The following is a 270,395-nucleotide window of genomic DNA, read 5'->3' on the forward strand; positions in this document are numbered from 1 at the left end:
TTCACCTGCTAATTATAAAGTTATCTCTTTGATATTAATATGGTTAATTCTGTGTTTAAATTAAAGTTTGTTTTCATTATGCCATCTGTAATTATCATAAAAGATACTTATTGCCCAAAGTCATCACTCCTGGAGTGAAATATCCTCTTCTCAGTTTTACAAATTGAAAAATCATTTGGGGTTATTGTCTGGTGTTTTGATGAAAGTTGGGGCCTGGCCCGGTATCCTAACAAATGGAACCCTATGAAACTCTACAGGTGATGCACATCATTACCTTTGCCTCAAGGGACAAATAAGGAAGAAAAAAGGCATTTTTATTGAATGCTTCCTGAAAATCAAAATATACTACATCACTATTTCCCCTTTCTCTATCCTCAACAACCTCTCAACAGATTTGTCAAACATAACCAGGACAGATTTATGAATGGGATACTATGTTCCAAATACAATTATATTGGTGTGGTCAGAGGAGAGACAAAACAAACCATGTCTAGTCTTGTAATTCCAGAGGGCTCAGTCCAATGTTTCTTGTCATCTCTGATGGAGAATGAGTGCATCCACAATAAGCAGACAAACATAGTTTTTGCTACTAGCTGCTGGAAGATGAACTGCATTCCCTTATTGTCATGGAATATAGCATTTCCCACAACAAACAATTTGCCAAAGCATCAGTAGATTATGCACCAAATAGAATTAACGTTTGGCCTCCACTAGGAGCGAGAGAAATACCAAATAATCGCTCTTTGAGACTCGTACTTAAACCTTCATTCTCCCATCCCATTCAGGTACAAAGTCCCAACCATGGATAGGCAATGACTTAAACCACTGTGAATGCATTACTGCAGGCTGGACCTATACATCCTGTTTCCTTACCTAATTAGCAGGGACCAGGCACAATTAAACCTCCTGAACCTGCAATCCGCAATGTTCCACGGGGGCAGGGCACAAGCTAAATGCATGCATGTGATCTCGCTCCATAAACACATGGTTTCAAAATGGCTTCAGAAATCATGAAACAATTTTGAACTATAAGCAGAATGCCCATACAGTAGGGAGACTACATGCAATTGTATTAACTACTCATCAGCAAATGTGTGGACGACTGCATGCCAAAGAAAGCAATATGTACGTTCCCAACCGCTCAATCGCCTTCAACACCATATTCCCAGCCAATCTCATATCAAAGCTCCAAAACCTAGGACTTGGCTCCTCACTCTGCAACTGGATCTTTGACTTTCTCACCCACAGGCGACAATCAGTAAGAATAAACAACAACACCTCCCCACAATAGTCCTCAATACTGGGGCCCCGCAAGGCTGCATACTTAGCCCCCTACTATATTCCCTGTACACACACAACTGCGTGGCAAAATTTGGTTCCAATAGCCTGAGAACAAAGACACAAAGTGATTACGTTTAGAGACTGTTACAGGAATCTTAGCATTTTGCTCTTGTTTGTGAATAATGTCAGAGGAGCCAAACTAGTTTAAATTAAATATAAAAACAGAAAATACTGGAATACAGTCAGTAAATGTATCAGTCTATAATTTTTTTAAAAGTCAATAATTTGACAGAACCCAAACTTCAGATGCAGACCCTTCGTCATAATCCAGAGTTTATGCCCAGATTTGTCAATCTTTACAAATGCTGACCGATAACCACTGTCTGGATGAGACTTTAAATCAACTGCCTTGGTGAATAGAAAAGATCCGATGGTACAGGGGAGTTATTCCTGGTGTCTTTGCTAATATTTATTCCTCAACATAACAAAAGAAGTTTATCCGGTTGTTATCATATTGCTGTTTATGGGAGTTTGTTGTGTTGTGCAACTTGTCTGTCGCGTTTCCTACACGACAGCTTCAAAAAGTACCTTAAAGGCTGTAATTTCTGTTGGTTGTGAAGTCTTTCCTTCAGTTGTTTGGGCCCCATGTTCTGGAATTCCATCCCTACACCTCTCTGCCTGAATTTCCCTTTCAGACAACCTATATCTTTTTTTAAAAAAAGTTAAATTAAGGGGCAATTTAGCGTGGCCAATCTACCCACCCTGGACATTTTTGGATTATGGGGGTGGGACCCACTCAGACACAGGGAGAATGTGCAAACTCCACATGGACAAGGATTGAACCCGGGTCCTCTGCACCTTGAGGCAGCAGTGCTAACCACTACATGCTGCCCAGACAATCTACATCTTCGACCAAGGTTTGGGTAATCTGATCTAAAATCAAATTTGTGGCTGGGTGACAGTCTGTTTTTTATGGGCGAGGCGTTTTCAGAACCCCAAAATGTATCATGGAGTTCAACCAACCTCTCCCTTTAATGTATTTGTTGCTTTTCCTAGCACACGGCTTGTTCCCTAGGTGTGGGATTACAATTATGGACACGTGGGTTTTTAAACACAAAACAATGTCTATTCCATGAACTCAACTTAACATCTTAAATAATCATTGGATCTCTGAACACCCCTTACTTCAAAGATAACTCAGAAAATATTGCAACAGTAAATAATTCCTCAAAATGTTCCTTCAAACTTCCAAGAGACTTACCATCTTTAAACAGAATCACATCAGGTTAAAGGCTTTACTATTATGAGTTTAAATCACCCAAATGATCCAGAGATAGTCTTTCATGTCAGAGACCCAGCTCACTGCAAACACAGACACTCCCAAGCTCGTTTCAAACTGCAAAACTAAACTGCAAAATGGCTGACCTAACCTCAGCTCCACCCACTCTCTGACATCACTATTTTCTTAAAGGTACATTGCTTAAACATCCATGTCTTAAAGGTACTCTCACATGCCACCTCCCCCCAAGAAACCCCCCCCCATCAACTTGAAGATGGTTTCATTTTTCACTTTTGCACCATCCACTAAAAAATGTACTCAGTAAATATACCTTTTCGTTTTTAAAAAAAAACAACACGTGCAAACAGGTATAATAATATAGTCCATTTTTCTTTGTTCTTCTTCCTCCAACTGAAATCCTTCTCGATTGACAGTCTCTTTGAACAAAGTCTCTGCACAATCCATCCATTCCTCCACTCCTTGGCATTTCTCTTTAGAATCAGATACTTTAGTTCAATCTGACCACAGAGTCCCTGGCAATTCTCCAATACAGGAACATTGATTACCACAGCTTTCAGGCAGTAAAATGCCTGTTGAAAGTCCGCTGTCCATTGAAATTTTTTACGTTTCTTCAGCAATTCCATCAGTGGAGTAATCATGCCACAAAACTTTTGCACAACTGTTCGATCAAATCCACTCAGGCTAAGAAATCGCATTATTTCCCTTCGTCTTGAGGGTATCGGAAACTCCGCAAGGAAAGTGATTTGGGCTTCTCCAAATTCACTTTCGGCTGGGTTCATCACCAAACCCGCCTCCTGAAGTCGATCGAAGAACTGCATGCGATGTTTTAAATGCTCTTTCCATGTCTGGAAGTTGGAGATAAAAGCAGATTGTCCCATTTTCTCAATGCATTCCTTCAAACGTGGGATAGGATAAGTGTCCGTTCTTGCAACTGCATTCTCCTTTCTGTAGTCCACACACAACCGTTAGGTACCATCACTATGGGTGAGCTCCATTGGCTGCAGCTTCAATTATGCCATTCTTCAGCATACTCTCACTCTCTCTGTTCACCTGTGCCAATTTTAAAGGGTTAAGTCTATATGGATGTTGTTTCATAGGTTAAGCATTTCCCACATCTACATCATGTGTAGCCATTTTAGTACTTCCCAATTTATCTCTACACACTTGCCCATGTGATATCAATAACTCTTTCAGGTCAGATTGTTTTTCCTCTGGAAGGTAACTTAACAATTCATCCCAATTTTTCAGAACATCCTCATTTTCCAATTTAATTTGAGGTATGTCAAATTCACAGTCATCTGGATTTGGTTCGTCACTTTGAGTTAGAATCATTAAAACCTCCTTTTTCTCTCCTTCCCTTTCAAAGTACCTTTCAAGCATATTCACATGACACACTCGGCGAGTCTTCCTTCTGTCTGGTGTTTTTACCACATAATTCACCTCACTTAATTTCCTTTCAATCTGATACGGTCCACAAAACCTAGCTTTTAAAGACTCGCCTACTACTGGTAACAACACTAAAACTTTATCCCCACTGGCAAAACTACGAACTTTGGATTTCTTGTCCGCCATCCGTTTCATCACATTTTGTGCAACTTTCAAATGTTGTCTAGCCAATTCACCTGCTCTATTTAATCGTTCCCTAAAATTTGACACTTAATCCAATAGTGTAATTTCCGATTTCTCACCCACCAATTTTTCCTTAATCAATTTAAGTGGTCCTCTTACCTCATGACCAAAAATTAGTTCAAAAGGCCGAAATTTGGTAGACTCATTCGGTGCATCCCTAATTGCAAACAATACAAATGAGATTCCTTTATCCCAATCCTCTGGATAATCTTGACAAAACGCCCTCAACATTGTCTTTAATGTCTGATGCCACCTTTCTAACGCTCCCTGCGATTCTGGATGGTTCGCAGTTGATTTAAATTGTTTTATTCCTAAGCCAGCCATAACTTATTTGAATAACTTTGAAGTAAAATTTGTTCCTTGATCCGATTGAATTTCTGTGGGTAGTCCATATCTAGTAAAGAATTTAAGTAACTCCTCCATAATCCTTTTAGCTGTAATATTATGTACTGAAATGGCCTCTAGGAACCTAGTAAACACATCCATTATAGTCAAAAGATATTGATTCCCACTTTTTGTTTTAGGAAGCGGTCCTAGACCATTGATTAGGACCCTTGTAAAAGGTTCCTCAAATGCTGGAATGGGTATTAAGGGCGCTGGTTTTATCACTGCTTGAGGTTTCCCTATCACTTGACATGTGTGACATGATTGCAAAAATGTAACTACATCTTTATGTAGTCCAGGCCAATAAAAATGTTTCTGGATTTTAGCTTGAATTTTCCTTATTCCCAAATGACCTCCCACTGGTACCTCATGTGCAACTCGCAACACCTGCTTTCTATACCCTACCGGCAATACTACTTGATGAACTTCTGCCCACTTCTCATCCGCCTGCATATGTACAGGTCTCCATTTTCTCAAGACATTATTTTTACGGTAATAACACTCTGGTATACTCTCAGATTCCTCTTCCGTCTATGCTTTCTGATATATCCGTTTTATTTCTACATCTTTCTGTTGTAACTCTGCCAATTTTCCTGAACTAAAACTATCCGCCTCATCCTCCACCTGTTCTTGTTCTTTTTCACCCATCTGATCAAAAATTGTTTCTGATAATTGCACTTCAACATCATCTTCACTCTTTGATTTCTCCTCTTGTCTTAACCTGTGACTTTGCGACCTTGTTACTACACAATCTGGAAAAATCCCAGGATATTCATCCTTCAACAGTTCAGTTGACTGATTTTCCACTGGCTTATCAACCACAGTAGGCATCACTCCCACATGCGATCCAGCTATATCATTACCCAAGATAAACTGTATTCCTGGACAAGATAGCTCATCTATTACTCCTACTACCACTTCACAACTCTTCACTGGACTTTCCAACTTTACCTTATATAATGGAACGCTACTCCTCTCACCCTGAATTCCACATATCACCACCTTTTCTGGCAACATTCTTCCCAAACTACATAATTCCTCATCTCTTACCATTAAAGATTGACTAGCCCCTGTATCTCTTAAAATTGTGACTTCTTTACCTGCTCCTCCTGATACACATGAGTAAACTTTACCCACACAAGTAAATTCTTTAAAGACATCTGGCACCTTCTTAACAATTACTTCTTGTACAATCATTTGCACCTCCTTCGCTTCCCTTGGGCTTTCCTTTACCACTCTAACAAACCCCACTGTCTTATCCTGTTTTACCACATCAGCCTTCCCAGTGCTTTTCTTCAACCACCAACATTTTGACTTTACATGGCCTAGTTTATTACAGTGAAAACTTCTGAAACTTTTCATTTCTTTTCCACCCTCCTGGATTTCTTTTTTAATCTGAGGTACACTCTCTTTATTGTCTCCCATCAGATCACCTTTACCTTTACCACTTGAGTATTTCTCATGTCCCCAGTTTCTATCCCTCACCGGCTGAAACAGATGTCGGAAACCAATCTTTAATTTATGAACTAATTCATAATCATCTGCCATTTCCGCTGCTAATCTTGCAGTTGTAACCCTCTGCTCTTCCACATGAGTTCTCACTACATCAGGAATTGAATTTTTAAACTCCTCCAAAAGTATAATTTCTCTGAGAGCTTCATACTTTTGGTCTATTTTCAAAGCCCTTATCCACCTATCAAAATTACTCTGTTTGAGCCTTTCAAACTCCATGTATGTTTGACCAAATTCTTTCCTTAAATTTCTAAACCTTTGTCTGTAAGCTTCAGGCACTAGCTCATATGCACTTAAGATGGATTTCTTCACCTCCTCATATGTTCCAGATACCTCCTCCGGTAGTGATGCAAACACTTCACTAGCTCTACCTACCAGCTTTGTTTGAATCAGTAATGCCCACATGTCCTGTGGCCATTTCATTTGTTTAGCTACCTTTTCAAATGAAATGAAAAAAGCTTCCACTTCCTTCTCGTCAAACTTTGGCAATGCTTGGACATATTTAAATAGATTCCCACCAAGCCTTCGACTATGACGTTCTTTCTCACTATCCTCATCATTATCATCCAACTGTACGTTTCCCTTTATGTCTGCCAATTTTAACTGATTGTCATGTTTCATGGCCATTTTCTGAAGTTCAAACTCCCTCTCTTTATCTTTTTCCCTGATCTGTATCTCCCTTTCTTTTTCTTTTTGTTCTGCTAGGGCTATTCTTTCTTTTCTCCTTTCTTCGCTCTCCTTTTATTTTTCCTCTCTCTCTCTTTCTCTTTCTTTTTCCTCTCTCTCACTCTCGTATTCAAGCCACTTTAATTCTTTCTCATGTTCCATTTGTTTAATTTGCAACTGAATTTTTGCCATTTCCAATGAGTCAAACTCTATCTCAGGCAACTTTAAATGCTTAACCACTACCATAATTACCTCATCTTTTCGCATTTTGTCAGGTAATGTTAACTGCAATGTTCTTGCCAAATCTAACAGTCTGCTTTTCGTTTCTGTCCATAAAGTACTATGTGTGACATTCTCCACTCCCAAAAACTTCTGAGCCTCTGAAAGAGCCATTGTTCACAACACTCTCCCCACTTAAACTAAAATAGCAAACCAGAAAAGCAACAATCCTTCACTGCCTTTAAGTTCACAAAAGCCAATCCAATAGATAGACTTTTATCCCCCTCAAGCCCCCAACTGTTATGGGCGAGGTGTTTTCAGAACCCTAAAATGTATCATGGAGTTCAACCAACTTCTCCCTTTAATGTATTTGTTGCTTTTCCTCGCACACGGCTTGTTCCCTAGGTGTGGGATTACAATTATGGACACGTGGGTTTTTAAACACAAAACAATGTCTATTCCATGAACTCAACTTAACATCTTAAATAAACATTGGATCTCTTAACACCCCTTACTTCAAAGGTAACTCAGAAATTATTGCAACCATAAATAATTCCTCAAAATGTTCCTTCAAACTTCCAAGAGACTTAACACCTTTAAACAGAATCACATCAGGTTAAAGGCTTTACTATTATGGGTTTTAATCACCCAAATGATCCAGAGATAGTCTTTCATGTCAGAGATCCAGCTCACTGCAAACACAGACACTCCCAAGCTCTTTTCAAACTGCAAAACTAAACTGCAAAATGGCTGACCTGACCTCGGCTCCACCCACTCTCTGACATCACTGTTTTCTTAAAGGTACATTGCTTAAACATCCATGTATTAAAGGTACTCTCACATGACAGTTTCATGACAACCATGTGCGGCGTTTCATCAATTATCATAGAATTTACAGTGCCAAAGGAGGCCATTCGGCCCATCGAGTCTGCACCGGCCCTTGGGAAGAGAACCCTACTCAAGCCCACGCCTCCACCCTATTCCCGTAACTCAGTAACCCACTTAATTTTTTTGGACAGCAGGGAATTTAGCATGGCCAATCCACCTAAGCCACACAACTTTGGAGTGCAGGAGGAAACCGGAGCACCCAGAGCAAACCCACGCAGACACGGGGAGAACCTGCAGACAGTGGCCCAAGCTTGGAATCGAACCTGGGACCCTGGAGTTTTCTCAATGAGTTAAAATTGAATGGCTCAATGGTGGTATTGAATAGACATAAGTTCCTCCCCCCCCCAACCACAAAAAAAAAAAATCTCTGAAAGAAACATTACGAAAACACTTCAAATTGTTGCTGCAGAGATGGTGTAGGAGGGAGGGTTTCAGTTACGTGGATAATTGGAGCACATTCTGGGGAAGGTGGGACCGGTACAGACAGGACGGTTTGCACCTGAACCAGAGGGGCACCAATATCCTGGGAGGGAAATTTGCTACGGCTCTTCAGGGGGGTTTAAACTAATTTGTCAGGGGGATCGGAAAATGAGCTGCAGTCCAGAAGCCAGGGTTGAGAGTAGTGAGGTACTGAGAAGGGTATCAAAGTCACAGGCATGTACCGGTAGACAGGAAGGTGGGTTGAAGTGTGTCTACTTCAATGCAAGGAGAATCCGGAATAAGGTAGATGAACGTGGAGCGTGGATTGGTACCTGGGACTATGATGTTGTGGGCATTATGGAGACATGTTTAGAACAGGGATAGGAATGGTTGTTGGAAGTTCCGGGGTATAGATGTTTCAGTAAGAGCAGGGAAGGTGGTAAAAGAGGTGGAGGAGTAGCATTGTTAATCAAGGATATTTTAACGGCTGCAGAAAGGCAGTTTGAGGGGGATCTACCTAATGAGGTAATATGGACTGAAGTTAGAAATAGGACAGGAGCGGTCACGTTGTTAGGAGTTTTCTATAGGCCCCCAAATAGTAATAGAGATGTAGAGGAAAAAAATTGCAAAACTGATTATGGATAGGTGTGGAGGTCACAGGGTAGTTGTCATGGGTTACATAAACTTTCCAAATATTGATTGGAACCTCTCTATAGGTCGAACAGTTTGGATGGGGCAGTTTTTGTACAGTGTGTGCAGGAGAGCTTCCTGACACAATATGTGGATAGGCCGACAAGAGGTGGGGCCATATTTGATTTGGTACTGGGTAATGAACTGGGCCAAGTGTCAGATTTGTTTGTGGGAGAGCACTTTGGAGATAGTGACCACAATTTGGTGTCTTTCACTATTGCAATGGAGAGGGATAGGGCCATACGGCAGGGCAAGGTTTATAATTGGAGGAGGGGTAATTATGATGCGATTAGGCAAGAATTAGGGAGCTTAAGATGGGAACAGAAACTGTCAGGGAAAGCCACAAATGAAAAGTGGAGCTTGTTTAAGGAACAAATACTGCGTGTCCTTGATAGGTATGTCCCTGCCAGGCAGGGAGGAAATGGCCTTGTGAGGGAACCATGGTTCACAAAAGAGGTTGAATGTCTTGTCAAGAGGAAAAAGGAAGCGTATGGTAAGGATGAGAAAACAAGGTTCAGTTGGGTCGCCTCAGGGTTACAAGGTAGCAAGGAATGAGCTAAATAAAAGGGCTTAGGAGAGCTAGGAGAAGTCCTTGGCGGGTAGGATCAAGGAAAACCCCAAGGCTTTTTACTCTTATGTGAGAAATAAAAGAATGACCAAGGTGAGGTTAGGGCCGGTCAAGGACAGTAGTGGAAACTTGTGCGTGGAGTCAGAAGAGATAGGAGAGGCGTTGAATGAATACTTTTCTTCAGTGTTCACCAAGGAGAGGGGCCATGTTTTTGAGGATAAGAGTGAGATACAGGTGGGTAGGCTGGAGGAGGTAGATGTTCTGAGGAAGGATGTATTAGCAATTTTGAAAAACCTTAGGTTCGACAAGTCCCCTGAGCCAGATGGGATATATCCTAGGATTCTTTGGGAGGCAAGGGATGAGATTGCAGAGCCTTTGGCTTTGATCTTTGGGTCCTCATTGTCCACGGGGATAGTGCCAGAGGACTGGAGAGTGGCGAATGTTGTTCCTCTGTTCAAGAAAGGGAATAGGAATTAATTATAGGCCAGTTAGTCTTACTTCGGTGGTCGGTAAGTTAATGAAAAAGGTCCTGAAGGATAGGATTTATGACCATTTGGAAAGATGCAGCTTAATCCGGGATAGTCAACACGGATTTGTGAAGGGTAAGTCTTGCCTCACAAATTTGATTGAATTCTTTGAGGAGGTTACTAGGTGTGTAGATGAAGGTAGAGCAGTTGATGCCGTATACATGGATTTTAGTAAGGCGTTTGATAAGGTTCCCCATGGTTGGCTCATGAAGAAAGTAAGGAGGTGTGGGATAGAGGGAAATTTGGCCAATTGGATAAGTAACTGGCTATCACATAGAAGACAGAGAGTGGTGGTGGATGGAACATTTTCAGGCTGGAGACCAGTTACCAGCGGTGTACCACAGGGATCAGTGCTGGGTCCCCTGCTATTTGTGATTTTTATCAATGACTTGGAGGAGGGGGCGGAAGGGTGGGTAAGTAAATTTGCTGATGACGCCAAGATTGGTGAACTAGTGGATGAGGTGGAGGGCTGTTGTAGGCTGCAAAGAGACATTGATAGGATGCAGAGCTGGGCCGAAAAATGGCAGATGGAGTTTAACCCTGATAAGTGTGAGGTGATTCATTTTGGTAGGAAAAATTTGAATGCAATTACAGGGTCAACGGCAGGGTTCTGAGGAATGTGGATGAACACAGAGATCTTGGGGTTCATGTCCATAGATCTCTGAAGGTTGCCACTCAAGTAGACAGAGCCGTGAAGAAGGCCTATTGTGTGTTAGCGTTTATTAACAGGTGGCTTGAGTTTAAGAGTCGTGGGATTATGCTGCAACTGTACATGACCCTGGTGAGACCACATTTGGAGTATTGTGTACAGTTCTGGTCACCTCACTATCGGAAGGATGTGGAAGCATTGGAAAGGGTGCAAAGGAGATTTACCAGGATGCTGCCTGGTTTGGAGGATAGGTCTTATGAGGAAAGGTTGAGGGAGCTACGGCTTTTCTCTTTGGAGCGGAGGAGGATTAGAGGCAACTTAATAGAGGTTTATAAGATGATGAGGGGGGGGTAGAGTGGACGTTTAGAGACTATTTCCTCGAGTGGATGTAGCTGTTACAAGGGGGCATAACTATAAGGTTCAGGGAGAGAGATATAGGAGGGATGTCCGAGGTAGGTCCTTTACTCAGAGAGTGGTTAGGGTGTGGAATGGACTGCCTGCTGTGATAGTGGAGTCGGACACTTTGGGAACTTTCAAGCGGTTATTGGATAGGCACATGGAGCACACCAGAATGACAGGGAGTGGGATAGCTTGATCTTGGTTTTGAACAAGGCTCGGCACAACATCGAGGGCCGAAGGGCCCGTTCTGTGCTGTACTGTTCCATGTTACAATAGCGGGTCACATTTTCTCCAGAGGTAAAGATGGGCAGTGAGGGGCTTCAATTCAGTATTACATACATTTCAATAGAGGGAGTACAATTATTTTCAAACTATGGACACCGATCATGTTGCAACTGTGCGGTGGGCGAAAGTTACAATGTGTCCAGGCGGAGCACAGAGGCAACTTAGCCGTGGCTACTTTGTTACTTTAAATGTTGCTGCTACTGAAGCTTCAGTAACAGAGTGCGCGCGCCACGTGACGGCCAGGAGGTAGTTGAGTGGCTGCTTGGGACACTGATGTAACCGTGTTCCCTCTCAGTGGCTGGGGCTTCACTCAGGAAGTTTCCTCAGAGCGGAACTGGGGGCGGGGGATGTGCAAGTGAAACCCCAGATTTCCCTTCTTGAGTGGCGGGGGCTGCAGATATAAAAGAGAGAGTCGATATTTATTTCGGAGGAACAGGAGCCTTTCCAGCAGCGGAGTTAACGTTTACCCAAATCCATCGAGCGTCCATTCCCCAGCCGATTTTTTAAACCCCCCCCATTCTTGTTTGTTTTCTCATCGGCGGAGATGGCATCATTCCCTGAAGTGCGCGGGCTGCCCACCGAAGAGGTAAATTCTCCTATATTGTTTTTTATTTTATTTAAAAAAACTCAAAATGTGGAGAATCGGTTGCAACTTTTGTCAGGTTAAGCTTGGCCATGTCCAGGAAAATCACCCCCCCCCCCCCCCCCCCACACACAGCCTCACCGCCCAAATGCCCGGGTTGGCAGTGAGCGTACAGCTGCCCGCTGCAGGCGAGCTGCCCGCGGCGAAGGGAAAGTCTCCTCAGACCGGAATTTGGGCCGAAAACAAGGGCACTCGCTTCCCAAATTCCCCGTAGCATGGGGCTGGTTGCTTCAGGATTCGAGGCGGCCGAGGCCGCCCTCTCTTTAAATAGAGAGAAAAAAATATATATATATACACCTTGCCAATTCGGATCTCGTCAGGAGCCTTTGTGTTCACCGACTGTGTTTTGTGTCTTGCAGGAAGGATGTCGAATTCTGCGAGTGAAAATTTTCGCTGGAATCGGCCTTGCGAAGAAGGATATTTTGGGAGCTAGGTAGGTCTGGGTGTTGGTACGGGACAGGGGGCTATCCTCGCGCTGGACACATTTGACTGGGCCAAAGAGCTGGAAACTCCTGTGTCCCTGGTTGGGTGGGGGGTGGGGGACAACAGCGACTGCTGATGAGTGGACAGACAAAATGTCAAAATTAACGAGCACAGTAAGTAAACACATGCATATTTATTTTTTCGTGGTTTGAAAAGGTTGGGAGTTGGTACCCCCCCCCCCCCATCCCTACTGATTATTGGACAGTTCTGAATGTTCTAATATTTTAGTATTGTGGTTGCATAATGATTAACTGAATTGATTTATTTCACAATTGTGTAATATTAACGTCACAGCATTGATACTGAATGACTAATTACTCAATGTCATGTGAGTATGAGGTATAACCAAATGAATGATGTGGGATGGTGGGTGAATTGTGGGTGAAAGGTATGCTCTGTTCTCCATTCTCTCAGCCACCAACCATTTAACAATAATATGGAGCCAGACGGACCGGAGGGGGGGAATCAAATACTTTTAAGACCTGCTTACTGCCCATCCTATAGGAAGTCAACAATCTTGACTGTTCCTTTGTATTTCTTCTGTGAGGGCTTTGTTCAGGTCGCCTCCCTCCCCTCCAACCCAGGCATTTCTGAACTGCCTGTCAGAAGATGATTCACTGTCATTGACTCCTTGAACTTTGACATCTTGGATGCCAAATTTATAGGTGGTGCCGGATTTCAGATTTCATGACCAGTTTGTGAGTTCAGTTTTGTTACTGATCTTTGAGACATGGTCTACAGTTGTCTGACACTTGATGATGGTTTATTAGGATGTTCAGTCAGTCTCCAGGTGTGGTACCTTTTTAATATAAGAAGCAAATCCCAATTAAATTTGCCGCCTAGTTATGAGCCTGCCGTCATTGCCATTGGTTCTGAATATCCAACTGTGCCCCTCTCTTGGAAAACAAAGACCATCTAATTTGCCTTCTCCCATTGTGGTGGTGTAAAAGTACAATGATAATGGAGTTGTATGGCAATCATTCTCTATCCGTTAGCCCTGATATCAATTGAGGAAAACCCCTAGTAGTGGAAAACTTTGTAAGGCATTGGAACAGAGCCACCAGATGTCATGACTGAAGTTGCTCATTGTATCCTCCCAATATTATTTTCTGAAAAAATCTTATCTAATTTGCCTTTCATTGCATCAGCACTCTACTTACACCAACTCCCTAAGGGAGTCTGTTGCATAGATTTACCACTTGTTCACTGAAGTAACACTTCTGTAGATGAGGTTTACTCTTATCTTTTAAGTGCTGACCACATCCTCACCACACCTCTTAATTCCTCAGCGCTCACCATACTGTCACACGGTGTGTCTGATGTCAAGTTACAAGTGAAGGTTGAATAGCCACTAATATAATTATTGCCATCCCTCCCTGTGTCTGTGTGGGTTTCGCCCCCACAACCCAAAGATGTGCAGGGTAGGTGGATTGGCCACGCTTAATTTACCCTGAATTGGAAAAATGAATTGGGTACTCTAAATTTATAAAAAAGAAAATAATAATAATTATTGCCATCCTTCCCGGATGTGGCACAAAGTCTTGGTGTCCCCGCTCAACCCTTAGCTGAGCTTTAAACCGAATATTTCATCACTGAGACAGCTTATTTTTACCTTTTTTATTCCCTCAATATATTCATCACAGCAAAGGATTTGTTGTTTTTATATTCAGCCACACCAATTGTATTTTTCTTCTGTTTTTCTAGTCTCCATAGTCTGAAATTATCATGTTCTCTCTCATCCATCGGTTCCCAGCCTCTCTGGCCAACATTGGATTCTTGTACTCCATTGCGTTACGTTTAAATTTGTATCCTGACAGGTGCTTTAACACACTCCTCCCATTCTACTTTAGCATCTGCTCTCTCGCTCTCGTTCTAATTCCTCTTTGATGTTGCATTCCCCTCTGTGCTCATTTCCATCTGGTGGGTGAGCCTTCAGTTTCTTTGACATTTCAGGATCTCTGTCCAACATCTCAATCGTTTTAACAATAACTCAAATCACCTTGAGGAAGCTTTTGGTCACCACTTCCAATTTTTTTTCCTTTCCCCATGCTTTACCATGCAGTGTACAACAAAAATGTGGTTTCTTTTGAATGTTGTCTGGCCAATCACTCTTCTGTCTTTTGTGTGCTGCTGGATGTCTTGTGCAGTTTACTATTGATAGCCATGACCCTGCCAACACATCCAGGAGTTTTTAGCATCATTGACCCTTGTGCGGAGTATATTGCGTCTATGTCAAATGACGTCATTAGCATATCCATTGTTCTGGCTAGTACCACTGGTCTGAATGAATATATAAAAATAGCAGACAGGTAATCTAACCCATCCCATATCTTTGTAGCGCCTGTACATATTGCTGCAGGAATTGGCGAGCAATTGATAGCCATTATAATCTCCTGGGTGAGGTGGCAAACCAAACAGAAAACATAGGATCATGGAAAACCAGTCCAATGAAGCAGAAAAAAAATGCTTCATGACTTCTTGGGTAATGGAATCACATCCAGGGGACCTGAATGATCCTGTTTTTTTTTTTTTTAAAACACATTTTATTAAGATATTTGTAATTTTATAATAATATTAACAACAGAAAAGAAAGCAAATCCAAATATTAATGTAGTACATACGTCATTTCCATCCCTAACAAGTCCCTCCTACCCTTAACAGAAAATAGCCTAAATCACCCCCCCCACCTTCTTTAGATCTTTTTCCTCTGCTGACAGTTTATTTTCCCCGAAGAAGCTGTCAAACGGCTGCCACTTCCGGACGAATGCTAGCGTTGACCCTCTTGGGTGAACTTGATTTTCTCAAGACTGAGAAACCCAGCCATGTTGCTAACCCATATCTCTGATTTTGGGGGCTTCGAGTCCCTCCACACTAGCATTATCCGTCTCCGGGCTACCAGGGAGGCAAAGGCCAAGATGTAACCCTCTCTCACCCCCTGGACTCCCGGATCTTCTGATACTCTGGACTCGGCGCCATGATCCTTATTTATAATGAAATGAAAGTCTCCAGAGGACCATAGGCAAGTTTGAGAAGGCGGGGCCTTCATAAATAACCTCAGCCGGCACGAGAATTGAACCCGTGCTATTGACATTGCTCCGCATCACAAACCTGTGTTACAGGATGCCTTGTGTATGAGGAGATCCTCGCTCCAGACAGAAACATGTCCAACTCTCTCTCATATATTTCTCTTTCCCTCTCTCTTTCACTCTCCCTCCCTTTAGCTCAAGTATTATCTCCTTTAAAGGTGATAAATTTTGATTTATATCATGACCTGAATGTAATAAAACATCTTTCCAAGGGTTGGTGCAGACTCAGTGGGCCTCCTTCTGCACTGTAGGGATTCTACGATCTTGAGGCGCTTCCAATGAGCGTTCTCAAACAAATTTGCCACCACATAAGGAGATATTCGGGACAACCACGAAAAATCCCTGGACAATGAAATAAGCTTTAAGGTGCATCCCAATGGAGAAGGAAGGTGTAGAAATTGAGAGGTTGAATGAGGGAATCCCAGATATCGGGGCCCGGTCAATGGCTGGCATGGCCTTCAGAATGCTGAAAATTGAGGATGTACAAGAGGCCAGAATTGCAGGACTTCAGAGATCGCAGAGGGTTGTAGGGTGAGAACAGACTGCAAAGGTGGGGATCATATCAAGTGCTTTAAAAGTAAAAAATGCCAATGAAAGTAGGAAAGATTTGTTAGTGGCTGCAGGGGCAGGACATTATGGCTCCAAAGATCTTTCAGCTTTGTCAGTGTTCCTGCTGGTGTATAGATTTATTTAGGGTTTTGTTAGTTTACTGGTGCCTGAAATTATACATTATATAAACATTACCATGGTAGCAATTGCTACATTTTATTTCCTGGTGTGTTCTGTTGTACGGGTAAAGTGGCGGCTGGTGCTTTGCATTCCTGGTGTTTGGTTAATTGTGCTATAGTGTGCCTCGGTAGTCTTGTGTTGCTGATGGTGAGGAGTGAGTGACGATTCATTTGGGTTTTCTAGAGGTTGCGCTTCCATGTTGTAATTGTGTAGTGTCTGAGCAATTGATGAGTTTTGTTCAAAATTAATGTTGCATAGATTAAAAATGAACTTCTGTTTTGGGGCATATTGTCATCATGGTCTTTGCTAAAATCAAGACAAAAGCTTTCAATGCCATGCAGATCCTACCTCCCCAAATATAAAGCCACAAGGGGGTAAACAAGTAGTTTAGTGAATGTAACCATACCACAATGGAGTGGCATTTGAATTGCTTGCAGATTATCACTAGTTGAGACAGAGGAAAATGGGTGGTTAAAGCAGCACTTAGCAGTGAAGCATTAATGTCATATTCATATGTAGAATCTTGCTGCTTTCCAGATCCTAATGTAGCGACAATCCCCATCACACATATTGCGGTCTCATTCCTTGAGCTGATGCACGCGTAAAATATGATGGGAAGCTCCTAGTTGCACTTCATAAAACTGACATCAAAATTATTATGGGATTATGGGAAGAAAAAGTGAATATGCTGAATGGTTTATCGTCTTGTGTGTTAAAGGTTCTGTTCCCAGAAATTGCATCTGATGACTTTACACCCATGTACATAAATACAAAATTGTAATTGAGATTTGATCATTGTGCACTCATAAACATCAGGATGTTGGCAGCTATATGGGAGACACACCCTCCCATATCAGGGGGCTGTGATGATTCATCCAAATGTTCAATTGGCCACAGTATCAGGATGTGCACAATTCAATGGGTCACAAAAGAGGGGTATTTTCTTTTCATCACAATGAGAAAAATGCAAGGCAAGTCATTCACTCTGGGAAACTTGACTGTTGCCACAAGGTTGAACGATCTGTGAACGCTTCACAAGTCTAATCCAGAATAAACAGAAATTTTCCTTACTGACCAATGCGATTATGGTGTGTTAGACCTCTACTCTTGTGGAAGGACCGGTACATTCCAGAAATCTTAATCTCTTGTAGGTTTTGGAAAATCTCAAATGTCCTGTATTTTCACATCTGACCATGTCCCACGATATGGCCTAAATTCACTTTTTGCCAAATGCAGGACTAGATGAGCTTCTTTTGAGCATTCGTTTTTTTTAAGGCACTACAGATGTTCTTCTCAACTTCGGTTGTACACCGCACACTGACGCGGTCCCTGAATAACTTTGTTTATTAGTCTCTGAAATGTTGCAGATGCGTTCTTCATTCCAAATGGCGTAACTTTAAATGGATAAAGTCCATTTGAAGTCACAAATGCTGAAATTTCCTTTGCCCTCTTGGACAAAGGTACTCGCCAGTATCCCTTTTAGCAAGTATATCTTTGTAATGAATTTAGACTGTCCAAACGTGGGTAGCACAAGTGGCTAGTGCTGTGGCTTCACAGCGCCAGGGTCCCAGGTTCAATTCCCTGCGGGGTCACTGTCTGTGCGTTCTCCCCGTATCTGCGTGGGTTTCCTCCAGGTGCTCCGGTTGGGCAGCGCGGTAGCATAGTGGTTAGCACAGTTGCTTCACAGCTTCAGGGTCCCAGGTTCGATTCCCGGCTTGGGTCACTGTCTGTGCGGAGTCTGCACGTTCTCCCCATGTGTGCGTGGGTTTTCTCCGGGTGCTCTGGTTTCCTACCACAGTCCAAAGATGTGCAGGTTAGGTGGATTGGACTTGCTAAATTACCCTCAGTGTCCAAAAAGGTTGGGTGTGGTCATTAGGTTATGGGGATAGGGTGGATCCCGTACTATACTCCCCGAATAGGCGAGTAGGGGCGTTTCACAGTAACTTCACTGAAACCTACTTGTGACAATAAGTTTTTTTTATTTTTATTATTATTATTATGTGTGGGCTTGGGTAGGGTGCCCTTTCCAAGGGCCGGTGCAGACTCGATGGGCCGAATAACCTCCTTCTGCACTGTAAATTCTATGAACTATTCCAGTGCAATCCTCCGATCATGAAGATACCTCTTGTACCCAACTGCTTGCGTTTCCTGAACTCTGAGAAACGCCTCTTTTCCCAAATAACATCCAATATCATATAACTAAATCCAGCAGATAGTTACCACCCACTGGTTGTTTGCCCACATTTGGGAAAGCAGTCTTCAGTTTCAGAAAAAGAATAGCCTTTTCTGTTTGAGTCTTGGATTTTAAACAGCAGACTTTTAGCAATAACTTGTTTTCGGGAGAGCCTGCTTTGTAATGCTGAACACCGACATGACAGAGTCGGAGAGTTTTTTATGCCTGTAAACTTTGTTTCCTGAGAGGATTTGTCTACCAATAAACAGTTACGATTCAAGAGAACCATCTCTTGATGATTGACATTAAAATACTCGCCCTAGCCTTTAAATTCCACTGTTGTTTGAATTCTTCCCTATTTCCACAATCTCCACCAGCTGTATTTCGCTGCATGAAGCTTCTATTCTTGCAACACATTCTGACAAGGCCTTCTGTGCTCCAAATATTGACAGCCGTTCCCTCTGCTCGTGAAACTTGTTCAACAGGTCTGCCGCATCACGTGATCTCAAAAGATATTCTCCCAGATCTTTCACCTCTGCTGCAGAGCAAGACCAGCTTCTCTAACACCTTTTTCTTTGAGATCTTAAATAAATAAAGTAGGTTTCTGTAATTGCTCAACAGGTAAAATAGTATGAGATTGAGCCAGGAAGGTCTGTGCCTAGCTCAAAAGATCAAATGCTGTCTTAGTTATGTAGCCCTGAGGTTTTACATTGGTTTTAGTATCCTAAACACCTTACTCCCTGAGTTGCTGGATATAGAATGGAGATGCCAAGGAAGGCATGGCTCAAGGTTGCAATTGAGTTCTATTCAATCATGCTTGGAGAACCTTTGCTCAGGAGGTCAAAGCGTTGTGCAGAATCTGTAATTGAACAGATTTAGATGTGGTCTGTGCAAGGAAATAACTCCATAGTCTTAATTTAAAATAAAATAAAAACTGCTTGAATATTGCGGAAAAGAGAGAAACATTGACGAACCTAAGAATGGATTGCAATGCCTCGGCCAATCGGAATCAACTTGTCACTGTCACAAAGCACACTAATGTTATCTATGAGGGTATCCAAACTTGGAACACCGATTCGTGGGGGTGTACAGTTTTGCTTTGCTTTGGTGTGCGATGACCAGTGAAACCCCAGTGAGAATAAATAGCTGAGTCATCGTGTAATAAGTATTCAAGACTATTTATTAAAGTAAAGACACACACATGAACAGGACTACTCTACACTAATGCAGTTAAGATGTATGAATTACTAAACACACAGTTTATATAGGACCTTTGGTCCAAAATATATCTATGATACGTAAGCTCTATAAGACTTCCCCGTTTCCCTAAACGATATCCAATTCAAATAACCAGCTTATAGTTAGTTATCACATGATACAGAGATGAAACTAAGTTTGGGAAATGTATTTTCTTAGTCCAGTGACGATATTTAAACAGCCGTAATGAAGGTTTTCTGAACTGCCTTGGCTAGTGCAATCTACCGGCCGTGTTCTGCCCAAAGGGAGTTCTCTCAAGCTGTCGTAATGTGAATCCTGCCCATTGTGGGTGGATCACTTTTTAGCAATTCTGCATACTAGAGTGAGACATCTAGGGCGTCATTCTCCGACCCCCCGCCGGGTCGGAGAATGGCCGTTGGCCGCCGTGAATCCCGCCCCCGTCCCGCCGAAGTCTCTGCTCCCGGAGATTGGGCAGGGGCGGGAATCCGGCCGCGCCGGTTGGCGGGACCCCCCGCTGGATTCTCCGGCCCGGATGGGCCGAAGTCCCGCCCAGAAATTGCCTGTCCCGCTGGCGTAAATCAAACCTGGTATTTACCGGCGGGACCAGGCGGCGTGGGCGGGCTCCGGGGTCCTGGGGGGGGGGGGGGGGCGCGGGGCGATCTGACCCCGGGGGGTGCCCCCACGGTGGCCTGGCCCGCGATCGGGGCCCACCGATCCGCGGGCGGGCCTGTGCCGTGGGGGCACTCTTTCCCTTCCGCCTCCGCCACGGCCTCCACCATGGCGGAGGCGGAAGAGACTCTCCCCACTGCGCATGTGCGGGAAACTGACAGCGGCCGCTGACGCTCCCGCGAATGCGCCGGGAAACTGACAGCGGCCGCTGACGCTCCCGCGCATGCGCCGCATTTCCGCGCCAGCTGGCGGGGAAACAAACGCCATTTCCGCCAGCTGGCGGGGCGGAAATCCCTCCGGTGTCGGCTTAGCCCCTCAATGTTGGGGCTAGGCCGCCAAAGATGTGGAGCATTCTGCACCTTTGGGCCGGCGCGATGCCCGTCTGATTGGCGCCGGCTTTGGCGCCAGTCGGCGGACATCCCGCCGTTGGGGGAGAATTTCGCCCCTAGTCTTTGAGATCTCAGGCGATGCCCTTCAGTGCTGGTCTCCACAAACAGGGAGCAGGATGGAAGGGCACTCGTGGAGGTCTCCCAAGGGATTGGAGGCTGCCAGGTGCTTGCCCTCTGGGCAGGCTGACACCTTGGCACTCCCACCAGGGTGCCAGCCTGGCATTGCAAAGGTGCCCAGGTGGCACTAGCAAGGACACTGCCAGACTGCCAGTGTCAAGCTGACACTTTCCCGCGATGGGGATCGGGCTCGGGGATGCCTGCGCAGGTGCAGGGTGGTGCCCGAGGACCCCCTTATAGGTGAGTTGGACTTTGGGTGGTGCAAGAGGAGGGGTTGGGCGGGGGGGGGGGGGGGTAGGGGAGGGAAGGAGGAGAGTTTGTGGGTCAGATCATGGTGTTGAGAAATGCACAGTCTTCCGGTGAGCCGAGTGCCGGGAAATGACCGGCTAAATGCACTGGGTCTCTGTTCCCATTCAAATGGTTCATGCCCAGAAGCTTGTTTGCTGTAAACTGGCTTCTAGGCTGCTAGCTGGAAAACTAGCTTTGGTGGCTGGAAACTGGACTGTCTGCTTTCTGAGACTGCTAGATGTTAACTGCCTCCCTGGCTTCTGATTGTTCAGCCCAATTATACTTTTTTTTTTCTTTGATTATGCCTTCTGTGTATTTGGCTGTCTGCCCCTATTAACTTCTTTGACTACACATTTGCATGTGGAGATCTCAGTGATCTTCTCAAACGTCTATAACATGTTCACACCTGGTTATCATCCAAACAGCCTTCTAATCTCGTTATTGGGAGAGATGCACAACAGTTGGACCTTTTTTAATACTGTCTACTGCTGTTTCTGGGCAGATTTCTACCCATTGCTTGACATCTTGCATTCTATTATGTTTTGTTAAATTGTTTTACTGCTGTTGCTAGGCAGATTCATGACGCAACCAATTAGCACAGTGCCCTTTTCTCCTGTAGTGTAAATTGTTGTGATCATTTGCAATTTGGTATTCTTGCGTTTGTTCTGATGAGTGCAACATGAAAATCTTCAGCAAGAAATGTCTTTTTTTCCCCAACAATTTTCAGGTCTGGGCTCCCAAATTTAGGCTGGGCTCTATCATTGCAGTTCTCTTCAGATTGATGTCAGATTAAAAATTCCAACAGAGTAGGGCATTGATGAGAACAGAAACTGAAAGACATTATCCTCAACCCGCATGTCATCTCCAGCTGAAACAAATTGAGGATCGGTGTTTTTCTGGTCCAGATACTTATTGCATTTAGGATGATATAAAATGATGGATTTCATGTTGCCTGGTCAGCTGTCAAATATAGTTGTACTTTGTTGCTTCAAATTCTGCTGCAGGTCTTGAGAGAGAGATTGTGACTGGGTGAAGATACTCGTTTCTGCATAATAGAATTATCCCTTTCTGTACTGAGATTCTGCAGTTGTTAGTGTGAAACCAAGTTTTATAAATTTGCTGTCTGAAATCAGTTGAATGGAAGCATAGTGGTGAGTGTGTATTCACACAAATAATCCACTCTTTCTGATTGGAAACAATTTATTGATGTTGATTTTTGAAGAAAGCTATTTATTTAATTGCCTTTTTGGTAAATGTATGTTCCACTATCCATCCTTATCATTTCCTGTATAAACCAAAATATCTGATTAAAAGCAATTATATGCAGACACTACTTTACTTGCTCAAAGGGCTCAAATACCTATTAATTCTTGGTCTGTTTATTTATCTTTGATTCATCGATTGTTGCAGTTCACATCAGGCAAAACTCATGTACTTCCTCAATTCACCTGAACAGGATGAAAATTGAATATTAATTCATTGTAAAGCATAATAACATTGGAATACAGTTCTTTTTGACCAATCCATCTACAAGACAAGTGTAGAGGGCCCTCAATGCATACCTCTCCCACAGTTCAGCATTATGACAATTACGTAGCTCTTTCTTGAGGCTGTCCCCTTTTTATGCACTAACTATAAAGCTGGAAAAAAATATATTTTTATTAAGAGTTTCCATCTCACTGAGGGCCAATCCACATCCAACAACCTGTTCTGAAAACTCTGCTCACATTTTGACAGCTGTCACAAATTCCATCACAGCAGTTGAGACACTCTACAGCAAAATGAACATAATTCCAAATAAAACTGTCCACAACACTTTAAAAAAACAATCAATTGCCCTAGCTTCTAATGTTAGTGGATCCTTTATAAAAAATTTTTAAAAATTCCAAATTTTTGCTAAACACAACAGTTCTTCTTTGGGCAATGTGTGTACCGGATTAATTAAAATCCATCTATTCATTTTTTTGACAGTGTTAGCAGACAAACATGCTAATAAACATGGCCAAAATCAATAGCTCCATTCACCTTCGGTACCACATAGTGAGAACAATAATCACTAGAAAAGAAATTTGCTTTTGGAGGAATATTTGTAGTTTTCTCATCATTCCTAAACGTGCTCTGCTTAAAACACCAATAAATATGTAAAGATTTATCATGATGGAATTGAGAATGTTGATACATTTTAGTGAAGACAGTACAAATCATTATCTCTAATTAGTCTTTAATGCTATAAAGCTGCCTAAAGTGATTGAATGTTCATTGCGTTTCTTGCGTTTGTATGAAGAAGCATTAATTCTACCAGAAACAGTTTTAAAGATTTAATTTCTATAATATGAGTTTAAGTGTATTTTTAAAAAACAGTCCTGGGGCAGCACTGCTGACTCACTGCGCCGAGAGCCTGGGTTCGATCCCGGCGTGGGTCCCCTCCCTACAACCCAAAAAGATGTGCGGGCTAGGTGAATTGGTCATGCTCAAATTGCCCCTGAATTGGGGGATTTAAATTTTTTTTTTTTTTAAAACCCTCTTGATTCCAAGGTGTCCCAGTGTAGGGGGTAGCTGCAGCCTTGCTTATCCTGAGGAGGACGGAGGAAAGTATGTTTGCAATCTCTCTGCAAAGACCAAATAAATTCACTATTTGGTGAAGTGCTGGCTTAATTTAGTGGCAATTATTTTGGTTTGTGACACCAAGGGGAAGTGGGGACCATTTTGCCTGTTGGTCTCCACCGCTGAGAAGCGTTGGCAGTTGTGGAGGACCGACTGGGCAGTTTGGTTCCTGAGCAGAAACTGAAGGAGCAAAGCAATGGTTTGTGGTGGAGTGACATGAAGGTAAAATGGCAAGAAGTTTGGGTCAATTGTTACGAACTTCATTAATATTTCCAAAATGCCTATTCTTCTGATTATAGAGAGCGCACCATGCTGCCCCAAGACTGCTTAAACTCGTATATTAAATTCATTTTTTCCAATTAAGGGGCAATTTAGTGTGGCCAATCCACCTACCCTGCACATCTGTGGTTGTGGGGGCGAAACCCATGCTATGCAGGGAGATAATGTGCAAACTCCACATGGATAGTGACCCAGAGCTGGGACCGACCCTGGGACCTTGGCGCTGTGAGGCAGCAGTGCTAACCACTGCACTACTGTGCTGCCCTGTTTCTGGTAGAATGAATGTTTTTTAATTTAAACACAAGAAATGCAATGAGCATTCAGTCACTTTGAGCAGCTTTATAGCATTAAAGACTAATTGGAGATAATTTGTACTTCTCTAAAATGTATGATCATTCTCAATTTCATCATGATAAATCTTTACATATTTTTTCTTTTTGCACCTACCTTTATTTTAGTAAGAAGTCTTACAACGCCAGGTTAAGGTCCATCAGGTTTGTTTTGAATCACTAGTTTTCAGAGCACTGCTCCTTCCTCATTCACCTGAGGAAGGAGCAGTGCTCCGAAAGCTAGTGATTCGAAACAAACCTGTTGGACTTTAACTTGGTGTTGTAAGACTTCTTACTGTGCTCACCCCAGTCCAACGCCGGCATCTCCACATCATCACCTTTTATTTTAGTCAGCCCTTTGATAATCCAATATATACATCATGTTTCCATGGCTTAACCAGCCAATTTGCCAATCAGCCAATTTGCCTCCACACCCACTAAATCAGACTGCTTTGTGCTGACAATTTTTGTTCACATTTTTGGCATTTTGTTTTTTCAACTTTAAATCTCAATCAAAATCTGTGTTTCGAAAACTAAGCAGCAGGAAGTCAAACCTTTTTTTATCTTGGGGGAGTTCAGATTTAACATTCCCACAAGGCGTTTAACTGGAAATTCTTTGACCTAGAATGTTGATGTGCTGAAGTTTAGGAATGTTTCCTGTCCCCAGTGTGAAATTGTATTAAATATCAGCCTTTAGACAGTGGTATTGACTTGTATTTTGGGCCTTAAAATATCATGAGCTCTTTTTTTTTTAAAGAGAAAGGCAGTAACTTCCTTTTTGATTTTGAGAATTCACAAAGGCAGGAGATGGAAATTTACAAGTGGTTGCCAATTTAGAAATAATGTTTCCTGGGCAAACATCAGTTAAACTTTTAATTTATCTCCTGCGAGATCCATTCAGTCCACTTGCTTACAGGCAGAAGCTGAGCTATTACCTTTAATGGAGCAGACAACATTACACAGCATTGCTTGACATAACCAACATAAATTACATATCTTGGTCTACCCAAGAGGTTTGGAGAAAAAGCTGGCAAGCTGAGAACAGTAGAGATGAGCAGAAATCATAGTAGTTATTTTGCGGGAAGGGTTCCTGGGATGCTATTAACTCCACTATATTTCTGTTTGTTCTGGCTTTGGAATAGTCATGAATACAACAGAAAAAAGTTAGTCAATACAATGCTGTGCTGTTCCGAAGTTTAAGGAATGGCACACCCCACATTCATGTTCTTTATCACCTTCCCACCCAGTGCGCAAACGTTTATATAATCAGTTACTGTACTCTTCCTGCCCTTGGCCCTTGTTTAGAGTTCAGCCTTTTCAAAGAATCATAGGAATTATAAGAATCTTTCCCTTCAAAATCTTTTAGACAGAATGGCATGTGGGGATTTTCTTTACCAGCTCAAGGTTCTCTTCCCCTTTTTTGGCATCTGTACCCTTTTAGCCTCCGGCCCAAGTTGTTGTGCAATTTTGACCCTCTCCCTCCCACAGGAAGATGATGAAACCGCAATTGCCTGGAGCTTGGTTAGCACTGCTCATCTGAATGGAAAATTACTGCCAAAATGCTACAAAATGAAATTGTTTCCTTTTTGTAATTTTCGCAAAATAAACGTTCCCGGAACCCAAATGAAATGATAAAGTGATCTAACTAATTTAGCAAGGTTAGATTTGCATTGATCTCATGGGTGTGTATCATCCATGTATGTCCTGGAATATTATACTTTTTCTTAAAAGTGATTCCATCTGGCTACTTTACAGTGTGTCATTTTTAAAAATCTGTGCTTGTGCTAGGAGTTATTCAGTTTGTGATTAGTACAGGAACTTTGGTGTGATATAAACTAGCTGATTAAATTGTGTGGCTATCCAGTGAGCCAGTGATAATTTGCATTCCATCAGTTTAACTGGAGAGCTTCCTGGTTCACAGCATCTTGCTGCATTTCATTAACTTATTTTGATAGGACTGCATTCTGTGCTCTCAGCTGGAAGCTACAATGTGCGCATACTGTAGATATTGGCATCCTTACACATTTTGTGTCTGCATCAATGGTCTTTGCGAGTGTGCTTGAAGCAAAGGCACAAAGATGCCAATTCTCCCTTCCCTAGATACCAACCTGCCAAGCAGTTGTTTCCTTAAAGCTGTAGCATCTATGACCTTGCTTATCAGTCGGAGAGTGGGCAACTGTAAATGCTACTCCCCATCCCCATCAATGTTGACCTACGTTGGCTCCCGTTCCAGCCGCACTTTGATCTTTATAATTCTCATCATTCTTTTCAAATCACTCCATGGCATTGTTGCTCGTCCTCTTAAAAAGACCTATAATCGTGTCTCATCCCCACCTCAAACACTAATGGAATCTCACTGAAGAGAGTGAGATGTTGTTGAAGTTATTTGTGTTGCACCTGTCAAGACAAATGCAAAACGGCAAATTTCAAACCATCACAATTTGTATAACAGGAGAAAAGGATACAGACTGGTTGGCTGAGATGTTGCCATGGAGAAAGCAACGGGGAACTATAGGCTCACCGAGCTTCTGGGTAATTTGAAAAAGATACAAAGCTTGGACATATTCCTTTTGTTTGCTGAGAATCAGTCCCTGTGCACGAAATAACGTATGTCGCTGCTAGCACGTGTAAATGAATCACATTACTAAGGGAATTGAAAGATAGAGCGAGAAAGCAGAGTTCAAGTAGAAGGTCAGCTGCAATCATATTACATTTGGGGCAAGTCTAGGGCCAGTATCACCTGCTCTTCCCATTTATAGGATCATTAGAATGTTTACAAAACATCGGGAGGCCATTTTAACCAGTTGTGTCCATGCTGGCTCTCTGCCAGAACAATGAACTTTTCTGGCGCCCTGCCTTTTTTTCCCCCCCTGTAGCCTAACAAATCCGCTCTCATTGAATCAGCCGCGACTGCACTCGGGTAGTACACCAAGAGATGTTTTTTCTCATGTCACCTTTTTGGTTCTCTCACCTTAACTGTGTCCTTGATTTCAATGGGAACAGTTTCTCCCAATCTCCTCTGTTTGGACTGTTCATTATTTTGAACAGCCCTAACAAATCTCCTTTTGCCTAAGATGAACAGCCTAGCTTCTCCAATTCTTAAGTGGTTCTTCGCAATCATCATTTCATCGATGGCTGTGTCTTTGGTTGCCTGGAATAACATTTTATTTCCAGATTTATTTATTTAATTGGATTTAAATTACAAAGGTGGGATTTGAACTAGTGCCTTGGAGCTTCAGCTCTGGCCCCAAGATTATGAACATACAAACATTCAAATTAGGAGCAGAAGTCGGCCACTTGGACCCTCACCACTGCTCTGCCATTCAAGAAGATCGTTGCTGATGTGTTTGTAACCTCAACTCCACACTCACACCTTTAGGCCAGATGATCTTTCACCCTTGCTTGTCAAGAATCTATCAAACTGACTTCCGGTGGCGTGGGCGAGCAGGGCGGCCGCAATAACAAGAGCTCCCGCCGGAGGCCACGATTCACGGCGATTTCGGGGAAATCCCCGAGTCCTCACGCACTCCCTGACTATCGTCGGCCTTTGGGGCCGCCACGAGCAGCCAGCGGGGCCGGTTTAAAAACCGGCGAAGAACCCCGCGCAGGTGTCGGGCGGCGGGGGGCTGAGGTGCCGGGCCCGGCAGGTCAGAGTAGCGGGGGCGGAGCTACAAGGAGGCCGAGGCTGCAGGCCCGAGGCCAGGGCGTCATGTAGGGAGGGTGCTCCACGTCGGATGGCTCCCACCTAGGAAGAAGAAAGAAGGTTGAAGCCTGGTCCCAGGTGAATGCAGAGGAGAAAGAAAGAAGATTTAAGGAAGTTTGGTGAAAGTTTTTCTTCTTCTCCCCCCCCCCCCCCCACCCTTTTTGATTTTCAAAAAAGAAGAATGTCAGATTGATGAAGGGCAGGAGGGTGAAGGAGAGAGGAGAAAGGAAAGAAGATAAAAAACAATAAGCCACTACAGGATGCGAAAAGCAGCATCGAAGAAAGGAGGAAACGCGGGTTCGCCGCCGAAGGAGAAGACGAGCAAAAGTGTTGACAGGATGGCGGAAGCCGAACTGCAAGGCGGGACCGCACTACTTACGGTGGAGAAGATGACCGAGGTGATGGCGGTGGAGCTGGAAAAACGTTTGGTGAGGCACATGGAGATCCTGAGGAAAGAGACGGCGGTCGTGTTGAGGTCATTGTTGGAGGAGGCAATCGGCCCGATCAGGGTGGAGGTGGCAAAGGCATCGGCCGAGGTGAGAGAGCAGGACGAGAAGGCGAAGGAGGTGGAGGAGGCCGTGACACGCCACAGCGACCAGGTCACCTCGATGGGGGACGAGCTGCGGAGGGTGGTGGAGGTTAACAGAGGACTCCGAGCAAAGCTGGAAGTCTTGGAAAACCGCTCAAGGCGGCACAACTTGAGAATTGTGGGCTTGCCCGAAGGGACAGAGGGCCCAAGGCCAACGCAATACTTCGCTAAGAAGTAGGTGGAGCTGATGGGGGAGGGTGAAAGCCCCACCCTGTATGAGCTAGACCGAGCTCATCGGTCATTAAGGCTGAAGCCCAAAGTGAATGAGCCGCCAAGGGCAGTAATTATCTGCTTCCATAAGTTTTGCATGAAGGAGAAAGTATTAAGTTGGGCGAAGCAGGAGCGTGAGGTGCTGTGGGATGGTACTGCGGTTCGGATCTGCCACGACTGGACGGTGGAGTTGGCAAAAAGACGAGCGGCGTTTGGGCGAGTGAAGGCGGCTTTGTACAAGGGTTTGGTGTGGTGTACCCGGCGAAGTTGAGAGTAACATATAATGCCAAAGACTTTTATTTTGAGACAGCGTAGGCGGCTGAGGCGTTCGTGAGGGCAGAAGGCTTGGGACAGATGTGAAGAGCGGAACTGGAAGAGAGACTGTGGACTGTGTTTGAGCGGCTGGAAAATGTACAAATGTTACGACTTTCTTTTTAGCGATTTGTATTGAAATTTACTTCTCTTTGCATTGTTACAGAGTTCAAGTTAATGGCGTTCTGTGTTGCGACGGTTAAATGTTACGTTAGTGAATTGTAGGGGTTGGATTGTTGGGTTTGTTTTGGTGTTTCTTTCTCTGGGACTGGGCGGAAGGGGGCGAGAGGTCTTGGCAGGGGGAGCCACCCACCTAACTAAAGTCAGTTAGTGAACGGGGGTGAGGTGAGAGGAGGACTGCGGACGTGGAGCCTGGATAGCAGGCTTCAATGGGCCTACGAGGCGAGCAAAAGGGGATGGAGGGATAGATGTTGGGGGTTGTTTTGTAGGGGGTGTTCTTAGGAGGGGGGGGAAGGGGTTCGATGTTAACAATGGACAGGGGCGGGTCAGGCTTATGGGGCAGGGCCCGGTGGTATGGTGATGGTGGATAAGAAAGTTGGGGGGGGTGAGAGACCCCCAGTAAGGATAATCATGTGGAACGTGAGAGGGCTAGGAGGTCCGGTCAAGGGTGCTTGCACATCTTAAAAGTTTGAAAGCCGATGTAGCAGTGCTGCAGGAGACTCACTTGAGGGTGAAGGACCAGGTGAGACTTAAAAAGGGCTGGGTTAGCCAAGTGTTTCACTCCGGATTTGATGGAAGGGCTTGAGGGGTAGCGGTGCTGGTCAGCAAAAGGGTACGCTTCCAGATGGAGAAGGTGGTGGCAGATCAGGGGGGTAGATATGTGATTGTGACAGGGGCACTGGAGGGGTGATTAGTGGCGCTGTTAAGTGTATACGGTCCCAATTGGGACGATGTGGGATTTGCGAGGAAGATGTTTGGGGCTATTCCCGACTTGGACACGCATGAGCTGATTGTGCCTGGAACTTGGTGCAGGAGCCAAGGTTGGACAGATCACGGCCACGCTCGCTAGTCCCATCAGGGGGGGTGAAGGCGCTGGCTGGGCTAATGGTGGAAATGGGAGGGGTGGACCCTTGGAGGTTCCTGCACCCAAGGGAACGGGACTATTCGTTTTTCTCAGCGGGCCATAAGATATACTCGCGGATCAACTTTTTTGTGGTGGGGAAGGCTTTGCTGGCTGGAGTCAAGGGGTCGGAATACTCTGCAATTGCAGTGTCAGATCACGCTCCACATTGGGTGGATATGGTGCTAGAGAAGGGGGCAGCGCAGAGACCGGGGTGGAAGCTGGATGTGGGGCTTTTGGGGAACCAAGTGTTCTGTGAGAAAATTGAAAAGGTCATATAAGGAATATGTAGGTTTCAATTGTATGGGTGTGGTGTCGAAGGCAGTCGTCTGGGAGGCTCTAAAGGCGGTGGTGAGAGGTGAGGTAATTTAATTTAAGGCCAGGGTGGATAAAGAGGAGAGGTTGGAGCGGCAGAGGGTAATAGATGAGATGTTGGAGGTAGATAGGAGGTATGCAGAGGATGGGGACCCGGCGAAGCTGGAAAAGAGGCAGGAACTACAGGTGAGCTTCGACCGACTGTCCACCAGGAAGGTGGTGCACCAACTGAGACGAGCAAGAGGTGCAGTTTATGACCATGGAGATAAGGCGGGGCATATGTTAGCAGGTCAGCTCCGGAGGGAGGCAGCGGCAAGGGAAATTCTTCAGGTGAAGGATAGGGCAGGGAAGTTGGTGGTGGCCCCAGTGCTGATTAACAAGGTTTTTGAGGAGATTTATGAGAGGTTGTACAGGTCAGAGCCACTCGGGGGAGACCGTGAGATGCAGGAATTTCTAGATGGGTTGGAGTACCCGAGGCTAGGGGAGGGGGACAGGGCTACATTAGAAGGAGCAATAGTGGAGCAGGAGATAAAGGATGCGATTGGGAGGATGCAGTCGGGGAAGGTGGCAGGGCCGGATGGGTTTCCGGTGGAATATTATAAAAAATTTAAGGATAGGTTGGCACCCCTGATGGTGGGGATGTTTGAGGAGGCGATAGGGACGGGGGTGTTGCCGCAAACCTTGGGACAGGCATCGATTTCCCTGTTACTAAAAAAAGAGAAGGATCCGACGGAGTGTGGGTCGTATCGGCCCATATCACTTCTGAATGTGGACGTAAAAGTGTTGGCGAAGGTACTGGCGGGTAGGCTGGAGGAGTGCCTTCCGAAGGTGATAGGGGAGGATCAGACAGGGTTCGTGAAAGGGAGGCAGCTGTTTTTGAACATTAGGAGGGTTTTGAACGTTGTTATGGCACCGGCGGAAAGAAAGGAAACGGAGGTAGTTGTAGTTGTGGCATTGGACACCGAGAAGGCATTTGATCGGGTAGAATGGGGATACCTGATGGCAGTGCTGGAGCGGTTTGGGATTTGACCAAGGTTTGTGAACTGGGTAAAGCTATTATATAAGGAACCGAAGGCGAGTGTCCGCACAAATAATATCAGTTCGAGATCCTTTTCTCTCCACCGTAGGACGAGACAGGGATGTCCTATGTCCCCCCTGCTGTTTGCACTTGCGATTGAGCCGTTGGCCATCGCATTGTGAAGTTCGGGAGCATGGAAAGGAATAGTGTGGGGGGGGGGGGGGGGGGGGGGATAGAGCATAGGGTGTCCTTATATGCCGACGACTTGCTGCTGTATGTGTCAGAGCCGAGTGCGTCAATAGGAGGAATGTTGGAGCTACTGCGGGTATTTGGGTCTTTCTCGGGGTACAAGTTGAACCTGGATAAGAGTGAGTACTTTGTGGCGTCTCGGCCGGGGGTGGGGGCAGGGGTGGGGGTGGGGGCTGCCATTCTGTAGAGCAGGGACTCATTTTAGGTATCTGGGGGTGCAGGTTGCCCGGGAGTGGGGGAGGCTTCGCAGGTACAACATCACTAGCTTGGTGGGGAGAGTGAAAGCCGATCTGGCAAGGTGGAATGGCCTTCCTCTGTCACTGGCGGGTCGGGTACAGGCGGTTAAAATGAATGTGTTGCCGCGATTCCTGTTTATTTTTCAATGCCTACCGATTTTCCTGCCAAAGTATTTTTTCAGGGAGATTTTAGGTAAGGATTACATCATTCATATGGGATGGGAAGGTGGCCAGAGTGAGAAAGGTGCTGCTACAGAGGGGAAGGCAGGCAGGGGGTTTGGGTCTCCCAAACCTGTTGTACTACTACTGGGCGGCGAACGTGGAGAAAGTGCGGAGCTGGGTCAGAGGGGTTGATTCTCAGTGGGTCAGAATGGAGGAGAGTTTGTGCAGGGGGTCGGGGCTGAAGGCACTTGCAACAGCGCCGCTCCCGATAGCTCCGGGGAAATATTCAGGGAGTCCGGTAATAATAGCTTCATTGAAAATCTGGAGGCAGTTTCGCCAACACGTCGGGTTGGGGGCAGGGTCAAGGGAAATGCCAATTCGGGGGAACCACAGATTTGAGCCAGGGAGGTGGGATGGAAGTTTTCGGAAATGGGAAGAGAAGGGGATTAAGACGCTAAAAGATTTGTTTCTTCGGGGTCGGTTTGCAGGATTGAGGGAGCTGGAAGCGAAGTATGGGCTAGAGCAGGGAGAAGTGTTTAGGTGCATGCCGGTTTGGGATTTTGCCAGGAAGGAGATACAGAGCTTCCCAGAGGAACCGGCCTCCACGTTGCTGGAGGAGGTGTTGACGACAAGGGGACTGGATAAGGGGGCAGTGTCAGCGGTGTACGGAGCTATTCTGGAAGAGGAAAAGGCACCACTGGAAGGGGTCAAAGCAAAGAGGGAGGACGAGCTGGGAGAGGTTATCGAGGAGGGGGTCTGGTGTGAGGTGCTCCGGAGAGTGAATGCCTCCACCTCATGTGCGAGGTTGGGGCTGATAAAGCTGAAGGTGGTATACAGAGCGCACTTCACAAGGGCGAGGACGAGCTGATTTTTTGAAGGAGTAGAGGATGTGTGTGAGCGTTGCGGGGGGGGGCCGCGAATCATGTTCATATGTTTTGGTCCTGTCCAAAGCTAGGGGAGTACTGGAAGGAGGTGTTTAGGGTAATTTCCAAGGTGGTGCGTGTGAAACTGGACCCGGGTCCCCAGGAGGCCATATTCGGGGTGTCGGACCAGCCAGGGTTGGAAACGGGAGCGGAGGCAGATATCATAGCCTTCGCCTCGTTGATCGCCCGAAGGCGGATCCTGCTGGGATGGAGAGCAGCCTCTCCACCCAGTGCCCTGGCGTGGCGGGGGGACCTGTTGGAATACTTGACCCTTGAGAAGGTTAAGTTCGAACTGAGGGGAAGCTCGGAGGGGTTCTACAAGTCATGGGCACTATTTATTATGCACTTTCAAGAACTGGATAACATTGAACATTAGTTGGGGGTGGTGGGGGGGGGGGGCGAAGGGGGGCTGTGTAGATTAAGGGTGACTACGGGTAATCCCTGATTCCTTTTTGTCATTTGTTTATGTAAACATGCGGGCTGATGTTTGGGGGTTGGTGGGCGGATGGGATCGTTGTTATTATGGGGATTGACATATCTTGCTGATTACTGTTTATTGTTGATGGGTGTAAATGTGGGAGAAAATGTGAAAAAGGAGGAGAATAAAAATATTTTTTTTCAAAAAAGAATCTATCTAACTCTGCCTTCAAAAATATTCAGACTCTGTTCACACTGCTTTTAGCGGAAGAGTGTCCCAAAGACTCGTGACTTTCTTGAGGGAAAAAAAAAATCTGATCTCTGTCTTACACGAGTGTCCCCTTATTTTTAAAGGGCCCCCTAGTTCGAGATTCTCCCAGAAGAAACACCCTGTCCACATCCAGCCTGTCAAGACCCTTCAGGATCTTATGTTTTGATCAAGTTGCCTCTTACTTTTTTAAACTCTTGTGAATTCAGGCCTAGTTTGTCCAGCTTTTCCTCCTAAGACAACCCTCCCATTCCTGCTGTGAGTCTACAAAACCTTCTCTGAACAACTCCTAATGCAGTTACATCCTTCCTTTAAATAGGGAGACCAATACCGTGCACAATACTTCAGATGTGGTCTCATCAGTGCCTTGTACAGCTGTTCCTCCTTTTGTATTAAATTCCAGTTGCAATAAATAACATTCTATTTGTTTTCCTAATTACTTGCTGTACTTGTATACTGAGCTTTTGCAATCCATGCTCTCTGGTGCCCGGATTCCCCTGTATCTCAGAGCTCTACAATCTCTCACCATTTAGATAATATGCCTTTTCATTTTTCCTGCCAATATAGACAGTTTCCCACGTTCTACTCAATTTGACAGATCTTTTGTCCACTCGCCTAATCTATCTATATCTCTTTGCAGCCTCGCAGCTTACTGTCTACTTTGTTTTGTGTTAACATCAAATTTAGTAATCACACCTTTGGTCCCTTCATCCAATTAAATTGTAAAAGGTTGAGGCCCCAGCACTGACCCCTGTGGCACACCACTCATTACATCTTGCCAACCAGGAAATTACCCATTTATGCCCACTCTCTATTTCCTGTTAGTTAGCCAATCTTCTATTCATGCCAAAATGTTCCCTCCGACACTGAGCTTTTATTACACCGTAACCTTTTGAACCGGTACCTTATCAAATGCCCTCTGGAAATCTGAGTAAAGTGCATCCACCTGTTCCCCTTTATGTTACTACTTCAAAGGACTGCTATAAAATAATTAAGCATGATTTCCCTTTCACAGAACCATGTTGACTCTGCCTGATTACCTTGAATAAGTGTCTTGCTGTAACTTGCTGACGAATGTTAAACTAACTAACCTGTAGTTTCCTGCTTTCTCTCTCCTGCCCTTTTTTGAATAAAGGAACCTTCCCTGAATCTAGTAAATTTTGAAAAATTAAAACCAACGCACCAACTATCTGAATAGCCACTTCTTTTAAGACCCCAGGATGAAGTACATAAGGACTCCGAGACTAGTCAGCACACCGCTCCAAAAATTTGCTTTGTGTCGCTTCTCCATGTGATTGTAATCTTCCTGAGTTCCTCCCTCCCTCCCTCATCCTGATTTACAGCTATTTCTGGGATGTTACTTGTTTCTTCTATAATTAATGAAGACCCCTGATGCAAAATACCAATTCATCTACCATCTCCTTATTTTCCATTATTAATTCCCAGACTTGCTTTCAGTTCTCTTTTTTTTTTAACCTCTTAAAATATTATATTGAGACATCCACAATTCCAACAACTTCCAACATCAAATGTAAACAAAATCAGAACAATATAACCAACAAACCCCATGTGCACAAACCCCAGCCAATACGGCCCACACAAGCAGTGCCAACCCCCCCACCAACAGCCCAACCCCCCCCCCCCTCCTCAGCTGCCACCTCCGAGCAAACCCCCGCAACGAACCATTCGAGGCGAATCCAACCTTCTAAAGTCCGAGAAACCCCGACATGTCGCAAACCCATACCCCCCACTTTGGGGGTTCTGAGTCCCTCCATCCTAGTACGATCCGTCTCTGGACCACCAGGCAGGCAAAGGCCAGGACACCAGCCTCTCTCGCCCCCTGGGCTCCTGGGTCTTCTGACACACCAAAGATCGACACCTCTGGACTCAGCACCGCCCTCACTTGTAAGACCTCTGACATGACGTCAGCAGACCCCTGCCAGAAACCCCTCCGCCTCTGACTTGCCCAAAACACATGGACATGGTTCGCAGGACCCCCCTGCACAGCGCCCACACCTATCCTCCACCTCTCCAAAACCCAGGCTTGCTTTCTATCAGACCAATGCTCACTTGTTAACTCTTATTTAAATATATAAAACACTTACTATCTATTTTTAAAAATGTCTTGCTAGCTTTCTCTCGTATTCTATTTGTTATTATCTTAGTCTTATCTTTACTGTTCTTTATATTCTGTCCCGCCTTCTGACCTCCTTATCCATATGCTTTTTCTTTTAAGTTTGATATTAAGCCTTTATTTTTGTCCATTTTTAAATTTTGTCCTTTCATTATCTAATCTTACCTGCTAATGTACTCTTGACTTTGTATTCTCTATCCCTTCCTGTCATGCCTTGTTTATTATTTCCCATATTACCTTTCTCTCTGTCTTTCCTACTCTTTGATTTACCACATGTGCCCAAATCTGGGGTGGGTTTAGCACAGTGGGCTAGATAGCTGGCTTGCAATGCAGAACAATGCCAGCAGCGCGGGTTCAATTCCCGTACCGGCCTCCCTGAACAGGCGTCGGAATGTGGCGACTAGGGGCTTTTCACAGTAACTTCATTGAAGCCTACATGTGACAATAAGCTGCTATTATTATTATTATTATTTAAAAAAATATATATTTTATTCAAGTTTTTTGGCCAAACATAACAATACGTAGTGTTTCTTTTACACAACAATAAAGCAATATAAATAACCGTGGTCAGTTTTAAACAAATAAATAGGTAATATATAAACAAAAACAAAACTAAATGGCAACTGCCTTGTCCAAAATAAATACTCTCCAAAAATACAATCCAACAATCCAATATACAATTACATATACCAAATACATATACAATAACATCCCTGAGAGTCCGTCCGATTTCTCCCCCCCCCCCCCCCCCACCCTGGGTTGCTGCTGTTATCTACTTCTTTTCCATTCCCTCTATCTTTCTGTGAGGTAGTCGATGAATGGTTGCCACCGCCTGGTGAGCCCCTGAGCCGAACCCCTTAACACGAACTTAATCCGTTCTAACTTTATGAACCTTGCCATATCGTTTATCCAGGTCTCCAGCCCCGGGGGTTTGGCTTCCTTCCACATTAACAATATCCTGCGCCGGGCTACTAGGGACGCAAAGGCCAAAACATCAGCCTCTCTCGCCTCCTGCACTCCCGGCTCTTCTGCAACCCCAAATATAGCCAACCCCCAGCTTGGTTCGACCCGGGCCCCCACCACCTTCGAAAGCACCTTTGCCACCCCCACCCAGAACCCCTGTAGTGCCGGGCATGACCAGAACATGTGGGTGTGATTCGCTGGGCCTCTCGAGCATCTCGCACACCTATCCTCTACCCCCAAAAATTTACTAAGCCGTGCTCCAGTCATATGCGCCCTGTGTAGCACCTTAAATTGTATCAGGCTTAGCCTGGCACACAAGGACGATGAGTTTACCCTACGAAGGGCATCAGCCCACAGCCCCTCCTCAATCTCCTCCCCCAGTTCTTCTTCCCATTTCCCTTTCAGCTCATCTACCATGATCTCCCCCTCGTCCCTCATCTCCCTGTATATGTCCGCCACCTTACCGTCCCCCACCCATGTCTCTGAGATCACTCTATCCTGCACTTCCTGCGTCGGGAGCTGCGGGAATTCCCTCCCCTGTTGCCTCGCAAAAGCCCTCAGTTGCATATACCGAAATGCATTCCCTTGGGGCAACCCATATTTCTCCGTCAGCGCTCCCAGACTCGCAAACGTCCCATCTACAAATAGATCTCTTAATTGTACTACCCCAGCTCTTTGCCATGCTCCAAATCCCCCATCCATTCTCCCCGGAACGAACCTATGATTGTTTCTTAACGGGGACCGCACCGAAGCTCCCCCCCCCCCCCCCCCCTATGCCATCTCCACTGCCCCCAAATTTTCAATGTAGCCACCACCACCGGGCTTGTGGTGTATTTCTTTGGTGAGAACGGCAACGGCGCCGTCACCATTGCTTGCAGACTAGTCCCCCTGCAGGACGCCCTCTCCAAACTCTTCCACGCCGCTCCCTCCCCTTCTCCCATCCACTTACACACCATTGAAACATTGGCGGCCCAGTAGTACTCACTTAGGCTCGGTAGTGCCAGCCCCCCCCTGTCCCTACTACGCTGCAAGAATCCCCGCCTCACTCTCGGGGTCTTCCCAGCCCACACAAAACTCATAATGCTCTTCTCAATTCTTTTGAAAAAAGCCTTCGTGATCACCACTGGGAGGCACTGGAACACAAAAAGGAATCTCGGGAAGACCACCATTTTAACCGCCTGCACCCTACCTGCCAATGACGGGGACACCATGTCCCATCTCTTGAAATCCTCCTCCATCTGTTCCACCAACCGTGTTAAATTAAGCCTATGTAATGTACTCCAATTCTTGGCTATCTGGATCCCCAGGTACCGGAAGTCCCTTGTTACCTTCCTCAACGGTAAATCCTCTATCTCTCTGCTCTGCTCCCCCGGATGCACCACAAATAGCTCACTTTTCCCCATGTTCAGTTTATACCCTGAAAAATCCCCAAACTCCCCAAGTATCCGCATTATCTCTGGCATTCCCTCCGCCGGGTCCGCCACATATAGCAACAAATCATCCGCATACAGAGATACCCGCTGCTCTTGAGGATCCACCGCAATCCGGCTACTTTCCTCTCTCTTTTTTTTCCATCCGTGTCCAGGGGGGATTCCCTTCTGGATTACCGCACAGTGTTATTTGCCGTTAAAATTGCCGATGGGGCTCCTATCAAGAGCCCAAAAGTCCGTTCCACCGGGAGCTGCCGAAACGTGCGACTTAGCTGGTCATCGCCGCACCCGGAAGCCTTATTATTATTATTATTATTATTATTATTATTATTTAATGTCTTTCGTCCACTAATTAGTTTAAAACCCTCTCTATTTCCCTAATTATGCTGGTCGTTCAGTGACTTTATGTATTTACTATGTCGTATACACCTTGTGTTCAGAATTTGAGAAATCATGGGCGAAATTCTCTGGTATCGGCACGATGTCCTCCGACCGGCGCCAAAAACGGCGCAAATCAGTCGGGCATCGCGCCGCCCCAAAGGTGCGGAATCCTCCGCATCTTGGGGGGCCGAGCCCTAACGTTGAGGGGCTAGGCCCGCGCCGGACTGATTTCCGCCCCGCCAGCTGGCGTGGAAATGACATTGCCGGGCCGCGCTAGCGGCCGCTCACAGCACCCCGCGCATGCGCAGTGGAGGGAGTCTCTTCCGCCTCCGCCATGGTGGAGACCGTGGCGAAGGCGGAAGGAAAAGAGTGCCCCCACGGCACAGGCCCGCCCGCGGATCGGTAGGCCCCGATCGCGGGCCAGGCCACCGTGGGGGCACCCCCCGGGGCCAGATCGCCCCGCGCCCCCCCCAGGACCCCAGAGCCCGCCTTGTCCCGCCAGTAAGAGAGGTGGTTTAATCCACGCCGGCGGGACAGGCATCCTAGCAGCGGGACTTCGGCCCATCCGGGCCGGAGAATCACGGGGGGGGGGGGGGGGGGACCCGCCAACCGGCGCGGCGCGATTCCTGCCCCCCGCCGAATATACGGTGCCGGAGAATTCGGCAACCGGCGGGGGCGGGATTCACGCCAGCCCCCGGCGATTCTCCGACCCGGTGGGGGGGGTCGGAGAATCGCGCCCCAAGACTTTTGAAGATTGTAGTAACTAAAGGCAATTAAAATAAGCAAGGATCAGGCTTAAAGTGCTGTTCAATGATGTCTGAATCGTAACTCTGGAAAATGCAAATTTACTTTCACCAGGAAAATCTGTTCACCAGTACAACTATAATCAAGTTAGATCTTCAGCCAGATGAATCATTCAGCGTCCGGGGATGTTAAGTGGAGTTTGCTTAAAGCTAGTTTATCTGTGTCCTGCAGATGGCACTGTATGTTTTCTTTCGGCACTATGTTTTCTTTCTCAATTCACCCCCAGATTACTAATTCAATGTGTTTCAATGCTACAATAATGCTCACAATCAAGGCAGCATTTGGCATCAAGGAGCCCTAGCTAAACTGGAGTCAATGGGAATCGGGGGGAAAACTCTCCGCTGGTTGGGGGTCATACCTGGTTCAAAGGAAGATGCTTGTGGTTGTTGGAGGTGAATCATCTCAGCTCCAGGACAACACTGCAGGAGTTCCTTAGGGTCGTGTCCGAGGCTCACCATCTCCAGCTGCTTCATCAATGACCTCCCTTCCACCATAAGGTTTGCGGATGATGTTCAGCACCATTTGCGACTCCTCAGATAATGAAGCAGCAACACCTAGACAATATCCAGTCTTGGGCTGACTAGTGGCAAGTTATATTCACGCCATACAAGTGCCAGGCAATGACCATCGCTAAATTCCCCATAATTAATATCCTGGGGTTACCATTGATCAGAAATAAAGAATTGGGTACTCTAAATTTAAAAAAAAAAAAAAAATTCAGACCCAAGTTTTGGATTTTACATACTAAATCAGTTTTGTTCTCTACACAACCTACTCATTTATTTTAAAAAAGAACTTTGTAACAAATATAGAAGAGGTAAACTCAGCCGCGAACTTGTCTCAAAGTTTGTTGTGCCTCTCCTCTGCAAACTGCACAACAATGTTCTCCACTTGCCAGGATGAGTGCAGCTCCAACAACACTCAGGACAAAGCAGCTCGCTTGATTGTTCCACTTCCACAAACATTCAAACCCTCCACCACCGGCAAACAATGGCAGCCCTATGTACCATCTGCAAGATGCACTGCAGTAACTCACCAAGGTTCCTTACACAGCACCTTTGTGTCTCGCCTCTTCCACTTGATAGCAGTATTACTCTACTCGAGTATTAATCTGACTGCAAATTGTTTGCTGTTCAATGAAAAGCAAGAAATCATTAGTCATTTAAGAACAGACTTTTTAAAGAGATTTACTTTTGTAAAGCAAAAAAAAAAAGGAGTTCTGCCATTTACAGTAAATTTCCCATTTGTATTAGACCTTCCAAAATGCATTACCTCCCATTTGTCCGGATTAAATTCCACCTGCCATCTCTCCAACCCCTCTGCACTGTTCTTGTTTCATACTGCGTGTGTGGCTTGCGTGTGTGTGGGGCTTGCGTGTGTGTGTGGGGCTTGCGTGTGTGTGTGGGGCTTGCGTGTGTGTGTGGGGCTTGCGTGTGTGTGTGGGGCTTGCGTGTGTGTGTGGGGCTTGCGTGTGTGTGTGGGGCTTGCGTGTGTGTGTGGGGCTTGCGTGTGTGTGTGGGGCTTGCGTGTGTGTGTGGGGCTTGCGTGTGTGTGTGGGGCTTGCGTGTGTGTGTGGGGCTTGCGTGTGTGTGTGGGGCTTGCGTGTGTGTGTGGGGCTTGCGTGTGTGTGTGGGGCTTGCGTGTGTGTGTGGGGCTTGCGTGTGTGTGTGGGGCTTGCGTGTGTGTGTGGGGCTTGCGTGTGTGTGTGGGGCTTGCGTGTGTGTGTGGGGCTTGCGTGTGTGTGTGGGGCTTGCGTGTGTGTGTGGGGCTTGCGTGTGTGTGTGGGGCTTGCGTGTGTGTGTGGGGCTTGCGTGTGTGTGTGGGGCTTGCGTGTGTGTGTGGGGCTTGCGTGTGTGTGTGGGGCTTGCGTGTGTGTGTGGGGCTTGCGTGTGTGTGTGGGGCTTGCGTGTGTGTGTGGGGCTTGCGTGTGTGTGTGTGGCTTGCGTGTGTGTGTGTGGCTTGCGTGTGTGTGTGGCTTGCGTGTGTGTGTGGCTTGCGTGTGTGTGCGTGTGGATTACTTGGCATTGTGAAGGACCAGCAATTTGTTAATCAGCGTCCATTACATTGTGCACATGATTTGTGCACATTGTAATGGAGAACAATGCAAGTGAGTTTATTATCTGCGTTTGTCCCAGCATATGCTGTGCTCTGGGGGCAGGTAGAATCCTTTATTGATCTGGGAAAGCATGCGTTTTGCATGATTGGGAAAAGAATATCCTTATCTGTACCAAACGCCCAACTGGATTTGTTCCAAAAACTTACAGCGATGACATTTTATTATCTGCCGGAAGCTTGTGTAACTGTTCATATCTAAAGTGTCAACGTTTGTGTGATCTGCTGCCAGTGTAACAGAGGAGATTTTCACTTTTTTTCCCCTCTTTTTTTTTACACAGTGACCCATACGCTAAAGTGACTTTGTATGATCAGTTAAATGGAGAACTCACCAGTGTTCAAACCAAAACGATCAAGAAGGTTGGTAAGATGTTATCCAGGCTGTTTCTGAATATTTTCATTTCAGGATTTCCATAAGTACAAAAAATAAATGATTGTTAATTATTGAACAAATAGCCATCAAACTGCCATTGTAATATCATGTGGTTTTTAAAGTTTTAAAAGGCACATCTCCAGGGTCACGGGTTCAATTCCCGACTTGAATCACTGTCTGTGTGGAGTCTGCACATTCTCCCCGTGTGCGCGTGGGTTTCCCCCGGGTGCTCCGGTTTCCTCCCACAGTCCAAAGATGTGCGGCTTAAGTGGACTGCCTATGCTAAATTGCCCTTCGCGTCCAAAAAGGTTAATTGTGGTTACTGGGTTAAGGGGGATGGGATGGAGAAGGTGTGTGCTTTGAGTGGGGTGCTCTTTCCAAGGGCCGGTGCAGACTCGATGGGCCGAATGGCCTTCTGCACTGTAAATTCTGTGATCTATATTGTAGCCAATAGCATTGCACTACTCAGCAGCAGAAAAGAATGTTAGTAATTCTCAACACCAGAGGGCTGTAGGTACTCTGTTTAATGTGGGTGTTCGGCACTCCGAGAGGTCGTTAGGCACTTTGTATTTATATATTGACTTTCCGAACCACAGGGCATTCTGATGTGCTTTATAACTGGTAAGATACTTTGTAGTCATTAACTTATTGTAGGAAATGTAGCAACCAATTTGTGCACAGCAAACTCTCTCAAATAGCAACATGATGAGGACCAGATAATCTACATTGTTGATTGAGGGGTGATAAATTGCCAGGAAACTACTCTTCAAAATGGTGTCATGTCATCTTCTACGGGTACCCGAGAGGGTAGACTTAGTTTAACATCTCCTACGAAAGAAAGTTGACACCTCTGACGGTGCAGCACTCCGTCAGTATTGCAGTGTCAGCCTAGATGTTTTTTACACCAGCCTTGGAGAGAGGGAGTTGAGGGATATGTGGATAAGGAGGGAAGGGTTGGACTGGCTCTGCCATGCTTCCACTGGAGTTTAGAAGAGCGAGGAGTGGACTTGGTTGAAGTATATAAGATCCTGAATGGTCTTGACAAAGTGGACGTGGAAAGGATGTTTCCTCTTGTGGGTGAGTCCAGAACAAGGGGGCACTGTATAATAGAGGACAGAAATTGGGAGCATTTTGAGTGTTCAGTGTCTTTGGAACACTGCCTCAGAAGGTGGAGATGGAGACATTTAATATTTTTAAGGCAGAGGGAAATAGATTCTTGTTAGGCAAGGGTGTGATAAGGAGGTAGATGGGAATGTGGAACGCCATATAAACAGATTAGCAATGATCTTATTGAATGGAGAAACAGGTTGAGGGGCCGAAGAATCATTGAATTATAGAATTTACAGTGCAGAAGGAGGGCATTTGCCCCATCGAGTCTGCATCAGCCCCTGGTAAGAGCACCCCACTTAAGTCCACACTCCATTCTAGCCCAGTAACCCCACCGAACCTTTATGGACCCCCCCCCCCCACCTGAGAGTGTAACTCCTATTAGGAACTTGGGGAAGAGGGATGTTAGCCAGCATCCCGGCCACTGATCGCATCCGTTGATTTTGCTTGGAACTCTGCTTGTGTGTATATTAGGTGAGGGCAGGATTTCCTGAGGTTTAATAGATCACTGACATTCAAATGTAGACTCAAAATATAAAGCATCTTGGAAAGGTCACTTGGAAAAGAGATTTGAGGTAACTTGCACCTATGAAATCTAATTGAGTTTAAAATCTTCGAAAAGAGGAAGAATGGTAGTACAGGTATACTACTACTGAGTCACTGTCATAGTATACTTTCAGTATTTGGCTTGTCTATGTTTCACAGCTATGATACAAATCATATATAATTGTATTTTCTCTCTGGCACACATCCTAAGTGTGTTGATGCAGCTAAATTGTGCAGTGTCTAAGCGAGTAAAATATCTGGCCCACTTAAATCGCCCCTCTCAAAAGAGACGGTGGAGGCCATGAGCTGAGTGGTCGCATGAAAGGTGGCTCTCTCCTGGCTACATCTGGTTGGGTGTTTTTAACCCGTCCAAGGGGCACCAAAAATACAGAAAAGTGAACCCCCATCTATAATTGAGATGCTGGCGAGCTAGCAGCCAGACCAGGCTGCAAGGCCAGTAAAAGCAAAGTCATTCTCTCAAATCCAGTCCTATTTAAGGGACAGGCGGAAATGCTGGAAGTTAAAATGAAAGTAAAAGTCTTTGGGAGCTGGAGTAGACCATTTCGCCCTTTGAACCTGTTCTGTTATTTAGCAGGGTCGGATCCACCTCGACGTGTCACAGTGGTTAGCACTGCCTGACAGCGCCAGGAACCTGGGTTTGTTTGCGGCGTTGGGTGACCGTCTGTGCGGAGTTTGTGCGTTCTTCCCGTGCCTGCAGGGTTTCCTCCCGACGCTCGGTTCCCTCCCAAAGTCCAAAGATGTGCGGGTTAGGTGGGCTAACAGGGATAGGGCGGGTGAGTGAGCCTAGGTAGGATGCTCTTTTGGAGGGTCAGTGCAGACCCGATAGATCGGATTTCCTCCTCCTGCACTGTAGGGAGGGATGTAGGAAGGGATTCTATGGATACACCACCTTCCCCAGCTATCGCCGGAATCCTTGTCGCCGTAATCCTTAGTAGCCAAAATTCTGTTGGAAGGTTTTTCTTGAATCTATTTAACAACTGCGTATCCGTGGCTCTCTGGGCTAGAGAATTTCAAAGATTCACAACCCTCTGGATGAAGAAATTGCTCCTCATCTCGTTCCTAAATGGCTGACACCCTATTCTGAGACTGTGACCCCAGTTCTAGATTACCCAGCCAGGGGGATCTTTTTTTCTCCGCATCTATACCCTGTCCAACCCTTTAAGGATTTTTATATGTTTCAATTGGATAACTCGCCATTCTTCTAAATCACAGGGATCCTAGTCTACTCCATCTTTCCTTGTAGGACAATCCTTTCATCCTGGGAACCACTCTAGTAAACCTTTATTGTATTTTTCCCTAGGGCAAGTATGTCCCTTTTCAGGTAAGGAGACCAAAACTGCATACATTGCTCTGGTGTGGCCTCGTTACTGCACTGTATCATTGCAGTAAAACTTCTTTACTCTTTTATACTCCATATTCTTTGTAACAACAGCTAACATGCCATTTTCCTCCCTAATTTCTTGCTATGTCTGCATGTTAACTTTGTGAATCATGTAGAATAACACTCCGATCCCCTTGAATGCAAACATTTCCCAGTCTCTCTCCTTCAAAAATTTTTTTTTTTTACATTTTTTCCCCAGCAAAGTGGATAACTTAACACTTTGTCACATTCTATTCCATTTTCCATGTTCTTGTCTCCTCATCCAACCTGTCTATATCCCTCTGCAACTTCATTGCATCCTCTTCGCTGCTGACTGCTTGGTAATATCGTGCCCTCCAAGTGTTAGGCTATGACAATCTCCAATAAGAGAAAGTCTAACTCTCTCCCCATGACATTCAATAGCATTACCACCACTGAATCTCCCACTATCAACATTTTGGTGGTTACCATTGACCAGAGGCTGAGCTGGACAAGCCATATAAATACTATGGCTACAAAACCAGGTCAGAGGCTGGGCATTCTGCAGTGAGTAACTTGGCTGGTGACTCCCAAAGCCTGTCCACCATCTACAAGGCACAAGTCAGGAGTGTGATTGGCAGGGGAGCCTGGCAGGGAAGACAGTGGAACAGCAATGGCCAAGGTTTTTTGGGGCTATTCAGGAGGCACAACAGAAATTCATGCCAAGGAGGAGGAAACATTCTATGAGGGAAGTCAAGGACGGCATACAAGCAAAGGAAAAAGCATACAATGTGGCGAGGATTAGTGGGAAGCCAGAGGATTGGGAAGCCTTTAAAAGCAAGAAGATGGCTAAAAAGCAAGAAGGGGGAAGAAGATGAAAGCGTGTAAGCTAACTAGTAGTGTAAAAGAAGATTGCAAGAGTTTTTTTTTTGATATATAAAACTTAATTGAGGCTGTAGAAGTAGTACTAGGAAACAAATGGCAGAAGAAACGAATAAGTACTTCTTCACAGTAAAAGACACCAGTGGCATACCAGAACTGAGTCAGAAGGCAGAGGTGAGCGTAGTGCTCATCACTTAAGGTGAAGGTGCTGGGGAAACAGAAAGGCCTAAAGGTAGATAAATCACCCGGACCGGATGGTCTTCATCCCAGGGTTCTGAAGGAGATAGCTGAGGAGATTGTGGAGGCATTGGTGGTGATCTTTCTGGAATCACTGAAGACTGGGAGGGTCCCAGAGGATTGCAAAATATTTAATGTAACACCCCTGTTTATGAAGGAAGGGAAGCAGAAGACAGGAAATTATAGGCTGCTTAGTCTGATTTTGGTTGTTGGTAAGATTTTAGAGTCCATTATTAAGAATGAATTTTCAGAGTACTTAGAAGTGCATGGTAAAATAGGACTAAGTCAGCACAGATTTGTCACTGGGAGATCATGCCTGACATCCTGTTAAAATTATTTTAAGGAGGTAATGAGGAAGTTAGGCAAAGGAGAACCAGTGGACGTGATCTATTTGGATTTCTAGAAGGTCTTTGACAAGGGCCCATGGTGTTCAGGGTAAGGTTGGTTACGGAATGGTTAAGGATTGGCAAAATAGCAGGAGATAGAGTGGGGATAAAGGGTTATTCTCAGGATGGCAACCGGTGACTAATGATGTTCCGCAGGGGCCAGTGTTGGGACCACAGCTATTCACTGTGCATTAATGATCTGGAAGAAGGAACTGAGGGCATTGTTGCTAAGTTTGCAGATGATACAAAGGTATTTAGAGGGGCAGGTAGTTGAGGAAGCAGGAGGCTGCAGAAGGACCTGGACAGGCTAGGAGAGTGGGCAAAGAAATGGCAGATGGAATACAATGTAGAAAAGTGTGAGGTAATGCACTTTAGTGGGAAGAATAGAGGCATAGACTATTTTCAAAATGAGAAAAGGCTTCAGAAATCTGAAGCACAAAAGGGACTTGGGAGTCGGGGTTCAAGATTCTCTTAAGGTTACCGTGCAGGTTCAGTCGGCAGTTAGGAAGGCAAATGCAGTGTTTTCATTCATGTTGAGAGGGCTAGAATACAAGAGCAGGAATGTACTGTTGAGGCTGTATAAGGCTCTGGTCAGACTCCATTTGGTGTATTGTGAGCAGTTTTGGGTCCTGTATCTAAGGAAGGATGTGCTGGCCTTGGAGAGAGTCCAGAGGAGGTTCACAAGAATGATCCCTGGAATGAAGAGCTTGTCGTACGAGGAGCGGTTGAGGACTCTGGGTCTGTACTCAATGGAGTTTAGAAGGATGAGGAGGGATCTCATTGAAACTTACAGGATACTGCAAGGTCTGGATAGAGTGCATGTGGAGAGGATATTTCCACTAGAAGAAGAAACTAGGGCACAGCCTCAAACTGAAGGGGCCATCCTTTAAAACAGAGACGAGGAGGAATTTCTTCAGCCAGAGGATGGTGAATATGTGGAACTCATTGCCGCAGAATGTCAAAGTCACTGAGTGTCTTTAAGACGGAGATAGATAGGTTCTTGATAATTAGGAGATCAATGGCTATGGGGAGAAGGCAGGAGGATGGGGTGAGAAACAGAGCGACCATGATTGAATGGTGGAGCAGACTAAATGGACCGAATAGCCTAATTCTGCTCCTATGTCTTATGATGGAACACTCTCCACTTGTCTGGTTGAGTGAAGCTTTGGCAATATTCAAAAAGTACAACACCATCAAGGACAAAGCAGCCCACTTGATTGGCACCCAATCCAACACCGTAAACATTCACCCCCTCCACCATCGGCGTACAGTGGCAGTGATGTGTACCATCCAGAAGATGCGTGCAGCAACTTGCCAAAGTTCCTTTGAACACACCTTCCAAACCCATGATCTCTACCACCTGGAAGGGCAAGGGCAGCCAACACATGGGAACTCCCATCACCTGCAAGTTCCTCTCCAGTCACACACCATCCTGACTTGGAAATATATCGCCGTTCCTTCACTGTCGCTGGCTGAAAATCCTGGAACTCTATACCGACACCTCGAGCTGCAGTGGTTCAGGAAAGAAACTCAACACCAACTTATCAAGGGCATTGAGGGGTGGGCAATAAATGCTGGCCTAGCTAGTGATGCCCACATCATTAATAAAACAAACGTTCCCATCTATCATATTAGCAAGTGCATTCAATCGATCATAAGTTATTATAATTGTAAATTGCTAAGGCCCAAGTATGATCTGTGTAGTACTCCGCTGGTTACAGCCTGCCAACCTGAAAATGTCCCATTTATTTCTACTCTTGGTTTTCTATCCATTCACTAATTCTTGATCCAGGCTAATAAATTATCTTTTAGTCCTAATTTTGTGTGGTACCTTTTTCAAATGCTTTTTTGAAAACTCAACTGCCCTTTCTGCTGGATTCCCCTTACCATCCTCTGTCTTAAATCCTCAAAAAAGAAAAAGAAATTGTCAAATGTAATTCTCTTTCATAAATCTGTGTCGACTCTGCTTGATCATATGATTTTCTAATGGATTCTAGCATCTTGCTTACTGTTGATGTTGGGCTAACTGTTCCATAGATACCCATTTTCTTCCTTCTTCCTTTCTTAGATAATGGGATTACTTGTACTCCCTTCCCAGGCTTGAGGGCTGTTCTTCAGAATTCCTTAGATTCCAGATCAAAGCCAATGCATGCACGACCTCTGCCGCTAAATCTTTTAAAACTCTAGGATGCAGGTTGTCAAGACTGGGGATTTGACACTAGTTGGCCCCAGTAATTTCCCCAGCACTGTTTTCTTGACTTGGAATGCTTGCTGGATGTTTCCCATTCGTGCTGGACCCCTAGTTTCCCCATTAATTCAGGTTGTTTTTTTAGTGTCTTCTGCAGTGAAAGCAGATTAATGCAATTACCATTTCCTTTTTCCCCACTGTAATCTTCAAATGTCTCTGCCTTTTAATGAGCCCATGTTTACCTTAATTGGTCTCTTCCTATTTACAAATCTTTAGGAATGTTTACAATCTGTTTTATGTCTCTTGCTAGTCTCCTGTCATTTTCTTCTCTACTTCTTTCGAATGTCTTGGTCCACCTTTTGTTGAATTCTAAAATCCTCCCAATCCTTGGGCTCACTGCTCTTTTTTGGCAACATAATAAGCCTCTTCCTTTGATCTAATACCTTCTTTAATTCCTCTTGTTTGTCACAATTGGACTGCTTCCAGGGAGTTTTGTATCTTTTGAAAGGACTGTATAATTTTGTTTTATACATTTATTAGAGTACCCAATAATTTTTTCCAATTAAGGGGCAATTTTAACGTGGCCAATCCACCTATCCTGCACATCTTTTTGGGTTGTAGGGGTGAGACCCACGCAGACACAGAGAGAATGAAAAAAGGACTATAATTTAATGCAAGTTACGTGATAAATCTTTAAATGCTAGGCGTTGCTTGTCAATGCTAACTTTTAATGTAGTTTCCCAATCTACCGTAACAAACTTGCCCTCTCACACTTGGGATGCGCTTCTCCCTAAAAATTTCTAAGTTCATTTGTGGCTGGTTTTTCAGGGAGCTTCCCGCTGGCTCTGCCGGCGAGTTCCCCACCGCTATTCAATGGTACTTAGTCACTTTCGTGGGCCCTGGGGAGTTTCTCACCGGTTTAGCCCACACTTGGAATTTTTTTTTAGCACTGGGGAGCTGAACCCCTGAGATTGGGCCGCCATTTTGAAAGGGTGCCCCAATCTCTAAATGAGTTTGTGGGCCCCCCCACCCACCCACCCATGGGCAATGTCACCCCTCACACACACGGACACTACCCCACACGCCCAAGTGAGGGCACCCCGCTATGGGGTTCTTGGGGGTCCCCCCCCCTCCAGGCCCCCAAGTCTCCTTGCATCACCCCACCCCAAAATTCTGGAGGCCACTACTTCCCTGCCCTGCACTTCCCCACCCTTCAACCTCCATCTCCACCCTCATTTCATGAGCATGGCTTTCCTCACCCCCTGACCTAGGCAGTGCCACCTTGGCACTTGGGCACCCTTGCATTGGCACCCTGGCAGTGCTCCTGCTTGCTTGGCAATGCCATCTTGGCTGTGCCAGGCTGGCAGTGACGGGGTGCCCATGTTCCAGGGGCAGGACCAGGGAGCCACCCTGCACTTACCCTGAGCACCCAGGGGTCTCTGATGGTCTGGGAGACCCCCGCGTGCCATTCTGCTTAGTCCACGTTTGTGTGGACCAGCACTGATTGGCGTCCAGCTGCAGCGTCCCTGGGGAGGCCGGAGGATCCCGGACAGGTAGGTCGTAAGTAAGTTTATGACCTACTTCCGCGTGCATCATCTGATCCTGCCCATGTAGGGTAGAGTTCCAATTCCATCTCGCGAGGCGCGGAGCCTGTTGGGAGGCTCATTGCAGGCTTCTCCAAGTATTCTTCTGCTGCGTTGCGCTCTCGCTTGAGCGCATTGCGGCCAGAGAAGTTTAGAGTTTGCTTTGTTTAGATTTTAGAACAGAGGGCGGCACGGTGGTGCTGTGGTTAGCACACGCCGCCGAGGACCTGGGTTTGATCCTGACCCTGGGTCACTGCCTGTGTGCCGTTTACACATTATCCCCATGTTTGCGTGGGTCCCACCCCCACGACCCAAAGATGTGCAGGGTAGGTGGATTGGCCACGGTAAATTGCCCCTTAATTGGAAAAGATAAAGAATTGAGTACTCTAAATTTTAAAAAAATATTTCAGACCCAGGTTTTGGACTTTACATACTAAATCAGTTTTGTTCTCTACACAACCTACTCATTTATTTAAAAAGAAAATAATTTTATAACCAATATAGAAAGAGTAAACTCGGTCACCTGCTTGTCTCAAAGTTTGTTATGCCTCTCATCCGCAACTGCACAACAACAGAGGGCCTATGAAGAATCCTAGGTTCGGTACAGCTTCACTCTGCATATTGGGAAAGCTGGGTATAGAGGGTTATGGGCCAAATGTGGGTAATTGTGACTAGCTTAGTGGTTCAAAACTGGGCCGCATGGACAAGTTGGGCCGAAGCGCCTGTTTTCATGCTGTAAATCTCGATGATTCTTGTACACCATCTTGCTCCCATTGTTTGAAACTTGATATAACGGTCTCAATATAAATGAACAGAATGCCCACGTGCAAAAGTCTTATCTTCCATGTAAGAAACTACAATTCCCAGGAGTTGCCACACGACTGCCCAAAGGAATATGCAGCTTAATTGCTTGCTGAAAAGTTAAGGATGTGCCTTGGATTTGTTGAGGCCAGCCGACAGCCTGTTATTTCCTTAAAAAAAAAGTCATGTCATCTTTAATTGGCAGAAGTTTCCAAGAATGGCTTTACCTTCAGTTTGTGAGCAAAACCAAAGACCTTTTCACAAAACTGATTTGTTCTTTGATAACTAGTACATCTTTGTGCTGTTTCATGTTCTTTGACACATTAACGATCGTGTCCTAGGGCAGCACGGTGGCACAGTGGCCAGCGCTGCTGTCTCACGGTGCCGAGGATCCAGGTTTGATCCAGGCCCCGGGTCATTGTCCGTGTGGAGTTTGCATATACTCCCATGTCTGCGTGGGTCCCACCCCTACAACCCAAAAAGATGTGCAGGGTAGGTGAATTGGCCACGCTAAATTTCCCCTTAATTGGGGAAAAAAAGAATTGGGTAATCTTGTGTCCATGCTTGCTTTGTCAATCTTTCCCCATTTGGCGTTCCTGCGTCCACATTTGCAATGATAACTGTCTCTGTAAGCTTGCCATGGCATATGTTCACCCTTTCACATGTGGTAACATTGCCGCACCTCATGTTCGAGTTTCCCAGAATGGCAGAGAAACTCCTCTGCTTCAACTAACCTTAGTTGTCTGCTTTCTGAAAGACTGTGCTTTTGCTATTTAATATAAGATTAATAGAAGTATTATATAAAAGTGAAGACTGAACTGGATAAGACTTGAAAATAGATGCCATGATTTTGTATATCCTTTCTCCAGAATGGACATTGATAATGTTGCATAAAATGTTCACTAGAAACAAATGGGAATGGTGTCATTTTGTTTTAATGTACAACTCAAATTTACTCAGTAATTTACAGCGCTGTTTTCTTCTTTCAGACTTTAGATCCGAAGTGGAATGAAGAGTTTTTCTTCAGAGTGAGTACACATCATTTGCTTTTTTTTTTTGCAGTTTATAAAAAATATTTAACGAAAAGCATCAAAATGGCATGTTCTACCTGTTGTACATTGAGCCGCTGGAAGATTATTGTACGTGAGACATCCTTTACCCTTCAGCCAGTCCAGCTTTTCTCGTCAACCTGGTGAAGAGTTACAATCCCAATTGGTTACTTGCTCACTGGTCGTTCTTGCAGACTCACGGGTCGTTCTTGCAGATTTATTATGAAGTAGCTTGTACATATTTTTGCAATACCATATGTGTCATGTGCTTAAAGAATGATGACCAAAATTAAGTTCAGATCACCTAACGCCTAGCTTCTGAACCAGATTGTTTACTTTGATTTCAATGGGCGAATTGACTAAAGTTTGGTTACACTTTTCGGGTACTGCGAATCCTATCAGTCTCACAGTGAGGACAGATACCTGCTTCTGTCGAGCTGTACCTTTACTATGGGGGCTGTCGGGAGCCAAGCAGTCCATTGGTTATTGGTAATTGGTTAGGTTGGATTTATCCTGTTTCCTGTATACAGAACATACCTGGGCAAGTTTCCACATTGTCGGGTAGATGCCAGAGTTGTAGTTGTACTGGAACAGCTTGACGAGGGGCACGGCAAGTTCTTGAGCACAAGTCTTCAATACAATTGCCACGAACAGGCGATGTGGCGACTAGGGGCTTTTCACAGTAACTTCATTTGAAGTCTACTTGTGACAATAAGCGATTTTCATTTCATATTGTCAGGGCCTATGCCTTTGCAGTAGTCAGCTTCTTGAGCTAACGTGGAGTGAATAGAATTGGCTAAAGACTGACTTCCATGATGCTGGGGACCTCGGGGAGAGGCTGAGCTGGATCATCTATGTGGCACTTCCGGCTGAAGATTGTTGTCAATGATTCAACCTTGTCTTTTGCACAGCTGTCTGGGCTCCTCCAACATTGAGGATGGGGAAATTTGTGGAGTTTTTAAGTTGTCCACCACAATTCATGGCTGAATGTGGCAAGATGGCAAAGCTTGGATATGATCCGTTGGTTGTGGGATCGCTTAGCTCTGTCTATCATTTGCTACTAATGCTGTTTGGCATGCAAGTAGTCCTGTGTTGTAACTTCATCAGGTTGACACCTCCATTTTTCGGTATGCCTGGTGTTGCACCTGGCATCCTCTCCTGCACTCTTCATTAAACCAGGGTTGGTCCCCTGGCTTGTTAGTAATGGTAGAGAGATTACAGATTATGGTTATGGTAGAGAGATTACAGATTATGGTTGAGTACAATTCTGCCACTGCTGATGGCCCATAGTGCCTCATGGATGCCCAGTCTTGAGTTGTTATGTCTGTTCGAAATTTATCCTATTTAACACGGTGGTAGTGCCACACAACATATCCTCAATGTGTAGAATGGACTTTGTCTCCACACGGACTATGTGGTGTTCACTCATCTTGATACTGTCATAGACCAATACATCTGTGGCAGGCAGGTTGGTGAGGATGAGGTCAAGTATGTTTTTCCCTCTTGTTGGTTCCTTCACCACCTGCCGCAGTCCCATCCTAGCAGTTATGTCCTTTAGGATCCGACCAGCTTGGCCTGTGCTACCGAGCCACTTTTTTCGTGATGGGCATTGAAGTCCCCCATCCAGAGTACATTCTGCGTCCTTTACATCCTGGATGCTTCCCCCAAGTGGTGTTCTACGCGGAGGTGTACCGATTCATCAGCTGATGGTAAGCAGTACATGGTAATCAGCAGGAGGTTTCCTTGCCCATGTTTGACCTAATGCCATGATACTTCAGGGGGTGCAGAGTTAATGTACAGAACTCCCAAGGAAATTCCCTCCTGACTGTATAGCACTGTGCCACCGCCTCTGCTGGTATGTCCTGTCTCAGCGGCTGGTGAGACAGGATCTCCCAGGAATAGTGGTGGTGGGATCCGGGACATTATCTATAAAAGTATGATTCCGGGTGTATAACTATGTCAGGCTGTTGCTTAACTAGTCTGTGAGACAGCTCTCCCAATTTTAGTACAAGCCCCCAGATGTTAGTAAGGAGGGCATTGCAGGGTCGATGGGGCTGGCAAGGTTAATGCCAGGTGGTCTGTCTGGTTTCATTCCTTTGTATTTTCTTCTTAGTGGTTGAGTACACCTGAGTGGCTTGCTATGCCATTTCAAAGGGCATTTAAGAGTCAACCACAATAATAATAATCTTTTATTGTCACAAGTATGAAGTCACTGTGAAAAGCTTCTAGTCACCGCATTCCGGCGCCTGTTCGGTTAAGCCGGTACGGGAATTGAACCTGCGCTGCTGGCCTTGTTCTGCATTACAAACCAGGTGTCTAAACCGGCAAAAACTAAAAGGAAAAAAAAAACCACGCAAACACTGAGAATATGCAAACTCCACATGGACAATGACCCAGGGCCGGGATCAAACCTGGGATCTTGGTGCCGTGAGGCAGCAGTGCTAACTACTGCACCACCGTGCTGCCCCCATACTGTAGGTCTGGAGTTGCATGTAGGCCAGACCAGGTAAAGATGGCTGGTTTACTTCCTAGAGGACCATAGTGAACCAAGCAAGTTTTTTTTTTTTTTTTTTTTTTTTTTTTTTTTTAACAACAATCGACAATGGTTTTGTGGTCATCATTAGACTCCAGATGTTCAATTGAGTTTGAATTCCACCATCTGCCGAGGTGGGATTCCAACCCGAGTTCCGAGAGGATTATTCTGGATTACTAGTCCAGCGACAATATCAATCCGCCACCACCTACCCCTCCAATAGCCTTGAATACTTCCTGATTGGGATCGAAGAGGAAATAGAACCTTGTAGAATGGAAACCTGTGGCACTAGTCGCTCGTGTTCTGTTTCAGAAAGGTGGTTGGTGAAGGGTAATGGAGTCGGTCTTTGCACACTTTTTTTATAGTACAAAGTTACACATTCGAAGCATCCACCACACCTCCTGACCAGCAACCAGAGTTTTAGTCGGTGTCTGTTTATAGGAACTCAACCTCCTGAAAGTCACTATTAACCAGAAGCTGAAGTAGACTAGCCACATAAATACTATAGCTCCAAGAGCACATCAGGGGCTGAGTAACTAATGTCCTAACTTCCCAAAGTCTGTCCACCATCTGCAGGCCACGAGTCACTTGCCTGGATGAGGACCGCTCAAAGAAGCTCCACACTATCCAGGGCAAAGCATCCTGCTTGTTTGGAATTGCACCCACCACTTTAAATATTCATTCCTTTCACCACCAGTGTCTGCAGTGAGTCCCATTCTCAAGGTGCACTGTAGCAACTCACCAAGGCTTCTTCAGTAGCACATTCTAAACCTACAACCCCTAGCAGAAGCTTAGGAGCACCTCCACCTCAATGTTCCCCTCCAAATCTCACTCCCATCCTGACTTCGAACTGTATCGCAGTTCCATCACTTTCACTGCTTTGCTAAACCTGGAGCTTCCTCCCAAACAGCATTGTTGCAAATGTGCCGCATGGGCGTAGCTCATGAACACATTCTTGAGGGCAATTGGGGATGGGCAGTAAATGCTGGTTTTGCCAGCAATGCCCACAACCTATGAATACGAATATTTTGTAATCCTAGTTATCTTGATTTGAGTGCACAGATCTGAAATAGCTTCTGAAAGTTCTGTTCTCTCTTCCAACTCCTCTCGATGAATATCTTTTGGCTATCTCGTTTGTTGCTAACTTTTGGTTGGCTCTTAAATGTGGCTTGTTGTGTCTTTACTTAATTTGCTCTGTTTCTATAACCTTTGCTCTAGAGTTGCCAGGTATCTTTATGATGCTGTCACGAGGTTAGAGTTCAAGTGCTGATCAATAACTCAATACACCAGTTAGTAAGATTGAAATCAAAACACATTTATTATACACAGTCAATCGCTACTCATGTATAAAACTCTACTTACTAGACTATCTCTAACACTATAGGCCTATGCTTAGCTTTGGAACTGGCCCACCAGGTCAGGGGAACAAATGGCCTTTTGTTCGATTCTGAGTCTGCAGGATTCAAAGCTGGTATGGACTGGTAGCTAGGAGCACCTATCTCGTAGCGTGCGTTGACTGGAGACTTACTTGGTTGATGCAGCGACTAGGCAGGTCACTGTCAAGGGTTGTTTCGAGCTGCTGAGAGACCCTGCCAAGAAAGACAAATTGAACTTGGGGACTCTATTTTATTGTCCCCAGGGGCTTCGCGCAACTTGGGGCGGACCCCGTATCTGGTTCCAAGTGATTGGACTATGTTCTGATCACTTGGATCGATTTCTCCAATACTGGAGCTGTTCCCTGATCGCTGGGCGGTTCCTAAGTGTCCGTTGGCCTTCCTTTGTCTTGGCTCCTGCTGGCGCCGAGGAGTCTGGCTTGGCCTTGTTTACCTTAATGTTTCCAATTGGTCCCAGGGATCGCTCATTAATATGTAGATGGTTGTTCGTTTCAGTGCTGTCTGGGTTCCTGCAAGTTCTAATACGCAGGAAACTTTGCACCTGCTGTTTTTCCTGCGTTTGACTGAATTTCCCTGCATTCTTAGCGGGTCTCCATTTTAAGTCGGGAAGTGGCCAACCCAGGTGGCTACACTTTCTCACGTTGATTTTTGTTCAAAAGCGAGTGCTAGACATCTGAAACAAACCAAAGATGCTGGAATGCTCGGGTCAAGCAGCAGCTGTGGAGAGAAAGTATTTCCGGTCAACAACCCCTCATAGAAGCATTATTGGTTCACCCTTGCCCATGATTGAACATTTTGACAATCCATCTTCCTGCTAGAGTTTTTCTCATTTCCACCTCCAAAGTGATCTTGCAAATAGGAAGTGAAGGTTGCTTAACTAAACTGGAATTATTGTAGATCATTTGTTGTATTCGGGCGAAACACTTTTTTTATATTGATGATTGTAGATTTATCAGCTGAAGTCACCGATCTACATTAGATTCTGGATGCTTATTGGAGGTTTTGGCTATTTTTCCAAGGAAAGGATATGGATATGATTTTGTGTTGATATTTTACAGGGAGTTCAAGGTTAAAAGTCTTCCAACAACAATATATGTATTCATGTTGACAGTTAATGTGCAGTGATTAAAATCAGATACGTGCAGACAGAGGTCCGAGATGTGGAACGACTTTCCGAGATGTGGAACGACTTAAAGTTATATGGTGTTGCTCACCAGGAACCCATGTAGGTCAGCAAACACAGGTGATGGGTGAAGGAGTCAGCTAGGATATGGATAGTGGAACTTTCAGAGTTTATGGAGGCCAGATACAAATTTTCTGTTCCTTGCATTGCAGCGAGCAATGCAGACAGCAGATCTAACCATCTTTCTGACTTCAATTACATCATTATATAAATATTTTATTTACCCTGCCTCATAACTATTAAAGGAAGAGCTCTGCTTGGCTTTAAGTACTTGAGGAATCAATCCAGGAGTTCAGTAGCACCAGCTTACAAGTTGTCCCGCTGCCTCATTTGCATGCCTCCCTGGAGTATATCCCCAGAGCTGAAATTCAGAGTCAGACCTTCATGGGATCACATTAACATTGCAGGCCGCTGACTGGCTCGATCTTATCCTTCTTCAGACACTTGGGGGAAAAGAAGGGATTGATATGGTGAACATTGGGGCATTGAAGATGATTGGGGACAGTTGCTCAGTTCTGAGCTCGTTGAAAATAATCTATGCAAACCTTTGCATTTCCAGGGATCTAAATGTCTCTTTCCTGTTGAGCTTTGTGTAAAGTTACTATTGAAAGAATGGGGTGAGGGGTGGGAGATGCAGCAGTAGGTTTAATTGGAAACTAGTCTGCTTAATCCTCTGGCAAGATTTGGGTGCACAAATCTATCAACCAGCTTCCTAATGAATAAGAAACGAGAGATTGCGATCTGTATGATTGAGGTCCCTGAGAGAAAGGCAAGACCCTTCACACAAGTTGGCTTCAGAGAAAAATTTAAGTAGGAGTGATTTTATTAGTCCTCTTGCTCTGTATTTTCACTTGTTTGCTGTTTAAAATTAAAAAAGGGTATGCAACGTGTGTCTGGCTTCATCTCACTGAAGTATTGATCAATCTGCTTATTGAAGTGCTTGTGCCAGGGACATATCTAGTTCATGTCACAAGGGGCTCCTACCGTTACACCTCTGGATTACACTATTGTATAATTAGATATTGGCTAGTCGGGGTGAATCCCTGAATGTAAGATGTGGGTTCCACTTACAACAGGAGTGATCAAGGTTACTGAAGCAAGAGAAACCACCACAACGGACCCAGGATTTGTCACGGCACACTTCACCATTATACTGGGGCTTATACTGCCCCACCACGCAAGAAGTTCAATGGTCGGTTTAGAAAAGGTGGTGGAGGGGGGCAAGCTGGCAATTTCCCACTGCCAATCACTGTGCCACTTTGGCAGCATGGTCTCTCCTCGGGGCCATTTTTGAAGAGGCTGGTTGGGGTAATGTCATCTTTCCCGCAAGAAGAGGGTAGCCAATTATGCCCCTTGATGGGCCTATTAAACCTCTATTTTCCAGTCGATGTGCGGTATTGAAGAAAAAATAGAATATGTGATGAGCTTGCAAATGCTATATCTCTTTGTTTAAACCTTTTTCGGAGGGGCTGAAGTTGTGACTATACCTCAAATGTAGTTGATTGGCTGTAAGGCACTTTGGATGTCCTAAAGTTGTGAAAGCGTTACTTAAATAAAAGTTTTTCTTTTCTCTGTTTGTTGCAAATCATGTTTTTGTATCCCTGATTAACATCGTTGACACTTGTTATGGGAAAGGGCAACAATGGGCCTGAGATCACTGGGGAAAGGCCGATTTTAATAAGATCAGAGGGGACTGGGAGCAGACACTTTTAGGCAAATCTGTGACAGAACAGTGGGATGCATTCAAGAAGGAAATGGGGAGAGTGTAAGGCCAACATGTTCCAGTCACGAACAAGGGTGGGACCAACAAACTCGGTGAACCCTCAATATTGATGGATATACAGCATTGGATCAGGAGAAAAAGGGAGGCTTACAGCAGATAACAAGGGCTCAAAGCAGCAGAAGCCCTAGAGGTGAATAGAATATGCAAGAGGGAACTTAAAAAGGAAATTAGGAGAGCAAAAAGGGGACATGAAAGGATACTGGCAGGTAAAATAAAGAAAAATCCCAAGTTGTTTTGCAAGTACATTAAGGGTAAAAGGATAGCTAGGGAAAGAGTAAGGCCCATTAAGGACTGGAGTGGTCATTTGTGTGTGGAGGCAGAGGATGTAGGTAGGGTTCTAAATGAATGCTTTCTGTCATTGTTCACTCGTGTGAGGGACAGTGTGGGTCTAGAAATCAGAGAAGGACTGTAATAAAGTTAAAGAGATTAATATAGACAGAGAGGAGGTTCCGAGTGGTCTGGCAGGCTTAAAAGCAGACAAATATTCCAGGGCCAGATGAAATGTATCCCAGGCTGTTGAGTGATGGAAGGGAGGAAATGGCAGGGGGCAGGCAAACATTTTATTTTTTTAATGTTTTCCAATTAAGGGGAGATTTAGTGTGGCCAATCCACCTACCCTGCACATCTTTGGTTTGTGGGGGTGAGACCCACGCAGACATGGGGAGAATGTGCAAATTCCGCACGGACGATGACCCGGGGCCAGGATTGAACCTGGGTACTGGAGGCCGGGATCAAACCTGGGTGCTTGACGCTGTGAGGCAGCAGTGCTAACCACTGTACTGCACAGACAATCATTTTCAATTCCTCTCTGACCACAGGAGAGGTACTGGAGGATAGCTATATGTGGAACTATTATTCAAGAAGGGAGGTAGGAATAGACCAGGAAACTACAGGCCAGTCAGTCTAACCTCTATTAGAAGCAATTCTAAGCAACAAAATTAATCTGCATTTGGAGAGGCAGATAGTAATCCAGAACAGTCACCATGGTTTTGTTAAGGGGAGGTCAGGGGCAGCACGGTGGCGTAGTGAGTAGCACTGATGCCTCATGGCGCCGAGGTCCCAGGTTCGATCCCAGCTCTGGATCACTGTCCTTGTGGAGTTTGCACATTCTCTCCATGTCTGCGTGGGTTTCGCCCCCACAACCCAAAGATGAGCAGGCTAGGTGAATTGGCCATGCTAAATTGCCCCTTAATTGGGAAAAAAAAATGAATTGGGTACTCTAAATTTATATTTTTTTAAATGTTAAGGGGAGGTCCTGTCTGACCAAACATTTTTTGAAAAAATGTTTTTTATTGATGGCATTTTAAAATATATTCATAATCACAAAAAATACAAAAGCTAACTGTGGCAACAGGTAACAAAATAAAATCCCTACCTTCCTGCATGCATTCCCCCCCCCCCCCCTCCCTGCCCGAACGGCAAACTTAACTTATTGCAAACACACAACTTCTGCCAAATCACTCACCAATACCCCGCTTTTGGCGGCTCCGAATCCTCCCAACCTAACAAAATCCGTGTCCGGACTACCAGGGATGCAAAGGCCAAGACATGGGCTCTATCATCTGAATTCCCAATCTTCTGACACTCCAAATATCACCACATCCGGACTCGGAGCTGCCTCTACCACCAGAATCTTTGACATTCTGTCTAAAAGTCCCTTCCAAAACTCCCTCAAACTCAGACACACCCAAAACATGTGCACCACACCACCCACACCTGTCCTCCACCCTCAGAAGGAACCGACTCATCCTGGGCACTATTATGTGGGCTCTATGCACCACCTGAAAGTGGGTGAGTCGTAAGAGCAGCATGGTGGCGCAGTGATTAGCACTGCTGCCTCACAGTGCCGCGGACCCAGGTTCGATCCCGGCCTCTGGTCACTGTCTGTGTGGAGTTTGCACATTCTCCTTGTCTGCGTGGGTCTCACCCCGACAACGCAAAAGATGTGCAGCGTAGGTGAATTGGCCATGCTAAATTGCCCTTTAATTGGGGGAAAAAAATAATTGGACACTTAAAATTTTTTTTAAAAGAGAGACTTAACCTAGCACATGACGAGGACACATTCACCCTCCGCAAGGCTTCCCTCCACACTCAGGCCCCCCAACGCCCCACCGCCAGCTCTCTCTACTTAACCTCCTCCACAGGAGCATTCTCTCTTTGTCAGTTCCCCACACATGGCCGCAACCCTACCCACCTCAATATGTCTGACCACCTTAAAGAGGTGACCAGGTGCATAGATGAGGGAAATGCATTTGATGTAGTCTATTTGGACTTAAGCAAGGCTTTGATAAGGCCCCACGTGGGAGACAGAGGGAATCTGGCAAATTGGATCGAAAATTGGCTTTCGTGGCAGGAAAGAGAGGGTGATGGTTGAGGGGTATTTTTCTGACTGGAAGCCTGTGTCCAGTTGGGTCCGGCAGGGATCGGTGTCGGGGTCCTTACTGTTTGTAGGTTTATATAAATGATTCAGATGTGAATCTAGGCAGGTTGGTTGATCAGTAAATTTGCGCATGATACGAAAATTAATGGGGTGGTAAATAGTGAGGAGGATAGCCTTTGATTGCAGGAGGGTATAGACAGGCTGGTCAGAAGGGCTGATCAAATGGAATTCAATTCGGATAAGTGTGAGGTGATGCACTTGGGCAGGACAAACAAGGCAAGGATAAATAGCCAGACCCTGGGAAGCACCGAGGATCAGAGAGACCTTGGTGTGCATGTACACCGGGCTGTTAAGATAGCCGATCAGGTCCATACAGTGATTAAGAAGAGATATGGTATATTAGCTGAGGCATTGTGTTTTAAGAGCAGGGAGGTTAAGCTGGAACTGTATTGAACGTTGGTTAGGCCACAGTTAGAGTCTTGCGTGCTGTTCTGGAATTCACATTATAGGAGGGATGTGATAGCACTGGAAAGGGTGCAGAGGCGATTTACCAGGATGTAGCCTGGGCTGGAGAGTTTTAGTTAGGAAGAGAGATTGGATAAATTTGGATTATTTTCCTTGGAGCAGAGGAGACTGAGACATGATTGAGATGTATAAAAGTGAGGGGCATAGATAGAATAGCCAGGAAGAAACTTTTCCCTTGGTGGAGGGATCAGTGAGCAGGGGGCATAGATTTAAGGTAAGGGGCAGGAGGTTTAGAAGGGTTGTGAGGAAAATATTTTTACCCAGAGGGTGGGGGGACTTTGGAAATCACTGCCTGAAAGGGTGGTGGTGGCAGAGACCCTCCTAACATTTGAGAAGTATTTAGATGTGCACTTGTGATCCCAAGGCATACAAGGCTATGGGCCAAGTACTGGAAAATGGGATTAGAATGGTTTGGTTGTTTGGTTTTGACCGGTGCAGAACGATGGGCCGAAGGGCCTTTCTCCATGCTGTATGATTCTCTGACTTGGTTCCTGCAAGTTTCTGGCCAGAAACAGTGATTGGCCTCTGCATTAATATTGTAACTTGATAAATGGCATGGAGGGAAAAATAGGCTGTGAACAATTAATTAGTTGAATATGAGTCTACTTTTTTAAAGGAGGAGCAGCTGGTTTACTGGAAAGGACATTTTATTGGGTAAGATGCATGTTTGAACTAATTAGAAACACATCCGATACAAAAAGAAAATGTAAAGTGGACTAAGAGTTGAAGGCTATTAATTCAATAAAGGGATCCAACTATTTTGGTTCAAATCAAATAATCCAAGAAAACTAAATCGAACAAACTGAGGGACAAATTAAAGCGGTAGCCCCTTCAAGGGATCCTGCCTTGACGGGCGGCACAGTGGGTAGCACTGTTGCTTCACAGCGCCAGGGTCCCAGGTTCGATTCTCGGCTTGGGTCACTGTCTGTGCGGAATCTGCAGGTTCTCCCTGTGTCTGCGTGGGTTTCCTCTCGCATGTCCTGAAAGACATGCTGTTAGGTAATTTGGACATTATGAATTCTCCCTCCGTGTACCCGAACAGGCGCTGGAATGTGGCGACTAGGGGCTTTTCACAGTAAGTTTATTGCAGTGTTAATGTAAGCCTACTTGTGACAGTAAAGATTATTATTGTAAACAAAACCAAATGAAACTTAGGACATCAAACCAAAAGGGGTCCGATAATGCACCCCAGACCGAAAGGCCTCTCCAGTGACACCCTGCTACAACCGTGGTAGAGGGGCAGGCAGTTGCGATAAGGTTATAGTGCTGATTAATGTCAGCCTTTGACCATTCGGGCTGTGACTGCATCATTTTACTGTGAACAGACAAGCCACTAATGATGATGTGTATAATCTGAAGTTGTGACTTTGTTTTTTAATGGAATAAAATAAAATAAATTGTAAAAAAAGGAAAAATGCATGCTGAGAAAAGCACAATGTTTTATTCTGAAGGGCAGTGACTTGTTGCAGTGTTTTGCGCCTTGAGATGTGTTGATGTCTGAGGAGTGGATAATGTGTTAATCCTCTACAGATTTTCTGTTGAATGGCAAATGGGTACAAATCAGACTTGGTTTAAATTAAATACTTATTAATTTGTGTCCTGATTTATTATTAATCATTTTTGAATGATCCACCTCCCCATTTACCCTCCTTTTTTATATTTGAAAATTTAAGCCTGTTTTTGTCAATTTGGTATCTGTTTAAAATAATGATTTGATTTATTGTCACATAGATTACATAGATTACATAGAACATACAGTGCAGAAGGAGGCCATTCGGCCCATCGAGTCTGCACCGACCCACATTAATCCCTCACTTCCACCTTATCCCCGCAACCCAATAACCCCTCCCAACCCTTATGGACACGACGGGTAATTTAGCATGGCCAATCCACCTAACCTGCACGTCTTTGGAAATCACTGCCTGAAAGGGTGGTGGTGGCAGAGACCCTCCTAACATTTGAGAAGTATTTAGATGTGCACTTGTGATCCCAAGGCATACAAGGCTATGGGCCAAGTACTGGAAAATGGGATTAGAATGGTTTGGTGGTTGGTTTTGACCGGTGCAGAACGATGGGCCGAAGGGCCTTTCTGGACCGAGGTACAGTGATGGCGTTGGTGGGAATGAATTATTTCCAGTGGTTATTTCCAGTGGACCAGAGCAAGGGAACATAAATGAGTATAGAAAACTTCAGGACAAAGTATACATATATAATGTACATATATACACGAAAACACACAGCTGAAATGGGAGGAGTCCCATCGATTTTCTTCATGGGCATAACATTTGGAAATGAGTAAAATGCTTTGCAAATTCTTAAAACCTGTTCTTTTCTCAGCTTTTATTTATCAGCACGCTTTTTATCTCTGGATACCTGGGCTTTTAACTCTGGTTAGTGAGGTTAAAGTCTTCCCTATGTGGATCCCTGCCTGTCTGTTTTTCTTATGTATGCAAGCAAACTTTCCATGGTATGAATATGAATTTGAACCAGTGGAAACTGTGGACTAGAAAAATTCCTCTAGACGGGAATGATACGGGTTGGCACGATGTATAATAGCAACTTGCATAGCAGGTCAAAGCAGATGGATATTGAATTTAATATGGTGCATGTTTTCAGCTTAGCGACCTGGTTAGGCCACTTTGTATTTCATTCAGAGAAGGTGAAAATTGAAATGAGACAAATTACTTGTAAGGATATTCGTAAATGTTTACTAGTGAGATTTGTGAGAAGTAAGTAATGTGAGCTACATTGTCACAATCGTTTTCAGTAATAGCGCAGAAGTCCTGACAGCACTGAAATATAATCCAAATAAAGAATGAATCAGTACGTAGTAAGATTGAATTTGTTGCCACAAGTATAGGTTTATTGTGTACTTCATATATTATTAAATGTTCTGCTTCACAATTTAAAATTCATCCCTCAGCCAAGATAGTCCCAAAGTCTCAAGTGCTGAGAGGAAGGAATTCTCTGACCTAGCATGTTCCAAAAAAGCCCTATGGTATGTTCGTTTATAAAGGGCTGCAGTTAGTTCAGAAACTCTTGTATTCTTAACTCTGGTTGAAGGAGCTGTGTGAGAGATATTCAAAATAAAGTGCCCGCAAGAAATCAAAACTAACAAAGTAGGTCACGGCTGTAGAATGGGGGATAAATTAAACTGGCTTGTGGAAAACCATAACAAGAAAATATAATGCCCTGAAATAATGAAGCCACTTTATTTTGCAAATGAGAAGTTTTATATCATGCCATGAAGAACTTGGTTTGTTTTCATTAAGTTGAAGTTTTTTTTTCCAGAATAGTAGCATGCCCTTTATTTTTTATTACATTTTGAACGCTAGAGCTTTGATAATTACCAATGTGAGAGTTTTGCTTTTGCTGTTGAGATGCTATAAGTTTGCCTGTTGCAAATTCCACCTTCTATACACAAGCAGCTTTTATTCTGTTTTTACCAAAACATTTTGTCTTGTGAATGAATTATGTTGTAAATCCTTCCTAATCCATTTTGATTATTTTTCTACACTGTTTTGGTTTGTGCATTCAGTTTAGTAATGACTGAGTAGTACAGGCTACACAACACCAGCAGAAATTTAAATCTTATCTAGCCTGGCAATGTTGCTAAATGCTTGGTTCCACAACTACCCAGGTGCACTGCCCTTTGGTAAAACTGAGCTCTTTCTGTGTGGCTGGGTATAGGTTTTTTTGGGGGGGGGGGGGGGGGGGGGGTCACGTAATGTCTTGCACACAATTGGAAGGGAAATCATCTTACCACTGTGGCCCCACCCCAAACAGTGATGTCCTCGTTGTGATCAGTGATAGAGAGAATATTTCAAAAGAATTTCTCAAGACTAGGGCTCTAATGAGCAAAGTTTCATCATTTTTAGAGTCCTCCCACAGGATTCAGGAGAGTCTGCTCTCTGGGCTACCTCCGTACCCATTCCAAGAAAGTGTTCAACTTCATTGATTTAAGAAGGTCCTGCTTTGTCAGGCACCAGGAAAGTTGTTGGTTTTCAGGTCAGTTGTGAGATAACTATGCAAGATGGTTAGTTCACTGCGGAAAATTTGAGTAGTATGCCAGAGGGACGCACCCCATAGGAGTTTGAGTGAACACAAAAGTGCTTGAAACTGAGAGATTCCTTTACCAGGAGCCCCATGTGTCAATAGCTGAAGGCGCTTAATCCAATGTGAAAGGCACTTAATTCATCTAATGACCCTCCAATGGCTGGAAATGCACCAAAATATGGAATGAGAAAACAGATATTTTAAAGCAGTTCGGCCAAATTTCACAAAATAAACAACATAGTACAGTTTGCTTTTGAAGGATATAAAAATGTAAAATCTTTTATTTTGCCATTTGAATATTTTGGAATACAGAGGAGGAACTTCAAAAGCCTATTATTCAGAGACCAGTTTGTGCGACTACACGTGTTAAATAGCATAGGTAACCATGAGAAAACAGAATGACACGTTGGGACCAGTTTCAAGTGGTAAAAAATCGTGACAAGTGATCGGAAGAACAGATAAATTTACTGTAAACCTGTATAAAGTCGGGCAAGCGTGAAAAGAACAACGAGCTGCATAATTACGTAATAAATGTTGAAGTAACTGGAGGTGAAGTTGAAAAATGCAGAGTACCAATTAAATAGCAATCTACAAATCAAATAGGGCACTAAAGTATTTTGACAGGACAATAGACTGAGGGAAGTTCAGGATGCATTTTGGAGCAATCCAAACCCAAGAGTATAGTTCAATTCCAGGTAATAAAATTGAAAGGAAAGGGCATATTGAAGTGGTGTAAATAAGAGCTTTCAGAGAGCTTCGTTATGAGAGATAGCTGGAGAAACATGAGCTTTTTCTGCTGTTACAGGATTAAATTTTATAGATCATAAGATCACCAGAAATAGGGGCAGGCAATTTGGCCTGTCGAGCTCACTCTGCTATTCAATACAATCATGGCTGACCTAATTATGGCCTTAACCGCACTTTCCTGCCTTGCCCCATAACCTTTAGCTCCCTTATTGTTCAGAAATCCGCCCAACTCGGTGTTTAATATATGGCCATGGATGGAATCTGTGTTTTCGTGCTGCCCATTATTCATGTTTTATATGAGAGATCTGTGGGGGGGGGGGGGGGGGTTTAACCCTAGGAGTGATTGTCCCAAATTAACATTGCCCCAAATTAACTAAGTTTAGCAGCAGGTGTGAGTTTTAAAATAAAGGAAGACATTTATTATTCTACATTTTCCACAGCAGTTTAAAACATATATACTTTTTTTTATCCATTCCTTTATCAGAGTTACAAAGCCAGAGCTCAAGAGTGTGGACAGGGGTGAACCCCTAATCCAGCTCTTTGCCTGCTTCAAAAAGCAATTAAATTGAATCCAATTCATGGTCTCCACAAGAGAGACATACCAGATCCAGGTATTACACCTGATTCCACGCTCATCTTAGCCAAAAGGTCAAGAAGCGATAGAGGTTTAAAATATGATGTCTCACTCATCCACCCCATGTACATCATCGTTCACAGAAATATTAGGAACAGGTGAATACAAAAACAAAGTTACAAAGGATAATTGTCTCCGCCATTCTGAGTTCTGCTGTTTCTTTCGATGTGGCTGGGCTGCTGCAGTTCTTTGGCTGTCTCTCCTTTAAACAAAGGGATGAGTGAATTTCCCAGCTGGCTGTGAATATCCATATTTAATTAGGTATTGGCTTGAGACTCGGGATTGCCGGGAGTCTAAAATGCATGATTAACAGACCATGCAAAAGTTTTGAAAGTATTGTCTCAAAGTTAATTAAAGACTAGAGCATGACAATATTCAATGATCCAGCATACACTGCTCTCTGTGCAAGAAAGAGAATTCTGAAGACTAATGACCTTCTGAGAGAAGACATTCTTTCTCGTCTCCACCTTAAATGGGGGACTCCTTATTTTTAATCTGTCCCCCCCCCCCCCCCCCCCCCCCCGTTCCTGATCTCCTGATGAGAGGAAAAATCTTCTAGCCCGTCAAGAACCTTTTATGTCCCATAAGATCACCTCTCATTCATTCTTCTAAACTCCAATGAGTATAGCTCCACTTCAACCTTTCCTCAAAGAGACTCCCTTCATCCCAGGAATCAACCAAGTGAACGTTCTCTGAGCTGCTTCCATGCAAGTATATCCCTCCTTAAGTAAGGAGGTCGAACGCTACACAATGCCGCAGGTGCAGACTCTCAAATTCTCTGCACAAATGTAGCAAGAGTTCCCTACTTTCATAATCAATCCCCCTTGCAATAAAGGACAGCTTACCATTTCCCATCTAATTACTTACTGTATCTGCATGCTGATATTTTGTGAATAAGGGCACCCAGATCCATTAGTACTGCAGCATCCTGTGGCTTCTTTCCATTTAAGTAACATTGTTTTTTTTGTTCATCCTGTGAAGTGGACAATCTCTCATTTCCATATAATACTCCATCTGCCAATGTCTATCTACTTGCCTAACCTATCTATATCCATTGCAGGCTTTTATATCCTATTCAAAACTTGTTTACCTACCTATCTTTTTACTGTCAGAAAATTTGGCCACAGTCTATGTTAATCCAAGCCATCAACATAAATCGTAAATAGTTGAGGCCTTCGCACCGGCCCCTGCGGCACTGTACTAGTTATATGAAATGAAAATCGCTTATTGTCACAAGTAGGCTTCAAATGAAGTTATTGTGAAAATCCCCTAGTCGCCACATTCCGACGCCTGTTCGGGGAGGCTGTTACGGGAATTGAACCATGCTGCTGGCCTGCCTTGGTCTGCTTTCAAAGTCAGCGATTTAGCCCTGTGCTAAACAGCTAAATAGTTTGTCAACCTGAGAATGACCCATTTATCCTGAGTCTCTTAATTTAAAAAAAAACAATCCTTTATCCACGCTACTCCGCTAATATATCGCCCCCACAAACATGAACGTTTATCTTATGCAGCAACCTTTCGATGTGACAACTTACTGAATAACTTTTTGGAAATCCAAATACACTATATTACTGGTTCCCCTTTACCCACCCTGCTTGCCACATCTATAAAGAACAATTTTCCTTTCGCAAAACCATGTTGACTCTGTCCGATTTTGTAATGTGGCTTTCAAGTACCCTGCAACTACCTCCCTAATAATGAATTCTAGCGTTTTCCCAGTGACAGACTTTGGACTAACTGGCCTAGAGTTTGCTCCTGTCTGCTTTTCTTTTATTTGCTCATGAGATGTGGGCACTGCAGGCTGGGACAGGATTTATTGTCCATCCCGAATTGAGCCTGAACTGAGGCTAGGTCATTTCAGAGGGCATTTAGGAGTCAACCACATTATTTGGAGTCACCTGTAGGCCAGACCAGGTTAGGATGAACCAGGTGTTTTCTACGACAATCGTTTCATTAAAATTTTTTTTAAAGTACCCAATTCCTTTTTTTTCCAATTAAGGGGCAATTTAGTGTGGCCAATCCATCTTACCTGAACATCTTTTTTTTGGGGGGGAGGGGGGGGGGGGCGAAGATGCAGACACGGGGAGAATGTGCAAACTCACCATGGACAGTGACCCAAGTCTGGGATTGAACCCGAGTCCTCAATGCTGTGAGGCAGTAGTGCTAACCACTGTGCCACCATGCCACCCATGACAATAGTTTCATGATCATTATTGAGCTTTTAATTCCAGATTTTTAAAAGTTGATTTCAAATTTCAACATCTGTTATGGCAGGATTCAAACCCAGGCCGTTTGAACATTTCCATAGGGTTTCTGGGTTACTAGTCAGGCGATAATACCACTACGCCATTGTCTCTCTCCTTTCTTGAATAATGGTGTTTCGTTTATGGTTTTTCAATCTGCTGTGGCCTTTCCAAAGTCTTTGGAATTTTGAAAGATTGCAATCAATGAATCCAGTATCTTTGCAGCCACTGCCTTTAAGACCCTAATATGCAGGCCATCAGATCCAGGGGACTTGTCAGCCTTTAGACCCAGTAGATTTCCTAGTACTAATGGTTGTGATTATTTTGTTACCTTTTGCCTATTGATTTTCTACTAATCTTAGGGTGCTTAACGGACAGTAAAAGCTTCTACAAGTGTATGAAAAGGAAGAGAGTAGTGAAGGTACATATTGGTCCCTTAGGCTGAAACTGGGGTATTAATAATGGGAAATTAGGAAATATACTTTGAACGTGTACTTTGAATGTCTTCAGCGTCGAAGTTTTCTCTCTTACTCTAATTTCCCCTTCTATTATTTTTTAGTCACCCGTTGCAGGTTTCTAAAATTTTCCCGATCTTTTAGGCTACCACTAACCTTTACAGCACGGTACATTTATAAAAAAAAAAATTAAAAAAAATTTCATACAACCCGTAACTACTCTAGTTAGCTATGGATGCTGCATCCATCTCCTAGCGTCCTGCTTTCTCAATGGAATATACCTTTGACAGTTATGATGCTGCTGTTTAAACTTATACAACTGCTTCTCTATCATCCCTTTTAACCGATTTTCTCAACAACTTTAGCCAACTTTGTCTTCGTGCCCTTATAATTGCCGTTACTTACTAGTTTCAGACCAAACTTTCTCTCCCTCAAACTGATTGGCAAAGGATTCACTTCACAATGAAGTGAATCCTTTAACAATGTGGTCATTAATCCTGACTCGGGGTGGTGCAGTGGTTAGCACTACTTCCTCACAGCGCCGAGGTCCCAGGTTCGATCCTGGCTCTGGGTCACTGTCTGTGTGGAGTTTGCACATTCTCCCTGTGTTTGCAAGGGTCTCACCCCCACAACCCAAAGATGTGCAGGCTAGGTGAATTGTCCACACTAAATTGCCCCCTAATTGGAAAAAATAAATTGGGTACTCTAAATTTTTTTTAAAAATTAATTAATCCTCACTCATTAGACATTACAATTGCTAAAATAGCCTATTCACTGTTTGGTTCCTGGATATATTTGAGAAAATTGTCACTTTTGCCAATTTGATTCACCAATCTACATGATGATTAAAATCTCCCATAATTATGGCCACACTTTTTTTTTTACAAACTCGCATTATTCCTTGATTTACAATGTAGCTTCTGCCAGGGGGCCTATAAAGCAATCCTTCTAGTGAAGTGTTTCTTTTGCTATATTTTTAAACCTCTACCCAAGCTGATTCTACACTTCGATCCTCCAAATCAACATTGTTTCTTGCTTCCTAGACTGATTGCACCCTTATTAGCGGAGCGACCTAACCTCCTTTTCTTCCTGTCCTTCCAAAATGCCAAATACCTGTGGAATATTCCGGTCCCAGACGTGGTTATTTTAAAACCCTGCAGTGATTATTAAAAGTGGAGGAAAAAGAAATCAAGAGCATGACTTAAAATTTGGAACACAACAATTGGAAAAAGACAAGTTAAAAGGCATGGTGACTAACATGTCGAATTAGTTTGAGGTTTGATAATGGAAAGGAAAACAGTGGAATAATTAGAAACATTTGGAAGTTGGAATGGGATAAGGTATGTCCTGCAAAATGGTCCATCTGGCCTGGTAGGTTCATTGTATCAGGTTTGTGATACAAATCCTAGTTTTCATGTGAAGTTGGGCAGATTCAGCAAAATCATGAGTAGGGAAAAGGAGGCCAGATGGAGTTTTAATGCTGAGGACAAAACTAGGAGTTTGGAAATTGGCCACTTGGGCTTCGCGTTTCTTTTATATTTCAACTCTTCCAAAATGTTTCATTTTCTGCGGAGTTCTTTTGTACAATTCTTATAATCTACTGCCTTACTGGAAAACAATATCATGTGTCCTAACATATTTGTCTGTTCTGATTGGTGATAGTGGCTCAGTTCGTTTCTACTTTGGGGGTGGGGGGTAGCATGGGCACCTAAGTTAAAATAATGGGAGGCAATTTGCAACTCATAAGGTGGGGGTTCTGCAGTCCGCCCGCCGTGTTTCCCGGAGGCAGCGGGATTATCCGTTCCCGCAGCCAGCCAATGCGGTTTCCCCTTGTGGCCACCTCTCGCTGTTGAGGAAACCAGTGGGCATGGGTGCACTGCGAGTGGACTGGAGGATCTCGCCAACTGAAAATTCCGCTGATTGATTTTTCTGAGGAACAGTTAAAGCTACTTTGCGAGAAGTTAATTATTGTGTACTTGCATGGTAGGATTAGAGTGTGCATTTTAGTTCCATTGATTTGCAGTTTGGGTTGACAAAGTAGTGGGGGGAGGGGGAAAGAGAGAAAAGCCCAAATCCTTTCTCATCGACATATTTTTATACTTTCTTTTGCTAGGTTCAGCCGAGGCAGCATCGGATTCTTTTTGAAGTGTTTGATGAAAACCGCTTGGTAAGTACGGTGCTCCTAAGTATGATTCTTTCCATTGGGAATAATTGCTTTTGTATGAGATAATAGCTATAATGAAAGTGTCACCATATGTAATGTGGATAAGTCCAACTTCTATTTTCACTTGCAGCTACTCAATGCAAAGGAAGGGTGCCTTTGTTTCACCTTTGCTTGGCATGTTCTGAATAAAATTACATTATGGGTAGTCATACTGAGTAAGGTTTGACTCAAAATATCAGACCTGTGTGAAAGCTCTATGTATCATGGCGATGTCTTATTACTCCAAACGTAAACCATAATGACATTTGGCCTGAAAAAAAATGGCCATGACAATGGCAGGCGGCACGGTGGCGCAGTAGTTAGCACTGCTGCATCACAGTGCCAAGGACCTGGGTTCGATCCGTGTACATGTGGAGTTTGCACATTCTTCCCCTGTCTGCTTGGGTCTCACCCCCCCACAACCCAAAGATGTGCAGGGTAGTGGATTGGCCATGCTAAATTGCCTCTTAATTGGGGGGAACAGAAATCATTGGGTACTCATGAAAATTTAGAGAAAAAAATAATGGCGAATGGCTTGCCACAGAATTTTGTTTCCCAGTAAATGATTTAAAGCAGCCATTTGATAAAAAGAGCTAGCTATATTCTGCCATGCTGTTTAATTCCTGTCTGCGGTTCTGCGTTGTTCAAATTTTCTGGCAAAAAGGTGTGCTGAAGACCTGTACCCACGCCAGTGGCAGTCTACAGCAGGTTGTTAAGTGGGGTTCAGAATTTGACCGGGTGTTTTGCCCTCTGGTTTCCTTCAATTTTCTGAGAGGAAGTGTCTAGTTTCTATTTCATGCTTTCTCACGATGGGAATGCTGCAAGCAATCTACCAGCTGACGTTGCCATGCGTTGCACTGTTCCGACAGTAATTGAATTTCCAATGTGCTGCCATAATTAATTTTGTGTTGCAAGTTTAATTTATTTCCATTTTTGTCGGGATCTGTGCAAGTTTGTGCATTTCTTTCAGTTGACATTGCTCAATCCGAACAACTGCGTCACATTTTCAGAATGGTGGCACATTGCGTTGCTCCATTTGAATCACTTGGTCACTTTTTTAAAGAAATATTCATTCTATCATCCACACCAGTGCATTTTGTCATTGACAGTGCAAACTTAAGTCATAATGAATGGCGTGAACAAGAAACTGGAATGGCTGAAATATTCTGGTTCAGTACACTGTTCAAAAGGCTGAGCTGGTCGGTAGCTGAAATTCCTGTGTCTTTGGCTGTCTGGAACTTTATTTAGGAAAAGTCCTGGACTTGAAAGGCATAATGCAGATTTTTTTTCCACAAAGAGGGCATTGTTCTATCCAGATGCATTTTTAAAATATAAATGTTTTTGCTATAAAAAATTTTTACCCAAGTATTTATTCCGTACAAAGAAACTACCTATGCCCCTAGCGAATGCTATTTGATTAGGTTAGCTATTTTGTTTGCTTTTTGACTTGAGTGCAAATTGAAATGCTCAAAAGGACCATTTTACTTTTATTTGCAGCTCAGAATAAGTTTCTCACTTCTGTGCAGTGGTAGGAAATCTTCATAAAAGACATCTGTTAAAATGCCAACAGTAAATGGTGCAGTTGTTACAGCTTTTTATTATAAGCAGCACATTTTTCCATTGTGTAGCCGCTTTTATCCCCTGAGGACATTAAGATGGCCATTATACAGTTACCAAACACTTGCTGTTTGATTGTGGAAAAATGTTATACATTTTATTTCTGCTGAATGAACTACTATTCCTACAAGTTGCAAACTGTTGAGTGCTAGGTTAATAAGGTTATTGGGTTTTAACTGGAATGTGTGAAATGGCTAGTCATCTTGTGTCATGGCTGCTCATATTAAAATGTCAAGTAACTTGTTTTAATCTGGCAAGCCTTGGAACTTAAAATCTTTAACTTTATTCAAAGGAAATGTTCACTGTCTTGTAAACCGTGTGCAGTGTCACATTCTGTGGTGTTGATGGAAGCACACGTGCCTCGAGAGTAATTTCTGATTCATTGTCCTCTCTTTACATGATTGTAACATGGTGCAGAATTCTCCCATCCCGCCCTTGGCGGGTTTAGTGACGGGCGAGAGTGGAGAATCTAGCCGGGGGGGGGGGGGGGGGCTAAAAGTCGGAAACCCACAGGCTTAAAATCATGTAGCAATAATCGCTTAATGGTGGGTCGGTCTTCCAGCCGGCTGGTGACACGAACGCCATTTGCATCTCATGAATGCTCATTCAAACAGCTGCCCGCCAGCATCCAATTAGACCGTTCAATCTTGTGTGAAATGATGTCAGTCAGTCTAAAACCCATTTGCTAAAGAGTGGTTTGCACAAGGTGGTCGGTGCCAGGTCCATAAGAGACTTCGGGATGAGTGCAACACTGGCATAGTGTGGGGGAGGGGTGGTGGTGTGACAAAGACCAGGGAGGGAGGGCAATGTGGAAGGAGGGATGTGCAGGAAAGTGGTGGAATGGCGAGGCCCATGATGGCAGGCAGAGGAGAAAGGAGGTGGATGAAGACCACTAACAATGGAAGGCAGAAGGAAGACCGAAGGCAAGCAAGCAGGATCCCAGCAGGCCTGCATGGAAAGGTACTGTCACATCAGGTGACTTGGACAGGAACATGCGTGTGCATAATTAATACGGTTCCCAAGTGCAGAATCTCCGCTATTCTGGCCAGCAGGAAAGGCACCACCGGAGCTGCCTGCCGCTGCGCTTGATCTCAAAAACAGAGAATTCCGCCCATAGAATCTTCGAACAGTGCAGCACAGAAGGAGGCTATTCGGCCCTTTGAGCCTGCGCCAGACCTTTCCAAGAGCAATCCAGTTAGTCTCATTCTATTGTGCAGGATAAAGTATTTGGAAAAGGCATCATGGTAAAAATAAATTACTTATTCGGTGCTTTTGAATCATTGCAGCTGATTGGAAAGCCACAGGAAGAAAGAATTCAACTCCTTTGGCACAGTCATGAGTTTCAAATGTCAGGATGTGGCATTTCTGTGTATGAGGAGAAAGGTTTCTAACAGTTAGCCGCGCTGAACAGACTCAGCGCTAGCAGTCCAGTACCAGCAGGATTTCCATCTAGTGGGAGACTAATAATAGTTTTGTTTTAGTTTGTTTTTAATGAGTATTTTTTTTTTTTACTTCTATTAAACGGTTGTTTGTTTTAGATGATTTGGATTTCAATGTGCCCAGCTGTAGCAGAACCTGAAAAGTGAGTTCAAAATACTATCTGCGCAAGGCCAATTCTTTCTTGTCACGTTGAAGAATTGCCGAAGGCAAATTGTATTCAACTGTAAATGCAAAGCTGTGGAACACGCTCGCTGTTATTAGCAGTAGCTTCCTGTCTATTTCCCATATCCCAGAGGTTTAACATTGTGGATAATACTCAGCAACCCCTTTTTGGTTCAGAAGTGTGCTGGATGTCGCGCTTTTAAAATTTCCTGTAATGCAATACTATAGGGTAAAAATACAATGTTGGTCCAGCCTAAAGGAAACGCTTGAAGCTCCAGTGCCCAGAGCCATGCCACATACTTAGCCTGCTTGCCGGGGACAAGATGTAATATATGAAACCGAAAAGCAAGAAGATGTTGATTTTGGGTTAGATTCAGTCATTCAAGCAAGAGGTTTAATTGAAGCAAGTTTGGCCAGAATTCAAACAGTGTGCAGCAGCTGAGCCTCTTGTAAAGGTTGCTGAATTTTCATTGCTGTGGTGGGGAGTCTGCCTTCATTTCAACTCCGTTACAGAGACGCGTGGATTTTCAGGCTTGTGGGAGGTATTCCTGTGACCGTGGATTTTGCCGGTGGATATTTCGAACTTTCCAAGCCTAATAACCAAGGTCCAATAATGATTGGAATGCAGCTTGTCACTTCAGCTATTTCTGCTTAGCTACAGCTACTGAGGTGACTGTGTCCCGAGTGGCGGTGCTTGCTGTGATTGCCTTCAGCTCTCTCTTCCAGAATGTGAGTTTTTAAACCAGTTCGGATTCATTCCAACCCAGGACCACATTTTTATTGCTTTTCGAAAAGGAAGAATGGCCCGTCGTTTGCGATTGCATTTCGCAACCAGGAGGAGCAACACTGACCCGCTGTCTGAAACATCAGGAGAGGGCTTGGAGAGTAACATATGTATGACAGTTGAGACTGTACCAATAAATTCAAGAAAGAATGTTCATCAAGTGACCAGGCTTGAGCCTGTGGCAGTGCAGACAGCATCACAGGATGAGCGTATACTGCAGCGCAGTTCATCATTGTTTATACCGCAGGTTAGTAACAGTGATCGTCACCGCAAAAAGAGCTCCACGTTGCAAATATCGCTACAGTCCAGTGGACAGTGTGAATCCAGTCACAGTGGCAGTGAGGGTGGTTCGCGTAATGCCAATATTTCTTTTGACCAAGAACTTTTAGAGTGTACAGTGGGATCCACTAAAGCGTCAGTGAAGTTGAGGAAATCGAAGGTGCCGTTGAGGCGCTGTTCATCACTGGTGATTTTTCCTCGGAGCCCGTGCAGCACTCCGCCAGCTACACCAACAAGCCCTGATCCTTTTATAAGCGAAAGTAGCAATCCCACATTAAATAGATTTCTTCCTTGCCCCCACGAACCAAATCAAGATGAAGATCAGGCTGTGTCTAAATCCAAGGAAACAAGCACGTGTTTTGTTGCGACAGCAGTTAATGGACTGCGTTTGTCTAACCCAGTTTGTCCTTCTGGTGAAGTTAGAGACATTAAGTCACTTCATTGTAATGGGCAGCAGCCTGGCAAAAATCGAGCAATTGATTATAGTGAGGAAGAAGCAGAGTGCCGGGGGAAAGTGAAGAAACTGCACAGACCTTCGAATCATATACTGCATTTTAATTACCAAAGAGCTCATGGACTCGGAACGGAGACCAAGGAAGGACAAATTCACCCAGAATCATTTGTAAAAGAATTTAAGCAGAGCTCTTTAAATACTGGACATACACGACATCGTCATATCAAGCTAATGAGGAGCACATCTGTATGTTTACCTTCATTCAAGCATTCAGACTGTCATGTTAACGTTCATGGGGTGATAGAGAGGGAAATTTTAAATGAACAAAACAAACGTCCGATCTTTCAAAGGAGCCACTCGCTTGAAGTTCCCTGTCAGCTGGTTTCCAGTTATCATTCGAAACCTAAACATTGTTGTTCAAAGGTCGGAGTCCCTCACTTACAAATTCACTTAGCTCCCAGATCAGAACAAAAGATCTTTATTTCTGAAGAGGAAATGACTGGAAACTACAGAAGGGAAGCCGGTTGGGGACAAGAGTACAAGGTAAGCTAATTCATTGGTCAGATGGGTTACAGTGTCAGACTTGCAAAAGTTAATTTTATGCTGCAGGTCCTGTCTCCGACTTTGAATTCAAATAACATCACTTTGTCTCCTGTCCCAAATTGTGGGCAGTGTCTATAGAGTTAATAATGGGTTTGTTTAGCGGGGTGTGAGTGGTGTACTAGAAAAAGCAGATAATCCTAAAATTACATTTCCTTGCACTTTATTTAAAAAAAAAAAAAACTGATTAACGATTTGTTGCAGCGATGATTGATTGTGGAAAACCGATGTTGGTTTGCTCTTGAGATTTTAGTTGAGGACAATTTAATCTATTTAATAGTACCGGTCAGATCTGTAGCTAAGGACTGTACATCCAAGAGTTTAAAGAATCTTTTTGAAACATGCTGTACCTTTTAACATAAAATTGTTTTGAGGTCAAAGAATGTCTAATAGCTGGTTGTTGCTGTAGCGGACATTTGCTCCATCCCCTGTAACTTATTTGGCTCCTGTATAGAAAGTCTCCAATGGATCCCTGCTGGAAAGTGATTTAGTTTAGGTTAATATCTCTGTACAAAAGTTAGTGTCCTGAACCAGCACTTAATGCACAAAGGTTTGGGCAGTCGGAGATCCAGACGTTTTACTGCTGCTAAATGATGTCTCTGGGTGAGAAGTTATTTATCCTGTAAGACGTGCACTTGTATTCCGATTTTGCCACTTCTAGTAAAGCATTCTTGAAAGAACATTTGTTGAACCTTGCTTATAGTGAGATATATACCACCAACTCTGCAGTGTCTCAATACAGCATTGTAAAATAAATCTGGTGTGCTCAGCTAAGAACGTCATCTTGCAATCTTTTAATTTGGCCCATTGATGTTCAAACGATCTGCCTGATGATGCTACAACTAAGTGCATATTAAACTTGAAATGCTGCTTAATGCTACACTGATGCGGAACTCCGCCTTTCGGTCAAAAAGTGTGTCCTTTGCAAGTTACTTTTGGACATCCAAATCTGTTTTCTGCTGGTCCAAAGTATTTGTCTTTGTAGTTTAGTTAACCTTAAGAACTATATATCAATGATTTCCCTTTGAGCGTCTCAGTTGCCATTTCCTAACCTCCATTTAGATTTTGCATTACATGTGCTGCTAGAAATTTTTAGAACACTTGGTGCAATCTTGAATTAGAGGTAAAGTCAGTTAGACATGATGTTTGAAGTATAAGCAAGTCTGTGCTTGGAACCATGAACTTATTCAATCTATTCTGATTTTAAAAATTCCCCCTTTTAGTTTCCATGTGAATTTATTGCTTGATTTTACTTGATACAGTAAATGCACATGTGTTGACTTTAATTTGAGGAATTATTTGGACTGTTGGAATATACAGACAGTTAGTTTATCCATTTGTTTTATAAACTGAATCAAAGCTAGGTTGCCTAAACATAGCAGAGCATAGGCCTGATTTAAATATATTGCTCCCGGAATATTTCATCAGACTCCAGATAGTCTGGCCTGACATACTGTTATGGAAGATCGGAGTTCAAATATAACAACTTGATATTAGAGTAGTGGTCGGCACTGTCAGCCATCTCTACACGGCATACATGAAATTGGATCAGCATCGTGGTTGAGTTCTGTTGTGCTTGCAGACGTGAAAGGTCCACATGTTCCCCTTTCACTTGGGGCAGTAGACTTCAACAAAGTATCAGATGTCCCGCTGTCTATAATTAACAGCTTGTTAAAGGCTACTTTTAAAATCTGTGCAGAAAGGTTTAGCAACAATTTTGTGGCAAGTCTATTGCCCTCAATCCGTTTAATAATCTAGATCCCACAGAAGAGATGGTCGGGGCGGGTGTCTCCCGTCTGGGGGACTGGAAGGTGAGGGCGGCGCGGGCACGGGACTGGCCTATAAAAGGAGATGGCTAGTCGGCGGGGGGCGGGGGTGGGAGGCCCCCCAATCCGGCTGATAACGTGGAATGTGAGGGGCCTGAATGGTCCGGGAAAGAGGGCCCGAGTGTTCGCGCACTTAAAAGGACTGAAGGCAGACGTGGTCATGCTCCAAGAGACACATTTGAAGGTGGCGGATCAGGTCAGGTTAATAAAGGGATGGGTAGGACAGGTATTCCATTCGGGGCTGGACGCGAAGAACAGAGGGGTGGCAATATTGGTGGGGAAGCGGGTGTCGTTTGAGGCCAAGAATATCATAGTGGACAATGGAGGTCGATATGTGATGGTGAGCGGTAAGTTGCAGGGGACGTGGGTGGTATTGGTAAATGTATACGCCCCGAACTGGGATGATGCCGGATTCATGAAGCGCATGCTGGGGCGCATTCCGGACCTGGAGGTAGGAAGCTTGATAATGGGTGGGGATTTCAATACGGTGTTGGACCCAGCACTGGATCGCTCCAGATCTAGGACCGGAAAGAGGCCGGCAGCGGCCAAGGTGCTTAGGGGGGTTTATGGATCAAAGGGGGGAGTGGAGCTGTGGAGGTTTGCCAGACCGCAGGCCAGGGAATTTTCTTTTTTCTCCCACGTGCACAAAGCCTACTCCCGGATAGATTTTTTTGTTCTGGGCAGGGCGCTGATCCCGAAAGTGGAGGGAACGGAGTATTCGGCCATAGCCATTTCAGATCACGCTCCGCACTGGGTGAAACTGGAGTTGGGAATGGAGAGGGACCAACTCCCGTTGTGGCGGTTGGATGTGGGACTGCTGGCAGATGAGGCGGTGTGTGGGAGGGTGAGGGGGTGTATCGAAAGGTACTTGGAGGCTAACAACAACGAGGAGGTGGGGGTGGTATGGGAGGCGCTGAAGGCGGTGATCAGGGGAGAGCTAATCGCCATCAGGGCTCATAGGGAGAAGATAGAGGGCATGGAAAGGGAGAGGTTAGTGGGGGAGATTTTAAGAGTGGACAGGAGATACGCAGAGGCCCCTGAAGAGAGATTACTTAGGGAAAGGCGACGTCTCCAGACGGAGTTTGACCTGTTGACCACAGGGAAGGCAGAGGCACAGTGCAGGAAAGCGCAGGGGGCGAAGTACGGGTATGGGGAGAAGGCGAGTCGGATGCTGGCACACCAGCTCCGTAAGAAGATGGCAGCGAGGGAAATAGGTGGAGTCAAGGATGGAAGGGGAGCTACGGTGCGGAGTGCGACTAAAGTAAATGAGGCATTCAAGGCCTTCTATGAGGAGCTGTACAGATCCCAGCCCCCAGTGGGGGAAGAGGGGATGAGACGATTCCTAGACCAACTGAGGTTCCCGAGGGTGGAGGAGCAGGAGGTGGTTGGTTTGGGGGCACCAATTGGGTTGGAGGAGCTGAGTAAAGGTTTGGGGAGTATGCAGGCAGGGAAGGCCCCGCGACCGGACGGGTTCCCGGTTGAGTTCTACAGGAAGTACGTAGACCTGTTGGCCCCGCTGCTAGTGAGCACTTTTAATGAGGCAAGGGAGGGAGGGACCCTGCCCCGACCGTGTCGGTGGCGACGATTTCTTAGATCCTGAAGCGGGACAAGGACCCACTGCAATGTGGGTTGTACAGGCCGATCTCGCTCCTCAACGTGGATGCTAAGTTGCTGGCAAAAGTGCTGGCTACGAGGATCGAGGACTGTGTCCCGGGGGTGATTCATGAGGACCAGACGGGATTTGTAAAGGGCAGGCAGCTAAACACCAATGTGCGGCGGCTCCTAAACGTGATAATGGTGCCATCGTTGGAGGGAGAGGCGGAGATAGTGGCAGCTATGGACGTGGAGAAGGACTTTGACCGAGTAGAGTGTGAGTACCTCTGGGAAGTGCTGCGTAGGTTTGGGTTCGGGGGAGGGTTTATTAGTTGGGTTAAGCTCCTTTACAGAGCCCCGGTGGCGAGTCTGGTTACGAATCGGCGGAGGTTGGAGTATTTTCGTCTACCGTGGGACGAGGCAGGGGTGCACCCTGTCCCCCCTGTTGTTTGCATTGGCAATTGAATCCTTGGCCATGTCATTAAGGGAGTCTAGGAAATGGAGGGGGGTGGTCCGAGGGGGAGAGGAGCATCGAGTGTCGCTTTATGCAGATGACCTGTTGCTGTATGTGGCGGATCCAGTGGAGGGGATGGTGGAGGTCATGCAGACTCGAAGGGAGTTTGGGGATTTTTCGGGCTATAAGCTTAATGTAGGGAAGAGTGAGCTCTTTGTAGTACAGGCAGGAGACCAAGAAGGGGGATAGGGGATCTACCGCTGAGTAGGGTGGAAAGGAGCTTTCGGTACCTGGGGATCCAAATAGCTAGGAGTTGGGGGGCCCTACATAAACTGAATCTGACGAGGCTGGTGGAGCAGATGGAGGAGGACTTCAAAAGATGGGACATGTTGCCGCTCTCACTAGCGGGTAGAGTGCAGTCGGTTAAAATGGTGGTCCTCCCGAGGTTTCTCTTTGTGTTTCAGTGCCTTCCCATCGTGATCACCAAGGCCTTTTTTAAGAGGGTAGGCAGGAGCATTATGGGGTTTGTGTGGGCGAATAAGACCCCGAGGGTAAGGAGAGGGTTTTTGGAGCGCAGTAGGGACCGAGGAGGGTTGGCGCTGCCGAATCTGGGGAGCTACTACTGGGCAGCAAATGTGGCGATGATCCGTAAGTGGGTGATGGAGGGAGAGGGGGCGGCATGGAAGAGGCTGGAGATGGCGTCCTGCAAAGGAATGAGCCTGGGGGCACTGGTGACGGCACTGCTGCCGCTCTCGCCGACAAGGTACACCACGGGTCCGGTGGTGGCGGCAACGCTAAAGATTTGGGGGCAGTGGAGACGGCACAGGGGTGCAATGGGAGTCTCGGTGTGGTCCCCGATCAGGGGCAACCATAGGTTTGTCCCGGGGAGGATGGACGGGGGGGTTTCAGAGTTGGCATCGGGCAGGGATTAGAAAAATGGGGGACCTGTTCATTGTTGGGACGTTTGCGAGCCTAGGGGCACGAGAGGAGAAGTTTGGGCTACCCCCGGGAAATGCTTTCAGATACATGCAGGTGAGGGCGTTTGTGAGGCGGCAGGTGAGGGAATTCCCGTTGCTCCCGGCACAGGAAATTCAAGACTGGGTGATCTCGGTCGTATGGGTTGGAGAGGGCAAGGTGTCGGTGATATACCAGGAGATGAAAGAAGAGGGGGAGGCGTTGGTAGAGGAGCTGAAGGGTAAATGGGAGGAGGAGCTGGGGGAGGAGATTGAGGAGGGGCTATGGGCTGATGCCCTAGGTAGGGTTAATTCCTCTTCCTCGTGTGCCAGGCTTAGCCTGATACAATTTAAGGTGGTTCACAGAGCGCACATGATGGGGTCGAGGCTGAGTAGGTTCTTTGGGGTAGAGGACAGATGTGGGAGGTGCTCAGGAAGTCCGGCGAACCATGTCCATATGTTTTGGTCATTACCGGCACTGGAGGGGTTCTGGAGGGGAGTGGCGGGAACAATATCTAAGGTGGTGAAAGCCCAGGTCAAGCCAAGCTGGGGGCTAGCAATATTTGGAGCAGTGGACGAGCCAGGAGTGCAGGAGGCGAAAGAGGCTGGCATTCTGGCCTTTGCGTCCCTAGTAGCCCGGTGAAGGATCTTGCTAATGTGGAAGGAGGCGAAGCCCCCCAGCGTGGAGGCCTGGACAAATGATATGGCAGGGTTTATCAAGTTAGAGAGGATAAAGTTTGCCTTGAGAGGGTCTGCACAGGGGTTCTACAGGCGGTGGCAACCGTTCCTAGACTATCTCGTGGAGCGTTAGATGAAGGTCGGTCAGCAGCAGCAGCAACCTGGGGGGGGGGGGGGGGGGGGGGGGAATTGTCTTGTGAGGGGGGGGGAGGGGGAACGGGGGTCTGGGGGGGAGGGGGAAGGGGGGTCTGTCTGGGGGGTATTTGAGCAAGATAATACATGAAGGATCTGGAAAACTGGCATGTACGGGAGGAATCCAATGTACAAAGTTCTGTAACATATCGTTTTACCATGTTTATGTCTTGCTATGTGCGTTTTCTTTCTATTTGTTACGGGGGGGGCGGGGGGGTTGTTTGTAAGGGTGAAAAATTGTGTGAAAAACTTTAATAAATATATATTTAAAAAAAAATAATCTAGATCCTAATTTCATACTTTGTAACAACTAGTGAAAAGGGAAAAAATAGGAGACCTACCCATTGCACGGTTAGTTGTTGCAATTTTGGAGATGAACCAAAGGATAAATGCCAGCTCTGCATTTAATTCCCGGATGTTGCCATCACCTTGCAGTGAAGCCCCCCCACTCTCCAAAATTCTCATGCTTAGGAATCAACTTTGTTTTTTTCCCCACACCTCTCTTTCACCATGCCATAGTTTTATTCTGGGACATGTCTTTGGACATTTTTTCCTTTTCAAAAAGATTTTTATTGAGGTTTTCAAATTTCTGCAAATATCACATCAGAACAAAAGAAAAAGAAAAAAAAGCCATAGGTGTCGATGCAAAACAGGTACACAGAAGTCACAAGCTTAGGAAACAAATAAGACCGGATAGGTCGGATTCAATATCCCCAACGTTTGTCCTCCACGGATACAAGATCCGTTTGCACCAGAGCAGAATACAGTCAACTGCACAGAGTTACATCGTACCCATAGCTTTAAAAAAAAAAAATCCCAGAGGAATAAAAAAAAACAGAGCGAAGGAGGAATGTCCGATACCCACAACACAATCTCCAACTCTCTTCCAAGCCTAGGACAGAGCAGGCAACCATCCCATAACATGCAGTCTGCCTGGGCCTAAAAAGAAAAAGTATGGCTGCTCTGAATCCAAATTTTTTTAAAAAAGGAAACTGGTTAGCTATAACTGGGGAGCTTCCTCGATCACAGTGAGGACAAATTAACCTACCTACTCCAACCCTAACCCCACACCGGCTCCGCTCATCTTCCTTCCAAGCAAGACTGGGAGAGACAACAAAGAGCACTCCCTTCCCTCCACCACAATGATTGTCAGACATTATAAGGCCTAACTACATTTAGGATAAATCCCACATTCAACTTTTAGCTGGACAAGATATAAAATTGCTAAATCAGGATAAACAAAGGTACAAGCCAGCACGCCTACATTATTCACTTCCCTGTAAACTGAAACAATTGACAGCATCAAGCAGACAACAACATGCTCAAAAGGGAGTATTTTGGGGGGTGGGGGGTGCGCGTCCGCCTCATGTCTGATATCCGGAGCAGGACATCACAGGACCAGTGGGAGGCCACACCCAACTCTAGGCCTCCAGGACAGGATTAGATGTGCTCTATTGAATTTCTCTATGCAAGAACCTCCTTGTGCACCTCCATAAGCATACCCCGCAACACTTGGAATTGGGCCTTGTCGACCTGCACCCCAGAGCTGGGATCCTCAGCCAAAGCAGCCTCTTGGTTGGCAACCATTATCTTTCAATGCACACCACACTGTCAGGACAGGAGCACGCTCAAAAGCAACTGCACCACTAAAGGCGGGGCCCCATCCCAACTCCTCCTATCCGCCACAAACAAGCAAAGATTTATACATTCTACCTCTGCTCCATTATGCAGAAATACCAACCTGCTAGAAACTATGTAAAGGTGGATTTAAAAGATGAGCAGAGCTGGAGCTCGTGGAAACGGAGCCATTCCTGCACTCCACGCATGACACATGACACCCCTCCCCTCACCTTTTCTCATTTTATTGGGAGCATATTAGTCTCCTGCATTAGATAAAGACTACTCACCATTTATCTTTTGGGGACCTGCTGTTGTCGTTCTAATGTGATTGGACTAGTGATCCAGAGGCCCAGACTGTGGGGACAGAGGTTCAATACCCCCCACTGTGGCTGGTGGAGTCTAAAATTCGGAATAAGAAGCTAGTAAACCATGAAACTATCATCGATTGCTGTAAAGCCTCACCTGGTTCACCAATGTCCTTTTAGGGAGGGAAATCAGCTATCCTTGCCTGGTTTGGCTCCATGTGACTCGAGCCCCACAAAAATGTAGTTGACTCTTAATTGCCCTCTGAATTGACCTAGCAAGCCACTCCGTTCAAGGGCAATTGGGGATGAGCAGCAAATGCTGACCTTGCCAGTGATGCCCACATCCCTTGAGAGAATTTGAAAAGTGTTCCATCTGTATAAACTTCCTCCAGCCTTGGTGGTGCTGATCACAAGGAGTTTCTTCATTGAAGTTCCATGTATAATTTCAGCATTTTCTCATGTGTTTTATTTGAAGTCACCTTGAACAGTGACCCTTTTGCAAGTTTTCAACATTAGCCTGACTCTCTCTTGGCCATGCTTTGGTCATTGGTCTGTGCTAGCCTTTGAAGTGACGCAATGTAACTAGTGATTCATAACACCTGTTTGTGTTGTTCATTTGCACGTCATTTTTGAGGATGAAATCTGCTTCAAATTTAGCCCAAAGGCTTTAGTGTGAAAGACACTTTCAGTGAAAGACAGTCCTAGCTACACTAGTGTTTCTGCTTTCTCTTGGCGGAGATCTGGATCCAATTCAGTACAGAAGCCACTCTGAGGTCAGATGTATATTCTGGTATGGGTAGGGAATGTCCATGGGGACATTATCACAGAGGTGCATACGTCAAGTTATTTTCCATGCTGGCACTGAGGACATCTGGGATCCCTGCAACATCTCCTGACGTTGCTGTTGACTCAGTCCAACATCAAGACATTAAACCAACATTCATTATGGTTTAATGACATCTTTACTGTTTATCCATCATTAGTCCTACTAATACAAGCACTGACGCAAGTAGTTGCAGCACTGTCTCTAGTTCCAATCCAGGTCAATTCAGTCTTTGATCGCCAAAGGATATGGTTGAAATAACTGAGCTTGACCCATAGAATCAGCATTCCTCTATGAAGAGAAAGAGGAAAGTGTTATTTACTAGGGTTCTCAAGGTTGTCTTTTTAAAAATAAATTTAAAGCATCCAATTAAGGGGCAATTTAGCATGGCCAATCCACCTACCCTGCACATCTTTGGGTTATGGGAGCGAAACCCATGCAGACACGGGGAGAATGTGCAAACTCCAATGGACAGTGAACTGGGGCCAGGATCGAATCCGGGTCCTCGGCGCTGTGAGGCAGCAGTGTTGACCACCGCCACCGTGCCACCCTAAGATGGTCTTTAGTCTTGACCCCCCCCCCCCCCCAAGCCAAGGCACAGGGCGGAGAAGCTGGCCTCTACCCCAGCTGAACCTGCCTCCGGGCAATCAGCGAGGTGAAGGCTAAAACATCTGCCCCCGCACCCGCGTCACCCTGAAAATGACTTCAAGGGGCCCTGGCTCCAAACTCGCATGTACTACCCCCGAGATGACTTTAAAAACCTCCCTCCGGGCAGCACGGTGGTGCAATGGTTATCTCTGCAGCCTCACGACACCGAGGTTCCCGGTTCACTGTCCGTGTGGAGTTTGCACATTCTCCCCGTATTGCGTGGGTTTCGCCCCCACAACCCAAAGATAGAGCATAGACCATATAGTGCAGAAGGAGGCCATTCGGCCCATCGAGTCTGCACCAATCCACTTAAGCCCTCACTCCCACCCTATCCCCGTAACCCAATAACCCCTCCTAACCTTTTTGGTCACTAAGGGCAATTTATCATGGCCAATCCACCTAACCTGCATGTCTTTGGACTGTGGGAGGAAACCGAAGCATCAGGAGGAAACCTACGCAGACACTGGGAGAACGTGCAGACTCCGCACAGACTGACCCAGCGGGGAATCGAACTTGGGACCCTTAGCACTGTGAAGCCACTGTGCTACCGTGCTGCCCTTATGTGCTGGGTAGGTGGATTGGCCACGATATATTGACCCTTAATTGGAAAAAATGAATTGGGTACTCAAAATATATATATATTTTTTAAAACCTCCCTCCAATACCACTCCAACTTCAGGCAGGATCAAAACATATGAACATGGTTTGCGGGGCTCCTCCCACAGCGCTCACACACATTCTCCACCCCCTCAAAGAGTCGGCTCATCCTCGCCCTCGTGGGGTGCGCCCTATACACTCCCTTCAGCACACTGGTTTGTGGCATTTACCTTCTGGATCACCTCTCGCCACAGACCATCTTCCATAACCTCCCACAACTCCTCCTCCCACTTGGCTTTAATCCCCTCCAAGGATACCTTATCCTCTCCCAAAATCATCCCATAGATCGCTGACATTACACCCTTTTCCATTCCACCTGCCATCAATATCTCTTCCAACAACGAGGGGGCCGGTGCCATCGGGAAGCTCTGAACCTTCTTCTTGGCAAAGTCGCGGAGCTGCAGGTACCTAAATATTTCCACCTACCTCAGCCCATATTTCTCACCCAACTCCTCCAGTCTCTCAAAACGATCTCTCAGGAACAGGTCTTTTAATACCCTGACTCCCGTCTCCTCCCATTCAACTTCACTGGCTCTAACCTATGGTTTCCCCCTAATCGGCCTCTCTCTTGACCCCGCCCACAGCTTAAAATGCTGCCGCAGCTGGCTCCAAATCTTCAGCGTTCCGCCACTACCACCGGACTCCCAGAATATTGACCACCTACACAGACTCTCCTCCATTCTAATCCGATTGGACTCTTTTCCCCGCCCCCCCCCCCATCTCTCTCTTTCCCCCCCCAACCCAACCCGACTCCTGACCTTTTCGGCATTCGCCGCCTAATATAATAAATCTGGGAGGCCCAATCCCCCTGCCTGTTGTCCTCTCTGTAGAACTACCTTCCTAACCCTGGCTACCCCCACCTTGCGTGCAATAAACGTCCTTGAAAAACACCTTCTGCAAAAAGATTGGCAGGCACTGAACGACTCCTCAGCGTGATGATCAAAGGCTCAATCACTAGCGCAAATAACAGAGGGGACATAGGACACCCCTGCCTGGTCGCCGTTGCAGAGTAAAGTACCCCAAACTCTTATTGTTTGTGCGGATGATCGCCTTTGGTTATTCGCTGATCATTAGTACTGAACACTTGCACTCATGATTCTCAGATATTGAACCAGCCCACGCTAAAAAGCAGAAATGCCTCGACAACATTCAAGCTAGGGCTGATGAATTGAAGTATGATTTTTGCCAGAGAATGACATAGGAACATATGAATTAGGATCAGAAGTAGGCAATTCAGCCCTTCGAGCCTGCTCCGCCATTCAGATCATAGCGGATCTCTTCCTGCTCTCAAATCCCACCTGTTTCCAATATCCCTTTTAACCCATTTTTAAAATCAGAAGTATATCACCCTCTTGAAACTGTTTAATGATTTGGACTCCACTGCATTATGGGGCAGCGAGTTCCACAAATTCACCACCCTCTGCGAGAAGTAGTCTCTCCTCACTCCATTTTAAATTTACCACCTCTCAACCTATATCTGTGACCTCTTGTTCTAGATTGTCCCACAAGGGGGAACAATTGGCCGAATTTGCTTTGCCAATCCCTTTTAGTATTTTATGTACCTCGTTCAGATCCCCTCTCATCCTTCTGCATATCTCCAACCGTCTCTCCTAGATATTCCAATAGCATTACCATCACTGAGTCCCCCACTATTAATATCCTGGGGTCTACCAGAAATTGAACTGGCCATATAAATACTGTGGCTACAAGAGTAGGTCCCAAGTCTAGGGAATTCTGCAGCGGGTAATTCGCCACTGGACTCCCTAAAGTCTTCCACCATCTACAAGGCAGATGCCAGAAATATGATTAAATACTCCCCACTTGATTGTGTGAGTGCAGCTCCAGTAACAGTCGAAGAAGCTTGACACGTTGTATTTTGTGCCTCGGGACCATGCAGAGGTCACTTGCCAGTTTCTGTGTGGAATTTTACTAAGAAACTTCAAAATGACTGCAGATTCATGTTTTGCTGCTTGGCTTCCGATCCTGATAACCATAACCATATCCACAGGATTGACTAACATCTCACACTGGCTGTCAATAGGCACGTGCAATTGAGCACAACAGACACCAACCAAAGCAGTCCATTTGATTGACATGCTATCCGCCACCTTAAATATTCTCACACTACCAGCATACAGTGGTAGCAGTGTATACCATTTACAAGATTCCCTGCAGCCAAACCTCCTATGCCAACCTTCCAAACCTGCAGCTGCAGCAGGCAAATGGGACACAACCGCCTGCACGCTTCCTTCCAAGTCGCACCTCATCCTCACTTGGAACTATATTGCCAATCCTTCACTGTCACTTGGTCAAAACCTGCAATACACTTCCTAACAGAGCTATGGATGTACCGACCACGCAAACTGGAGCAATTCAGGGAAGGTAACCACCTTCTCGAGGGCAGTTAGGGATGGGCTGCAAATGCTGGCCTTGCCAGTGATGCTCACATTCCATGAAAGGCTTTTTATTTAAAAAGAAAGTGGAATAACCAAACTTACAAAATATTTCTTTAAATTGATGATGTTTTTATGCCCCCAGCACATTTGCAATCAATCGGTATTGCTTGCGTGATAATTATACCTTTTATTCTTGGGCCTTAGACGGCAATTCAAACTTTTCCTTAAAAAAAAAAATTATTGGGAGCGACAGTACTTGTTCTGAAATGGTATCTCTCCTGTTGCAACTTGTTCCACAATTGTAGCTTCAAGACCTTTAATTTCCTTTGACTAACTGAGAAAGGCTCAAGTGGCTCATTAGTAATATAACATTTATTGAGGGTAACATCCGATATTTGCCACATTGCAGCAACTAGCTCTGCACCTCTGGCCCATCTGTGTTTTGACCCCCATTTTCTGGGGTGCATGTCCTACAGGAGAACTGATGGGGTGTATATTCAGCCTGTCACTGCCGCTGACCTGGGAACAGTGTAGGCTACAGTTTAAGCAGGGAGCAATGCTGACTGCACTACAGGTGAGATTGTCTCCCAGTTGAGGAGGCTGGTGAGGAGCCTGAATCTTTTCTATTGTGCCGGTATACTTTGCTGGTCGTCACGGATCTTGCTGAGTTGAACTAACTAGATTGAACAGACACCTGGTATCATGTTGTGTTACGTAATTTGGAATAACACAAGCTGCCACTTGATGCAGTTTTGAGTAAAAGATGCTCCAGACTTTGAAGTGAGTTCAATGTGTTTTATTGAACTATTAGCACAGTTCTCAATGAGTTTGACCCTCTGCTAATCTAAATGTAGTAAGTCAGTCTAACTGAACCAGCCTTGCTCTAAGCCACGTGCTGGGTGTGATGCTGAAGATACACCCTGTCTCACTCTGTAGATGTTGGTCTGTGTAAAGAGGCGGGGTGTGAGTGCCTCATCCCTTTTATAGTGAGATACCACCCCTGAGTGTCCTGACTGCTCATTGGTCGTGTCCTATTCTATGTGTTCATTAGCTGCGTGTTTGCATATCATGACATAAGGGAGAATCTGTTCTGTCTGTTTCACAAATTTCATCCTGTATTCTGATGAGTTTTCTGAACAAGATGTCCCGGGTGTCATTCCAAAGTTGCTCCATGTTATAGAATCCTCCAGGCCCTTTTTTTTTTTTTTTTTTTTTTTGGTTAGTATGTTAGTCAGGCAGATGGAATACAATGTAAACAAATGTGAGGTTATCCATTTTGGTAGGAATAACAGCAAAAGGGATTATTATTTAAGAGATAAAATATTAAAACATGCTGCTGTGCAGAGACACCTGGGTGTGCTCGTGCATGAGTCGCAAAAAGTTGGTTTACATGTGCAACAGGTGATTAAGAAGGCAAATGGAATTTTGTCCTTCATTGCTAGAGAGATGGGGTTTAAGACTAGGGAGGTTATGCTGCAATTGCATAAGGTGTTCGTGACGCCACACCTGGAGTATTGTGTTCAGTTTTGGTCTCCTTACTTGAGAAAGGACGTACTGGCACTGGAGGGTGTGCGGAGGAGATTTACTAGGTTAATCCCAGAGCTGAAGGGGTTGGATTACAAGGAGAGGTTGAGTAGACTGGGACTGTACTCGTTGGAATTTAGAAGGATGAGGGGGGATCTTATAGAAAGATATAAAATTATGAAGAGCATCGACAGGATAGATGCGTGGAGGTTGTTTCCACTGGCGGGTGAAAGCAGAACTAGGTGGCATAGCCTCAAAATAAGGGGTAGATTTAGGACTGAGTTTAGGAGGAACTTCTTCACCCAAAGGGTTGTGAATCCATGGAATTCCTTGCCCAGTGAAGCAGTAGAGGCTCTTTCATTAAATGTTTTTAAGATAAGGATAATTTTTTGAAGAATAAAGGGATTAAGGGTTATGGTGATCGGGCTGGAAAGTGGAGCTGAGTCCACAAAAGATCAGCCATGATCTCATTGAATGGCGGAGCAGGCTCGAGGGGCCAGATGGCCTACTCCTGCTCCTAGTTCTTATGTTCTTATGTGCGTTGAAGAATATGGTTTCAGTTAACATTATTTTAAATTTGTGACTAGATGAATAATGGGGCCAGCCACAAAGTTAATCTTGGGGTAGTGTGTGTAGTTCTGAACATCATGTTATATATATTTTTGTAAATAGAGACCGTGGAGAAGGTACAGAGAAGATTTACGTGGATGATACCAGAATGTGTGGGTTTACATTTCAGGATAGGATTGACAGGTTGGTGGGTCTCTTTTCTGTTGAAAAAATGATGAAGGTGAACGATTGAACATCTTTCAGATAGTGCAAGGTTTGGCTGGGGGCAGCACGGTGGTGCAGTGTTTAGCACTGCTGTCTTCCGGCGCCGAGGTCCCGGGTTCGATCCCAACACTGGGTTATTGTCCGTGTGGAGTTTGCACATTCTCCCCGTGTTGCGTGGGATTCGCCCCCCACACCCCAAAGATGTGCAGGCTAGGTGGATTGACGACGCTAAATTACCCCTTAATTAGAACAAAGAACAAAGAAAATTACAGCACAGGAACAGGCCCTTCGGCCCTCCCAACCTGCACCGATCCTGATCCTTTATCTAAACCTGTCGCCTATTTTCCGAGGATCTACTTCCCTCTGTTCCCCTCCCATTCATATATCTGTCTAGATGCATCTTAAATGATGCTATTGTGCCCGCCTCTACCACCTCCGCTGGCAAAGGGTTCCAGGCACCCACCAATCTCTGCATAAAAAAGTTTCCAGGCACATCTCCCTTAAACTTTCCCCCTCTCACCTTGAAATCGTGACCCCTTGTAATTGACACCCCCACTCTTGGAAAAAGCTTGTTGCTATCCACCCTGTCCATACCTCTCATAATTTTGAAGATCTCAATCAGGTTCCCCCTCGACCTCCGTCTTTCCAACGAAAACAATCCTAACCTACTCAACCTTAATAGCTAGCACCTTCCATACCAGGCAACATCCTGGAGAACCTCCTCTGCTCTCTCTAAAGCATCCACATCCTTCTGGTCATGTGGCGACCAGAACTGCATGCAGTTTTCCAAATGTGGCCTAACCAAAGTCCTATACAACTGTAACATGACCTGCCGACTCTGGTACACAATACCCCACCGATGCTGTATGCCTTCTTGACCCCTCTATCGACCTGCGTTGCCACCTTCAGGGTACAATGGACCTGAACTCCCAGATCTCTCTGTACATCAATTTTCCCCAGGACTCTTCCATTGACCATATAGTCCGCTCTTGAATTGGATCTTCCAAAATGCATCACCTCGCATTTGCCTGGATTGAACTCCATCTGCCATTTCTCTGCCCAACTCTCCAATCTATCTATATTTTGCTGTATTCTCTGACAGTCCCCCTTGTTACCTGCAACTCCACCAATCTTAGTATCATCTACAAACTTGCTAATCAGACCACCTATACCTTCGTCCAGATCATTTATGTATATCACAAACAACAGTGGTCCGAGCACGGATCCCTGTGGAACACCACTAGTCACCCTTCTCCATTTTGAAAACATTTGGAAACATTTATTTTTTTTTAAAAGGAAAGGTTTAGTTAAAGGCCTATCTCTGGTTTCCTCTTGAGAAGAGCATCCTGAAAAGGCCATCTATGTAAGTAAAAACAAAGTAAATGAAGTCGCCATTGTCCCAGATGACCATGGGCTGCTTGTCCCCTTTTGAGGGGGAGAGCTGACTGGTGGTGATGTAACCTAAGGGTCACCACACCACAGGTGAATGACAAGTTTGAGAAGGCGGGGCTTTGATGAATAATCTCAGCCAGTGTGGGAATTGAACCCGCACAATTGGCCTCGCTCTGCATCACGAACGAACTGTCCAGCCATCTGAGCTAAACTGGCCCCCAAGCTATGTAAGTCACCAAGAAACTCCGTATGGAATTCAGAAGTAGCTTCTTTGCTCAAGTGCTGAGAATGGGGAGCCCCCTAACCTGGTGGAGTGGTTGAAGCAAATAGTGTAGATGCATTTCAGGGGAACTTTACAATGATAGATTTAGATGAAGAAAGATGAGAGGAACCTCGAGTGGGGTGCAAATGCTGGCATGGACTGGTTGGGTTGAAGGTCTGTTTCTGTGCCCTGTATCCTCTGTCTGTGATGTTGGTGTGTGGAATATTGAATTTGGGAATGTATTTAAAAGTTGGAAAGAAGTTGAAAATTGGGCCACGGGTCGAAAGAGTGGACTGGTAGAGCAGTAACATCATAAAGATGAACAGACGTTTCTAACTTTGTTATATTCCTGGTGAATTTAATCAAGTTGTGTCTTGTAGGGATAAAGATGGACTCTTAACCAGTTTCCTACAATTTGCTACAAATTTCCCCACTTGTCTTGATTTAGTTTGTATCACTTGCCTGAGTCGGAGATTGTGAAGTCCTCAACTTCAGCATGTAATCTGAACACTGAATTGCAATTTTGAACTGTCAGTGTTGTCTCTGGGTGATATGCTAATCGTGCCTGCTAAAATGGATGTAAAATATCTTGTGCCATTGTTCAAAGGGTCAGTGATCTGGCCAACATTTTTCCCCAAGCCAACACCACCAAAATATATTATCTGGTTATTCTTTTTTTTTTTTGCAAACTGTCGGCTGCCAATATAACAGTGAAAGCACTTCAAATGTAATCAATTAATTATAAAACATTCTGGGCGGGATTCTCCATTTCTGAGACTCGAGTGTTGAGGCTGAGGCCAAATTTGTGGACTTTCAAGTTGGCAAAACTGGCGACAAACATGGAACGAAGCGCTGGAGGGGATAGCACCGGCACAACGTGGAACACAATCGATTCCAATGAAAAATGGTGCAGGATTCACCCGTTCCGTGATGGACACTCGGGAGGCAGACAAGTTGTCGTCGCATATACACATTGCCCAAGCCCCACACACACTCATCCAGCCAACACGATGGCACTGGTTGTGCTGGAGCATGCCCATACAGCTGATAGGTCGGCTGGGTCCAGAAGGAACTCCGATCACACCGTCGAGAACTCGCCGATTTTGGCATCGGAACCGATTTCTGCCCAATCGCGTATCATGATTTTTACATTTAAAAAAAAAAAAAAAAAAAAATTTTTTTAAATTGAGTACCCAATTCATTTTTCCAATTAAGGGGCAATCTAGCGTGGCCTATCCACCTAGCCAGCACATCTTTGGGTTGTGGGGGCGAAACTCACGCAAACACGGGGCGAATGCGGAAACTCCACACGGACAGTGACCCAGAGCCGGGATCGAACCTGGGACCTCGGCGCCGTGAGGCAGCAGGGCTAACCCACTGCGCCACCGTGCTGCCCTTCGTTTCACGATTTTGGCGTCATCCAACAGAGAATCCCGCCCACTGTTTATTGAGGATGGAAAAAATATTTGTCCTTCTCATCCTTTCTTTCGTTCTTTTTTTTTTTTTCATTTCTTTCTCACTTCCTTTCCCACAGAGCTCCCTGATTCTTTTAATGGGATAAGCCAGCCAGATGTCGTCAGTCAGGATAGCGTCAACGCTTTTTCCTGGGAAGCCCCATAGAATGTCAGTCTATACAATCTGCACGTGACATTGTCAAGATCGTTCATAGTAACTTTGTAAGAGAACTTCTATGATTACAGACAGCTGGTTGCAAACAGCCGGGTGTCTCCACTAATTTGTGGAACTCTAAAGTGAAATGCTGTGATCCTGCAAAACTACTGTGGTGATGGGGCCCGGTTTGTGCTAAAATGACTGATTACAGGCATGATGGGAAGTTTTTGGTTAACTTAAGGAAGACATTCAAGGGTCTTTTGGACATGACCTATTTATGGAAAGTTTGCTGTGCACAGATCAAACGTTTGCAGAATGCAAGAAAGAGGAACTCCCGAGTTGGTACCTATGACCACAATTTCTGAATATTTGTGAACAATGCCTGGAATATGGACGTGTGTACACTAGGCAGTGTATTTGGTGCAAGTTTAATGAATAAATTGAGAAGTTCAGGGTTGAGTGTTTTTCATAGAATTTACAGTGCAGAAGGAGGCCATTCGGCCCATCGAGTCTGCACCGACTCTTGGAAAGAGCACCCCACCCAAGGTCAACACCTCCCATAACCCAGTAACCCCACCCAACACTAAGGGCAATCTTGGACACTAAGGGCAATTTATCATGGCCAATCACCTAACCTGCACATCTTTGGACTGTGGGAGGAAACCGGAGCACCCGGAGGAAACCCACGCACACAAGGGGAGGATGTGCAGACTCCGCACAGACAGTGACCCAAGCTGGAATCGAACCTGGGACCCTGGAGCTGTGAAGCAATTGTGCTATCCACAATGCTACCGTGCTGCCCCGTGTTTGTTTGATACATGACTGTTAGACCTCTTGTGAGAATACAGAGGCCAGAGGATCAACAGACTTGATATATGACAATATTAAATTATGCAGTTTCAAGAATAATTGTTCTTAAACATGTAGTTGCAACCTGTGATTAAATTAACACGTTCTATTTTCACTATGGGGCTCAGATGATTGTTATTGTAATTGGCCGATGTATTGTTGGTGGAATGTGACTCCGGTATAATTGGAACAAAAAAGAAACATTTCACCACTGAAGCAACAGTGGCGATAAGCTGAGGGTCAACTTAAATAGTACTTGGATTCACAAAGCTGTGTTTTTGGCTGATGACTGAACAGGAATGCTATTGAAGCCCGTGCGCTTAATTTACTACATATTCTCTTGACAGCCGTTCTACCAGTATTTTGGTAAAAGTGTAAATGATGAGATGTTTATCATGAAGAAAATTTTACCTGAACGTAATTCAAAACTTCAGAATACCAAAAGCTGTTTGAGGTGTAGAAAATTGAAACCTGCCAAGTAACTGCAGATTTTAGCCGCAGATCGTTTTACATCTGTAAAATGCCTATATCCATTAGAGACTAATTTTACATTAACTTGCTGCAAGCCCCATAGGATGGACACAATGACTGGATTCTGTGCAAGAGCATGTTGTAAAATACTGCAGTCTGGACTGTCTAGCTCAGAGAACATAAATTAAGTGTGATCCAATGTCTAACTTACCACCTTGTATTTGCAGTTACACTTTGGGAACTGTTGTAGCTTTTATATCCCTAAAAATTAAAACTGAGCATTAATGCGGCATCACAGATGAAGCACATGGTCTTGAAAAGTACGTATTCAGTCATACAAGCAATTGAACCCCTCGGTGTTTGAATAAAATTTCAGGACGCACTTCTCTCAAGCATTTATAGGGCTGGATTCTCCCAAAATGGGACTATGTCCCCATGCCAGCGTAAAAACGTTGGAGTTTTGCTCCAGAAATTCCTGTAAATAGGTACAGCTAATTTAATGCCCTGCAGGGGGTAGAAGGGACCAGGAGAAAATCTTGCAGCTTTAGCTGTGGATACGGGCCCCCGCACTTCCGGTTTGGAGTCTGCTCATGTGCACAGTGGCGGCCTCCAGCGGCTGTGCCGAGCTCCATGGCGGACTCGGACCGTGGCGCTAGACACAAAACTTAGACCCCCCACCACCAGCACCCGATCATCTAACTGTGCGGATCTAACCCCCTGCCGCCTATAAGGCCCCACCACCCCGGTGTCCGATTTCCCCCTGCCCCCCTCCAGGACGGGGGTGGACTGAGTCTGCAGCCGCCACGCCTGCATCCCGACCGGCAATAGCAGGTTAGTTCCACGCCGTCAGGAACTCGGCCGGTCGAGAGCGGAGGATCCCTAGGCGGGCCTCTGTCAATGAGTCCCCAGCCGCGCGGCATACTCTGCGATCACGCCGATCGCCGGGCCCGATTTCGGTGTGAAAGTGGATTCTCCGCCCTGCTCCGAATGCAATTTCTGCGCGGTCTGCGGAGAATACAACTCATAATTTTTAAAAAAGATTTTAAAATGCTGATTTTTTTTTTTTTTTTTTTTAATCAACATGTCCCCCTTTATAGTCTAATTTAAATATTCCACATTCTTGAATTATATTTTCACATTTGTCCAGTATATCTTTGAAGGATGAAATATATTTTGAAAATGGAAGAAGTGTTTCATTATCTGCAAATAGTGAATTTTTGATTGGGATCTAATGCTGGTGTATAGTTGTCATAGTAGCCATCACTAGGTGCTCTGTTTCTTAACATGGAAACCCCTCCTTATTCCATTGCTTTTATTTAGAGTATTAACTGAAGTCATATGCTTGAAGAGTAAGCTCCTCTTTGAAGTGTTCATTGTGCAGAAGTGGCTGTTTGCTCACTTGAAGAATGGGGTCGCTTGCAGGGAATTTTACTGCTACCGGTATCATCCTGTTTCATGGCCATTGCCTGATACTAAGCAAGACGATTCAAAGCTTGGTGTCCTATTTGACCCCGAGATGAACTTCCAACACCAGACCCTTATCCGTGCCTTTGTTATCTCTGGACTCGACTATCCCAATGCATTCCAGGCTACTCTGCCATCATGCATCCATTGTAAACTTGGTCAGTTCAACCAAAACTATTGCCTCTGTGCTCACAGATCAACCTCAGTTCCTGGTCAGAAGTGCCTTAATTCTAAAAACATCACAGCCTTGATTTCACGTCCCTCCATGCCTCACTCTGCCAGCCCTGCAACTCTTGAGATCTGTGCATCCCTGATATTCATCACCCCATCAATGCGGGCCACTTTCAGCTGCTTAGTCTCTAAACTCTTGAATTCTCTCCCCAGCCTCCCACCTAATGAAACCTACTGGGCGGGATTCTCCGCTAATGGGGCTATGTCCCCACGCCCACGAGAAAACGGGCGCAAATCACTCTGGACTTTCCTGAAGAATGTCCAGAGCGATTCACTTACCCGAAGGGGGCTAGCAGGGCCCCGGACTAGTCCACGCAGCTCCGGCTGCTGATACAGGCCCCTGCACTTGAGGCCGCGCATGCGTGCGGCGGCGGCCCCGCGCAACATGACGGACCCAGACGGCAGACCCCCCCCCCCCCCAAAAGATGGCGCGTGTCTGCCGATCGGTGGCCTCCAATGGCAAGCCTGGCCGTCCTGGAGAGCCCCCCCCCCCCCCCCCCCCCGCGACAGATCCCCCCCGCTTCGCAGCAGCCACTCTGAGCTCCTGTCGGGTGGAACGATGAGTGAACGATGCCAGCGGGAACTCAGCCAGTTGCCGGCGGAGAATCGCCGCAGGGGCCTCTTTCAATGGCCCCCGATCGGCGCCATGTCAATTGCGCAGGTGTACAATTAGCAGCCCGGGAGCGGCATTGGACCCGATCGTGAGTCTGACGCCCATTCTCCGACCCTGCGCCAGGCGCTATTTCGGCGCGGAGGCTCGGAGAATTCCACCCACTCTTTTTGATCAAGCTTTTGGTCACCTGTCTTAATATCTTATGTAGCTGTGTGTGAAATCTTGTTTGAGAACACTCCTTTAAAGCACCGTTTCAATGTCTTAATATTTTTTGGTTGTCAAACCCATTTTTAAATCATTCGTGGATGTCGCTGGCTAGGCCAGCATTATTGCCCATCCCTAATTGCCCTTGAGAAGATGGTGGTGAGCTGCTGCCTTGAACCACTGCAGTCCATGCGGTGTAGGTACACCCACCGTGCTGTTAGGGAGGGAGTTCCAGGATCTTGGCCCAGCCGCAGTGAGAGGAACAGTGATATATTTTCAAGTGGGGTTGGCAAATGGCTTGGAGGGGAACTCTCAGATTGTGGTGTTCCCACATGCCTGCTACTCTTGTCCTTCCATAAAGGTAATGTTGCCGTAGTCCCGTAGGTGGAGGATGACATGTTTCTTCACGAAGGACATTTGTGAACCACGTGGATTTTTTTTTTATAGCAATTGACAATGGTTTCATGGTCACCATTAGAGTTTTAATTCCAGATTGATAAAAGTTAAATATTCCACCACCTGAATTCGAACATGGGTCCACTGATTCCCTGGATTGCTAGTTCAATGACAAAACCACAAAGCCACTGCCCCTCCAAGTGGAGTGATATACAGACTGAAGTAATTTAATCCCAGTTCAAATCTAAACTGATAAATTATGGTTCACTGAACTCTTTTGGATAGATCATAAATAGACAATGAATGGTTTGACTATTTAGAATTCATATATTTTACATATACAAGTAAAAACTTATTTTGAGCTGATTAACAATTAGCTTTTATTTTTACAACATTCCGAGCTTTATTCATTCTCTCATAAAATGCCTAAATTGCTAGTGCAACCGTTTGCCTTGTTTCGTTGAATGACAAAGATTTAGCCATCTGTTAAATGTTTAAGGATGAGAATAGAAGCCACTTATTACTCTAAATATCTGAACCTAAATATTCTATGTATTAGTCAGTGGAATATACTAATTAGTCTTTACAGTATATCTGTAAAACATTTTAATTAGTCCAATACACTGATCATTGTAAGTCCCTATATACTGACTGTCTTTCATTAATGAGTACAAGACATTTCTGTAATATACATACTAATCTGTCCTCTACATTCATCAATTGAATATTTAAAACATCTGGAAAGGTGTGTTGTCTACACAGCCTCACTTTGTTTCTCCCCCTTTTGTTCTGCTAACTTCCATTGCAAATTCCAGCGTAAGTATTTATAATGGTGCTGCCTCTCTAATTACACCTCTTCCCTCTCCATGCCTTCATCTCAGCCACAGGTGAGGCTGTGGTGCCTCAGTAGCCAACAAAAATAAGGACAGAGTATGTGGCTTTCGAAAGGACATTACATTACATTACACGTCGTGTTATATAACCCTGCAACACTAGAAGAGTGCCAGTTGGAAGTGGCATCTTGTGAGATCAGCAAGCATTTACAATGTACTTGGTGATTAGTCCCTGAACAACGAGAAGAAATATGCGGTGGACAAAAGTCATCAGTTGCCAGGGTTACAGATTTTGAGAACATTAGGAGTTCAGACAGAAGGGGGAGAATTGCATAGGATGAGATGGGATAAGACACACAAACAGCTCATTCAGCCCAACAGCCCATCCTGGAGTTTATTCTCCATTTCAGCCTCCTCCCATCTTTCTTCATCTAAATTTTCTATGCTATTCACTTTAGCCACCCCTTGTGGTAACAGGCTCCTCATTCTTGCCAGTCTTTAGTGTTAAAAAAAAAAAAATGTTCCTTCTGCATTCCCTGTTAAATTTCTTTTAAAAAAAAAAATAAAAAAATTATTGGCATTTTCAAAATTATATACATTGCCGTTCGTTTTCATTTAGTGTACAGTCACAAAGGTTTCTTGCTGGGTTTTGCTACCTCACCTTGCCCGTGGCTATTTATTTATGTTGGCCACAAACAGGTCTCAGAACAGTCGGGTGAATGGCTCCCATGTTTTGTGGAAGACCTCTTCCGACCCACGGATGATGAATTTTATTTTCTCCATTTGAAGAAATTCCGATAGGTCGGGCAGCCAGTCTGAAGCTTTAGGTGGTGCTGCTGATCGCCAACCGAGCAGTATTCTACGGCGGGCGATCAGGGAGGCAAAGGTAAGGGCATCCGCCCTCCTCCCCCATGAAGAGATCTGGCTGATCTGATACCCTGAAGATCGCCACTTTCGGGCATGGCTGCACACTCATCACCACTTTGGACTTTGCCTCGAAGAAGGCTGTCCAGTACACAGCAAGTCTGGGGCAAGACCAGAACATTTGGGCGTGATTGGCCGGGCTTCCTTGGCACCGTTCACATCTATCCTGTTGAAGTTCTTGATGATCATCTTGTGTTCTTGATGATCATCTTGTATCGATAACTTTTCCTTTTCCTCTTCCCTATAGTGTAATGGATTAATGCTAAATATGTAAATTGACAATCTACACCATCATGACAGTAGAATATGCTAAGAGACAGTTCTACGTGAAGCCTCGTGCTAAGCCATCTGCAGTACATAGTTAGAATGTTCAGTAATAAGGTCAAGTTACCTACAGATTTGGCTCTATCAATCCTGACCAAGGCCAATCTCATCTCAGACCACCCTAATGATAAGGATTTCCCACAAGAGGAAACATTATCTCTGTATCCACTATCAAAACTGTCGTGTTGGGTGTTCCGATACACAAATGATCCAACATGGTTGTAGATGGTACAACTCTGTTTTATTGTCTGAAACAATAACAACTAATAACTGCTGGCTGAGGTTCGTGCGTCACCAGCTAACTTGTGGACCCAGCCCTACCACTATCTTGGTGAGGCACTCAGCACATGGTGTATGTCTGAGTGGCATGCTGTGAGCTCTGTGCTCTTGAGCTATCTCCTGGTAGAATGAGGGGAACTGTGGTGTTCCCTGTTTTATAGTGCGTGTGCTCTCACTGGTGATTGGCTGCGATGTGTGTATTGGTTGGTCCAACTACCTGTCCATCAGTGTGTGTGTGATTGCACCATGATATGTTAATGTGGATATCATGACATCCCCCTTTTCACAAGGATATGTGCCGACATGCTAATAAATATAAGTGTGTACTGAGTGCATCTGAGTATGTGTGTGCAATATTTACAACATGTACATGACGCTAAACTATATACAGAGGAAGGTGTCGGGTGCAACAGAGCAACGAGGTTGTACCAATAACAAAACAAATGCAATCAGCAAACGACGAGAGAGAACTTCTGGAACGACAAGAAAGAAACTCGTTAACAGTCTGTAAAACAATTCAGTGAGTCCAATGTGCTAACGGGCTCATAAGTCAAGTCTATCAGGTGGGCGACGAATTTGGGTTGACCGTTAGGGTGGCACACCACCGATCACCCGGATCAATTCGATCCGGGCAGCGGCTGGTGGTTCCGACTTGGGGACATCCGGTTCTTGTTTATTACCGCAACGCGGAAGGGCTCCCTGTCTTCGGTATCGCTGGTCTGCATACTATCTGGATATGACTCAGTGTAGGGGGGCTGAATCGCCCGCACGTCCCTGCGAGGCTGGCGGAATTGTTGAGAGTTGGCAGGTTGAGCTGCTCTACAGCAGGCAGCGTAGTGGCCCTTCCTGCCACAGCGGAGGCATTGTCGCGCTTTGGCCGGACATTGCCGCTTTAAGTGGGCAGAGCCACAGTTGCCACATGTCATGACGTCATGGCGTTCGTTGCGCCACCGCGCATGCGCGGTGCGGTCTTAGGTAGAGCGCGCCTGCGCATCCCGTCCCTCTGCATCGACGTCCCCTCTTTTGGCGCGTACAAGCGCGGGAGGCCTCGGAAAGCGCGCAAAATGGCCGCCCTTGTGCGGGCCGGGAGGAACTCGATCGACTGGACCCGATCCACCTGGTAGGACCCATGCCGTGCCGATTCGGCCGCCTGGATTTGGGAGTACCGGCTGGTCGTGTTCTCGTGGAGGACGCAGGTCTCGATGGCAGTCGCTAGGGTGAGGCGCTTTATTTTGAGGAGCTGCTGACGTAGGGTGTCCGAGGTGACCCCAAAAACTATCTGATCCCGAATCATGGAGTCGGAGGCGGCCTCATTGCCGCAGGACTGGGCGAGGATACGGAGGTGTGTCAAATAAAATTGAAAAGGCTCATCCTTACCCTGCAGGCGCTGCTGGAAGAGTTACCTCTCTAAGCTCTCATTAACTTCCACGCTGAAGTGTTCCTCGAACTTTAGAAGCACCATCTTGTATTTTGTCTTGTCCTCGCCTTCCGCGAATGTCAGGGAGTTGTAGATGTGGATGGTGTGTTGCCCCGCCGTGGAGAAGAGGAGGGCAATCTTCCTGGTGTCCGATGCATTCTCCCGGTCTGTGGCTTCTAGGAAGAGCTGTTTAAACAGCTTCCAGTTTACCCCAAGATTTCCAGTGATTCGGAGCGGCTGCGGCGGGCTGATGTTTTCCATGGAGCAGGATGGCGGATTTCTGAAAGGGTGCAGGTAGGTCTCACAGTCGCTGGCTAGCTTCCACTACTGGTATCATGTTGTCGTGTTGGGTGTTCTGCTGCACAAATGATCCAACACGGTTGTAGATGGTACAACTATGTATTATTGTCTTAAACAATAACCACTAATAACTGCTGGCTGAGGTTCGTGCTTCACCAGCTAACCTGTGGACCCAGCCCCAGCAATATCTTGGTGAGGCACTCAGCACATGGTGTATGTCTGAGTGGCACGCTGTGAGCTCTGTGCTATCTACTGGTAGAATGAGCGGGAACTGTGTGGTGTTCCCTGTTTTATAGTGCATGTGCTCTCATTGGTGATTGGCTGCGATGTTGTGTGTGTGTTGGTTGGTCCAACTACCTGTCCATCAGTGTGTGTGTGATTGCACGATGATATGCTAATGTGGATATCATGACAAAAAACACTCATAATTTTAAACACCTCTATTAGATCACCCCTCTGCCATCTTTTTCCAAGAGAAAAGACACCTTTCAATCCTTTCCTGATGCATATACTCACACATTTCTGGCATAATCACCGTCTTCACCAATTTCCTTTCCCGGTCTGGTGGTGCAACATGTTAATCTAGCCAAGTGTTTTTTTTTAAATTTGCTCATGGGATGTGAGCGTTGCTAATTGCCTGTGAAAAGGTGGCGGTGAGCCTCCGCCGTGAAACTGTGCAGCCGATGCGATACAGGTAGTCCCATAGGGCTATACACAGTGGTCCAGGATTTTAATGCAGCTATAGTGAAGAAGCAGTAATTCCAAGTCATCGTGTGACTTGGAGGGAAACTTGCATGAGGCAATATTCCCACGTGTCTGCCCTTGTGCTTTCAGTTGGCAGAAGTTGTGGGTTTGGAAGGGGGTTTGAGTTGCTGCACTGCTTTTGGTGCAAAATAGCTAATTTTTGCCCATACGTCCATGGAGGTGGAGTTGCTGGCCAGGTCTAGAAATTAGCTGCTACTTTTGAAGAAGCCTGTGACTCATTGTGTTCTGCCTCACAACGTCAATCTTTGCCCTGCCACGTGGTGCATTGAGATCCAAAATAAATGGTGAAGCATTAAAAGTGTTAAAAGCACAGTAATCCAGTGTCTGCTAGCGCAGGCATTGTCAAACACGGGGGTGCGACCCGCGGGTGGGTGTCGGGAGGGTCACGGAGCCGTCCGTCGCGGCGCTCCCGATCACACACATCTGCCCGCAGCAGCCGGTTGTTAATAACACCGGCTGCAAGCGGCCTTCAAATTGTCCGCGAACATGTAAAAAAAAATGCGGCCGCACAGTGCATGTGTGCCAGAGCATCGGCCGATGATCGGGCACGCATGCGCAGTGTGGCCGCTTTTTTTTTTTAAACTGTCGCAGCTTTTTGTTTTACAAGTCCAGGGGGGGTTTTATTCATTTAATTTTTATTTTTTCATTTATTTTATTTTAATTTTTTTTTTACAAGTTCGGGGGGGATTTATTTGATAACATTTTAAAGGAACAAAATTCAGAACTTTGGACAGATGGCGACTCCATACTTTCCGACGCCACCATCATCCAACAGGTTCCATTGGAGGAGCGTGTACAAGGGCCAAAGGGAGCCCAAACCATTTCCTCCATTTTTGTCAGCAGCAAACAAGATTTTAGCTTCACGAGACAACTGGCTATCTACACCTAGAGAGTCATTTGATATGTATTGTGTTTCTCTAAATTTTAATTTTTATGGAAATGCTTTTATGATTCCAGTGAACTATGAAGCTAAGTCCTCTAAATTATTGCAATAATGCAACTCTTCTGTCGGCTCTTCAGATAGAGTCTGTCCCACAATCTTGGTGCAAATTATTGTTTTCGTACCACAGCTCAATGTACCTTACTGGATCACATGGAGATTTGAGAGTTCAGCTGGCACTTTGGTTGGGACAAGGGAAACCCCATCCCAAGAGTTAATTGCTTATGATAGTAAGAGCATCCGTTCATTTATACCACAGGAGCACAGAAAGCAAAGTTGTGGTGGTACAAGTCTGCGGCTGATCCCTGTGATAGGCTGGTGAGATGGAAAGTATGGCAGCCTCAATCTATAGCATTATGGATTGACAAATATAAAAATACATTTTGTGCGTTTTAAAAAAAAAAAACGTTCCTACACAATATTTGCCCGTCGTCTCCCTCTCTAATTATATCTAATAGGACCTATTATATGTCTATATTTAGACAGAACCTAAGGCTAATGGGGTGTGAATAATTGGTAAACATAAGTGCCAAAGCAATAATTGTTGTCTTTTAGTCATTTTTTAAAACCTCTAAGTAAGAGATGAAAGCAAATTGATAAGTGATTGGTTATGTTTGGAAGGCACGTGAAGTGTAACTTGAGTGAAAAATCTCATTAAATAATAAAATCTAGCTCTGTGATCATGGAAGGAAGAACAATAAAACGTTGGTTAGAACCAGCACTTCCTCAAAATAAAAAAAAACTTACATTTATATAATGCTTCCTCAGGACATCCCAAAGCACATTAGAGCCAGTGAACTGCTTCAGGTAATAATTGTTGTAGTTATAAGCAAATAGATGACAGCAAGGTCCCGCAAACAGTAATGAGGTGAGTGACTGGATTTTTAGTGGTGGTGTTTGAGGGATAACATGTGGCAAAGATACTAGGAAACCTCAACTCTTCAAAATGCACGTGGGCCCTTGCAAGTGCATTTGACCAGTCAAACTGACTTCGGTTGGGCATCGCTCCAACGACAGCAGTGCACTGAAGTGGCAGCCTATAGGTTTTGTGTCCCAGTGTCTAGAGTGAGGCTTGAACCCTCAAACCTCCGAAAGCCCACACTTCAGAGCAGGGTCTTAGCAGCCATAGAAATTACCATCAACTGTTCAAAATACGACTGTTTCTTAGATTTAGGTTGGAGTAATTAGAATCCTAACAAGTTGAACGTCAGACAAAGAATTTGTATTTTTGAAATTTTGAATCAAGAAGGGTTTGAAACTGGAGATAAAAAGCTGGTGATTGTATAATAAAGTACAAATTGTGTATTGATTTTAAAAAAAAAAAAACTTTCACATCCTTGGGTGCTCCAAATTGCTTCACAGCCAATGAATTACTTTGACTTCCCAGTGCTATGTCAGCAAGCTGTTATGTGGCAGCCATTCTATACAAAGCAAGATCTTACAAAAGCAATAAAGAATACCCCGGCCGGTTGATGGTTAGTTGAAAATATCAGGCGAGGAATAATTGACCAGCAATTCCCTGGCTTTTCAAATGGCACTCTGATATATTTTATGCCCGACTGAATAGGTTGTTGAGGCCTCAGTGTTACATGAAATAATTACACCTCCAAGAGTGCAGTACTCCCTAATTTCAACTGAAGTTATGTGTAAGTTCTAGACCGGACTCTGAAATGCAAATGTTATAATTCACCCAAACTGATGCTGATATTACTTTCTGTGCTTGCATCTTGCTTTACATTTTTTACATTTGTTTTACAAGTCTCTTTTACTTGGCTGTTATCATTGGAAAAACCCATGTGGCTTCCAACCAAAGCAGTAATAAGTGCAGAGAGAAAGTTACCAATGGGAAACAGGCTAAATATTTCCCTGGGTGCAAAGGATGTTATGACTATTACAAAGAGCAAAATGTTACTGGAAACAGGCCGATTCTATTTTACCCCACAGAGAATACTCCAGCAAGTGGTGTAGGTTATGTGCCCACAGTTTTCCTTTCATTAAAATGTGTGGACAATGATGGTCTACACATCTGTCATTTTCTGAAGAGTGTGGAATGAACCCAATGCCAGCAAACCCCAGTAGTGTGTGTGGCATTGGTGGAATGATGCAGCACATTTAAACAAATCTTGGTCGTCTTGTAAATAGAAATGGTATCTCCGTTAATATAGGAGTCTATAATTTCCTAAATAAAATGACAATTAAATTTGTAATTGCAATGTTCCACAATAAATGGATTATTGTGTGAGGGAAACCAATTTATTTGTGTTGGTGTTTACCTATTTGATTAGAAATATAAACATTTAAATCTTTTTTTTATGATTAATTAAAATTAGCATTATCTCTGGAGGCAAACTGCATCTAGTTTTACTACAATTGTAGAATGTCTCTGCTGCCCCTCGAGACTTTACTGAAGTTATGGTACTGTCTGGGGAAATGGTCGAAGTCAGGAGTAGTTATGCTATAAGAAGTTGACTTGCAGGATGTTTCGGAGTACACTATTATTCTCGGAGTTTTCTGATCCTGGGCATTAAGACTGACTAAAATTTCCAAAATTCTTTCCCTCAAAATCCTATTCCCACCAAGACAAGAATGTAGAAAAATATTTGAATTGGCCATTACCGTTAGATTTTCGTTTAAAGGTTTGCAAGACCAAACGCAATTTTAAGTTCCAAGTAGTTATGGAATGTGTGTTTTGAGAGGGCAGTTTGTGCAGTACTAACCACTGCACCTCTGTGCTGCCCTCAAGTCCATTCACACTGGGCATGGCACTGAGAAGCAAGAAGGATTTGTTCCAGTGCAGAAGCTACCAGACACTGGGAGGAACTGAACGGGAGAGAGCTATATCCAATCTGCAGTAACTTGGGTCAGCAGGTGCCGACCGAGCCCCTAAAATGCTGCCTGCTGACACCTATGCCGTTGCCTCTTTCCGCAGCTACTTTGCGCTAAAACTAAACTTGAGCAGCGTCAAATTGCATTCGGTGAATTGCATACTGCCATGGTTGAAAAATGTAATTATAATCCCATCTTCGTTATACATGTTGTATGTATAAAACCACTGCCCACTACATGCAGTTGAAGGCGCATTCCTCCTACAGCTTGATTCCATTCAAACAAACCGCATCTGTGAAATCTTATGGGTTGTAGCATTTTAGTTGTGGTGTACGCTTCCCAATATTCAGGAAGAGTTGTCTGTAATGTGAAGGCGTCCTGCCAAATTGGAGTTGTTTAAGGCATTCCAGGCAGCCTCAGCAGTTCAAAAACAAGTACATGGAGTACTGCACTGTGATTATATATTGGCTTCAATCTGGTCATCAAAATGAAGGGTGAAAGTGGGGGTTCCTCTTTGTTAATAGATAAACCCAAACAATAGTGGTAGAGGATTTTTAATAACCATTGTACATAAAACAATCATGCCATCTCTCATAACAAATGTTAATTATTTTTAATAGTTAAACATTTAAATAGCGAGTTTAGAAATTGCACTTGTAGCCACATAATTCCCACTGGTATTTTAAATACAAATTGGGTTGTCATCAATCGGATGAAATGCCCACTGGCCCCAAGACAAAACCGGTTGGGAAATATAACACTGATCTTGCATCTCAATTAAGACATGAAAGCAAAAAAACAAAAGCCAAAGATACTGACTATAGTCAGACGGGGTTCGTGAGAGGGAGGCAGCTGTTTTCGAACATTAGGAGGGTTTTGAACGTCGTTATGGCACCGGCGGAAGGGAAGGAAACAGAGGTGGTTGTGGCATTGGACGCCGAGAAGGCGTTTGATCGGGTAGAATGGGGGTACCTGATGGCAGTGCTGGAGCGGTTTGGGATTGGACCAAGATTTGTGAACTGGGTAAAGCTATTATATAAGGAGTCGAAGGCGAGTGTCGCACAAACAATATCAGCTCGAGATACTTTTCTCTCCACCGTGGGATGAGGCAGGGATGTCCTATGTCCCCCCTGCTGTTTGCTCTTGCGATTGAGCCGTTGGCCATTGCATTAAGAAGTTCGGGAGCATGGAAAGGAATAGTGCAGGGGGGGTGGGGGGGGAAATAGAGCGTAGGGTGTCCTTGTAGGCCGACGACTTGCTGCTGTATGTGTCGGAACCGAGTGCGTCGATAGGAGGAATATTGGAACTACAGCGAGTATTTGGGTCTTTCTCAGGGTACAAGCTGAACCTGGACAAGAGTGAGTATTTTGTGGTGTCTCAGCCGGGGGTGGGGGGTGCTGCCATTCCGTAGGGCAGGGACTCACTTTAGGTATCTGGGGGTGCAGGTTGCCTGGGAGTGGGGGAGGTACAACATCACTAATATGGTGGGGAGAGTGAAAGCCAATCTGGCAAGGTGGGATGGTCTCCCTCTGTCACTGGCGGGTCGGGTACAGGCGGTTAAAATTAATGTGTTGCCGCGATTTCTGTTTATTTTTCAATACCTACTGATTTTCTTGCCAAAGGCTTTTTTCAGGGAGATTGAGGGAAGGATTACCTCATTCATATGGGGAGGGAAGGTGGCCAGAGTGAGAAAGGTGCTGCTACAGAGGGGAAGGCAGGCAGGGGGTTTGGGTCTCCCGAACCTGTTGTACTACTACTGGGCGGCGAACGTGGAGAAAGTGCGGAGCTGGGTCAGAGGGGTTGATTCCCAGTGGGTCAGAATGGAGGAGAGTTTGTGCAGGGGGTCGGGGCTGAAGGCACTTGCAACAGCGCCGCTCCTGACAGCTCCGGGGAAATACTCGGAGTCCGGTAATAATAGCTTCATTGAAAATCTGAAGGCAGTTTCGTCAACACTTCGGGTTGGGTTCAGGGTCAAGGGAAATGCCGATTTGGGGGAACCACAGGTTTGAGCCAGGGAGGTGGGATGGAAGTTTTCAGAAATGGCAAGAGAAGGGGATTAAGACGCTAAAAGATTTGTTTCTTCGGGGTCGGTTTGCAGGATTGAGGGAGCTGGATGCGAAGTATGAGCTGGAGCAGGGAAAAGTGTTTAGATACATGCAGGTTCAGGATTTTGCCAGGAAGGAGATACAGAGCTTCCCGGAGTAAGCGGCCTCCACATTGCTGGAGGAGGTGCTGACGACAAGGGGACTGGAGAAGGGGGCAGTGTCGGCGGTGTACGGAGCTATTCGGGAAGAGGATAAGGCACCACTGGAAGGGATCAAAGCAAAGTGGGAAGAAGAGCTGGGAGAGGTTAGAGAGGAGGGGGTCTGGTGTGAGGTGCTCCGGAGAGTGAATGCCTCCACCTCATGTGCGAGGTTGGGGCTGATACAGCTGAAGGTGGTATATAGAGCGCACCTCACGAAGGCGAGGATGAGCCGATTTTTTGAAGGAGTAGAAGATGTGTGGGAGCGTTGTGGGGGGTGGGGGGGGGGGGGGGCGCGCTAATCACGTTCATATGTTTTGGTCCTGTCCAAAGCTAGGGGAGTACTGGAAGGAGGTGTTTAGGGTCATTTCCAAGGTGGTGCGCGTGAAACTGGACCCGGGTCCCCAGGAGGCCATATTCGCGTTGTCGGACCAGCTAGGGTTGGAAACTGATGCGGAGGCAGATATCATAGCCTTCGCCTCGTTGATCGCCCGAAGGCGGATCCTGCTGGGATGGAGAGCAGCCTTTCCACCCTGTGCCCTGGCGTGGCGGGGGACCTGTTGGAATACTTGACCCTTGAGAAGGTTAAGTTCGAACTGAGGGGAAGCTTGGAGGGGTTCCGCAATCATGGGCACTATTTATTATGCACTTTCAAGAACTGGATAACATCGAACATCAGTTTGGGGGGGGGGGGGAAGGGTTGGGGGGAGGGGGCTGTGTATATTAAGGATGACTATGGGTAATCCCTGATTCCTTTTTGTCATTTGTTTATGCAAACATGTGGGCTGATGTTTGGGGGTTGGTGGGAGGATGGGATTGTTGTTATTGTTATGGGGATTGACATATTTGTTGCTGATTATTGTTTATTGTTGGTTGGTGTAAATTGGGAGAAAATGTGAAAAAGGGGGAGAATAAAAATATTTTTTTAAATAGAAACTGACTTTAAAAAGGGGCTTTAAAAAGAAATATTTTTATTTTAAAAAGACAATTTCCTCATCAGCTTGAAGCTACAAAAAAATGTCTGAGTGTTTCTACAGAATAATAAGTCTGTTGCCAAGTGAGGTTGTTTACGTTCAATACATTACAACTTCAAGAGTACTTGATTGGATGTCCTGACGTTGTAAAAGGCACTGCATGAATATAAGATCTTCCTTCATGAAACAGTTATGGTTTGGCAGCCGTTTTTAGAATTTAAAGTTGCCCATTCTCTGCATGAAGTCACCCCCGGGCGCTAGTTTGCAATAAAATGAAGCATCCAATATCCAGAAACAAAACCTACAGTTCTTTGGAATAAAAAACTCTGTTAACAAAGGGGTGCTGCTTGTGGATGCCCAATTGCACAAACCTCCACACATCTCCGGTGCATATGAAGCAAAAAAAGAAAAACCACCAACTGAAATAGAAACAGAGTATTTCTTTTTTTAAATATATTTTTATTCCAAACAATGCAAAAAAATTCTCACACAAAACAAAATACAGTTTGTCACTTTTTGTTTTTACAAACTAACTATGAAAACCCCTAGACACCCCGGCCCCCCGCAGTTGCTGACAACAAACAGATCTTCAGCAATGAACGGCTTCCACCTGGAGTAAACCCCTGCTCCGACCCCCTGATGGCATATTTAATTTTTTTCCAATCTCAGAAATTGTGCCACGTCCCCCAACCGCGCGGCAAGACGCAGCTGACCTCCATCAAAGCAGGACTCATCGCCGGGCTATCAGAGAGGCGAAAGCCAACACGTCGGCCCTCTTCCCCTCGAGAAGCTCCGGCACTGACCTCCATCAAAGCAGGACTCATCGCCAGGCTATCAGAGAGGCGAAAGCCAACACGTCGGCCCTCTTCCCCTCAAAAAGCTCCGGCAAAATCCCGACACCCCAAAAATCGGCACCAGTGGTCACGGCTCCAGCACCTCACGATCTCCAACATGGTCTCAAAGAACCCGACCAATTTTGGGCAGGACCAGAACAGTTGCGAGTGGTTCATCGGCTCCCTTAGACACCGTTCATACCTGTCCTCCACATTGGGGAAAAACCAACTCGTGCACTCTAGTCAGCTGCGCCCTTTGGACTACTTTATATTGTATCTGGCTCAGCCTGGTGCAAGAGGAAGTAGAGTTTACCGTATACAAAATCTCACTCCTGACCCCTCCCTCCAACCCCAGGCCCTGATCCTATTCCCACTTTCCCTTTATTTCTTCTAATGGAGCCTTGCCCGTCTCCAGCAACTACCCATATATGTCAGAGATCTTCCCTTCTCTCAACTCATCACAACAGAACATCCTGTCCATCAATGTAGGTCTCGGTAATTGGGGGAACGAAGAGAGTTCTTTGCGAACAAGTCCAACACCTAAAGGCGCTCCCGCCCCAGGAGTTGATATTTTTCCTCCACCTTCTCCAGTCCCGCAAGCCTGCCCTCCACAAACCGATCCCAAAATCGCTCGACCTCTTCCAAATCTTTTTTTTTTTAATAAACAATTTTAATGAGGTATTTTTTGGCATTGTAAACAGTAGAATTCCAGAACGAGAAAACAAAAGGACTGTACAGTAAACAAAGTACATAGTGCAATTGCCGTAGCCCGCCCCACCCAGATCTGCCTAATTGACCCCCTATACTACATTCCCCTAACCCCCCCCCCCCCAACCCCCAAGCTGACAATTAATTCTCCGCAAAGAAGTCAATGAATGGTTGCCACCTCCAAGCGAACCCTAACGACGACCCTCTCAAGGCGCACTTGATTTTCTCTAAGCCCAGGAAACTCTCCATGTCTGACAGCCAGGCTTCCGACTTCTGGGGCTTTGAGTCCCTCCAAGCTAGAAGTATCCGTCTCCGGGCTACCAGGGAGGCAAAGGCCAAAACGTCGGCCTCTTTCTCTCCCTGGACTTCTGAAACCCAAACAATCGCCACCTCTGGACTCATTGCCACCCTCGTGTTCAATACTCTAGACATGACGTCTTTGAACCCCTGCCAGTATCTCCTAAGTTTTGGACATGCCCAAAACATGTGGACATGGTCTGCCGGTCTTCTCAGACACTTTACACACCTGTCCTCTACGCCGAAGAATCTGCTCATCTGGGACACTGTCATGTGGGCCCGGTGGACAACCTTAAATTGAATCCGGCCAAGCCTGGCACATGTTGCAGTCCCTTTAACCCTGCTCAGCGCGTCCGCCGACAGGACTTCCTCAATCTCCCCTCCAAACTCCTCTTCCCATTTATGCCTCAGCTCCGCGGTCTGCGTCTCCTCCGCCCCCATGAGCTCTTTGTAAATATCCGAGACACTTCCCTCCCCCACCCATCCTTGGGACACTACCCTATCTTGGATTCCGACCTCTTACAAATCTTGTACGTTGCATCCATCCATCCCCAATGTGGTAAACCTATAGTTACCGCAAATTGGCAACAATAAAGACGTGCCCCTTCCATCTAAAATGTTGCCTAAATTTGGGAATCTTACCTGCCCCCACACAGGCTGAAATTAACTTGTCCACCCTAACATAACGATTTGGGGAGAAAGATTGGGAGAGACTGGAATAATTGTCTGCACTCTCCCCGCCAAGGAGAGCAGGAGGGCATCCCACCTCTTCCGAGTCCCAGTTCACCTCCTCCACCAGACTGGCCAAGTTCAATTTGTGCAGCTAGGCCCATTCTTGAGCCACCTGAATCCCTAGATATCTAAACTTCTTCTTGGCCAGCTTGAATGGCAGTGTTCCCAAATCTGCTCTCCTACCCAAGGGGTTCACCAGGAAAATTTCGCTCAGTTTGTACCCTGAGAAGGATCCAAACTTCCTCAACAGCTCTGTTGTCTTTCCCATTCAAGATAGAGTGTCTGAAACATACAACAACAGATCGTCCACCTAAAGGAACATCCAATACTCGCTTCCCCCTCTCTCAATACCTCCCCACCCAATTGATGATCTAAGTGCGATGACCAAAGGTTTGATGCCAGTGTGAACACAACAGGGACAATAAGCATCTCTCTCGTGCCCCTGTACAGCTGGAAATACCCTGAACTCACTGCATTAGTGCGGACACTTGCCGCAAGAGTGCTATACAACAGCCTCACCCAGGAGATAAATGTTGACCCAAATCCAAATCGCCCAGAACCTCTAAGAGGTACCTCCACTCGACCCGATCAAAAGCCTTCTCTGCATCCATGGAGATGATGGTGCCTTCACCTAGATGGGGACATGACCACATTCAAACGTTGCCTGATATTTGTCGGCCCTTAAAACACCCAGTCTGGTACTCCGAGATTGCCTCTGGCAAGCAACCCTCCTGACATTTTGGCAGAACTTGAACTAATACCTTTGCAGTGGTATGCAATAAAGAGACCCGCACTCCACAGGATCTTTGTCCTTCTTTGGGATCAGGGAGATCGATGCCTGCGCATACGTGGCTGGCAGTCCAGCACGTGCACTTTCTAGATCTTCTTTAAAAAATCAATTTGGAGTAACCAATTCATTATTTTTTTTTGCTATTTAGAGTGGCTGATCCACCTAACCAGCACATCTTTGGGTTATGGGGGTGAGACCCACACAGACACTGAGAGAATGAGTAAACTCCACGCAAACAGTGACCCGGAGCTGAGATCGAACCCAGGTCCCTGGCGCTGTGAGGCAGCAGCACCTTCTAGATCTGCTGCAGCTCTTTCAGGAAGCAACACACTCAGCAAAGTTCCCAAAATTATTACAAACAACTATTTGAAACTGCATGGAAATATCTAGATTGGAGATATATATGTTTTTCCAGTAAAGCAGTCAAACATCTTAACAGCTGTTGGACTGTAATTTACCCATGTGAAGTAAGTTGTGGGCGTTAGCAAGTTGACTGTTTTCAGCAGATGGATTTTTTTTTAAACAAACAGTTGTATGTTAAATTGAGAATATTGTGGGTGACCTTTGATACCAGGAGCTTTAGAAGCGCTGTTGGTTTTCCTGCACTCACAAGATGTTGGTGTGTCATGGTAGGGGAGGTGGTTTAAATTGTGAGGGGTGCGGGGGGGGGGGGGAGGGGGCGGTGAGGAGCCTGCTTAAACTGCATCTGTAAGTTTCTGGCACAGTTAAGTGACACTGAGGTCCACGTAGCTAAGAGTGGCAACAAGATTCATGATTTTGCATTATTTTCACTTCAAGGCTTGGTGGCTAACGGCGTCAGTGCATTTTTCACTTGAGATCTCTGTTTATATTCTTATTAACTTATGATACAAGTTTCCAATCTGCTGCAACCAACTACAAAGTAAATAAAGCACAGAAACCCATTCTCTCCACGCCAGTGTTTATGCCCCATAGAAACCTCCTCCCACCCTTTTTCATCTAACCCCGTCAACATATCCTATCCCTTCATATTGCTTACCTAACTCCCCTTGAATGTATCTGTTATTTACCTCAACTATTCCCTGTAGCAACAAGTACCACATTCAAACCATTGCCTAGGTAAAAGTTTCTCAAATGACTGGAGTACTATTGGTGCGACCACATTGAGAGTACTACACACTGTTTTGGTTTCCTTATTTAAGAAAGGATATTATATCGTTTTAAGCAGTGGTTCATTTGACTGATTCCTGAGATGAAGTGGTTGCCTTTTGAGGAAAGGTTGGCCAGGTTGGACCTATACCCATTGGGTTTAGAACAATTAGAAGTGATCATACTGAAACATTCAGAACTCTGAGGGGGTGGATTCTGGAAGGGTGTTTGCTCTTGTGGGGGAGACTGGAATTAAAACTTCAGGAATAGCTGCAGGTCAGGAGAAGGGAATTAGTCTGAGGAATTATCTTTCCCCAAAGAGAAGTGGAGGCAGAGGAGGCAGAGTCATTAAATATTTTTAAGGCTGAGTGAGATAGATCCTTGGTTGACGAGGGAATCAAAACTTATTGTGGGTAGGCAGGAAAATTAATTTGAGACCGCAGTCAGATTAGCCATAATATAATCAACTGGCAGAGCACGTTCGAGGGGAAAAATGGCCAATGTTTGTATTGGATTTATTGATGACAATCTTATATCTGTAGCCCCCAGCACTAGTCTCGCTCGCAAATTGAAGCATCTTCACATCTACCCGGTCAAAACTTTCATAATCTTGGAGACCTCTATCGGGTCATCCTCTTGAGTCAGTTTCTTTAGAGAATAGAGCCCTGGCCTGTTCAACTTTCCTGATACATATAACCTCTCGTGCCTGGTATAATTCTAGAAAATCCTGATTGCTCATTCTCCAGTGCTGCTCACTTTGATCTGCAGTAGTGACTGGATGTGTGGCAGTGTGAACTCAGCAGATGACACAGTGCAGTAAAAGCCCAAGGTGAGGGACTGCGTGGAGATTTCCCGTGTGGAACAAGTATCCTGTGATGGGTAGGTTATTGTGCATTTTGTAATATTGCTGCCCATGCTCCACTATTTTATCAAGGTTCATCAATAGTTAAAGGTAATTTTTGACATTTCAATAATGCCCCCCCACCACCACCAAAACAACAAGATGATGGTGAATCAAGAAGTCAATGGTTGAATTCCTCTGTCAGAAACTCTTACATAATTTCTGCAAATAGATGCTGAAACAACAATATAGACATTGTGGCACTGAACAGGAGGAGGATTTGTTTTCTATTTTGCTAGGATCCTTCAAGTGGTGATGTTGCAATTCAGTGTGACTACAGCTTGACATTTTGCGAATCCAGGTGGGTTGTAGCTATGAAAGAATGGCTTGTCAACGCTCGATGCAAGTGTAAGAACCGGTTGCGGTGCAGATCCAATCCTGTCCAGCAGGATGAAACACCCTGTACATTGTATGATTGATCTGCTCTGCCTCGAAATGCATTTTTAGTGAGGCTGCTGTATTAGAGTTTCACAAATACAATGGTTGCTGTGTCTGAATGTTTGGAGGCTGGCTTTAAGCGCAAATGTTTTAATGGTTGGCCAAGTTGACTAGGGATGTGTGAGTATTAGTGTCATGAATAGATAGCTTTCAAAAATGAGAAAAGCTATAACATTACTTTTTTAAAAAATATGTTTATTAAGAAATTTTCAACAAAATTTTAAAACATACACCCCCCCCCCCCCCCCCCCCCCGTAACAAAAAGAAAAGAAAAGTCGCATAGCAAGAGGTAAACATGTCAAATCAACACAATACAGAACTTTGTACATTGGATTCCTCCCGCACATATCAACTTTCCTAAACATTTATGTATTTCCTTGCTCAAGTGCCTCCAGGGAAAAGAAACCTCCCCCCCCCCCCCCCCCCCCCCCCCCCCCGGGTTGCTGAACGGTTGCCACCGCCTGGAGAACCCCTGCACAGACCCTCTCCAGGCAAACTTTATCCTCTCCAACTTGATAAACCCTGCCATGTCATTTATCCAGGCTTCCACACTGGGGGGCATCGCATCTTTCCACACTAACAAGATCCTTCGCCGGGCTACCAGGGACGCAAAGGCCAGAATGCCGGCCTCTTTCGCCTCCTGCACTCCCGGCTCGTCCGCCACTCCAAATACTGCTAGCCCCCAACTTGGCTTGACCTGGACTTTCACCACCTTAGATATAGCTCTCGCAACACCCCTCCAGAACTCATCCAGTGCCGGGCACGACCAGAACATATGGGCGTGGTTCGCCGGGCTTCCTGAGCACCTCCCACATCTGTCCTCCACCCCAAAGAACCTACTCAGCCTCGCCCCCGTCATATGCGCTCTGTGAACAACCTTAAACTGTATCAGGCTAAGCCTGGCACATGAGGAAGAGGAATTGACCCTACTCAGGGCATCCGCCCACAGACCAGACCCGCTTCAATCTCCTCCCCCAACTCCTCCTCCCATTTACCCTTCAGCTCCTCTACCAAAGCCTCCCCCTCTTCTTTCATCTCCTGGTATATCGCCGACACCTTGCCCTCTCCGACCCATACACCCGAAATCACCCTGTCTTGAATCCCCTGTGCCGGGAGCAGCAGAAATTCCCTCACCTGTCGCCTCCCAAATGCCCTCACTTGCATGTACCTGAATGCGTTTCCCGGGGGTAGTCCAAATTTCTCCTCCAGCGCCTCTCGCAAACGTCCCATCAATGAACAGGTCCCCCATTCTTCGAATCCCTGCCCGATGCCAGCTCTGAAACCCCCGTCCATCTTTCCTGGGACAAACCGATGGTTACCCCTGATCGGGGACCACACCGAGGCTCCCATCGCGCCCCTATGTCGCCTCCACTGGCCCCAGATCTTTAGCGTCGCTGCCACCACCGGACTCGTGGTGTACCTTGTCGGCGAGAGCGGCAGCGGTGCCGTCACCAGCGCCCCCAGGGTCGTTCCTTTGCAGGACGCCATCTCCAACCTCTTCCATGCCACCCCCTCTCCCTCCATCACCCACTTATGGATCATCGCCACATTGGCTGCCCAATAGCAGCCACTCAGATTCGGCAACGCCAGCCCTCCTCTATCTCTACTACGCTCCAGAAACCCCCTCCTTACCCTCGGGGTCTTATTCGCCCACACAAAACCCATAATGCTCCTGCCTACCCTCTTAAAAAAGGCCTTGGTGATCACAATTGGAAGGCACTGGAATACAAAAAGAAACCTCTGGAGGACCACCATTGTACTCTGCCCACTAGCGAGAGTGGCAACATATCCCATCGTTTGAAGTCCTCCTCCATCTGCTCCACCAGCCGCATCAAATTAAGTTTGTGCAGGGCCCCTCAGCTCCTAGCTACCTGGATCACCAAGTATCGAAAGCTCCTTTCCGCCTTCCTCAACGGTAGGTCGTCTATCCCTCTTCCCTGGTCCCCTGAATGCACCACGAAGAGCTCGCTTTTCCCTACATTGAGCTTATAGCCCGAAAAGTCCCCAAACTCCCTTAGAATCTGCATGACCTCCACCATCCCCTCCACTGGATCCGCCACAGCAACTGGTCGTCTGCATACAGCGACACTCGATGCTCCTTTCTCCCTCGGACCACCCCCTCCATTTCCTGGACTCCCTTAATGCCATGGCCAAAGGTTCAATTGCTAATGCAAACAACAGGGGGGACAGGGGCACCCCTGCCTCGTCCCTCGATGCAGCTGAAAATACTCCGACCTCCGCCGATTCGTAACCACACTCGCCACCGGGGCTCTATATAGGAGCTTAACCCAGCTAATAAACCCTCCCCCGAACCCAAACCTCCGCAACACTTCCCAGAGGTACTCCCACTCTACTCGGTCAAAGGCCTACTCCACGTCCATAGCTGCCACTATCTCCACATCTCCCTCCACCGATGGCATCATAATCACATTTAGGAGCCGCCGCACATTGGTGTTTGGCTGCCTGCCGTTTACAAATCCCGTCTGGTCCTTGTGAATCACCACCGGGACACAGTCCTCGATCCTTGTAGCCAGCACTTTTGCCAGCAACTTAGCATCCACGTTGAGGAGCGAGATCGGCCTGTACGACCCACATTGCAGTGGGTCCGTATTCCGCTTCAGGATCAAAGAGATCATCGCCTCCGACATTGTCGGGGGCAGGGTCACCCCCTCCCTTGCCTCATTGAAAGTCCTCACCAGCAACGGGGCTAACAGGTCTACGTACTTCCTATAGAACTCAACCGGGAACCCATTCGGTCCCGGGGCCTTCCCTGCCTGCATGCTCCCCAGTCCTCTAATCAGCTCCTCCAACCCAATTGGCGCCCCCAAATCAGCCACCTCCTGCTCCTCCACACTCGGGAACCTCAGTTGGTCCAAGAATCGTCGCATCCCCTCTTCTCCCGCTGGGGGCTGGGATCTGTACAGCTCCTCAGAGAAGGCCTTGAATGCCTCATTTACTTTCACCGCACTCCGCACCGTAGTTCCTCTTCCATCCTTGACTCCACCTATCTCCTTCGCTGCCATCCTCTTACAGAGCTGATGTGCCAGCATCCGGCTCGCCTTCTCCCCATACTCCTACGTCGCCCCCTGTGCCTTCCTCCACTGTGCCTCTGCCTTCCCTGTGGTCAACAGGTCGAACTCCATCTGGAGACTTTGCCTCTCCCTGAGTAGTCCCTCTTCAGGAGCCTCTGCATATCTCCTGTCCACTCTTAAAATCTCCCCACTAACCTCTCCCTTTCCCTGCCCTCTCTCTTTTCCCTATGAGCCCTGATGGAGATTAACTCTCCCCTGACCACTGCCTTCAGCGCCTCCCATACTACTCCCACCTGCACCTCCCCGTTGTCGTTGGCCTCCAAATACCTTTCAATGCACCCCCTCACACTTCCTCATCTGCCAACAGTCCCACATACAATCGCCACAGCGGGCGTTGCTCCCTCTCCTCTCCCGACTCTAGTTCCACCCAGTGCGCAGGGCGTGGTCTGAAATGGCTATGGCCGAATACTCCATTCCTTCCACTTTCGGGATCAATGCCCTGCCCAGAACAAAAAAATCTATCCGGTAGTAGGCTTTGTGTACGTGGGAGAAAAAAGAAAATTCTCTGGCCAAAGGCCTGGCAAATCTCCACAGATCCCCTCCCCCCATCTGGTCCATAAACCCCCTAAGCACCTTGGCCGCAGCCGGCCTCTTTCCGGTCCTAGATTTGGAGCCATCCAGTGCTGGGTCCAACACCGTGTTGAAATCCCCACCCATTATCAAGCTTCCTACCTCCAGGTCCGGAATACACCCCAACATACGCTTCATAAATCCAGCATCGTCCCAGTTCAGGGCGTATACATTTAACAATACCATCCACGTCCCCTGCAACCTACCGCTCACCATCACGTATTGACCTCCATTGTCCGCTACTATGTTCTTGGCCTCAAACGACACCCGCTTCCCCACCAATATTGCCACCCCTCTATTCTTCGGATCCAGCCCCGAATGGAATACCTGTCCTACCCATCCCTTTCTTAACCTGGCCTGATCTGCCACCTTCAGATGTGTCTCCTGAAGCATGACCACGTCTGCCTTCAGTCCCTTTAAGTGCGCGAACACTCGGGTCCTCTTAACCGGCCCATTTAGGCCCCTCACATTCCACGTGATCAGCCAGATTGTAGGGTTACCCCCCCCCCCCCCCCCCCCCCCCCCCGCCGACTAGCCATCTCCTATTTTAGGCCAGTCCCGTGCCCGCGCCTCCTGCACCCTCCAGTCCCCCAGACGGGGAACCCCCGCCCCGACCACCTCTTCCATTTCCAATTCCCCCTCGGCCAATGCAGCAGCAACCCTATTTTGCTCCCCCCATAATACTTCCGTAAGTCAGCTTACTCCTGCTGACCCCGGCTTCCCCCACCTTCCCGTTGACCCCCCTCTGGTGTGGAAATCCCTCCTCCTCCTTGCGCTCCTCCATCCCCTCCCCTGCTGCCCTTCCCTAACGTGGGAAAAAGCCCGCGCTTTCCTGAGCCAGCCCCGCCCCCTGTGGCGCAGCTCCTGTTGCGACCTTATCCCAATTCCCCCATCCCCGGGTCTCGCCTCCCTCCAGCACCGGCGCCCATATTCCTCACAGTCTCCCCATCAAAACTCTTCCCCCATCCCCATCCATCGTCCCACCCGTGAAATATTCTTTACCCATATTTACAACCCTGTATACAGTCAACATCTGTCCCACAACCACAGACCCTCAGTTTGAGTCCAATTTTTCCGTTTGGATAAAGGTCCAAGCTCTCTTCTGGCATTTCAAAATAGTGGTGTCGATCCTGATATGTGGCCCACAGTCGCGCTGGCTGCAGCATTCCGAATCGCACCCTCTTTTTATACAGCACCGCCTTGGCCCGGTTGAAGCCAGCTCTCCTCTTTGCCACCTCCGCACTCCAGTCCTGGTAGACTCGGATCACTGCATTCTCCCATCTACTGCTCCGCTCTTTCTTGGCCCATCTCAGGACACTCTCTCTGTCCGCGAAACGATGGAACCTCGCCACTATCGCCCTTGGCGGCTTGCCGGCCTTGGGTCTCCTCGCCAGGACCCGGTGAGCCCCTTCTAGCTCCAGGGGGCTCGGAGAGGCCTCTGCACCCATCAGCGAATGGAGCATCGTGCTCACATACGCCCCGGCATCGGCCCCCTCCACCCCTTCAGGGAGACCCAGAATCCAGAGATTCTTCCTCCTCGACCTGTTCTCCAGGACCTCGATTCTCTCGCCCACCTCTTGTGCAGCGCCTCGTGCGCCTCCATCTTCACCGCCAGGCCCAAGATCTCGTCCTCGTTCTCGCTGGTTTTGTCCCTCACCTCTCGGAGCTCTGCCTTCTGGGTCTCCTTCAGCCCCTTGATCGTCATCAGCATTGGCGCCAGCACCTCCTTTTTAAGCTCCTCCACGCAGCGCCTGAGAAACTCCTGCTGGTCCGGCCCCCATGCTGCTTGATCTCCTCCCTCCGCCATCTTGTTTTTTCCCCCTTCTTTCTGCTGCTGCTCCAATGCCGCTTTTCCCCCCGCTCCACATCTGGTCCCCTCCATACACGACGGAAGGGGGACTTTGCTCTCACCTTCCCACACTGGAATTGGTCAAAAAATTTCCGTTGGGGCTCCTCCGGAGAGCCCAAAAGTCCGTTCTAGCGGGAGCCACCGAAACGTGCGGCTTAGCTCCGCATCACCGCAACCGGAAGTCAGCTATAACATTACTAATCACGCAGACGAATTTGGGTGAAGAAATCTACTTGATCATCCTGATAACCTGGAACCAGTGAAAGATTTTAGCAGTGACAGATTTTCTTTATTCTACATAGTGGTGTTGGCAATGGACTCTCGCACTTTCACATAAACCTTCACCACTTGGCGCTATTGCTGTGCTGTGTGAATGTACAAAAATATGGCGCCCAAACAGAGTCAGAGTAATAAGTACATTGACAGACGCTCGATGAACAATGTCGGTGGAAAATAAGTATCTATTTTCTTGGAATAGTGTCTTAAAGCAGCTAATTTGAGTAACATTAAGGCTAAAATCAATCATATTGCCCAGTAGTTTAATCAAACTGCTAACTCGACAGCCTAAGGATGCAAACTTGAGTTCCAAGGATACCTATTCCTCAAACCTGTCAACAATATATCTTCCCATGTGTAGTGTTTGTTCATTTTGAGGAGGGGGGGGGGAGGGGAGGAATGCTGACATTGCCCGTCCAACTCCAGCCTGCTAATTATAGCAATGCCTGTGGTTGCCTGCAACTGCACACTCTCCTGGCTAAGGGAGGGAACTATTGGAGTGAAGAAATGAGAAAATTCAGTGAAAGCACAGATCCACTCCCAAACCCTTGACCTCTTTGCCAGCCTTGCCAAATCCAAATCACAATCCAACCATGAGAGAGGTTTTAGTTTCAGAGCAACAAGTTTCTTTTTTTGAACTTTTAGAAAAACAAAGCAGATTTCTTTTGAGGCATTACTTTTGTGCGTTTGTAGGATTTTGCATCCATTATCTTGCTGTCCTCCGCCCGATCTGACTTTCCAGTTTCCCCCCCCCCCTCCCTCTTTTGTTTTCTGCACGGACCCTTGTGCTTCCCACACTCCATGAACAAAAACTCCACTCTTTAAAGTGTTTGACTTGAACATTTTAATTCTTATTGCATATGGTAAAATACCTTGCAGGGTTTTGTGGGTTGGAGACCTGTTAAATTGATTAAATGCTGATTCTTTTTGCAGTGTTGGAGTAAAGTGCTGGCTGCTCTTGTTCAATAATGTCATGCTGTCATGATAGAAATATCAGTCTGCAACGTGAGCTAAAACACTGCTTATGCATGTTTCAGGGAATATGAATTATTGCCGTAATCGCATTTAATTTCTTAGTTTCTTACAGTAAAAAGGTTCTTTTCATAAGGCAAAATAAGCCTGAATTGTACCTAGATGAACTGTAAGGAGGCTTACCATTTTAATAGGTTTTTGCTTGAGACAAATTGAGTATTAGTGTTAAAACTGGGAATTGCTCAAAGTCCACCTAGTGTTTTGTTGAAAATAAAACTGTTCATCTAACGATAGATAGCCAGCACGGACAATAAATCCTTGTAGATTGTTACTGTTGGAAACAAAAGTTTTCTTTCTCTCCGCTTCGGTTAGTGAATGGGTTACCTTGTCTGAACTCGAGTTAGTGAATGGGTTACCTGATCTGGTAAAGACCTAAAGTGCAAATCTAGACGGCTCTTTTTCCTTTGACTTTGCTCAATTTGGTGGGGTTACAGGGTTACTGGGATAGGGTGGAGCTGTGAGCTTAAGTAAGGGTGCTCTTTCCAAGGGCCGCTGCAGATTTGATGGGCCGAATGGCTTCCTCCTGCACTGTAAATTCTATGAGTTAGCTGACCTCCTGTTGGTGATGGTCCAGGAGATCGAACAAGACTGAGAAAGCCTGGACTAGGAAGGCTCTCATTACTTTTTTTTATAAAATATTTTTATTTATAGAAGATTTTCACTAAAACAAAGTAACAACAATACAGCAAACTCCAATACAAACTACAGCACCCTCTCTTTCCCCCCCCCCCCTCTCCAGCAGTCTATAAAGAAAGAAAAACCTTAACAAAAAGACAACTCTCCCAAAAAACATCTGATGGTAATGAGTTCCCTGAAAAAGGAGATAAAGACCGTCACCTCGGGTCCAAGCCTGCCACCGAGCCCCTCGTGGTACATTTGACCTTCTCCAAATAGCAAAGTTCCATCAGATCCCCCAGCCAGGACCTCCACCCAAGCAGAAGTGTCCTCCGTGCTATTGACGAGGTGAAGGTTAAGACATCTGCCTTCGTCCCTGTCTGCAGCACCGACGAGTCCGATACTCCAAAATTGGCCACCAAAGGGCACGGCTCCAGCTGAATACCCCAAATCTCTAACCGTGTTGAAAAAGGAGACCCAGAAGCTGACAAGCTTGGGGCAAGACCAAAACATGTGCGTGTGGTTTGCTGCCCCCCTCGAGCACCGTTCACACCTGTCCTCCACCCCCGAGAAGAACTCGCTCATACGTGCCTTGGTCAGGTGCGCCCTGTGCACCACGTTGAACTGGATCAAGCTCAAGTTCGCACATGAAGAGAAGTTGACTCTGAAGAGCCTCACTCTTTCTCTCTCCCCCCCCCCCCCCCCCCCCCCCCCCGCTGCCCTCAAAACCCAAACTCCGTTCACCCTCCCATTTCCCTTTTTCACTAATTCCAACGAAGCCTGCTCTATCGACAACATCTGCCCATAAATATCCGAAATCCTAACCTCCCATAACTTGGCCAAAGACAGGGCCTTGTCCAAGAGTGAGAGTCATGGGGCCGGGGAAATGAAGGACGCTCCTTGCATAGAAAGCCATGAACCTGCAGGTACCTGAATAGTTTCACTCTTGGGAGTTGGAACTTCTCTAAAAGCTCATCCAAATCAGCAAAACAACCTTCAAAAACATGTCCCTAAACTCCTCGTCCCTAAACTCCTCCAACCTCTCCCTCTCCCATGTCGTAAATGATGAATCCAAGCAGCCCAGTTTAAAATTCAGCCTAAACGGATTCCAAATCCTCAAGTCCAGAGTGTGATGGAAAACTCTCTATTTGCCTGGGTGAGTACAGCTCCAACAACAGTCGAGAAACTCTGCACTGTCCAAGACAAGGCAGCCCACTTGATCGGCACCCATCCACCACCTTAGATATCACTCCCTCCACCACTCATGCACAGTGATGGCTTGTGTGTGTACCATGTACAAAATGCACTGCAGCAACTTGCCAGTGCTTCTTCACCACCTTCCAAGCCACCAATCTCTGCCACCTAGAAGGATCGGGATAGCAGATACATGGGAAGACCACCGCCTGCAAGTTGGCCTTAAGTTACACACCGGTCTGACTTGGAAATATATTGCTGTTCCTTTAATGTTACTGCATCACATCTTTGGATTGCAACCTTGCTGTGGTGGAAAGGCTTGAACATTCCTTTTATCCTGAGAGCAATGGCATCGGGAGTCTTAACCTCCTGGCATGGTCACCCATGACAGTAAGGTCCGAGAGGAGGAACCAGGCAAAGCTCAATCCAAAAAAAAGTCGTCCACTCGGGCGGAAGATAAGCATATGAAGGGTGCAGCAGTGGGGAGATTCACAGCGTCGAGGCTCCCTTACCACTGGAGCTGGACCTACCCTCTGTCAAGGGCAATGTCTGCTGATGTGCAACGGCATACCCACGTGAGGTGGTTAGCACTGTTGCATCACAGCTCCAGGTTCGATGCTCGGGTCACTGATTCTGTGGTGTCTGCACGTTCTCCCTATGTCTGCGTGGGTTTCCTCCGGGTGCTCCGGTTTCCTCCCACAAGTCCCGAAAGACGTGCTGTTAGGTAATTTGGATATTCTGAATTCTCCCTCTGTGTACCCGAACATGGGCCGGAATGTGACGACTAGGGGCTTTTCACAGTAACGCAGTGTTAATATAAGCCTACTTGTGACAATAAAGATTATTATTATAATTAATAAAAGTTGTCTGCACCAGCATCTACCTGGAGGAAACCAGCACACCCCCACCCCCAAACACATACTTAGCCCTGCTACGATTGGCGAGAGGTGATGGGACAGGACCTGGAAGTCCCTTGCTTTGGACTCGTGCATATGTGGTGGAGTTAGATTCAGTAGTCTCACTCTTGGAAAACGAACAGGAGAGTGTTTTGGCAACTTTCTTCACAACCTAGCAGTCCTCTTCAGGATCCACTCTGCTCACCCCACGTCATAGAATTTACAGTGCAGAAGGAGGCCATTCGGCCCATCGAGTCTGCACCAGCTCTTGGAACGAGCACCCTACCCAAGCTCACACCTCCATCCTATCCCCATAACCCAGTAACCTCACCCAACACTAAGGGCAATTTATCATGGCCAATGCACCTAACCTGCACATCTTTGGACTGTGGGAGGAAATCGGAGCGCCCGGAGGAAACCCACGCACACACTGGGAGAACGTGCAGACTCCGCACAGATAGTGACCCAAGCCGGGAATCTAACCTGGGAACCTGGCGCTGTGAGGCAATTGTGCTAACCACCATGGTCCCGTGCTGCCCGGAAAGTGTGCTCTAAAAATAGTCTGTTCCATCCCTAACCTGGCTGGAAAGCTACATCCAGCAGGCTCATCTACCTGTGATCAGAAAATCAAAGTTAAACTGAATTTCAGCACCTGAAATGTACAAACCCTCCTGGATAATGAACAAAACAATCAGCTGGAACGGAGAGCTGCCCTTGTTGCCTGTGAACTCAGGCACTTCAACATTGACATCGCTGTCCTGCAAAGAGCCCAAAGATCGGCTGAGGGAAGATGCTGGTGGTTGCACCTTCTTCTGGAAAGGAAAATCAGAGGATCAGCCCAGGACAAGTGGAATTGCCATCAAGAACAAACTCGTCAACTGCCTCTCCGAGCTCCCGGTCAGCATCAACGAACACCCCCTGATCCTCTGTCTACAACTTGCCAAGAACCAGCAGGCAACGGTCGTGAGTGCCTGCACCCCAATCGTTGGGGACTTTAATTTCAGGGTTGGAAAGGACTTCCAAATTTGGAAAGGAACCATCGGAAAGGAAGGAGATAGGAATCGCAACTCCAATGGGGTTCTCCTGCTTGCCAAAAATGCTGAACGCCAGCTTGTCATCATTAATGCACTTATGCCAAAAAGACCAAGTTTAAGACTCCTGGTAACATCCACGATCAAAGCAGTGGCACATGATCGACTTCTTCATTGTCCGATCCCGAGACCAAAAGGATGCCCTCATCGCCAAAGTGATGACCAGTGCAGATGACTGCTGGACAGATGACCGGCTCATCCGCTTCTCCATGTCCATCAAATTCCACCAGAAGCAGCAGAAGATGAAAAAAACAACTCAGGAAAAAATATTAACGTTGAGCGGTTTCAAGAGCCAAGCATGCGAATGAACTTCCAACAATGTCTTCTCTAAAATTTGTAGGACCCCAGGCCTCAAACGGTGCTGAGTGACGACAGAACCCTCTTGAGAGACCGAGAAAACATCAGCCTTCGATGGAGAGAACACTTCAAAGAGCTCTGAAACCGTGCTACAACCATAGATGAGGACATGTTGAGGAAATCCCCCAGCTCCCCATCAAAGATGATCTTGAACTCCCACCAAGCCTGGACAAAGTCAAAGCTGCTAGTAAATACTTGGGAAAAGCCGCAAGAGTGGATTGGATTCCAATGGAAATTTTCAAACTTGGGGGAGAAGCGATCACCCATCGTTGTTGCTGAAAATCTGGAACAGAGAAATTCCTGCCAACGTCAGGGCTGCCATCATTACCACAATCTTAAAGAAAAGAGATGAAGCAGACTGCAGGAAGGACAGAGGAACCTCTGTACTCTTCTTTGTCGGGAAGATCATTGCCCAAATCCTCGCTTGCCGCCTTCTCCCAATCTCTGAAGAAATCCTTCCAGAAAGCTAGTGTGGCTTGCTACCAAGCCGTGGGACAGCAGATATGATTTTCACTGCTCGGCAACTACAAGAGAAATGCTGGGAGCAACATTAACCACCCATGGACCTCATCGACCTGACCCAAGGCTTTTGACTCAATAAATTAGAAGTACTATGGAAGATCCACAGCTGGCCACAGAAATTCATTAGCATCCTCATCGACAAGAAGAGGAAGAATCTCCGTGCCTGGCAAAACAATGTAGCCAGCAAGGCACGGTAGCATAGTGGTTAGCACAGTTGCTTCACAGCTCCAGGGTCCCAGGTTCGATTCCCGGCTTGGGTCACTGTCTGTGCGGAGTCTGCACGTTCTCCCCGTGTCTGCGTGGGTTTCCTCCGGGTGCTCCGGTTTCCTCCCACAGTCTAAAGACGTGCAGGTTAGGTGGATTGGCCATGCTAAAATTGCCCTTGGTGTCCAAAAAGGTTAGGTGGGGTGCTGGGTTACTGGGATAGGGTGGAAGTGTGGGCATGGGTAGGGTGCTCTTTCCAAGGCCTGATGCAGACTTGATGGGCTGAATGGCCTCCTGCACTGTAATTTCTATGATCTATGATCCCCGACGACAAGCCTCACCGGAAATAAGACCGAAAGCTTGGAGATTAAGACTGGAGTTGAGCAGGGATGTGGCACCACCTCTGCCCTTTTCTCCACCTTCATCACCACCATCCTTCACCTTGTCAAGAGCAGGTTTCCCAGTGGAGTGAATATCATCTACAGGCTGGACGGAAAACTTTTCAACCTCAGCCAGTTGACATCCAAGCAGAAAGAGACACGGTATGCTTCAACATGCAGATGACATTGCCATCTTCACTCTCTCAGAAGAACAATACAGCACAGGAACAGGCCCTTCAAGTCTGTGCCATGCTTGACACCTTTGCGGAAGCATGCCAAAGAATCAGTCTCTGTCTCAACCTCAAGACTCCAGATTTTACCAACCCACCCCAAGTCAAGATCCGGTGTCTCCTTCCATCAAGATCAGCGGAGAACCCTACCAAACATGGAACATCTCTCGTACCTGAGGAGCCACCTCTCCTCAAGGCTGGCATTGATGCGGTGATCCAACATTGTATCCAATCCGCAAGTGCCTCCTTCAGACAACTAAGGATGAGAGTCTTTGACCAGGAGATCCGTGCTGATCCTGGTGTACAAGGTGGTCATCCTCTCAACTCTTTTATACAGCTCAGAAACTTGGACTAGGCACAGATGCCACCTCGAGGCCGTGGAGAGGTACCACCAACGCTGTCTGAGATGAATTCTTCGCATCAGCTGGGAGGCATATATACTAACATCAGTGTCTCGGCAGGATCCAAAAGCACCAGCATAGAGGCCATGATCATTCGAAACCAACTCCGCTGGGCCACCCATGTGCTAGAGTCCTGATTGCCAAAGCAAATCACCTTCGCCCAGCTCAAAGAAGGTTCCTGAAGGAAGAGGAGGACAAAGGAAGCGCTTCAAAGACCTCTGAAGGCTTCCCTCAAGAAATGCGACATCAGCGTCAACGCCTGGGAGACCATTGCTCAGAAGAGACCCACTTGGAGGAACTTTCTGATTGAAAGGGAATAATTCTTTGAGAACACCTGATGGCAAGAAGAGGCCCGGAAAAGGAGCCTGAGAAAGGAACTCCAGTGATCTAGAGCTCCCAAGGACCAATCCCACCTCCCGGAAACACCTGCCAAGTGTGCAGTCGAAGATGCAGCTCTAGGGTCAGGCTCATCAGCCAAGCAAGAACCCATGACCAGCGACCCCGAGTTTATTAGGTGGATAATCATACACGTTAGCGCATGATGGCCGAAGAAGAAGACTGCTTCATAATCCTGGAATTTCCTCCCAACAGCAGTGTATCTATGCCGCATGGGCAGTGGTGGTTCAAAAAGGCGGCTCTCCGCCCTACCTCGAGGGCAATTAGGGATGGACCATAATTACAGATCATTCCACTGACACCTGCAGCTTGAGAATAAATATTTTTATATAACTGTCAGGTCTGTGTTGTAAAATCCAACAGGCAGCACAGTGGTTAGCACAGCTGCCTCACAGCTCCGCGGACCCGGGTTCAATTCTGGCCTTGGGTGACTGTGTGTGTGTGGTGTTTGCAAATCCTCCCATTGTCTGCGTGGGTTTCCTCAGATGCTCTGGTTTCCTCCCACAGTCCAAAGATGTTCAGGTTAGGTGGATTAGCCATGCTAAATTGCCCCTTAGTGACCCAACGGTTAGGTGGAGTTACGGGCTTAGGGTGGGGAGTGAGCCTAGCTACCCTAGATAGGGTGCTCTTTCAGAGGGTCAGTGCAGATTCTGATGGGCCGAATGGCCTCCTGACTGAAGGAATTCTGTGGTTCTATACTTCAGGTTTGGTCTGCAGTAGACATTGATTCACCTCCCTTCATTCACCATATCTATTTCCATTGGAAATTGCACGGTTGTTAAATGTTAACGGTGAGGTGCGTCCCTTTCCTAACAACATGCTGAGCAAACTTTGTCATTGTGGGCTCAAGTCACGCTCCAGGGACTTGAGGACAAAAACAAAGATGGCACTTCGGAGGTGCACTCTCTGAAGTGCTATTTTCCAAAGCCCGCTTACCCCCTCTGATCAACGCAAAAGGCCTCTTGGCACTATTTCAAAAGTTGGCTGAGGGGGTTCTCCCTGGTATCCTGGCCAGCGTCTATCCCTCCACCAACATCATGGAAAACAGATGATCGGCACATTATTAATTTGCTACTTGTGGGAGAAATTGGCTGCGTCATAGCAGTGATCACCCTTCCAAAGGTACAATGCACTCCGGGGTGTTCTGAAATTATGAAACTTTAGCCTTTTTTAATTAGGTGAGGGAGAAGACTTGTATATATCTTTTTTTTTTTTGCTCGAATAGTAGTTCTCCGAATGTAAAAAGTTCCAACGCTTGACACTGAATGGGGAAGGCTGTGCCAAATTCTCCCTCTCAGAATGACAATACACCCTCTATCCTGAGAGGAAGCCATTCACAGGTCTTGGCTGCCTTGGTTTAACTGAAGGATATGTGTTTTCAAAATTTTATACCGTTTCTGCTTTTGGATCGGGGTGCTTTGGAATTTTTCGATTTTGTTATAGGAACTGGCCCATTAGACTTCTCATTTTATCAGTGGAGAATGAATGATGACCGTTGAGAGTGAAATATAGTCGTTGTTCAAATCTGTCTGTCTCGAATTCTTCAAGTGCTCCAATGGGCCATACCTTGTAGTACATCGTTTTCCTTGGAGTTTGATAAAGGGTGTGGGGGAGGGATGGGAGTGATGCGCATTTTGTAATCAGCACCTCTGTGTGTACAGGGAACATTTGCCCCCGGTTGTTCCTATTTTAAAGATGATATGAGGGACAGCACATAATTGCTGACCTTGCCTTTATTGAACGGATGTGTGTTTTACTAGAGCTTGTTTGTCGTGTACGCTTGGGGACTGGGAAGTCTGCTCTTTGCCATGAGCCCAGTCAGGTCAACAGGCCTGAGTTAAAATAATTGAATAACAAAGTAATTTAATGACGAAAAATGTTTACACTCTGGAGACGACCCTTTTCGAAGTATCAAGAAAACCTGTGTAGATTTAATTTTTTTTTAAACCTGTTGTGTTTGAGTTCCCATGATTCTCAATGACCTGTTATGTTGTGACTGAATTTCTATCTTCTGATAAGTACATGGCACAGAACCCGATCACCCATTCCCTGACCAAATGGTGACTGAAGGAGATGACACTTGAATTAAGCTTTGGGTAAAGAATCTTCTTTTGCCATTTTAATTGTGTCTTTGCAGTACTCCCAAGCTGAGCTGTGATGTGAATCTCTCACTCGTTGCTCATGTGTCTCTTAACAAATGTAACTCTGTAACCCTGAGAGTGCAGCCGAGGTGAGTTACTCCCATCTATGAGAAGTGGTTGGTATATTTTCAGCATTCTCCCTGGTGGCCGAGTTGAAACCAGAACTTGCATCGTGTTGCCATTCGAAGCGCAACTGGCAGGAACTGCAGTGCACAATCTCTCTGCTCCATCTTGTGATCTCTTTAAAAAGGTTTGCTGCCTAATTATAAAATGAACTCCCAACCGGCTGACTTAATATTAATGGAGCCACAAAGCTGGCATGTCTCTTCAATCAACCTACAACACAAGAAAGCCATGATCATTTCACTCCAGGCCCGGTAATCGAGCTTTGAAAGCCACTTTGCTGAATTCTTTAAACAAAACACAGAATCCATGTCTTACTTGACACATGTGTGGTATTATCATAACTGTAAGAACTGCAAGGTTTAATGACATGTCTAGAGTAGCCACTAGAGGGAACTACAGTTACAACTATATAAGGCAGTGATGCTAAGCCGTGTGGGGAGAGTGAGTGCAGGAGTTAGCTAGAGCGAGTCAGAAATACAAATAGTGTAAGTGAGAGCAGATCATGTTTATATCAGTATTAAGATTAGTTGTAGATCAGTGTAGTTAAATATTATTAATTAACTGTGTATTCTTTAGGCGTACGTGTTCAATTCAGATTAGTAGTGTTAAAAATGTATAGCTTTGTTTCAGTTCAAGCTATTTTGTGATATTTGTGAACACTATGCCAACCATCTTGAAATAAGCATCGCAGGACACCACAACATGGTCGTCATGCCATTTTGGGTCACCTCACTATCCCTGCATGACATGGCCTTGGGATGTCCCAAAGAGGTATTTGGCTGCAGGCCTGGTGGTGGTCTTTGACATCTTGGGGTGGCGCTCTCCCACATCGTAATGTGAAGACCAGTCAGTGGGTGAAGTGTACCAATTGAGACCCATTGGCTTTAACAGGCTGCTCTGCATAAGACAGTACCTTCGGAGATTGTTACACAAAGAAACCAAGGCAACGCAAAGCCAATTAGAGAATTTAAAAATCTAGTGCTAGTCCTGGTTGGTACGTTGGTTGCTTTTGGGTTCCAGGGTATGGAAAATAGCTCCCAAGTTTGTCTGCATAACAGTCACATGTCAAAGTAATTTATTCTGGGCAATGCATGTTGAGATGTGGTATGGTGCTTTGTCAGTGCAAGTCTGCTTGCCATAGAGGGAGTGCAAAGAAGACTCACCAGACTTGTTCTGGGGTTGGTGGGACTGTCCAATGAAGAGAGGTTGGGCAAACTGGGCCTGTATTCTCCAGAGTTTGCAAGGATGAGAGGTGATCTCATTGAAGCCTACAAAATACTTAAAGGAATAGTCAGGGTAGATGCAGGTAAGAGGTTTCCCTTGGTTGGTGAGTCTAGAACCAGGGGGCACAACTTCAAAATGAGGGGCAAGCCTTTTGGTACCGAGATGAGGAGAAATTTCTTTACACAGGGGGTTGTGAATTTTTGGAATTCTCTACCCCGGAGGGTTGTGGAAGGTCAGTCACGGAAGTATGTCTGAGGTAGAGATTGATAGATTTCTGATTAACAACGTAAAGGGTTATGCGGATAGTGGGTGTAAAGGGCATTGAAGTGTCTGATCAGCCATGATTGTATTGCATGGCGGAGCAAGCTCAATGGGCTGAATGGCCTGCTCCTATGTTCATGATTACCAACTATCAGAATTTGTATCATCAGTCGGGGACTCAACCTTTGTGGAAGTCCTTTTTTAAGACATCATTTTGAAACAGGAACCAAACTTTGCTTTCCCTAGTCTAGCTACATGTTGAGGTGAAAATGATTCTGTTTATTCCATACCACTGGCAGTCCCTGCCCCCATGTGCAGGGGGGGTCATCTCTCTGCTGGAATCGGGCAGGGGAACAGTGTTGAGTGACAAGATAATGGGAATAATCTGAATGCAGGGAGAGGTGAATGGATTGCCATAGACGTCACCGTGGATAGTAGCGTTCAAGTCAACCAGGTGTAGAAGATGACCCCAATATTTTGGCACCAAAAATCGTAGCTTTGATTATCCTCAGCATCTAAGTCAACCCCTTTTTTTGCAGGTGGGACATGATAGGCTCGTATTAGTGGTCAGCCTCAGATTTTCAGAGCTCAAATGGATGTTTTACTTGCCAGTATTTAATAAGGGAGTGTTGCAAAGATCACAGAATTGTTACGGTGCAGAAGGAGGTCATTTGGCTCATCGTGTCTGCACCGACAGTGCCATTCCCCTACCTTTTCTCCATACCCCTGCACCTTGTTTCTATCCAACTAATCATCTTATGCCCTCTTGACTGACTCGATTGAACCTGCTTCCACCACACGTCCAGGCAGAGCATTCTAGACCCCAACAACTCCCCTGTGTGCAAAAGCTTTTTCTCGCATCACATTTACTTCTTTTGCAAATCACTTTAAATCTGTGCCCTATTGTTCCTTTTATATCAGTTTCTCCCTATCTACTCTGTCCAGCCCCCTCATTTTAAACATTTCTAACAAATCTCATCTCAACCGCTTGCTCTCCAAGGAGAACAGTCCCAACCACTCCAATCTGCCCTCATAACTGAATTTTCTCGTCCCTGGAACCATTCTTGTATTGCATTCACATCCTTCCTGTAGCGTGGCGCCTAGATCAGCACACGATACTCCAGCTGAGGTCTAAGTAGTGTCTTGTATAAAGTTCTGCATATCCTCCTTGTTCTTGTACTCTACGCCTCTATTAATAAATCCTACAATACTATGTGCTTTATTATTCAGAGAATTTACAGTGCAGAAGGAGGCCATTCGGCCCATCGAGTCTACACCGGCTCTTTGAAAGAGCATCCCTTCCCAAGCCCACACCTCCACCCTATCCCCATAACCCAGTAACTCCACCCAACACTAAGGGCAATTTTGGACACTAAGGGCAATTTATCATGGCCAATCCACCTAATCTGCACATCTTTGGACTGTGGGAGGAAACCGGAGCACCCGGAGGAAACCCACACACAAATGGGGAGAATGTACAGACTCCGCACAGATCGTGACCCAAGCCGGGAATCGAACCTGGGACCCTGGAGCTGTGAAGCAATTGTGCTAAGCACTATGCTACCGTGCTGCCCAATCTGCTCTCTCCACCAATCCTGCTAACTTCAATGATCTATGTGCAAAAACACCCAGGTCCCTCTGCTCCTACATTCCTTTTAAAGATTTGCGTCTCACTTTAATGTGTGGATCCCCGAGGTACCTGAGGCTTTGAGATTCAGCTCCTTTGCCTTGGGGACCTTGGGCAAGTGCACTTCAGCACTGATCCCCCCCCAAATGGGAACCAGATGGAACGGCATGCTGATTCTTCCCAATCATCCCACATATTTTCTATGTGACTGCTAATTCTGTCCTGAATAATTGTTTCTAGAAGCCTGCCCACTATTGATGTTAGACTGACTGGCCTGTAATTGCTGGGGCTCTCCTTACCAAGGGCATAACATTTGCAATTCTCCAGTCCTCTGGCAGCTTGAGTCTTCAGAAAACTGGAAGATTATGGCCAGCGCCCCTGCAATTTCCCTTCACACATCCTTTAATATCCTTAGATTTGTCTCACCCAGTCTTGGTACTTTGTCAATTTTCAGTACTGACAGTCTATTCAACACTTCCTCCTCATCAATTTTGAACCCTTGAGCAGCCTCCACTTGGTGGATGACAAAATGGTAACACACCCACACTTTTGTACCTGTGTGCAAGTTGATGCCTGTTTTTAGAGGGACTATGGGACGTGGGCATTTGTTGTCCATCCCTATCTGCCCTTGAACTGAGTAGCTTGCTTGGCCATTTCAGAGGGCATCTAAGAATCAACCACATTGTTGTGGATTTGGAGCCACATGTAGGCCAGACCAGGTAAGGAAGGTGATTTCCTTCCCTAAAGGAGATTGGTGAACCAGATGGGTTTTTGCAACAATCTACAGTATGCAGAAATGGGTAGTAATGAAGGGGAGTGGGAAGGAAATCTGGTCTTCTGGTTGAGGGAGGAAGGAACAAGCCAGCATTAACTTGAAAAGGTAATTGGCGGAGGCAGTGCCAGAACAAACTGGGTATGTGTATTTGGGGTGATGGAGGGATGGGGTGGTGGAGGGATGGGGGGTGGGGGGGGGGGGGGGGGGGGGAGTAAATGTACCATCTTAAGGTTAGGAAAGGAGGAATAATGCCGGGTTTAACCAGCGAGGAGAAAGAGAGCCGATGTGAACTGCTAGTTGGAGAAGGGAATGTTTGTGTCAAAGGGTGGAGTGTTGGTTGAGGTGCAGTATCTGTGAAGTGTCGAATAGGGTAAAAGAGATTCAGTGAACTGAAGGGGGATTTGAATGTTTAATTTTTGGGAGAGTGACTGTTCAAAGTCTTTCAAAGTTTATCCCCTAATTGAAAACAGAAAGTGCTAGAAAAACTCAGCAGGTCGGGCAGCCTCTGCAGAGAGTGAAACAGAGAACCTTTCCAGTTGGTCCGCCGTGACTCCCCTTTGGAATTTTGGACCTGCATTGGACTCTACGTTTAAATGTGTTTCTCTCACCACAGATGCCAAATGTTCTGTTTTCCTTTCAGATTGCTGGCATCTGCAGTATTTTGCATTTGTTCCCTAATTGTTGCTTTTTTTCCCCATTTCCTGAATTTAAAGCTCTCTGTGCTGTCCTGCTGCTCGAGTGACATCAGAATACAAGTCAGGCTCTTTGCATTTAGTGGGGTTTTTTGTATTAAAAATGTTTATTCCTTTATAATATAACTGCAATGTTATACAAAATGTGCAAAAACTGTAGCGACTACAATATTTTGTAATGGTTTTATGTTTTGGGGGAAGGGAGAATGAGCCCTCTTATTTTTACAAAGTAAATAAATCTACAGCATCAGAGCTCACTTTACTTTCAAATATGCCTGAATTCAGTTCTTCAAAAATTACACTATGCGTCCTGCAGTTTTATTTCCCTCTTTAATACAACAGTGGAATGTTACATTTGGACAAGTTCATTGTGTCCACTGCACTCCCATCGAGACTACTTTTGTAAATGCTGCCTTTGCCTTTTAGAATGCGACCCCTAAAATGCGAATAGCAACGTTGAAATGCAGTGTAGAAGAAAAGTATCTTATTTCAGTTGTATTAAAATGGTAGTGGTGGTGGTAGTCATAGGTTGTTATTTAGTGCATTTCTCTCCAGTTGTGCATTGTTTTTTATTTATTTATCAGCTGTTGGGAGGCCGGCTCCACTCTCCTGAAGTTGTTTGTCAGCTTTGCCAAATTTGAGAGATTGGCAGGTGTAGTGGGATACAAAAGAGGTTCTGTTGAAACTAGACTTTAGGTAGGGGGACAGTGGCCCATGTTAATTCAGACTGCAAGTTTATGTAGGGCATTTGCCAGGCTTGATACTGGTGCGAACTCTGCATAGAATTTGGAACAAATGCAACCTACCAAAACAGGCCCATTTTGTTCTGTTACGTTTAAGATGTTTACATTGGCAAACGAGAACCAAATTGTTTGCTTATTTTTAAGTGACTTGGCTTCCATATGCATCATTGTGTTGTGCCAGGATTTTAATGACATGTAAGAAATTGAATGGTACTTTGCATTTAAAAAAAAAATGTAAACCTGATCCTCAATGTACCATTCATACACAATAATTTCTTACATATTATTAAAATCTTGGCACAACCCACTGATTGTTGAAGGTAATAATGATTGTAAAATGTATCCCTGTGCCTACAGATTGAAAGCATTATTTTATATTCAAAGTGCATGTTTGTGTTCGGAAATATCTCAATGCCGTGCCAGGCAATTCTATTGTTGACTTGACTTTGTGTGCAAGGCCAGCAAATGTGTGATAAGATATGGCCTTTCTATTGGAAAACTGACTCCTGGTTCCATTCTTTCCTATCCAGTGGTAACCAGGGAATCACCTGCAATTGCCTTTTCTCACCCATTCCTACAATGTTACCTCTCTGGGGTTCCGGAAGGATCTATCCTTGCCACCACTGCCCCAATTTCTCATCTGCATGCTGTCTCTGGGTGATGTGATCCAAAAGCACAGCATTCAATTCCACCTGTATAGTCTCGTGATCACCTCTCCCGACCCCTTCACTGTGTCTAAGGTCAGCTTGCTAATCTGACAGCAGGCACTCAATAAGCTGAAATTTCCTCCAGGTCGATATTGGGACGATCAAAGCCATTGTCTGTGTTTCCTCACCCTCTATTCTCTCCCTGATAATTGCCGAAGCTGAACTGGACTGTCCACAACCGTAGCACCATATTTGATCCCAGGATGAGAATCTAATCCTGTATCTGTGACGTGCTTATGTCCAACTCTGTAACGTTCCTGATTTCAGCCCCAGCTTCAGCTCACCTGCTGCTGAAGCCCTTACCCATGCCTTTGTTACCACTAGACTTTATTCTACTCTCCATAAACTTAGGTCATGCTGCATGCATCTCAAATGGTGCCACATCCCATTCGTTATTCGCCTCTGTGCTTGCTGACCTGTATTGACTCCTGGCTAAGAAGTGCCTCCGTTTTAAAACTCTCATCCTCCTTTTCAAATTCTCTTCCTTTTCAAATTCTCTTCCTTTCGTGTACCTGAAATATGTTTTCTGATTCTCAATCCTCTGGGAGATCTGTGCTTCTCCAATTGTGACCTCTTGAACATCCCTGAATTTAATCACTCCACATTGGTGCCGACAGCACCTTCGTAAGACATAGGAGCAGAAATATGCCAATCGGCCCATCGAGTCTGCTCCGCCATTCAATCATGGCTGATACATTTCTCGGCCCCATTCTCCTGCCTTTTCCCCATAACCCCTGATCCCCTTATTAATCAAGAACCTATCTATCTCTGCCTGAAAGACACTCTGTGACTTGGCCTCCACAGTCTTCTGCGGCAAAGAGTTCCACAGATTCACCACCCTCTGGCTGAAGAAATTCCTCCTCATCTCTGTTTTAAAGGATCGTCCGTTCAATCTGAGGTTCTGCCCTCGGGTTGTTTTTCCTACAAGTAGAAACATCCTCTCCACGTTCACTCCATTCAGGCCTCTTGGTATCCTGTAAGTTTTCAATAAGATTCCCCCTCGCCCTTCTAAACTCTCAACGAGTACAGCCCTAGAGTCCTCAACCGCTTCTCATATGACGAGCTCTTCATTCCAGGGATCATTCTTGTGAACCTCCTCTGGATCCTTTCCAAAGCCAGCACATCCTTCCTTAGACACGGGGCCCAGAACTGCTCATTTTTTTTATTATTCATTTACGGGATGTGGGCGTCGCTGGTTAGGCCAGCATTTATTGCCCATCCATAGTTGCCCTTCAGAAGATGGTGGTGAGTTGCCTTCTTGAACTGCTGCAGTCCTTGATGTGTAGATACACCCACTGAGCTGTTAGGGGAGGGAGTTCAAGGATGTTGACCCTGTGACGGTGAAGGAACGGTGATACATTTCCCAGTCAGGGTGGTGAGTGACTTGGAGGGGAACCTCCAGGTGGTGGGGTTTCCAGGTATCTATTGCTCTTGTCCTTCTAGATGGTAATGGTTGTGGGTTTGGAAGGTGTTGGCTAAGGAACCTTGGTGAGTTACTGCAGTGCATCTTGTAGATGGTACACATGACTGCTCACAATACTCCAAATGGGGTCTGGCCAGAGCCTTATACAGCCTCAGAAGTATGTCCCTGCTCTTGCATTTCAACCCACTCGACATGCACGTTAACCTTAAAAATCTTGAACAAGGTCTTCTAAGCCCCTTTGTGCTTCTGATTTCCTACGCCGTTTCCCATTTAGAACATAGTCTGTGCCTCCATTTCTCCTTCCAAAGTGCATGACCTCACACTTTTCCTCATTGTATTCCACCTGACACTTCTTTGCCCACTCTCCTAGCTTGTCCAAGTCTTTCTGCAGCCCCCCCGCTTCCTCAATGCTACCTGTCCCTCTGCATATCTTTGTATCATCAGCCAAAGCCCTGAGATCTAGAATTCCCTCCCAAACATCCTATCATCATTCAAAACCCTATCTCTTTGACAAAGATTTTGGTCTTTGCCCCAATGCCCCCTTTAGCGACTTTGGAGGGTAGAGTTTGCTCCTGTGCAAGTTTCATTGGATGTTTCACGGTTTTTTTTAAAAAAAATTTAGTAGACCCAATTCTTTTTTTCCCAATTAAGGGGCAATTTAACATGGCCAATTCACCGACTCTGCACATCTTTTTCGGTTGTGGGGGTGAGACTCACGCAGACACTGGTAGAATGTGCAAACTCCACTCGGACAAGGGGCTGGGATCGAACCCAGATCTTCGTCACCGTGAGGCAGCTGCATTAGCCACTGTGCCGCCCCGTTAACGGTGCTTTTTTGATAAGTTGTTGCTGAAGTGAATTAGAGCTATTTTTCAACCCTGGTTAACCATGACCAAATCAAAGCGCCAGATTGGTCAGGTTGCTTTCTACCTGAAGTACCATCTGCACAACCGAGAAGCTTCTTTTCATAGCCAAAGCTGGATCAATAATTGGGAATGTTATTTATCCAGGATTTTACTGGGGCAGTGGTTGTTTTTCTTGGAAAGTTCCTCGCCTAATAGAAGCTGCTATTATGGTTTAATTTACACAAAGTACATTAGCATCCTCTGTTGGCGGGAAATAGAACTGCAGCCGAATCAGTGCATTTGTTTTGAAGTTCAGTACTGCAACATGCATGCATAGCTAGGCTACTGAAATTGGACGTACAATCCACATCTGCATCACTTGAGAGTAGGGCAGTATCAGAATGACTTATTACCTGTCGACGGTGCAAAGATAGTGAGGCTTTTGTGGAAGGCCACAAATAGAGGCTGGGGGTAAGTGGAACAGGGCGGAAGTTACAGGCATGTGAAAAGCTGAACCCTGCACCCATCCTGGACCACTCCGTGGTTTCAAATTCAGTTAGATTCTTATGTCGACTGTGGTGTACTGGCGGACAGTGTCCTGAAGGGCATTTTTTATTAACCAGTCAATGCAGATAAGAAAACAAATGAACACATTTATGTCCTGTGATTGTTTCTGCTGGAGGGACCGTAACCTCGCAAGCAAATACTTTACTCTCCATTTACGTTTTTTTTAAAAAAGTAATTGAATATCCTTCATTTTTGGCACCCGATGGCGATGGACCAAATGATCTGCATTCGACTGCCATGTTCCAGCGGCAGTCAGTGCTCTTATGTGCCGTGTTTCCTGTAGTTCACAGTCTCCTTACACATAGCGGCAATTTGCATCTATTATTAGGCTGATTGGTAGGTTCACGTGATGGTCAGTCTGTCTTGATTGAAGCTGTTCGGCTTTCCAGCAGGGAGTTGATCAATTTGCCAACTCTGACACCCAATTTCTGTTTCTTTGGGTGGAATCGGGAGCACCACTTCTCTGAACAATAAGTCCTCACTTAACTAAAGTCGTGGTTGCATCCTGAATAATGGCGACTTCAGGCCATTCCCAATAAAACTAACGTCAAAGCTGTAGTTAGGACCTTCCTTATCACAAAAAAATGCATTAAACATTATACCCTTCAATTTGAAATACATCCCATTCCTAAATTACTGCCTTGATAAATGAAATAACTGTTGCATTTTGAAGTATGCCAACTTTCTACTTAATAGTACATCATGCTCACTACCAATCCTGCTCGCCACATACACTGCCCTCTGACCCTCCTGGTTGTTGTCCCGCTGATCTCCCCGCTTGCGGCCTCTGTTGCTCACTGACTCGCCCTCTTGTCAATCATTGCCTTTGCTGAATCTCCCACTCTCTGACCCACCTGTTTGTTGCTTCCATCTCCTGATCCCTTGCTGTGAGCATGCTCTCTGAAGACGAGAGGTGGGAGGAGGAGCTTTGACCTGCAGGGGTTACGTTCTCCAAGTGGGTCTGTGATCCGCTTCGCCTCTTTTTGATCAGAAATCTCTCTTGCCACTCCCGCCAAGCTTTAAAGTGTCTGAGAGCAGCGCTCATGTCCACAGTGTTCCAGGACATCACTACAGAAGTTTCTCAGGTGGTGTCCAACACCCAAACACCTTCAGCTGCTTCATCAATGACCTTTCTTCCATCAGAAGTGGAGATGTTCTTGATAATTGCACAGGGGATGTTCGTTGTTCAGCACCATTCGAGACTCCTCGTACCGAAGCAGTTCCTGTTCAAATGCACCAAGACCTGGACAATATCCAAACCTGGTATGACAAGTGGCAAGTAACAGCCCTGCCACCGAAGTGCCGAGCAAGGATTACCTCCAACAAGAGAGCATTTAAACATCACCCCTTGAAGTTCAATGGCATTACCATTGCTAAATCCCCCTTCAACATCTGTTGACCAGAAACTGAACTGGACAAGCCATATAAATACTGTGGCTGCAAGTGCAGGTCAGAGGCTAGGAATCCTGTGATGAGTAGCTCACTTCCTGTCCACCATCTACAAATCATAAGTCTGGAGTGGATGGAATACTCCCCACTTGCCTAGACGAGTGCCGCTCCAACAACATTCAAGAACCTTGGCACCATCTAGGACAAAGCAGCCAGCTTGATTGGCACCCCTTCCACAAACATTCACTCCCTCCTCCACCGACACAAGTGGAAGATGCATTGCAGGAACATCAAGATTCCTTGGGCAGCATCCACAACCGCAACCATCTAAATTGACAAGGACAGTAGACACATGGGAACACCACCACCTGGAAATTCCCTTCCCAGCCATACACCATCCTGACTTGTAAGCACATCGCTGTTCCTTCACTGTCGCTGGGTAAAAATCCTAGAACTCCCTAACAGCACTGTGGGTGCAGAGGTTCAAGAAGGCAGCTCACCACCACCACCTCAAGGAAAATTAGGTATGAGCAATAAATGCTGGCCTAGCCAGGGACGTCCACAATCCATGAATGCTCCTCCTGCCTCTCCGCTCATCTCCAGAGCTCTCGCTCACAGTGAGGGATCAGGAGACCAAATCGGGGAGCAAGCATCATTGAGATGATGGAGTCAGGGAGTGACAGAGGCCACAATTTCAAGAGGTTTGTCAGCAAGAATGGGCTAGGGAATGGTAGAGGCTGCTCCAAAATGACGCAGATCGGGGTCACAGAGCCCCATGTTAAACCAACACGAAACAACGGCACGAATGAGAATACAGGCCCAATTAACTGATCATTAAAGTGAAATGACATAAAATGGAGCAATTAAACAGCGACTTGCTGCCGCCGTGCTGCCCACGTGAATATTTTCTCTAAGTGCCGTGAATCTTTGGAACATTCTTCCCAGAGAGTGATGGAGTCGGGGTCAATGAATATTTTAAAGTCAGAAGTAGATAGATTCTTGACTAACTTGGTCAAAGATTATCAGGAGTAGGCAGAATGTGGAGTTGGTTAGAATCCAATCAGCCATGATTTCATTGAATGGTGGAGCGACTTGCTTGAGGGGCTGAAGGGTCTGCACCTACTACTAATTTGTGAGTCCATAGTCATTTAAGTTGTGTGAACTGTTCTTTGCAACAATGACTTATTCTACAGGTGACTTCATTAACTTCCTACCAACTGGAGCCATTTAATATCAAGTACAGTTTTATATCCAGACTGTACCATTTTAATATTGAACCTAAAGATTTGGATCAATTAGTATGCAGCAATCATAGAATCCCAACAGTGCAGAAGGAGGCCACTTTGCCCATCGAGTCTGCACCTACCCTCTGAAAGAGTACTTCACCCAAGCTCACTCACCTGCACTATCCCATTAACCCCTTAATCTAACCTACATGTCTTTTTTGGATACTAAGGGGCAATTTAACTTAGCCAATCCACCTAACCTGCTCATCTTTGGATAATGGGAGGAATCCCACATAGACATGGGGAGAATGTGCAAACTCCACACACAAGACTGTGACCCAAGGCTGGAATTGAACCCGGGCCCCTGGCACTGTGAGGCAGCAGTGGTAACCACCGAGCCACCATTAAAAACAAATCCTTTAGACTAATTATAGGTTAATATCGCCATGTGTTTTATTAGCGATTTGAGCGTTTACTGTAATATTGACCGGCATTAACTGTGATTCACATTAAAGGACAGTCCACTTCCTTCTGTCTTCGTTTGAACACTGCCAATTTCAAAATGTCAAGTCTACACGACATCTCTATCACAGCCTTTGTCTTGTAATCCTGATGGATTAATTTGATAGTGCAGTATTGTCAGTTGCCTTGCAACAACTGCTGCCACTTAATGGATAGCATGTTATTTTTACAATGACCTCTTGCTGCACTTAGAACCGAGGGGAGTGAAGCCACGACAAAGCATATATTTGAAATGTACCTTGTGATTGACTTTGGTATTAGGTATGCGTTCTTGTTCATATTTTAATAAAAATGTTATGAATGTTTTTAGAGGGCAGCACAGTGGATTAGCCCTGCTGCCTCATGGTGCCGAGGTCCCAGGTTCGATCCCAGCTCTGGGTCACTGTCCGTGTGGGGTTTGCACATTCTCCCCATGATTGCGTGGGTCTCGCCCCCACAACCCAAAGATGTGCAGGCTAGGTAAATTGGCCACACTAAATTGCCCCTTAATTGGAAAAAATGAATTGGGTACTCAATTTTTTTTTTTTTAATGAATGTTTTTAGAACTAACGGTGGCGAAGCTCCCGAATTGAAATTTTAACCAATAATGTTGTGCTTCCCGTTCTGTTCTGAAATCCCATCAAGACAAAATAGATGGTACTGAAGTGGGATATTTCAGGGTGTTCTTTCATGTGAAAGATAATAAATTTTTACTCGACCTGCCCATCAGTAATGCAATGAGTTAGATTTACAACCTACCAGATTTTACTTTGCATCGAAGTTGAATGAGAAATAACATTGGGCGGGGTGTAGGACTAGTATTCCACCCAATCCAGGGGCTTTCTGCTCCGTTTACCTGACTAGGTGGGGTTTTCATTAGCGAGTTGAGAGGCTTCCTCATAAAGCGTTAAGGTATGTAATACTGCTGCTGTGTACCTTAGCCCTGAACAATTATTTGCCGTAAGCTGTTTACTGCATACAGAATTCACTTCCTTGTATATTGCAAAGTGGAGCGATGTTCACAGTATTTGAGACTGATTGGAGCAACGTTTATTGTGGACTGTCAAGGCAGCCAAGTCTAGAAAATACAATCTTTTCCCTAATTTAAACCAGATTATTAATTTCTTTTTTTCCCTTCTCTCTTTTGATTTTCCGTAGACCAGAGATGATTTTCTGGGCTTGGTGGATATCCCACTTCATCATATTCCGGTAAGTTTTAATTCCAGCAAAGACGTGTGTAAAAAATATAGCAATTTGAGAACATTTTTGTGTCTGGTGCTCTTGTGTTCATTTGTTAAATATGATATATAATTAATAATCTTTATTGTCACCAGGAGGCTTACAGTTACTGTGAAAAGCCCCTAGTCGCCACATCCCGGCGCCTGTTCGTGTACACAGAGGGAGAATTCAGAATGCCCAAATTATCTAATAGCACGTCCTTTGGGACTTGTGGGAGGAAACTGGAACACCCAAGGAAACCCATGCAGTCACAGGGAGAACGTGCAAACTCCGCACAGACAGTGACCCAAACCGGGAATCGAACCTGGGACCCTGACGTAGTGAAGCAACAGTGCTAACACTGTGCTACTATGCCGCCCTATGAAAAATCTGTAAACTTCATTGGATCTCATAAATGTGCATTATGTATTTTGAAAGCGCATTGAGTTTTTCCACATTTTTATTCTTATGCTCCTGCCCCTCCAACTCCATTGCTCCTCGTTTGGTCACGCCACTACTCTCTACTTGATGGTGCATTCTTGTCTTTAGCCTCTAGTCCCAGTGGAGGGAGGGGAAACATCTAGTTATTTTAAGCCTGCTTGTTCCAGAGACAGTGGTGTCTATGCTTTGTAGTCTGGGATTATGGCTTTTGAAACCAAGGTTAAACTTCACTGAGATGAAGACCGTTCTATCTTTTTATGATTCAGCCCATATTGTCCTCCCCTACATCCACCGCTTCCCAGGCTTCTTTCTGATGCCCCCTAGAGGTTTTGTGTCTTTTGACTCCTGCCTACCTTTCTGACCTGTGGTGTGATCATCATTACTTCAAATGTTGTTTTCTGTTCTCCGTGAACTGCTGAGAGACGGATAACCCGCTTCTCCTGCACTGCACGATTGGCCAATATGCAGCTAGATGGCGGAATTCACGCTGGATCTCAGAAGGTTGAGGAAGGAAAGTGGGATTTGGGTTTGGGGCTATAGGCCATCTGCAAGTGGCCCTCGGGGTATTGGAAGGTGCAGGAGCAGTGGAAGGGGTGTGAATGATCTGCCAAACAGTGAGGTGGAAAGTGAGGACAAGGGGACCTTATCATGATTTTGAGTTGGTGATGGGGATGGGGCAGAGATTCCGAAACACGGAAAAGGCAACAGTGTTGATCGGGGACCTATGGAGGGGAATCCTCGGCTGATGGGAAGGAAGCACACTATGGAATCACTTGTGTCATCAGAGCAGATTCTACAGAGAATGAGGGATTAAGAAAGGGGAACCGAGGCCTGGTTCTCCACCGATGGTGCCTGACATATGAGTATTTCCAAGGATTTTTTTTTGTTGATGATATTAGTGGAAGAGCGACAACAATATCATAATCAGTTACGAGAGGTTAAGCAATGGAATACTTTTTTACATAATGAACCCAGGCCAGTAACAAATATTCCGCAGTCAGAAGTGATCACAGCCTTTTAATCCCCAACACCAACTTCTCCCAGCTTTAAACTCTAGGAAGTACAAACTACAATTTAAAATTAAATGAACAAATATTTCTTAGGCTAGAGGGTGTGAAGTGAAACCAGTTGAACCAGTGAAGTTTCTTTGTTTTCTATCTTTAAGCACACTTTTCCCCCCCCTCTTGGAGAACATCAGAGGGATGAGGAGAATGATTACCAACTCGTTTGAACTATATTACTGCTCCTTCCAACAAATCCTCAAGTGGGACTTGAGTTTGGAGATTCTGGCTCAGAGGTGGGGGCCCTACCCCTGTGCCAGAAGCCCTCCTTATAATAGCGACGGTGCTTTTCTGAGGTTATAACTTTTGCGAGACATAAATGCGCTCATTGTTGACATTGGCTCAATAAGTAGAGAGACAATGTCCCTCACCTCCTTGAGCTGCTCGAGATATATTGTTATTACCTTTCTGCCAAACAGGGGAGATAAATAGCTTTGACTGAGGCAGGCAGCCCAAAACTCTTGAGGCTACACTGCACCTCTTAAACGCCTGGTGAGCACACAACATTCCCTTTCCTTCACTGTGGCAAGTTAACCATTAGCTTATCCACTTAACTACTGGGGCACAAGTAAGGCAGTTATGTGGGGAGGAAGTAATTAAGCCTTGCAGGAAAAATAAGCCTGACATTTAACTTATTAACTGGAATAAAAAGACTTGTTCTGTTCAAACTGTGGACCATTGTAATATCTGTAGCTCAACTGGGAGCCCTGGTAAAGACCGTCTTGCAGGTGCCTAACGATTCCCTTACCATTGATTAGGATGTGCCTTGCACTGCTGGTTTTCACTGAGTCTAGGTTACTGTACCTTGGGAGCAAGCAAAACCCATCGCCTGGTTCATCTCCTGGTTTAAGCACGTTCTGTTGGGCTGCCAGAGTGCTGTTGGCAGATTTTGTGCAGAAACCCACAAGTTGGATTGCGGAGCTTTCCTGGTTGAAGACAAATATGTGCAAATGAGTAATTGGATGGAAAGAAATAAAAGAACAGGGTACAAGCAAATATATCAGAATTAATGGATGTCTTTTTTAAAATTGCAGACTGAAAATCCAAACCTGGAGAGACCATATACATTCAAAGATTTTATTCTTCATCCTAGAAGGTAAATGAAAGTGTTCAGTGTAACATCGATATACAGCGGTCTTTAGCTCAATTCCAGGAAATACTTTATAATCATTGCGTGAATGCAGATGTACTTGGATACCCATTTAGATTTGTTAAAGTTGCTGGCACAAAAAAGTCAAAGTAGCCGCTCATAACTTAACTTAATCTGTTGTGCTGAGGTTTCTTTGGTACATTAATTTCAAGCTATCCGAAGCCATTAGTGGTGGAGCAATAAAGTTAATAAAGCCACTTAAAAGTTGTTGCTACTGTCTGTGGTGATATGTTTTTGACATCGTCACATTTTGGATACATTTCTAAGTAAAGAAATGTAGGTTATAGGAAATGCTGGCTATTGTGAGGTCAACCCTAAACCCACCTCATTCACCATCTTAAACTCGCGCACAATTGCAGACACACTGGAGCCTTTCATATGTATCCTTGGTGCTTGACCGTAAACAACTGTCCACCAGTGCAAGGGAGAAAATGACTCCTGTCCACAGTTCCACATTTTAGCATGTCCATTGAGATACAGGCAGGGTTTAATCCTGATAATGAATTCCAAGCCCTTTCTCCGCACTAAAACATTAAAATTATGTAATTATTTGAAATGAGAAATTTTGATAACGTGATAAATAAGGAGTTGGTTGCTTTAAAAATGTGGTTGTCCGATCATTTGAATTAAGCACTTTTGAATGAGAAACTTGGAGATTTGACATTTTGCCTGATTTATTTTCTTTTTTTTTCTTTTAAAAAAAAATAATAATAAATTTAGAGTACCCAATTCCTTTTTTCCAATTAAGGGGCAATTTAGCGTGACCAATCCACCTAGCCTGCACATCTTTGGGTTGTGGGGGCGAAACCCACGCAAACACGGGGAGAATGTGCAAACTCCACACGGACAGTGACCCAGAGCCGGGATCGAACCTGGGACCTCGGCGCCGTGAGGCTGCAGGGCTAACCCACTGATTTATTTTCTTGATGGTTTATTCCTTATCTGAAGGATTAACTTCTTGTTTAAGGTGTGGCCTTTTGAGGTGTGAGGTGTCAACTTCACTCAACTGGCTATTTCTCACACTTGTGTTATCATAGTGACAGTCTTCAACTGTGGACAGGAGAATGCCTTATGGACTTTTGCAACCTACTCTATCGTCAAAGTTCAAGCTCAAGAATTGAGGACAAATTGTTGACTTGAGTTGGGAGATTGGCTGAGTGGCAGGTGACAGAGTAGAGATAGTGGGTTTGTGCTCGCACAAGCAGAACGTGACCAGTGCTGTTCCATTGAGATATGTATAGGGGCTTTAAGTATTCAAAGAACAAAGAAAATTATAGCAAAGAAAACAAGCCTGCACCGACCATGCTGCCCATCTGAACTAAAACCTCCTGTCCTTCCGGGGAACATACCCCTCTATTCCCATTCTATTCATATAATTGTCAAGGCAATTCTCTATCAAAAAGTCACTATCTTATTTGTCTTGGATATACTGAGCTCCAATTCTGTTGCCCTTCAATCTGTAATTTCTGTAACATGACCAGCCACATGAATCCTTCAACAAAAACTTGCATTGACATAACAGCAACTTCAATGTCGCAAACCTTCACAGGAGAACCATCAGACAGAATTTGACATGGAGCCAGTAAGATATTGAAGGCCAATGACTAAACGTATGGTCAAAAGTAGGTTTTAAGGAGTAATTTATGAAGGATGGGGAGGCAGAGGAAAGCAATTCCAGAGCTTATGGCTCAGACAGCTGAAGGCACGGCAGGCAGCGGGTAGAGTGAATTAAATCTTGGATGTGCAAGCGGCCAGAATTGGAGGAGTGCAGAGAGATGAAGGTTATGCAGCTGGAAGGAGATTGCTTTAAACTGTAAAATAAGCATGTTCTTGCGCCAATGTTCCCTTCCTACCCTCCTCGAGGCAATTACCGATGCCTCTTTGTATCATGCCCAGATATTGGTGTGCGATCCAGACTGAAATCCAGCACAGCTGGACCCAATTCTTGACCTGTGCACTTCCAGCAAAGGCTCTTGGATAGTAGAAATCATAGGCCTTTCAGGTTCGTTTGAGCCAGGAGGATAGTGGAAACCTGCAGAAATGCTCCTACCGCCGCCCTGGCTGTGATCAGCTAACTCAGCACAAAAGGGGGATTAAGCTCTAAACCTCACTGGTCTGTGTGGCTTAGCCCCTCACTGCTTAAAGTCGCTAAACCAATGACCTAACTGCAACGTACTCAATTTTTTGTGCAAATGCTTCATTACTTATTTACCTGTGGGCAAATGACCCTGCAGGAAAAGGTAATTATGTGGTGCATAATATACATTATGCAGTGCATAGTATACATTAACTAACATAATGACTCAAATGACTGGTATCGCCCAAGTCAGTAATTTACCCAGTCTCAAATTCTACTGTTACATTTGGAATTAAATTCAAAACCAAACTGGAACGCATTACAATACTGAATCCTGAATCTAGGCCATGGTGTTAGTTTCATGACTCTCAAGATAACTTTTTTTTTTACAAAGTTGCCATCAAATTTAAAGGCCATCAGGAACTGCTGTCTACCCACTTTCAATCTATTCAGCACAGAGTCTGAACTATCATTATTCATTTTGCCCCCCCCCCCCGAAGTAACATCGTTGGCAGAAATCTTGGCATACTCGATGATTAATTGCTCCTACATGTGAGTTTAAAGCCAAGTTATTTATTTAATTTTTCATCGTGCTCTGGGAATTGCCAAGATAGAAATGATTTTCTAGATTGAGATGCGGCCTTCGTAATCCACAGTGTAGCTCGCTTTGTGATTATAGCAGTAATATCTAGAAACCTTTTTGTTTTTAAAAGGGACTGCGCAACTACGGAAAACAGGATTTATTCTGATTCTCTCTCTTCCCCCCCCCCCCCCCTGAATATAATCTATATTTGGACCAAAATTGCTTAATTATTATTAATTAATGCATTTGCTGTATTTTCTGTAGCCATAAATCTAGGGTTAAGGGCCATCTTCGTTTAAAGATGACCTATCTGCCCAAGAGTAATGCTTCTGAAGAAGATAACACAGAGCAAGCTGATGAATTGGAGGTAAGTGTAACAAATTGAGATTTTCTGGTTACTCTCTACATTCTTTCTCTTTTGGATTGAATTATGAGAAAAACAGTTTTACCATTTCAGTTCCCTTTGGTCTTTTTAAATTGCTGTTTTGAATTTTTATTTTTTGCGTTGTCGACATATGTGCGCCCACAAACGTGCACAAGGATTGTCGTGGGTATCATTTTTTTTTTCTGCTGATTGTTGCTATTTCATCGCTCCCACTTGCACCCTGCTATGCAAACCATCTGCTGCTGATAAATTGTTTTTTAAAATCAAGCCGCAACACTGGTCTGAGCACATGCCACTAGAATATTTACCATGTTTTACAAGTAAAATCTTTTATTTTAAAAATCAATTTGCTCTTCGCACTTCTGTGAAGTGTTGCAACAGTAACTCGCATTTATATAGCTCTTTTTAATGAGATTGTACACTGGATAAAGGCTGCTGTGTTTTTTATTGAATGTAGAAATATTACAAATGATCACTTCTATACACTCTTATGTTGCTTTTCCTACAGCCTGGCTGGGAACTACTGGACCAACAGAGCGTGACTGTCCACAGCCAACTACCTCCTGCATTGCCCAGCGGCTGGGAAGAGAAGCAGGATAATCTGGGGCGAACTTACTTTGTCAACCACGAAACCAGAACAACACAGTGGATTCGACCAAGTTCTCAGTAAGTCTTCAGAACTTCACTGCATTTCTAAACGGAGGGCACTCCAATAGGGCTGGAATTGAAGTCCACCTAGTCAGTGTAGCCTGAAAATTAATTCTGCTCTGCAGCCATTCAATGTTGCACTGTCTTCACTTGCAGTTTCCAAAAATAGCTGTTAGATTGGCCTCTATGGTGTAGCTGATGGCCCTGCATAATGTATTGCCAAAGATACTTGGGCTAGTCTAGAGATGATTTTTAAAAAATTTTATTCGTTCTTGGGATATGGGCGTCGCAGGAGACTGGAGTCACATGTAGACCAGGCAAGGACGGCAGATTTCCTTCCCTAAAGCCTACTTGTGACAATAAGCGATTATTATTATTATTAGTGAACCGGATGGGTTTTTACGACAACTCACAATGGTTTCATGGTCATAATTAGACTTTTAATTCCAGATATTTTATTGAGTTTAAATTCCATCACCTCCCGTGGTAAGATTCAAAATCGGGTCCCCAGATCATTATCCTGTGTTTCTGGATTACTAACCCAGCGACAATACCACTATAAACCCCCCCCCCCCCCCTCATTAAAGAGATGCAACTTGGAAAAGGTGGCATTTGCTTCCTGGGATGACCTTGAAACCTAGAGCATTGTGTTTATTTATTTATTTTTCTATTGTTGGATGCTGTTAGCATCCATTAATTCGCATTTTGTCTCCTATTCAGTAGCCAGCTTTGCAGGTGAAGTGAAAAGCAAGAGAAGGAAAAGTGAGATGTTGTTCACCTGTGTCATTGGAATGTGTACTGCTGAGTTCTGAGGGACTACTTTGAAATGTGCCTTAACGCACTTGACATTTGAGTTATGTTTAACATTCTCTCTGTGTCTGTGTGGGTCTCACCTCCACAACCCAAAGATATGCTTGGTAGGTGAATTGGCCACGCTAAATTACCCCTTAATGGGGCGGGGGGGGGAATTGGGTACTCTCTCATTTATATATTTTTTTTTAAATTTGAGTCATGTTTATCTTTAATATATTCCTTCGTGGGATGTGGGCATCGTTGGTTGGACCAGCGTTTATTACCCATCCCTAATTGCCCTCGCGAAAGTGGTGGTGAGCCGACACCATGAGTCGCTACAATTCATGTGGTGGAGGTACATTACCAGTGCTGTTAGGGATGGAGTTCCTGGATTTTGACCCAGCAAAAGTGAAGAAATGGCGATATAGTTTCACACTGCACCTCTCGTACCCCAGCTGTCTACCTGCCTGAGAAGTTCACCCAAGTCTAGGAGTAAATTGGAACATTTCTGATCCCCATCTTTCTCAGACTTGTGGCATATGGCATGTTTTCACTTGAGCTTTTGAAGTCCACATCACGAGCAATAATTGGAAAACAATAGCTACAGTAGTGGATTCTCAGACTTTCATACGAATGGTCCTTGTTTAAGTTTGCTCGTGAACTCCGGTGATTTCAATTTTTTTTTTCTCTGCTTTTGTCTCGCATGGTATCTACTCGTGTGCCGATTGCTTCATTGAGAGGGTTAGAAAATTAAGGGTGAGAGATCGAGTCTGCACTGCAAAGGTCTGGCTCCTGTTAGCAGACTTCATTGAATCATAGAAGCCCTACAGTGCAGCAGGTGGCCATTTGGCCCATCAGGTCTGCACTGACCCTTCAACAGACCACCCTGCCAATCCTCCACCCTATCACTGTAACCCCACCCAACCTTTGGACATTTAAGTGCAATTTAGCATAATCAATCCACCTAGCCTGCACATCTTTTGACTGTGGGAGGAAACCGGAGCACCCAGATGAAACCCACACAGACACGGGGAGAACATGCAGTCTCCGCACAGACAGTAACCCGAGGTCGGAATTGAACCTGGGTCCCTGGCGCTGTGAGGCTAACCGCTGTGCCACCGTGCCGCCCAGAGTTGTCTTGTTTGCACAAAGAGGTATATGCAGCTTGGGTCATTTTGAAAGAATAAAAAGTTCAATGACCAGGAGGTCTGCTTTGAGTGTTGAGCGAGGGGACTTTATGCTCTGTTGCTGATGTTTCAGGAAACTCTCAAATATCACTTCTGATTGAAAAGCTAGGTTTTTGCATTTATTGGGAGTGATTGAATTCAAAATCCAAAACTAGTTGGTATTGAAAGGAAAAACGATGTGTGTTGGCATTGTTTGGGGGAAAAGACAGCCAGAGCCTTTGCTTTACAAGAGGTTATCCATAATTCCCCCACAGGGACACCGCATCTGACATAAACCGTTGTCGAAATAACATCCAGCTGGAGGCACAGCGTGTATATAGTACACGGAGACAGATATCCGAAGAAACTGAAACTCCTGAAAACAACAGAGATTCTCCAGATGTGAGTTTCAATGCTATTCCCTTTTTTAAATAAAATGAATAACAACCGTACACGGCTGTTGTGCTAAAGATAAGCTGAGATGAAGAATTGGTTTGGAAAAAGAACGCAATTACTTTTTAAAAAAACTCTCTTGACAGAGCTGGGAAGTTATAACTGATGATGAAACTGCAATCAGTGGCTGCAACCCTCAGTCACCCCCACCTCCCCACACACCTACAGGACCGAATGCAGGTTTTGACTTGCAAAATCAACTCGCAGAGGAACTTAGCAGGCGTTTTCAAGCTTCTGGGTGTACGGTTTCAGATCGACGCAGCTCCTGCTCCGTAAGTGGAAAAGCCTCTGCAATTTAAATGCATGTTAACATTTAGTTTCAGTCTTATCATGATTTAAAAAGTTTGTGCCTTTTAAATTCCTCAAGCCTTAGATGAAAGTTGACTGTCTCGCTGCATCATGCTGGAGGTGACAAATTTGAATTGAATGAATGAGGCATACCCATTTGTTGGAATTGAGCAGCGAGAGCCTGGCAGGTCTCGGTGTACAATTTGCATATTTGAAACAGTGGGATAAATGTACAGCACGCTTGAACATTATTCAATGTCGCACCAAACACCGAGTTAATCAGAATCATTTGGTTTAGCGTGATGTCCATGGGGCTATATTTTGGTCTCTGCATGTTCATTTGTATTTGTTCAACCTTGTCCCATTTCCACCCATTTGTCCTTCCAATTCAGTTGCACTGAGTAACGGTGTTTGTAAAGAAAAAAAATTCCATGCCAATTATTTTGAATGTTCTGTTTTACTTTCTTCAAAGAGTCATTCCAGTAGACGAGGGAGTTCACAAACTATTCTGGAAGAACAGCCCATGCTGCCAGTTGTAAGTTTCACCGTTTCCTTTTACCTTATGAAAAAAAAATGTGTCAACGTGCACAACTACTTAATATTTTGGTGAAATATTCTGTTACTCATTAGGAGAAAACACCCCAAGGGCATTTATTTGAGGATATTGTGCTATTTGGAGCCATCCTGATCAGATTCTTGTCACCATCCCTACTGAACACAAGGGGCAAAATTCTCCCCCAACGGCGCGATGTCCGCCGACTGGCGCCCAAAACGGCACCAATCAGACGGGCATCGCGCCACCCCAAAGGTGCGGAATGCTCCGCACCTTTGGGGGCCGAGCCCCGACATTGAGGGGCTAGGCCGGCGCTGGAGGGATTTCCGCCCCGCCAGCTGGCAGAAACGGCGTTTGTTGCCCCGCCAGCTGGCGTGGAAATGACATCCCCGGGCAGCGCATGCGCGGGAGTGTCAGCAGCCGCTGACAGTTTCCTGCGCATGCGCAGTGGGGAGAGTCTGTTCCGCCTCCGCCATGGTGGAGGCCGTTGCGGAGGCAGAAGGGAAAGCGTGCCCCCACGGCACAGGCCCGCCCGTGGATCGGTGGGCCCCGATCGCGGGCCAGGCCACCGTGGGGGCACCCCCCGGGGCCAGATCGCCCCCCCCCCCCCGGAGCCTGCCCACGCCGCCTTGTCCCACCGGTAAATACCTACTTTAATTTACGCCGGCGGGACAGGCAATTTCTCGGCAGGACTTCGGCCCATCCGGGCCGGAGAATTGAGCGGGGGGGGCCCGCCAACCGACGCGGCCCGATTCCCGCCCCCGCCCAATCTCCGGTACCGGAGACTTCGGCAACCGGCGGGGGCAGGATTCACGGCGGCCAACGGCCATTCTCCGACCCGCTGGGGGGTCGGAGAATGACGCCCAAGATCCCCTGCACTTTTTTTCTCCCGCCATTGCCCTGTACAAGAATGGTATCAGTACGCAAAAAGAAAAACTCTACATCTTTTCTTTGGCCTGTTTGACATTTTCAATATTGCTTGGGTAAAACCTACCTTTGGTTGAAGCTTTTTAATCGCCTTCGATATTAGCAGAAAAATGGTCTGATTTGTGTTCCTCATTGGATATCGTTCCCAATGATTAACGCTCATGGCACTTAAATTTGCTATTGAAATTGGATAATTTCCAGAACTGTGGACCCTTTGGCAAGCTCGGTAGTAGGGCTCATCTTGACCACCTAATTTGGTAGAAGTCGGACCTCCAACGGTGTCTTAAAATCTGGTTCTTACATTCCCGGACCAAAAAGTAATTAATAACTGACAGGTTTTTGTTTCTTAATCAGAACTTTAAAAACAGCTGCAATTCAGCAGGATGATATAATGTGCACTCCATGGGGGGGGGGGGGGGGGGGGGCTGGTTTAGCACAGGGCTAAATCGCTGGCTTTGAAAGCAGACCAGCAGTTCAATTCCCGTAACAGCCTCCCCGAACAGGCGCCGGAATGTGGCAACTAGGGGCTTTTCACAGTAACTTCATTTGAAGCCTACTTGTGGCAATAAGCGATTTTCATTTTTCATTTCAAATACTCCTGCCAGCCAGTTATTACTGACGGTGGTGTATCACCTGACTTCCAGTGGGCAGTGCCATAGCACATATCCGAACCTGTACACAACATTTCTTCAAAGGCTTAATGGACTTTCTTCACCAATGGTTTTAAAAGAACCAGCCCAGTTAGCAGCTGAGCATAAACCATTTCAGACGCGACAAAATGTTTTTTTTCCTGAGGGTCTTTACTATGTGGAATTTTCTTCCACAAAGAGGTGGAGGCTGAGTCATTGAACTTAAATTCAGAGTTGGATAGAATTTTGGTAGAAGTCCGGGGTACAAAGAACAGCACGGACACGCCCTTCGGCCGTCCAAGCCTGTGCTGATCATAATGCCTGTTCAAACTAAAACTTTCTGCACCTCCGGGTCCATTCCCTCTATTCCCATCCTATTCATGTATTCGTCACGATGCCTCTTAAAACGCTGCTATCGTATCCACCACCTCCCCCTGCAGAGCATTCCAGGCACTCGCCACCCTCCGTAACAAAATTTGACTTGCACATTTCCTCTAAACTTTCCCCCTCGCACCTTAAACCTATGTCCCCTGGTAATTGATATTTCCACCCTGGGAAAAAGTGTCCCACTATCCACCCTGTCCGTGCCGCTCTTGAATTTGTAAACCTCTATCAGGTCGCCCCTCAACCTCCATCCTTACAGTGAAAACAATCCGAGTTTATCCAACCTCTCCTCTGAGCTAATACCCTCCAGAGCAGGCAATATCCTGGTAAAACTCTTCTGTACTCTCTATATACACACACAAGGGGAAGTTCCCTTACCCCAATGGAGGAGAGGTACCCCTCTAGCACTGCCAGGGGGCAATGTCCAGCCTCGGCCCTCAGCCACAGGGCCTCCAGGCACCCCCTTGGTGTGATCATGTTTTTCATTTTCGAAAGCCAGCAGCTGCAGTGCAAGTGGGTTTTATGATATTTAAGTGCATGTGAATTTATGGAAATCGGGCTGGATTCTCCGTTTCAGGGTCTATGTCCCCACGCTGTCGTGAAAACTGTGGCCTTTTATGCCAGAAAAACTGGCGTCAAAAGGCCACAGATTCACTGCCTTGCAGGGGGCTAGCAGGCAGCTGTCATGGAGCTCGCTGCTCCAGCTGCCAATACGGCCCCCACACTTCCGCATAAGGGGCTGCGCACGGTTGCAGCCTCCAGCAGCCACGCTGTGCTCCATGACGGGCTCAGCCCGCGGACCTGGACCGCGGAAATAGTGGCCCGCATCAGCCGCGCGCCCGACCCAGACCGCCCGCTCAAAAATACCCTAGTCCTGAATGAGGCCCCTCCGATCGATCCGCCCCCGACTGTGGCGGCCGCGGACTGAATCCGCAGCCGCCTCGCGAGTTTCCCGAATGGCTGGGACCGCATTAGAAATACGCCTTTGGGAATTCGGCCAATCGGGGCGGAGAATAGCAGGGCGGGCCTCTGACAATGGTCTCGGGTGGTCGATACGCTGCACGGCGTACTCGTGAGTGTGCCGCTTTTCGGGGGGGCGGAGAATCGCCGAACCCAAAAACCATGCCCTTTTATTGTTTGGAATAAATCCCATTTTTCAAATGAAACTTTTAACATTTTGAAGCATGCAAGCAAATCACAACTTTTCTATCTTTGGTGATTCTTTTGTGTTGTTGGGTTACATTTTGTCTGTGCTAGATTTTACCCACTTCTGCGGGATTGCCCCCGGGCTGGGAAGTAAAGAAGGACGACAAAGGAAGAGCTTATTATGTCAACCACAATAATCGAACCACCAGTTGGACACGTCCTGTCATGCAGGCAAGTGTTTTTTTTTTATACAGATAACCAGATTATGCTCGAGGGACCCGAGGAGCAAATTTCGTTTTATCAATATGGTGAAATTAAGGAAACTTGTAACTGATGATGATTTCATGCACAAACTTATTTTTTAGATTGAAAAAGGATTATGAGCTGAATGAAAATGCTGGCTTACTGTTAGTAAATTTGCAAATTTTTGAAATAGGGGCTAGTTTAGCACAGGGCTAAATCGCTGGCTTTGAAAGCAGACCCAGGCAGGCCAGCTGCACGGTTCAATTCCCGTACAAGCATCCCCAAACAGGCGCCGGAATGTAACTTCATTTGAAGCCTACTTTTGACAATAAGCGATTTTCATTTCATTTCATTATGTTTTGGTGACGTAGGCAGTAGGTTTCCCAAACGGAGTTACAAACTTCACCATTGTTGCTGTGAGTGTAGTCCTTCAATCAGATGCTGTATCGAGTTCCGGATTTAGCTTCTACAATTCCCTGCCTTCTCCCCTTCCTCCTCTCTGACATCTCAGCCAGCAAGAGCAGATTGATTGTTCTGCCATTGTAATTTGTTTTCTCCCCTGAGATGGTCCAGCCAAGAAGTTGTGAAACTGAGATTCAAATTTGTTTTTCTGCTGCCAGAATTACTGGGCTAATTTTCATGATTATCCTAAGTGATTGGCGGGCTCTGTCATGTAATCAATTGGAACAGAGCCCAGATAGAACCAACTGTTCTTTAAACCACCACCATACATTCAAGCACGTGGCTGGTCGCATGTATTGCACACCGTCTTCGAGAAGTGGCTATAAAGAATGTGGAGCTGTTTGTTGTTGTTTTTCTTTAAGAAGCAAAATCATTTTAAATGCTTGTGTTACATTTTGGTCCTGTCTCCAGAAAGTACATGGATTTGTTGATCAGTAAAGGGTCAAAGTATTTTTTAAAAAAAAGATATGTGGCTGATTTTGGTAAGACCAATTTATTGCCCATTCTGAGTTGCCCTGAGAGTGTAATGGTGGACTGCCTTGGTTTACTAGTTGAATTCAGAGGGCGTTATGAGCCGAATGTGTAGCGTGGGACTAGAGTCCCATGTAGACCCGACGTGGTAGTGGTGACAGATTCCTTTCCCTGATGGACACTAGTGGACCAGTTGATCTCCCGTGACAGTTTGGCAGCTTCCAAAGCCACTTTCTGTAGTCCTATTCCACCTATTTATTGAATTGAAATTCACAACCTGAAGGCAGATTTTTGAGTCGCTAGTCCAAAACCAGAATCATTATGCTGCTATATACAAATGATTGGCTCCAATAACTAGAATTACTTAACCAGACTTGTTAAAATATTTTGGTATGTTTACATCGACTCGGTGATGTATTTTGTTGAGGTATATTTTTACAATTGTACCTTATAATAAAGCTTGTGCGGTGAACTATCTCAACAGATCACTTCTAATATACCATTTCTCTGCAGTAAATCCCATGGTTGCTTGCTGCTGTTGTACCAAATATCAGAACATGAGAAGACATTACACATTTTCTGAATCCAACACTCCAGCTCTTTACTAACTTACCTCGTATGTTTCTCAATTGAATCGCTTTTTAAGCAGATCAGTATATTTTTGTTATTTGTGAGATCTCCAAAGAGATTGATAACCTTTGTTTTAAAATTAAATTCCCAGTAACCCAACTTCAAGGAAGTTGCAAGTTTTAAAACTTTTACTGTAACAAACTAAAAGCAATTCTGATGACTAAACACTTTCAGTCAGCAACCTATATTCTAAACTGCAGAAAAGAGCCCATATCTAACATTTAAAATGATCAATGTTCACCCACCATGGTTATACATTACTTTTGTCCCTTAAGTGGATACTTCATTTTCCAGGGAACAGTCTAAAGTGATTCTCTGCTCCCTTTCCCTTTTCCACCTTCTAACCTCTCAAATGACTTTCATGGTGTGGATTACCCTGGAGATCTCTTCCTTTATCTAAAGCTAAGCGAATCGTCCAGCTCCGTGAAAACCGCCATGACCTTGGTTGCTCCCACCCATGCATTGTAGTGAATGATGGAGATTTGCTGCCTCCCCCTCGCTGCACCCCACCCCCCCAGTCCGCTCTCTGTCCCCTCTTGGATTCTTAAGACCGCCGTGTCTGAGAGATTCAGGGATATCTTTAGGAAAATCTGTAATCAGATTCTACAATGGCTTCCTAAGGGCTCTTTCCCTCTCAAAAATATATCTGCATTGCAATGTGAATTACATGGGTCTTGTAAAAATGCTAATTAGCTAGCCTCTAAATACCTTTCTCGCCCCCACCCCCCAAACTCCATTTTATCTTGGGATTAAAGAAACTGTTTAAAGTATAACCGGTTACTAAACTTCGCATCCCTACCATCCTCCTGGGACTTGGAGACTTTCATTCCTTCCACTGTCAACACAGCTGCCCTGTTCACAGGTGTGAGCGTCATGCAACTTCTTCCCAGTAAAACAACCTAGGCCCCACTTTAACAACCAAGCCACTCAAGTTAGTTGTCAGCAGAATTCAGAACAAATCAGATGACCCTGTTCATTCTTCCATCGTGCCCTAAATTAACGATATAGTGCCAAAACATCATCTCATAAACCTTTGTGTTTGTGATGCAATACTTTGTTGATTGCTTCCTCCTTTTTTTATGATTAATGTTGTGCTGAGTATTGTTTAGCTCTCAATCTTGCTGGTCTCTTCCTCTTAACTCTTCCCTTCAACGGCCCTGTAAACGTCCCCCAAGCTAATCTTGTCCATTATCAACAAGTGTGACGCTTGCAAATCTTCCTGAAACCTCTGGCCTTCATCAGTCTACCTCTTTTGTACCTATTCCACAATATTTGATACAAATTGCAGAAACTTTCCTTTTTGTAAATATCAGCCCTAAATTGATGATGTGTTTATGACAAAATGAACCAAAGTCATGGTGCCGGAGTAGCTGATGCATTTCCCTTTTGCATTTTACAGGCGGGATTTACAGGTGGGAACAGTAAATCCTGCTGGCGGGCAGCCTCCCCTGGTGAGAAACAGGCGGCAAGTTGGCCGGTAAATCCCGCCCGGAGTGTCTGTGGTCCAGTATCATTTATTGGCTTGTGTTGAAATACAATATCTCAATTCTGTGTTCAACATCCTGTTAATGGAAAATATTTACATACGTCTGTTTTGTTTTTGTGCGCAGACAACTATTGAAGCAGTACAGCCAAAACCCTGCCGGAGTCCCACAACATATCTTCCTCCTGCAGTCTCTCCTCAAGATTCTCCGCAAAGTTCCCCAAACCATCAACGGAAATATGAATCGGGATTTCTCCCTCCAGGCTGGGAAGTCCGAAATGCAACCAATGGCAGACCTTTCTTCATTGATCACAACACCAAAACTACAACATGGGTAAGGAAAAGCCCACCAGTTATTTGCATTGGGCCATTTGGGTCATTTGTTCTCTTCTGCTGAATGGAAGGATATTATTATAATTTTTTATCAGTGTCACAAGTTGGCTTGCATCAACACTGCAAAGAAGTTACTGTGAAAATCCCCTGGTCGCCACACTCTGGCACCTGTTCGGGTACACAGAGGTAGAACTTTGAATGTTCAATTCACCTAACAGCACGTCTTTCTGAATTTGTGGGAGGAAACCAGAGCACCCACGCAGACACGGGGGGGAACGTGCAGACACTGCACAGACACCGACCCAAGCCGAGGAATCGAACCTGGGTCTCTGACGCTGTGAAGTAACTGTGCTACCATGCCGCCCATATTATTGATGGTGCACAATGATATAGTACATTGAAAATCAATTATTTTAAATAGTGTACTGGATTCAATAGAGATATAAATGTCGTCACAGTCGCAGAAGACAATAGGCCGCTCTCCCCTTTGAGAGCTAACTGGTGGTGATTTAACCTGGGGGGGCGGGGTCACCACACCTCCGGTAAGGGGCAAGGTTGAGAAGGCCTCAGCTGATGCGGGAATTGAACCCGCGTTGTTGGCGTCATCGTTCTGCATCATGAACTAGCCTGCCAACCAAATGAGCTAACCGTAAAATTGCAAAGCTAATGAACTGAAAGCGTGTTATTGTCAATAAATCATAGGTTTTAGATGAATCATTGATTATAGGTTTAACCAGGGCATGTTTAATGAGGTTTTTGAAGGGATGATAATGGATAGGGAACCAGAGGAGAGGAGGGGTGACCTGAAGGTGGGTTTTGCAACTCACTTGAGGGTAGGTTCACACAAGTGTTCTTTTTAAACCTCGGGCGTGTCTTGACACCCAATCCCAATCTGGCATGTATCCAGTAAATCACAACTGAAATGATAGTTGAAAGAAGATAGCTATAAATGTACCCTTGGCATCGCCTTGAATTCCATGGATTAAACTGGAAGGGTGAAATAACTTTTAGTATTTGCTAATTCAGTGGAATATTTATTTATTGTTCATTGATTCTACGCTTTAATCATGGAACCAGGAGGACCCAAGATTGAAAATTCCAGTTCAAGTGCGGCACCGGCCATCTTTAGATCCTTCAGACCTTGGGCCACTTCCTGTAAGTTAAATTCCACTCTCTCTCTCTCTCTCTCTCTCTCTCTCCCTCTGTGCCTGTCTGTCCCTCTCTCTCTCGTTCCTCTTGCCCCTCCCCCCCCCCCCCCCCCCCCCCCCCCCCAGCCCCCCAATGTACTTTTTGCCTATCTTAAATTGTTTCTTTATATTTGAAAATAAAATAATATTGTCAGTAGTGACCTGTTATCTCTTGGTACATTGGTGCAAACAACATTAAAGTTTTTATTTTCATCATTTGGTTAACTTTTTCTGTAATGCGTCTCTTTGTTTAATTTCTGTTGCTGTAGCCTGGCTGGGAGGAGAGAATCCACTCTGACAGTCGAGTTTTCTACATAGACCATAGTGAGTGACATTTCTGACAATTCTGAAATGTTATTGATTTTTTAAGTAGCATCAATTTTAAACATGAAAATTATTTTTAGCAGGCAGGGCAGCACGGTGGTGCAGTGGTTAGCACTGCTGCTTCACTGCACCGAGGACCCAGGTTTGATCCCAGTCCCAGGTTACTGTCTGTGTGGAGTTTGCACATTCTCCCCGTGTCTGAACAAAGAACAAAGAAATGTACAGCACAGGAACAGGCCCTTCGGCCCTCCAAGCCCGTGCCGACCATGCTGCCCGACGAAACTACAATCTTATACACTTCCTGGGTCCGTATCCTTCTATTCCCATCCTATTCATATATTTGTCAAGATGCCCCTTAAATGTCCCTATCGTCCCTGCTTCCACTACCTCCTCCGGTAGCGAGTTCCAGGTACCCACTACCCTCTGCGTAAAAAAACTTGCCTCGTACATCTACTCTAAACCTTGCCCCTCTCACCTTAAACCTATGCCCCCTAGTAATTGACCCCTCTACCCTGGGGAAAAGCCTCTGACTATCCACTCTGTCTATGCCCCTCATAATTTTGTATACCTCTATCAGGTCGCCCCTCAACCTCCTTCGTTCCAGTGAGAACAAACCGAGTTTATTCAACCGCTTCTCATAGCTTATGCCCTCCATACCAGGCAACATTCTGCGTGGGTCTCACCCCCACAATCCAAAGATGCGCAGGATAGGTGGACTGGCCACACTAAATTGCCCCTTAATTGGGGGGAAAAAAATGAATTGGGTGCTTTAAATTTATAAAAAAGAAAAAAATATATACTTTTAGCTGGAAGTTGCTTTCAATCTACAGGTAGAATATCCTTTAGCCTGGGGGCCGATTGCATTTTGGATTTTGGATTATTTGGGTTTTCGGGATGTTGCATGAAAACTTGTGTTACAATAGCCTAAGCTAGCTATAGTTTAAAGTGCATAGAATGGCTAGAAAAGTAAGCTGTATCACGGGATAATAAATACAGGGTACCTGTAATGAGTTTCTTTTAAATATATTCACGTACAAATAGCTAGGTAAACAGTGCAGACAATCAACTAGACTTCCCGCATTAAAGGTCAGCGAGGTTCAAAATAAGTGCGTTTTTGGGGTGTTTTCGGATTTACGGATAAAACTACTCGACCGATATTAAGTTTTCATCATATAAATAAGGGAAAATAAATGCAAAATATTTTTTGGCAGATACCAAAGTTACTCAGTGGGAGGACCCTCGCTTACAGAATGTAGCCATCACTGGACCTGTGAGTAAAAGCATCAGCAATTTCAGAGTTTTAAATTTTACATATATCTCCTAGGCCCGACCATCTTCTGCTGTTTCGTTAATGATCTTCCCTCCATCATAAGGTCAGGCGTGGTGATGTTCACTAATGATTACACAATGTTCGGCAGCATTCGCAACTTCCCAGATATTGAAACAGTCCAGGTCCATATGCAGCAAGACCTAGGCTATATTCAGGCTTGCGCTGGTAAGTGGCAAGTTCCATTCATGCCACACAAGTGTCAGCCGATGACCACCTCCAGTAAAGAGAAAATCCAACCATATCCCCATTATGTTCAATGGCATTGTCTTTGCTGAATCCCCCATTATCAAAATCCAGGGGATCACCTATGACCAGACACTGAATTGGGCTGGCCATATAAATCCTGTGGCTACAAAAACAGGTTAGATACTGGGAATTCTGGACCGAGTAACTCGCCTCCTGACTCCCCAAAGCCTGTCCATCGTCTACAGGGCACAAGTCAGCAATGTAATGGAATATTCTCCACTTGCCTAGATCAGTGCAGCTCCAACAAATCCTTATTTGATATTTGACACCATCCAGAACAAAGTAGCTCACTTGATTGCTATACTTTTAACAAACATTCAATCCCTCCACCATGGACGAATAGTGGCAGCTGCGTGTACCATCGACAAGATGCACCACAGGAACTTACTAAGGTTCCTAGACAGAATCTTCCAAAGCCATCTAGAAGGACAAGGACAGCAAATGCATGGGAAGACCACCACCTGCAGGTTTCCCACCAAGCCACACACTACCCTGACTTAGAAATATATCACCGTTCGTTCATTGTCGCCAGGTCAAAATCTTGGAACTCCCTCCCTAACATCACTAAGAGTGCACCTACACCATGTGGACTGCAACGGTTCATAAAGGCAGATGACCACCACCTTCTCCAGGGAAGGAATAGGCAATAAATGCTGGCCTAGCAAAGCAACACCCACATCTCATGAAAGAATTAAAGCAATTTGTTGCAGCTATCAGTTTTGGAAGCTCTAGGTTCTAAGCACCACCTATTTTTGTATAATGTAAATCAAGTAGACAATTCAATTCAATTGTCAAGCTGATCAAAAGTTTATTTTAAAAATCTGTGCGCTAATTTTGATCCTGTTTTATAGGCTGTACCTTACTCAAGAGATTACAAACAGAAGTATGATTATTTCAGGAAAAAGCTGCGAAAGCCTGTGAGTATTACAATCAAATAAGTACTGGCACAAAATAGCAAAATATTTTGGAAGCAGTTATGTCTTCCTCCTGATGCGAATGAAGGCTGGAATTATTTTTTAGAGTACCCAATTCTTTTTTTCCAATTAAGGGGCAATTTAGAGTGACCAATTGACCTACCCTGAACATTTTTTGGGTTGCGAGGGTGAGGTCCACACAGACATGGGGAGAATGTGCAAACTCCACACTGACAGTGGGCCGGGATCGAACCCGGGTCCTCGGTGCCGTGAGACAGCAGTGCTAACCACTGCGCCACCGTGCTGCTCCTATGAAGGCTGGAATGACAGGGAGTCACTGGAGAAAAGTTTAGCATTTTATACAACACCTTGATTAATCTCAGGATGTCCCAAAACACTTAGCAGCCAATGAAGGGTTGTGAACCACACCTTACAAGCTGCTACAGTGTATCCAGTTTATCAAAAATAGAATGCAATTGATTTGCTGAGATTAACATTCCTATGTGCTAAAATATGTCACTTGAGACATCGCAACATGTTGGCATGGTTTACCAATTAAATAAATTATTGAATAATAAGTCATGTCTAACCATATCGTCTCTATATTAATTGCAACATTTTGTGAACTACTTTCACCATTTTGTCATCATTAACACTAACTTTCCATTAACTCAAAGTTCTTCAATTGTAGCTAAAAGTTGAAGCAGGAGGAAGGAAATGCAAGATGCAAATTGCCTTAAAATTGTCTTAAAAGTTCCAGATTCCGTTCCCAGTTCCGTTCCAAACAGTGGGTGATTGTGATTCAAACCAGCCATAATACTACTCAAATTTATCCAGCTTCATAACTCAGGACTGTCAATGCCTCTACCCCCACAACCGAAAGAAATGCAGGCTAGGTGAATTGGCCACACTAAATTGCCCCTTAATTGGAAAAAATAATAATTGGGTACTCTAAATTTATAAGACGAGAAAAAAATCTATTGCAGAAGGATGGGGAATTGTTACATTCTGATTAATTTTTCTCACTGACACGAGATCATTAACATGCAGTAACCAGTTTCTTGTCTTCCTCTTTGTGAGACCTTGCTGCACACAAATTGACTGCCTACAAAAATAAGTGACTGCACTTTTAAAAAGTAATTTGGGGTGTGAATTGCTGTGTAAAGGCCTGAAGGAATTATTTAAATGTATGATCTTGTATGTGAAGTTTCATATGCGCAATTATTGTTCTTTTGATAATTCGGCTCTCTCCCCTCGTTGTATCTAGAAAACCAAGTCATCATTGAATCAGTTAATATGACCCTCACCCAAAGTGATTTTTCTCTTTTTTTTTTGTTTTTGCAGTCTGATGGTCCAAATCGATTTGAAATGAAGCTACGCCGTAATGCAATCTTGGAAGATTCTTACAGAAAAATAGTTTCTGTGAAGAGAGTGGAGTTCCTTAAAGCCAGACTTTGGGTTGAGTTTGATTCTGAAAAAGGATTGGATTATGGCGGCGTTGCCAGGGAGTGGTTTTTTCTCCTCTCCAAGGAGATGTTCAATCCATATTATGGGTTGTTCGAATATTCAGCCACGTAAGTTAATGCTTCCCACCTTGAAACCACTCCTTTGTAATTGTGCCAGAATCCTTCAGTTTAAAGAGTTACTGGAATTTTGTACTATTGTTTTTCTTTATTCTTTTACGGCTTGTGAGTATAGAAAATGAGTCCGACATTTTTTGCACATCCCAAATGGTCTTTTGAAAGTGGTTTACTGGAGCCATTTCAGAGGGCAGATAAGGGTCAACCACATTGATGTTCATCTGGAGTCATGTGTAAGCTAGACTGGGTAAGTGTGGATAAGGTAAAGAACATGGAGTATTGCTGAGAAAATACATCTTGCACTTCTCAGGATAGTTGTAAGAATACCAGTGTCAGGGGAAAGAACAACTTTATACTCTGAGAAGAGAGCAAGTGGACTCTGGTAGCGGTATTGTCACAGAGAATGCCCCAGTTATTGGTGACTGACTGAACTACCACTCATTATTTGAAAATTTAAACCGGACAGCCTGACTGATTGGGCAAGGCATTGCCCTAAGGTATGAACCAGCAAATGACTGTCACCTATTTTGCTTAGTCGAACCAGGCACAATGTGTGTACATGTTCTTTTGGTCTGCAAAGAACAGGGCCCCGTGTATTAATATATGTAGCTTCCATCACACGCAAATGCGAGCCCGATTGACAATCTTAAATTGGTTGTCAGTTTAATTTTTAGCACACTGAGGATTGTTTGGCAAATGTTGTCCAATTGCAGAATCACATCTAATATTGGACACTTAGAGTTTTGCAAGCACAGGTTGGTAGATTGAGGGCAGCATGGTGGAGCAGTGTGTAGCACTGCTGCCTCACGGCACCGAGGTTCAATCCTGCCCTAGGGTCATTGTCCATGTGAAGTGTGCACATTCTCCCCGTGTCTGCATGGGCCTCACCCCCACGACCCAAAGGTGTGCAGGGTAGATGAATTGGCTGCGCTAAATTGCACCTTAATTGGGAAAAAAAAGAATTGGGTACTTTACATTTATTTTTTTAAAAGGTTGGTTGATTATGATCTTTACGTTGCCCATTGCAAACAGTGGAAGGGATATTCTGATACAATCTGACAGTCTTTGAGACGTATGGCCTGGAATACCTAGCATCAGACTGGCACTGTCGTCTCGTACAGTATTAAGTTGTTGTTTCATAGAATCATAGAATTTACAGTGCAGAAGGAGGCCATTCGGCCCATCGAGTCTGCACCGGCCCTAGGAAAGAGCACCCTACCTAAGCCTACCCTATCCGTAACCCAGTAACCCCACCTAACCTTTTTGGACACTAAGGGCAATTTAGCATGGCCAATCCACCTAACCTGCACATCTTTTAGACCGTGGGCGGAAACTCACACAGGCACTGGGAGAATGTGCTGACTCCACACTGACAGTGACCCATGCCGGGAATCGAACCTGGGATCCTGGAGCTGTGTAACAACTGTGCTAACCACTGTGCTACTGTACTGCTCCTGACATTGAAAAGCTTCGACAAAATGTCTTGTCTCAGCAATACTCAAGTTCTGTACCACCAAACAACTATCTATAAAGGATATTAGTGAACCAGATGGATTTTTCCAACAATTGTTGATAGTTTCATGGTCACCTTTACTGAGACTAGCTTTCAATTCCAGATTTATTTGGATTTGATTTATTGTCAAGTGTACCAAGGTACAGTGAAAAGTATTGTCCTGCATTCAGTCCAAACAGATTGTTCCATACATGAAAAAACATAGGACATGCATAGACGCACAATGTAAATACGCAAGCATCAGGTGAAGCATACAGCGTGTCGTACTACTCAGTAGCGAAGATCTGTGAAGAGATCAGATCAGCCCTTAAGTGGGTTATTCAGGAGTCTGGTAACAGCGGGGAAGAAGCTGTTTTTGAACCTGTTAGTGCATGTTCTCAGACTTGTATCTTCTGCCTGATGGAAGAGGTTGGAAGAGCGAATAACCCAGGTGAGAGCGGCCTTTGATTATGTTGCCCGCTTTTCCAAGGCAGCGGGAGGTGTAGACACCGTCAATGGATGAGAGGCGGTTTCGCGTGATGGACTGGGCTGTGTTCATGACTCTCTCTGTAGTTTCTTACGGTCCTGGGCTGAGTAGTTGCCATACCAGGCTATGATGCAGCAGCCAGATAGGATGCTTTGTATGGTGCATCTGTAAAAATTGGTAAGCGTCAATGTGGACATGCCGAATTTCCTTAATTTCCAAAGGAAGTCTAGGCGCTGTTGTGCTTTCTGGGTGGACCAGGACAGATTGTTGGTGATGTGCACACCTAGGAATTTGGAGCTGTCGACCATCTCCACCTCGGCACCATTGATGCAGACAGTGGTGTGTACAATACTTTGCTTCCTTATTTATTTAATTTAAATTCCGCCAGTTCCCTAAGGTGGGATTTGAAGCCGTATTCCCACCAGAGCAGTAGCCTGGGCCTCTGGATTACTAATCCAGTGACATTACCACTAAATCACCATCTCCCCCATTTTATTGCTGTTACACCATTGTATAATTTAATGAATGCATCAGTAGATAAATAGTGGTGTTTGCAGTGTTCTTATTGTGTAAAAATGAAACAGCAGTAACAATGGATTTAGTTGCAGACTCTGTAACATTCTAGCGGTGGTTCGAAGTTGGTGCAAAGCTCCTTCCTGTTAGATTTTAAAATCTTTTAAATCGATTTTGTGCGTTCTTCCATTGCTAAGATCTCCCCACTGCTTGTAATGTCTGTCAGGTCACTCTAATCCAATCCAATCTCCTTTTTTCCTTTAGGGATAATTACACCTTACAGATAAATCCAAACTCTGGACTCTGCAATGAGGAGCATCTATCCTACTTTAAGTTCATAGGCCGCGTAGCTGGAATGGCGGTTTTCCATGGAAAGTTGTTAGATGGTAGGCACATAGATTTCCATTGATATTATGGTTCAGTGCATTTATTTTAAGCCTGGAGATTTGTTTGGAAATTTCATAAATTATGTGCTGGGCAGGAATTTTGTGCTAAGTAAGATTTGCCAATGCTGATGTCCAATTATCTACAGTTGCACGTGCTTCACTCAGTTTTTATTTTTAATTTATGCAGGTTTCTTCATCAGACCTATGTATAAGATGATGCTTCAGAAGTCAATAACACTGCAAGATATGGAGTCAGTGGTAAGTGGTCCATGCTGTAGACGTTGTGGAATAACGGTGCCTTTTGTAGTTGCACTGTCCTCTGTGAGCGTGAGGCACAAAACAGGAAGTGAGCTCACCTGTCAGGGCCACACAGAACAGGAAGTGAGCTCACCTGTCAGGGCCACACAGAACAGGAAGTGATCTCACCTGTCAGGGCAGCAGTTAAAACTCCTGTGTCTCATTACACTGATCTAGCTGATGGGCTGGGGAGGGGCTGTCAGAATCCTGCTTTCGATCACTCCCCAGCAACTTTCGTTGGAGAAGAGTTCCGTGTCAATGTTGTGGAATTCTCTTCCTCAGAAAGTAGTGGTAGATCAGTGGACAGAGGCTGGGGTACAAAAGGATACTTGTGTTGGGGACTGAGAAAATATGCCAAAAAATCTTCCTGCATTACAGTAAGAAACAGGTAGTGAAGGAGGAACCCTGAATTATTTCTAAGTCTAACTTTATGTGGATTGACCTTGTAAATATTCCTGTTGCTCTACATTAGGGTGTTATTTGCTTTGTCTTGTTGCAATTGGGTCTCATTGCCCCCTTGCAAGTGTTTGTAAATTGGAACATGACCTAAAGTTCATTTTCTTTCTAGGAAGTTTTAAGTACACAAAATAAAACACATTTTCTTAGCTAAACCACAAAACAAGTAGTGAAAGAGGAACTCTGAATCCTAAGTAACTGATGGGATGAGTTGCAGACCATAAATAGTTTGGAGCTTTTTAACAATGAACACCGCACAATTGTGTCCGTGTGATTCATGCAGTGCAATTGTTTTATATCTGCTCTTGAGGTATACATTACTGCTCGATGTGCACACGCGTGAATAGCTATTGTCCTTTTGCCACAAATGAGAATTCTCCTGTGCCAAGATTAAATTCTTATCTTTATTCTGTTACAAAACCCTGTGTTCTCAGTCTTCCTGATCTCCAGCTAGTCAAAATTCACAATTTCAGTCGTTATGCTTCAAATTTTCAGCCAGAGGAAATTATTTATTTTCAATAATCTACCACTGCACTGGAAGGGAAGAAAATTCCTCTTCCCAGTCGCAGTTCTTCACAAATATTTGCATTATCTGAAATCCTTTTTAAAAGTTGATTCTGTTATTTGACAGGCACATGTTCCCAGTCTTATCTCCCACTTGTGTCCTCGGCTCATATTTTTGTCTTCATCCTGAGCTAAACATGCTTTGAGCCTGGTTACAGCATGTTAGATGAACCCATTATAAAGAATGTTTCCAAATAGCTTCCAAAGAACACACAATCTCAAGCCGCAAAAATAAATGCAAAGACCATTTTGAATCCAACATTAGCCTCTTGCATATTGGATCTGAGAGTTGGATTGGAGGCTTGGTTTTAAAGTGCTGGGAAGTTTTAAATACACATAATAAAACAAATTTTCTTAGCTAAGCCCCCCCCCAAATAATCATTGAAGTAATTGTGTGTGTGGGGGGGGGGGGGGGGGGGGGGGCGGTAAAGGCCCCCTCTATATTTCACAATTGAGGCTTTGTAAAATGTAAATTATACATCAGCTTTTACTTTGTGTTGCAATTTGTTTGAAAAAGGTTCATATATGAGAATGCATAGTTCAACAGTGTGAACTCCTAATAGGTAATCTTTAATGTTACAGGACAGCGAGTATTACAACTCACTAATGTGGATTCTGGAAAATGATCCGGCTGATTTGGATCTTCGATTTGTGGTTGATGAAGAGCTATTTGGTCAGGTTAGTATGCAATTTGTGCACTGGCTATAACCAAACTATTCAATTGCACTCTTCAGTGTACAACACCCGCCCTGTAAAACACATAATTTGTAGCTGGATCAAAACTTTTGCAACAAAGTCAACTTAAAAGTTCAGTACAGCAATGTTCAGCTTTATCTGTTACATTGTTCTCTTATTACACTGACCTTGGCATTTGTGTACACCTATGCATATATACATGTATGTGTTTATATACGGGGCAGCACGATGTTGCAATGGTTAGCACTGCTACCTCATGACGCCGAGGACCCGGGTCACCACCCCCCCTCCCCCCGTAACCCAAATAGATGTACAAGGTAGGTGGATTAGCCATGCTAAATTGCCCCTTAATTGGAGAAAAAAAAGAATTGGGTAGTATAAATTTTTTAAAAATGTTTATATACATATCCAGAGTACTGTGTTTTTGGTTTCAAAATTGAATTTTATATCCTATTTGTACAGGACATGATATATTGATGATATATATGTATATAGAACACACAGTGCAGAACGAGGCCATTCAGCCCATCGAGTTTGCACCGACCCACTTAAACCCTCTCTTCCACCCTATCCCCGTAACCCAATAACCCCTCCTATACACACACATTTATTTATTTATATATATTATATATATATATATATATATATATATATATATATATATATATATATATATATATAAAAATATATATATTACACACATACAATACAGCACAGGAACAGGCCCTTCGGCCCACCAAGCCTGTACCAGTCATGATACCAACCTTTGCCAAAGCCCTCAGCACTTCCTTGTGCCGTATCCCTCTATACCCAACCTAACCATATGTTTGTCAAGATGCCTTTTGAACACCATTAATGTATCTGCTTCCACAACCTCCCCTGGCAATGCGTTCCAGGCACTCCCACCCTCTGCATATAAAACCTGTCTCGCGTATCTCCTCTAAACTTTGCCCCACGGACCTTAACCTATGCCCCCTGGTGACTGATCCCTCTACCCTGGGATAGAGTGCCTGCCCATCCACTCTATCCATGCCCTCATAAACTTGTAGACCTCGATCAGTTCACCCCTCAACCTCCGTCTTTCTAATGAAAAGAGTCTGAGTTTATTCAGCCTCTCCACATAGCTAACACCCTCCAGACCAGGCAACGTCCTGGTAAACCTCCTACACCCTCTCCAAAGCCTCCACATCCTTCTGGTAGTGTGGCGACCAGAATTGTGCGCAATATTCCAAGTCGGCCGTACCAAGGTTCTATACAACTGCAGCATGACTTGCACGTTTTTATACTCCGTGAAGGCAAGCATTCCGTTTGCTTTCTTTTTTTTTAATTAAATATTTTATTGAAAATTTTTGGTCAACCAACACAGTACATTGTGCATCCTTTACACAATATTATAACAACACAAATAACAATGACCTATTTTATAAACAAAAGAAAATGAATAAATAATAAATAACAAAAATGAAAACTAGCCCTAATTGGCAACTGCCTTGTCACAAGTAACACTCTCCAAAAATATAATTTAACAGTCCAATATATAATTATCTGTAGCAACGACCTATACATACTATACAGTATATATTAACAACCCTGAGAGTCCTTCTGGTTTCCCCCCCCCCCCCCCCCCGATCCTGGGCTGCTGCTGCTGCCTTCTTTTTCCCATTCCGTCTATCTTTCTGCGAGGTATTCGACGAACGGTTGCCACCGCCTGGTGAACCCTTGAGCCGACCCCCTTAGGACGAACTTAATCCGCTCTAGCTTTATAAACCCCGCCATGTCATTTATCCAGGTCTCCACCCCCGGGGGCTTGGCTTCTTTCCACATTAGCAATATCCTGCGCCGGGCTACTAGGGACGCAAAGGCCAAATCATCGGCCTCTCTCGCCTCCTGCACTCCCGGCTCTTGTGCAACCCCAAATATAGCCAACCCCCAGCTTGGTTCGACCCGGACTCCTACTACTTTTGAAAGCACCTTTGTCACCCCCATCCAAAACCCCTGTAGTGCCGGGCATGACCAAAACATATGGGTATGATTCGCTGGGCTTCTCGAGCACCTCGCACACCTATCCTCCACCCCAAAAAATTTACTGAGCCGTGCTCCAGTCATATGTGCCCTGTGTAATACCTTAAACTGAATCAGGCTTAGCCTGGCACACGAGGACGACGAGTTTACCCTGCTTAGGGCATCTGCCCAAAGCCCCTCCTCGATCTCCTCCCCCAGCTCTTCTTCCCATTTCCCTTTTAGTTCATCTACCATAGTCTCCCCTTCGTCCCTCATTTCCCTATATATATCTGACACCTTACCATCCCCCACCCATGTCTTTGAGATCACTCTGTCCTGCACCTCTTGTGTCGGGAGCTGCGGGAATTCCCTCACCTGTTGCCTCGCAAAAGCCCTCAGTTGCATATACCTGAATGCATTCCCTTGGGGCAACCCATACTTCTCGGTCAGCGCTCCCAGACTCGCGAACTTCCCATCCACAAACAGATCTTTCAGTTGCGTTATTCCTGCTCTTTGCCACATTCCATATCCCCCATCCATTCCCCCCCGGGGCAAACCTATGATTGTTTCTTATCGGGGACCCCCCCAAGGCTCCAGTCTTTCCCCTATGCCGTCTCCACTGTCCCCAAATCTTCAGGGTAGCCACCACCACCGGGCTTGTGGTGTAGTTCCTCGGTGAGAACGGCAATGGGGCTGTCACCATAGCCTGTAGGCTAGTCCCCCTACAGGACGCCCTCTCTAATCTCTTCCACGCCGCTCCCTCCTCCTCTCCCATCCACTTACTCACCATTGAAATATTAGCGGCCCAATAATACTCACTTAGGCTCGGTAGTGCCAGCCCCCCCCTATCCCTGCTACGCTGTAAGAATCCCTTCCTCACTCTCGGGGTCTTCCCGGCCCACACAAAACCCATGATGCTCTTTTCAATCCTTTTTAAAAAAAAAAAAAAAAAAAAAAAGCCTTTGTGATCACCACCGGGAGGCACTGAAACACAAAGAGGAATCTCGGGAGGACCACCATCTTAACCGCCTGCACCCTCCCTGCCAGTGACAGGGATACCATATCCCATCTCTTGAAATCCTCCTCCATCTGTTCCACCAACCGCGTTAAATTTAACCTATGCAATGTGCCCCAATTCTTAGCTATCTGGATCCCCAGGTAACGAAAGTCCCTTGTTACCTTCCTCAACGGTAGGTCCTCTATTTCTCTACTCTGCTCCCCTGGATGCACCACAAACAACTCACTTTTCCCCATGTTCAATTTATACCCTGAAAAATCCCCAAACTCCCCAAGTATCCGCATTATTTCTGGCATCCCCTCCGCCAGGTCCGCCACGTATAGTAGCAAATCGTCCGCATACAAAGATACCCGGTGTTCTTCTCCTCCCCTAAGTACTCCCCTCCACTTCTTGGAACCCCTCAACGCTATCGCCAGGGGCTCAATTGCCAGTGCAAACAATAATGGAGACAGAGGGCATCCCTGCCTTGTCCCTCTATGGAGCCGAAAATATGCAGATCCCCGTCCATTCGTGACCACGCTCGCCACTGGGGCCCTATACAACAGCTGCACCCATCTAACATACCCCTCTCCAAAACCAAATCTCCTCAACACCTCCCACAAATAATCCCACTCCACTCTATCAAATGCTTTCTCGGCATCCATCGCCACTACTATCTCCGTTTCTCCCTCTGGTGGGGCCATCATCATTACCCCTAACAACCTCCGTATATTCGTGTTCAGCTGTCTCCCCTTCACAAACCCAGTTTGGTCCTCGTGGACCACCCCCGGGACACATTCCTCTATTCTCATTGCCATTACCTTGGCATCTACATTTAGGAGGGAAATAGGTCTATAGGACCCGCATTGTAGCGGGTCCTTTTCCTTCTTTAAGAGAAGCGATATCGTTGCTTCAGACATAGTCGGGGGCAGTTGTCCCCTTTCCTTTGCCTCATTAAAGGTCCTCGTCAGTACCGGGGCGAGCAAGTCCACATATTTTCTATAGAATTCGACTGGGAATCCATCCGGTCCCGGGGCCTTTCCCGCCTGCATGCTCCTAATTCCTTTCACCACTTCTTCTACCTCGATCTGTGCTCCCAGTCCCACCCTTTCCTGCTCTTCCACCTTGGGAAATTCCAGCCGATCCAAGAAGCCCATCATTCTCTCCCTCCCATCCGGGGGTTGAGCTTCATATAATTTTTTATAAAATGTCTTGAACACTCCATTCACTCTCTCCGCTCCCCGCTCCATCTCTCCTTCCTCATCCCTCACTCCCCCTATTTCCCTCGCTGCTCCCCTTTTCCTCAATTGGTGTGCCAGCAACCTGCTCGCCTTCTCCCCATATTCGTACTGTACACCCTGTGCCTTCCTCCATTGTGCCTCTGCAGTGCCTGTAGTCAGCAAGTCAAATTCTACATGTAGCCTTTGCCTTTCCCTGTACAGTCCCTCCTCCGGTGCTTCCGCATATTGTCTGTCCACCCTCAAAAGTTCTTGCAGCAACTGCTCCTTCCGTTTGCTTTCTTGACTATCTTGTCCACTTGTGTTGCCACCTTCAAAGGTCTGTGGATCTGCATGCCCAGATCTCTCTGACTTTCTATATTCCTAATAGTTTTCCATTTACGGTATATTTCCCCTCTATGTTAGACCTATGCATTATCTCACATTTGTCAGGATTAAACTCCATTTGCCATTTCTCTGCTCAAGTCTCCAACCTATCCATGTCCTCCTGTATCCTCTGACAATCCTCAACACTATCTGCCACTCCACCAACCTTGGTGTCATCCGTGAACTTACTAATCAGACCAGCTACATTTTCCTCCAAATCGTGTATGTATACTACAAACAACAGAGGCCCCAGCACAGATCCCTGTGGAACACCACTAGCACGACCTTCCCTTTAGAAAAACAGCCTTCTACTGCTACCCTTTGCCTTCTGTGACCGAGCCAGTTCTGTATCCATCTTACCACCTCACCTCTGATCCCATGTGACTTCACCTTTTGTACCAGTCTGCCATGAGGCACCTTGTCAAAGGCTTTACTGAAGTCCATGTAAACAACATCCACCGCCCTCCACTCATCAATTATCTTTGTCACCTCCTCAAAAAACTCGATCAAGTTAGTGAGGCACGACCTCCCCTTCACAAAACCATGCTGTCTATCGCTAATGAGTCCGTTTGTTTCCAAATGAGTATATATCCTCTCCCTGAGAATTCTCTCCAATAATTTACCTACTACCAATGTGAGGCTCAACGGCCTAAAGTTCCAGGATTATCCCTGCTACCTTTCTTAAACAGCGGTACCACATTAGCTATTCTCCAGCCCTCTGGGATCTCACCTGTAGCCAATGAGGATACAAAGATGTCAGTCAAGGCCCCAGCAATTTCCTCCATTGCTTCCCTCAGTATTCTGGGGTAAATCCCATCTGGCCTAGGAGACTTATCTACCTTAATATCTTTTAAAAGACCCAATACCACCTCCTTTTCGATGTTAACATGATCCAGACTGTCCACACACCTACCCAAGAATCATCCTTTTCTTTGGTGAACACTGATGCAAAGTACTCAGTTAGTACCTCGCCCATTTCCTCTGGCTCAACACATAGATTCTCCCCACTGTCCTTAAGTGCTCCAATCCTTTCCCTGGCCATCCTCTTGCTTTTTACATATATATATGTATATTTAGTTCTATCACTGAACAGATACAGCAGATTAAAGCTCCCATGATAAGTCTGCCACTTTACTGTGTGACAAATGATGCAGAGCAAGACTAACATCCAGCATTTCTCAGAACTTTATTATATTTGTGCCTCTGTTGTTCACTTCAAGATAAATGGAAGATCTGTCAAATACAGCTTCACTGAAATTGACAACTTACAATGATAATAGTCGCTTGGTAGTACAAACTTGAGTACTGCTGAAAAAAGAGACACATGAAAGCTTTTTTGTCTTCCACTTGTCAGGACACTTGCGCAAGAATACCAGTCCAGCGTAACAATATTAATGATAGAATTTGTGGCCGGCATGGTGGCACAGTGGTTAGCACTGCTGCATCTCAGCACCAGTGGCCTGGATTCGAATTCAACCTCGGGTGACTGTCTGTGTGGAGTTTGCATACTCTCCCCGTGTCTGTCTGGGTTTCCTCCAGGTGCTCCTCTTTCCTCCCACAGTCCAAAAATGTGCAGGTCAAGTGAATTGGGCATGCTAAATTGCCTCCAAGGTTATGGGATAAGGGGCTAGGTTGGGTGCTGTTTCAGAGAGTCGGTGCAGACCCATGGGTTGAATGGTCTCCTACTGCACTGTAGGGATTCTATGAAATGATACTGTATCATGGGCGGCACGGTGGCGCAGTGGTTAGCACTGCTGCCTACGGCCCTGAGGTCCAGGGTTCGATTCTGACCCCGGGTCACTGTCCGTGTGGAGTTTGCACATTCTCCCCATGTCTGCGTGGGTTTCACCCCACAACCCAAAGATGTGCAGGCTAGGTGGACGGGCCATGCTAAATTGCCCCTTAATTGGAAAACAATAATTGGGTACTTATTATTTTTTTCTTAAAAAATTTAAATAATACTGCATACGAACAGCTCTGATTGCTTGCCAAGTGGACTTAGATTGGTAGTGGTGTTGCCATGGAGAATACACCAGGTGATGGTGGCAGACAGTTTACTGCCAAGCATTGTTTGAAATTTAGACCAGGCAGTTTGACTCTGATTGGTGATGGCATTGACCTGAGGAATGAGTTGGTGAATGACTGTCACTATTATGTTTAGTTGAAACGGGCACAATTGCTTCTGCGAAATCCATCTATAATCCAGATCAGTAGCTGCTGTAATAATTGGACAATACTTTGTGATTTGTTAGATTTAGAAATAGAAGGCTGAGCTTGAAATTGCTAAACAGTTTGACTTCTGGGAGTTAAGAACAGACTTTTACCTTTCAAGATATCATTGGTTTTTTTACGACATCACATAGACAGCAGTCAGAATACGTTCACAGGAGATTTTTGACATCTTGTTACTCAGTGATGAGGGACAACTTTTTAAGCCATAATTATGTAATATAATCTTTAGCAAGACACTCATTGGAAACTAGCACAACATTAATTTGCTGCTTGAAAAGGTGTTAAATTTGACCCTTTGAACTGCTATAAAGTTAGCAGTTGATGTACTTGTTTGGTCCAAACATAAGGTTTTTCTCATTACGTGTGTGATGCAATCTTAACTTCTACTTTTGATTGATTGGGAAAGTGCCTCTTGATGCCACCTGTTCTGTGAACAGTAAAGTTATTACACTTTTCGTCCTTGACATTTGAATAGTTTTAGCACTGATAATCCTCCAGGTACAGTACCTCAATTCTAGCTATCTGAAAAGCGGGCATTTTTGTTTAAAAAGGACATTCAAGAATATCCCATAAAGACAAGTATATAATTTAAAGTTTAATCTTTTAAGCATTGAGGACCCAAAAGATTTTTTATTCTGCTCGTTTTTGCCAACTCGTTAACTTCACTGGGCAGCATGGTGGCGCAGTGGATAGCACTGCTGCCTACGGAGCTGAGGACCTGGTTCAATCCTGGCCCCGGGCCACTCTCTGCTGAGTTTGCACATTCTTCCTGTGTCTGCATGGGTTTTACCCCCACAGCCCAAAGATGTGCATGTGAGATGGATTGACCATGCTAAATTGCCTCTTGGAAAAAAATAATCGGGTATACTTTTGTAAAAAGTAAACTTTTTTTAAACTAATTAACGTCAAATCCACCGTAAACGGCACATTGTTTCCTCTGGTCAGTAGGGGTAGTATAATGAAGAACTCTTCCATGCAGCAATATGCGCCTGTCATTCCCCATGCTCGGAGTTGTTGGTGACTCTTTTTAAAAAATAAATTTTAGAGTACTCAATTCATTTTTTTTCCAATTAAGGGGCAATTTAGCGTGGCCAATCCACCTAGCCTGCACATCTTTGGGTTGTGGGAGCGAAACCCACGCAAACGCGGGGAGAATGTGCAAACTCCACACAGACAGTGACCCAGAGCCGGGATCGAACGTGAGACCTCGGCGCTGTGAGGCATCAGGGCTAACCCACTGCGCCACCGTGCTGCCCGTTGTTGGTGACTCTTGACCCAGTGCAGTTCGGCCTGAACCAAACCAAACCTTGGTCACAGCATGGTTCCAGTCTCATCATTGGTGCCCTGTTGTTGGTATCACAGGTAACCGAACGTACTGAACAGCAGTTTCCTGTGTTACTGTTGGGGTAAGTAGCGCCCACAACCACCCAGGGAAACTTTAGAACGAAAAGAAGCAATGAGCAGATGGAAATAGCCGGACCCTCGGGCCAAACAAGACTCATAAGAGAGGGGATAAGAACATGGGAGCAGACATGTTGCAATATGCATGAGGCCAAAGCCAACCACCTCCTTGCTTCCAAAAAAGATCCCAAATCGGTCCTGAGGTTGCCTGATTTGAGACACTTTACCTTTTCTAAAAGAAATTGCAGAACAACAGCTGGAGATTAACTGGACAAATTGCTTTGGATGTGTCAAATCTAAGGATTACAGTGTCAGATGGAACTGTATTCAAAGTCATGCTGTTGGTTGAAAAGTCTTGCATGCCATTTGAAGTTTAGTAAACATTAAATGTGTCCTTTTAATCACAACCGCCCTCTAGTGGTTTTTATAGTTTATGTAAAACACGTTGAATTTATTTTCCTTTCCACTAGACTCAACAGCATGAGCTAAAACCTGATGGATCAGAAATATTGGTTACCAACAAAAACAAGAAAGAATACATTCAGTAAGTGTTTCACGTGTTCTGGAATTATGTCCTTATTTGTGTAACTTGAGGTTCAAGATAGATATTTTAAACTAGGTGTAAAATATCCAATGCCATCTGTTGCTGAATATTTTTTAATTAATTAAAATGAATGATATCCTTCTGAGGAATTTCTCTGCATTGAACTCCTGCTGTCAGCATGATGCAATCCCAAACAAAATAGACAGTGAAATAGTTGCGGAGCAGAGTTTGCTTTTAATTTTCCCAACAAGAAACTTTTTTTTTCTTTTTTAAAAATAAATTTAAAAGTGCCCAATTCATTTTTTCCAATTGAGTGGCAATTTAGCGTGGCCAATCCACCTACCCTGCACATCTTTCTTTTTTTTGGGTTGTGGGGGCGAACCCACGCAAACACTGGGAGAATGTGCAAACTCCACATGGACAGTGACCCAGAGTCGGGATCGAACCTGGGACCTCGGCAGCAGTGCACCACCGTGCTGCCCAAAAAGAAACTCTTAAATTCAGTAATGCAGGGGCGGCATGTGGCGCAGTGGTTAGCACTGGCACTGAGGACCCTGTTTTGAATCCCGGCCCTGGATCGCTGTCCAAGTGGAGTTTGCACACACTCCCCATGTCTACGTGGGTTTCACCCCCACAACCCAAAGATGTGCAGGTTAGGTGGATTGGCCACGCTGAATTGCTCCTTAATTGGAACAAAAAATATTGGGTACTTTTTTTTTTAAATTTTAATTAACATTTTTTAAAATTTAGCAATGCTTTCATGCTCCTCAACTGTATGTTGGTCCATTTTCAGCATGCATTATCTTTGTAATTTATTGAGTGAGATGCCTATCGTGGCCAGCTTTGTGCAGGTAACTGGTGCCTGCTTATTACTGGGTCGATTCTTTGCAGGTATTTTTGATGTGGGACTTGGAGGTTGGAGACCACTGGATTTTTATCTATTCGCTTTCGGCTGAATTCAAACTCTGATCCCAAGAGCGAGAGAAAAATATTTTAATACAGTTTGTACCCAATTTGCAAATACTCATCTAAATGTTAACTGAATTTAAAAACCTCTGGTTTGGGGTCTAGTAATGTAGTATTTTACTTTTGTTTTAGCCTTGTGATGCAGTGGAGGTTTGTCAATCGAATCCAGGAGCAAATGAATTCTTTTAAAGAGGTAACGAGAATGCTTTTCCCTTCAACTAATTACCTGGATTGCACATTGGCCTATTTAATCTAAGGTGGTTTTCTAAAGGATTTAACCTCTGTGTTGAAATTCTTCAAGTTAGAAGGAAAGGCAAGAGTGCTACCACTGAACAAAAAGGTTGCCACCTTTGCAGTTTAGCTTCTGGTTCAGAATTTATTAAATTATGTATGATTGTGGGGTTTCGTTTCCGGGTAATCCTAATGCTCTAAATTTTTCCCATAGCAGCAATTGAATGGTGCCAGCCATTCATTGCACTTTCACTTGTCCACTCACTTTTTATGGACTTTTGCACTGGAACTTGTAAAAGGTAGAAATTCATTTTAGAAGAATTCTCCACAGGGGATCTGGGACGTGTGTAAACAGGGCAAGTAGTGATGTCTCTCCTTAACCAATCCGGTTGAAGTGTTCCTTTTTTAAAAATTTATTACCGCATCCTTAAAAAGTTACAAAGCCAATGTGCAGACTGGACAGAACAAACCCTTAATCCATCCTATTGCTTGCTCCAAAAAAGTAATTCTAATTCTAATTCAAATTGTACCTAATTCATGGTCTCCACAAGGGTGACACAATATCCCAAGCTGACAAGAAAAGGCATTGCACCTCATCTTGGGCTTGACTATAGCCAAAAAAGCCGAGAGGCGATCAGATTGAAGTGTTGCTAATGAGGCACCCAACATCTCCCAAAAAGTGTAAGTTATAATAATTCAATGCCAGATCATGTAGAGAAAGTTAAATGAAGAGAGGGAAATCGCAGAGTAATGGTCATCTATTCGGCGTGACCTGTCGGGACTCAGAGTGGGGAATCACCCCGAGTTTTCCTAGGTAGAGGTATTTTTGTTCAGTGATGAAGTCCCTGAAAGTGCTTCATTACAGGTAGAGAGGGATACAGAAGGCAATTTTTTTGAAAGAAAACCCCCTCAATTATTGAAATCTGAGGAAATGAGACACATTTGTAAAATTTAATTTTCAGCACCAGTGGTTTTTGTCGAGGGCTAGATACTCATGTACTTAGTGAGTATCTCGTATTTAAGTATCACAATTTCATGCTATGCATGTTTCAACGCTATGCCACTCTGCTAAATACCATTACAGTGAAATTTTGGGGGGAAGCAGGACAACCTGGACAACAGCTTCTGATTTCTGCATTTATCTGTGCATGTACAGTTGCTGGTCATTGTTGTCCAATATGCACTTTACTAACAACAAGCTGATAGCCTCACCAGTATTTTCCCCCAAATATTCTGGCGAATATGTTGATCTCTGCACTCCAATTTATCTTGGACAATGCCTTATTGGCAGATCAGTAGATATCAAAAACTTGTTTATTTTGTCTTTGCAGCTTATTTTTAATACTTGTATCATTTATATTTTTGTGTGAACAATGTAATTAAGAAAAATATATCATTAATATGCCCACTGGATGAAATAACAGGTTTTTAGGTTTTATTGTGAAATTGGAATTGAGTCACTGTGGAAAGTGCACATATTTCTGCACTTATTAAAAATGTTTTGAATTGCCTTGTGTTAGTACTTAAAATAATTACTTAATGCCTTTGAGGCCATGATGTATGATGGCCACTAGCTATTTTGAGTTTCAAAGCACATCAACTTCATTCGAAGATTGGGTAAATGGAATTTTAAACTGATGTGTTGTCTGGATGTCCTGACTATTGCTGCAGTGAGCGATGCTAGTACCACTTATGTCACATTGTTTCTGTTTTCAGGGTTTTTTTGAACTGATACCACAGGACCTCATAAAAATATTTGACGAGAATGAATTGGAGGTAACCTTGTGCATCTTCTTCATTTTCTGAGTGCAATGTATTTTGAATTTTTTCGTTCCCTGTGTTTTTGATGCTATTTGTATATCGATTTCCAGCTGCTAATGTGCGGACTTGGGGATGTGGATGTGAACGACTGGAGGGAGAACACCAAGTACAAAAATGGTTACAATGCAAACCATCCTGTCATACAGTGGTTTTGGAAGGTAATGCAAGACTGGCAGAGCTAATGTGACGCATTTAATTGCTGCTGCTTAACTAAGACTTTTAAACATTGTCACTGCAGCCTGTAGAAACGGCATGCCACAGTTTCTCATGTATTAGGTTTCTGATAAAAATGATTTTATTGCCAAAAAGTAAACTGTTCCCAATAGAAATATTTTTTAAAAATAACACCCTAGATGGCGAAAAGGACTAAGCAAGTGGCTTCATATCTGCTGGCCTTTTCCGTTAACTCCCCAAAATTTGAAGTTCTTTTGGGGTGTGGGGAGGGGGTGGAGAAAATTAATGAAGGGAACATTTTAGATTTATGAAGTTTTCCTTTGTATGTTGGAACAAAAGTGTACAGTAATATCTTAACGTGGGGCGGCAGGTGGCGCAGTGGATAGCACTGGGACTGCAGCGCTGAGGACCTGGGTTCGAATCCCGGCCCTGGGTCACTGTCTGTGTGGAGTTTGCACGGAGTTTGCACATTCTCCCCATGTCTGTGTGGGTTTCACCCCCACAACCAAAAGATGTGCAGGTTAGATGGATTGGCCACGCTAAAATTGCCCCTTAATTGGAAAATAAAAAATAATAATTGGGTACTCTTTTTTTTTTAAAGTAATATCTTAACTGTCCAGTCAAAATTGAGCAGAAGAAATGCGCACTTCCAAAGATAAGAATCATGCTTTTGTTTTTTGTTTTTGTATACAGACAGTGTTGTTGATGGATGCAGAAAAGCGCATTCGATTCCTTCAGTTTGTGACTGGTACCTCCCGGGTACCTATGAATGGATTTGCGGAACTCTACGGTAAGTAGAGTTGAACATAGGAAAGTTCCTCTCTTTTTTCTAAATAGTGAGATTGTTTTACTGCTCTTCCAGGATTTGGATGAATTTCTTTTGAAGTTGAATAATGCATCCATGATTATTCTGCTTGATTTCTTACGCAAACTGCTGGATCAACTGCTAATTTCAAATCTTGAGCCTTGATGGAGTTTTTGCTCATCCAAAGGTGTTGAGGAACATAGGGTGAAGATGGATAACATGAAGTTAGTTTGCAGGTTCGCCATAATCGAATTGAATGGAGGAGCGGGCCCGAGCCATTAAATAATCTGCTCCTGTTCCTATGAATAAACAAATAATTGTTGTTGTTTTTTTTTTTTTTAAAGCTTTGTTCTTGTCTTTTACTCTTAGGATCAAATGGACCACAGTTATTTACTATAGAGCAGTGGGGAACACCTGAAAAATTACCAAGAGCCCACACATGGTAAATTTGATGTTTTGATTTTTGCATGTTGGCTTATCAACTTAAGGGGGTTGGAAGTGGCGGCATGGTGGGACAGTGGTTAGCACTGCTGACTCCTGTCCGTGTGGAGTTTGCACATTCTCCATGTGTTTGCGTGGGTTTCGCCCCCACAACCCAAAAATGTGCAGGCTAAGTGGATTGGCCACGCTAAATTGCACCTTAATTGGAAAAAAACAATTGGGTACTCTAAATTTAAAAAAAAAAAAGCACTGCTGACTCACGGCGCTGAGGACCCGGGTTTGATCCTGGCCCCGGGTCACTGTCCATGTGGAGTTTGCATGTTCTCCCCTTGTCTGCGTGGGCCTCACCCCCCCCCCACCCCCCCAACAACCCAAAGATGTGCAGAGTAGGTGGATTGGCCACGCTAAATTGCCCCTTAATTGGAAAAATAAAATTGGGTACTCTAAATTTTTAAAAAACGTAAGGGGGGAAAAAATAGATCGAGTTGCTAACTGTGGAATGTAAAAGCCCACGCAGAAAAGAAAGCTTCAGGTTGGCTAGCATGATTTGGGGCAGCACGGTAGCATTGTGGATAGCGCAATTGCTTCACAGCTCCAGGATCCCAGGTTCAATTCCGGCTTGGGTCACTGTCTGTGCGGAGTCTGCACATCCTCCCCGTGTGTGCGTGGGTTTCCTCCGGGTGCTCCGGTTTCCTCCCACAGTCCAAAGATGTGCAGGTTAGGTGGATTGGCCATGATAAATTGCCCTTAGTGTCCAAAATTGCCCTTAGTGTTGGGTGGGGTTACTGGGTTATGGGGATAGGGTGGAGGTGTTGACTTTGGGTAGGGTGCTCTTTCCAAGAGTCGGTGCAGACTCGATGGGCTGAATGGCCTCCTCCTGCACTGTAAATTCTATGAATGATGATATAATAAAGTAAATCGTTATCTCTTTTTTCAGTTTCAATCGTCTGGATCTGCCACCTTATGAATCGTTTGAAGAACTGAGGGAGAAACTTCACCTGGCAATCGAGAATACTGAAGGTTTTGATGGAGTTGACTGAGTGACTGCTTCTGGCTGATATGGGTTTATCACATCACGCAGTGAATGTTAAATAAATTATTCAGAAATGGGGATTAAGCCTAATGCTTATGAAAAAAATTGTCTCTTTTTGTGAAGCTAATAGATAACTAACAGATAAGTATTCAGTAATATTAACATCAGTTCCCTGAGCTCTCATCTTTTGGAAGTTCTGGTGAGTCCAGCACTTTTTGTTATAAACTGATTGAATGTGGCTGATTTGCCTGTACACACTTGTCATGCCGTCAGTTAAAATATGGTTTAAATGCCGGCAAAATAAATCCCATTCAATTCAGTGACCTCACAGTTCAGGTTTCTGACGCTTGATATTGTTCAGTATTTATTCTGTACAGCCCCCATTATCATGTTTCTAATTAGCAAGGTGCATGTAAGATCCAACATCTTGGCTCACCTGTCACTGTCGCTCCTGTATCGGTGAGAGATGTACCTTTTTCCCCCCCCCCCTCGCCAGCCTGGGTGCCAAATCCGGCTGGTTTCTGGTGTTAAATCACTGTATTCGTGCCACTTTAGTGCCATACTCAAATTGGTAAACCTACTGAGTGACCGACACGTAGCACAAGTTTACCTGATGATAATGGGTTAAAATTAATAACCGTGGCTGCTACAGCTTCAACAAACCACTGAAACCTTAACTTTGTGGAGTGAATGGGAAGATTTCCTGAAATGTGAATTTAGTAGAACGTAGACCCAACTGCATGATGGCAGACTGGATAGATGAAGCTCGAGTGCCAAATTTATGCGTTGAAATTTCAATTTGCTCACAAGCTAACGAGGTTTGTGTTGGATAGTGTTTATTTGTGAAATCTTTTTGAATTGTTGTAATAGCAGCTCTCAAAATGTGATTATGATTAATATGACTATAATTATTGATGCTTTCAAAAACCATCCTGTACTTTTCACTTGACCATTAATCTTGCATTCTGAGAATTCCAGAGGCTGTACTTAATGCTCCACCGTTGTTGGCTATAGATTCTATGCTTTCAAGCTTGCATAATGGCAGTGGTTTATCTATATTGATGCAAAGAGGAAGAAAAGAGGCTGCCGACGATTTGCTAGGTGCGATGTTTACATATTGGAACACCATCTGAAAATACACATCTTTTTACCGTTTTCACCCCCCCCCCCGTGACCATCTGTGTTCTGCGATGCTGTACTTTTAAGAGTGAAAGTTGGAAGCTATAAGTTGGACTTTGTCAAAAAGGCAACCTACATCTATGGTGAAATGGTTAAATATGTTTGACATTTTTTGAGTTTCCAAAAGAAAGAGTGGCAGTAGGTGGCAATAGTTAATTGACCCTGACAGCGAAAATAGGACAAATTTTACACTTTTGGGGGGGGGGGGGGAAATGTATCCGTTTACAGTCTGTTAAATCCAATGCCTGAACCTGATTGTTTTTCTTACATGGCTTAAAGTGTTTATATCAGGCTGATTATTTGGAGGAATATCCATACGGACAAATTGGGATTTTTGTTTTTGCGAAGTAGTGATTTAAACACATATGGGAGGCTAAAAGATATGCGATTCTGATATTAATCCTGTTTGGGCACTGTCGGTTCAGGATGCAAAGAGTTGTACTGAATATTGTAACAGTTGGTCTTAATTTCTGATTTTCTTTTTTCAGCGATTGATTGATTGTTGAAGTTGCCCCTCTTCAAAGATAGCTTGGAGTATATGGCAATTATTATAGGATGTGTATATATTACAGACTATAGTGATTCCAAATTGTACATATTCTTTAAATTATATTTGTGTTCTGCAGAATATATATTCACTTCCGATTTGTAAATATCTTATGAAAATAATCCACTAACTTTTATAGGTGCGATATTAAAAAAGTGACGCATGCAATGTTATCTTTCATATTTAAGGTTATAACTTAGGATAGAATTTGAAACAAGAAAACCGACCTGATGGAAACAATTTTGTAAATATATATCGTGCACTTGTAATGAAATGAATGAAGTTCATCTGGAAGCGGGATTTTGTGCAAAACACTGGGGAAGTTGGTGTACGAAGTCAATTTATAATAAAAATACTGTTTTCATGGAAGTTGCTGTGTTTTGATTTTATATAGGAAAGATTCTTAAATTCACAAAGATTTTGGAAGCCATCCTTCGTGTTGATACAAAATTCAACAACATTTTTCAACTTACTCTTTCTGCACTGTTTGATGCTGGGGCATTTCTGTTGTTGCATCTGCACACAGATTTGAGTCATCGCTGTTAATTTCAAGTTAATGCAGTCTAAAGCAAGGAGCACTGGACAGTAACCAGTAGTGGGAATTTTGTATCTCTTGTCTGTGGATGTTTGGGGTTTTTTTAAATTTGGAGTACCCAATTCATTATGACGAACTGCACATTTCTGATTCTGTTCCAGATTATCTTAAATCCTCAAATTTAGATTTTTTTGAATGTAAAATCTAAATTGGGACATTTCTTTGTTTTAAAATAAATTCTGAGTACCCAATTCATTTTTTCCAATTAAGGGCAAACACAGGGAGAATGTGCAAACTCCACACGGACAGTGACACAGGGCCGGGATCGAACCTGGGACCTCTGCGCCTTGAGGCAGTAGTGCTAACCACTGTGCCGCCGTGCTGCCCCAAATTGAGCCATTTCAATTATTTTAAATTCCCATTATGTTTTAGAAGGGATAGTGATTCCATGAAAATCAATCGAACACCGTCTGTATAAAATGCATTTATATTGCGTTGGCATCCTTCTGTCTACAACAGATGATGAACATGCAACAGGTCTGTTTCAGTAGGGTGTCTCCATTTGGTGCATCTCTGCTGATGGCTGTGATGGTCACTCCTTCAGAGGCGTGTCCTTTCCCAAGTGACAGGTACAAAGCCTCCAAGTGGCATTGTGGGTGGGTTTTTGCTTTCGGCATTGGCACTTGTTGCCAAGCTACAATAGCCACTGGTCATTGTGGTAGCCCACAGGAGGTATTGCAATTTTCCCTAGTGACTCACCCGTGTAATAATCGATGTTTAGGGTCTTCATGTCATGCTTGCAAGCATCCCTGAAGTGGAGCCTTGGGACCCCTCACTGGTGCTTGGCTTTGGCTACCTCACCATATGGATATGTGGCCATATTCCACTCTACAGACATCTGCTGAAGCTAGCTCTGTTTCATTAATGCCAGCTCTGTTTGATTTGGGAGCTCAGCATTTAAGGAGACTGCTGCATTTATGTTTTTTTGCCTGCCACGATATGCCCAAAATGTGCCACAGACAGTAAGATGGAAATTGTTGAACTTCTTTTCCTGGTAGCTCCAAGTCAAAGTGCAAAGAAAACTACAGCACAGGAACAGGCCCTTCGGCCCTCCCAGCCTGCGCCGATCCAGATCCTTTATCTAAACCTGTCACCTATTTTCCAAGGATCTACTTCCCTCTGTTCCCCGCCCGTTCATATATCTGTCCAGATGCATCTTAAATGATGCTATTGTGCCCGCCTCTACCACCTCTGCTGGCAAAGCGTTCCAGGCTCCCACCACCCTCTGTGTAAAAAAAACTTTCCACGCACATCTCCCTTAAACATTCCCCCTCTCACCTTGAAATTGTGACTCCTTGTAATTGACACCCCCACTCTTGGAAAAAGCTTGTTGCTATCCACCCTGTCCATACCTCTCATAGTTTTGTAGATCTCAATCAGGTTCCCCCTCAACCTCCGTCTTTCCAACGAAAACAATCCTAATCTACTCAACCTTTCTTCATAGCTAGCACCCTCCATACCAGACAATATCCTGGTGAACTCCTCTGCACCCTCTCTAAAGCATCCACACCTTTTGGTAATGTGGTGACCAGAACTGCACGCAGTATTCCAAATGTGGCCTAACCGAAGTCCTATAGAACTGTAACATGACCTGCTGACTCTTGTACTCAATACCCCGTCCGATGAAGGCAAGCATGCTGTATGCCTTCTTGACCACTCTTATCAACCTGCGTGCCACCTTCAGCGTACAATGGACCTGAACTCCCAGATCTTTCTGTACATCAATTTTCCCCAGGACTCTTCCATTGACCATATAGTCCGCTCTTGCATTGGATCTTCCAAAATTCATCACCTCGCATTTGCCTGGATTGAACTCCATCTGCCATTTCTCTGCCCAACTCTTCAATCTATCTATATTTTGCTGTATTCTCTGACAGTCCCCCTTGTTACCTGCAACTCCACCAATCTTAGTATCATCTGCAAACTTGCTAATCAGACCACCTATACCTTCGTCCAGATCATTTATGTATATCACAAACAACAGTGGTCCGAGCACGGATCCCTGTGGAACATCACTAGTCACCCTTCTCCATTTTGAGACACTCCCACCACTACTCTGTTTCCTGTTGCCCAGCCAGCTCTTTATCCATCTAGCTAGTACACCCTGAACCCCATGCTACTTCACTTTTTCCATCAACCTGCCATGGGAAACTTTATCAAACGCCTTACTGAAGTCCATGTATATGACATCTACAGCCCTTCCCTCATCAATTAACTTTGTCACTTCCTCAAAGAATTCTATTAGGTTTGTAAGACATGACCTTCCCTGCACAAAACCATGCTGCCCATCACTGATCAATCTATTTTCTTCCAAATGTGAATAGATCCTATCCCTCCGTATCTTCTCCAACAGTTTGCCTACCACTGATGTCAAGCTCACAGATCTATAATTCCCTGGATTATCCGTGCTACCCTTCTTAAACAAAGGGACAATATTAGCAATTCTCCAGTCCTCCGGGACCTCACCCGTGCTCAAGGATGCTGCAAAGATATCTGTTAAGGCCCCAGCTATTTCTTCCCTCGCTTCCTTCAGTAACCTGGGATAGATCCCATTCGGACCTGGGGACTTGTCCACCTTAATGTCTTTTAGAATACCCAAAACTTCCCCCTTCCTTATGCCGACTTGACCTAGGGTATTTAAACATCCATCCCTAACCTCAACATCCGTCATGTCCCTCTCCTTGGTGAATACCGATGCAAAGTACTCATTAAGAATCTCACCCATTTCCTCTGACTCCATGCATAAATTCCCTCTTTTGTCTTTGAGTGGGCCAATCCTTTCTCTAGTTACCCTCTTGCTCCTTATATACGAATAAAAGACTTTGGGATTTTCCTTAACACTGTTAGCCAAAGATATTTCTTGACCCCTTTTAGCCCTCTTTATTGTACGTTTGAGATTTGTCCTATTCCTCCAAAGCTTCATCAGTTTTAAGTCGCCTAGATCTTATGTATGCTTCCTTTTTCATCTTCGCTAGTCTCACAATTCCACCCGTCATCCATGGTTCCCTAATCTTGCCATTTCTATCCCTCATTTTCACAGGGACATGTCTGTCCTGCACTCTAATCAACCTTTCCATAAAAGACTCCCAAATTTCAAATGTGGATTTACCCTTAAACAGCTGCTCCCAATCCACATTCCCTAGCTCCTGCTGAATTTTGTTATACTTGGCTTTCCCCAATTTAGCACTCTTCCTTCAGGACCACTCTCATCTTTGTCCATGAGTATTCTAAAACTTACGGAATTGTGATCGCTATTCCCAAAGTAATCACCGACTGAAACTTCAACCACCTGGCCGGGATCATTCCCCAATACCAGGTCCAGTATGGCCCCTTCCTGAGTTGGACTATTTACATACTGCTCTAAAAAAAACTTCCCTGGATGCTCCTTACAAATTCTGCTCCATCTACACCTCCAACACTACATCAGTCCCATTCAATGTTGGGGAAGTTAAAATCTCCCATCACGATCACCCTATTGCTCCTACATTTTTCTACAATCTGTCTACATATTTGTACCTCTACTTCACACTCACTTTTGGGAGGCCTGTAGTAAAGTCCCAACAATGTTACTGCACCCTTCCTATTTCTTTGCTCGACCCATATTGCCTCAGCGCTCAAATCCTCCATAGTGCCCTCCTTAATCACAGCTGTGATATCATCTCTGACCAGTAATGCAACTCCTCCCCCCCCCCCCCCCTCCCTCCCTTTTACCTCCCTCCTGAAGCATCTATACCCTGGGATATTTAGTTGCCAATCTTGCCCTTCCCTCAACCAAGTCTCAGTGATACCAATAACATCATATTCCCAGGTACTAATCCAAGCCCTAAATTCATCTGCCTTACCTGCTACACTTCTTGCATTAAAACAAATGCACCTCAGACCACCTGTCCCTTTGCGTTCATCTACTCTTCCCCTTAGTCACAATGCGTTTATTATCCAGTACCTTACTGGCTTTAGTTGCTGCCTATTTACTGACCTCTAACTTGCTAATCTGGTTCCCATCCCCCTGCCACATTAATTTAAAACCTCCCCAACAGTGTTAACAAAAGCACCCCCCAAGGACATTGGTTCCAGTCCTACCCAGGTGTAGACCATCCGATTTGTAATGGTCCCACCTCCCCCAGAACCGGTTCTAATGTCCCAAAAATCTGAACCCCTCCCTCCTGCACCATCTCTCAAGCCACGTATTCATTCTGACTCTTCTTGAATTTCTACTCTGACTGTCTCGTGGCACTGGTAGCAATCCTGAGATTACTACCTTTGAGGTCCTACTTTTTAACTTATTTACTAACTCCCCAAATTCTGATTGTAGGACATCATCCCGTTGTTTTACCTATATCGTTGGTGCCTATATGCACCATGACAACTGGCTGTTCACCCTCTCCCTTCAGTATGTCCTTCAGCCGATCTGAGACATCCCTGACCCGTGCATCCGGGAGGCAACATACCATTCGGGAGTCTCATTTTTGACCACAGAAACGCTTGTCTACTCCCCTTACGATTGAATCCCCTCTCACTATAGCACTGCCAGTCTTTTTCCCGCCCCTCTGTGCAGCAGGGCCAGCCACGGTGCCATGAGCCTGGCTACTACTGCCTTCCCCTGATGAGTCGTCTCCCCCAACAATATCCCAAACGGTATACCTGTTTTGGAGGGAGATGACCGCAGGGGAACCTGCACTGCCTTCCTGCTCTTTTTCTGCCTTTTGGTCATCCAATACCTGTCTCCTTCACCAATCCTAATCTGCGGTGTGACCAACTCACTGAACGTGCTATCCACTACCTCCTCAGCATCGCGGGTGCTCCAAAGTGAGTCCATCCGCAGCTCATGCGGTCTTAACAGGAGCTGCAGCTGGACACACTTCCCGCACATGAAGGAGTCAGGGGCATCGGCCGCGTCCCTGAACTCCCACATTGAGCATGAGGAGGATAACACAGGTCTGGGATCTCCTGCCATTTTTACACTTTACCTTAACTGATTACAAATAGAATATCAAATAATGAATAAGTGAAAGGAATAAAGATTTTACTTACCAAACACAATACTTACCAACACACAAAGAGTTAAATTTCTCCCAGCTACTGCTAATTGGAGCACTTTCCTATCCAGCCAATCGGGTCACTGCTTTTCCCACTCCAACTGCTGAATTCCCGTCGAAAAGACTCGAATCCGCGAAGCAGCTAGTTTAAATACTCACTGCTCGACTCTGTAGATCCACCCACTCCAACAGCTGAATTCCCGCCGAAAAGTCATCCATGTATCATAGCCAATGAGCAAGGTGAAATTAGTAGATACAGTGGAATTAGGATTATCTAAAGGGTCTAAGAAAGCTCTGGGTGCTCTGACACCCTGAAGACCGCCACAAATGGGCACAGCTCCATCTCGACCCCCCAAAACCCTGGACATGGCCTCAATAAAGGATGTCCACCGCTCCCCGAGTCTGGAGCAGGACCAGAACATGTGGGTATGGTTGGCCGGGCCCTCCTGACACTGCTCACACTTATCCACCACATCCGGAAAGAACCCACTTGTGTGTCTTAGCAAGGTGTGCTCTGTGCACCACCGTGAGCTGCATCAGGCTTAGCTTGATGCAAGAGGAGGTGGAGTTGATGCTGTCCAGCTCCTCAATCCAGAGTCCATGCACAGCTCCTCCTCTCATTTCTGTCTGGTCTCATCCTGTGGGGTCCTGACCTTTGTTTATGAGCCGTCTGTAAATGTTGCCACATCTGCCGTCCCCTAACCAGTTCAGCCCTACCATTGTGTCCAAAAATGTGTTTCCGGGTCTCTGGGGCAAAGTTTTTTTTTCCTTGCGGAGAAAGTCACGCAGCTGCAGGTATCTGAGCTTGTTCCCTTTCGGGGGTTGGAGCTTCTCTGAGACTGCCTTCAGGATCGCCAGTCTACAGTCCAGTTACATGTCTTTCACTTTCAATGTCCGTCTGTCCTCCATATCCCAAACTTGGCGTCTATCTTTGCTGGTGAGAACCTATGGATTTTGTGATGAAGACTGGGAGTGATCTGAATATGAAGTGGAACCTAGGCAGCACGTTGTTACCTACAATCATAAGGACTCATGTAAAACTGCAAGGCGCATAGTGGAGCTTGCTGACAATTGAGTTAGTTAAGCTTTTATTTTGACACTCTTAACTCCGAGATCGCGGGGCGGCACGTTTCTCACTGGGAGCCGGTACGCTGCATGTTTCTCACTGGGAGCCGGAACGCTGCACGTTTCTCACTGGGAGCCGGTACACTGCACGTTTCTCACTGGGAGCCGGTACACTGCACGTTTCTCACTGGGAGCCCGTACGCTGCATGTTTCTCACTGGGAGCCGGTACGCTGTACGTTTCTCACTGGGAGCCGGTACGCTGCACATTTCTCACTGGGAGCCGGTACGCTGCACGTTTCTCACTGGGAGCTGGTACGCTGCACGTTTCTCACTGGGAGCCCGTACGCTGCATGTTTCTCACTGGGAACCGGTACACTGCACGTTTCTCACTGGGAGCTGGTACACTGCACGTTTCTCACTGGGAGCCAGTACGCTGCACGTTTCTCACTGGGAGCCGGTACGCTGCACGTTTCCCACTGGGAGCCGGTACGCTGCACGTTTCCCACTGGGAGCCTGTACGCTGCACGTTTCTCACCGGGAGCCGGTACACTGCACGTTTCTCACCGGGAGCCGGTACACTGCACGTTTCTCACCGGGAGCCAGTACACTGCACGTTTCTCACCGGGAGCCGGTACGCTGCACCTTTCTTACTGGGAGCCGGTACACTGCACGTTTCTCACTGGGAGCCGGTACGCTGCACATTTCTCACTGGGAGCCGGTACACTACACGTTTCCCACTGGGAGCCGGTACGCTGCACATTTCTCAATGGGAAACGGTACCCTGCACATTTGTCACTGGGTGCCGGTACGCTGCATGTTTCCCACTGGGAGCCGGTACGCTGCATGTTTCTCACTGGGAGCCATTACGCTGCATGTTTCTCACTGGGAGCCGGTACGCTGCAAGTTTCCCACTGGGAGCCGGTACGCTGCACGTTTCTCACTGGGAGCCGGTACGCTGCATGTTTCTCACTGGGAGCCGGTACGCTGCACGTTTCTCACTGGGAGCCGGTACGCTGCACGTTTCCCACTGGGAGCCGGTACGCTGCACGTTTCTCACTGGGAGCCGGTACGCTGCATGTTTCCCACTGGGAGCCGGTACGCTGCACGTTTCTCACTGGGAGCTGGTACGCTGCACGTTTCTCACTGGGAGCCGGTACGCTGCACGTTTCTCACTGGGAGCTGGTACGCTGCACGTTTCTCACTGGGAGCTGGTACGCTGCACGTTTCTCACTGGGAGCCGGTACACTGCACGTTTCTCACTGGGAGCCGGTACGCTGCACGTTTCTCACTGGGAGCCGGTACGCTGTACGTTTCTCACTGGGAGCCGGTACGCTGCACGTTTCTCACTGGGAGCCGGTACGCTGCACGTTTCCCACTGGGAGCCGGTACGCTGCACGTTTCTCACTGGGAGCCGGTACGCTGCACGTTTCTCACTGGGTGCCGGTACACTGCACATTTCTCACTGGGAGCCGGTACACTACACGTTTCCCACTGGGAGTCGGTACACTGCACATTTCTCACTGGGAGCCGGTACGCTGCACGTTTCTCACTGGGAAACGGTACACTGCATATTTCTCACTGGGAGCCGGTACACTGCATGTTTCTCACTGGGAGCCGGTACACTGCACGTTTCCCACTGGGAGCCGGTACGCTGCATGATTCTTACTGGGAGCCGGTACGCTGCACGTTTCTCACTGGGGGCCGGTAAGCTGCACGTTTCTCCCTGGGAGCCGGTACGCTGCACGTTTCTCACTGGGGGCCGGTAAGCTGCACGTTTCTCCCTGGGAGCCGGTACGCTGCACGTTTCTCACTGGGGGCCGGTAAGCTGCACGTTTCTCCCTGGGAGCCGGTACGCTGCACGTTTCTCACTGGGGGCCGGTAAGCTGCACGTTTCTCCCTGGGAGCCGGTACACTGCACATTTCTCACTGGGAGCCGGTACGCTGCATGTTTCTCACTGGGAGCCGGTACACTGCACGTTTCCCACTGGGAGCCGGTACGCTGCACATTTCCCACTGGGAGCCGGTACACTGCATGTTTCTCACTGGGAGCCGGTACGCTGCATGTTTCTCACTGGGAGCCGGTACGCTGCTTGTTTCTCACTGGGAGCCGGTACACTACACGTTTCCCACTGGGAGCCGGTACACTGCACGTTTCTCACTGGGAGCCGGTACCCTGCACATTTCTCAGTGGGAGCTGGTACGCTGCACGTTTCCCACTGGGAGCCGGTACGCTGCACATTTCTCACTGGGAGCCGGTACGCTGCACATTTCTCACTGGGAGCCGGTACGCTGCACATTTCTCACTGGGAGCCGGTACGCTGCACGTTTCTCACTGGGAGCCGGTACGCTGCACGTTTCTCACTGGGAGCCAGTACGCTGCACGTTTTCCCACTGGGAGCCGGTACGCTGGACGTTTCTCACTGGGAGCCGGTACGCTGCACGTTTCTCACTGGGAGCCGGTACGCTGCACGTTTCTCACTGGGAGCCGGTACACTGCATGTTTCTCACTGGGAGCCAGTACGCTGCACGTTTCTCACTGGGAGCCGGTACACTGCACATTTCTCAATGGGAAACGGTACACTGCACATTTCTCACTGGGTGCCGGTACGCTGCATGTTTCCCACTGGGAGCCGGTACGCTGCATGTTTCTCACTGGGAGCCGGTACGCTGCATGTTTCTCACTGGGAGCCGGTACGCTGCATGTTTCCATCGGGAGCCGGAACGCTGCACGTTTCTCACTGGGAGCCCGTACGCTGCACGTTTCTCACTGGGAGCTGTTACGCTGCACATTTCACAATGGGAAACGGTACACTGCATATTTATCACTGGGTTCCGGTACGCTGCATGTTTCTCACTGGGAGCCGGTACGCTGCATGTTTCCCATCGGGAGCCGGTACGGTGCACATTTCTCACTGGGAGCCGGTACGCTGCACGTTTCTCACTGGGAGCTGGTACACTGCACATTTCTCACTGGGAGCCGGTATGCTGCACGTTTCTCACTGGGAGCTGGTACACTGCACGTTTCTCACTGGGAGCCGGTACGCTGCACGTTTCTCACCGGGAGCCGGTACGCTGCACGTTTCTCACTGGGAGCTGGTACGCTGCATGTTTCCCACTGGGAGCCGGTACGCTGCATGTTTCCCACTGGGAGCCGGTACGCTGCACGTTTCTGACTGGGAGCCGGTACACTGCACGTTTCTCACCGCGAGCCGGTACACTGCACGTTTCTCACTGGGAGCCGGTACACTGCACGTTTCTCACCGGGAGCCGGTACGCTGCACCTTTTTTACTGGGAGCCGGTGCACTGCACGTTTCTCACTGGGAGCCAGTGCGCTGCACGTTTCTCACTGGGTGCCGGTACACTGCACATTTCTCACTGGGAGCCGGTACGCTGCATGTTTCCCACTGGGAGCCGGTACGCTGCACGTTTCTCACTGGGAGCCGGTACACTGCACGTTTCTCACTGGGAGCCGGTACGCTGCTCGTTTCTCACTGGGAGCCGGTACGCTGCACGTAACACACTGGGAGCTGGTACACTGCACGTTTCTCACTGGGAGCCGGTACACTGCACGTTTCTCACTGGGAGCCGGTACGCTGCACGTTTCTCACTGGGAGCCGGTACACTGCACGTTTCTCACTGGGAGCCGGTACACTGCACGTTTCTCACTGGGAGCCGGTACGCTGCACGTTTCTCACTGGGAGCCGGTACGCTGCACGTTTCTCACTGGGAGCCGGTACGCTGCACGTTTCTCACTGGGAGCTGGTACGCTGCACGTTTCTCACTGGGAGCCGGTACGCTGCACGTTTCCCACTGGGAGCCGGTACGCTGCACATTTCTCACTGGGAGCCGGTACGCTGCACGTTTCTCACTGGGAGCCGGTACACTGCACGTTTCTCACTGGGAGCCAGTACGCTGCACGTTTCTCACTGGGAGCCGGTACGCTGCACGTTTCCCACTGGGAGCCAGTACACTGCTCGTTTCTCACTGGGAGCCGGTACGCTGCACGTAACACACTGGGAGCTGGTACACTGCACGTTTCTCACTGGGAGCCGGTACACTGCACGTTTCTCACTGGGAGCCGGTACGCTGCACGTTTCTCACTGGGAGCCGGTACGCTGCACGTTTCTCACTGGGAAACGGTACGCTGCACGTTTCTCACTGAGAGCCGGTACGGTGCACGATTCCCACTGGGAGCCGGTACGCTGCACGTTTCTCACTGAGAGCCGGTACGCTGCACGTTTCTCACTGGGAGCCGGTACGCTGCACGTTTCCCACTGGGAGCCGGTACACTGCACGTTTCTCACTGGGAGCCGGTACCCTGCACATTTCTCAGTGGGAGCTGGTACGCTGCACATTTCTCACTGGGAGCCGGTACGCTGCACATTTCTCACTGGGAGCCGGTACGCTGCACATTTCTCACTGGGAGCCGGTACACTACACGTTTTCCCACTGGGAGCCGGTACGCTGGACGTTTCTCACTGGGAGCCGGTACGCTGCACGTTTCTCAGTGGGAGCCGGTACGCAGCACGTTTCTCACTGGGAGCCGGTACACTGCATGTTTCTCACTGGGAGCCAGTACGCTGCACGTTTCTCACTGGGAGCCGGTACACTGCACATTTCTCAATGGGAAACGGTACACTGCACATTTCTCACTGGGTGCCGGTACGCTGCATGTTTCCCACTGGGAGCCGGTACGCTGCATGTTTCTCACTGGGAGCCGGTACGCTGCATGTTTCTCACTGGGAGCCGGTACGCTGCATGTTTCCCATCGGGAGCCGGAACGCTGCACGTTTCTCACTGGGAGCCCGTACGCTGCATGTTTCTCACTGGGAGCTGGTACGCTGCACGTTTCTCACCGGGAGCTGTTACGCTGCACATTTCTCAATGGGAAACGGTACACTGCACATTTATCACTGGGTTCCGGTACGCTGCATGTTTCTCACTGGGAGCCGGTACGCTGCATGTTTCCCATCGGGAGCCGGTACGGTGCACATTTCTCACTGGGAGCCGGTACGCTGCACGTTTCTCACTGGGAGCCGGTCCGCTGCACGTTTCTCACTGGGAGCTGGTACGCTGCTCGTTTCTCACCGGGAGCCGGTACGCTGCACGTTTCTCACTGGGAGCCGGTACGCTGCACGTTTCTCACTGGGAGCCGGTACGCTGCACGTTTCTCACTGGGAGCTGGTACACTGCACATTTCTCACTGGGAGCTGGTACGCTGCTCGTTTCTCACCGGGAGCCGGTACGCTGCACGTTTCTCACTGGGAGCTGGTACGCTGCATGTTTCCCACTGGGAGCCGGTACGCTGCATGTTTCCCACTGGGAGCCGGTACGCTGCACGTTTCTGACTGGGAGCCGGTACACTGCACGTTTCTCACCGCGAGCCGGTACACTGCACGTTTCTGACTGGGAGCCGGTACACTGCACGTTTCTCACCGCGAGCCGGTACACTGCACGTTTCTCACCGCGAGCCGGTACACTGCACGTTTCTCACTGGGAGCCGGTACACTGCACGTTTCTCACCGGGAGCCGGTACGCTGCACCTTTTTTACTGGGAGCCGGTGCACTGCACGTTTCTCACTGGGTGCCGGCACACTGCACGTTTCTCACTGGGAGCCGGTACACTGCACGTTTCTCACTGGGAGCCGGTACGCTGCACGTTTCTCACTGGGAGCTGGTACGCTGCACGTTTCTCACTGGGAGCCGGTACGCTGCACGTTTCTCACTGGGAGCCGGTACGCTGCACGTTTCTCACTGGGAGCCGGTACGCTGCACGTAACACACTGGGAGCTGGTAAACTGCACGTTTCTCACTGGGAGCCGGTACACTGCACGTTTCTCTCTGGGAGCCGGTACACTGCACGTTTCTCACTGGGAGCCGGTACACTGCACATTTCTCACTGGGAGCCGGTACGCTGCACGTTTCTCACTGAGAGCCGGTACGCTGCACGTTTCTCACTGGGAGCCGGTACGCTGCACGTTTCCCACTGGGAGCCGGTACACTACACATTTCCCACTGGGAGCCGGTACGCTGCACGTTTCCCACTGGGAGCCGGTACGCTGCACGTTTCTCACTGGGAGCCGGTACGCTTGACGTTTCCCACTGGGAGCCGGTACGCTGCATATTTCTCACTGGGAGCCGGTACACTGCACATTTCCCACTGGGAGCCGGTACGCTGCATGTTTCTCACTGGGAGCCGGTAAGCTGCATGTTTCCCATCGGGAGCCGGTACGCTGCACGTTTCTCACTGGGAGCCGGTACGGTGCACGTTTCTCACTGGGAGCCGGTACGCTGCACATTTCTCACCGGGAGACGGTACACTGCACATTTCTCACTGGGAGCCGGTACGCTGCACGTTTCTCACTGGGAGCCGGTACGGTGCACGTTTCTCACTGGGAGCCGGTACGCTGCACATTTCTCACCGGGGGCCGGTACGCTGCACATTTCTCACTGGGAGCCGGTACGCTGCACGTTTCCCACTGGGAGCCAGTACGGTGCACATTTCTCACTGGGAGCTGGTACACTGCACATTTCTCACTGGGAGCCGGTACGCTGCATGTTTCCCACTGGGAGCCGGTACGCTGCACGTTTCTGACTGGGAGCCGGTACACTGCACGTTTCTCACCGCGAGCCGGTACACTGCACGTTTCTCACTGGGAGCCGGTACACTGCACATTTCTCACTGGGAGCCGGTACGCTGCACCTTTCTTACTGGGAGCCGGTGCACTGCACGTTTCTCACTGGGAGCCAGTGCGCTGCACGTTTCTCACTGGGAGCCGGTACACTGCACATTTCTCACTGGGAGCCTGTACGCTGCATGTTTCCCACTGGGAGCCGGTACGCTGCACGTTTCTCACTGGGAGCTGGTACGCTGCACGTTTCTCACTGGGAGCCGGTACACTGCACGTTTCTCACTGGGAGCCAGTACGCTGCACGTTTCTCACTGGGAGCCGGTACGCTGCTCGTTTCTCACTGGGAGCCAGTACGCTGCACGTTTCTCACTGGGAGCCGGTACGCTGCACGTTTCTCACTGGGAGCCGGTACACTGCACGTTTCTCACTGGGAGCCGGTACGCTGCACGTTTCTCACTGGGAGCCGGTACGCTGCACGTTTCTCACTGGGAAACGGTACACTGCACGTTTCTCACTGGGAGCCGGTGCGCTGCATATTTCTCACTGGGAGCCGGTACGCTGCACATTTCTCACTAGGAGCCGGTACACTACACATTTCCCACTGGGAGCCGGTACACTGCACATTTCTCACTGGGAGCCGGTACCCTGCACATTTCTCACTGGGAGCCGGTACGCTGCACATTTCTCACTGGGAGCCGGTACGCTGCACGTTTCTCACTGGGAGCCGGTACGCTGCACTTTTCTCACTAGGAGCCGGTACGCTGCACGTTTCTCACTGGGAGCCGGTACACTGCATGTTTCTCACTGGGAGCCGGTACGCTGCACGTTTCTCACTGGGAGCCGGTACGCTGCACGTTTCTGACTGGGAGCCGGTACACTGCACGTTTCTCACCGCGAGCCGGTACACTGCACGTTTCTGACTGGGAGCCGGTACACTGCACGTTTCTCACCGCGAGCCGGTACACTGCACGTTTCTCACCGCGAGCCGGTACACTGCACGTTTCTCACTGGGAGCCGGTACACTGCACGTTTCTCACCGGGAGCCGGTACGCTGCACCTTTTTTACTGGGAGCCGGTGCACTGCACGTTTCTCACTGGGTGCCGGCACACTGCACGTTTCTCACTGGGAGCCGGTACACTGCACGTTTCTCACTGGGAGCCGGTACGCTGCACGTTTCTCACTGGGAGCTGGTACGCTGCACGTTTCTCACTGGGAGCCGGTACGCTGCACGTTTCTCACTGGGAGCCGGTACGCTGCACGTTTCTCACTGGGAGCCGGTACGCTGCACGTAACACACTGGGAGCTGGTAAACTGCACGTTTCTCACTGGGAGCCGGTACACTGCACGTTTCTCTCTGGGAGCCGGTACACTGCACGTTTCTCACTGGGAGCCGGTACACTGCACATTTCTCACTGGGAGCCGGTACGCTGCACGTTTCTCACTGAGAGCCGGTACGCTGCACGTTTCTCACTGGGAGCCGGTACGCTGCACGTTTCCCACTGGGAGCCGGTACACTACACATTTCCCACTGGGAGCCGGTACGCTGCACGTTTCCCACTGGGAGCCGGTACGCTGCACGTTTCTCACTGGGAGCCGGTACGCTTGACGTTTCCCACTGGGAGCCGGTACGCTGCATATTTCTCACTGGGAGCCGGTACACTGCACATTTCCCACTGGGAGCCGGTACGCTGCATGTTTCTCACTGGGAGCCGGTAAGCTGCATGTTTCCCTTCGGGAGCCGGTACGCTGCACGTTTCTCACTGGGAGCCGGTACGGTGCACGTTTCTCACTGGGAGCCGGTACGCTGCACATTTCTCACCGGGAGACGGTACACTGCACATTTCTCACTGGGAGCCGGTACGCTGCACGTTTCTCACTGGGAGCCGGTACGGTGCACGTTTCTCACTGGGAGCCGGTACGCTGCACATTTCTCACCGGGGGCCGGTACGCTGCACATTTCTCACTGGGAGCCGGTACGCTGCACGTTTCCCACTGGGAGCCAGTACGGTGCACATTTCTCACTGGGAGCTGGTACACTGCACATTTCTCACTGGGAGCCGGTACGCTGCATGTTTCCCACTGGGAGCCGGTACGCTGCACGTTTCTGACTGGGAGCCGGTACACTGCACGTTTCTCACCGCGAGCCGGTACACTGCACGTTTCTCACTGGGAGCCGGTACACTGCACATTTCTCACTGGGAGCCGGTACGCTGCACCTTTCTTACTGGGAGCCGGTGCACTGCACGTTTCTCACTGGGAGCCAGTGCGCTGCACGTTTCTCACTGGGAGCCGGTACACTGCACATTTCTCACTGGGAGCCTGTACGCTGCATGTTTCCCACTGGGAGCCGGTACGCTGCACGTTTCTCACTGGGAGCTGGTACGCTGCACGTTTCTCACTGGGAGCCGGTACACTGCACGTTTCTCACTGGGAGCCAGTACGCTGCACGTTTCTCACTGGGAGCCGGTACGCTGCTCGTTTCTCACTGGGAGCCAGTACGCTGCACGTTTCTCACTGGGAGCCGGTACGCTGCACGTTTCTCACTGGGAGCCGGTACACTGCACGTTTCTCACTGGGAGCCGGTACGCTGCACGTTTCTCACTGGGAGCCGGTACGCTGCACGTTTCTCACTGGGAAACGGTACACTGCACGTTTCTCACTGGGAGCCGGTGCGCTGCATATTTCTCACTGGGAGCCGGTACGCTGCACATTTCTCACTAGGAGCCGGTACACTACACATTTCCCACTGGGAGCCGGTACACTGCACATTTCTCACTGGGAGCCGGTACCCTGCACATTTCTCACTGGGAGCCGGTACGCTGCACATTTCTCACTGGGAGCCGGTACGCTGCACGTTTCTCACTGGGAGCCGGTACGCTGCACTTTTCTCACTAGGAGCCGGTACGCTGCATGTTTCTCACTGGGAGCCGGTACACTGCATGTTTCTCACTGGGAGCCGGTACGCTGCACGTTTCTCACTGGGAGCCGGTACGCTGCACGTTTCTCACTGGGAGCCGGTACGCTGCACGTTTCTCACTGGGAGCCGGTACGCTGCACGTTTCTCACTAGGAGCCGGTACGCTGCATGTTTCTCACTGGGAGCCGGTACGCTGCACGTTTCTAACTGGGAGCCGGTACGCTGCACGTTTCTCACTGGGAGCCGGTACACTGCATGTTTCTCACTGGGAGCCGGTACGCTGCACGTTTCTCACTGGGAGCCGGTACGCTGCACGTTTCTCACTCGGAGCCGGTACGCTGCATGTTTCTCACTGGGAGCCGGTACGCTGCATGTTTCCCACTGTGAGCCGGTACGCTGCATGTTTCTCACTGGGAGCCGGTACGCTGCATGTTTCTCACTGGGAGCCGGTACGGTGCACGTTTCTCACTGGGAGCCGGTACGGTGCACGTTTCTCACTGGGAGCCGGTACACTGCACGTTTCTCATTGGGAGCCGGTACGCTGCACATTTCACACTAGGAGCCGGTACGGTGCACGTTTCTCACTGGGAGCCGGTACACTGCACGTTTCTCATTGGGAGCCGGTACGCTGCATGTTTCTCACTGGGAGCCGGTACGCTGCATGTTTCCCACTGTGAGCCGGTACGCTGCATGTTTCTCACTGGGAGCCGGTACGCTGCATGTTTCTCACTGGGAGCCGGTACGGTGCACGTTTCTCACTGGGAGCCGGTACGGTGCACGTTTCTCACTGGGAGCCGGTACGCTGCACGTTTCTCACTGGGAGCCGGTACGCTGCATGTTTCTCACTGGGAGCCGGTACGCTGCACGTTTCTCACTGGGAGCTGGTACACTGCACATTTCTCACTGGGAGCCGGTACGCTGCACGTTTCTCACTGGGAGCCGGTACGCTGCACGTTTCTCACTGGGAGCAGGTACACTGCACATTTCTCACTGGGAGCCGGTACGCTGCACGTTTCCCACTGGGAGCCGGTACACTACATATTTCCCACTGGGAGCCGGTACGCTGCAGGTTTCCCACTGGGAGCCGGTACGCTGCACGTTTCTCACTGGGAGCCGGTACGCTGCACGTTTCCCACTGGGAGCCGGTACACTGCACGTTTCTCACCGGGAGCCGGTACACTGCACGTTTCTCACTGGGAGCCAGTACGCTGCACATTTCTCACTGGGAGCCAGTACGCTGCACATTTCTCACTGGGAGCCAGTACGCTGCACGTTTCTCACTGGGAGCCGGTCCGCTGCACATTTCTCACTGGGAGCCGGTACACTGCACGTTTCTCACTGGGAGCCAGTACGCTGCACATTTCTCACTGGGAGCCGGTACGCTGCATGTTTCCCATCGGGAGCCGGTACGCTGCACGTTTCTCACTGGGAGCCCGTACGCTGCACATTTCTCACTGGGAGCCGGTACACTGCACGTTTCTCACTGGGAGCCAGTACGCTGCACATTTCTCACTGGGAGCCGGTACGCTGCACGTTTCTCACTGGGAGCCGGTACGCTGCACGTTTCTCACTGGGAGCCGGTACACTGCATGTTTCCCACTGGGAGCCGGTACGCTGCACGTTTCTCACTGGGAGCCGGTACGCTGCACATTTCTCACTGGGAGCCGGTACGCTGCATGTTTCCCACTGGGAGCGGATACGCTGCACGTTTCTGACTGGGAGCCGGTACACTGCACGTTTCTCACCGCGAGCCGGTACACTGCACGTTTCTCACCGGGAGCCGGTACACTGCACGTTTCTCACCGGGAGCCGGTACGCTGCACCTTTCTTACTGGGAGCCGGTGCACTGCACGTTTCTCACTGGGAGCCAGTACGCTGCACGTTTCTCACTGGGAGCCGGTACACTGCACATTTCTCACTGGGAGCCGGTACGCTGCATGTTTCCCACTGGGAGCCGGTACGCTGCACGTTTCTCACTGGGAGCCGGTACGCTGCACGTTTCTCACCGGGAGCCGGTACACTGCACGTTTCTCACTGGGAGCCAGTACGCTGCACGTTTCTCACTGGGAAACGGTACACTGCACTTTTCTCTCTGGGAGCCAGTACGCTGCATGTTTCTCACAGGGAGCCGGTACACTGCACGCTTCTCACTGGGAGCCGATACGCTGCACGTTTCTCACCGGGAGCCGGTACACTGCACGCTTCTCACTGGGAGCCGGTACACTGCACGTTTCTCACTGGGAGCCGGTACGCTGCACGTGTCTCACTGGGAGCTGGTATGCTGCACGTGTCTCACTGGGAGCCGGTACGCTGCACGTTTCTCACTGGGAGCCGGTACGCTGCACGTTTCTCACTGGGAGCCGGTACGCTGCACGTTTCTCACTGGGAGCCGGTACGCTGCACGTTTCCGACTGGGATCCGGTACGCTGCACGTTTCCGACTGGGATCCGGTACACTGCACATTTCTCACTGGGAGCCGGTACGCTGCACGTTGCTCACTGGGAGCCGGTACGCTGCACGTTTCTCACTGGGAGCCGGTACGCTGCACGTTTCTCACTGGGAAACGGTACAATGCACTTTTCTCTCTGGGAGCCGGTACGCTGCATGTTTCTCACTGGGAGCCGGTACGCTGCACATTTCTCACTGGGAACCGGTACGCTGCACGTTTCTCACCGGGAGCCGGTACACTGCACATTGCTCACTGGGAGCCGGTACACTGCAGATTTCTCACCTGGGGCCGGTGCGCTGCACATTTCTCACTGCGAGCCGGTACGCTGCACGTTTCTCACTGGGGGCCGGTGCGCTGCACGTTTCTCACTGGGAGCCGGGACACTGCACGTTTCTCACTCGGAGCCGGTACGCTGCACATTTCTCACCGGGAGCCGGTACGCTGCACGTTTCTCACCGGCAGCCGGTACACTGCATGTTTCTCACTGGGATCCGGTACACTGCACGTTTCTCACTCGGAGCCGGTACGCTGCACATTTCTCACCGGGAGCCGGTACGCTGCACGTTTCTCACCGGCAGCCGGTACACTGCACGTTTCCCACTGGGATCCGGTACACTGCACGTTTCTCACTGGGAGCCGGTACGCTGCACGTTTCTCACTGGGAGCCGGTACGCTGCACGTTTCTCACTTGGAGCCGGTACACTGCACGTTTCTCACTGGGAGCCGGTACGCTGCACGTTTCTCACTGGGAGCCGATACGGTGCGCGTTTCTCACCGGGAGCCGGTACGCTGCACGTTTCTCACTGGGAGCCGGTACGCTGCACGTTTCTCACTGGGAAACGGTACACTGCACGTTTCTCACTGGGAGCCGGTACGCTGCACGTTTCTCACTGGGAGCCGGTACACTGCACATTTCTCACTGGGAGCCGGTACGCTGCACGTTTCTCACTGGGAGCCCGTACGCTGCACGTTTCTCACTGTGAGCCGGTACACTGCACGTTTCTCACTGGGAGCAGGTACGCTGCACGTTTCTCACTGGGAAACGGTACACTGCACATTTCTCACTGGGAGCCGGTACACTGCACGTTTCTCACTGGGAGCCGGTACGCTGCACGTTTCTCACTGGGAAACGGTACTCTGCACATTTCTCACTGGGAGCCGGTACGCTGCATGTTTCTCACTGGGAGCCGGTACACTGCACGTTTCTCACTGGGAGCCGGTACGCTGCACGTTTCTCACTGGGAGCCGGTACGCTGCATGTTTCTCACTGGGAGCCGGTACACTGCACATTTCTCACTGGGAGCCGGTACGCTGCATGTTTCTCACTGGGAGCCGGTACACTGCACGTTTCTCACTGGGAGCCGGTACACTGCACATTTCTCACTGGGAGCCGGTACGCTGCACGTTTCTCACTGGGAGCCGGTACACTGCACGTTTCTCACTGGGAGCCGGTACGCTGCACGTTTCTCACTGGGAGCCGGTACGCTGCACATTTCTCACCGGGGGCCGGTACGCTGCCCGTTTCTCACTGGGAGCCGGTACGCTGCACGTTTCTCACTTGGAGCCGCCACACTGCACATTTCTCACTGGGAGCCGGTACACTGCACGTTTCTCACTGGGAGCTGGTACACTGCACATTTCTCACCGGGGGCCGGTACGCTGCCCGTTTCTCACTGGGAGCCGGTACGCTGCACGTTTCTCACTTGGAGCCGGTACACTGCACATTTCTCACTGGGAGCCGTTACGCGACACTTTTCTCACTGGGAGCCGGTACACTGCACATTTCTCACTGGGTGCCGGTACGCGACACTTTTCTCACTGGGAGCCGGTACACTGCACGTTTCTCACTGGGAGCCGATACGCTGCACGTTTCTCACTGGGAGCCGGTACACTGCACTTTTCACTCGGGGAGCTGGTACACTGCACGTTTTTCACCGGGTGCCAGTACGCTGCACGTTTCTCACTGGGAGCCAGTACACATCATGCACCCTACCCTGACAGTGCCAGCCTGGCACCTGGGTGTGCCACCTGGGTGACAGCCTGGCATTGCCATGGTGTCCATTTAGCACTGGCATTTGGCATAGGCACTCTCATGGTGCCAGGTTGGCACTGCCAAGATCAGGCCAGAGGTGCCCTGCATGGGTGTTGGGGGGTGCGGGGAGGCCGGGTACCCTGCCATAGTACGTTTCGGCGGGGGATCACTTTGGGGGCCTTGGAGATCGGGACACCATTTAAAAATGGAATCCTGATCTCTTGCTACACTGGAGAGTTCTGTCGAGCAGAGTTCCGCACTGTACAAAACGGGCTATGTGCGGCCTCGGCCGCACGATCTCCGTTAAGGCACCTGATACAATGCGAGTGCCGTTCTTTGGCCATGTGTTTCTCGGCACTCCCTGCTCCGGAAAACACATGGCTAAACGTGCTCGTCATGGGACTTTGTTTCCTTTTGGGAGAATCATGCCTATTGTTGTGTAGCTTTATCAGACAGATGTTCCATGTGTGCAGAGTAACAACTACTATTACATTTAACCCAATCAAACTTTAACAGATTTTGACTCCCCGTGCCAGTGGAGTTCCTTGTTTGGCTTGAACTGAAAGATTGCTAACTGCTCATTCGTGCTTTCTTTTGTGAATACATTTTCTTTGACAACCCAACATTTAAATGTAAAACCTTTACAATTGTCTCTATTTAAAAAAAGATAAAAACTCGCAAAATGGGCAGCACGGTGGCGCAGTGGCTAGCACTGCTGCCTCACAGCGCCGAGGTCCCAGGTTCAATCCATGTTCTGGGTTACTGTCCATGTGGAGTTTGCACATTCTCCCCGTGTTTACGTGGGTTTCTCCCCCAAAACCCAAAAGATGTGCAGGCTAGGTGGATTGGCCACGCTAAATTGCCCCTTAATTGGAAAAAATTAATTGGGTACTCTAAAAAAAATTTTTTTAATAGTTGTTACTTTTTATTGTTCCTCTTAACAGAGGGATGCCTCCCCCCACCCCGCAAGCCTTTCGATGGGTGAGATTTAGTTGTAGGATATCATCTAACTATCTGCCTTGAGTCAATTTTACCCGTCTTCTTCAGCTGCATTACTTCCCTCTACCATCGCCACTCGGTGGCAGCAGTGTGCACCCTACTGTAGTAATTCACCAAGGCTCCTTTGATAACACCTTGCAAATCACCACAAGGGGCAGCAGATACATGGGAATACCACCGCCTGCAAGTTCCCCTCCAAGTCACTCACCATCCTGACTTGGAAATAAATCGGCCGTTCCTTCGCTGTCGCTGGGTGAAAATCCTGGAACTCCTTCCCTCACAGCACTGTGGGTGTACCTACACCACATGGACTGCAGCAGTTCAAAAAACAGCAGAAGGACTGAGAAAGGAGGTGAATTTAATGTCAAATCAAGTGCAGGAAGAGAAATGAAGACTGGTTGAAAGAGAGGAAGAGGCATATACAAAGTAAGAAAAAGATAAAACAAGTCACAACCTAAAGGAATGAGATTCTACGTTTTGTAGTTAATTTGCAGTGCCAGAGGTTGCTCGCCAGTGATTAACACATGTCAAGTTTTGAAAAGGGTACTTATGCTTATAATCACCAGCCCTAAATATCTGCGATGTGTTTAGTTCCAATCTGCTGTGCTTGATGACATTCAATGCATGGAAACAGTGTCGCTGGGATCCAACTCAAGGTACTAATATTTGCATGTTGCCTTTTAACCGCGCATCTGCCCTCAAATGCAGTTACTGTACCACCTATCGCATGGATAACAGCGAATGTCATTAGCTTCACCCGTATTTCGACACCAGAATAATAATGATCTTTATTAGTGTCACAAGTAGGATTACATTGACACTGCAATGAAGTTACTGCGAAAAAACCCTAGCCGCCACATTCCGGCACCTGTTCGGGTACACGGAGGGAGAATTCAGAATGTTCAATTCACCTAACGAACAAGTCTTTCGGTACTTGTGGGAGGAAACCGGAGCACCCGGAGGAAACCCACGCACACTCGGGGAGAATGTGCAGACTCCACACAGACAGTGTCCCAAGCCAGGAATCGAACCTGGGACCCTGGAGCTGTGAAACAACATGCTAATCACTGGGCTACCGTGGTGCCCAATCCGATCCCTGTAATAAATTGTTTTGAGATTGATCTGCTGAAATATAGCATGGAGTTTGGACCTATGATCCTCGGACTCAAAGGTGAGAATTTAAAAAATCTTTTATGGAATTTTTTTTTTAAACCAATTAATTTTTTCCAATTAAGGGGCAATTTAGCGTGGCCAATCCACTTACCCTGCACATCTTTGGGTTGTGGGGGCGAAACCCACGCAAACGCGGGGAGAATGTGCAAACTCCACACGGACAGTGACCAGGGCTGGGATCGAACCTGGGTCCTCGGCGCCGTGAGGCTGCAGTGCTAACCACTCCACCACCATGCTGCCCCTTTCATGGAATAATAATGTCGCTGGCCTGGAAGGGAATTTGCAGGTGGTGCTGTTCCAAAGCATCTGCTGCCCTTGCCTTTCTGGGTGCTAGAGGTCGCTGGTTTGGAAAGTGTTGTCGAAGGAGACTTGCCGAGTTGCTGCAGTACATTGTGTACCTAGTATGCACTGTTGCCACTGCGTGTCAGTGGCAGAGGGAATGAATGCAAGCTACTTATGTACTGAAATGTTCTGTTCAGAGGAGAATGACAACCACTTTCCCTAACCATCACCCCTGACTGTAGTTTTCTCACTGCCATTTGATATTGCGCGAATCAGCAGGTGAAAGGGCGATTTTGTTTTTTAATGGGCTGGTGTTGCAGGAGGGGGTTGTCACCCCTGATACCTCCTCCTTGGGGTTTAAATCCTGCTACAATTGTGGAATGAAGGCTTCTTTTCTCTGTTCTTCGGTCTCCTATGTAAATGAAGAACTGTAGACTTATTTGAAGGGCCAATGGGATAAAACCATCCCTTATTTAGCACTAATTAGCCTCCATTCAGGGACAAGATAGGGATGGCTGATGGTCGAGCGGAAATGTTACACTAACACAGTGGAGGAGAAATGTCTGAACCTGGGATGCCGGGACTGGGTAAAGGGAGGAATTATTTAACTTATTTGGAAGTGTTTGACTCTGTGAGCTTGACGTTTGCTTAGCACTGTTGTTTCACAGCACCAGGACCCATGGTTCGATTCCCGGCTTGGGTCACTGTCTGTGGGCAGTCTGCACATTCTCCCTGTGTCTGCGTGGGTTTCCTCCGGTTGCTCCGATTTCCTCCCACAAGTCCCGAAAGATGTGCTGTTGGTGAAGTGGACATTCTGAATTCTCCCTCTGTGTACCCGATCAGGCGCTGGAGTGTAGTGATTCGGGGATTTTCACAGTAACTTCATTGCAGTGTTAATGTAATCCTACTTGTGACAATAATGAAGATAATTATTATTGTTATTAAGTGTTCCCTTTTCACTGTGCTGACAACCTTGACTTTGAACACATGCATTCTTGAAACTGTCCAACGCGGTATCTGTGTATATGTGTATCAAAACCACTAATCGAATAGTAAGTTATTAGATAGCAATATTCAAATTAAGGACATACCCAGCTGAAGTTGGATACATGCCGAGAGGTGTCATCCAGTTAAACCATTCTATACCAGCCCATACCCTCAACAATATTTTTGTAATAACTGAAAGTGGTCAAAAGAAATATATATATATTTTTTAACCCTGTTTTAACGTCCCTCTCCCGGGTTGCTCAGAGCAGTGCCTGAAAGATTAACTCTCAATACCTGGAGGGTCGCCAATCCTATGCTGGTCTGACTCTGACACACTGCAGCCTTCAGTGATAAAATCTGGGTTGATGTTCACCCCTCTCTACTGTGCAGCCTCCTCTTGGAAGCAGCTAATCCTGTCTCCTCCTCCCCTTGAACTCTGCGCACGGAATTCAGAACCATCTCCCCATTGTGACATTCCACCCTGCAAAAGGGTCAGAGGTTGTGAGTGCTTAACTCCCCCATTTGTAATGTGAGAGGATCTGTGCAAAAAAGTGCTGCGTTCGCAGCCTGGGGAGGACCCAGTTGCTGAAAGCACAAAATGGCCAACAAGCTCAAAGGTGTGAAGCATAAGTTATATTTCCATCTGTAGCACTTAACATTAGAAAGTATTTCAATAGACTTGACTCTCTTTTGTAGCCAGCTTGGCTTTTCACGAACAGCCTGACTTAGGTGACCAGGGAAGCTTTTCTCCATGAGCTGTGTGTAGCGATAAAAAAGGCTCCAGGTCAAAAATATTCACTGAGTTTAGTCACTAACAGAATTAAGTTGATCAGAGGATGATTCCTCTTGTTAGGGTGGGGGCAATGGTGAGGGGGAGGTGTCGCCATCTGGGATGGCCACTTACAAAGGATCCCGGGAAATATGGCCACCTGCAAAGGACCATGGGAAATATGGTCAACCCAGGACTCAGACACTCAGAACTTATGTATATTGGCAACTCAGATAACTAGGCGCTATCGAAACCCCCAGCTACTTTGCATTCTAATGGCCCATTTCCCCAGAACAAAAGACCTGTACTCAGGTAACAGATACAGAAACAGATTCATCGGCGCCACTCCCTTTGCTCAGGGAGCCCAAAAAGCCAAGGTCAATGACCGCTCAGGACACGCCCCGCCATCAAGGCACCCGTCCCTTTATTGGCCTAAATCGAAGGCAGTAATTAAAGCCTGCCGAATTATTGGGTCCAAAGCTAAGGACCACCCAAAAGAGCACAAAACACCAGAAGGATAAAGAGAGACACTGCCATGTGTTCAGTCTCTCTTGGCCCCGGCGTTCGGTCTCTCTTAGCCCCGACCTACGCCTAAAACCAAGTGTAGCATCATGACCAGAAGACAAGTTCAAGACCAACGATCGCAACCAGACGGATGAGCCAGCAGAAACAAAGTCACTTCTCCAGATCCAGCCATGCAAGATCCAAACAAAGGCCTTGTTCCTCTGCATAAAGCCAGGTGCCTGAAATTAAGTACAGGTTGTTGTAGTGTTAGCTTGTAGTGTTTTATGCTGCATGTCGAAGTAATTCTTGTGTGTAAATAAACTATCATTGAACTTGAACTAACTAACTGGTTGTTTGGTCTTTGATCGGTATCCGGTAAAACCTTGTGGTGGTATCATTTGATACCTTGCGACTCTGAAAAGCAATATCGTCATTAATAACTGTCATATCAGTATCCAGTTAAAAAGAGCAACATTATTGGCGTCTCCGGTACGAATTGGCAACATTATTGGCGACTCCGCCGGGACCTCGACCTAGAAGTGATTTTGTCACTCCAAGAGAACCCACAAAACTTTGCATTAGAAACCCAATTGAGAAAAGTGAAAGAAACCACAAATGTAAGGGTCGTATCGATCAAATCTCCAAGATTCAGGAGTGTGTGTTAACTTGCATGCGTACCAACAGGGATATAAAGTAAACTCGTTAGATTTTGTTGCGTAAAACTATCGGGCGTATTGTGAATATACAGGCCATACCCACTGTTCGAATCGCCGCCTTATTTCCCCCTGTCCCAAATTAACGGTAGGCTAAGAGATAATAGAAGCAATGGCATGAAAAGGCAATGGAACGCCTGATGAATCCGCAGGAACCCGAGGTCGCAGCGACCAGTAGAGCAGAGCAGTGCCCCATATGGGAAGAGGAATTATGGAAGTACTTGGAAGGGGAAAGGATGGCCTCTTTGGTCCGACTTTTGTTCGAATGAAGAGTCAGGTCCAGGAAGCATAGGACAAACCTGGTGGGACAACCTAACCGAGGGACATAAAAAGAATGCAGTGAAAGTTCGTAAGCCAATGGCAATAGTGTCCTGTTTGGCACAATTGCGAGGCACAGAGGAGGTCATGAGGACGCTCCGCAGACGGCTAATTGAGAAAGAGGAGAAGAATGAGGGAAACTTTAGTGAATGTGAGAAAATTAATGAGCAACTCCGGGAACAGTTGGCAGCTAAAGATAAAGAGATGGCTGATGTCAAACGGGCACACCAATCTTGTATAGTTCACCTTAGCAGCTTTCAGACCCAGTACGATAAGGCCTACCAAGATACACAGCGCGCAATTTTGGTACGAGAAGAGACGGAACAGCAGGTAGAACAGCTAAAGAAACAATGCGCAGATTTGAAGGCAGCTTTACGAGCGCTCCATAGCTCCATTACAGAACAAAGATAGAGCACAGTAGATCATGCCAAATGTAGGCAACAAATAGCCAAGTTACAGTCACTGCTTTCAGTGCAAAACGGCTTCAGAGATACCTCTGGACCAAATTTAGATCAGGAGAATGGTCCCAGTTGGCAAGAACTAAATGAAACCGCCCATAGATATGTGGAGGATACAGAAAATCAGGATAGAGCCCCCCAGGTCTCGAAAAGGAAAGCACCCGCATCACCGACTGCACAGGCAGCACACACCGCATGAATCCAGTCACCACACAGCGCACGTCAAAGGATCGCGAGGAGCCCGATTTTGTTTACACAACCCCACGAACAATTACCCAATTGAGAGATGCCGGCGCCAAAATTGAACCATTTGAACCAACAGCAGACCCGCAGAATTTCTTTGAGAGAGTACGACAGCAAACAGTTATGTACTGTCTGGACGAACCAGAGGAAGTTAAGCTTATAGGCATGAGTCTTTACCCGTCCGTTAGCTCAGCTTTACCAGAACCCCAGAATGTAGGAGGAGGAATCCTACAGGAAATGAAGTCGCGATTGGATACAACAGAGGAGATCCCGTAGAAGGCTTGAACCGATGTAGACAAAAGAAGGAAGAGCATCCGACTACATACGCAGGTCGCCTATGGATCCATTTTAAAGCGGTATTTGGGGATTTGAACCGCGCACACTTAGATAACGACAACACAAATAAATGGTCTCGTAATTTAGTCTCCCACGCCACAGAAGCAGGTCAAAAAGCCTGTGTAAATTACGACCCTGCAGACGCCACACATAATGAAATTTGGGTTTTAAAGAGACTCTCCAGAGCTTGGGAACAATCCCTACATAGAAAGGCAGATCAGGAGAAGGCAGAAGCGAATATGAACCCAGTCAAGACTACGCAGGACCCCGCATGGGTAAATGAGGGCATAAATGAAGGTCAGCACCCCAGAGCACAGGCACCACAAGGTTGCTCCAATTGTGGACAAAAGGGACATTACGCCCGCGAATGCAACGCCCCCCCCGAACCAGCAACGGAACCAGCAATCGAACGCCCCACCTAGGAACAATGTTAGGCCCATACATAGCATTAGCGCCCGTTCAGATAATGCAGTGATTAATAGCACAGATTGACGGTGTTCGGACTCCCCAACTTGGGTCTGCGACACACCCTGGGACAAATCAGGCAGACCAGTAGTCACAGGCACAGTCCGGGGACACCCAGTAGAGTTCCTTTGGGACACAGGAGGGTCCCGCACCACTTTAAAACTCCTCCACAATGTTTCAGCGCGAAAAATGGCCCACCACAGACACCATCACTCTTAGTGGATTTACAGGACATGTACAGCAGGGATACATTACGGCCCCCGTAGATATTCAAATCGGAAACATAAACACCAAGCACCCTGTTGTTTTAGTGGACTTGCCCCAAACAGCAGAGGCACATTTTAGGAATTGACTTCATGAGTTCACACAACCTTTCCTTTGACCCCGTGAATAAGTGTGTATGGAAAATGGCCAGAACAGCAAGAGCCCCGCCACGCTCACAGTAGGAGACTACGAACATAGAATCTGCTCAGTAGGTGACTATTGGTTTCATCCGCAAGCCATTAGTACAGATAAGATGATCAGAGATGTCCGAAGGAAACATAAAGCATCCTTCGCCCAGCACAAGCACGATTGAGGAAAAATTCTGGGAACAGTCACAATTACAGGTCCCGATCCCAAGCCCCAGAAGCAATACGGTTTCCCACAGCAAGCCGAGGGTGAGATTGCAAAAGTCATCAATAGCTTACTAGATCAAGGAGTAATTCGGCCCGTAGCCTCAACAAACAATGCCCAATTTGGCCCGTAAAAAACCCAACGGTTCATGGAGATTGACCATTGACTACTGAGAGCTCAACAAGGTCACCCCATTAGCAGGCCCGACCATTGCCACGAGTCCCGAAATCATGCTGAAGCAGGGAGTACATGCTAAGTACTTTACTGTGCTGGACATTAGCAATGGCTTTTGGTCCATTCCCTTAGATAAGGCCTGTCAATACAAGGTGCTGTTCACATTTCAAGGACAGCAGTATACGTGGACATGCCTCCTGCAAGGTTTCCACAACTCCCCCTCCATCTTTCACCGATAATTGGCCAATGGACTTTCCAAATTCTCCCGATCCGAATGCCTTATTCAGTATGTGGATGACTTACTCCGACAGACGGGCACAAAGGCAGAGCACGTTAAGCTTCTTTCCAAATTGCTACGTCTCTTACAATCAATTGGATGCAAAGTCAACCCGAAAAAAGCCCAGATCCTGAAAGAAAAGGTCCTTTACTTAGGTACCATTATCACATACGAGAAAAGAGAGATCGAACAGAAACGGATTGAATCAATAATTAAATTGCCCCTGCCCCACAATGTCACTGCACTCCGGTTATTTTTAGGATTAGTTGTGTATTGTAGGAACCATATAGATGGTTTTGCCACAAAAGCAGCCCCACTTTCAGAACTCCTTAAAAAGAACGCCCCATGGGAATGGCTTCCTCAGCACACGGGCGCCATCGCTGAATTAAAACGCGCCCTAGGCACAGCCCCCGCTTTACAGGTACCAGACCCACACTCTCCCTGCACCATAGAAGTAGCGACCACCGACCGAACTACAGTACTACTACAGGAAAGACATGACCGTTTAGGACCCGCAGCCTATGCCTCACGAGTTTTGGATCCCGTGGAGCAAGGATTTTCAGCCTGCGAACGGCACTTGCTCGCAGCCTTTTGGGCAGTTCAATATTTTGCATATATCACAGGCCTCAACCCCGTAACGATTTTAACCGAGCACACCCCAACGCAGCTACTGTTAGATGGTAGGTTAAAGGACGGTTCAGTTAGCCAGATCAGAGCAGCTCGCTGGACACTGTTATTACAAGGAAGGGACATTGCAGTTACACGGACAAAGACCCACACATTTTTAGCGGACAATCTGCAGTATGAAGGAACCCCACATGAGTGCCAGATCATTGCAGCCAAACACCACACAGGACCCTTTATTCCAAAATCGCTACACCCACGAGCAGGCATCAGAACACAAGTGGGTACCGGAGCAATAGGTCAGAAGGTGAAAGCATTGAGGGAGAACTAGGGAATAGGGCCAGTATGGCTCTGAGGAAGAGCAGACAGGGAGATGTTGCTGAAAACAGCGGGTCTGGTGGCCTGAGTTGCATATGTTTTAATGCAAGAAGTATTACGGGTAAGGCAGATGAACTTAGAGTTCGGATTAGTACTTGGAACTATGATGTTGTTGCCATTACAGAGACCTGGTTGAGGGAAGGACAGGATTGGCAGCTAAACGTTCCAGGATTTAGATGTTTCAGGCGGGATAGAGGGGGATGTAAAAGGGGTGGCGGAGTTGCGCTACTGATTAGGGAGAATATCACAGCTGTACTACGGGAGGACACCTCAGAGGGCAGCGAGGCTATATGGGTAGAGATCAGGAATAAGAAGGGTGCAATCACAATGTTGGAGGTTTACTTCAGGCCTCCCAACAGCCAGCGAGAGATAGAGGAGCAGGTAGGTAGACAGATTTTGGAAATGAGTAAAAACAACAGGGTTGTTGTGATGGGAGACTTCAACTTCCCCAATATTGACTGGGACTCACTTAGTGCTAGGGGCCTGGACGGGGCAGAGTTTGTAAGGCGCATCCAGGAGGGCTTCTTAAAATAATATGTAGACAGTCCAACTAGGAAAGAGGCTGGACTGGACCTGGTATTGGGGAATGAGCCCGGACAGGTGGTAGAAGTTTCAGTAGGGGAGCATTTCGGGAACAGTGACCACAATTAAGTAAGTTTTAAAGTGCTGGTGGACAAGGAAAAGAGTGGTCCTAGGGTGAATGTGCTAAATTGGGGGAAGGCTAATTATAACAATATTAGGCGGGAACTGAAGAACCTACATTGGGGGAGGATGTTTGAGGGTAAATCAACATCTGACATATGGGAGGCTTTCAAATGTCAGTTGAAGGGAATTCAGGACCAGCATGTTCCTATGCGGAAGAAGGATAAATACGGCAAATTTTGGGAACCTTGGATAACGAGAGATATTGTAAGCCTCGTCAAAAAGAAAAAGGAGGCATTTGTCAGGGCTAGAAGGCTGGGAACAGACGAAGCCTGTGTGGAATATAAGGAAATTTGGAAGGAACTTAAGCAAGGAGTCAGGAGGGCTAGAAGAGATTACGAAAAGTCATTGGCAAATAGGGTTGAGGAAAATCCCAAGGCTTTTTACACATACATAAAAAGCAAGAGGGTAGCCAGGGAAAGGGTTGGCCCACTGAAGGATAGGCAAGGGAATCTATGTGTGGAGCCAGAGGAAATGGGTGAGGTACTAAATGAATACTTTGCATCAGTATTCACCAAAGAGAAGGAATTGGTAGATGTTGAGTCTGGAGAAGGGTGTGTAGATAGCCTGGGTCACATTGAGATCCAAAAAGAGGAGGTGTTGGGCGTCTTGAAAAATATTAAGGTAGATAAGTCCCCAGGGCCGGATGGGATCTACCCCAGAATACTGAAGGAGGCGAGAGGAAATTGCTGAGGCCTTGACAGAAATCTTTGGAACCTCACTGTTTTCAGGTGATGTCCCGGAGGACTGGAGAATAGCCAATGTTGTTCCTTTGTTTAAGATGGGTAGCAAGGATTATCCAGGGAACTACAGGCTGGTGAGCCTTAAGTCAGTGGTAGGGAAATTACTGGAGAGAATTCTTCGAGACAGGATCTACTCCCATTTGGAAGCAAATGGATGTATTAGTGAGAGGCAGCATGGTTTTGTGAAGGGGAGTTCGTGTCTCACTAACTTGATAGAGTTTTTCGAAGAGGTCACAAAGATGTTGATGCAGGTAGGGCAGTGGATGTTGTCTATATGGACTTCAGTAAGGCCTTTGACAAGGTCCCTCATGGTAGACTGGTACAAAAGGTGAAGTCACACGGGATCAGGGGTGAGCTGGCAAGGTGGATACAGAACTGGCTAGGTCATAGAAGGCAGAGAGTAGCAATGGAAGGGTGCTTTTCTAATTGGAGGGCTGTGACTAGTGGTGTTCCGCAGGGATCAGTGCTGGGACCTTTGCTGTTCGTAGTATATATAAATGATTTGGAGGAAAATGTAACTGGTCTGATTAGTAAGTTTGCAGACGACACAAAGGTTGGTGGAATTGCGGATAGCGATGAGGACTGTCAGAGGATACAGCAGGATTTAGATTGTTTGGAGACTTGGGCGGAGAGATGGCAGATGGAGTTTAATCCGGACAAATGTGAGGTAATGCATTTTGGAAGGTCTAATGCAGGTAGGGAATATACAGTGAATGGTAGAACCCTCAAGAGTATTGAAAGTCAAAGAGATCTAGGTGTACAGGTCCATAGGTCACTGAAAGGGACAACACAAGTGGAGAAGGTAGTCAAGAAGGCATACGGCATCCTTGCCTTCATTGGCCGGGGCACTGAGTATAAGAATTGGCAAGTCATGTTGCAGCTGTATAGAACCTTAGTTAGGCCACACTTGGAGTATAGTGTTCAATTCTGGTCGCCACACTACCAGAAGGATGTGGAGGCTTTAGAGAGGGTGCAGAAGAGATTTACCAGGATGTTGCCTGGTATGGAGGGCATTAGCTATGAGGAGCGGTTGAATAAACTCAGTTTGTTCTCACTGGAACGACGGAGGTTGAGGGGCGACCTGATAGAGGTCTACAAAATTATGAGGGGCATAGACAGAGTGGATAGTCAGAGGCTTTTCCCCAGGGTAGAGGGGTCAATTACTAGGGGGCATAGGTTTAAGGTGCGAGGGGCAAGGTTTAGAGGAGATGTACGAGGCAAGTTTTTTTACACAGAGGGTAGTGGGTGCCTGGAACTCGCTACCGGAGGAGGTGGTGGAAGCAGGGACGATAGTGACATTTAAGGGGCATCTTGACAAATACATGAATAGGATGGGAATAGAGGAATATGGACCCAGGATGTGAAGAAGATTTTAGTTTAGACGGGCAGCATGGTCGGCACGGGCTTGTAGGGCCGAACGGCCTGTTCCTGTGCTGTACTTTTCTTTGTTCTTTGATCTAGAATCCCCTGACCATGGTTAACTCTTTAAAAATTTATATAGATGGTTCCTCCACCATTGACAATGGAAAAAGAATAACAGGATGCGGTATTTATGTGGAAGACGCGCGGGGACGCGCATTAGAGGAAATATCTTTAAAATTGCCAGGCCACTTAGGATCACAAGCAGCCGAATTAGCAGCAATAGTATATGTAGTGCAGCGCCCAGTTTCTTTCCAGACCCCTGCAGATATATATTCAGACAGTTTATATGTCTGCAATAGTTTGACAGAAATCCTGCCCCTGTGGGAATCTAGAGGATTTATATCCACTGATGGTAAACCCCTACACTCAGCCCCATTATTGAAGCATATTCTTGAGACAGCAAAAGACCCCATATGTGGCATAATCAAAGTCAGAAGCCATCATCGTTCCTCCCCACCCGGTAACGTATAGGCAGCCACCTTCGCCAAGTCAGGATCACGACAAGGTCACTTTTGGCAACCCACCGAGAGTGAACCGATACACGCAGTCCAGGTTTCACAGACCAATATTGAAGATTTAGCCCAGGCCCAAAAGGCAGACGACACTCTTAAGCAAGTTTTAGACGGAAACTACCCAGCCCCCTACGACAAATTCAAGGACTCACTGATGGTACAGGACAATATAATTTTAAAGAATGGAATTTATATGGTCCCCACCCAGGACAGAAACCAGATAATTTGCCAGTTTCATGATGGACATGGACATCAGGAGATAGAAACCACCATTGCCCACTTAAGACCTTTGTGCTGGTGGCCCGATTATGTTGAGAATTGTTTAATCTGAGCACAGAATAATCCTGAAAGATACTCCAGGAAAGGACAATTAAGACACATCCGACCTGTTAATGGCCCATGGACGAATTTACAGCTCGATTACATTGGTCCCCTCCCTCCCTGCAGAAATGGTTTTAAGTATGTGTTGGTAGTAATCGACACCTTCACAAAATGGGTGGAAGCATTTCCCTCCAGGACAAACACGGCTAAGGCAACAGCCAAGATCGTAACACAGCAGATATTTACACGCTGGGGACTCCCCCGCAGCGTTGAATCAGACCAAGGTTCCCATTTTACCGGCAGAGTAATGCAGAATGTCCTAACGATTTTTGGAATAAAACAAAAATTCCACATTGCTTATCACCCACAATCCAGCGGCATTGTGGAAGGTATGAATCGGACCCTGAAAGCGACTATTAGGAAAATGGTGCAACAGCACAACACCACATGGGACACAGTTCTCCCATTCCCCCTTATGTTTATTAGGAACACAGTATCAAGTTCCACAGGATTCACTCCCCACACCCTCATGACCGGACGACCCATGAAAGGAACTGAATATTTATTAGGACTTGATTTGGCCAGCCCCACAGTCACCGCCCTCACCCACGAAAAAGCAGTCCAAAAAGTCACGGAAAATATTAAAACAGCAGCAGCTGTCCGACTAGGCGCTGGGAAATAGCAGAGTAAGGCCAGTTTTGATAAAACAGTCCACCGAGTAGAATATACAGTTGGTCAGCAAGTGATGGTTTCCCTGTATAATCCCAGTTCGTTCCTCACCCCTAAATTTGTAGGACCCTACTCCATTTCGGATAAAGTGAGCCCCTCTGTGTCCAAAATAACGTCCCCCAATGGTAAAACAGGTTGGTTCCATATCAACCAGCTTAACGTTTATGGAACCCAATGTAGCCACTCCCACCACATCTCCCTGGCAATAGCAGATGATTCCGCCCCGCCCATTGACAACTTAGACCAGCACCCCCCCCAGCCAGGACAGCACGTCCACGCCCACAGACCCGACCTTGTCTCCGCCCACAGGTAAGCCTTTCCACCTTGAGCTTGATTCGGACGACAGCGACAGCCCCTGGAACCACAACCAGGACATGTTTGGCTCCCTGTACCCTCTTTCACTGCCACAGCCAGAGCCACCGCCCGACAATGGAAATTTGCCCTTTGCAGCTACCACCCTTTATGACAAATGAACCCCCCTTTGGCACCTCGACAACTCTTGTCGATTAGTAAGGAATGACGTTGAATCGACTTTTTCATTTTGAGTAGGGCGCTGATAGCGAGAGTAGAAGATACCCAGTATTCGGCAATAGCCATTTCGGACCACGCCCCGCATTTTAGCGGCAGGACTTCGGCCCATCCGGGCCGGAGAATCGCGGGGGGGGGGCCCGCCAACCGGCGCGGCGCGATTCCCGCCCCCGCCGAATCTCCGGTGCCGGAGAATTCGGCAACCGGCGGGGGCGGGATTCACACCAGCCCCCGGCGATTCTCCGACCCGGCGGGGGGTCGGAGAATTTCGCCCCAGACTTTACATGCAATGCACTGAGTCGAGATATCCACCAGGTGGCAGTCACCATTTGATATTTATGATGGGAAAATAAGGATTACAGTGGCAACTTTTTATTTTCCTTGTTTGCTGACGCTTAAACTTTGAATGTGAAAACAATTACTTAAGTAAAGATTTTCTGCTGTCACAGATAGGGAATGTGTGCCTACCACCCATTTTTGGATGACAATTTATTCTCCCAAAAATTACTGCTTTCCTGCATTCAAACAGTGATATTGGTGGGGGTAGAGTCACGTGATATAAGTGCAGGACCAACTCTATTTTCATGCGTTCTGGCGCTGTTAGTTCTTTTTTAAAATTCTGATGCACAACCCATAATTATTTGATCCTGATGTGTATAATCTGAAAATGAAATGAAAATCGCTTATTGTCACGAGTAGGCTTCAATGAAGTTACTGTGAAAAGCCCCTAGTCGCCACATTCCGGCGCCTGTTCAGGGAGGCTGATACGGGAATTGAACCGTGCTGCTGGCCTGCCGTGGTCTGCTTTCAAAGCCAGCAATTTAGAATCTGTGCCATGTTGCTGGAGGTTCCTGACTGAATTTTCATAGATTTCATAGAATTTACAGTGCAGAAGGAGGCCATTCGGCCCATCATGTCTGCACCGGCTCTTGGAAAGAGCAGCCTACCCAAGCCCACACCTCCACCCTATCCCCACAACCCAGCAACCCCACCGAACACTAAGGGCAATTTTGGACACTAAGGGCAATTTATCATGGCCAGTCCACCTAACCTGCACATCTTTGGACTGTGGGAGGAAACCGGAGCACCCGGAGGAAACCCACGCAGACACGGGGAGAACGTGCAGACTCCACACAGCCAGTGACCCAAGCCGGGAATCAAACCTGGGTCCCTGGAGCTGTGAAGGAATTGTGCTAACCACTATGCTACCGTGCTGCCCTAAATTGTGGTGATGGGGACCCAAGTTGAGTCAAGAAAGTCATTGTTTGATTGAGGCGGTGTGGGGCCCAGTTTGCAGTGCGGTTTCGTTGGTGAGCGGGCTTATGCCAGGGCAATGCCGTTGGCGTAGATATAATGTATGCCGTTGTGGGTGAAGTTGTCTGTGACAGGCTCAGTTCCTCGTCACAAGATTATTGGTGCTCACACTGATGAACTGCGAGATATCCTAAAGAGAATGGACAGAGAGGAGAAAAGAATCCTGTCAGTCGATAGGGCAGTTTCTTTGGTGGGGGCTCGACTTCAGCCCTTGAAAACCCTGCTGCATGGTGTGTCGAACAACCTGGTTAATTTGGGGCGATGGGGCTGGAGGAGTATCCGGGCGCCCAGGCGCCGATGTGAGCTGGGGATGAACTCCCGGCTGGATTTCAGAACTGGCCACCCTGCTTTCACAATCTCGATTTGAAGGCTGGCTGTTTCTAGTTCGACGGAGCACATTGTATCCGGTCTTCGAATCCTGGGGTCGGTCGAGGTCTTATGCTGTGCTGTCCTCAATGTTCGTCGAGAAGGGTTGGAGGTGGTCGGGCGCCACCAGCTGGGGCCTAGGTGTCTCTTTACCGGGGCTTTAGGGCAGCACAGTTGCTTCACAGCTCCAGTGTCCCAGGTTCGATTCCTGATTTGGGTCACTGTCTGTGCGGAGTCTGCACATTGTCCCCGCGTCTGCGTGGGTTTCCTCCGGTTTCCACCCACAGTCCAAAGATGTGGAGGTTAGTTGGATTGGCCATGTTAAATTGCCCTTAGTGTCCAAAAAGGTTAGGTGAGGTTACTGAGTTGCGGGGATAGGATGGAGGTGTGGGCTTAGGTAGGGTGCTCTTTCCAAAGGGTCAGTGCAGATTTGATGGGCTGAATGACCTCCTTCTGCAAAGTAGGTTCTATGATGACATAGTGGAGGTGCAAAGGCTTTGGTGAAACGCTCAATGGATCCTGGGTGTTGCTTGACGATCCTATCATGGCTTTGGCTTTTCCAAGCTCCGTGGATGGTTATATTTTCCTGGAGTTCATCATTAATCCTGAACTTTGTTCCCTTGCGATTATATCCCTGATTTAATGTTATTGCCTTTTATCCTGACAATTGTGTATGATATATGGGCACAGAGGCATTTGTCGCCTTTTATCCTGTTATACTGAGAAAATCATGATGAGTTGGTTGTATGACATGAGGGTTGTGCGGTATTTACCTGTTTTTTATATGGGCTGTAATCCTTGCTTTTGCACTAGGGGAGTACATTTTATGGTACGCTTCGCTTTATTTATAGGCAAGTAGTGCCAAATAAATTAAGAGCCCATGGTGTTAAGGATAAGATCCTGGCATGTAGAGAGGATTGGCTGACTGGCAGAAGGCAGAGAGTGGGGATAAAGGGGTCTTTGTCAGGATGGCAGCCGGAGACTAGTGGTGCGCCTCAGGGGTCTGTGCTGGGACCACAACTTTTCACAATATACATTAATGATCTGGAAGAAGGAACTGAAGGCACAGTTGCTAAGTTTGCAGATGATACAAAGATCTGTAGAGGGACCGGTCGTATTGAGGAAGCAAGGGGGTTGCAGAAGGACTTGGACAAGCTAGGAGAGTGGGCAAAGAAGTGGCAGATGAAATACAATGTGGAAAAGTGTGAGGTTATGCACTTTGGAAGGAGGAATTTAGGCATAGACTATTTTCTAAATGGGGAAATGCTTGGAAATCAGAAGCACAAAGGGACTTGGGAGTCCTTGTTCACCATTCTCTTAAAGTCAATGTGCAGGTTCAGTCGGCAGTTAGGAAGGCAAATACAATGTTAGCATTCATATCAAGAGGGCTAGAATACAAGACCAGGGATGTACTTCTGAGGCTGTGTAAGGCTCTGGTCAGACCTCATTTGGTGCATTGTGAGCAGTTTTGGGCCCTGTATCTAAGGAAAGATGTGCTGACCTTGGAAAGGGTCCAGAGGAGGTTCACAAGAGTGATCCATGGAATAAAGAGCTTGTCATATGAGGAATGGTTGAGGACTCTGGGTCTGTACTCGTTGGAGTTTAGAAGGATGAGGGGGGATCCTATCTTATTGAAATTTACAGGATACTGCAAGCCCCGGATAGAGTGGATGTGGAGAGGATGTTTCCGCTTGTAGGAAAAACTAGAAGCAGAGGACACAAACTCAGACTAAAGGGACGCTCCTTTAAAACAAAGATGAGGAGGAATTTCTTCAGCCAGAGGGTGGTGAATCTGTGGAACTCTTTGCCGCAGAAGGCTGTGGAGGCCAAATCACTGAGTGTCTTTAAGACGGAGATAAATATGTTCTTGATTAATAAGGGGATCAGGTAAACCCCCGTTGAACCATTGGGGTGGTGTTTTTCTTTTGTACTTTTGTTATTTTGGGATTAAGGAATCTTTGCTTGTTTCCTGTGAAGGTACAGTCAGATCATGTATCCTAGAAAAGACTGGGTTCTGTTTTCTCTGTAGTTGGTGCCTCTGGTGTTGGAGTAGGGGAAAATATATACTGGTGTATTGTGGCGGTATCTATTTATGTTAAAGGCTGATCAGAACTGATTTTATATTAAATCATATATTCACTTTATATTAAAAACTGATCAGAGCTGATGTTACATTAAATCATGTATTTAACCCTATATTAAAAACTGATGACTGATGAAGTCAATTATCCCTTGTAAACCATTACTTATCGCAATAATGTTTTTTAATATGTATTACAGACATTATCTTTGTAAGAGTCCAGATGCAGTGAACTCATTAAGTCTTGTGGCCTTATCTGGAAATAAGCTTTGTCAACTAAGGGAGGATATCACTTGTATAGTGGCCTTGCCACTATGGGGGGCTACTGCTTGACAAGAGACCATGCCAAGAAGGGAGGCTGGTGTTTTTCTGGAGATAGCTACCGGAGGTATCAACCTCCTATCTTTAGGGACAAGTGTCCTGCTGGACCTCCCTAGAAACCAAGGTCTTGCCGACCAAGAGAGAGACTATTCTTTGTCTCAAAATAACTGGGGAGTCAAACTCCCTAAGTAAGAAAAGGATATAAATGTTTAAACACAGGCTCCAAAAGTTTGAGTTTCGCTTGGAGAGCTGTTTCGGAGATTACTGGGTGTTTATTTGACCAAGCTGCTATCTCGACTCGTAGAGTTCTGCTCTTGATTGTGTATCGAGCTCCCAGACAACTAGTCGATGTAAGTATGAGATGTTTATAGCTTAAGCAATTATATAGTTAGGGAGGTCACAGGCTAACTCATCACATATCCTATATTTGTCAAACTGTACCATTTATCAAAAACATTTGTATTACCCTTTTTTCTTTAAATAAATTATGTATATATTTTACCATACAGATCCGTGTCTATTTTTATAAATAAGAGTGACATTTAACTAGGACTCATCATATTCTCACCCTGTGAGACTATCTGAAAGGTTACTTGCCCATGCCTGACTCTCAAGAATTAGAAACATTTAGTCGACGTTAAGGAAAAGATAGCATCTAAGCCACAGTCTATCCTGTACACTGAAGGTAGTGAACGCAAGGCACATTGTGGATGCTATAATTAGAACTCCCAAATAGCGAGCCTTACTTTAGATATTCACAATACCTTGTCTGGTAGCTTACAACCTCGACTAATCGGGAAGTTCTTAGATAGAATACTCCTCAACTGTCACAGTATGCCCGAGTGTGGGTGGTTAATCCTTGGATATCTAGACTTTCTTAGGTTGTTCTTCTAAATATTTACCTGGCTATGCGGGTAGTGACAGTGGTTACTTGATTACCTAGCCCATGGAATGTTTGGTGGGCATATCATCTTGTTGTTAGGGTTTCATTGATGCGGGAAAATGGGTGGAATCCCGTTGATGGCGGGGCCTAAGGGACACCTCTAGGGTGCCTAGAGATGGAATAATTTGCTTTGTTCAATGTGTAAGCGTGATGTGAGTATCCTTGGCCTGTTGGCCCCTATTCTACTGTGTTGTTGATCCTATTATAGCTAGATTGAATAGGTTAGGGCAGTAGTAACTGTGTTTATCTGGGTCAGGTGGAGGGTATATTGGGCGGGGGGGGGTAGGTCACACTCCCCCGAGGTGCCGACTTTTGGAGGCTTCTGGACTCTCCTTGAGATTTGGTTCCACTGTTACCTCTATCCTGTTGAGTGCGGGTCCTGAGTGGGAGTCAGAGTGTTTTGGTTCAGTATTGTTAGAGCCTTTCTTCGGTCGGAGATTAGGCAGGATGGAGGAGTAGATCGCCTCCTCCAAGTGGTCTTATATAAGGACTTCCAAACTGTCCTTGAAGAACTGTTCTTGAGGTTTGGGCGAGGTGGGTGGGGGTGGCAGGGGGGAAGTATCCTGTTTCTCAAGAGGTTATGCTTTTCTGTTCTTGGTATCCTTTTTGCGAAAGTGTACATTGCTAGTTCATGTCTGATGTCTATTGTCTAGTTGGTTTGCTCTCTCTCTCTGAGGTTTCCATTCTTTATCAGGATAGGTGAGGTGCTGATTCTTCTCCTTGTCGGTGGAAGATGGTTTAAGTTTTATGATGAAGGCGGGGCCTGAACGGTGCCTCTGATTTGGCTGGAGAGGAGTGAGGTCTGTTGTGTTGCGAGTCTTAGCACGTTATAAGAATCCTTGGCTTACTGACTCCTGTATGCGAGAGTGTACACCGCCAAGCCACGTCTTGTACTGATGCTGGTATCCTGCTGTTCCCCTTTTCCTGGGGTATCCTTTCATTGCTTGGAGACCTTGTGAGGCTGAGTTAGGTCCCGATTGATTGTATTTTACCGCGTAAGGGATCCAGCATATTGTGTCCCTTTGCCGTTGTTGCCCTGTGGAGGAGGGTGTGCACCATGGTGCCATGTGCACCATGGTGCCATGTGCTCATGGCTTTTCCCTGTCATCCTGCAATCCCCCACTCTTTTTGGTATCCTTTCCGAATGAAAGGAGATGCCGCCAACAACAACTACAATGAATGATAATCTGAACCATTTGTATAAATGTTTGCTGGTCTTCTCTGTATGTATATGTGGAATAATGATCATTCTGTACCATACTAGATTGGGGGAATTGGTTGCATCTTGTGGTTAAATGTAAAATGCCCCCTTAAAACTAATGTCCTCGCGGGGCAACACGGTGGCGCAGTGGTTAGCATTGCTGCCTGACAGCGCTGAGGTCGCAGGTTCGATCCCGGCTCTGGGTCACTGTCCGTGTGGAGTTTGCACATTCTCTCCGTGTTTGCGTGGGTTTCGCCCCCACAACCCAAAGATGTGCGGGCTAGGTGGATTGGCCACACTAAATTGCCCCTTAATTGGAAAAAATGAATTGGGTACTCTAAATTTAGGGGAAAAAAAGTTTCATATCCAAGGAAAAGCTGTTTTGATGTGCCATTGGTGCCTCTGGTATAAATGGAGTTGGAGGATGTATGTTAAAACTTATCCTATATTATCTTTGGCTGTATGAGCAACCACTACATGTGAAGATATTTTCATGGCTTTATTCTCTTCCCCGCCCCCCTCTAGCTTATCCGTTCATTGTCTTTCCTGTATAAACAGAAGCACCAAGTTTAATGATTAAGCTGAACCAGCTGTGTTGCAGTTCTCCTGTCTTTTTCTGTATTCATGTACAGAGAAGCATTCATAGAATCATAGAATCCCTGCAGTGCAGAAGGAGGTAATTCAGCCCATCGAGTCTGCACCGACCCTTCGAAAGGCATCCCTACCTAGGCCCAATCCCCCACCCTTTTCCGCAACCCCACGCTAAGGGCAATTTATGATGGCCAATCCACCTAACCTGCACATCTTGGGACTGTGGGAGGAAACCGGAGCACCCGGAGGAAACCCACGCAGACACGGGGAGAACGTGCAAACTCCACACAGACAGTCACCTGAGGTCGGAATCGAACCCAGGTCCCTGGTGCTGTGAGGCAGCAGTGCTAACCACTGTGCCACTGTGCTGCACTGTATCAGTTTTGAGGATCCGTTGCGTTATTTGTAAAAGCGGAAAAAATCTAATATTAATTTTTAAAAATCGATTGCTCTCTGAAAGTTTCTCTCTGGTTGTGAAGCCCTTTTGGCCATCGTGAGGTTGTGAATGGAACTAAAAGTTCAGAAGATTCCTTTCTCCAGGTCAAATATCCAAATTTTGATTTTTCTTCTCACAGTGGCCTCGTTAGCTGTTTGATGCTGGCCTCACTCCGGATTCATTTCCACGCTCTTTGACAGAGACAGTGGCAGAAAATCTTTGATTGACATGAGCTCAGTTCATGTGGGAACTGAAAGCAATATGAGAGTTTCGAGCGCACCAGGGTGAGAGATCAAACAGGCGGAAAGGAGATTTGTTGGCTGATGATTCGCTACATTCAATAAATAAGGAAAGGGGGAATCAACAACAATGACAAACACTGAGATAGTAAAAATTCCTAAGTTGCTTCACAGGAGAGATTTTCAAACGACATATGATACCAAGCCACTTAAGGAGATATTGGGACAGGTAAGCAAAAGCTTGCTCAAAGGGATAGGCTTTAAGAAGCATTTTAAAGTTGGAGAAGGGGTAGAGTGCCTGGGAGGTGTAGGCAAAGAATTGCCGATTTTAGGGACTAGGAGGCTGAAGGAAAAAATGCCAAAAGATGGAGTAATTAAAGTCGGAGATACTCAAGAAGCCAGAATTAGAGGAGTGTACAAATCTCGATTGCTCATAGGACCGGAGGAGGTGAAAACAAAAAGGGAGATTGAGGCCACGTAGGGATTTAAAGACGAGGATGGCAATCCCTACCAATGATTGACAATTTTGAGGCATTGGTTCAGCTCAAAAAGACTCTTGATGAGCTACAGTGTCTTTGTTTGCAATGCTTGAACTTAAAATGCAAAAACTATTCCTTATGTAAAGATTGATAGCGTTACGAATGTTTTGTCAACTTTTGTTATTATCAGTTCCTGTGCTCACATTTATATTGCAATTATATTATTTCTCTAGTTAAACCTTGTGTTTGTGAACGCCCTTGAATATTAAACCATTGAGCCTTGTGGAAGATTTTCATATTAGAATATCCACTGTTGCCTGAAACATTCCACTGCAGATGGTTGTGTAGATGGTGCTATAAGATGATTATGTTTTAAACTGTCTCCTTTAATTTAAGGTAAAACAAAATGTTCTGGAATGGGGAAGGTGAACGCATACTAATCCTGCCTGGCCCATGTGATTTGGCTGTCATGTGGAAAGAGGCCCAGGAAGAAACCCATAGAAGATTAAGAGTCAGTTTTCACACCAACATATGGGCAGCTGGTCTTTCTGGACACAGACTCTCAGACCTCGGGCGATCGGAAAGGGAGAGAAATAGCTGCTGTGTCAAGTAGAGTATGTTAACCACCAAGCAGAACGTTGGTGAGAATGGATACCCTGTTTTAAGAAATTGTACTTGTAGAGATTTGAAGACCAAGGTGTCACCAGAGGGTGCCTTGCCGCTGGGAGTCAGTTTGTTGATGGTACTTAGATAATTGAATGAAAGGACTGAAAAAGGACATTGGAAGTCTTGCCCTGGAAAGGCAGTGTAAAATGATCCTGCTGGAAAGCTAAGAGGTGCCATGGGCCTAATCTACAAGGGCCATATATTTTGGCAAAAGCATTGCAGACTATAAATATGGCTTGAAGCATTTTCAGTGGAAGTACCTTTTCCGTAGTTTAGTGTATTAGTTGCCTACTAAGTCATGTTTAGTTAATGTTGATTTTGTTTGTTACAGTGAAAGTCTGAAAACATAAAATCCTGTGCGATATTTTTGTCCGTCTCTCCTATCTCTTTTTATTAAATAAATTTAGAGTACCAAATTATTTTTTGTTTTTTCCAATTAAGGGGCAATTTAGTGTGGTCAATCCACCTACCCTGCACATCTTTGGGTTGTGGGGGTGAAACCCACGCAGACATGGGGAGAATGTGGAAACTCCACACGGACAGTGACCCAGGGCCAGGATTCGAACCCAGGTTCTCAGTGCCGCAGTCCCAATGCTATCCACTGCGCCACATGCCACCCTTCCTATCTCTTTTTAAAAGTTATAGGTCTTTACGGAGATCATAACAAAATGTAATGGTGGCAGTAATTTTGTAACATCAGGCTGCAGGTTTGGACCCTTCCATTTTTTCTGTTGAACTCCATCTTCCTACCCAGCTTGACCCCCAACCCAACCCTACACTGTTACAGAACCATGTTATCCTCTGAAACTCCAGAAGAGATTTTTAAAGGAGAATTAAATGTATATCGTGTGCTTTTACACATCTTTTGTCAACTTTTGGTATTATCAATTCTTTCCTGTGCTCACTTTTATTTTGCAATTATATTATTCCTCTAGTTCAACCTTGAGTTTGTGAATGCCCTTGAATGTTAAACGATTGAGTCTTGTGCAAAATGTTTATATTAGATAACCCACTCTTGCCTGAAACATTCCACTGTAGATGGTTGTGTAGATGATGCTTAGATACAATATATTCTGATCGCTATACGTGATGCCCTTTTTAATAATAATCTTTATTATCACAAGTACGCGGTTAAGAAAAATGTGGATGTATATATACAATTGTTTATAAATATGGAAAATGCCAATAAAAAGATTTTTTTTAAAAGAGGAAGTTTGGTGGTGTGTTCAAAATGAAGAGGAGTCAGGACAGAAAGGGAGCAATTGTTCCTATTGCGAACCAGAGGACACCGACGGAAGGTGATTGGCAAAAGCAGCAATGGTGACGCGAGGAAAAACATGTTTACGCAGCGAGTGGTTAGGATCTGGGATGTGCTGCCTGAAGGTGTGATGGCGGCAGATTCAAACATGGCTTTCAGAAGGGAATTATCTGAAGAGGAAAGATTTGCAGGACCCTGGGGAAAAGGCCAGGGACTGAGTCGACAGGAGTTGCACTTTGCAGAGATCTGGTACAAAGAGGCCAAATGGCCTTGTTTTTTAAAAATAAATTATGCTTTTGCCAATCACCTTCCGTCGGTGTCCTCTGGTTCGCAATAGGAACAATTGCTCCCTTTCTGTCCTGACTCCTCTTCATTTTGAACACACCACCAAACTTCCTCTTTTAAAAAAAATCTTTTTATTGGCATTTTCCATATTTATAAACAATTGTATATATTTTGGCAAAAGCATTGCAGACTATAGATATGGCTTGAAGCATTTTCGGTGGAAGTACCTTTTCCGTAGTTTAGTGTATTAGTTGCCTACTAAGTCATGTTTAGTTGATGTTGAAAGGGCTATGGAGAGAGAGCAGGTAAATGGAGTTGAAATCAGCCATGATTGAATGGCGGAGTGGACTCGATGGGCCGAATGGCCTTACTTCCGCTCCTATGTCTTATGGTCTTATGGTCTTATGATTTTGTTTGTTACAGTGAAAGTCTGAAAACGTAAAATCCTGTGCGATATTTTTGTCGGACTCTCCTATCTCTTTTTATTAAATAAATTTAGAGTACCAAATTATTTTTTGTTTTTTCCAATTAAGGGGCAATTTAGCGTGGCCAATCCACCTACCCTGCACATCTTTTGAGTTGTGGGGGTGAAACCCACGCAAACACAGGAAGAATGTGCAAACTCCACACGGACAGTGACCCAGAGCCGATATCGAACCTGGGACCTCGGTGCCATGAGGCAGCAGTGCGAACCACTGCGCCACCGTGCTGCCCCCAAATGTCCTTGTTGCCTGCTGTCACCATTCTATGAAACACAAACCATCCAAAAAAAAGGCCACACACAACAGGTGAAAAGAAGAGAAAAACTAGGAAATGAGGACGGGGATCAGAAAAAGAAGAGTATGCAGTCGGAAGAGTGAGCGAGAAAATCTGTAATAGAGAGATAAGTAAGAGAAAGGATGTACCCTAATGCCGAGGATCGTCACAAGAGGTCCGGTGTCTTGTTACAATTTGAAATATTTTTACTGTACGTCTTCTGAGCTTTGACTTATTCTTAATTTCTTTAAATTAATTTTCCTTCAGACCTGTCCAATCTGGGAGAGGTTTGAATCTCTCAATCCTTAGCATCTCTTTTAACTGCACAGGAAGATTTTACTGAATATAGACATGTGTGCATATACTTGTAACTGTAACCTGACGATAACATTATAAATCCATTTAATTAGCAAAAGAGGATGGATGGCCGACTGTGTGGGTGGGGGGCGGAGGGGGGGGGGGGGGGCTGTGCAAGGGGGGGGGCGGGAGAGAAGGCGGGACAAATGATATACTGAGGCTTTTTTATAATATATATTCTCCAATTTATACAGAAGTTGAAATATTTTCCTGCAAATAAGTACCACCTGCATTTTTTTAAAGTTGAGACTTTGGTATTGAAATCTCAATATAGTTTGCGAACTTCTGTTTGGAGTATCTCCATTAATCAGCAGCTTCTACACCTTGATTAGATGCTGTGGCTTCTGGACTGAAATGTTTAATCAGCGTGGGAGCCCCTTTATACAAGGGACAAACAGACGCTAGTTTGGGTAATTGTCAGTGCTTGAGCATTATTTTGAGTAAGTGCGTGCTTCAAATTTGCATATTTTGTTAGCTATTGTTTTTTTTCCACATCAATACGTCAAAATGCCTTTGCCCAGTTATTCTTGTGTAGGGTTTGATGAAAAGTCCTCGAGGTATGTATCTGCAGCTGGAAGAAAAATGGATCTGCCGCGAACAAAAGGACTTTTATTAAGAATGAATAGACTTTTAGTTTAAGTCCAAAAATAGAAGTGGCCAGCAGGAGCCACTCAAAACCAGAAGAAGCCAAGTGAAGTGGCGATCTATAAATAGAAAGAAAGGCACGTCTGTGCTCAGTGAAAACCATGAATTCATTCAGGTCAGCAGAGAAAAATGCTTTACTTCTATATGGCTAAGGCAGGAATGGGTTATTATAAAACGAACAATAAAATTACACTCGAAACATTGGCCAGGGTCCCACAGATGGGTTTTTACATTAAAATTAAATCAAAATAACTGATTTTACCATCACATGTTGACACCTCATCAATCAATACTTAAGATTACAGGTTTAAGACAAATCTATTTCTGTTAAAGTATGGAAGCAGGGGGCAGGTTTTCCTGAAACTGTTTCTTATAGGAATTTCAGTCTGTACAGAAGACCCAATTGTTAGTCTAAACAATATTAGCAGGCGGAGCATGGGACTGAATGAATTGGACAAAAGATTTTCAGTCAGGCTGCTGCCTATTTTGAATACATTTAGATGGGCTGAAGTGTACAACGAGGCTTAACGTTATTCAAAGATTCCTTTAGCATGCATAATTGGGAATGAGAAAGAATCCCCATTAAAGAGTGTTTAATTATCAAGCTCCACCAATGACTTGGGCAAATACATCACTCAGCGTGATATGAAGTTACTCACACCAGGAGGTCCCGGGCTGTGTTGATCTTACCAGGATGGTACCGGCTTCACTGCTTCTGGCAGAGAGGAAAAGAAAAATCAACTGGGGTCCCCGGTTCAGCTTGTTCTCCTGATACCACATGCCGGCAAATCTTCATTTGGGTGTTGGAGTGTTTGCCTATAGCCACGAAGCCTGTTACTTTCAAGGCACAAATGGAAAACACAGTCTGTTCTGTAGCTAGGAAATAAAGTCCTCGATCGAGAAGGGGCCAGTCAGTTTGGAGACCTTACCTCCGTGAGTTTGACAGATTTTAAGGAGTTCTCAATTTGTTTCCCAAATTTCAAGTCGAAGTTAGCTTGTTCTTTGATACGTTGGACTGTAAGAGCAGGTGACGGAGTGGAACCTAATTCTCCATTAAAAGCAAAAACACAGCGGAAGCTGGAAATCCCAAAATAAGAACAGAAAATGCTGCATAAACTCAGCAGGTCGGGCAGCATCTGTGGAGAGAGAAACAGAGTTGATGCTTCATATGGACTCCAAATGTTAACTCTGGCTTTCTCTCTGCAGGTGCTGCCAGACCTGCCGAGTTTATCCAGCACTTCTCTCTTTTGATTTCTTAAGTCTCTGGCTCTGGTTTTTGTACTCCTCGAGTTGGGTTTATCAAAGGCGGTGTTGATTAGCTTATATCCTGTAATGCTGTGGCCATCCTGTGTTCAGGTATTTGATCGGCGATGATAGAATCCACGCTGCTTTTCTCATCCTCGTGCACTGATAAAATATATTAGAATCTTGATGATGTGAGGAGCAATGTCACTTGACTGCCTCCCAGGAAGCCCCACGATGGGAGATGGGGCCCCGTTGCTCCTGGTAGATGCAGATCCGTAGAGACACATGGACGGAGAAGATTATCACAAAACCTGATCCAATTATTTCAAGTCTTGGTCCACAATAGCTCAGGGACATTCTGTGCCGCCTGTGGCGGTTCTTCCGAAGCTGCTTCTCGAGCGTTAGACGTTTTTCTATGTTCAGACTCGGGCATAAATGGATTTATTTGGTTAAAAGATAAAAACAAGGAACTCAATTCAGACCCATTTAGGTATTTTTGAATCCCGACTAGAATGGCACCAGCACCGCAGCCCGGTTTGGCGCAAGTGAACCATGGCACGCGTTTGCCTGTTTCAGCAGCTCAAGGGCAAGGGCCCATTCACAGAATCCCTACAGTGCAGGAGGCCACTCAGCCCATCGAGTCTGCACCGACCTTCTGAAAGAGCACCTGACATAGGGTCAGGCCCCCACCCTATCCCCATAACCTCACCTCACCTTTTGGACACTAAGGGGTAATTTAGCATGGCCAATCCACCTAACCTGCACATCTTTGGACTGTGGGAGGAAACCGGAGCACCCGGAGGAAACCCACGCAGACACAGGGAGAATGTGCAAACTCCACACAGTCACCCGAGGTCGGAATTGAACCCGGGTCCCTGTGAGGCAGCAGCGCTAACCACTGTGCTACCGTGCCGCTGAATTTTAGGCTGGGAATCTCTCCTCCGGATCTGAACCATGGAAGATTTGCTCAGGCATCTGGCCCTTGTTGCACAGTTGGCCGGGGAGCAAAAAATCCAGCATAACACCTAGTCAATAGCTTGTCACTAACAGGCAAGTATGGCTGGAGGCGAGTTCTGCTGGGGTGGAGGTCCAGTGCCTCGGTGTGGTTGGGTGACCTTATGGAATTTCTGCATCTGGAGAAGGTCGGGTATACCGTCAGGAGGTTGGTTGAGGGGTTCTGCCTGAGATGGCAGCCATTCCTTTCCTTCTTTAAAGAGTTAGTCACCGTTAGTTGTTGGGGGGGTTCTTAATTTGGCTTATTAGTGGGGAGAGTTTTTTCCTTTGGATGGGATGTATATGGTTAGTTGGGTTTTGGCTATATTGTATTGTGTAACATCTGTCTTTTGTGTTGTTAGTTTGTTATAAAGTTGTTATAAATGAAAAGTCTTTAAGCAAAATATATTTTTTTAAAAAGAAAAGCTGACAAGATTGACATCATTCGGTAGCACTAATACTTTTGATGCTGAATAGTTGGGAATTCTAATGTAGAACCTCCATTAAAGAAGAGTGGATTTATGCTGTTCATGGCACAGGAACCAGCTAGCTAAACAAAGGGAGGTAATTGACTAAGTTAATGCAATTACCCAGCTTTTTTTTGTTCTTTCATGGGATGTGAACTTTGCTGGCTAGGCCAACATTTATTGACCATTGCCAATTGCCCTCGAGAAGGTGGTGATGAGCTGTCTTCTTGAGCCCTTGCGGTCTATGTGGTGTAGATACACCCACAGTGCTGTTAGGGAGGGAGTTCCAGGATTTTGACCCAGCCATAGCGAAGAAATAGTGATATACTTTCACGTCAGGGTGGTGAGTGCCAAGAGTGGAATTTGTAGGTGGTGATGTTCCCATGTATCTGCTGCCCTTTCCATCTCGTTGGTAGGGAACAGGGAAGGTGCTGTCGAAGGAGCCTTGGTGAGTTGCTATAAGGTAAACGCTGCTGGCACTGTGTCAATGGTGAAGGGAGTGCATGTTAATTATGGTGGATGGAGTGCCAATCAAGTAGGCTGCTTTATCTTGGATGGTGTCAAGCTTCTTGACTTTGGAGTTGCATTCATCCAGGCAAGTGGAGAGTATGCCATCACACTGCTGACCTGTACCTTGTAGATGAGGGACAGGCCTTTCTTTTTTTTTAATAAACATTTTATTGAAGTATTTTTGGTATTGTACCATTAAACAAAATAAACAATGTACATGAAATTATAAACATAGTACAAAAGCAGTCCCCCTTCCTTACAGGTCCCACCTTTATTAACCCCCTACTCCAAGCTAAACTAATCCCCCCCCCCCCCTTCTGCTGATGATGAATTTTCCGCAAAGAAGTCGACGAACGGTTGCCACCTCCGGACGAACCCTAACCCTAGCCATGTCCGATAGCCAGGTCTCCGACTTCGGGGGCTGAGAGTCCCTCCAAGCTAATAGTATCCGTCTCCGGGCTACTAGGGAAGCAAAGGCTAGAACGTCTGCCTCTTTCTGCTCCTGGATTCCCGGGTCTTCCGACACCCTGAAAATCGCCACCTCTGGACTCAGTGCCACCCTTGTTTTTAACACTGTGGACATGACATCTGCAAACCCCTGCCAAAATCCCCTAAGCTTCGGACATGTCCAGAACATGTGGACATGGTTCGCTGGTCCTCCCGCACATTTTGCACACCTGTCTTCCACCCCAAAGAATCTGCTCATCCGGGTCACTGTCATGTGAGCCCGATGAAAGACCTTGAATTGTATCAGGCTGAGCCTGGCACATGTTGCGGACGCGTGAACTCTACTCAACACGTCCGCCCATAGACCAGCCTCTATCTCTCCTCCCAGCTCCTCCTCCCACTTGCGCTTCAGCTCCTCGGTCTGCATCTCCTCTGACCCCATAAGTTCCTTGTAAATGTCGGAGATGCTCCCTTCTCCTACCCACCCTCTGGAAACTACCCTCTCCTGAATCCCCCTTATCACTAGGAGCGGGAAGGTTGACACCTGTTTACGTAGGAAGTCCCGCACCTGGAGATACCTGAATTTGTTTCCCCTTTCCAACCCAAACTTCTCCTCCAGCGCCCTCATACTCGGAAAGCTCCCCTCTATAAACATATCCCCTATTCTCTCAATCCCTGCTCTTCGCCATATCCGGAACCCTCCATCCATACTTCCCGGGGCAAAATGGTGATTATTACAGATTGGGGACCAGACCGATGCTGGTACAGGCCTTTCTAGTCAGGAAGTGACCTTGCACAATTCCCATCCTCTGACCTGCTCTTGGTGCCACAGTATTATATGGCTAGTCCAGTTCAGTTTTGGGTCAATGGCACCCCCCAGGATCTTGATTATTTTGTTTTCCAATAAAGGGGCAATTTAGCGTGGCCAACCACCTACCCTGCACATCTTTGGGTTGTGGGGGTGAAACCCACGCAAACACGGGGAGAATGTGCAAACTCCACACAGTGACCCAGGGCCGGGATTCGAACTCAGGTCCTCAGCGCCGTAGGCAGCAATGCTAACCACTGTGCCACATGCCGCCCTCTTCCATCACTTTACTGATGACTGAGGTGGGACGGTAATTGGCTGGGTTGAATTTGTTCTGCTCTTTTGCATACACAACACACCTGGGCAGTTTTCCACATTGACAGATAGATGCCAGCGTTGTAGCTATGCTGGAACAGCTTGACTCAGGGCACAGCCAGTTCTGGAATGCAAGTCTTCAGTTCTATTGGGCAGCACGGTGGCGCAGTGGGTTAGCACTGCAGCCTCACAGCGCCGAGGTCCCAGGTTTGATCACAGCTCTGGGTCACTGTCCGTGTGGAGTTTGCATGTTCTCCCTGTGTTTGCGTGGGTTTCGCCCCCACAACGCAAATATGTGCAGGCTAGGTGGATTGGCCACGCTAAATTGCCCCTTAATTGGAAAAAATAAATTGGGTACTCTAAATTGTTTTTTAAAACGTCTTCAGTTCTATTGTTGGAATATTGTCAGGGCCCAAAGCCTTTGAGTATGCAGTGCCTTCAGCCTTTTCTTGATATCATGAGTGAATCAATTGGTGAAGACTGGCATCTATGATGCCAGGAACCTCTGGAGGAGGTGAATGAATGTTGCAAATGCATCAGCCTCGTCTTTTGCCTTGATGTGCTGGGCTCTCCCATCATTGTGGATGAGAATATTTGTGGAGCCCCTTCCTCCTTTTAGCTGTTTAATTGTCCACCACCATTCACGGCTGGCATAGGTAGGACTGCAGAGCTTAGGTCTGATCTGTTGGCTTTGGAATCACTTAGCTGTTTATCACTTGTTGCTTCCGCTGTTTGCCACGCAAGTTGTCCCGTGTTGTAGCTTCACCAGGTTATAGAACATAGAACATTACAGCGCAGTACAGGCCCTTCGGCCCTCGATGTTGCGCCGACCGTGGCATCTCATTTTTAGGTATGACTGGTGCTGCTCCAGGAATGCCTTCCTGTATTGTACATTGATCCCTCGGCTTGTTGTTGTGGACCTTGCTATCAGCAAATTGGCTGCTGCATTTCCCACATTAATAATAATAATCTTTGTTACAGCAGTGACTTTGCTTCCGGAATGTTTCATCGGCTGTGACTCATTTTGGTCGTGAAAGCAGCCATATAAATACAAGGCTTTCTTTACTCCGCATAAGGAAGAACCATGTTGCTATCAGGAAGAAGTTGATGGTAACCATAACTCTGTCATTTTGATCACATGTTGTGCAGGACCGAGAAACTTATTGACCAGAGGTTTTGGCCTGGACCTGGTTGTAGCACGATTGCTCAGAAGGATTCAGAAGGTTGTGGGGTTCAAGGCCCGTTCCATACACTGGGATGCAGACTTTGGGCTGACATTTCAGTGGCGTTTCCAGGGCCTGTCGGAAGTGCCATTTTCAGATGTGTTGACAAACCCAAACCACCCTTGTTTCAATAAAAAGGACCTTAAAGAACAGCAGTGATTTAGAGTACCCGATGTTTTTTTCCCAAACTAAGGGGCAATTTACCTACCCTGCGCATCTTTTGGGTTGTGGGGGTGAGACCCGCGCAGACATGGAGTGAATGCGCAAACCCCACACGGGCAGTGACCCGGGGCTGGGATCGAACCCTGGTCCTGGGCGCCGTGCCTAGTGTTCTGACCAATATTTATCCTTCAATCAACGAAGAACAGGTTATTTGGTCACCATTACGTGACTGCGTCTGGGTTCTTATCCTGTTTCCTTATATTGCAACAGTGGCATTACATAAGTACTACAGTGACTGCAAAACTCTGCTGTCTTAAGGCCAGTACAGGTGCTATATATATATACATCTGGGTTCTACTTCCTTAATTTTCAGTATATAAGAGCGTCATGTGGCGCAGTGGATAGTACTGGGACTGCGGCGCTGAGGACCCGGGTTTGAATCCCGGCGCTGGGTCACTGTCCGTCTGGAGTTTGCACATTCTCCCCATGTCTGAGTGGGTTTCATCCCCACAACCCAAAGATGTGCAGGTTAGGTGGATTGGCCACACTAAATTGCCCCTTAATTGGAAAAAAAAAATAATTGGGTACTCTAAATTAAAAAAAAAAAATTCAGTATATCTAAGGAATGTCAAACAGTGCAGCTACATATTAACAGAAACATAAATGAAATCAATTCACTCAGAAAGAAGGTGAGAAGGGTAATCCACAAACAGTCATTCTGCTTGGCTATATGTTGATCTTCGTGAAGTCATATCCCTACATTTCCTTCCGAGTACTTATGGTAGTTCCGATATTTCCGCTGGATGGACAATTTCCCGAAAGTCATAATTTTTTTATCAGAGCCAAAATCTGCCTCAGCCACAATTACCTCATCTGAATTTTTAAAATTTCCATCAACTCCTTACTTATTGAATATGTTGGCATGGTGTGCATATAAATGTTTTAAGGCATTTCAAATAGATGCGATTGGCCTGAGTCAGCCGCATGAGTCACAAGTTAACCTTTAGAGCTGATAACAAATTTCATTTACATAACATAGAAAAACTTCCCAAAGCACATCACAGTTATAATCAAACAACGTCAATTGAACCATACGAGGATCTCTTCTGCTTGGGCGGTCAGTGTCGAGGATCACTTGCTTCCACTCCAGAGAGGTGGGGTCTGCGGTGGCTGAATAGTCCAATCCTGGATCCACGGACTCTGCCACAGGTTTGGCAGGTGGTGTTTGATGAGGTGGGTGGGTGGGATGCTCTGGATTAAAAAAAAAAATTTAGAGTACCTAATTATTTTTTTTCCAATGAAGGGGCAATTTAGTCTGGCCAATCCACCTACTCTGCAGTGTTAACCACTGAGCCACCGTGCTGCCCGGGACGCTCTGGATTCTGCGCTCTCCCTCAGCTGTTTACGCTTGGCCTCCACATGCTCCACCTTACGACGCTCGGTGGGATTGGTGCCTTTGCGGATATCTTTTCCCTAGTTTGTGTGTTCTAAAGCACACGATTCCCACGTGGTGATGGGGATGTTGCATTTATTTAGGGAACCTTTCAGAGTGTCCTCGCCGCGTTTCCTCTTGCCTCCTAGTGACCCCTTGCCATTGCGGAGCTCAAATGGAGCGCTTATATTGGGAGTCTTGTGTTGGGCATGCGGCCCACCCATCGCAGCTGGTCGAGCGCGACCACTGCCTCAATACTGGGGATTTAAAAAAAATTTTGAGTACCCAATTCTTTTTTTCCAATTAAGGGGCAATTTAGTGAGGCCAATCTATCTACCCTGCACATCTTTGGGTTGTGAGACCCACGCAGACATGGGGAGAATGTGCAAACTCCACACAGACAGTGACCCGGGCTGGGATCAAACCTGGGCCTCAGCGCTGTAGGCAGCAGTGCTAACCACAGTGGTGAAAAGATCACCCAAAGGGACTATATCAACCTGAGAGACATTTTGAACGGGACCACACTGCCTCGCTCTGAATACGGGGACTAAAGCGTAGGAAGGAAGGGATGAGGGAAGCGCAGCACAGGAGAGGGTAAGGAGGATAGCAGGAGGAGAAACCATATCATGGGCGAACCCATAGCGACCCCAGGAGGGGGGCCACCACACTAGCGGGAAAGCTAATGCCAGGAGGTACAAGCGAGGGGGGGTCGCACGCATCTCTCACAGAGAGAGCACCTGGCAATGGGGGGGAGGCGTACACAACACCAATGGGGGGGGGCAGCTAGGGGGTAAACAGGGTATGGAGATTAGGGAGGGGGCAGTCATAGGAGGGGGAGAAGACAAAGGAGGAAAGGGGGAACAGAATTATAGGGGAAACATAAGGCCAAGGATGGTAAAGGCTCGAGGCTGGCTACAACAGGCTACACGTAGTGACTTGGAACACAATGGCACCACAAACAGCCACTTTGGAGGGGCCCTGAAACCGCAGAATGCAAAGGCTCACCCATAGGGCGTACACACAGTTGGTGGCCATGTTGGATGGCCCCTGGACAAAGGGAAATGCTGGAATGCAGCGGTGCATCCAGAAGGTAAGTACGGTTGAACCCACAGGAGGGTGGGGGGACAAAAGCCCCCCCATCAGAATCGTCACCTGGAACGTCAGGGGACTCAACGGCCGAGTGAAAATCCCCAGCTGAAAAGTATGAAAGCTGACACAGTCTTCCTCAAAGAGACGCACCTGAGGAAGGAAGACCAACTGTGAGTAAGGAAGGGCTGTTTTTTTTATTCGTTCATGGGTCATGGGCATCGTTGACTGTGCCATCATTTATTGCCCATCCCTAATTACCCTTGAGGGGGCAGTTAAGAGTCAACCACATTACTGTGGGTCTGGAGTCACATGTAGGCCAGACCAGGTAAGGACGATAAATTTCTACAAATAAGAGGGCAGCACGGTGGCGCAGTGGGTTAGCCCTGTAGCCTCACGGCGCTGAGGTCCCAGGTTCGATCCCGGCTCTGGGTCACTGCCCGTGTGGAGTTTTTGTTTAAAATTTAGAGTACCCAATTCATTTTTCCAATTAAAGGGGCAATTTAGCATGGTCAATCCACCTAGCCTGCACATCTTTGGGTTGTGGGGGCAAAACCCAAGCAAACACGGGGTGAATGTGCAAACTCCATAGAGACAGTGACCCAGGGCCGGGAAAAAAACCTGGGACTTCGACCCCATGAAGCAGCAGTGCTACTCACTGCGCCACCGTGCTGCCCGCCCGTGTGGAATTTGCACATTCTCCCCATGTCTGCGTGGTTCTCACTCCCACAACCCAAAAGATGTGCAGGGTAGGTTGATTGGTTACGCTAAATTGTCCCTTAATTGGAAATATTTTTTAAAAATGAACGATCATTATTATTGAATACTCATGATGAACAAATGGTAGTTAATATTTGAACATTTAGAATACATGACGATGGCTCGTAACTTCCTCAGAGTGACACTGGGATACCTTCACTGGAATTCTGAAGCCCCCGTCTCGTCCAATCTTCCTCACTCAGGCTGGGTGAGACATTAGCAGTGAAGCACGCCCCTGGCTGCATCGGCGTGGAGTAACTGGGGCGCAGAGAGATAAGAAACAATCCCTTATTACGGCACTAGCTGTCATGGGTCAGACTGGAGTGGGGGTTGGGTCAGTCCGGGAAAGGAGGGGGTCAGTCTGGGGGAGAGTGGTTTGGACCACACCTTTGGGAGGGGGGGCTCAGTCCGTGAGGGTGGGGTACCAGTCCAAGAGGGGGAGTGTTAGTCCAAGAGGGGGTGGGGGGGTGTCCAACCAAAGGGGGGGGGAATGTATCAGTCTGGTGAGGGGGAAGGGGTTGGACCGGAATGGGGTGTCAGTCCAAACAAGCACTCTACCCAGGTCCACTGCCCCGCCTACCACATCCTATCCCCATAACCTAGCCTGTATGTTCCAGGACACTAAGGGGCAATTTAGCATGGCCAATCCACCTAACCTGCACAACTCCTTGGTAAAGTACCTGCTCTTCTCACCTCTTTTTTCTCCCTCCCCCCCCCCCCCCCCCCCCCCCCCAACCTTCCTCTGACAAAACATTTACCTCTCATGGCACCAAAAACACCTACAGGGAAATGAAGGCATCAAACTCTACCAATTGACTTGCTCAGTCAGGCATCAATATTATGTACAATTGCACTACTTTTCTGAAATAATATGGATAGGGATAATAATTATTTTACACTTAATTTACCATCGCTAATTCAAATGGTGGTTGAACCATATTTATTGCTTGAGCCTTATTCAGAAGGCATGGTCTTGAATCCCAGTGTGAGCCACTCTGGGCCAAAGTTATGAACAAAGGATCTCAGGGTACAAGCTCAACATGGGGAAGAGCGAGTTGTTCGTGGTTCCCCCAGGGGACCAGGAGAGGGGGATTGGCGAGCTCCCACTAAAAAGGGCGGAGAGGACCTCAGATATTTGGGGGTCCAGAAGCTGGGGGGCCCTGCATAGACTTAATTTCACGAGGCTGGTGGAGCAAATGGAGGAGGAGTTCAAGAGGTAGGATGCGTTGCCACTGTCCCTGGCGGGTAGGGTGCAGTCAGTTAAGATGACGGTGCTCCCAAGGTTTTTGTTCCTGTTCCAGTGCCTCCCCATGTTTATCCCGAAGGCCTTCTTTAGGCGGGTCAACAGGAGCATAACGGGGTTTGTGTGGGTGCGAGGGATTCTGAGGGTGAGACGGGTGTTCCTGGAGTGGAGTAGGGATGGGGGGGAGGGGCTGGCACTGCCCAACCTCTGTGGGTACTACTGGGCCGCCAATGCGGCGATGGTGTGCAAGTGGGTGATGGAGGGGGAGGGGGCTGCATGGAAGAGGCTGGAGACGGCGTCTTGTGAGGGTACGAGTCTAGAGGCGCTGGCAACGGCGCCGCTGCCGCTCCCTCCAAGAGGTATACCACGAGCCCGGTAGTGGCGACTGCCCAAAAAATCTGGGGGCAGTGGAGGCGGCACAGGGGGGAAGTTGGGGCCTCAGTGTGGACCCCAATACGGGGGAACCACCGGTTTGTCCCAAGGAGAATAGACTGAGGGTTTTCGGGGTGGCACAGGGCAGGGATAAGAAGGTTGGGGGACCTGTTTGTGGACGGGAAGTTCACGAGCCTGGGTGAGCTGGAGGGGAAGTATGGGCTCCCCCCGGGGAACACCTTTAGATATTTACAGGTAAGGGCGTTTGCCAGGCGGCAAGTGGTGGAATTCCCACGGCTGCTGCCACGCACAGTACAGGACAGGGTGCTCTCGGTGGGGTGGGTTGGAGTGGGGAAGATCTCGGAGACTTACCAATTAATGCAGGAGGAGGAGGAGGCCTCAGTGGTGGAGTTGAAAGGTAAGTGGGAGGAGGAGTAGGGAGAGGAGATTGAAGAGGGGACGTGGGCAGATGCCCTAGGGAGGGTGAACTCTTCCTCTTCGTGCGCGAGGCTCAGCCTCATACAGTTTGAGGTGCAGCACAGGGAACACATGACCAGGACAAGGATGAGCCGGTTCTTTGGGGGTGAGGACAGGTGTGTTAGGTGCTCAGGGAGCCCAGCAAATCACACCCATATGTTCTGGGCATGCCCAGTGCTGGAGGAATTTTGGAAGGGTGTAGCGAGGACGGTGTCGGGGGTGGTAGGATCCAGGGTCAAGTCGGGCTGGGGGCTCGCAATATGTGGGGTTGCAGGGGAGCCGGGAGTGCAGGCGGCGAAAGAGGCCGGAATTCTGGCCTTTGCGCCCCTGGTAGCCCGGCGAAGGATCCTTCTTCAGTGGAAGAATGCGAGGCCCCCAAGTGTGAAATCCTGGATCAATGATATGGCGGGGTTTATTAAATTGAAGAGGGTGAAATTCGCCTTAAGGGGATCGGTACAAGGGTTCTTTAGGCGGTGGCAACCGTTCTTGGACTTCCTGGCAGAACGGTAGACAATGGTCAGCAGCAGCAGCAACCCGGGGGGAGGGGAGGGGAGGGGGGTTCTATTTTATTTTTGTGTATTTACCTTGGGGGATCTGAGGGGGTGTATATATTTGCTATGTTTGCTTTGTGTTAATTCGGGGTGTTAATTTATTATTTATGTATAGGGGGAGGGGGCACGGGGGTTGTTTTACTTTGTTTTGTATTTAATTCTATTGGGTTCCTTTTTCATTCTGTTGTTGATATTTTGTGAAAAACCCAATAAAAAATTTTTTTTTAAAAAGAATATATTTGGAACAATGGTTAGCACTGCTGCCTCATGGCGCGAGGACCCGGGTTCGATCCCGACCCTGGGTCACTGTCCGTATGGAGTTTGCACATTCTTCCCGTGCGAGCGTGGGTCTCACCCCCACAACCCAATAAATAGGCAGGGTAGGTGGATTGGCCACACTAAGGGCGAGATTCTCCGACCCCCCGCTGGGTCGGAGAATCGCCGGGGGCTGGCGTGAATCCTGCCCCCGCCGGTTGCCGAAGTCTCCACCACCGGATATTCGGCGGGGGCGGGTATCGCACCGCGCCGGTTGGCGGGCCCCCCCGCTCGATTCTCCGGCCCGAATGGGCCGAAGTCCCACCGCTAAAATGCCGGCGTAAATTAAACCACCTACCTTACCGGCGGGACAAGGCGGCGCAGGCGGGCTCCGGGGTCCTGGGGGGGGGGGGGCGGGGCGATCTGGCCCCGGGGGGTGCCCCCACGGTGGCCTGGCCCGCGATCGGGGCCCACCGATCTGCGGGCGGGCCTGTGCTGTGGGGGCACTCTTTCCCTTCCGCCTCCGCCACGGTCTCCACCATGGCGGAGGCGGGAGAGACTCCCTCCACTGCGCATGCGCGGGAAACTGTCAGCGGCCGCTGACGCACCTGCGCATGCGCCGCCCGGAGATGTCATTTCCACGCCAGCTGGCGGGGCACCAAAGGCCTTTTCCGCCAGCTGGCGGGGCGGAAATTCGTCCGGCGCCGACCTAGCCCCTCAATGTTGGGGCTCGGCCCCCAACGATGCGGAGCATTCCGCACCTTTGGGGCGGCGCGATGCCCGTCTGATTTGCGCCGTTTTGGGCGCCAGTCGGCAGACATCGCGCCGTTTCCGGAGAATTTCGCCCTAAATTGCCCCTATTTTGGAAAAATAAATTGAATATATTGAGATATTTTATTTATATTTTTAAAATTTAGAGTAGCCAATTCATTTTTTTTTCCCAATTAAGGGGCAATTTAGCGTGGTCAATCCACCTATTCTGCACATCTTTTGGGTTGTGGGGGTGAAACCCACGCAAACACGGGGAGAATGTACAAACTACACACGGACAGTGACCCAGGGCCGGGATCTAACCTGGGACCTCAGCGCCATAAGGCAGCAATGCTAACCACTGCGCCACCGTGCTGACCCATATATTGAGATATTTTAAGATTGTAGTTCAACCACGACAGAATCACTGCTAAGAGCAGCTGTCCCCACTGACTTTATCCCTCTCCCTTTTTCTGTTTTAATTCAGTAGTAAACTACATTCTACTCCACTGTAATGCAGACAATAAATGTACAATTCTCAAGTGGTGGTGTGGGATAGGGGGTTGGTGCTAGAACCTATCCAAGATAGAATAACATTTATTCCTCTTCAACCACCTGCCTCTTGAAGGAGCCAGGAAATAGTGGTGCACATGGTTACTTAAGGGCAAATGCCAGGTTTTAAATCTTCTCTTTTAAATCTTGGTCAGTTGCCGTCCAGCTGCTGTAAGTTTTCATTGTTGGCCGTTATCAAATGCTAATTAAAAATCCTGGTACTTGTGCAAGGTGGTTTCCTCTGTTTGCAGTTGAATTGTCTAGTCAACTTTGAAGCCGCTATGCTTGGTTGATTAAGTGGTGTAGCAGGCAGAGAGATTATAACCTGCGTCTGTGGAAATATTTCCAATGCAATTTTCCTGTGGGCGGCCGTGAGAGCTTACTGGCAAGGAAATTAGTTCTGGTCACCAGGAAACTACTTTACTCGTCCTGTAACAAAAGCCTTGATTTAAAGAGTTTTATTTTGCTCTGGCAATTCTGTAACTGTTGTTGTCTGCAATGCCACCGTAGTTTGTGCCAAAATGAACACACAAATTAACGGCAAAGCGATGGCTTCATTTTAAAAGTAGTAAAGAAGTAATGAATGAATGGACGATGCAATGGGTTATTAGAAAGAGCATCTGGGTGTCCTCGGGCTGGTATGCTCAAGATAGGCCAAAAGACTTCCTTCTGTGCTGTAACTTTTCTATGGTTCTAAATAGAGCGGCGTGGGAGCAGTCGTTAGCACTGTTGCTTCATAGCGTCAGGGTCCCAGGTTCGATTCCCAGCCCCAGGTCACTGTCCGTGGAGTTTGCACATTCTCCCCGTGTCAGCGTGGGTCACACCCTCACAACCAAAAGATGTGCAGTGCAGGTGGATTGGCCAAGCTAAATTGGCCCTTAATTGGAAAAAAAAGAATTGGGTACTTTAAATTCAATAAAAAATGATGATAGCGATGAGTAAATTGAAATTTGGTTCCAAATAAAAGTAAATGCCCAGGGAACACTTGAAAGAATGAAAAGCCAGTTCCTAGAGCACACTGGGGAATTTTATATCCCAAAACCTCTTGTCCATTTTTTTGTACCTTTCTTTGGGCAGGACCAGGAGTGCTCAGTTCTAAGCAGCCACTGGCCAATTCATAATGACAACTTCATACTCAGGTGCAACTTGGGAGATCTATCCCTTCATGTTGCAATCATGACCAAATATGGGTTTTGTTTTCAAAAGACGGGATCAGAAAAGCTTCCTATCCATTGGTTGCCCTCTGTTTCATAAATGCAGCCTTGTGGATGATGCGCCATTATTGTTTATCTAGCTCTTGAATGGGAAACCAGCATACTGGCTGGAAGAATAAGTGGGAAATTGGGTAATGCAGAGATTGCCACCTGAAAATTCAATTTCTGATTCTGCTTTGTGTTCTTCTTGTCTTTCAGTTCCTAAATGTTGTTTCTAACAACATTTTTGGCTTAGAAGGATCAGAAACTCCTTTATGTTTAATTTTGCCAAAAATTGAAGGACCGTAATGAACTGGTTCCATTCACTTGGGCGGCACGGTAGCACAGTGGTTAGCACTGTTGCTTCACAGCACCAGGGTCCCGGGTTCGGTTCCCACTTGGGTCACTGGCTGTGCGGTGTCTGCATGTTCTCCCAGTGTCTGCGTGGGTTTCCTTTGAGTACTCCGGTTTCCTCCCACATGACGTGCTTGTTTGGTGAATAGGACATTCTGAATTCTCCCTCAGTGTACCTGAACAGGTGCTGGAGTGTGCCGACTAGGGGCTGTTCACAGCAACTTCATTGCAGTGTTAATGTAAGTCTACCTATGACAATAATAAAGATGATTATTATTATTACTTCACGAGTCCCTTTTTAAATGTATCCCCCGGAACACTTACACATAACAATTAGAATTCCTGCAGCCATTCGGTCCATTGGACTGCACCCATCGTTCGAAAGACCACCCTACATAGGCCCAACCCCCACCCCCCCCTTCCCTGCAACCCACCTAACCAGTTCCTAGCTAATTAGTTCCTAACTCTTTACAGATACTCACAGATAATACAACAATACATTGCAAGGCTGGTCAACAATTGAAACCATTGCTTCATTAAAGAAGGTGGTGTCATCTGGAAATTCTGGCAAGCAAGTCAGAAATTCCTCAATACAATCAGCAACTCTGCCCCACGGCGCCGAGGTCCCAGGTTCGATCCCGGCTCTGGGTCATTGTCCGTGTGGAGTTTGCACATTCTCCCCGTGTTTGCGTGGGTTTTGCCCCCACAACCCAAAGATGTGCAGGGTAGGTGGATTGGCCACACTAAATTGCCCGTTAATTGTAAAAAATTAATTGGGTACTCTAAATTTAAAAAAAAAATACAATCAGCAACCTGAAAGTTGCCACCCAGGTTGAGAGGGTTGTTAAGAAGGCATATGGTGTGTTAGCTTTTATTGGTCGAGGGATTGAGTTTCGGAGCCATGAGGTCATGTTGCAGCTGTACAAAACTCTGGTGCAGCCGCATTTGGAGTATTGCGTGCAATTCTGGTCGCCGCGATATAGGAAGGATGTGGAAGCATTTGAAAGGGTGCAGAGGGGATTTACCAGAATGTTGCCTGGTATGGAGGGAAGATCTTATGAGGAAAGGCTGAGGGACTTGAGGCTGTTTTCGTTAGAGAGAAGAAGGTTAAGAGGTGACTTAATTGAGGCATACAAGATGATCAGAGGATTGGATAGGTGGACAGTGAGAGCCTTTTTCCTCGGATGGTGATGTCTAGCACGAGGGGACATAGCTTTAAATTGAGGGGAGATAGATATAGGATAGATGTCAGAGGTAGGTTCTTTACTCAGAGAGTAGTAAGGGTGTGGAATGCCCTGCCTGCAACAGTAGTGGACTCGCCAACACTAAGGGCATTCAAATGGTCATTGGATAGACATATGGATGATAAGGGAATAGTGTAGATGGACTTTGGAGTGGTTTCACAGGTCGGCGTAATATCGAGGGCTGAAGGGCCTGTACTGCGCTGTAATGTTCTATGTTCTATGATTGTTGTCTGAGGTGGAGACCAATATGGTCAATCCACAAATATTTTAATAATGACATTGATTTTCATAAATCTGAGAAAGTCTTATCCTCGCAAAAAATTTATAAAATGGCTATATTTACAAACTAAAAGATAATTGTACAGATTATTTCAAAAGTGACATCACCCTTGATGGGGAAACCTCTATTTCTGGCACCAGCATTGGCTAGAAAATCCTGTTTGTTTATCAATGCATTTATTTTATGGCGTCAGTATTCCTGTGGATTTGACCCCAGAAAGATTTTTTTTTGTAATCTTTGTAAGGAAATATGGTTAAATTGTATAATTCAGACCAACAGAATGACACTATGGATGGCCTTCTAAAACGAAAAAAGTGACTTGAAATGAAAATTACCGACTTCCGGTGACGGCGGGCGGGAGGCAGCCGCACGTTGGAGGGTTCCCGTCCGGGAATGGCATTGTCGGGGGTTAACGCCCGGTCCCAGGGCCAGCGAAGGCAGTAAAAGTCGGGAGACAGCATAGAGGAGGGGAATGGCGAAGACCAGCAAAAAAACGGCCGTGAAAAAAGCGGCTGAAAGTCCGTCGGGGAGTGGAAAGGTCACCGCGGGGTCAGTAAAGAAAATGGAGGCTGGAGCACCAGGGGAGGCCGCATTGCTTACGGCTGAAGAAATAACTAAGGTGATGGCTGCGGAATTCGAAAGGCAGTTTGCAAAATGCATGGAGACGGTGAGGAAGGAGATGAGGGAGGTTTTGAGTGCGCTGGTGGAGGAGGCGATTTCCCCGGTGATAACGGCGATGACGAGCGCAGTGACGGAGGTGCGAGAGCAAGGGGAGGCACTGAAGGAAGTGGAGGAGACGTTATTGCAGCACGGTGATCAACTTGCCTCGATGGGGAAGGAGATGCGGAAGGTGATGGACATTAACAAGGATCTGCGAGGAAAAATGGAAGACCTGGAAAACAGATCCAGGCGACAGAATCTGAGGATTGTGGGGCTGCCCGAAGGAGTTGAAGGACCGAAGCTGACTGAGTGTTTTGCCGCGATGCTGGCAAAACTATTGGGGGAGGGGGAGGATCCCTCCCGATATGAACTGGATCGGGCTCATCGGTCGTGGAGGCCTGTACCAAAGGCGAGTGAGCCGCCAAGGGCAGTGACTCTGTGCTTCCGTAGGTACAGTGTGAAGGAGAAGGTCCTGAGCTGGGCCAAGCAGAAGCGGATGGTGCAGTGGGCTGGAGCTGGTATACGTGTAATGCAGCACATTCTTCTTTTCAGATAATAATCCACTACCCTCTTGAATACCTCGATTGGACCTGCCTCCACAACATTTCCCCTCACGTCATCATCGCTTCGTTTGCCAATTACTTTAAATCTGTGCTCCCTTATTCGCGATCCTTCCACTGTTGGGAACAGTTTCTCCCCATTTTCTCTGTCCAGGTCCCTCGTGATTTTGAATACCTCTTTCAAATCTAAGATTATCAATCAACAAAACAAACAGGATTATAAATCACACAGCGAGACACTAGAAAACGTTGATTGGGGTTCATTCGGCCGGACTGCCTGCCTCTATTCCATGGCTACATTTGCACTGGGGTGTCCTGGAGAGGAGCAAATGGTGTTTGCCAGTATGGTTGCGGCCTTCTGTGGCTGAAGGGACCGGAGGGACTGGAATACATCACCATCCCAGGGATGCCATTTCGTTTTGATTTGTTAAGTTTCCTTTAAAGGGGGCGGCACGGTGGTGCAATGGTTAGCACTGCTGCTCCTCACATCGCTGAGGACCCAGGTTCGATCCTGGCCCCGGGTCACTGTCAATGTGGAGTTTGCACATTCTCCCTGTGTCTGCAAGGGTCTGACCCCCACAAACCAAAGATGTGCAGAGTAGGTGAATTGGCCTCTTAAATGGGAAAAAGAATCGGGCACTCTAAATTTATTTTTAAGAAAAGTTTCCTTTAATGTTTTCGTTTTTGTTCCAGTTTATTAGCAGCACCTCATTTAGAATGGTGAACTTACTACCTCTTAACCGGTACAATCCTCTGTTAATTTACATAAAAGTAGTAGAACAAATGTTGGAAGGAGTCTTGCTGAAAGTGATCCGCGCACCATGGTGACTCCATCACAATTGGTTCCAACTCTGGTCTCTGAGACACTCGGAAGCCTGGGGTTACCGGGGAAGATAAGGCAAAGGCAGGAGATTTAAAGGGGACGCGAGGAAAAACCTTTTCCCCCAGAGAGTGGTGAGAGTCTGGAACTCACTGCCTGAAAGAGTGGGGGAGGCAGAGGCCCTCATCACATTCAAGAAGTATTTAGAAGTGCACTTCCGATGCCAAGGCATACAAGACTATGGGCGAGGGCGGCACGGTGGTGCAGTGGTTAGCACTGCTGCCTTACGGCACCCAGGACCCGGGTTCGATCCGGGTCACTGTCTGTGTGGAGTTTGCACATTCTCCCAGTGTCTGTCGGAGGTCTCACCCTCACAATCCAAAAACATGTGCACGGTAGGTGGATTGGCTCCACTAATTTGCCCCTTAATTGGAATAAAGAATTGGATACACTAAACTTATTTTAAAAAATACAAGACAATTGGCCAAGTGCTGGAAAATGGGATTAGAATACTTAGGTGGTTGTTTTTGACTAGCCCAGATGCGATGGGCCAAAGGGACATTTCTTTGCTGTAGACCCCTATGACTAAGAGCCACTAGACTATGTGTTATAAGGAAAGGTTGGAGAAATAGATTATTCTTCCCTGATAGGAAGGAACTGAGACCATTTATAAATGAGTAAATGATATGGAAAACATGTCTGGGTAGATATGAACAGAAATTAAAGTGTCTCCTTATGAAATGGTTCACCGCATGTTTGCTGCATTAATAACAAATGTGCAAAGAAATACAAAATTTGAAGCATATGACAAAAAAGGTCATATTTGGGAAGATGTCATATTTATTCTTGTTTGTTGCTGAGGTTGATCTCCTCCCAGGCAGTAAGGGAGGAATCTCATAAATAAGCCTCACAACTGTGGAGAAAAATCAGCCAAGGGTTCCTGATTGTTATTGAGTGACACTGCCTGGAAAGCGCACACCTCTAAATTCTGGGGGCAGACAGCATCAGATTCACCTGTAATGTCTCCTATGCCCAGATTGCTGATGCTTTTATCTAAGGTCACAGGCGAAGAATGATAATTTGGACAGTGTGCCAGCAGACGATTCATGTCCTTGAAATTACCTCAGTGTGAGTGTCTGTTTTTTAGGAGGCGGTGGGGAGATTAGGAGAAAGACTGGAGGAGAAAGGGAAAACCAGATCACCGGACAATTGGGTTTGCGTGGCCAATAAATACCTTTAGCTTCAATCGACGAACGTGGCTCACCTTTTTGAGATCGAGAGGCTACAGGTAGCTGCACATGAAACTGGTAGATGGGCAAGGATCAGGTTCTGTCAGAAGCAGATAAAAAGCAAAAGAAAAACTGGAGATGTTGGAAAGTAAAATATAAAAACAGAAAACACACTGCAAGTCTCTCAGCACTTGCGAAGAAAACTGATAAGGGCTAAGCGTCTGCAGCAGTGAATTTGTTTGTTCTCTCCGCAGATATTGACTGATTTGCGTGTATCCAGCATTTCGTATTTACGTTCCATCGCAATCTGCCTGCTTTGTTTTTGCTTTAGATAAATTACATGGCTAGTGAGAGGGAACTGGCCACAAATTCATTACAGGAAAGAGAATTGCACCTAACTAAGGAACGTCAAAAGAAATGAGTTTAACTTTACAAGCTAATAAAATCTGTCTAGTAAAATCTGTTTAATCTACTTAAAGATCAAGCTTGTAGCTCAGGTTAAAATAGCAAATAGAGTTGTTTCCTTGAATTGATTTGCAACATTTTTTCCCTTAGCTGGAAAATAACTTTTTTTTTCACTCCAGTCATTTGTACGCTCAACCCCAAAAGTGTGAATTGTTCTTAGCTCTGACCAGAACAATTGGATAGTTATCAATTGTATCCAGTTTCCTTACTGTTAATTGGATATATATGTATGAGAGTATGTCTGGGAGCCCCACATGAAGGAATTAGTTTAAACACCTGAGGAGTTGAGGATTTGAAGCAGCATTAAAGCTCAATTGTTCTTTTTTTGTCTTTATAAATTTAGACTACCCAATCCATTATTTCCAATTAAGGGGCAATTTAGCATGTTCAATCCACCTACCTTGCATATCTTTGGGTTGTGGGGGTGAAATCCACGCAAACACGGGGAGAATGTGCAAACTCCACACGGACAGTGACCCAGAGCCAGGATCGAACCTGGGACCTCGGCGCCGTGAGACTGCAGTGCTACCACTGCACCACCGTGCTGCCCAGAGCTCAATTGTTAAGACAGTTTCAATAGCTCTCCATCTGAGAGTCGAGTTTGCAGAGGAATTTGCGAGAGGACCTATCAGGCTGACTTTGCAGTGGTGTAACCTGAACCCTGTTCATAGCATTGACAGAATCCCCCTATCTCAAGCAGAATGCATTCTTCCACACGGCTTTTGACCTATTACAGGCTCTCTAAATGATGCATGAAGCCACACTGGCAGCTTGGAGTCTTGCTTGCGATAAGGAAAGATTACAAAGTACAGCGTGAGTATCCGAGGTGCTGCGCGCTGCTCCTGGCTTTTGGGATGCTGTGCTGGGTATCTGCACAAACCTCACTAGTTCTAAGTCCCACAGCAGCCTTAATTGCTGGCTCCTGACCATTTAAAATGTGCCTTTGGCTGTTTGGCTAGTTTGCTCCGTAGAATGTTTCTAGTTTTTAAAACCAATAGGGCCATAGCTTTCTGGCTCCCTAGCGTTGGATTTGGGGAATACCCCAAAGAAACGCTGTGGAATCCCTCTTGGACGTAGCTAGTCTCACTCTAATATGCCGCTTGCCTGATCTACCCCGTGGGGTCGAGATCAAACTGCTTCGCCTTTGAAACTTTAGGTGAGCTCCGTTCAGTACAGGTACCCACAGCACCAGCTGGGCCCCACCAGCCAACCTGGTAGTGCCACCTGGGTGTCATTTAAAAATGGCATCCCGATCTCATCCTGCACTGAGGATTTCTGGCGAGTGAAGCTCCTCAATACAGGAAATGGATTAAGTGCAGCCTCGGAGGGGTGTCCCTGCTGAGGCACCAGATTGTAACAGAGTCCCGTTCGACAGTGTGGTCTTTCTCCAATTCATTTTTTCCAATTAAGGGGCAATTTAGTGTGTTCAATCCACCTACCCTGCACATCTGTGTGTTGTGGGGGCAAAACCCACGCAAATACGGGGAGAATGTGCAAACTCCACACGGACAGTGACCCAGAGCCAGGATCGAACCTGGGACCTCGGCACCGTGAGACTGCAGTGCTAACCACTGCGCCACCATGCTGCCCCCCCCTCACACCTCTTCTGATACCTGAACCTCTGCCCTCCCTCCCCAATGTCCAGATCCCCCCACTCCCAATGTCTGGATCTCTGCCCATGTCCCATTCACACTTTGTAAGCTTATCGTCTACCTTTCATTGCGACCTTTAAACTCAACTGCTTTATAATAATCATTATTGTCACAAGGAGGCTTACATTAACACTGCAATGAAGTTACTGTGAAAAGCCCCTCGTCGCTGCATTCCGCTGCCTGTTCGGGTACACAGAGGGAAAATTCAGAATGTTCAAATTACCTAACAGCATGTGTTTTGGGAGGAAACCAGAGCACCCGGAGCAAACCCAAGCAGACACGGGGAGAACGTGCAGACTCCTCACAGACAGTGACCCAAGCCAGAATCGAACTTGGGACCCTGGGTTGTGAAGCAACAGTGCTAATCACTGTGCTACCATGCCGTATGGCAGCTAATGCTGTAAAAACAGAGAATGCCCTCCTTCACTCCGCTCCTTTTACATTATGATGCTGGAGTCAGGGACGCACTTCACTTTTCAGTCTCACCCAGCCTGAGTCAGAAGTTCGGCCAAGACAGGCACTTTACATTTTAAGCCCAGGTAATCGTCCACTGGCTGCCTCTCCGTGGAAGTTATGGGCTTATGTTATATTTTTGAATGTTGATCGGAAGGTTTGACATTTTTCACTAAAGTCTTAGTTTTGTCTGAGTTTTCCTTACAATATTAATTATTGCTGCTGAAGAGGATACATTTTAAGACTTTTCGTTTAATTCCTTTGCCTACAATACTCATGCTAGCAATTGCAATTTGTGTGTACCATCTACAAGATGTGGTGCAGCAACTCACCAAGGCTCCTTCAACAGCACCTTCCAAACCCGCAGCCTCTATCATGTCGAAGAACAAGGGTAATGGGCGTATAACCACTACCTGCAAGGTCCCCTCCAAGCTACACACCATCGTGACTTGGAACTATATTGGTCTTCCTTTATCATCTCTAGTCAAAAACACAAGCTCCCTTCCTAACTACTGTGGGTATACCTACATCATAAAACTGCATTGGTTTACGAAGGTGGCTGACCATCATAACTTCAGCAGCAATAATTAATATTGTAAGGAAAACTCAGAAAAAACTAAGACTTTAGTGAAAAATGTCAAACCTTCCAATCAACATTCAAAAATATAACATAATGCTGGTGTGTGAGCGACACCCATATCCCATGAATGAATAAAAATGATAACTTTGCATAAAAGTTCTCAAACTAGGAATTCCTTCAGAAATAGCACAACTCAACATATTGAGAAGATTTACTTCATAAAGGCACACACATTCCTCACCTGAGATTGTGACGAGTATTTCATAGACAATCTGTCTTTGCTAAAAAGAGGAACAATATATCTTGCATTTACATTGTGTTTTTCATGATCTCAGGATATCCCGAGAGCCAATGAAATACTTTGGAAGCTTGCTCACAGTTGTAACATAGGGAAAGGGAATTGGGTTGCGGTAGCACCGTGTTTAGCACTGTTGCTTCACAGCGCCAGGGTTTAATTCCCGGCTTAGGTCACTCTGTGCGGAGTCTGCACGTTCTCCCCGTGGATTTCCTCCGGGTGCTCCTGTTTCCTCCCACAAGTCCCGAAAGACGTGCTTGTTGGATGAATTGGACATTCTGCATTCTCCCTCGGTGTTCCCGCACAGGCGCAGTTGTGTGGCGACTGGGGGATTTTAACAGTAACGTCATTGCAGTGTTAATGTATGTCTACTTGTGACACCAATAAAGATTATTATTATGCTGCCTCTGCTGTCAACGTGATCTATTTCCTCAAAACCTGCTGCCGACTTTGGCAAAAGGGACAGCTCTTCCTCTAGTTTTGAAGATCACTGTTGCATAAAGGTTACAAACAACTGGAAAATTCAATTCCCAGAACTGTCACTCTGCTGTCCATTGATCCATCAAGCAAATGACTGACTGATGCCATGTTTGCATGGGGAAACACCTTCAATGCCTACCCTGTGGAGAACGTGCATTAGTTCAACAGTTCCCAAGGATCTAGAGCACCATTGATAACATGCATGTGGTCATATGTGCTTTTCACATCAATTCCACAGCCTACATAGGAACATTAGGAATAGCAGAGGCCATATAGCCCCTACGAATCTGCTCCCCATTCAATTCGGTCACAAAACAAAGAACAAAGAACAAAGAAAATTACAGCACAGGAACAGGCCCTTCGGCCCTCCCAACTTGCGCCGATCCAGATCCTTTATCTAAACCTGTCTTCTATTTTCCAAGGATCTACTTCCCTCTGTTCCCCGCCCGTTCATATATCTGTCTAGATGCATCTTAAATGATGCTATCGTGCCTGCCTCTACCACCTCCGCTGGCAAAGCGTTCCAGGCACCCACCACCCTCTGCGTAAAATACTTTCCATGCACATCTCCCTTAAACTTTCCCCCTCTCACCTTGAAATCGTGACCCCTTGTAATTGACACCCCCACTCTTGGAAAAAGCTTGTTGCTATCCACCCTGTCCATACCTCTCATAATTTTGTAGACCTCAATCAGGCCCCCCCTCAACCTTCATCCTTCCAACAAAAACAATCCTAATCTACTCAACCTTTCTTCATAGCTAGCACCCTCCATACCAGGCAACATCCTGGTGAACCTCCTCTGCACCCTCTCTAAAGCATCCACATCCTTCTGGTAATGTGGCGACCAGAACTGCACGCAGTATTCCAAATGTGGCCTAACCAAAGTCCTATACAACTGTAACATGACCTGCCGACTCTTGTACTCAATACCCCACCGATGCTGTATGCCTTCTTGACCACTCTATCGACCTGCGTTGCCACCTTCAGGGTACAATGGACCTGAACTCCCAGATCTCTCTGTACATCAATTTTCCCCAGGACTCTTCCATTGACCGTATAGTCCGCTCTTGAATTAGATCTTCCAAAATGCATCACCTCGCATTTGCCTGAATTGAACTCCATCTGCCATTTCTCTGCCCAACTCTCCAATCTATGTATATTTTGATGTATTCTCTGACAGTCCTCCTCGCTATCTGCAACTCCACCAATCTTAGTATCATCTGCAAACTTGCTAATCAGACCACCTATACCTTCGTCCAGATCATTTATGTATATCACAGACAACAATGGTCCGAGCACGGATCCCTGTGGAACACCACTAGTCACCTTTCTCCATTTTGAGACACTCCCTTCCACCACTACTCTCTGTCACCTGTTTCCCAGCCAGTTCTTTACCCATCCAGCTAGTACACCCTGAACCCCATACGACTTCACTTTTTCCATCAACCTGCCATGGGAAACTTTATCAAACGCCTTACTGAAGTCCATGTATATGACATCTACAGCCCTTCCCTCATCAATTAACTTTGTTACCTCCTCAAAGAATTCTATTAGGTTTATAAGACATGGCCTTCCCTGCACAAAACCATGCTGCCTATCACTGATAAGTCTATTTTCTTCCAAATGTGAATAGATCCTATCCCTCAGTATCTTCTCCAACAGTTTGCCTACCACCGACGTCAAGCTCACAGGTCTATAATTCCCTGGATTATCCCTGCTACCCTTCTCAAACAAAGGGACAACATTAGCAATTCTCCAGTCCTCTGGGACCTCACCCGTGCTCAAGGATGCTGCAAAGATATCTGTTAAGGCCCCAGCTATTTCTTCCCTCGCTTCCCTCAGTAACCTGGGATAAATCCCATCCGGACCTGGGGACTTGTCCACCTTAATGCCTTTTAGAATACCCAAAACCTCCCCCTTCCTTATGCCGACTTGACCTAGAGTATTTAAACATCCATCCCTAGCCTCAACATCCATCATGTCCTTCTCCTTGATGAATACCGATGCAAAGTACTCATTAAGAATCTCACCCATTTCCTCTGACTCCACGCATAAATTCCCTCTTTTGTCTTTTGAGTGGGCCAATCCTTTCTCTAGTTACCCTCTTGCTCCTTAAATACGAATAAAAGGCTTTGGGATTTTCCTTAACCCTGTCAGCCAAAGATATTTCATGACCCCTTTTAGCCTTCTTTACTGCGCGTTTGAGATTTGTCCTACTTCCCCGATATTCCTCCAAAGCTTCATCAGTTTTAAGTCGCCTAGATCTTATGTATGCTTCCTTTTTCATCTTGGCTAGTTTCACAATTCCACCTGTCATCAATGGTTCCCTAATCTTGCCATTTCTATTCCTCATTTTCACAGGGACATGTCTGTCCTGCACTCTATTCAACCTTTCCTTAAAAGACTCCCACATTTCAAATGTGGATTTACCCTTAAACAGCTGCTCCCAATCCACATTCCCTAGCTCCTGCCGAATTTTGTTATACTTGGCCTTTCCCCAATTTAGCACTCTTCCTTTTGGACCACTCTCGGCTTTGTCCATGAGTATTCTAAAACTTACGGAATTGTGATCGCTATTCCCAAAGTAATCACCGACTGAAATTTCAACCACCTGGCCAGGATCATTCCCCAATACCAGGTCCAGTATGGCCACTTCCCGAGTTGGACTATTTACATACTGCTCGAAAAAACTCTCCTGGATGCTCTTTACAAATTCTGCTCCATCTACACCTCCAACACTACATCAGTCCCATTCAATGTTGGGGAAGTTAAAATCTCCCATCACGACCACCCTATTGCTCCTACATTTATCTATAATCTGTCTACATATTTGTACCTCTACTTCACCCTCGCTTTTGGGAAGCCTGTAGTAAAGTCCCAACAATGTTACTGCACCCTTCCCATTTCTTACTTCTACCCATATTGCCTCAGTGCTCGAATCCTCCATCGTGCCCTCCTTAATCACAGCTGTGATATCATCTCTGACCAGTAATCCAACTCCTCCACCCCTTTTACCTCCCTCTCTCTCCCTCCTGAAGCATCTATACCCTGGGATATTTAGTTGCCAGTCTTGCCCTTCCCTCAACCAAGTCTCAGTAATACCAATAACATCATATTCCCAGGTACTAATCCAAGCCCTAAATTCATCTGCCTTACCTGCTACACTTCTCGCATTGAAACAAATGCACCTCAGACCACCTGTCCCTTTGCGTTCATCATCTCTTCCCTGTCTACTCTTCCCCTTAGTCACTTTGAGTTTATTATCTGGTACCTTACTGGCTTTAGTTGCTGCCTCTTTACTGACCTCTAACTTCCTAATCTGGTTCCCATCCCCCTGCCACATTAGTTTAAAACCTCCCCAACAGTCATAGCTGAATAGAAAGTTGGGATAAGGAAACTTCCAGGATGGCAACCTGCAACTAGTGGAGAGCCATAGGGATCAGTGCTGGTGCCACAATTATTTACAATATATAAAAATGACTTGGACACGGGAAGTGAATGTACTATTGCCAGGTTTTGTGGATAACACAAAAATAGGTGGGAGGACAAATGGCTAGGATTGCAAAATCTAGAGAGGGAATAGGTTAAGTGAGTGGGCAAAAACTTGGCAGATGGAATATAATGTAGAAAAATGTGAATTTATGCACTTTGGTAGGAAGAATAAAGGAGCTGAATATTTAAATGGAGAAAGACTGCAGAAAACTGCAGCTCAGGGGGATTTGGGGGTCCTTGTGCATAAATCACAAAATGCTAGCATGCAGTTTCAGCAGACCATAGGGAAGATAAATGTAATATTGGCCTTCATTTCAAAGGGAATGGAGTATAAAAATGGGGAAAAAAGCAAATTACTGCGGATGCTGGAATCTGAAACCAAAAGAGAAAATGCTGAAAAGTCTCAGCATCTGCAAGGAGAGAGAAGAGCTAATGTTTCGAGTCCAGATGACCCTTTGTCAAAGCTTAGTCCAGATTACTTTGTCAAAGCTAAACTCAATAATTGTGCAGCCATAAGACACGTGTCGAATCTCGTGGCAGGTTGGGTAGGAAGTCAGCCGCCCACAGCCATGTTTAGGGCTATATTTAAAAGGCACCCAGACAGCCATTCAGTCATTACGCCAGGACATTTGGAGTCTGAAAATGGCATGGAGAAGGCAGCAAACTCCGGCTCCCCAGTTCAGTCATGGAGACTCTCCTCCAGGGAGTCGAAGAAAAGCACAATGTTGGGGCAGCACGGTGGTTAGCATTGCTGCTTCATGGCGCCGAGGTCCCAGGTTCGATCCTGGCTCTGGATCACTGTCCGTGTGGAGTTTGCACATTCACCCCGTGTTTGCGTGGGTTTCACCCCCACAACCCAAAAGATGTGCAGGCTAGGTGGATTGGCTACGCTAAATTGCCCCGTAATTGGAAAAAATGAATTGGGTACTCTAAATTTAAAAAAAAAGAAAAAGAAAAGCACAATGTCCTCTTTCCAAGGGGTGGTCGCAGGATATCCTCCCATCTGACCAGGATGACCTTGGAGGAGGTTGCCAAGGCGGTCAGTGATCGTGTGCTCCAAAGCAGGAAACGGGACAATGATCTCATCCATTCCCCTAGGGTAAGTGAACTTTCTACTCACTCCAAACTCACATCAGAACTTAATTTCTAGTATTATAGTATTTCTAGTATTGGATGTGGAGGTTGCCGGTTAGGCCAACATTTTTGTTGTCCATCCCTAGTTGCCCTTGAGAAGGTGATGGTGAACTACCTTATTGAACTGCTGTAGTCTATTTAGTGTAGGTACACCCATAGTACTGTTAGTGAGGAAGTTCCAGTATTTTGACCCAGCTTCAGTGTAGGGACAGCCATGCAGTTCCGAGTCAGGATTGTGTGTGGCTTGGAGGGGAACTTGGAGGTGGTGGTGTTTCCATGTGCCTACTACCCTTGTCCTTCTAGGTGATGGCTTTGGAAGTTGCTATCAAAGGAGCTGGTGAGTTGCTACAGTGCATCTTGTACATGATACATGCTGTTGCCACTGTGTATCGGTCGTGAAGTGAGTGGTAGTTGAAGGTGGTGGTGGTCCTGGATGGTGTCAAGCTCCTTCAGCATTCTTGGAGCTGCACTCATCCAGGCAAAGTAGACTCCTGACTTATATATTATAGATGGGCTTAGACTTTGAAGAGTCAGGAGGTGAGCTAGTAGCCACAGGAATCCCAGCCTCTAACCTGCTCGCTCATCCATGTGCTCAACCCAATCCATCTGTCTTTATGCAGGAGAAGCTAGCCCAAGACAGAATGGAAAGAGAGAAGATGGGAGGTGAAATGTCGGAACTGGGAAGCTTGATGCAATTTGAGCTGCAGAGCTGGCAGGGGATGGCTGTGCCTGTGACAGCACCGAGGCCTGCCTCTTCCAACCATCTAGTGAAGAAGCATGCACAATCCACACAACCTTGGAACATCAATGTGATCGATTGAGTGCCAAGTTTGAGCCAGCCGATGTAGTAATAATAATAATCTTTATTATTGTGACAAGTAGGCTTACATTAACTGCAATGAAGTTACTGTGAAAATCTCCTAGTCGCCACGCTCCGGCGACTGTTTGGGTACACCGTGGGAGAATTCAGAAGGCTCGAAATCGCGAAACGCAATCGGCCGGAGAATTGGCTCCAACGCCGAAATTGTATTTGATGCCGGTTTCACGCCGATTTTGGATTCTCCGGATCCAACTTGACAAAATTGCGGCGCCCGCCGTGTGTCCCGAAAGTACAGTACGCATCTCATTATCTGCCCCGACGACGGATTCTCCGGGACCTCAGTGATTCTGCAGCCCGGATGGGATGATTTCCTGATGGCGTGTTTCTAACCAGCTATAAAAAATCGTGATACCGGCGTGTTGACTGAGGCGGCTGCGAGGAGAGGTAGGAGCTGGCGTGGAGGGGACTGCGGGCTCCTGTAACGGACATAGGCCGTGCTTTCTGCTGGGGGGGGGGGGGCTGCCAGGGCCGGGGAGGGGAACAGGCCGAGCAGTCGGGGAGCCCCTGACAGGACAAGGCGGTGCCCCATTATGGCAAGCCATCTTGTTGGGCTTCCATCCCGGCCACCCCACTCAACCGGTGACACCCACCAGGGGGAACACTCAGGGCCACAGCGACAGCAGCCCCCAGTGAGGGCAGTGCCATGAAACGGTGGCCCTGGCAGCAGGGACGGGCGCCACGCGCAGAGGCACCAACGGGCTTCCCCCTCTGCTAAGTCCAGAGCTTTCACAGTCCCCATGCACACCCTGGCTCTGCCCATTCCCCTGATCCATTTGACAATTAGTATTCCCATGAATACCCCCTCCTGCCTTACTCTCCCACTCTGCTGCTTGCAAATGTCCCCTCTTACAGTCTCCTCCTACTACCAGTACACCTGCAAAATTCCAGCATTGACATCACTGACTCATCCCTCTGAACTCCCCAGTTACCCTCCCACCCCTTCCTTTTTTAATATAAATTTAAGAGTACTCAATTATTTTTTTCCAATTAGGGGACAGTTTAGCGTGGCCAATTGACCTCCCCTGCACATCTTTTTGGGTGGTGGGGGCGAAACCCACACAGACACAGGGAGAATGTGCAAACACCACACGGACAGTGACCCGGGGCCGGGATCGAACCCGGGTCATCGGAGCCGTGAGGCAGTAGTGTTAACCACTCCGCCACCGTGCTGTCCCCCCAATCCTTCCCAATCATCCCCCTCCCTTCAATCCTTACTGGAAACCAACACCACCATCTCCATCTTTCTTTTTGCTTACCTGCCACCCCACCGGCAATCCCGGTCATCTCCCTGGTGCGCACCGTATCTGGGTTTGTGTGGTGCTCTAGGTCATGCCTTCTCTGGCAAGTGCTCTTAACTCTCTTGCCATCTGCACGGCGGGTTTTCTGGACTTGAATCCGACCGATGTGAATTCCTGCTGGCGGGACAGATGATATGCCGGGGAGATGTGACAGGAGAACAATTCCAGTCACGTTTGTGCCTTTAATTAGCATTCACAAGATCTAAATTTGGTTCCTGAGAAGGTTCAGTGGGAAAGGTTTTCTGTCATTAACCTGCCATGACATTCGTTGCAAGTTCCCATCGTCACTTCCCACCACATTGGGAAACTGATGTTTTGATCCTGGCATATTCTCTGCCCCCGTGAACCACGAACCCTGCCACTGCTGGGGGAGTTAATTCCAGCCATTAAGTTATATGAGGATAGTGTGGGAAAATGACATTAAGTAGCACATCAGCCATGATCTAATTGGATGGCAGAGCGAGCTCGAGGGACCACATGGCCAGCTCCTGCTTCCTATGTTCCTAACCTGCCATGTGTGCTCTCTTGCAGCAATCACTGATAACATTGCCTGCTCCTAGTTTGCACATTCTCATCGTGTCTGCGTGGGTTTCGCCTCCACAACCCAAAGATGTGCAGGGTAGGTGGATTGGCCATGCTAAATTGCCCCTTAATTGGAAAAATGAATCGGGTACTCTAAATTTATAAAAAAACATTGCCTGTTCCTCCACTCATTAGACGGGGCACCAACATCAATTACAATGCCCACTGCTGGCAGAGAGCAGTGAAGTCAGTGCAGCCAGTGAACCTGTCCGATTCTTGGACCAAATAAGAATTGGCAGCATTACTGTTTTATAGCACCTTTAATATGAATAATGAACAAGTCCAATTATACTCCTATGCTTTAAAAAGCAACAAAATGTAATCTCACCACTTAAACTAATTTACAGGACACTTTCAGCACTGTAATAGACACTGATCACAGAAGGAGGATCTTCCTGTCTCTATGTCTCAGTATCACACCAAACATTAATCAGTGAGCCATCAGAGGGGCAGTCTAATCAGTTGCACTCAATGTCCTGTGGCTCCCAGGTTAACAGACCAGCTCACGGCTAACGTGATTGATGCCCTGGTGCCCTCTTACTGTTTGCCATTCTGCAACTAAGCTTCTATCTTGCTGTTAATTATGAGGTAAGCAAGACAGCAGCCCATGCTACCCTCATCGTCCATACCTGCTCCTTACATGCTGCAGTCCTACATGGATACCTTATTGTCCCTTTGCTAATAGTCTCCAGGTTTTTGCTCATTCATGCCCATGCATTGCAGCCCCCCATTACTGTTGCCCTGTAATCCCTGTTGTTCACTCATTCCTATACAATACTGGCCTCCAATCACTGTTATTCATTTATACCCATGAATTGTTCCTGACCAATCCCAATCACTTATGCTCATGCTGACACCTTGCTGGACTTGGGTCAAGCAAGGCTGTATCACTGCACCACCGTTCTTCTCGATCTTTCCAGCTGCAATGCTTCATCTCACCCTCCGCAAGCTGCCCGCTGGAGTGGAGCTAAAATACAGAGCAAATGCCAATTTGTTCAACTTCCGCCACCTGCAGGCCAGATCCAAGGTTTCCCCATCCTCTGTCATTGAATTACAAAATGCAGATGATGCTTTTGTATGCTCACACTCGGAGGGCAAGCTCAAAACCAACATCAACATTTCACCGAGGCATACGAGAGCATAGGCCTTACACTAGAGTTCTGTAAGACAACGGTCCTCTACCAACCTGCCTCCACCACACAGCTCTGCCCCCCTCCCCCGGTTATCAAAATCCATAAAGATGTCTTGAACAACATGGACCACTTTCCATATCTTGGGAGCATACTGTCAACAGGGCAGACATCAATGATGAGGTTCAACACCGTCTTCAGTGTGCCAGTGTAGCCTTTCGCCTGAGAAAGAGAGTGTTTTTGGATTGGATTGGATTTGTTTATTGTCACGTATATCGAGGTTCAGTGAAAAGTGTTTTTCTGCGAGCAGCTCAACAGATCATTAAGTACCTGAAAAGAAAAGGAAATAAAAGAAAATACATAATAGGGCAACACAAGGTACAGAATGAAACTACGTAAGCACCGGCATCGGATGCAGCATACAGGGGTGTAGTGTTAATGAGGTCAGTCCATAAGGGGGTCATTTAGGAGTCTGCTAACAGCGGGGAAGAGGCTGTTTTTGAGTCTGTTAGTGCGTGTTCTCAGACTTCTGTATCTCCTGCCCGATGGAAGAAGTTGAGTGAGTAAACCAGGTGGGAGGGGTCTTTGATTATGCTGCCTGCTTTCCCCAGGCAGTGGGAGGTGCAGAAGGAGTCAATGGATGGGAGGCAGGTTCGTGTGATGGACCTTTTGAAGATCAGAACCTCAGATCCGGCACCAAGCCCATGGTCTGCAAAGCAGTAGTAATATTCACCCTCCTACATGTCTCAGAGACGTGGATTATGTACAGCAGGCACCTCAAAATACTGGAGCAGTATCACCAGTGCGGCCTCAACAAGACTATTGTTGCTCCACAGCGCCAGGGTGATGGGTTTGATTCCCACTTGGGTCACTGTCTGAGCGGAGTTTGCATGTTCTCCCCATGTCTGCGTAGGTTTCTTCCGGGTGCTCCGGTTTCCTCCCACAAGTGCCAAAAGATGTGCTTGTTAGGTGAACTGGACATTCTGAATTCGCCCTCCGTGTACCCGAACTGGCGCCGGAGTGGGGATTTTCACAGTAACTTGCAGTGTTAATGTAAGCCTACTTGTGACAATAATAAAGATTATAGTTATTTAAAAAAGCATTGACCATGTTTGATCAGCTCCACTGGGCAGGCCACATCATCCACATGCCAGGCAGGAGACTCCCAAAACAAGCAGTCTACTCAGAGGTTTGATGCAGCAAGCGGGCCCCAGGAGGGCAGAGGAAACGCGTCAAGGACAGCCTCAAAGCTTCCATGAAAAAGTGCAACATCCCCACTGACACCTGGGATTCTCTACCCCAAGACCGCCTGAAATCGGGGAAAATCATCCGGGAAGGAGCTGAACACCGTTGAGTTTCATGGCCGAGAGCAAGCTGAAGACAAGCGTTTACAACGAAAGAAGCCGCATGGCAACTTGGGCACCCCACCCACCTGCTCCCCCGACCACCGTCTGCCTCACCTGTGACAGAGACTATTGGTCCCACACTGGTTTCCTCAGTCACCTGAAAACTCATTTTTTAGTGCAGAAGCAAGTCATCTTCAACTCTGAGAGGCTGCCTAAGAAGAGGAGGTACCTTCCAACCCCTGTTATTCAGTCATTCCCACGCATTACAGTCCCCCCTTAAGACCTAGGAGTTGAAGTAGGCCACTTGGCCCATCGAGTCTGCTCTGCCATTCAATCATGGCTGATGTTTTTCTCATCCCCATTCTCCTGCCTTCTCCCCATAACCCCTGATCCTCTTATTAATCAAGATCCCAACTATCTCTGTCTTAAAGACATTCAGTGATTTGGCCTCCACAGCCGTCTGCGCAAATAGTTCCACAGATTCACCACCCTCTGGCTGAAGAAATTCCTCCTAATTTCTGTTTTAAAGGATCGTTCCTTTAGTCTGAGATTGTGTCCTCAGCTTCTAGTTATTCCTACAAGTGGAAGCATCCTCTCCACGTCCACTCTATCCAGGCCTAGCAGCATCCTGTAAGTTTCAATATGCTCCCCCTCATCCTTCTAAACTCCAAAGAGTACAGACCCAGAATCCTCAACTGTTCCTCATCCGACAAGCTCTTCATTCCAGGGATCATTCTTGTGAACCTCCTCTGGACCCTTTCCAAGGCCAGCACATCCTTCCTTAGATACAGGGCCCAAAACTGCTCACAGTTATCCAAATGGGGTCTGACCAGAGCCTTATACAGCCTTAGTACATCCCTGGTCTTGTATTCTAGACCAGGGATTCTAGACACCGTCCCCACTATTGCTGTTATCTTCAATCATCTTTACTCACTCCAGTCCATACACGTTTGCCCCATTGCTGTCACCCTTCCATCCTTGATACTCAGTTTTACCCCTATTGCTGCAGCCCTTCCATCCTTGTTACTCAGTTTTACCCCTATTGCTGCAGCCCTTCCA

The 270,395-nt window shown here is 46.3% G+C and overlaps 1 protein-coding gene and 1 long non-coding RNA gene across 4 annotated transcripts; one reads left to right on the forward strand and one right to left on the reverse strand.

Moving 5' to 3' along the window:
- The first annotated feature begins 11,732 nt into the window (after nt 1–11,732).
- Nucleotides 11,733–188,994, forward strand: LOC140387532 (E3 ubiquitin-protein ligase NEDD4-like). 3 transcript variants are annotated; one of them, XM_072470754.1, is made up of 29 exons: nt 11,733–12,003; nt 12,420–12,493; nt 42,013–42,091; nt 52,184–52,222; nt 72,290–72,343; nt 145,813–145,863; nt 148,409–148,470; nt 151,449–151,551; nt 152,078–152,235; nt 154,451–154,577; nt 154,715–154,900; nt 155,389–155,451; nt 158,667–158,786; nt 161,972–162,178; nt 163,255–163,332; nt 163,634–163,688; nt 164,900–164,958; nt 166,116–166,181; nt 167,523–167,752; nt 170,515–170,636; nt 170,824–170,894; nt 172,536–172,631; nt 181,355–181,428; nt 182,527–182,587; nt 184,342–184,401; nt 184,497–184,604; nt 185,314–185,410; nt 185,795–185,867; nt 186,804–188,994. In XM_072470754.1, the coding sequence occupies exons 1-29, from the start codon at nt 11,962–11,964 to the stop codon at nt 186,904–186,906; spliced, it is 2,718 nt and encodes a 905-aa protein (XP_072326855.1). In that variant the 5' UTR covers nt 11,733–11,961; the 3' UTR covers nt 186,907–188,994. The 3 variants fall into 3 exon arrangements, with proteins under 3 accessions (XP_072326855.1, XP_072326856.1, XP_072326854.1); XM_072470755.1 differs by lacking the exons at nt 11,733–12,003; nt 12,420–12,493; nt 42,013–42,091 and adding an exon at nt 45,083–45,099; XM_072470753.1 differs by lacking the exons at nt 11,733–12,003; nt 12,420–12,493; nt 42,013–42,091; nt 52,184–52,222; nt 72,290–72,343 and adding an exon at nt 76,384–77,658.
- On the reverse strand, nt 185,268–213,184 carry LOC140387533 (uncharacterized). The gene is made up of 2 exons (XR_011933891.1): nt 213,089–213,184; nt 185,268–185,724 (listed from the first exon to the last, which is right to left on the reverse strand). It is a non-coding gene; the product is annotated as an uncharacterized lncRNA (long non-coding RNA).
- Nucleotides 213,185–270,395: the final 57,211 nt, after the last annotated feature.

The sequence above is a fragment of the Scyliorhinus torazame genome, chromosome 12, assembly GCF_047496885.1.
Source record: "Scyliorhinus torazame isolate Kashiwa2021f chromosome 12, sScyTor2.1, whole genome shotgun sequence".
Taxonomy (NCBI): domain Eukaryota; kingdom Metazoa; phylum Chordata; class Chondrichthyes; order Carcharhiniformes; family Scyliorhinidae; genus Scyliorhinus; species Scyliorhinus torazame.

Bases quoted from the DNA above. Each gene is read 5' to 3' on its own strand.
- LOC140387532 (XM_072470753.1), top strand. From the start codon at position 76,399: ATGGCCCGTCGTTTGCGATTGCATTTCGCAACCAGGAGGAGCAACACT. The intron at 164,959-166,115 runs GTGAGTAAAAGC...CCTGTTTTATAG, and splicing joins ATGTAGCCATCACTGGACCT to GCTGTACCTTACTCAAGAGA. The intron at 182,588-184,341 runs GTAACGAGAATG...TTCTGTTTTCAG, and splicing joins AAATGAATTCTTTTAAAGAG to GGTTTTTTTGAACTGATACC.